This window comes from Trichomycterus rosablanca, chromosome 4 (assembly GCF_030014385.1).
Source record: "Trichomycterus rosablanca isolate fTriRos1 chromosome 4, fTriRos1.hap1, whole genome shotgun sequence".
NCBI lineage: Eukaryota > Metazoa > Chordata > Actinopteri > Siluriformes > Trichomycteridae > Trichomycterus > Trichomycterus rosablanca.
The window spans coordinates 35,942,897-36,231,254 of record NC_085991.1 but is presented as its reverse complement, the minus strand read 5'-3'; the positions used below and the strand labels follow the sequence as shown (position 1 = coordinate 36,231,254).

At 40.1% G+C, this 288,358-nt stretch overlaps 3 protein-coding genes and 1 long non-coding RNA gene across 6 annotated transcripts in view; 1 reads left to right on the top strand and 3 right to left on the bottom strand.

Moving 5' to 3' along the window:
* Positions 1-13,439, bottom strand: part of rell1 (RELT like 1) — a 26,339-nt gene extending 12,900 nt beyond the window's left edge. Inside the window, exons 1-3 of the mRNA XM_062993278.1 lie at positions 13,314-13,439; positions 7,895-7,969; positions 839-893 (exon numbers count right to left, since the gene is read on the bottom strand). Of these exons, the coding sequence (XP_062849348.1) occupies positions 839-893; positions 7,895-7,969; positions 13,314-13,404 (221 nt within the window). The 5' untranslated portion in view covers positions 13,405-13,439. The remainder of the gene's footprint in view (positions 1-838; positions 894-7,894; positions 7,970-13,313) is intronic.
* An 18,821-nt stretch (positions 13,440-32,260) lies between these two features.
* Positions 32,261-41,639, bottom strand: rwdd (RWD domain containing 4). Of its 2 annotated transcripts, none has more exons than XM_062993273.1 (7): positions 41,593-41,639; positions 35,768-35,848; positions 34,711-34,820; positions 34,410-34,560; positions 34,133-34,241; positions 32,911-33,098; positions 32,261-32,806 (listed from the first exon to the last, which is right to left on the bottom strand). In XM_062993273.1, exons 2-7 carry the CDS (start codon positions 35,846-35,848, stop codon positions 32,774-32,776), a joined length of 672 nt encoding a protein of 223 aa, XP_062849343.1. In that variant the 5' UTR covers positions 41,593-41,639; the 3' UTR covers positions 32,261-32,773. The 2 variants fall into 2 exon arrangements, with proteins under 2 accessions (XP_062849343.1, XP_062849342.1); XM_062993272.1 differs by lacking the exon at positions 41,593-41,639 and adding an exon at positions 38,024-38,209.
* Positions 41,640-46,752: 5,113 nt separating this feature from the next.
* On the top strand, positions 46,753-274,986 carry adam19a (ADAM metallopeptidase domain 19a). 2 transcript variants are annotated; one of them, XM_062994232.1, is made up of 23 exons: positions 46,753-46,924; positions 77,448-77,530; positions 112,403-112,479; positions 159,278-159,353; positions 173,520-173,596; positions 186,913-187,096; positions 210,305-210,370; positions 211,506-211,577; positions 215,681-215,847; positions 220,444-220,528; positions 230,235-230,377; positions 230,513-230,690; positions 239,204-239,293; positions 239,573-239,768; positions 244,061-244,169; positions 244,459-244,663; positions 248,917-248,994; positions 253,984-254,092; positions 254,547-254,691; positions 258,836-258,932; positions 261,595-261,837; positions 264,810-264,997; positions 274,518-274,986. In XM_062994232.1, exons 1-23 carry the CDS (start codon positions 46,801-46,803, stop codon positions 274,570-274,572), a joined length of 2,847 nt encoding a protein of 948 aa, XP_062850302.1. In that variant the 5' UTR covers positions 46,753-46,800; the 3' UTR covers positions 274,573-274,986. The 2 variants fall into 2 exon arrangements, with proteins under 2 accessions (XP_062850302.1, XP_062850301.1); XM_062994231.1 differs by having other exon boundaries at positions 258,833-258,932.
* LOC134312353 (uncharacterized) lies at positions 75,259-101,655 on the bottom strand. The gene is made up of 3 exons (XR_010011534.1): positions 101,450-101,655; positions 75,645-75,833; positions 75,259-75,438 (listed from the first exon to the last, which is right to left on the bottom strand). It is a non-coding gene; the product is annotated as an uncharacterized LOC134312353 (long non-coding RNA).
* Positions 274,987-288,358: the final 13,372 nt, after the last annotated feature.

Here is a 288,358-nt window from a genome sequence, read left to right as displayed (position 1 = left end):
GTGTTGTCCCATGAAAAGATATACTTAAATATCTGCAGAAATGTGAGGGGTGTACTCACTTTTGTGATACACTGTATGTATTATCAGTCATTTATTTATTTAGTAGGGAGATCGCCTGTGGGAAGAAACTGCTTTTGAATCTGGTGGTTTTAATGTGGATGGATCTATAGCGCCTGCTGGAGGGGAGGGGTTGGATAAAGTAATGTCCAGGGTGTGAGGAATCAGTGATAATTTTCTCTGCCCGTTTCTTGGTTCTTGAAGTATACAAGTCCTGGAGAGAGGGCAGAGGAGCACCAATGATTTTTGTATTTGGTGCATTCTATTAGGATGTGCTTTATTACAACGTGTTTGGCAGATTTCACAGGTTGGGGGAGGGGGTCAATATTAGGTGTTGGTGGGTTCCGTTTCTGCATTTTGTGTAAGTAACTTGGTCTATGAGTCATCCTTGGTGTGTTCTTGGTTTACCATTGATGTTTGGGTGTATTTCACAGAGTTTGTTGGTGGTCTAAGTGCGCCATTCGGGTTGCCATTTTTCCTTGATGTAGATATTTATTAGTGGTTTTATATCTGTTGAAGGATTTTTTGTTGTTGTTTTTCATATTTTGTCTTATTTTTCCTCTGGCTAGCGGATCCGCTTTTTCATTTCCAGCTATCCCACTGTGTCCTGGTGCCCAGCATAACTTTGTCATATTCAATATCTGTTAGTTCCATTACTAATATACAATATTAACTATATATCAAGTTATTATATAGTACATAATCACTTGACTGTCATCCAAAATGTGGTTGAAATCAGTAAATATCTACTAGTGAAAATATTATAACAAATCATTCTTACCCTTCAGCTTCTGTATTGTTCCTAGAAATCATGGCTGCCAGTGCATCTGTGTTAGCTGTGAAGAGAAAAGAAAATTAGATGTAGAGATGTTATGTTGCAAACAAACCAGGCTTGTTTGACTGCACCCATTAAAAGTACATTAATCATCTGTCACTTGTCAAGATCGAAAAGAAAAAGCGAACTGTCACCCTATAAAGCTATTTGAACTGTCACTTAGAACAGGGTTTTCAAACCCTTTATGTTACATCTTGTACACCACAGTGGGACCAGATTACCACCATTGTTATTAATTAAGATATGTTTTGTATTGATGCATTGTTTGTGTTGCCTGGGTCGTGGTAAAAATCATGGACAAAATGTGGGTCACTTGAAAAAACCCTGACCTAGAAGATATTTGTCCAGCTCTGAGGTCTGCTATGAACTAGAAGCTCATCAAACATAGGTGTGGCTATCCACAGATAAGCAAGCTTAACATCAGCACAGGTTTGACAGGCTGTTTTAAAATTGGTACAGTAATGCTTGACTGAAATTATAACAGACCAGTTTTTCTGTTGATTCTTGGATCGTATCCGGCAACTCTGGCAAATTTCTTCTGAACATGAGCTGTGTGGGTTTTTATTCCAGCCTTGGCAACAGAGATCACTGCTTCATTTAGACTGCATGTAGCTACAGACATTCATAATCACTAATCAAGCATTAGAAGGCCATGCCACATAGTTAAATGATGTAGAACCATGTACTACAAATTACTACAGTATAAACCCCATTTACAGAAAAGTTAGATATAAAAGAAGGATCCACAAGGCTCAGACTTTGCAAGGAAAGACAAGGCGTGACCCACCACTTTGTGCCAAACTTCATGAGTTAATTAAAAAAAGATTTTTGCATTGATGATTGCAATAAATTAATTTAAGTATTTTATAGGGATGCATCGATACCATTTTTTCCCAACCAAGTACGAGACCGAGACCGTGCATTACTGTTATGATTTTACGTGCTAAAATCACAGTAATGCACGGCCTCTCGTGCTTTATTTTACAACGGCTTAGAACGCGGCTCAGCCAATCAGATTTTAGGACCGGAACTATCCGTTTTATAAAACGGATTATACAACTCCCTAAAAAGGAAATACAATACAGATTGTGATAAAAGTACTTGGTTGTTTCCAGGTAGCTGTGTCTAAAATCTGATGCTAATTTGAACAAAATGGAAAGATTATAACATATGGGTAGATCAAGGAAGATGTCAAAGTGTCAAGACAGAAAAGCAATTGAAAATGCACAACAAAACAAATGAAAAATAGATAGGTGCAAACAAGAGTGAATGTTTAGGAATTACACATAGAAAAGCCAAATAAAAACCAGCACCTAACTGGAGGAAATGGTTGCAGCGGGCTAAAGAGAAGCAATCATGGAGTGTGGATGACTGGATGAAAGGGATATTCAGCGATAAATCACAAATCAGCATCGGCCATGAAGATGATGCTGGAACTTCAGGAGATGGCAATCATTAGCTCAACAGTAAATGCTCAGGTGTATAGTGAAATGTTCCATTAATGGAAAATAGGTTTGCAACTTTAACTAAAGAGCAAAAATTGTTAAGCTTTTCTGCAGGAAAGGCAAATCACCTCAGTGATATGGACAGCAAATAGTCTGGGTTTTAATCTGATCTCATATTTATGGATAAAATTTAAAAAAAACTGGTCTATGACAAGGCTCCACCCAGCCAAGCTGATCTTTCAACAGCTGTTTAAGAAAGATGGAACCAGTTTGACGTATAATACTGACCGTCATTAGTGAAGTGCCTTAAAAATGTAGGCCATTATAAAAGCCAAAGGAGGAGCATCAAACTACTAATTAAGCTTTGTTGATAATTCCATAAATGTTTCCTTAATACCAAGTGATTCCACTTAAAAAAAAAAAAAAAAAAGTTATGCCAGTAATTAACATATATTAAAAATGTGTATGAGGTCTGTGTCAGAAAGCCTAAAGGCTCAGCAACTAAACAAAAAGCTATTAAACAAAAATTGTGTGTTATATCTGTGATTTGTTTATTTGCTATGAAATAAAGAAGCTGGGTAATACCATAATTTCTGCCAAGCGCTGTTCAACTGTCTGCTCATCTCTATCTATAATCGGAATGCATATATGGACATATACGGACTTCCTAGCATATATGTAAAAGCACACGCAACTGGATCTCAATCCCTCGATACCAGAGCCCCACAGGGGAGTGTGCTCGCCCCACTCTGCTTTGTTCCGTATACACCATTGACTCCACCTCTGCCTGTTCATTTACTAAAACTCTATGGACTCTATGCTAAGCCAACGAATGGTTGGTTTTGAAATGAACATATCAAGCCAAACAAATTGACTGAGTCTCTAATAGTATTAACAATTAGTCTAGGCGCCGTCGTGAGTGACAGCCTCTCCAGTAGTAGCTCCAGTAGTAGCTCTATCTATCTATCCATCCATCCATCCATCCATCCATCCATCCATCTATCCATCTATCCATGCATCCATCTATCCATGCATCCATCCAATTAACAAATCAATAAAAAGTATTTTAATTTATTTTAACTTTTTAATGTAACACAGTGCATTTATTTTAATAGCTACTGGTTAAAAAACAGATTTTGTTGTACGCAGGCAAACTCCTTATGTTTATGGACGACACCACCATGATTAAGCTCATTAATAGTAAGTCCTCACATCTACGCAAGGTGGAACATTTGATTGACTGGTTTAAAGAACCTGAACACTCATAAAACTGAAAATGATCACTGACTTAGTCAACCTCCTTGCACCACACCGGCTATAAATGGCTCAGACGTCAGCAAAGCTGAGTCATTGAAATTTCTGGCCCCTTTCCCGTCAGAAGACTTTTAATTGAAGCACAATGTCACTTCCATTATTAAAAAGTCACAGCAGCCACACTTTTATGGAACTTTTTAAAAACTTAAACTACCTGAAGTAAAAAAATAATATACTGTAATTCCACACAGCTATGAGTGAGTTCTTTTAACCAGCCATGCATCACTGAAACAAAAAACATTTGCTCCAAATACGGCACTAATATTCTTTTTTTTTTTGCCATTTTATAAGCCATGTAAAGGTGATTAAAGTCAGTCAAGGCAAGACCTTTAGTAATTTAATATGACTAATTCTCTTGCACACTACACTAGTCTATGATATGCTACCACTGTGGCTCTTCTCTCATGAGGTTATAATCCAACATCCTAATGCCCTCTACTGGTAAAAGCAAATCATAACATGTACAAATATATCCAGTAAAAATAGACAATGATAATAAGCTATACCTGAAAACATTATGTAAACCTCTAGCAACTACTTAAAACTTAAAAAGGCTACTTGTTAGTACAAATTGAACAATATTACTCGTTTAAACAGTATCAAAGTACTATTATATTAATAATATTATAAACAATAAGTAGTATTTTATAGGTAATAATCTATCTTAGTTAAGTTAATAAGTAATGAATTGTGCATAATAGCTTTTTAGCTTTTGCTGTGTACAATAAATGGCACCGTAAATCATAAACATTTTATGATATTTGGAAAATCTTGGTATTTTGTGATATACAGGAGAATTTAGAATGTTATGACATACTGCACGTTTACTTTGTTTACTGGGCAGCATGGTGGCTCAGTGGGTAACACTGTCGCCTCACAGCAAGAAGGTCCTGGCTTCGATCCCCAGGTGGGGCGGTCCGGGTCCTTTCTGTGTGGAGTTTGCATGTTCTCCCCGTGTCTGCATGGGGTTTCCTCCCACAGTCCAAAGACATGCAAGTGAGGTGAATTGGAGATACAAAATTGTCCATGACTGTGTTTGGCATTAAACTTGTGAACTGATGAATCTTGCGTTACGAGTAACTACCGTTTCTGTCATGAATGTAACCAAAGTGTGTAAAATATGACATTCAAATAAATAAATAAATAAAACGGTCTACTGTAAAATGATGTCAAAAAAAGTTGGTGGTTTAATTTTTTGTTTGTTTGTTTCACAAAATATATCTGTACAGTTAGTGGAAATTTCCTTGTTATACACATGTATACAACACTTTTGTTATTTTAAATAAAATATGTATATAGCTTAACCACATTGTTCTATAGTCGCCTGTTAGTAAGATTTACTGTGAAATTGTGCATTGCAACTATTGTGGTTTATGTTTACCCTTATCATTCACACCTACTAGAATTCCATTGCACTACATGCCTACATTTAACCATCAAGGATTTACACATTCTTAAGCTTTGCTTATAAATGGAGATCAAGAATAAAAGAACTTACACAGAGCACAAAGATCTATTGAAAGATTTACGAGCGCAAGCATTCATTATGTCAAAGTGGAGAAATATGATGCATGTTGGATTTCTTAACGAGTAGTTGTTATGTATTCAATCGTTATGAAAACAAAGCAGCCTTAGACTGTTTACAGCCTCTAGAAAATTGTAGGAAAACTATAGTAAAGTCGTATAACATGTCAAGTAGAGACTTGCTATTTTCTTTCCTGTTTTCAGCTTTTTCCTGCACTTGTATGTTTTCGCCAAAAGGTGGCGCCAGAGGTGTCATTGTGCGAGGACCTCAGGTCTTTTTAAAAATCTTTGCATGCAGGTAAACTTTTTGACTTTTATGGGCTACAAATCTACCATGTTTTCTATTATTATGAACAGTAAATGTGTATGACTTAACACTCTTGCGTAAATCAAACAAATCTAATTTTATGTTTTCTTCGTATACCACACTATTTGCAATAGTAAGAAATATTAAATATTGACCAGCGTATGTTCTAGTTTAGATGTGATTGTTTTCACATAAAATTTGTACTTGTTATTGCCATGTATTATTTTGTGTTTGCCACAAACCGATTAAAATTAAGGGACACCATTAAGGTAGGATGATTTTACTGTGGTATTATGTTTTTCTTACAAGCAAAGACAGTTGATAAAGGTGAGCTATGCACAGTACACACACCTTTTATTTCTAAACTTTTAGGTACATACACTGTTATTAAATTATCATTTAATTTGTTTTAAGTTTTTCAACAACTGGTCCAGTGTAAGGAAATAGACCCCTTTGGTTACTTAAACCAATAACAAAAAAATAGGTTTAAATAGACCAGATATATGATGATTAAATTAATTTAATTTAAACAATGTAAATTAAGCTTAAAGGTTTTATCAAGCAGCACACCATCCCACAATCATTTTAAATAATGGAATCACAGACACCAACCATATCTAAAGACTTACATTTGCACAAATGAATAAATGGAAAAACACCTTGATGCCCTCAAGACTTGTAGAATTTTCTATTCTATTTGTAGAATATATGCCACAAATAAACTAAAGATGAACTACTTAGAATCTTCTTTATACGAATTTAATTGATTCATTATTCATTTGTCTTGTTTTTTTATGTATGTATTGAGGTATTTCAAACTTGAATCTACTTGTAGTAAAAGTTACACCACCAATGGGGCACGATGTTTTTAAGTATATACTTAAGGTATATACGGTTTTATATACCAAGTTACAACAGGAAACAATGGACAATTGAGGGGAGGGGCAGAAGGCAGGACATGTACTTTTCAGGAAAAATAGCTCATATACATGGTCAGAGGCTAAGCACAACTCTAACTGAGCCACACTTTCATTTCCTTTTCTGAATGAGTAACTGACCATTACTCATGCCAGTAGGAGGCTGGTGACTGGTGATCTTGCAAGACTAATTTTTGTAAAAGTTTACAAAAGGAGTTCTCCTTTTGAAAAATATCCAAACAGGATGTGTATCTTTATAACTTAAATACAACAAAGATCTGCCATTCTGATTAATTGTAATTTAGACAAATATTTAAGGACATTAAACTAACAACTTCTGTCCCACGTGACATACAAGTTAGAGCAAGAGAAGCAGAAAGCAAAAAAAGACAAAAGAATAAAATATGGTAATAAAAGGGTAACAAATTATAAATCCAATAGATTTGTGAATGCTCCAGTCTGGTTGTCCGGTCTATGATTGCCACATTTCAACTAAGTGTATACTGTGTTACTGTGTACCAGTCAATAATAGCTATTAACACAATACCACAGTCAAGTGCTGAGCCACAACTGTCACATGGCATGTGGAATCAACAGAACACTGTTGAAAGTTAACAAACATTTTATATATTGAAAATTAAAGTAAAGAGAAAAAAAGTGATAGAAAGACATTGACTTTATTGTAATAAATATAAAATCCTGATTCTATAAAAAAATCTACAGAAAAACACCGTGTGTAAACATGTTAACAGGTGTTGCCTGGTTTGCATCTCAATACTGAAACAGGACTGGCCCCAAAATGTTATGACGTCATACTTGTCCGGTCTATGATTGCCACATTTCAACTAAGTGTATACTGTGTTACTGTGTGCCGGTCAATAATAGCTATTAACACAATACCACAGTCAAGTGCTGAGCCACAACGGTCACATGGCATGTGGAATCAACAGAACGCTGGGGTCACAAAGCGAACACACATGGACAAGGTCAGATATTCAGACTGAACATTAAAAAAATGGCTCCAGACTTCACCTGGACAGGATTCATCCCAGTCCCTAAAATGCTTTAATAAAACATATTAGCAGGACAATAAAAGCCCATTAAATGCTCTAACACTGTAGATACTTGGGTGCAAGATTAGAATACTTTAATGTTAGTGTGGTCAAGTTTACCAAGCATTTTGTATACTCAATAATAATGTAACAAGATATAGAAAGACAATGATTTTACTATTTCATGAATAATCCTGATTCTATAAAAGTATCTTTAGAAAAATTGCAAAAACAGCATGTGTAAACATGTTAACAGGTGTTGCATGGCCTACATCTGCATTTTGGAATAGGACTGTCATAACACCTGCCTGTCATATGATCAATACAACAAACTTTAATAAATGCAGTAAAACAGCTGCAGTCCTGAGTTGTGAATTAAATTATTTCCCTACCACGTATGCAGTCATAAAAAGTACAACAAAGAATTCAAAGCCCAGTCCTACCTTCATTTTTCATGATGAATTGAACGATCTGGCCAACGGTATCTGTGTTGCCCTCACTGTAGGTGTCATTCATGTCTATTGAAAAAGCCAGAAAATCAAGGAGAAAGATTGTGAGATTAGGAGAAAGATTAAAGTGAATACCTGGAAAATGAAAATGTTAAGTCATGACCTACAGGTTGCAATTTAAAAAATGCTTTCTTTAATCTGTTGGAAAAGGGCATCAGGAGATGCTCTTAACACAGAGAAATAGCCAGCCTGCACCTAAAAGATTTTTAGCCAAGAGATTTGTGGCTCTACAAGACTAATGTAGCTAGTTTGAATTAGCAAACAAAAGTTTGAAGTTACTAGTTCATTGGTGTGTAAACTGCATACATTTAACAGACTTGCTTAAATAAACATGGTTTATCTAATTATTGTGTATATAAATAGTACTATAAAATAGAAACAAAAGAATCTATAAATAAAACCAAGGCGCCAAACTGAATCTGTATTATCACTCAAATCTCTTCACATAGTCATGTCGTAAATCTTTGTAAATCCAAGTTACTTAATATTAATAAAAAAAGGTTTATACATGATAAACCGCATGTGTAAAGGCTTGACCCTTGGGATCTATTCACTCTTCATGTTATAAAATGTTCAGACTGTAGGTTATGTCATAGTGTTAGTCATCTTGTCAGTGTGTTGTTTTATTTTTCTGCCCTTATTAATTTTCATAAATGGTTTTAGGACAGAAATAGGCAAACTACACACACCCCACCTATACCATTCCTTTGAAGCCTCTGCTTCTTACTGAGAAGTCTTAAACCCTTAGTCGATTTGATGACTAACATGACGAACAGGCTAGTCTAGTTGAGGCACATTTGTCATGGTGTCATGAATAAGACCGAAACCACACTTGCTACTTTAAGTCCCTGATTAGTCCTTGTAATACGATCAAAGTTTTCTATTTGAAGCTCTTGATCTTAGTTTTGTAATTAGTGTCTTAGTCATATACAATTTCATATTAAAGTGAAGCATAAACTGACCCCAGTGACATTATAATTCAAACAATATATTATTACTCAGAGCAATAACACTCAAACACAATGACACTCAAATTACAAATCTGATTTCCTAAAAGATTGGAACATTTTGTGCCATGCAACATAAACAGAAATCTGTTATTTTTAATGCTTGGATTTGCATTTAATTGACAACACCACATAGAAATGACTTTTAATGATTTGGCTGATAAATAACAATGTGTTAATATGATATCTGCAACACACTCAAATTTTTTAATAAATATTGATTTTTTGTTAACAAACAAGTATGTAATCTGCTCAGGGTTGAGGTTAAACTAAAACTTAAAGATGATAAGCATGCTAGCCAATGTGCAAATGTTAAACACTTTGTGGTGGGTAACTGGAAACTGTTAGGATCAGTAAAGAGTTTCTAATCACATGACACTCTGGGCTACTTTCCTGCTAGTATTGATAATGGGATCTTTAAAAAAAATCCAATATACCAGTACAACACATACTACTGTGTCATTACCATGTTAGGTTCGTTGCAGTGTTGAGAATGATTCACCACTCAAATGGGTGCAGTTTTATTGATGATTGGCTCAAACATGTGTATGTAATAGGTGGGAATTCACCCAAACTGGACACAAAACCTGAGATTAGACTGATGAGGACAGAACCAAAATGAATTAGAGAAAAAGTATTTGAGAAGGGGAAAAATGTCAACAATAAAGATGGATGGGAACAAAACAACTACAGCAGAAAAGGCAATCAATAGATTAAGGCTACCAACCTTAACAGAATTAAAGTAAGCACAATAGTAAAATGATGATTGGTAAGCACCTACTGAGATGCAAGTGCAAACCGACCTGGCTGGGGCTCCAACAAACACAACTGGCCCCATTTAGATTGCAATCTCCATTACTGGCTGAGGTGTTGACTAGCGATGGGAGCTATGAGTGCGCAGTGAGGCTCTACATGGTTCCCAGTGACTGGCCGGAGAACAAGAAGAGGCCAGAACAACTGTGTGAGTGTTGAAGGACGCCTAGATCCAACGTCTTAAGCTGAGTGGTACAGGCAGTAAAGGATTATAATATGTACCATGTAAGAGGAAAACTAAAGAAACGACTAGATTGGGGAAATAAAGCGGAAGAGAATAGTTTATCCAAATATTTATTTGCTCAGTTTCCTCTTTACCCTAAGCACAACTGATCTCTGCCATGCAGCCACTGATAATTCCATTGTATTGTACACATGATATACACCGATCAGCCATAACATTCAAACCACCTCCTGGTTTCTACACACTGTCCATTTTATCAGCTCCACATACCATATAGAAGCACTTTGTAATTCTACAATTACTGACTGTAGTCCATCTGTTTCTCTGCATGCTTTGTTAGCCCCCTTTCATGCTGTTCCTCAATGGTCAGGACCACCACAGAACCACCACAGAGCAGGTATTATTTAGGTGGTGGATCATTCTCAGCACTGCAGTGACAATGACATTGTGGTGGTGTGTTAGTGTGTGTTGTGCTGGTATGAGTGTATCAGACACAGCAGCGCTGCTGGAGTTTTTAAATACCGTGTCCACTCACTGTCCACTCTATTAGACACTCCTACCTAGTTGGTCCACTTTGTAGATTTAAAGTCAGAGACGATCGCTCATCTATTGCTGCTGTTTGAGTTGGTCATCTTCTAGACCTTCATCAGTGGTCACAGGATGCTACCCACTGGATATATTTTTGGTTGGTGGATGATTCTCAGTCCAGCAGTGACAGTGAGGTGTTTACAAACTCCATCAGCGCTGCTGTGTCTGATCCACTCCAACCAGCACAACACACACTAACACACCACCATGTCAGTCTCACTGCAGTGCTGAGAATGATCCACCACCTAAATAATACCTGCTCTGTGGTGGTCCTGGCAGAGTCCTGGCAGAGTCCTGACCATTGAAGAACAGCATGAAAGGGGGCTAACAAAGCATGCAGAGAAATAGATGGACTAGTCAGTAATTGTAGAACTACAAAGTGCTTCTATATGGTAAGTGGAGCTAATAAAATGGACAGTCAGTGTAGAAACAAGGAGGTGGTTTTAAATGTTATGGCTGATCAGTGTATGTACTGTACAGTGGGGCCAAAAAGTATTTAGTCAGCCACTGATTGTGCAGGTTCTCCTACTTAGAAAGATGAGAGAGGTCTGTAATTTTCATCATAGGTACACGTCAACTATGAGAGACAAAATGAGGATTGTAGGATTTTTAAAGAATTTATTTGTAAATTATGGTGGAAAATAAGTATTTGGTCAATAACAAACAAGCAAGATTTCTGGCTCTCACAGACCTGTAACTTCTTCTTTAAGAAGCTCTTCTGTCCTCCACTCGTTACCTGTATTAATGGCACCTGTTTGAAATCGTTATCTGTATAAAAGACACCTGTCCACAGCCTCAAACAGTCAACCATGGCCAAGACCAAAGAGCTGTCGAAGGACACCAGGAAGAAAATTGTAGACCTGCACCAGGCTGGGAAGAGTGAATCTACAATAGGCAAGCAGGTTGGTGTGAATAAATCAACTGTGGGAGCAATTGTAAGAAAATGGAAGACATACAAGACCATTGATAATCTCCCTCGATCCCGTGGGGTCAAAATGATCATGAGAACGGTGAGCAAAATATCCCAGAACTACACGGAGGGACCTGATGAATGACCTGCAGAGAGCTGGGGCCAAAGTAACAAGGCTACCATCAGTAACACACTACGCCGAGAGGGACTCAAATCCTGCAGTGCCAGGCGTGTCCCCCTGCTTAAGCCAGTACATGTCCAGGCCCGTCTGAAGTTTGCCAGAGAGCATATGGATGATCCAGAAGAGGATTGGGAGAATATCATGTGGTCAGATGAAACCAAAATGGAACTTTTTGGTAAAAACTCAACTCGTCGTGTTTGGAGGAAGAAGAAGAACCCAAGAACACCATACCTACTGTGAAGCATGGGGGTGGAAACATCATGCTTTGGGGCTGTTTTTCTGCAAAGGGGACAGGACGACTGATCCATGTTAAGGGAAGAATGAACAGGGCCATGTATCGTGAGATTTTAAGCCAAAACCTCCTTCCATCAGTGAGAGCATTGAAGATGGAACGTGGCTGGGTCTTCCAGCATGACAATGATCCCAAACACACCGCTCGAGCAACGAAGGAGTGGCTCCGTAAAAAGCATTTCAAGGTCCTGGAGTGGCCTAGTCAGTCTCCAGACCTCAACCCCAGAGAAAATTTGTGGAGTCCGTGTTGCCCAGCGACAGCCCCAAAACATCACTGCTCTAGAGGAGATCTGCATGGAGGAATGGGCCAAAATACCAGCTACAGTGTGTGCAAACCTGGTGAAGACTTACAGGAAACGTTTCACCTCTGTCATTGCCAACAAAGGTTATGTTACAAAGTATTGAGTTGAACTTTTGTTATTGACCAAATACTTATTTTCCACCATAATTTACAAATAAATTCTTTAAAAATCCTACAATGGGATTTCCTGGATTTTTTTTCTCAATTTGTCTCTCATAGTTGAAGTGTACCTATGATGACAATTACAGACCTCTCTCATCTTTCTAAGTAGGAGAACCTGCACAATCAGTGGCTGACTAAATACTTTTTGGCCCCACTGTATATATGACAAATAGTCATTGAATCTGCCCTAGATTATCCTTATTACCATTATTAAAACCTTGTCCAGGCTATTTAAGCTCCAGATTTAGTTAGGTGTCACCCACCCCCAATGTCAACACGCCATTCTTTTCCTCGTACCCAGCTTAATGATAAATCTTACACTATTGTTCACCAACGTAAGAGAGAAGAATGGGTGACTAACAATTACTGCAATGTCACAACACTAAAGAGTCACGCTAGTCCTTCAATGTTTTGCCCCCTAAACTAAATGTTTATCTTTTGCTAGAGTTTTACTCAAACTTGCTTCCTTTTCAAACCAGGAAATGTTTGTTTGTTTGTCTTTAAATGCCATGGTTACACCAAGGTTATATTCATGGCAGAATATGTTATTCTTCTAGTCCTAACATGTTTGGTTAGATTTTTTGGAGCTGTTCTTAACTTGAGATTATAGATATGTGGTTTCAGTCCTGTGTCTGTAAAGAATCTGAACATGTTTTGGTCATTTTCTTCAAGCCCAGGAAAAGGTTTAGTTCACACATAATACCAGAGGGAAAGAATGACTGTGGCACAGTAGATTGGAACAATGAAACATGGCACAGTGGATGGTTTTAAACTAGCATTTTGCAACATATGATCAACTGCTGGTTCACATAAATGATAGTTGGCTCAGCTGATAACACATCCGAGTTTGTTTTTGTGGTTTCAGTAGAACATACAACTCCACAGACATGACAGAATCTGAACACTTTTATCCTACCTCCAGAATCCAGATTTTTCTCTTCCTCTTTCTCAGGCTCCTCGGGTTCCTCAGCATTGGTGGTGCAGCGGTAGCCCTTCTTCTTCAGCATGTGGCAAATGAACACACCAAGCAGGCCCAGGAGGAAGAAGAAGGGGACCAGCCCAAAGGCTATGTACTCGGGGTGAGTCGAGCTGCCAGTATCCTTTCCAGCACCATTCCCAGTGTTGTTTACTGTAGACAGGAGACAAAAAACTTTTAGAATACACTATCTGTGCTTATACTATTCTATATAGGGTTAATAGTATACTATTTATATTAACTTATACCAGTTAATAGTGCGAACTGTAATGCAGAATATACGCATCAGGGCAGACAGTGATCTAATATGCCATATTAAATAATGATCCATTCTTTCGAAATGCTGCGCTGTGAATTTATTTGTCTATTGCTGACTGACCCAGACCTCTTATCCTTATGAGCACACAGTTAAAACTTGTATAGAATTTTGCATAAAGTGCTCACAGAAAGATGGCTTTGTCAGTGTAGAAGTCTAAAATACAATTAAAGGTCCTGGGTACAATAATCAGGTGGAGTGGCCCAGGTCTTTTCTGTGTGGAGTTTGCATGTTCTCCCTGTGTCTGTGTGGGTTTCCTCCAGGAGCTCCAGTTTCCTCCCACAGTCCAAAGGCTGCAAGTGAGGTGTATTGGAGATACAAAATTGTCCATGACTGCATTTGATGTTAAAAACTTGAACTGATGAATGTTCTGTAACGATTAACTACCTGTTCTGTAATGAATGTAACCAAAGTGTGTAAAACATGACGTTAAAATCCTACTATAAAGCCGCTCAGGTGGCGCAGCGGTAAAAAGAAACGCGCTGCAACCAGGGCTGGATTCTGAGAGCGTGGTATCGAATCCAGCCTTGCTTTACCGGTTCGAAGCTGAGTGGCTATATGAGCAACGATTGGCCGGTTGCTCATGTGGGGGGTGGGACAAAGAACCGGATGTGGGTCTCTCTCTGTCAGAATGCGATTGCGTTCTCTGCCGGCTGATTGGAGGCGCTTACACAGAGATGGGAGAGGGTGCCCTTAGGGTGTGTCTCTCCGCATGCAACGCTAGGTGGCGCCAAACTCGTCAATGTGTGGGTGGCAAAGATGCATCTGGCTGCTGCTCGTGTTTCGGAGGGGATACGGGTTAGCTTCGATCACCTCCGTCAGGGCAGGGTTCGGCATAGACAGAGAGGAAGCACGATGCTAATTGAACAATTGGATGCGCTAAAAGGGGAGAAAAAGGGGTAAAAAAAAAAAAAAATTAAAAAAAAAAAAAAAAAAATCCTACTATAATAATAAATAATAATAATATTAATATTGATAACACATTATTATTATTATTATTACTATTATCAAAATAATAACTTACTTAACAGACAATTACAATATAAAAATAACAAGAGGTCACCACAACAGATCATACCGATATACCTGATTTGTCACGGTTTTAAAACCAGATGCCCTTCCCAATGCAGCCCTACTTAATTTATTCAAGTTTGGAAATGGAATTGAGAGTGCACCCACAAGTGCACCTCCCAATGGCCTGACAGCCAATTCAGACAGCCAATCATGTCTGTGTAGATGTTTAACCAGCCAAAAGCATAGCTGAGATTGGAACCCCAGAAACCAGTGATAGTGTGTTAGCATGCTGTACCACTGCACCACCAAAATGCTAATAATATACACATTAATTATTACTGATTCAGTAGTAATAGTCTTAAACTGTGTTAAAAGTAATAATAAGCATTTTAAAATATTACAGTATATTACAGAGAACATCGATTTTTTTTCAATGAAGAATCAGTATTAAGTCATTGCTTTTTCTTCACAGGTTTTAGTAGAGTCTTTAAAAACAGGCATCATCACACTAGAATAAAGTTATTAATCGCTTACTTAGAAATCACTGAGCAGACATTCATAGAATGCAACCACACAATAAAATAATCCACACCAACACCGTACGCATGCCAACCAGTAACAGTACACAAAGAACACAGATGACACTCCCTAGAGTTTATCCCAAGGGTTTATCAAGCACAAAAAGTATACAGTGTTATACAGTCTAATAGAAAAGAATGCAGGGCTGGAATAAATGTTGAATGATGGTGAAATCAGGCACAGACATGATCTTGGACCATGCAATTTTTATGATCCATCCACTGATGTTTTATTATTAATTAACAGATTTTTTTATTCTAAAACTCAGTGGTGATGCATTTTTATATTATAAATCTCTCATGCTGAGAAGTGTAGAATGTAATTTTATTTGTATATAGAATATATGTGTTAAGCTAGGGGCGGCACAGTGGCCTAGTGGGTAGCACTGTCACCTCACAGCAAGAAGGTCCTGGGTTCGGTCCCCAGGTGGGGCGGTCCGGGTCCTTTCTGTGCGGAGTTAGCATGTTCTCCCCGTGTCCGCATGGGTTTCCTCCGGGTGCTCCGGTTTCCTCCCACAGTCCAAAAACATGCCACCAGGGTAATTGGAAACACTGAATTGCTAAATCAATGCGGATCATGATCCACCCGTAATCGAACGGGACAAAGGCCTGTACTATAATGCTAATCAAAGTAATAATGCTGATTAATACTTTTTTGACAGTACTACTTAAAGGCTTATCATCATTATTTTTCGGCCGCTCCTGTTAGGGGTCGCCATAGCAGATAATTCATCTCCATCTTGCCCTTTCCTGAACATCCTCCTCTATCCTCCTGATATAACTTCCATCCCTCCTCTGGCCATGCCCAAACCATCTCATCGCATCTCATGTCATGTCAACAAAAGTTTAAAGAAAAGATTTCTAGTGCTGAACACTGATCAACGTATTTTGTAAATATAAACCAATTTGATGCCTTCAACACACTTAAAAAAAAAGTTGCGACAGAGGGATGTTTACCACCTTGTTACACTATGTTTCCTAATAATTACATTTTTAATCATTTGTAAAGTAAAGATACTAATTCTTCCAGTGTTTCAAGAGAAAATTATTGCCCATTCTTGCTTGATACAGAACTTAAGCTGGTCGCCTGGTTTAATTCTCCTGGCCTAACCATTGGGTTGAATAAGGACAGTGGTAGCCTAGTGGGTAGAGCTGTGGGTTACCAACTAGAAGGTTGTGGGTTATAATCCTGGCTCTGCCATGCAGCCACTGTTGGGCAAGGCTCTTAACCTGCCTTTCCTGAACATCCTCTGTCACACCAACCACCGGCATGTCCTCCCTCACCACATCCATAAACTTCCTCTTTGGCCTTCCTCTTCTCCTCCTGCCTGCGGACCCATTCTCAACACCCCTTCGTCCGATATAACGCTCATCCCTCCTCTGCACATGCCCAAACCATCTCCAAAACATCCTACCTGCACTGTCAATCCTAATCTTGTCCTTGACATTTGTGTCATTGACAACCCTTCATTATGGGTAAAGAGACCAAATCTCTGAGATACATCCAACCCTGCTGAGGAAAAAAAAAAAAAAAAAACAGGACGCGTTAAAACACTGCATTTCAAATCCCCCTTTTCCTGTTACCATTCTGAGAGCGGACAGACAATCCTGGAGGCCAAAGATGAGATCACACACACCAGATCATTTCTTTATCAAAATAAATGGTCAGCTGTTTTCCAAACAGGCATGAGGTTATTTTACTGAAACCAGAAAGGTCAAACCCTAGATAAGGGCTAAGCAAGTCCAATTTTTTCAGCTAATAGTTAGATATTACATTCCCACCGCGATTCATTCAGTCAGTTAAGCACACAAACAACAAGCCCATTGTGAAGCAATGTCTGTCCGCATGATTAGGCAGGCATGGATATGTGAGCCAGTGTATGTGTCACTACACACAAGTGCAACTGTGTAGCATTTTGTGTAATTCTGCATGTGCATTCTTTAAAGCTTTGCAGCAAATGACCCGAGCATCCTCCATGCAAAAAAAGTACAGCTTTCAAGTACATCGATCGGCCCAGTGATATTGTGTGTGTCTCAGCTTGCTAATTAACCCATGAGGTCAAGCAACAACTGCATCGGTATAACATATGGATGCATAAGGTACAGCGTTTTTTGCATCTTAGACATAAATATTATAAAACACAATAATGTTTACAATATACAACCAAAAGTATGTAGACACCTAACTATAAGCTGTTGGGCATCCCCAACATTTTAAAGCATGTCTGTAGAACCTTTGGCACCCATTCAGTTGAAAGAACATTTGTGGTGTCAGACACTATTTGAACAAAAAAAAACCCTTGCGTGCAATCGATGTTTAATTTATCCTAAAGTTGTGGGATCAATAGTTAAGGTACAGACTACCTTCACACCAAACTTGTCAAACTATTACTTTACAGTCCTCATGCTGAAACATGACCAAACTCGTACCACTAAGGCATATCATTTATTTTGTACTTTTGATATACAGTGTATCACAAAAGTGAGTACACCCCTCACATTTCTGCAAATATTTCTTTATATCTTTTCATGGGACAACACTATAGACATGAAACTTGGATATAACTTAGAGTAGTCAGTGTACAGCTTGTATAGCAGTGTAGATTTACTGTCTTCTGAAAATAACTCAACACGCAGCCATTAATGTCTAAATAGCTGGCAACATAAGTGAGTACACCCCACAGTGAACATGTCCAAATTGTGCCCAAATGTGTCGTTGTCCCTCCCTGGTGTCATGTGTCAAGGTCCCAGGTGTAAATGGGGAGCAGGGCTGTTAAATTTGGTGTTTTGGGTACAATTCTCTCATACTGGCCACTGGATATTCAACATGGCACCTCATGGCAAAGAACTCTCTGAGGATGTGAGAAATAGAATTGTTGCTCTCCACAAAGATGGCCTGGGCTATAAGAAGATTGCTAACACCCTGAAACTGAGCTACAGCATGGTGGCCAAGGTCATACAGCGGTTTTCCAGGACAGGTTCCACTCGGAACAGGCTTCGCCAGGGTCGACCAAAGAAGTTGAGTCCACGTGTTCGGCGTCATATCCAGAGGTTGGCTTTAAAAAATAGACACATGAGTGCTGCCAGCATTGCTGCAGAGGTTGAAGACATGGGAGGTCAGCCTGTCAGTGCTCAGACCATACGCCGCACACTGCATCAACTCGGTCTGCATGGTCGTCATCCCAGAATGAAGCTGACGCACAAGAAAGCCCGCAAACAGTTTGCTGAAGACAAGCAGTCCGAGAACATGGATTACTGGAATGCCCTGTGGTCTGACGACACCAAGATAAACTTGTTTGGCTCAGATGGTGTCCAGCATGTGTGGCGGCACCCTGGTGAGAAGTACCAAGACAACTGTATCTTGCCTACAGTCAAGCATGGTGGTGGTAGCATCATGGTCTTGGGCTGCATGAGTGTTGCTGGCACTGGGGAGCTGCAGTTCATTGAGGGAAACATGAATTCCAACATGTACTGTGACATTCTGAAACAGAGCATGATCCCCTCCCTTCGAAAACTGTTTTCCAACAGGATAACGACCCCAAACACAACCTCCAAGATGACAACTGCCTTGCTGAGGAAGCTGAAGGTAAAGGTGATGGACTAAACCCAATTGAGCACCTGTGGCACATCCTCAAGTTGAAGGTGGAGGAGTTCAAGGTGTCTAATATCCACCAGCTCCGTGATGTCATCATGGAGGAGTGGAAGAGGATTCCAGTAGCAACCTGTGCAGCTCTGGTGAATTCCATGCCCAGGAGGGTTAAGGCAGTGCTGGATAATAATGGTGGTCACACAAAATATTGACACTTTGGGCACAATTTGGACATGTTCACTGGGGGGTGTACTCACTTATGTTGCCAGCTATTTAGACATTAATGGCTGTGTGTTGAGTTATTTTCAGAAGACAGTAAATCTACACTGCTATACAAGCTGTACACTGACTACTCTAAGTTATATCCAAGTTTCATGTCTATAGTGTCGTCCCATGAAAAGATATAATGAAATATTTGCAGAAATGTGAGGGGTGTACTCACTTTTGTGATACACTGTATTATATCTGTTAGCAATGGGTGTGGCTGAAACACCTGAACCCCTGCAATGTACTTGTATTATTCTATAAAAGGGGAAGTAATTTGAGTGTACAGACTGGTTAAAGTGTAAAGACTGTTGCTTTAGCAGTTAATTCACAATCTTCTAAGAAACTAAGGAAGCTTAACATTCCAGAAATGGAAAACCTAGTACTAAACGGTCAAATGTTCCAGTCATAAATCAAACACTACAACTTACTGTATAATTGTAGCCAATGAACCTGCATTTATTATTACAGTACATTTCTGTACATTAAAGAAATGTAAAAAATGTTTATATACTCATATGAGCTATAGCTACAACAATCTATGGCCAAATCTACAAAGCGTATTTATATACATACACTGATCAGCCATAACATTAAAACCACCTCCCTGTTTCTGCACTCACTGTCCATTTTATCAGCTCCACTGACCATATAGAAGCACTTTGAAGTTCTACAATTATTGAATGTAGTCCATCTGTTTCTCTACATATTTTTTTAGCCTGCTTTCACCCTGTACTTCAATGGTCAGGACCCCCGCAGGACCACCACAGAGCGGGTATTACTTAGGTGGTGGACTATTCTCAGTCCAGCAGTGACATTGAGGTGTTTAAAAACTCCAGCAGCATTGCTGTGTCTTATCCACTCATACCAGCACAACACACACTAACACACCACCACCATGTCAGTGTCACTGCAGTGCTGAGAATGATTTACCACCCAATTAATACCCGCTCTGTAGTGGTCCTGGGAGAGTCCTGACCATTAAAGAACAGCATGAAAGGGGGCTAACAAAGCATGCAGGGAAACAGATGGACTACAGTCAGTAATTGTAGAACTACAACAAGGAGGTGGTTTTAATGCTACAACATTCTATGGCCAAATCTACAAACCCCTATTTATATACTCTTATGAGCTATAGCTACAACAATCTATGGGCAAATCTACAAACCGTATTTATATATTCATATGAGCTAGAGCTACAACCATCTATGGCCAAATCTACAAACCGTATTTTAAGTAGGAACATTTTCATAACATGTAATAAAACAAGTATTTGTGATTTGTTAATTCTTGTAACGCTTCATTTAACTTACAAAAGTTCAAAGAAAAGATTTTCAGTGTTGAACACTGAATGATGTATTTTGTAAATATAAACAATTTAAATTTGTATGCATTTAACACTCAGAAAGTTGGGACAGAGGTATGTTTACCACCGTGTTACATCATCTTTCCTAAAATTTACACTTTTCAATCATTTGTTAACTGAATATACTAATTCCTACAGTGTTGCAAGAAACAATTTTTGCCTGTTCTTTCTTGATGCAGAACTTCAGCTGCCCAACATTCATGGTCGCCTTCTTCGCCTAGCCTAACCATTGGGTTAAACAAGGACAGTGGTAGCCGAGTGGGTAGAGCTGTGGGTTACCAACAAGAAGGTTGTGGGTTATAATCCTGCCTCTGCCATGCAGCCACTGATGGGCAAGGCTTCCAAACAAGCTGTGATGTGCGAATAAATAATTTCATTGTACTCTACACATGTATATGTACAAATACTAGGGATGCATCAATACAATTTTTTCCCAACCGAGTACAAGTACAAGTACTTTTGTACTTGCCGATGCCGATACCGATACCAATACCTATTAAGAATACCTTTTTTTTTTTTTTTTTAAACAAAAACACACGTGAGAAGTGACGAGAAGTTTAATGATACCGCGTCCAAAAATGCACGTCAACAAGTAGCGAGTGATCAAAGTGTTTGTGCGCTGATGTGATGAAATCGAGGAAGAAAAATAAATGAATCTGAGTGGATTTGGCAACACGAATAGCATGGATTGTTCTGTAGTGAGTTGGAGGTTAATAAATATTTTTGCAATGTTGGTGTTTTGTTGTTGTTTTTTAGAGAACGATCAGGTCAGAAATACTGTAAAACGTGTGTGTGTGCCGGTGTATTCTGATATAAACTATATTATCCCCCTCTCCCACCTGTTTACACTCCTCTCCTGCGTTTCCCCTCACACCGTATCCTGCGTTCTCATTGGCTGTTCGACATGTCACTCATTCCCAGATTAGATATCTGACGTGCTAGAAAACTCTATCCGGTCGCCGAGTGGTCGGCGAGCCGGTCGGATCGAGTAGTTGGATAGTTCACACTTAGCGATGGAGAGCCGAGTTTTGATCGCCGAGCGAACGCCGAGTTGCTCCCGAGCCGGCAAATCTAGCGGCGACCAGTCGCTGAGCGAAAATCAGGGCAAAAATCGTGTAGTGTGAACTGTGCATAACGCAGCAACGTGCACTAGGCACACGGTATCGGATGTTTAGTATCGGAGCCTCGTTTGCGAGTACGAGTTAATGAGCGCGGTATCGGGCAAATACCCGATACTAGTATCGGTACTCATGCATCTCTAACAAATACAAAAACAAATGTACACTGTCAGGTACGCTGAACAGAATGATCTGACGTGGCCACCCCTAATATGAGAGCAGCTGAACGAGAAATAGGGAGAGAGAAGAGAAAAAAAAAAAAAAAAAAAAAAAGATGCATCATACATTTTTATAGGACACCCACACAACCACCCACCCACCCACCCGACACACCCACCCACCCGCCCGACACACACACCCACCCGACACACCCACCCACCCACACGACACACCCACACACCCACACACCCACCCGACACACCCACACACCCACCCACACACCCACACACACACACACACACACCCACACACCCACACCTACACACACACACCTACACACACACACACACACAGAGAAGAAGTTGCATTAAGAAGTGTTCTTTTTAAACTGACTGACAATTCTCTTTGGGTCCTCCTCCTTTTATACCCAAACTCCCAACCTTCATACCCAGTATCCCAATCACCATATCAGTTACCAACTCACCTGCTTACTGGGAATCTTCACAAATTAATATATTCTATAAACTTACTCTCATTTTGCCCTGTCCCAACTTTTGTGTGTGTTTTGCATGCATTAAATGCAAAAAAAAAAAAAAAGTAATTCCATTTCTTTTATTTCATTTTTATCAACTGTTTCATCTTGGTCAAAGTCACGTAGGGCTTAGTTTCATCAGAGTGCAAATCCATCACAAAGCTTCAGACATATCATGTCTGTGATAGTCCAGCCCGACTGGTTTGGCCAGTTTTCTTTTATGTCGACCCTACCACATTGTCCATGACGGATTATCATTGCAAAGATTGGATGACAGGAGATTTGATGATGAAGATCTCTCAACTGGCTAGTTTAAAAGACTAGAAAAAATAGAAAAGATTATAATAATTTTGTTATAAAAATAAAATTGTTGTCCAAAGCACACATTCACTGAGCATGATGTCTTTTTGTAGATTTATGCTCATTCAAATGTGATGCCTGCAACACTACTTAATAACCAACTTGAGCTGGAAAAAAACAGGGTGGTGTCATGTCTGTGCTTCAAAAGGCTTCAGACCTTTCATATTTGTTTTCTTTTCTGATGGCTCATGGTGGCCCAACACAAAAAACTTAATGATGATTTCTCCTTTAATGCGTCAGCCATCTGTATGTCTTGCCACAAGTCTTATGTATTGTATTGTATTGTGGTAGGGGGAACAAAACGTGACACTAGCTGGTATTCTGTGAAACCAAGCAGCCAAGTGGCTTTACCTTAGTAGAAATTTATGCATCGAGTTTGTCCAACTGTGGTTAGTGCACCATAAAACACAAGCGCTTATGTAAATATTAGTCAGTGTGGTTTATTTTGCATATTCATAGAATCAGGATTGGGAGTGCATGGTAGCATAGTGGTAGACAGCAACGTGGATCCTGAGGATCTTGGCTACACTCACATTTATGGACAGTGGTAGCCTAGTGGGTAGACCTTTGGGCTATCAACCGGAAGATTGGCGGTTCAAATCCAGGCTCTGCTATGCAGCCACTGTTGGGTCCTTAAACAAGGCCCTTAACCCTGTCTGCTCCAGGGGCAGCGTACGATGGCTGACCCTGCGCTCTGACCCCAGCTTCCAAACAAGTTGGCATATGCAAAGAAAGAATTTCATTGTACTGTACATCTGTATATGTATATATGACAAATAAAGTATATCTTCTTCTTCTTAGGTCACTCTGGCTTTGAAGAGTTTGCCAAAAGGTGTGAGTGAATAAACAAAACTACAATGGTCTGTTAACCAGTGATGGATGGGTGCTTTTTCCAGGAAGTATTTCTACCTTGTCCCAGGATTTCTGAATAAAACTAGACCTCCCACACCTCTGACCAATATAAACCAGGTAGTGAAAATGAATGCAATTTTGTTCATTAGGGTAAAAGTGCAGATGCTGTTTGGTCTTCTCTACTTTATTGAATTTTAATTATGCGTTTAGGTAATTTTAAGATGATGAATAGTTTATTGCAGACTTACATCTGGATTTCAGATATATAAACATGCATTTAGATGTGTTTAATATGACAGTATTCATGGACATACTTTAAAACCTATGTATTTAGCATATATTAAAAGCCAATCATCTCTGTTTGGATCTTATGGTGCAGAATGGAGCTCAACTGCACCCAAACGTCACCAACTGTGCACTGGTAGGCATTTCATCCACTGAATGAACAAACCCCATTTCTGAAAAAGTTGGGACATATTCTAAGATGCAATAAAACAAGAAGCTGTGCCTTTATTTAAACAGGAAAAAATGGAGGAGGGCTCTATACGTGTCGGAGGAGGCGTGTACAGCAACGTGCTCTCCTTGGATGCAATCTGGTATCTCTCAGCAGTGGAAGACAAAATTGAGTGCACTCAATTGGGGAGAAAATGGGGAGAAAATGCATAAAATAAATAAAAGTACATTTCCCAATGGATAATTTAAGTAATTTACCATCTACCATACATAATATCGTAATATGATTCAGAGACTCAGACATTTCCTTTTACTTTTGTCAGTTAAATAAAGGTTTAGGGGATTCAAAACCAAAGATGCTTTTTATTGCATTTTACAAAATGACCATTTTCATCCCATCATTATTAGCAAAGTAATGCTTTAAATTCCTTTGAAGTTTTTGTTTTTCTTCCACCACTAGGGGTTGCCTAGGAATAATGGCCTACTGAGTAGCATTAAATAAAATAATCATTTTTAGCATAGAAGGCAGCAGAGTTATTACATTAATAAACTACAATATTATGCACAATCTAACTTATATCTATCTTCATAAAGATATAGAGTTTAAATTGAGGGGTCACAGATCTAGGTTCATGTAAGACTCAAATAAAATAAAACCTCAAACATGTTAGGCATTCCCCAGAGCATTTTTAAATTGTGGTTATCTAAGACTAGATTGTGTTAACTGATTTAATTATGTACTACCAATACACCATTCGGTACAATAACTTTTAACCTTGGTTTCAGTGCCAAGTCTATATTTTAGACATCTAGTCACGAGCCTGCGTTTGACGCAGTATTATCCCTTGAAAACAGGATGATTATATTCTGCTTGGTCATGAAGCAGCGGCACAAACAATCCTTTCACTCACTCTCCCTCAACCTTGTGAAAAGGTCAGCACCGCTGCTGTCAGCAGCTGCACTGACGAAACATCTGTGACATAAATGACGATATCGGTGGAAAACCACAAGTCGGACAGTTCATGTGATAAGCAACAACAAACTGCTGCCTATCAATGCCCCTGAGGGGAGGCCCACTCAAGGTTACGCTCTATGAAGTGTGCGCCTCCTCCCATTTGGCTTGCTTTCGGGAGGGTCGGGTTTCATACATAATATTATAATGCAGAGGATAGCAAGTTTAAAACTGTAATCTTAACTTAAGTGCTTCTCTGAGTACTGAAGAGATTATGTCTTTCTTTTCTATATTAGTTTGAACTGTATAGTGCAGAATGTAGTAGCACATTTCGGGATCATTATGATATAGTTTCGATTAAAAATATCAGAATTTTATAATCAAATATTTATACAAAATTACCCTTATTCTGATTGACCATGTTGTCTTTTTGAAAAAATAATACTGGTTTTTCAATCCAGTTCACAAAAATAATTTGTTAAGCCCTTGTAGCTGATTAATTCAAATCATCCAGGTTTGACTGCAGTTGTCCCTATGGAATATACTTTTCTTGAGCCTTACCATAAGTCATTTAGTGCACAGAAACACTATACCACAGCCTAAGGACCTTCTAAAGAAATTCTTGAACTATCCATCTAAGAGGCTAACAACCCATTCTAGCCACCTACCCATTAGAGTACAGCTGATTTTTTTTTTTATCAGCTCAGTAACAACTCATCCTTCAACTTTCAAAAAGATCACAGTAAAAAAGCCAAAGAACTGCAAACATCTCACCCCAGCTAGGAGACTATATAAAATACATAATACAAAATCAAAACACAATACAAAACATACTAGGCAAAATGAGATTAATTAAAGGGCAGCAAAAATACTCTTAAGCAGGAGAAACATTGGTGCTTATCTGTCATTTGCAAACAGCACCGGTATGATCCCAAACCTGTTCTATGAGATCTTTTTTTATACAAACCCATTTCCAGAAATGTTGGGACATTGTATAAAATAAAATAAAATAAAAAAAACTGTGATTTGTTAATGATGTTGAATTCTGTTGGATCTTTATTTTACTGACAAAAGTAGAAAGAAAAGATGTTTTCACTTATCGCCTTCGTTGTATTTTGTAAATATAAACACGTTTACAATTTGATCCCAGCAACACACTCAAACACCAAAGGGTTTGTTATGGTTAGATTTCAAGACTCAGCAGTGTGTCTGATTTAAAGCAGTTCTGCAAAGAATAGCGGTCAAAAATCCCTCCACAACAGTTAATCAAATGATAGAAAATGTGTAGCTGCAGTCATTGCTGCTTCAGTTATTAGGTTAAGAGACAATTGCTTTTAGAAGGGTGATGTGTTTTACAAAATGTGCTTTTAATTAAGTGAAGCAATGTGCAATAACAACAATCAATAACAGAAACAACTAAAAGGGGCCATGATTCTTTTAAATAGTTCTGTATTTATAATAGTTTAAGTTAAGTTTAACTGGTTAATCTAGTTTTGATGCATCTTTATTTTCAGTTTAGTTTCGTTGTAGGTATTTGATTTTAGATACATTTTATTTAGTTTTAAGTTTCCAGAATAATTTTGTAGTATTAAAATAAAATCTAATATTTTTTGGCATGAATACATTGTACAGAAACTGTGTAAAACAATAGTGTTAATAACTGTCTTTTACACATTTTAAAAATAAAATCATTCAACTTTTATTACTTTAAACACAATTAATACAGATTACCGTAAACTAGCAAGGTTTAGTGCAATCTTATTCCAAGGTTTGGACATCCCTGGTCAAATTGCAGATTTCAAAGGTGACCTTTATTTATTAATTCATTAAAAATGTAATATCATGTTTTACACTCTTGGTTACATTCATAACAGGACAGGTAATTAACACGATTCATCAGTTCAAGTTCAATGTCAAACACTGTTGCAGGCAATTTCCTATCTCTAATTTACCTAACTTAAATGTCTTTGGATTGTGGGAGGAAACCGGAGCTCCCAAAGGAAACCCACACAGACATGGGGAGGAGATGCAAACTCCACACAGAAACCCAGGCCGCTCCACCTGGGAATTAATTCCAGGACAGTGCTACCCACCAAGCCGACCTCATAAGTGACCCTATAATAACATATTTTATAAGGGGAAAAACCTAAAATATATTTAATGTGGGTTTTTGTTTTTTTTTCATTTCTGAGCAAATTTTACTATAAAAGTTCTATGTATTAGTGAAATTTAATGTGATGTAACATTTGCACAATTTAGATATTTTTCATATTAGATTTAGCATATCAAGTTTGTTCCCTGCAAGATATTAATACTTAAAAAATAAACAAATGTATGAGACAGCAGTAGTAGGAGCAGCAGTATCTTAGGAACTTAGCTTAAGTTTAATATCATGTACTTTTACTTTAGGGTGCAATGCCATTCACCACTAGCCCCATAAACCAGTACCAGTTAACAGTCCTACAACCTTCCTGCACCAACTGGGCGATAAAGCCGCTCTGAAACAATGTTTCTCCTGTCTGTGGTTAAATTGGATTTGCTGTAAATGACCCCCGGTTTGTCTGTGTTTAGGTTTGCAGGAATTCTGTCTGTGTTTCCTCTAGAGAAGAAGCAAAGATAGATTCGGGTTCTTACGTGTCGAGGAGTGGGTGAGTGAAGGATCCGCCATCAGTGTGAAGAAGTGAAGAATAAACAGGAGCAGGAGATCAGGCTCACGGTCTCTTTCTCTCTATGTATGATGAGCAGGAGGTGAAGTTGATCTACTAACTGAACTCCGATGTGCACATGAACTACTGTTTCCTCATTCTTCCCCAGTCTCACGGGAACTTCCCACCTCAACCTCCAACATGTAAACACGCTTTACACCCGCGGCTCCTCTAACTACCGCCTCGTTCTCACCCAAACATATTCAATGCAATATTAAACTGAATAATATAATAATTTAATAAAAGCCGCTAGTTAAACCAAACGGACACGCACGCATTCCTCCTCACAGCAGATGGAACTCGAGTCATGCGGTACGCACCGGTACGGTGGACGGAAGTTGTAAACTGGAGAATCATGGGAAATGTAGTACAGGCTAAGAACAATGAGCAGGACTACAGAAAGACTGCCCGCTTCCTGCTCATTTCCTAAATACTTCTACAGTACAACACAGTATTAATCCATGAAGGGGCACCCCTAACCTTTATACTGTGTAGGAGCAAATGAAATCAGACAATTTAGTTCTGTCCTAATAAAAAAAACTAGTCTGACTATAGACTTTAATGATTTTAAAAAGATTGACCCATCCAAAACAGTCTAATCCAGCTGTTTCAGCTGGTAAACAGGATACATGATCACCGGTTTCACTGTTATGCAATGGGCTGGTTTCAGTTGTTATGCAAATCAGCTGCATATAGGGCTGGGGTATCAACACCAGCTCAGACTTGAGAAGTCACTTGGATGAGTGACGAAACGTATCTCCACACCAAACTTTGTGTCCAGATGAACAGATTCAACTTTGTGGATGTGTGTACCTAGAGTATTGAGCATGCATCAAGAGGTAAACAGGACAGTTTGTCAGGTTTCATACTAAGAGTCAGTCATGGTGGGTCTGGTGCCACATAGAGACACTGGGTAAGGGTGAACCACATCCTGGATAGGATATTAACTCCTCATAGTGCAACGTGCCTACACAAATGTAGACTAGCATTTTAGCCTTTTATGATTTTTTGGGAGGTGGAAGAATCCAGAGCACCTGTAGAAAACCCACACAGGCATGTGTAGAACATACATACAACGACCAAAAGTGAGGATTAAAACTAGGTTCCCAGGAGCCATGTTGATGGTACCCATTCTACCGGCTGTTCAGGATTTTCAAAGGTTTTGAATAGTGGTCAAACTGAGAAGGAGAATAGCTAGACAACTAGCTTTTTCAGACTGGGAGACCAGTTAAACTAGATTATAAGCTGTTTTATATAAGCAAAGAGAAGTTACACAATTGTGACTGACCAAAAGTATGTAGACATTAATTTATGAGCTTTTTGGACATCCTATTTTAAAACCATGGACATATTCCTCTAATATTAATATTTCCCACCCCCTTTGTGGTTATAAAAGTCTGTTTGAAAAAGGCCTTTCACAAGAGATTGAAGTGTGTCTGTACTTTTTAGTCAAAAGAACATTTGTAAGGTCAGGCAACAAGTGTGCTTTTCTTAACTCGGTTCTGTTCTTGTTGTGCATTGCTTGAGAACATACAATCTACTGGGCGCTTCATATATGGATTCCCTTTAAATCTCCCAAGTCATTTAAGACTGTATTTTCTTAATTATGGGAACATCAATTAAAATGTTTGCACCACAGGGTGCACCTGATTCTTTAAAAGCATAATCTTTGTTAAATGTAGTAAAAACATACACTCAGTCTTCCTAATAGATGGTTGTTTCATCATTTATGGATACCCCACCTGGCAGACATCGTGTTGTTTTAGTCCTGCTGTTAGTTCCAACTTTGTAAAGCTTAAAACACATAGCATTGTGGATGGCATTAAGCAACTTTCTTATGTGGTGTCTTGGCTTGCAACCACCATTGATCTCTGCTGATGTCATTGATTTTTTAATTTGTTTATTGAATCCCTCATGTTCAATGGCGAACTTTGCCTTCGCTAAAAGCATCAACGTTCAACTGGTGAGCAAAATAACAAATAGCACATTGAAATGAGCTTGAAGTGACAATCATAATTACAAAAACTGCATAGATGAGGTCTGTTAAGCTGGTTGACAATTATCTGTGTTTATTTTTACAAACACCTTAGTCCTGGTCAGGGTGGCAGTAGGTCTGGTTCCACCGGCCTGCAGTAGCTTCCTCCGACACATTTGAAGCCAGCAAGTGCATCTTTACTTTAGCTAGCAGTAAATTTATACATGGAGTGTCAGCCGATACACAAGATGATGAAACTCAGTTTACATTCTCTCGCTGCTTTTGTCACTGTTGCAGTGGCAAAGAGGTAATTTAACATCCGGCCTTACATTCCTTAGACGTGGCCAGCTGTGTATGTTAATCTTTACCCTGACTGGAACTCCGCAGCACCCACCAAATGCTCTTCAAAATGGATTTTAAGACTTAACTGATGAATCAGCAGTCCAGTCACCCAATGTTTGACCTTGTTGGAACTCATGCATTCTTTTGCTTTGGTATCTCACATATCAAAGTGGCTTCTACATCTTATACAAGCTGATGATGCTTAGGTGGCACAGCGCACAGCCATCTATTATACAACCCCTGGCAAAAATTATGGAATCACCACTCTTGGAAGATGTTCTGTCAATTGTTTAATTTTGTAGAAAAAAAATAAATCACAGACATGCCACAAAACTATCATTTTTCAAAATGTCAACCTTCTGGCATTAAGAAACAATAAAAAAAAGAAACAAATATAATAGTTGTGGTCAGTCACAATTGCTTTTTTTAGATCAAGTAGAGGAAAAAAATATGGAATCACTCAAATCTGAGGAAAAAATTATGGAATCACTCTGTAATTTGCAGTTTAAAAACAAAACATCTGCAGCAGATTAGATTTGCTAATTATTCTTCAGTTTAAAAAGAGTGCTTACACCTCGGAGAGCTGTTGCACAAAGCAGATTGTCATGAATCATGGTTCCAACACAAGATATGTCAGTTGAAACAAATGAGAGGATTATAAAACTCCTTCAAGAAGATAAATCATTGTGGAATGTCGCAAAAGATGTTGGTTGTTCCCAGTAAGCTGTGTTTAAAATCTGGACCAAGTACAAACAAAATGGGAAGGTTGTAAAAGGGAAGCATACTGGTAGACCAAGTAAGACATCAAAGCATCAAGATAGAAAACTTAAAGCAATATGTCTTGAAAACAGAAAATGCACAACAAAACAAATGAGAAACAAGTGGCCAGAAAGTGGAGTCAATGTCTGTGACTGAACTGTAAGAAATCACCTAAAAGAAATGGGATTTACATACAGAAAAGCCAAACAAAAGCCATCATTAACACCTAAAAAGAAAAGAACAAGGTTAAAGTAGGCTAAAGAAAAGAAATCGTGGACTGTGGGTGACTGGATAAAAGTGATCTTCAGTGATGAATCGCGAATCTGCATTGGGCAAGGTGATGATGCTGGAACTTTAGTTTGGTGTCTGTCCAATGAAATTTATGAAGATAACTGCCTAAAGAAAACATGTTAATTTCCACAGTTGTTGATGATATGGGCCTGCATGTCGGGTAAAGGCACAGGGGAGATGGTCTTCAATAAATGCCAAAGTCCACATTGACATTTTGGACGCTTTTCTTATTCCATCAGTTGAAAGGATGTTTGGTGATGATGACTTCATTTTTCAAGATGATAATGCATCTTGCCATAGGGCAAAGGACGTGAAAACTTTCCTTCAAGAAAACATATGTCAATGGCATGGCATGGCCTGCAAATAGTCCGGATCTCAATCCATTTGAAAATCTCTGGTGGAAATTGAAGAAAATGGTCAATGACAAGGTTCCAACCTGCAAAGCTGATCTGGCAACAGCAAGTGACAGTTGAAGGCAGATTGATGAAGAATACTGTTTGTCATTAGTTAACTCCATGCCTCAGAGAGTTTAAACCATTATAAAAGCCAGAGGTGGTGCAACAAAGTAATAATGGTGCAGTGTTTTCTAATGATTCCATAATTGTTTCCTCAGATTTGAGTGATTCCATATTTTTTTCCTCTACTTGATCTAAAAAAAAGCAATTGTGACTGACCACAACTATTATATTTGTTTCTTTTTTTATTGTTTCTTAATGCCAGAGGGTTGACAGTTTGAGAAATGATAGTTTTGTGGCATGTCTGTGATTTATTTTTTTTCTACAAAATTAAACAATTGAAAGAACATCTTCCAAGAGTGGTGATTCCATAATTTTTGCCAGGGGTTGTACTATCCCACCACTGCTGAGATCTGGGTTCAGACTCAGTGCTGCTATGGGCCGGCTGGGCATCTATACAAAAAATGATTATGCTGAAGAAGGGGATGGCCAAAGCCCCATGGTGAATTGATGCTCTGTCGTCACTGACTAGAATGAAGCGTGTTATGAAAATAAAAACTGTAATTGTCAACCAGCCTCATCAGTGCAGTGTTTGAAATTATCCTTAAGTCACATCAAGCTCATTTGAATGTGATTGCCAAATGAACATTTTTGCTCACAAAATCTGGGACACAAAACTGTCCATTGTCAAATAACACACTCGTTAACACAAACTCTCATAATGTTTTAGAAAAGTATCATGTCAAATGTCTACAGTACTACTTGTAAGGGGAAAATATATACAAATAATAAATAATCAACACACAAAACATTTAATAACTTTTTATATTGTGTCAAAAAGTAAACACAATAAATAATCGGGAGGAGAAAAAAAGGCTAAAAACCGGTACAAATATAAACTGAGGTTCACCTGATCAAACCACACTGCACCAATTATCTGCTGATGTTATCATTTTGTGCAAACCTTTAGGCAGTGTTGTTGATATAAATCAAACTCTGGTCTAGCTGACTGATAAGGTTCTCCTTGTAACAGCGATTCAAACACGCCATCAGATGTTGCTTGAACTGTGTTTAGTTAATTCTTACTATCACTTTGGCAAAATTACTGTGGACTGCCATCCACTACTGTCTATTCCTAGTGAAAGAGAACATCTAGTCCCGGAGTCTTAGTGGCACAGATAAAACAGCAGCTTTAGAATTCGAACGATGATTTAGTTCGCCTTTCTTTAAAATACAAGTCATTTTAGACATTTTATCGTCCATCTGTCCTTCCATCCATTTACTTTGACTTTAAAACTTCAGATGTCTAAAGGAGTTTCTCTAGCTGTCTTCCTTTCCCCCAGTTTTGCTCAGCTGTTAAAGAAAACAGCCAATTAAATGAAATTAAAAGACATATTAAAGCATCAGTCATGACCAAAAAATTTATATTTGTTGAAAAATACTCAAGTCATACTCACATGCTGTTGGAAGACAATGAAAGCAGGAACACAAATTGAAAAGAAATGATTAATGTGTTTGTATTTTGAAGAAACAATATCTTTAAATAATTCAAATAATGCAGTTTTTAATAATAATGTTAGCTGGTCACAAATTACCTTAATCACATCAACCCAATTCCAGCCTCTGGGCAATTCACCCTTGTTATCTGTTGGTTAAAAATACAACCAATTTAATAATCAAACATTTTATTTACATTTTATTTGAGTCTGATGACATTCCCCTCTCCCTTATGTACGTAGTTAGTCAGCTGAGATGTTGTGTCCAGCGTTTTCTTTAGTTTTGTACTGGCTACAATGCTTATGGAGCTATGTAGACAACAACTGCACCACCTGAACTGACTGACAATTCTCTGACAATTTTTTTCACTGTGCTGGATCATCCTTTTATAACTTTTATTGTAAAATATTTTCTTTTTCTCATCGTATTTTTTATTTTTTTGCACTGTTGCATTTTCCCCAAATTTCCTCCCAATCTAGTCGTATCCAATTACCCGATTGCATTACGCTTCCTCCCTACTGATGCTGATCTCCACTCCTGATTAAGGAGAGCGACCGACACGCGCCCCCTCCGACATATGTGCAGTAGCCGACTGCATCTTTTCACCTGCATGAGGCAAGTTCATATGCGGATCAGCTTTGTGCATGGAAAGCCACACCCTGATCAATGCATTATTCCTCGACTCGGTGCAGAGGTCGTAATTGCATCAGCTATGAGGTCCCTATCCAACTCCCCATCCTGTATGAACAACAGCTAATCGTTGTTCATGTAGCCGGCCAGCCCAGCTGGATGGCAGAGCTGAGTTTTAAACCAACGAGTTCGAAATGTCAGCTCTGGTGTGCTAGCATGTTTTCCCGCTGCGTGACATGAGCGCCGCAACTTTTTTTTTTAAGTATGTTGCAGCCATCAAGTTAAAAAAATTGCTAATATTTACAAAATACATTTAAGATGGTCAAAGAAAGCATTGGAAATTTGTTCTTTGTACGTTTGTCAGTTAAAAAAAGGTTCAGGAGAATGAATAAATCCCAGATTTCTGTTTTGATTTCATTTTACAAAATGCCCCAACATTTCTGAAAATAGGGTTTGTAAAAAAAACAGAATCAAACACATCACACAGCTAATATTTCACAACTTCAGTTCACAACTACAGTTCCAGATATATCAGAAGTAGTAAAGGCTTACCAGTTCTTCCAATCATTTTGCGTTTCTGTGCCTTTGTTAGCTGTTCTTTCTTCTCCTTTTTCTTTCTAACGGAAACTGGACTGCTTAAATCACTGTTCAGTGTAACTGTCTAAACAAATGGAGAACAAAATAGTAGTTAAAGTGTAGTAAAGTGCATGTAGCATAACAAAGCAGCTTTATTAATTGGCTTCTGAAGTAATACAAATGCCATATGGTAATTCTCATAAAATAATAATAAGGTATAAGGTTATAAGGAATAAGGTATTAATGCACTCACCACAGCAGACACTACAGGCTGGTGATTCTCCATAAGCATCTCCTGGTTCTCTTTGGCCCAGTCAAAAAGAGTGTACATCATTGCACTGCCCAGGTTTGCCTCCACCTGCTCTTGCATCTTAGAGATTATATAATTCTTGGTCTCTGAAGAGCTGTAGTTCAATAATAATAATTATTATAATAATAATTACAGCAAAAAACAACTGCAATTATGAAATGGATTCAATTCTGGCAACTGGTTACATAGGTTTGGATGAATACATAGAACATGACTAAAAATCACCCACGCACAGAATACTTACATTCTGTTGTTAAAGAAGGCATCTAAGGATATATGAGGTGCGGTTTCAGGATACGTTTCTGGCCATGAGACATCCAGCATGAATGATTTAGATTCATCAAGATCTCCTACCTGCACAAGAATTTATTACTATGGTATCACAGCTGTAATTACAAGGTTTTACCCATTATGTGTATTAGGATACTTATTATTGACACTTATTTCTATTACCAACAACAACCTGTCAGCACAGGAAAAGCCCATCTGCAATGTTACATTTTCTGGATTGACAATCTTAACATTTAATTAACTTGGGTGGTGCAGCAGTAAAACACGCCAGCCCACCGATGCTGAGATCTTGAGCTCTCAAGTTTAAATCTTAGCTCTGCTATTGGCACAATGTTTGAGAGAGGGCGAGCTGGCTGGTCAATTACACCTGAACAGTAATGATAAATAATGGAGAGCAGGGTGTGACTCTCAGTACACGATGAACCTGCCTCGTTCAAGGGGTGTAATTAGATATGATGACTGGGAGAAAAAGGGAAAAATACATAAATAGAATTTTTAAAAGTCTCCCATACCCTACACATGAGCAGAATTAGGAGAGAATAGGACTGTGTGAAGAGGATGGCTTTTAGTGTGAATTTGAGAGAACTGAATGTTGTGATGTTATGTAGGTTTTGTGGTATTAAGTTCCCGAAGTGATAAATCAAAACTGGAACTGTTTGGCCATTTTGATCAGAAGTTCCCGAGTTTGGGAGTCTTAACACCAATATAGACGGTTTGTCAAGGTTTTACTATACTGATGAAGCAGAATGTGCTGTGTAAGCTACAAAGTTTCACAGACCAAATATCTGTAACCATAAGTATACAGTCAAATGATTTTTGAAGTGCCACTATTGTCTTTCACATGTTATAACTATTGTTTATGAGTTGGATGCAATTGCTAAATGCTTTATGTTGCTACATTTCTTAATGAAATTCTTGGGTACTCGAAGGTAGTTAATAGCAACCTCTCATAAATACTTAGCCAGAGCCTACATTCCGTGCATTCTTATTTACATAGTAACAATAAATACCCTGAACTGGAAGGAGGTCGGACTCAGCTCCTTGAAGCAATCATCCCCTTCATAAATTGATCGCAGAGCCTCCAGTTCCATCTGCAAGTGAATGACATTTAATAATGGGTAAAAATGTCAATAAGCAGTAGATAAAATTAGAACAGAAATGGTGTAATGAGGCAGTGTCTGGACAAAAGATCTCAAGTGCTGGGAAAGGTTTTTACCTGCATTTCAAGAACTGACTTATAACATTCACCTTAAAATGCATATTAATATTATAATATTTTAGAATAAAAGTCCAATGTATGAAACACAAATGGATGACTGGAATCCCAGAATGTAGAGTTATGGGACACAGTTCTATAAAGTGATAAATCAAAACTGGAACTGTTTGGCCATTTGAATCAGCGGTTTGTCTGGTACAAGAAAAGTAATGCTTATGACAGAAAAAATACTATTCCCACAGTCAAGCATAGAGGTGGGTTAGTGATATGAGAATGTTTTTTCTGCTGCAGAAACTGGCAAATTTGACTGGCAAATATGACTGGCATTATGGATTCACAGAAATACCACCTTCTGTAGTGAAATGAAAATGAAACAAATGAAACAAATGGACTTTCCAGCAAGACAATAATCCCAAGCACACTTCTAAGTCAACTAAAGCTTGGTTAAGGAATCAGTCCTGGAATATCTTGGAGTGGCCTTTTTTAGTCTGCATGAATAATAGAATTGAAATTGGATAATAGTGCACATTTGTTAACAGAACTAGATAATTTTCATATAAACTCAAAATTGTCACCTTGTGGTATAAAAATTGCTTCTATGTATCAACAAATATTCTATCTCTGTTAACTGACACTCCTTAAATACTTTCAATTATGTTATACATGAATCGCCATATCACCATAATCCATTCTAAGGTGGGGGTTAAATATTTCCAACTGCAGCTGAATAAATCAACACCTATGGTGTTAAACTGATCTGATAATGTAAATAAATACAATTTTCTTGTTGGTGTGTTTGATGTTTTTGTTTAATAGCTTATTTATTTTACATGACATGAGCCAAAAAAATAAAAAAAGCTAAACACTACACTCACTGTCCATTTTATCAGCTCCACTTACCATATAGAAGCACTTTGTAGTTCTACAATTACTAATTGTAGTCCATCTGTTTCTCTGCATGCTTTGTTAGCCCCCTTTCATGCTGTTCTTCAATGGTCAGGACCCCCACAGAGTAGGTATTATTTGGGTGGTGGATCATTCTCAGCACTGCAGTGACACTGACATGGTGGTGGTGTGTTAGTGTGTGTTGTGCTGGTATGAGTGGATAAGACACAGCAGTGCTGCTGGAGTTTTTAAACACCTCACTGTCACTGCTGGACTGACAATAGTCCACCAACCAAAAATATCCAGCCAATAGCACCCTGTGGGCAACGTTCTGTGACCACTCATGAAGGTCTAGAAGATGACCAACTCAAACAGCAGCAATAAATGAGTGATCGTCTCTGACTTTACATCTACAAGGTGGACCAACTAGGTAGGAGTGTCTAATAGAGTGGACAGTGAGTGGACATGGTATTTAAAAACTCCAGCAGCGCTGCTGTGTCTGATCCACTTATACCAGCACAACACACACTAACACACCACCACCATGTCAGTGTCACTGCAGTGCTGAGAATGATCCACCACCTTAATAATACCTGCTCTGTGGGGGTCCTGAACATTGAAGAACAGCGTGAAAGCAGGCTAAAAAGATATGTAGAGAAATAGATGGACTACAGTCAGTAATTGTAGAACTACAAAGTGCTTCTATATGGTAAGTGGAGCTGATAAAATGGACAATGTGTGTAGAAACAAGGAAGTGGTTTTAAATGTTATGGCTGATCAGTGTTTGCACATGTAGCATTTTGATGGCCAGAGTTTAAATAATATAAGATTATATTACACATTTAAAATGTATTATGTAGAACTCTATGGTGTATTTAGATTATAATTTCGTTAAAAAAAATAAAAAGCCCTTCATTTTTTAAAAGTAATTTCACTTAAATAAAGAGCTAAAGACATGAGAGAATGCTACGTCAGATATGGCTGCGTTCCAAATTGCATACTACCGTACAAAGAAGTATGTGAATGAAGTAACGATAACAGTGTTGGTGTACTAATCTAACATACTAATTAGTGTGGTAGTATTCCGTTTCAGATGAAACATAGAGATGGTGAAGTTCCTCTATTAGCTTTAGCTACTAGCCAGAATGCTAACATGCTCTCTTACCTCCTGCTCCTCGTTAGCAGACATGTTTTATTCTTTTCCAGTCTGTATTATATTCTGGAATTTGAAACCCACTAAACAACTTAACTTTTATTTATCTGTCATTACAGTAATAATACGTATAACACAGCTGGACTGAACAACTCATGTTTAACTGTTTAACCAGCTAGTACTCCACTCTACTGCAGCACCACTGACCTGCGCTACTCAACGACATGTAGAATTAATACTGCCACCTGCTGTACTGGAGTGTTTGTTTGTTAATTAGGATTATAACGTCATGTTTTACACTTTGGTTACATTCATGACAGGAACGGTAGTTACTCATTACACAAGATTCATCAGTTCACAAGGTTATATCAAGCACAGTCTTAGACAATTTAGTATCTCCAGTTTACGTCACTTGCATGTTTTTGGACTGTGGGAGGAAACCGGAGTACCCGGAGTAAACATTTACATTTTCAGCATTTAGCAGACGCTTTTATTCAAAGCGACTTACAGCACTGTGACAGTATAGTGTCTAAGCAATTGAGGGTTAAGGGCCTTGCTCAGGGGCCCAACAGTGGCAGCCTGGTAGTTGTGAGGCTTGAACCAGGAACCTTTGGCTTACTAGTCCAGCACCTTAACCACTAGGCCACACCCGTCCCCACGCAGACACGGGGAGACGGGGAGAACATGCAAACTCCACACAGAAGGGACCAGGATCGCCCCACCTGGGGATCGAACCCAGGACCTTCTTGCTGTGAGGCAACAGTGCTACCCACCAAGCCACCGTGCCGCCAGTACTGGAGAGAACACGCCTTCCAAACAAAGCAGCACCATACGGCTGCAGTGCGATCAGAAGCGATCATCACTACGAAGGGCATATTAAACCAGGGAGCTGCCCACACTTCATTATGAAGTGTAGATCCCTACTGAGGGAACTTTAAAGTGGAGCTGCCCAAAGCAACTTTTACCCGTTCCAATGTAAAGTAATCACCACTACCGAAAGCACTTTAAAGTGCGGCTGCCCACAGCAGCCACTGGGGTCGTTTCTACACTCTCACTCACTCACTGTCTTAACCGCTTATCCAATTAGGGTCTCGGGGGATGGGTGCTAGAGCCTATCCCAGCTTTTCAATGGGCGCAAGGCACACGGTAACACCCTGGACGGGGCGTCAGTCCATTGCAGGGCAGACACACACACATACACACCATGGGTGGCTCGTTCCTTAGGGAGATCGGGCGACGCACCACCAAAGGGCGAAAGGGAAGAAATCTTTCTATCATGTTCAACCAGTGTTAAACTAGCTGTGACTGTTCTGGACAGTCTGTCTTGCCTCTGAATATCGTAGCCCATTCAGCGTCGAGTTGTGTTCCATACAGTACTGCCCCTTTTGGGCGATTTCAGTCTGACTGAAAATCGCCCGGATTGCTCTCATAGACTCTCATGTTAAGGCACTTTTTTTCGAACTGTAGGCACTGCAATACAATCTGTATGGGTTCTCGGAGGGCTCGCACTTACATGCTTGCATCACACGTAACCTGGTGTAGCAATAATTGAAGCAGCTAGCGATCTCGTCAACATGACTACTATTACCTCAGGATCTGCTGCACCTAAAATAAAATGCTATCTTATGAAGAATTAAATTGTTAGTGTGAAGGCTTTACTTAATTTTATGATTAATGGTAAAGCTGGTCTCTCTCCAAGTTATTTGTGAGGGCAAACTGACAGATGACTTAAGATGTTAATTATTTAAGCTTTAATTTACCCATTGAACGGGTCACCTTGGCCATCATCGCAACAATTGCCCCCCCTGAGAGATTTGGCAGGAGCTGCCACTGATACACACGCTCATTCACCTATAGGGCAATTCAGTGTCTATAATTAACTTGACTGCATGTTTTTGGACTGTGGGAGGAAACCGGAGCTCCCAGAGGAAACCCATGCAGACACAGGGAGAACATGCAAACTCCACACAGAAAGGACCCGGACCGCCCCACCTGGGGATCAAACCCAGGAACTTCTTGCTGTAAGGCGACAGTGCTACCCACTGAGCCACCGTGTCGCCCTGTCGTTTTTACATTAAGGCTTCAAACATAAAGTTAAATTCTTAATGGCTGTTAATTTATTATCTTTTAGAGTCCGCACTAAAGAATGAGCACACTTTAAAGGGGTCAACGCATAGTGATGACCACAAACTTTTGTAAAACAAATTCATTCAAATTAATTTACGGAACAAAGTTATCAAACCCCCATATCACTCTTGTACAGTATAACTGGTTGCACCGTCGTTAGCAGCAATGACTGCAACTAAACAGGTTTAATTTTAGTTCTTTACATTGCTGTGTTTTAATTTTGTTTTTTCCCCCAGTACTGTTTAATTTAGATCTTCCACTTGATTTAAGTCTGGTCTTTGAATAGGTCACTCCAAACCTTTGTACTTTTTTTGCATAACCCAATTACACCCAATTATTATGGAATTTCAATTAAATTTTGTGAATTTGTATACTGAGCAGCCAAGGGGGCAAATACTTTTGTTCTTGAGGTTGATATGTGCTGGGTACATTTTTTTGCCTAAATAAATAAAAGCTGGGTTTTTTTTACTGTTTTGCTGGATAATATATCCTTCCATGTGACAAAAATACTCTGGGATTACTCTGATATTACTGTTCTAGTAAACATGGGTGACATGGTTGTTCTGTGGGTAGACATAGTCAGCAAGAAGGTTCTAGGTTCGATTCCCAGGTGGAGTGGCCTGGTTCCTTTCTGTGTGATTTGTATGTTTTTACATTTACATTTTCGGGATTTAGCAGACGCTTTTATCCAAAGCGATTTACAATTATAAAGTTTTGAACAATTGAGGGTTAAGGGCCTTGCTCAGGGTCCCAACAGTGGAAACTTGGCAGTGGTGGGGCTTGAACCGGCAACCTTCTGATTACTAGTCAAGTATGGAATTTCAATTAAATTTAGTGAATTTGTAAACTGAGTAGCCAAGGGGGCAATTACTTTTTCCTTGAGGGTGATGTGTGCTGCGTAACTTTGTTGCCTAAATAAATAAAAGCTGTTTTTACTGTTTCTCTGGATAATACATCTTTTCATGTGACAAAAATACTCTGATATTACTGTTCTAGTAAGCATGGGTGACATGGTTGTTCTGTGGGTAACAAAGGTCAGCAAGAAGGTTCTAGGTTCGATTCCCAGGTGGAGCGGCCTGGTCCCTTTCTGTGTGATTTGTATGTTTTTACATTTACATTTTTGGCATTTAGCAGACGCTTTTATCCAAAGCGATTTACAATTATGAAGTCGATTTTGAACAATTGAGGGTTAAGGGCCTTGCTCAGGGTCCCAACAGTGGAAACCACTAAACTGTCACTGCATGTTCTCACCGTGTCTGCTTGGGTTTCCTCTGAGTGCTCTGGTTTCTTCTTACAGTCCAGAGACATGCAGTCTGGTTAACTGGAGCTAGTAAATCAAACCCACCACGATCCTAAATAGGATAAAAGTAAATACTGTAGTGTTGAGTTTTCATAATTTAGGTAAAACATGGCAGTTTAGCTAAACTTACCTCTTACAACTTAATTTTACTTACATCCTCACGTTTAGTGACACTCCTCCTCACTCACCCACACTGACTCTTACTGACTTAGAAACCAAACCTGCAATACAAACAAGAATTCACTAGATGTCGCCAAAGGACAATTATAGTTACTGTTCTTGCGCATTATTATTGTTATTATTTTTACCAATTATTTTATTCTAGTCAATATCACGGTGGGTTCGTTTGGAAAACTGTGCAAAATACACCCTGGTTAGGGAACCAATGCACTACAGGGTAGCACAATCATATATTTATTTTTTTTAAGTCAGAAATACAAAGTAAAAGCAAGAAACACAAAGCATAAGCAACATATGCATATTTCTGTAAGAAGTGAAGAAACAGGCTGGACTACTTAAAGACATTCACTGGAAGTAAGAATAAAGGACCAAAATCTTAAATTAATGTTTCTAACACTTTGTAAAATCCATACCACAAAGGACTGAGGCTGTTATAAGAAAAAAAAGTGTTACCTTGTAATTACCTAGTGTTTCTTCTTCATTTAGCATTTATTTGCATAAAATGACAAATATTAAAATTAATACAAACGATGCAGTTTTCAGACCTCAAACTGTTTGAAATAAAGTTCAGAATTAATATTTGGTGGGATAGCCTTAATTTTCAATCACTACAATTCACTTTCAGTCTTTCAGAATGATGTTGGGTCTGGATCTAGTGGTCCTTTACCTTCACCTTGATTGATTTGTCTCTGTGACATGGAGCACTGTCCTGCTGAGTAAAAAAATAGACTTTTTTTGTCAGGGCACACTGTCAGAGCGAAGAAATCAGGTTTTCCTCCAGGGTAACTTTCTAAGTGGCTTGATTTGTGCGTCCTTCACAAGGACAAATCAGCCAGATTCTAGCTTAACTGAAAAACCCTCAGATCATCACTGATCCGCCATCAAATTTCACAGTTTGTGTGAGACATGAAGCCTATTTAGGACTCTTTAAACATTAGACAACTCATCAGAGAAGAAGATTCTACTTCATTCCACTAGTCCAATCATTATGGTCCGGTGTAAACCTCAGCCTGGCTATTCTTTGCTTTTTTATTATTGAAGCGCTTATTTCCAGCTTTGCACAACTTTAACCCTGCTCTTAGAACACTGTTTTGAAACCTCTTCGTCATGCACTATACCCCAGCTGCCATTTGCCTTCTTTTTGTAGGTCACGTATCCTGTATATAGTGCCTTATAAAGTATTTGCTTCTTTTTGTTAATATTCTGCAGGGCTTTACTTCATTTAACCATATGAGCATTAGTGAGAATGATACAGGGGTATAGCAGACATATTCTACACCAAACTCTGCAAGCAATTTCATTATCGACCCAGCATGTGGCAAATGACATTTTGAAATAGCATAGGGCATTCTTTAAACTGTTGACAGATAAATTAAAAGCACAAAATTCTTGCAAAAAATGTGTCATCAGTAGAATTAAATACCAATAATAACCACCTTAGACCATTTTCTCTTTTACCAAAGTGTTGTTAGGACTGTATGCATTTGAGCAGGTAGTGTTCTCCTGGCATCCACCAACCGTTCCAGTATTCATATATACAAAAGTGACGGACACCTAAACGTCCTTTTAAACCAAAGGCTCTAAGTCAAATATTACACTTGACAGTTTAATAAGTTTGAAACATCCGCAATGTGAACTATACACCGTAGATAGGAACACTGGGTTATACTGCTGTCTTCAGAGAGACTATGTGCACAGAATTTTAACTGTGGTGTATCGGGAAGTCTCAGATTAGAGTAAACCCACTGAATTAAGTTGAGATCAGAGGATTCTTTTTTTCAGAGTGTGACAAGGCTAACGCAGTAACACATTTGCCTTTGATTTGCGTATTCAATTTCCAGGCTTTTGCTTTTCAACTTATCAAGACCTAAAGCGGTCTAATGATTTTACATAGAAATTTTATATAGAAAACCCTTAGCAAACAAAATCACACTGAGCTGTTTCCTTTATGTATATTAAGTATAACAAATTTGTCATGGTGACATTTTAAAGAAACATATTTCTACAGCTGCAGCATGAAGATTAGCTCCTTTTTTTTTTTTTTTTTGCAGTAATGCCTCTTTTCCACTGCACTGTACCCTATGTTATGATACTTTTTATATCTATGAGCCCAGATTTACTGGTTGTACCACTGTCAGTTTGGTTACCCTTTTTGACCAGGGACCAAGCATACTGAAGCGGGCCGTATAAGTGGGGTGAGAGACAGTGCAGACCATATTAGGTTAAAAAGAATCACCACTGGATTGAGACACTACACATGCTATATTTCGAAAAAAACACTGCAATAGATGCCATCAAAATTGTGTTTTGAAAAACTACAATCACTACAACAATCACAGTGGGGCAAAATTGTCCTGTTGTTGCTTCTGCTATTGTATTGTGTACAGATACTGTGTTCTATTTGCACTTAGCATCTGGAGGAGAATGCCATCACATCCTCATTATCTTGGAAACAGGCAATTGTACATTAGGCGCAGGATGTAAAGCTCGGGGATTGTATGCATATTGAATTGTACTATAAATTTATTTATTTATTTGGATTTTTAATGTCATGTTTTACACTTTGGTCACTCGTTACACAAGATTCATCAGTTCACAAGTTCAATGTCAGTGGGAGGAAACCGGAGCTCCTGGGGATCGAATCCAGGACCTTCTTGCTGTGAGGTGACAGTGCCACCCACCATGCCGCCCCGTACTATAAATTTATTTATGTTAACTTGTGCTAATTTAGAGAAAGACACATACAGTACTATGCTTTTTGTACAGCCAAGGTTATGAACTGTATTTATGAACTGGCAGAGTTATCTGCTATACCTACCATGTTAGCTACAATATTTTTTGTAAATTGTAATGTAATACACTGTATAAAAAATTTAGAAAATTCATGGTTATTCCAATGTATCTGTATAATGCTTATAATTTAAACCAGTTATTTTCATGCTGTTTCATTCTGTTTTTTAGCAATTGAGTGCAACTGAACAGTAAATGATAGTCGAGAAAAAATCAGCTACAAGTTAATCCAAATCAGTTATGAATGAATGAATTCTTAGTTTACAGACAATTGTCTAGCCAATCAAAAGGCCCTGATGATTATGCATTGGCTTTTGCATTAATCCACCTCTGGCTATTCTGCCTGTGAGTTCAATGTGCTTGTGTTGCAACGTTTCTGTTGTTGGACAAAAAGGCCTTGTTTGCATATCCAATTCATTTCAATACAGTTTAATTGGGTTGAGATTAGGGCTCTGTGCCATGTCTTTATGGACCTTACTTTGTACACTGGGACAAAAATACTGAAATGAAAAAGACCTTTTTCAAAATGCAGCAACAAAAATAAGAGCATATTATTTATTCTCACACTGTAGAACATTAGTCTTTAGGAACAATAGTTTTAATATTTCATTTATATTCACAATATTACAAATATTGCCATTAATCGACTAATTCTAAATATGTTAAGATCCTTACTTCCCACATTAGCTAACTCTCAAAAACAGAAGAACTGAAATGCACCTCTTGTCGCTGGAGTGGTACTTTGTTTGGTATCTTTTTATGTAAATATTTTATGGGAATGTAGGCTACATATGGTCATGATTATTTGAGCCAGACAATGCCAGCCCTCATTCTGGATGCACTACAACAGCATAGCTTGTAGACAAAGAATGTGTGTGCTTGACTGACCTGCCTGTAGTTCAGCTCTGTCTCCTATTGAAAATGTATGCTGCATCATGAAGAAGGGAATCAGAAAACAGCGATCACGAACTGTTGAGTGATTGAAGTCTTGCATCAAGCAAGCATGTGTGGATATACATGTATATAATCAGAGCCTTTTGTTGCTGCTGTGGTACCTTGAGTGGTACATCCCTTATATTTTTATGTATGGGAAAATAGGCTACAAAGAAGTTATTTTCCATGCTCCATTGTGATAGTGAACAACTGAACACTACTGAACTGTTAATCCTCGGAACACTCGTACATCTACAAACTAGTATGCATACACTAGTATTTCATGTTCACTTTTAATTTATTATTTATATATTTTCTACTTTTCTATAGTTTCTATATTGCATGAAAAAACACTGCACCTTTTAACCTATAATGTGAATTGCACATGCTAATGTTTACAAGTATGAATGTGTGAATGTGTGTGTTAGAGAGAGAGTGAATTGTGTGTGATTCGTGTAACCAAAGTCAAATTCCACACAAATGTGTGAGCATACTTGGCCAATAAAGCCCGATTCTGATCATGTAAGGTACAATAGTCCGTTACATTTACATTTACATTTTCGGCATTTAGCAGACGCCTTTATCTGAAGCGATTTACAGTACAGTGACAGTATACAGTCTAAGCAATTAAAGGTTAAGGGCCTTGCTCAAGGGCCCAACAGCAGCAACCTGCAGTGGTGGCGCTTGAACCAGCGACTTTCTGATTACTAGTCCAGTACCTTAACCACTAGGCTACAATGTCTAGTCTATTAACGTTTACATTTACTGCATTTATGTATATTTATACATGCTTTTATCCAAGAGCGGCACGGTGACTTGGTGGGTAGCACTATTGCCTCACAGCAAGAAGGTCCTGGATTTGATGTGGAGTTTGCATGTTCTCCCTGTGGGGGGTTCTGTGTGTGTTTCCTCTGAGTGCTCTGGTTTCCTCCCACAGTCCAAAGACATGCAAGTGAGGTGAATTAGAGATACAAAATTGTCCATAACTGTGTATGACATTAAGTTTGTGAACTGATGAATGTTGTGTAACGAGTAACAACCGTTTCTGTCATGAATGTAAGCAGTGTGTTCAACAGTGGCAACTGGTGCTGGTGGTGGAGCGTTAACCAATGACCTTCTGATCAATTGTCAAGTCCAGGATTTTAACCTTGAATGCAGCTACAACAGACAATATCCCTACATCATCAAACTATCCTAATACAGTATATAAGCCACACGATGGCAAACGGATGTCTGAACCAATGTTAAGACCAAATCTACTGTACATCCTCTGTGTGTGGGCGTCGTTCTGTATGCAGGACTAGTAAAACTCAAACCTAGAGTACATTTTGAACCTTAGATCCAGTTCTCGTTTTCTTCCACGCCAACAGCGGTTGAAAAAGGAAAGGAAAAGGAGAGAGAGAGAGAGAGAGAGAAGAGGAGAGAAGAGAGAGCAGCTCTGAGCGGATAACGGAGCAGCATGTATACCAAACACAGGCAGAAAAACCGACATGTCCTATCAGCACAAAATTCACCCGTTTTTCTGTCTCTTTTACTTCTGAATGCTTTACTGCAATCGGTGGATGGAAACCTACGAGAAGAAGGTAAGAAACTCTTTTAGCTCCGGTTTCTTTAACTGCGCGTAGTTGGGAAGTTCCGTCTACCAGTTGCGCGCCGCATTATCAAGTTTTAAAACTGCAATTATAACAACTGCTTCTCAGTATAGTTTGTGTCTGTTTAATACGTCCAACTCGGCTTAAATAAAAAGAAGAAAGGTTCTTCTTTGGTTCTTCGAATCGGTAACGGTTCTGAGTCGAGCACGCCTGCTTAACCATGCCGGTCTGTTGCTCCAACGAGTATCAGTAACAAACCTCTCGACCTCAAACGGGTTTTCAAAATCACATAGTTTGTACATTCTAACACGTATAAGGGTTTTCTGCAAAGTCGTTGTTGTCCAAAGATGATTTAAAAGGTCAAACTGTGAGAAGAAAGAACGAGCTGGAACCTTTCTTTCCAAACAGTACAGGCAGACCAGACCAAGCGCTCACCATGGCGTGGCCATAAAAGGATGAGAAGAAAATCAGGGCTTTTTATTTTGGACTAAAAGCACTGACTGATGTTCTCCCCCATTTAACTCAACCCAGTAGGACTGTACTGGACACTTGGATACTAGTGGTGAACCATATACAGCTCGAGTAATAAAATTGACATGACAGTTTCCACAACTGGAACTCATATATCCTTGTCAAACTGTACTGGGCAAAAACAAGAACACTTCTGGTGGTGTCAAAATGTTTCATAATGTTCTATTCATGTGCCCCCAATTACAATAGAAGATGCTAAGGATCTTTGTAAAGTTCATCTGCTTTTATCCCTTTAAAAAGCAGATACAGTCGACCCTTGACCAAGGACGGATTAAGGATAGTCTGGGCCCCTGGGCAAAGAGTTCGTAGGGGCTCTCTGGTAGCCCCTGGTAGGGGCTCTCATAACCAGGGTCCTCTAAAAATATGCCCCCCTCTTTCCTAGGACCCCTAATAGCCAGAAGTCGAAGTCAGAGCAGTGCCACAACGCCTCATCCATTTTCATAAGGGGCCCAAAAGCATGGCTAGGGCTCCCAAAAGCATGGCTAGGGCCCAAAAGCATGGCTAGGGGCCCCAAAAGCATGGCTAGGGCCCCCAAGAGGCCCTGGGGTCAAAGTCCCTAATAGTCAGAGGATCCTTAAAATAGAGGGCCCTCGGAAATAAAAATATATTGTATCATAAATGTTGATAGGCATCGCAAAATGTTTTGGGCCAGGGCCCCCCCGGGGCCCCCTGACCTCAAGGGCCCCTGGGCGCTGGCCCCACTGGCCCGGTCAGTAATCCAGCCATGCCCTTGACTTACGAACTTAACTGGTTCCTAAGGGCTGTCCTTAAGTCAAAATGTTTGTATGTTAAACCTATTTTTCCCGTAAGAAATAATGTAAATAGAATTAATCCGTGCCAGACCTCCCAAACCCCCCCTTACCTAACCCTTCTAATGGTCTTTTTTGTTATAAATACAAGTACATATCCCTTAAATCTTAAATTATAGAAAAGACATTACTGTAATAAACAATAATAAACAACAATACACAGTAGTACTGTACATAAAACTCACATCACATTTCATACACCATAATACACCATCACATACACCATAATACATTTCTTTCTTTTTTATAAAATGTATCTACCAGAAACAACAATAACTCTCATATTTCTCTCATATTTCCTTCTTTATTTCAATAGTGTTGTATTTTAGGTGTAATTGCACAAAAGAAAGAATACTTTACTCAATGATTTCTTCCTTCTCTTACACTCACTCACTGTCCTCTCTGTCTGATACACAGTGACAGCTACTGGCAGGAGTAATTATACAACAACAAATGTAATGTTTCTCAGCTCTGCGCTCTCTCTGCACCTTATTTGGGGACATTTTAATATTGAAAGCACCGGAAAAAACACTGTCCGCCGTCCGCTCGGAGTCAATTAGTTTGTGACGTCACGTGTTTCACAAATTTTGGTTCGTAATCCGAAATTTGTTCGTACGTTAAGTTGAAAAAGATTGTTCGTAACCCGAAATGTTCATATGGTAAACCGTTCATAACTCAAGGGTCGACTGTAATAGATTATGATGTGAGGATCATCTACACACTCCATTGCCAGTAAATGTAAATGCAATAAAAACAATAATCTTTGATTCATTAATTCTCTTGAACATTCATTGACTTGACAAAAGTACAATGTTTTGGCTGACAAACTGTATTTCGTAAATATAAACGATATAAGTATGAGTAAAAGGTTTATAGAATATTTAAGTTACACTGTTTTACAACATGGCAGCACGGTGGCTCGGTGGGTAGCACTGTCGCCTCACAGCAAGAAGGTCCTGAGTTCGATCCCCCAGCAGGGTGGTCCGGGTCCTTTCTGTGTGGAGTTTGCATGTTCTCCCCGTGTCTGCGTGGGTTTCCTCCGGGAGCTCCGGTTTCCTCCCACAGTCCAAAAACATGCAGTCAGTTTAATTGGAGATACTGAATTGCCCTATAGGTGAATGGGTGTGTATATGTGTGTGTGTGTGTGTGTGTGTATGTGTGCCTGCGATGGGCTGGTGCCCTGTCCAGGGTGTTACTGTGTGCCTTGCGCCTTTTGCAACATTCCACAATAAGTAGGCTTCTCATAAGACTTTATAGTATGTCTGTGGGAATTTGTGTCCATTCAGTCAAATGAGCAATTGTATGGTTGGGCAATCAGTTCCATGTCATTCCAAAGCTGTTCAGTAGGGCTGAGGTCAGGACACTTTGTGCAGGCCAGTGGAGTTTCTTTAAACCAAGCTTTACTTCATGTCTTTATAGACCCTGCTTTGTGCACAGGGGCACAGTCATGTTGTTGCAGCAAAGTTGGAAGCATAGAAATTCCTTTAAATAACTGATTTTAACACTGATTAGCTACTCTTGTAGCTGAACCACATGAATTTAAAAATGAGAGGGGGTGTCCCAATACTTTTGTGTGTATAGTGTATGTACTGAGGTGCACATTGGAAATGAAGACAGGGATATATATTGCCATTAAGGTGATGTACGAGGGTGTCCCACTACTTTTGTGTGCATATGGTATGTGCTGAGGTGCATATTGGAAATGAAGACAGGGATATACAGTATATTATCATCAAGGTGATGTACCAGGGTTCTTCAAAAAGTTTCCGCACTTTTAAAAACTCTGTTTATGAAGAATTTCAAAGCATTCCTGAGCATTTTCCCAGCGTCGTACCAACTTTTCAGTGCCATCAGCAAAAAAAAGTTTTTGGTTGAGCGTCAGTGTTAATTTCGTTGACGAATGATTTTCGTCATAGTTTTTGTCAACGAACCTTTTTTTCATGACAAAAACGAGACGATAACTGAATAAAAACTACATAAAAGGATAAAAACTATGACGAAATGAATTGACACTTTCGTCAATGGATAAAAACGAGACGAAAATGTTTGGCAGGGACGACATCCAATAACTGATTTAGTTTTGTGGAAGGTAGGGACAAGTTAGGAAGAGATCCAATCATAACTACTTTAGCATATGTGGAGAGGCGGGACAAGCCGGGTAGCCATCCAATCAGTACTAATCTCTTTTGCAGTACTGCGGTAAGACCACACTTGCACAAGTTTGATCTAAACCCGGGAAGACCAGACTAGCCTGTGAACTGTCTTTACTCATGGAACTAGGTTAACTCCACAATGTCAACAGGGAGAAAGAGGAGAGCCGATATATGGACACATTTCTCATTTGACGTCGTGAAAAACACGATCTCGGGTAAAAACACAACAAATCTGAAACGACATCTGGCACTGCTGGCAACATAATGGCACTGCTGCTTTTACGGTGCCCAGTTTTATAAAGAATGTAATATGCAATTTGTTATGAACAATGCATATATTTTTCAGGCAGAGCAGGCCTACTGGTCATTAATATTTTGTTATTGTTATGCTCAATAAGCAAGGTCAGGTAAATAAAGATGTTGTTTGAAATAAGTTAAATCTGTTTTTGTGTGTATTGCACATTCAAACATTAATAATATTCCATAACTGATTAAAAAATGTTTCATTTTGTGTAAGTGTATATAATGCAGGGCTCTAAACTAACGTTTTGCACTGGTTGCACTGGTGCAAAACGTTAGTTTACACCCAAATATACACATATACACCCAAATTTTCGACCGCATCGCATTTAACACCGCAGTTTTACAGGTTCACTTTTTTTTTTTTTTTTTTTAATCACTGTCCATACAGGCAATATTGACTTGGAAATAACTAACAATCTGGTCAACATGGCCTCGTCTGATGATCTGTTTGCTGCTGCCTGACAATGAAGGGCAGTGGGGAGAGGGGGACACTTGGGCAGTGCATTTATCGCGGCATGTAATGTGTTTTATAGATGCATTGGGCTTTTTCAGCCTTTCAATTCGAAATGTATTAGAACCAGTCACAAATATACTATTGCCGGCCACTGTCTTCTTTACAGTTAATTATAGTATTACAGACTAATTATAGCACACTTATAAAAATTATAAAAATAATAGAGTAAATGTGTATGTATGTGTGTATATCTATTTATATGTGTGTGTATATTTAAAATTATATGTATATGTTTGTGTGTGTGTTAGAGTGTAATCTTAAATGCAGTGCATTATATTATCGGCTTTACTGAATCTTTTACACAGATTCCCAAAATCGCTTGCGGTGCACTCACTGCGTATTTTGACTACATGTATTGTAATATATTTTGGTCTTTTAGTTATTTTTATATTTTACTTAACGAAAATATTGTCGTGTTTTTACTTTCACTATCGCCGCACTTTACCGCTAGCATTAGCCCCTTGCTACTGTAGAGGGTCGGCTCACCTAGCCGCTGTCCGGTGGGGATGCTGCGGGTCTTTTGCTGTGCGGTGGTGGAGGTGTGGGAATAAAGGCACACGACAGGATCGAGTCACTTTAACTGTTTAGTCAGGACTTAAGTGAGCGTTACAACACTTTACACCGCCGAGCTCCAGAACCCGAACTTCCATTCTGGAACATCCGGCGAGTCTCATATACAAAACTAAACTTACGGCAAAACGTCCGAACGCACGTGTATAAACCTGGTGCTGCATTCTGATTGGCTGAGCTGAATGTTGTTTACATATCGCCGCTACAATATTGTCCCGCCCTTCGCTATCTCTGATTGGTTTAGACCATGATATTGGCCTAATGTGTGTCTGTTGTTTTTTTTTTCCCTCGGACGCCTGGTCGCACCGGTGCGACCTGAGATTTTTTTTAGTCGCACCATTGAGAAATTAGGTCGCATGTGCGACCAAATTGGTCGCACTCTAGAGCCCTGTAATGACTTAAATAGTTCAAGGGAACTGATGAAAAAGCATTTACATTTTACACCCTTTATATTTTAGTCGACTGAATCGACTGTAGATTTAGTCGACTATATTCTTATGGTAATTAGTCGACTAAAACTAGACTAAAACTAATACAATTCAGATGACTAAATTATGTCTAAAACTAAATGACATTTTAGTCAAAAGACTATGACTTAGACTAAATCAAAGTGTGCTGTCAAAATTAACACTGTTGAGCGTGCAGCCACTGATGCACCGCTGCTCTCACATGATCATCACATGAAAATCTTTTTCCCCTTAAAGCTTCTTTGAGCTGTCCAAAAAATGACTTCTTCTCCCACCCTCACCGTTTCCAACCAAAATATAAAAGTGCAGAAACTTATCGAAGATTCCTCGTATTTTCCTGGGAAGCCCATGATGATTTCAGCAAGATAATGCCAGGCCTCATTTCTGCGTGCACTGCAACAGCATGACTTACACACACAAAGTGCTTGTGGTTTACTGACTTGACTGCAGTCCAGCTCTGTCTTCTATTGAAAGTGTATGTCACATCATAAAGAGGGGAATCAGACAACAGCAACCATAGATTGTTAAGAATATAAAGTCTTGTATCAAGCAAGAATGGGTAAAATTTCAACTGTAGCAAAACTGCAACCATCAGTAGCCTTATAACTACATTTACATTTTACATTTTCGACATTTATCCAAAGTGACTTACAATTATGGCTGAACACAATTTTTTAGCAATTGAGGGTTAAGGTCCTTGCTCAGGGGCCCAACAGTGGCAACTTGGCGGTGGTGGGGCTTGAACCGGCAACCTCCTGGTTACTAGTCCAGTACCTTATCCGCTGAGCTACCACTGCCCCAGTCAAATCTCTTGACCTATAGACCGTTTCAATGAGGGTAAACAATAATAACGCTACTGCGCATGTCTGTTCCTTTCGCCTTTCCGGTAGCGCCATTTTTAAACATCCATCCAGCTGTCAACATGACGAGCTCGTACTTTGCGAGTCTCCCGAACACGGAACAAACGCGATATTAGCAGAAATGAATGATAGATCATCAAGTATCTTTACCAGCCCCTTTTGAGGAGAATTTAAGAAGTCAGTGTTTTTCCTCTGACCTAAAACGTTTGCCTGAGGTAACATTCATGTAACATACCCAGACACGTATCACTACCTTGTTGAAACGGAGTGTGTTTACACCAGAGAGGCAGTGAAAGCATACCGCAGTTTGGACGCGTATAATTAATTATTAAAATAATTATTGTGTCATCTCCCCTTTTGTGTCTGTTGAGCTAAGAGCTATTATAATATGATAAAAATATGACAAACCACAGTGAATTACTTCTCATCTGAATTAGAACATATTAGCTAATGCTAAAACTATTTTTTATAGCCTAACTGGAAATACATGAAATATTTTACAGTAAGCACAATGTATTCATAAATAGTTTATTTACTTTTTGTATTACAAAAGTAGAACCATGTTTCTTTACATGTCATTTAATAATGAAGCTAAGCTAATTAAGCTGTTAATATAATTCCATATAGTGACATTTCCCCAAAATATAGTCCTATAAAGTTATGGCTTTTACACAGTATTATAAGGAAAATGTAAACTTTTTAAGGCTTATGTTAGGTTTATGTTTATTCTGTACTATTACTACAAATATTAAGCGCCTGCGTATTTTAATACACGTAAGCTAAACGTCAGGGACAAGACACCATGAGAACAGCGTTCAACTGAGTACATTTGTTCACAATATTTATTATGAAATAATATACAGTATATTACATTTATTATAAGAGTTGATGGTGGGGATCCAGCCGTCTCTATTTACAGCAGCAATCCAAGCGTTTCACTGTGCGTTCTTTTGGAAATCTGTTCACCTTTATTTCTGAAAGCAAGTTTGTACCCGGTCTGAGGGAACATCCGACAACCGAACAACACGGTCCTAACTTTAATTTAGACATACTGTCAATAAATCACACCTGAACTAACGCAAAGGAATTGAAGCAGTTGTGGTCAATCGCTGTTGTTCTGAGCGCTGTTTACCACCAAGCGGAAGCGTTTTAGGAACAGCTACGTCACTTCCTGGACTCATGAATATTCATTTGAAACGGTCTATATTAGATTTTGAATGAGGATCTGATCATATATCCACATGATAACCCTAACCCTAACCCTGTCTTTTGACTGTGGATGTATATACATATGAACAAAAAAAGCCTGTATTAATTAGCACAAAGTTTGATTTGCTTAAAACAATTACAGGAGAAAAAGGAGTTGGAACCACAGATTATTAACATTACAGCACCAAAATGTCAACTGTAAGAAATCGTTAGCATTGTGGTTTTGTCACATACCTCTAATAAGCTTTTCAATTTTGCCAAGCCATTAAGGCCGACAGGGGGCATGGAGGCGCAGATGATTCTTCGTATCGTTTCCTTTAACTGAGAATCTCTACATCTCATTGAGCGCCGATTTCTTCCAGCTGAGGTCCCTCTATTTAATCATGCTTTCTTCCACACAGTTTAGCCGCCTTCTCTGTAGGCAATCTGCTTTTTTTGTCCTGAAACTGTGATGCCAGGCTTGATCTGATCTGGGTTTCATCTGGCCCAGATGTCTGCACTCTGTACCTTTTCCTGGAAGCTCAGCTGGTGTCCTGACACTTTTCAGCCATCAGGATTGAACCACCCTGGATGAGTGAAGTGCCTCCAGAGGCGCTGTGACAGTCTTTTCCTTTCCTTACTGCTGTATCCACTTTAGGCACAGGAAGCACTAGTGAAGAGGCTGTCCTGCTCTTTTAATTGCCGTACCCATGTTGTTCCAAGTTTCCTGTATTTACTTTTTTTTTCTGAGAATTTGGTTAGGCTGGTGATTGTGGGCAGTGGTAGCTCAGTGGTTATGATGCTGGACTAGTAATCATAAGGTTGCCGGTTCAAGCCTCACCACCACCACTGTTGGGCCCCTGAGCAAGGTCCTTAACCCTCAATTGCTCAAAACTGTATTCAGTCATAATTGTAAGTCGCTTTGGATAAAAGCATCTGCTAAATACTGAAAATGTGATTGCTCAGCTAGACTTATTTTGACAATTGTGACGAGCTGCGTTGCGATGTTGTGTAATACTTTGGTCGTTATTTTATTGTTATTTTACCTCCTTTATTGTCCTATTCCCTCCTTAATTTGTATCTTTTAGCCACACTCTTGTTCTAATTTGGTTAAGCATCCTGCAAAGTGGGTTTACTTTCAAATCTTGCTGGTCTAGGGCTATACCTGTCACCTCAGCGAAGACCTGCCCGTTCAACCTGCCCCATTAAAATGTAAATGAGTAAATGCTTTTTTCCCTACAATTATAAGCAGTATTCTGACTACCTACAATTTAAGAAGTTTCTGAGTTCAAAGGTTTATTTTTTCATAGACTTTGGCACAAACCAATCAAAATTGCTTAGCTAATTATTATTTCTCTCAGTTTAGTGTAACCAATTAGTCTTCCACTGGTGGGGACCCTGATCACGTCTTAGGAGGGTATATTTGCCTGACACACGCTCCCTCCGGTGCATGAACAGTCTACTAACCCCTTCCTATTCGCCCATACTTTGGAGGATTTGTGCATCTCAAGCATGGAGAGTCACACACTGATTTCCACATTTCTCCACTTCTGTAAAGGCATTTTGGGCTACTTACTAGGGTCCTTACACAGTTGTCGCATTTGTTCAGTCTTTTCCCACCCCGCAAACTAGTGGCCACATAGCTGGCACTCAGAGAGTTCAGAATCCCAGTGCGAGTGTGCTAGCGGAATATCCCGCTGCGCCACCTGGGTGCTCAATCAGATGTTTTGATATGCAGTGGATTTCACTTTATTGTGGATTGTTTATGGAGACAGTTTCGAAACCTTGATCATGGGTGTTGCAACCAAGGTCAGATGATGTTCACACTCTTCAGCCCTTGGTGATTTGGTTCTGTGAGCTTGTGTGTATTACTGAACCATGAATGATCTGTTATTCATCCTAGATTTTTCCACTTTACAATAAAAGCATTGTCAGTTCTGTTTTAGTGCAACGATTTAGTATGAAGACTGTGTAGCTTTATGATTAATGCCACACACCTTAGCAAAGGGCTAAAATAACTAAATCCATTAGTTAAACTGGGTGTTTACTCAAACAGTTGAAGTAAGTGACCTTAATTAAAGGAAACCATTATGTTAGACTATTATCAATTGTGAAAAAGTATATTATGATACTAGAGCTAAAAATATTTACCACTAAAGCCATTTTCATTAAAAACTCCACATTAAAATAAATGTTGTGGTATCTGCTTCATGCTCACTCTAAACTTGATCAGCCCGGATACTTTGCATGTGCTAGCCTGTTTCCTATTCCATCTGTTAACACCTGCAGCTCCAGAGATTACTAACATAACATAACCAGCTGAAGAATTGCAAAATAACATGTGAAACATTCTATATGGGTGAGTACTAGGCGCTTGGGTGACGCAGCGGTCTTTTAAACTAGCCTATTGCCATTGATATCTGGGTTTGAATTTCAGCAGTGCTAGTGGTGTCTACACAGACATGATTTGCTATGTCTGGGGCATGGTAGATTGGATACTCTATGGATTTGTGCTCTTTTCATGGCATTATCCAGTGCAACCCTGACCAGGATGAAGCAGTTGATAAAATGAAGTGAAAGTTGAAACTACTTCTAAATAAATAGTTGTTATGTTGTATAATATTAATGATGTCCAAGTGAAGTACACTACATGGTAAATAGGCATTGTATTGTTTATTGCTCTCTCATTTTCTCTGTTGCAACACTTACTTTGCAGTTTGCACTAGCAAATCTGAATCTTAGGAACCCGGTTTCTGATTCCCACTGGGCTCTCTCTATTTATGGTACAAGCTTACCTCCTGTCTGATGTATTCAGCACTGTACATAAGCCTCAAATCCATGATTCGACCTGGGACTCTGAGACTCAAAAGCCTTTTCATGCATTTGTAACAAGGCTAGGTGATTCTATCTTGAGCTTGTAGACCACACCTACGAAGGACTCCAAAGAGTAACCTATTACGCATTCAGCATATGTAATCCTTAGCAGCTTCATGGGGTACCCTAAATCTGATCAAACTACCACCACCATACAAGAAAACAGAAAATATTTTCCACTGTCTGTCTGTTCACATAAGCCAGAGATGACAGGAATGATGTTTGTGATGATTTGTGCCAACCGAAATCATTCTAATTGCCTGTCTTGACGTAACCAGAGCACAAAATAAGCTTATTACATTTCATTTCCATGTTTTACCACCACTTTGTCCGGGTCAGGGTTCGGTTTCCTGAGAATCACTGGGCAAAATGCAGTAACACACCCTGGATATGACGCCAATCCATCATGGGGCCACAACCCTCCACACATAGCCAATGACGTCTGTATGGAGACGCCCGACCGGCCCTGAATCCCAGACGTGGTGGGTTAGTGTACCTCTGTGCCACCAAACACCAGATAGAAGATAATTAACACCCTAACGAGTTAAAAATTAGAGCCAATGTATCATTCAAACAAGACACCTGAGCCTATATGTATGCAAGTGCTTGAATTAGACAGGTTAGCTCTGGTTAGCACTGTGCAATAAATAAGAGCGGTTCGGAAAGTTACACTAGCTAAATAAACAGAGGTAATGACGTTAACTTTTGTTCATCAGTTGTGTGTTATTCCCAGTAGTTTTTTTTTTATTTGGCCTGATGACACATCAACAGCTTTGGTAAAATTGTAGAGGTTTGCTTTGAATGAGGGAGCAAGGATGTAACTGTGCAGTGTTAAAAATGATTGAGCAACTGCTAAAAATTGAGAAAGACACAGAAGCACGGCACGTTTGCATCTAAAATTTGCTTAATGTCTCATATCCACTGCAGTGTTCATTTTCCTCCACGTTGCGCAAATTACAGGTTCCTCCTAAGTGTATTAAATTGACAAAACATAACACAACAAGACCCTAGTCTTGTAAAAAAAAAATCGAATATTCCCCTGCATATTGTTACAACCTTAGTTGGTAGTTCTGTGAAGCATCTTTTAAAATGATTTGTTTGAGAACTTGTTTATAGGCTTTTTTTTACACAGACACATTTTTAGAGGTCTAATGCTCTGACTCACTCAGCGGGGCCTACAGCACCCAGCACTCTCTGCATGCACACTTTGCTATTTTGGAGCAGGAGGAATTTTAAAATAGTACAAGTGCTCTCACATAGACACAAGTATGCGCCGTTCTTACAGTAAGAGCTAGAGAGCCATTAGCGGCATGTTTCAAAATGAGACGCGTATTATCGCTCCTCTAAAAACCATTGGATGCCAAATGCATCGATAAAAATAGCTCAGGTTCATGCCTTGTCTGATTTATTTCAATTAATTGCCTAGCATTAAACCTGAGCATAATAAATTGTCATGCAGACTTTCCGTAGAGAGGTCTGCTCAGCTTAGTTGCTCTGGTTAGCTTGAGAGGCACTACTCATTGATATTCCTAATGTTTATGCGATGAGAGGCAAGATGGATCACTTGGGGTGTTTCATCAGTATGTCTGAAAAGCCCCTAATTTCTAAAATGTTCCATTAGTCACTGGCCTATGGCACATTTCTCTCAAGATAATGACTACATAAACCCTCTCATAGAACTGATATGGTTATGTGGCTTATGAGACGAGATGCAGCATGAGTGATATTGTAACAATATTCTTTTATCTATGTACTTTATCATGAAGTCTCCTTCTGCTTCACCAGTAGTGAAGTACGCTGTCTTAAGTAAGTATTCCATAATCCATTTTCAGGATGTTTAAATAGATTTAAGTTCAAACACTGAACGTGGTGTATTTTTCATACCCACTGTACAATGAATATTGTTCTGAAGGGCATACTCTGTTTAAATAATTAATCATGTTATTCTTGTCTCTTAGTACAGCTGGGTGTGTGGAATAGTGCATTGTGCTTTTCTGATGGAAATTGGAAGGGAACGCTGAAGGATGTCCAGAGCAGACTGGATTATACAACTGAAAAACCTCCTATAGTGTTAACAAGGTAGCAGGACTGAAACAGTTGTGCAGATAAAAAAGAGAGAAAAAGATTTATGGGCCTAACAATTAGTGTGGAAAGGAGCCGGGATAAAAGAGGGAATGTGAAAGAATATCTGAAGGTACAAAAGCACTAATAATGTAGTCCCGGGAGCTGCCAGTGTTAAGCCTGATTCCCTGCATACTCTAAGATTATTGTTATAACCCTGTTTCTCTGTCTCAGTGAAATTATTTCTCTATCTTAATGCGTTCTTGCACAAACGCTCATTTAGTCCATCCTGTGGTAGCAAACCTTAAACCTTCATGCACTCTTGTAGAAAAATTAATTCAGTCCATCATTTTACACCGAATCTCAAACAAACTATGCTAATTTGTTCCATCCGTACACCAAACTCCAGTCAGACGTTATGCCTTTTTTTTCTAGATTTATCCCCCTTTATCTCCCAATTTAATCATTTCCAATTCATGGTTGTCAATCCGCTGCTACTTACTCGACCCCAATCTGATTAAGAAAAGCCGGATCACAACATGCCTTCTCCAACACAAATTCAATCTGCGGTTGCTTCTTATCATCTGCCAGTGTTGGGATCCCATACAGAGCCATGCTAGGCTCCATGTAACAACCCCCTACCCTGTGAGTTTGAATACTCTACAGTGGTGTGTTAGCAACCTTCTTGCACCAGATTTTATTAAGGCCATTGTGTTACACCAAAACTTACAACCCCAAATCAGAAAAAAGTTGGGACAGCACGGAAAATGCAAATAAAAAAAAAACCCACAGAGTTTCTTACATTTACTTTGACTTTTATTTTAATACAGACAGTGTGAACCTGAGACATTTAATGTTTTGTCTGGTCAACTTCATTTCATTTATTAATAAACATCCATTCCTGCATTTCAGGCCTGCAACACATTTCAAGTTAGGGCAGTAAAGTATTTACTTTTACTATCTTTGAATCACTGCATTTTTTATTAGCATTTTCCAAACTGTCCCAACTTTTTCTGATTTGTGGTTGTATTTAGAGGAGGGCATCTTGGGAGTGAAATATTTACCATTCTCAGGAGATCAGGAGTTTAAAGTTTAATTATGCAGTCCATCATAGGTATTCATGATCAGAAGTCTCGAAGATCATTATTGTAGTTGTTGTTTGGAAGGAATGTAATTTATATCTTTCCTATTAATCGAATGTCTTTAGGTAAGCAAATATGCCACAAAAGCAAAGCCTAGCATGAGTACACCACTTAGCAAAATCCACACAAAAAAAACCTGAACTTCAGCACTACTGCGTTCTCTTCAGTGGCTTCCTGTAGCTGTCTGCATTAAGTTTAAAACACTGATGCTTGCTTACAAAGCCAAAAATGGACCAGCTTCAAACTACCTTAGAGAACTCATCACACCCAGCTCTGTACCACGCAACCACCGAGCCATTAGTCTCGCTCGCCTTGATCCTCCACTCAGAACTCGGAGAAGACGATCATCAAGGCTCTTCTCTGTACTTGCACTCAAGTGGTGGAACGAACTTCTGAGTCTCTCAATGTCTTCAAAAGACGATTAAAAACCCTACTCTGTACTAAGCACTTAAGCTGAGAACTAGCATGTACATGTACTCTAATGCTCTTATTAATTTCTTATATCCTTTAAAAAAAATTGTTCTAACAGAAAATCTGCAGATTTGTGTTCTAGGACTGATGTCTACTTAAACTAGAGTAGGAAATGTTCACTGTGGAAGCACTTCTGTAAGTCACTCTGGATAAGAGTGTCTGCTGTATGCCAAAATGTGGATGTAAGCAACCAAGATTACCTGAATTTGAAAGCTGTAACCTTAGATTATAATGGACATCAATTGCATGCCAGAAAAAAAGACATTCACCTTTAATGTAGGACACTGGTTATTTATTATTTTATACTAATATACTGTTATCATCAAAATAAATGAATTCTGTCACTGTTGTTATTAATATATCATTGTGATAAACATGAAGCGGTGTGGTTTCTGCTACTTTGACCGTGTACATCTTTCATAGTGTTATAGAAGTCTAGATTAAGGTCATTGTCAGTATGTGCTGGTTCTGTTTTATAACAAGAGAAAACATGGTAGGCGCTTGTATCAGTGACTCTATTTAGATAAAAGAACCCCACCCACGCTCAACACAAACTCTGTCCATTGTTAAAAGCTAATATCAAAAATAATTCAGGCTTTTCTCTTACAGTTTTTTTTAGGAAATCCACTGACACCAAGCCACATTTAGGCGATATCCTCATTGATTCACTGTCTGTTTTACCTCTGCTTTATCCTGGTCTGGGTCGCGGTGGGTTCGATTCATAGGCGGAAAGGCAGGAAACACCGCAGACAGGTTGCCAGTCCATCACAAGGAAGACACACACAGGACAGTTTTTAGTCGCTCCAGTTGACCTGGCTGCATATTTTTGGATTGTGGGAGGAAACCCACACGGCAAAAAGGGAGAACACGCAAACTCCACACAGAAAATACCCTGGCCACCCAGCCGGGGAATAGAACCCAGGCCCTTCTAACTGTGAGGTGACAATGCTGCCCACTGTGCCACCTGCCCTTATGCATTTAGACCTTCTCCTCACACTCTTAAACCTCCTTTAGACCTTCTTCTTACACTCTTACACCCCCTATAGACCTTTCCCTTACCTCTTTTAGACCTTCTCCTCACACTTTGACATCAACCTTTTTTTAGACCTTCTCCTCATGCTCTTACACCTCTGTCAAGCTTTTTCCTAATGCTTTACAATTTAAACTCACTTCTTGCATTTTTACACATCATTTAAGCCCTCTCCCCATGCTTTTACACCTCCCTTAAGCCCTCTCCCCATGCTTTTACACCTCCCTTAAGCCCTCTCCCCATGCTTTTACACCTCCCTTAAGCCTTCTCCTCATGACTTTATTCCAAACCTCCTTTAGACATTTTTTAAATACTTTAACATCGTCCTTCTAGAGCACAGATTAGGAAAAACAGATCTAACAGTTCAGAGAGAGCCAGTCAAGTATTCTAGTCAAATTTACTACATACTGTAGTTTTACATCCTAATTGTTTTTAAATAATTTTAGCTCTAAAGTAAAGGATTTCTTATATTTGTAAATAATTTTAGCTCTAAAGTAAAGTAGCAGGGTAAATAAATTGTTAGGATTGGGCCAGCAGTCTCTGTAATGTGCAGCAGAAGGGTTAAGCAGTTGTTTTGCAGACAGAGCTCTGCTTTGGTTAGCTTGCTCAGAAAGGATGTTGAAAAAGAAGTTCTTAAAAAGCCGGTAATGTTTATCTTCTAAGAAGAGAGCTTGAAAAGCCATTTTCCTCTCCCCCCCCCCCTCTCTCTCCTCCATCTCTTTATTTATCTGTCATTTTTCTTTGGTATTAAAATAATGTTATGGGAAACTAGAAGGGATTGGAGTGTGAAATGGCTCTTATTTTTTTCCTCTCATTGTTATGTAAGTCAGTGTTTACGATCAATAGGTAATCATAACAGCGCCCTCGCTATATATACATTTAATGAGTTTTCAGTGAGAGAGGTAAATAAATGTGCTTTTGGATCCTTTTATTTAGTCCACTTGTAAAACTTAATTTAAGGGTGTTTGTGCTGACTGGTGTGTATTTGGAAATACTTTTTACAATTAGATAGACTTTTTGAACAGAAAATTGTGGTACTTTAATGATAATGGTTATTTGCTAACTAATAAAAAATTATTGTTCGATTCATGTTGTTGGGTAAAAATGTAATTTAAATTAATTTTAGCTGATGCTTAATTTGAATTAAGAGCAGAGCTCACTTACACACAAGCGGTACATGTCGAAATTTGACTCGCTCTCAATCATTTACATTTGTGGCATTAAGCAGACACCTTAATCCAAATGACATAATCAAATTGTATACATCCAAATGACTGTATACAGTTTGAGCAGTTAAAGATTAAGGACCCTGCTTAGGGACCCAACAGTGGCAACTTGGCAGCATCTGGACTTGAACAGACAACTTTCTGACTAACTACTAACTACTGGGCTACCACTGCCCTCAGTCTCAGTGGATAGGTACTGTTTTTGTTTACAGATGTAGAGCACATGCTGCAGTTAGTACCCAAAAGGAAACTTTTTTTTTTTAAATAATTTAGCGCGTCCAATTTTCATCCCATCAGTCAATCTCTCATTATACCGGTTCCTGCTCCTGATTGGGGGCTGACGAGGCCGTTCCACGCCTCCTCCGATACGTGCACAGCCAATCGACCGTCTTATCACCCACACTTGACGAGTGGAGCGCATCAGAGTACTGTGCACGGAGGATCACACACTCCGCCGCACCCCCTCCCGTCTCCATGCAGGCGCCACCGACCAGCCAGCAGAGGGCGCCACCGCCCCATTCCTGAGAGAGTATACCCTCCGGTCTAAAGTCCCGCCCCCCCACCTGAACAACAGGCCAATTTTGTTGTTCATATAGCCACCCAGCCTTTCGACCGGTGAAGGCAGAGCTGGATTCGAAACGACGCTCTTTCGACATCCAGCTCTGGTTGCAGCGCGTGTTTTTACCGCTGCGCCACCTGAGCGGCCAAAAGGAAACTTTTTAATGCATTTGTATTATCTAAATAATACAAACCCAAACAATACTGCACTAAAATCACAAACTGAGGTCGCTCAGGTGGCGCAGCGGTAAAATACGCTAGCACACCAGAGCTGGGATTTTGAATACATCGTATCGAATCTTAGCTCTGCCATCCGACTGGGCTGGGTGGCTATATGAACAACTTTGGCTGTTGTTCATACAGGGTTAGGGAGCCGTATAGGGACCTCATAACTGATGCAATTACGACCTCTGCTGGCTGGTTGATGGCGTCTGCACAGATTAGAGGAATAATGCTGATCATTCACAGGGCTGATTTGCTTATGAACTTGGCTGGTGCAGGTGAAAAAATGCTGTCGGCTACTGCTACATGTATCGGAGGGGATGTGTGTCAGTTCACTTTTTGAAGAACCCTCGTAGTAAATTTTAACTGCAAATTTAAGTCCAGACAGAATGTAAAGTGCAGTGTTAGCCCAGTGGTTAAACTACTAGACTAATAATCAGAAGTTTGCCAGTTCAAGCCGCACCACTGCCAAGTTGCCAAAGTTGGGCACCTGAGATAGGCCCTTAACCCTCAATTGCTCAAACAGTAATTGGTCACAATTGTGAGTCGCTTTGGATAAAAGCGTCTGTCAAGCATCTTATGTAAATGTTATGTTATGTAGAGGACTAACTAGTTGTCAGGGCAGTGGTAGCTTAGTGGTTAAGGTACTACCCTTAACCCTCAATTGCTTAAATTGTATTCAGTGATAATTGTAAGTCAGTTTGGATACAAGCATCTGCTAAATGGCATATGTAAAAGCTTTAATTTTAACTTTTTTTCATAAACATTAGTTGCGAACCATTCATTTCAGATTATTAATTCACTAGTGGAATCCTTTAGTTACTCAAAATGACATCTGAAAGACTTGATGCAAACATTAACTCTGGCAAAACTTTGGGCATTTTATCTGATTTGTGAGGTTGACAGGATTATTGATCTAGACACGGCTCACAGACTTTGTCATCTGTTCTTTTCTTGCCTGCCTAGACTGTGTAACAGAAAAAAATGCTTAATTTTGTTATTGCAGGCACTGACAGCAACATCAGATTTATTTCCACCTTCGTCTTCTTTGCTTTGTGTGAAACTTTGCTTGAGGATACGGCTCGGCCAGATGGGAAATGTCTCATATTGCACACGCCAAGAAGTGGAAATAGTTCACAAACTACATAATTGAGTACAACTTCCATGACTTATTTGAAAACATATCTGACTGGATATGTGTCCAAACTAATGAATAACAATCCAACAGTTAAGAGTTGAAAGAAACAGTCATGTGAGCTAGTTTAGTAGCAATATAAAAGTAGAGACAAACACCTATGAAGTATGTTCACATGCCATAACATTAAAACCACCTCCTTGTTTCTACACACATTGTCCATTTTATCTGCTTCTCTGACCATATAGAAGGACTTTGTAGTTCTACACTTACTGACTGTAGTCCATCTGTTTCTCTGCATGCTTTGTTAGCCCCCTTCATGCTGTTCTTCAATGGTCAGGACTCTCCCAGGACCACTACAGAGTAGGTATTATTTAGGTGGTGGATCATTCTCTGCACAGCAGTGACACTGACATGGTGGTGGTGTGTTAGTGTGTGTTGTGCTGGTATGAGTGGATCAGACACAGCAGTGCTGATAAAGTTTTTAAACACCTCACTGTCACTGCTGGACTGAGAACAGTCCACCAACCAAAAATATATCCAGCCAATAGCGCCCCGTGGGCAGCGTCCTGTGATCACTGATGAAGGTCTAGAAGATGACCAACTCAAACAGCAGCAATAGATGACCGATCATCTCTGACTTTACATCTACAAGGTGGACCAACTAGGTAGGAGTGTCTAATAGAGTGGACAGTGAGTGGACATGATATTTAAAAACTCCAGCAGCACTGCTGTGTCTGATCCACTCATAAAAGCACAACACACACTAACACACCACCACCATGTCACCTTGTCACTGCAGTGCTGAGAATGATCCACCACCTAAATAATACCTGCTCTGTGGGGGTCCTGACCATTGAAGAACAGGGTGAAAGCAGGCTAAAAATGTATGTAGAGAAACATATGGACTACAGTCAGTAATTGTAGAGCTACAAAGTGCTTCTTTGGTGGTTTTAATGTTATGGCTGATCAGTGTATATGGCCAGGTTAATAGCACACTGTAAAGCCATTCTATTAAATCAGTCTAACTGAATTTTAGCTCAGTAATGAGTTGCTCTATATGTAACATCCTCTAATTATCTTCTTTCTGCAGCTGTCCAAGTGTGAGACAGCACCACAGGCTCATGCTAGGCTGCATTCAAACAAAGTTCCTAGAATATTCTTTGTAGGGAACTAAAAGTCTAAGATAAGGGTGTAATCATTACACTGACATACATAATAGTTCACTATTTTCTGATACAGAATTCTTTCTCTGTCAAGAAACTTAAAGCATTTTCATTTAAAGGTTTTCAGTCAAAAAGAGAAAAATAATCGACGTCTGCGTGAGGAAATAAGGAGAGCATAGCGAGATCATCCTTACATGTCGGAGCCACACACATTAAGCAGCATTCGCTAGCCTGTGTCACTCATTTGCCAGCATTGATGTAGTGCATGCACTGGAGGATTGTAATTGAGAATTAGCCTTAAATCATGCTCCACCTCGAAAGCACCTACAGTGGGCATGTGAGCATCAGAAGTGGTCCATGGAACAATAGAATAAGGTGGCGTGGTTTAATAAATCATATTTATTTTACATCATGTGGATGGCCTTGTGTTTATGTGTGTGTTGCTTACGTGGGAAGGAGATACGTGTATATACCAATTTCCCCCTCTAATAGGTAGGTGTAGTTGTTATAAGGTGGTATAGCAACAGTATTTTCTAATGGCAGTGGCATCTTTCAGCAGGATAATGAGCCCTGCTACACTGTAAAAACTGTTCAGAAATGGTTCGAGAAACATCAGTTTAAGGGATTCATTTAGCCTCCAAATTTCCCAGTCCAGATCTCAGTCCAGATGAGCATCTGCGGGATGTGCTAGACAAACAAGTCTGATTTATGAAGGCCCTGCTTGCATATTAGGGATGTTAAACATCAACCGATTAATCAATAACCAACAAAGAACTCACTGTTCGAACAACGCTGTCGGTCATTTAAATTTATTTCCAACAGCTGAAGCTTGATTTGAGCTGAGAGTGAGAGTTCAGGCTGTCGATTTCAGACTCACACACCCTTTGTTATGCAACTCATTTCGAAAAAAGAGCATTGCCATTCTAATCTGAACAAAAACCTTTCTTCATATATTCACATTATTTAAATCATGAACAATGGAACTATAAAACATTAAATTACAAACGGAGGCTGTTTGTGTTGGTATGAACTCCGACCGCATGCTAAACTCTAGACTTCTGAATTTTTTGTCATGTCCAGTCAGGGATAGAACTGCATATCTTATTATAATAAGTACACTCAAGTTGATCGGAAAGCTGTAAAATGCCAACGGCACCTTTGGTTATTACGATTAGCATGTTTTTAGTGCTTGTAATGAACTGTTATCTACTGGCTGCCGTATAAAAGGTACATTCTAAATGCTAAACTGCCATGTGCACTACATTACACTATTTTCCATTAAATAAAGTATAAAGATGTGTTGATATGAAACTTTGTGATGAGTTTTATTATTTTTAATAACAGTTATCAGTAGAAATAAACCGGCGATATTTGCGACCCTATTGCATACACTGATCAGCCATAACATTAAAACCACCTACTTGTTTCTACACTCACTGTCCATTTTATCAGCTCCACTTACCATATAGGAGCACTTTGTAGTTCTACAATTACTGACTGTAGTCTATATGTTTCTCTGCATGCTTTGATAGCCCCCTTTCATGCTGTTCTTCAACGGTTAGGACTCTCCTAGGACCACTACAGAGCAGGTATTATTTGGGTGGTGGATCATTCTCAGCACTGCAGTGACACTGACATGGTGCTGATAAAGTTTTTAAACACCTCACTGTCACTGCTGGACTGAGAATAGTCCACCAACCAAAAATACCCAGCCAACAGTGCCCTGTGGGCAGCGTCCTGTGACCACTGATGAAGGTCTAGAAGATGACCAACTCAAACAGCAGCAATAGATGAGCGATCGTCTCTGACTTAACATCTACAATGTGGACCAACTAGGTAGGAGTGTATAATAGAGTGGACGGTGAGTGGACACGGTATTTAAAAACTCCAGCAGCATTGCTGTGTCTGATCCACTCAAACCAGCACAACACACACTAACACACCACCACCATGTCAGTGTCACTGCAGTGCTAAGAATGATCCACCACCTAAATAATACCTGCTCTGTGGTGGTCCTGTAGGGGTCCTGACCATTGAAGAACAGGGTGAAAGCAGGCTAAATGTAGAGAAACAGATGGACTACAGTCAGTAATTGTAGAACTACAAAGTGCTTCTATATGGTATGTGGAGCTGATAAAATGGACAGTGAGTGTAGAAACCAGGAGGTGGTTTTAATGTAATGGCTGATCGGTCTATACAGGACTTCAGGATGCATCTGCTTCCAACAACCAACTGCTGCAGCCCGCACATAACATGGATTTATGGGCTGAAACAGGGACGTCATGTCACCTTTGGGACAATTCGCTTTCCTAGGCCAGTTCTGTTGCGAGGCGTCCAACATCGGATGAGTTCCCAGAAAGAACTAAGTGTGCTGGCCTTATACCCCAGCATAAAACTGGACTGGACCAAGCCCGGCAGTTTACCAGACAGAACTTACAAATCTGTACAAAGAGAAACCATGATATATACGTAGAACCATGGACCGTGTCGAAACAAACAATAGGCAAACTATTTTGATAACCAATTGCTGCAGCCCTACAATAACTCTAATTATTAAATACTGTGTGTGCTTTTTCAGACATAATTAGATCCTTGTTTCCAGAAAGTTAAATATTTAATTGGACTGTCCATAGAAAATGATCCCAACGGGTTTGGGGATCTGTAAGGTACTGTAAATGTCAGATTAGCACTAATGTTTTATTAGCAGTAGTTTCTTTGTTACCCTCACATCAATTTGTATTTAATGATCTGTAATGTTTCAGAGTCATGAACACTGACATGAACACCGGCTTGAGACATCTAAAATTTTTTGTGACTTACTTGATGAGTTGTTGCTGAGTCTTTCTATATTTTATTCCTAGATTGTGGTGTAGTGTGTTCAACTTTGACAGTAACGCTTAAGTTGAGTGAGACTTACAGTGGGGTCAAAAAGTATTTAGTCAGCCACTGATTGTGCAGGTTCTCCTACTTAGAAAGATGAGAGAGGTCTGTAATTTTCATCATAGGTACACTTCAACTATGAGAGACAAAATGAGAAAAAAAAATCCAGGACATCACATTGTAGGATTTTTAAAAAATGTATTTGTAAATTATGGTGGAAAATAAGTATTTGGTCAATAACAAAAGTTCAGCTCAATACTTTGTAACATAACCTTTGTTAGCAATGACAGAGGTCAAACGTTTCCTGTAAGTCTTCACCAGGTTTGCACACACTGTAGCTGGTATTTTGGCCCATTCCTCCATGCAGATCTCCTCTAGAGCAGTGATGTTTTGGGGCTGTCGCTGGGCAACACGGACTTTCAACTCCCTCCACAAATTTTCTATGGGGTTAAGGTCTGGAGACTGACTAGGCCACTCCAGGACCTTGAAATGCTTTTTACGGAGCCACTCCTTCGTTGCCCGAGCGGTGTGTTTGGGATCATTGTCATGCTGGAAGACCCAGCCACGTTCCATCTTCAATGCTCTCACTGATGGAAGGAGGTTTTGGCTTAAAATCTCACGATACATGGCCCTGTTCATTCTTCCCTTAACACGGATCAGTCGTCCTGTCCCCTTTGCAGAAAAACAGCCCCAAAGCATGATATTTCCACCCCCATGCTTCACAGTAGGTATGGTGTGCAACTCAGCATTCTTCTTTCTCCAAACACGACGAGTTGAGTTTTTACCAAAAAGTTCCATTTTGGTTTCATCTGACCACATGATATTCTCCCAATCCTCTTCTGGATCATCCATATGCTCTCTGGCAAACTTGGACATGTACTGGCTTAAGCAGGGGGACACGCCTGGCACTGCAGGATTTGAGTCCCTCTCGGCATAGTGTGTTACTGATGGTAGCCTTTGTTACTTTGGTCCCAGCTCTCTGCAGGTCATCCATCAGGTCCCTCTGTGTAGTTCTGGGATTTTTGCTTACCGTTCTCATAATCATTTTGACCCCACGGGATAAGATCTTGACCCCAAGGAAGATTATCAATGGTCTTGTATGTCTTCCATTTTCTTACAATTGCTCCCACAGTTGATTTATTCACACCAACCTGCTTGCCTATTGTAGATTCACTCTTCCCAGCCTGGTGCAGGTCTACAATTTTCTTCCTGGTGTCCTTCGATAGCTCTTTGGTCTTGGCCATGGTTGACTGTTTGAGGCTGTGGACAGGTGTCTTTTATACAGATAACGAGGTCAAACAGGTGCCATTAATACAGGTAACGAGTGGAGGACAGAAGAGCTTCTTAAAGAAGAAGTTATAGGTCTGTGAGAGCCAGAAATCTTGCTTGTTTGTTATTGACCAAATACTTATTTTCCACCATAATTTACAAATAAATTCTTTAAAAATCCTACAATGTGATTTCCTGGATTTTTTTTTCTCATTTTGTCTCTCATAGTTGAAGTGTACCTATGATGAAAATTACAGACCTTTCTCATCTTTCTAAGTAGGAGAACTTGCACAATCAGTGGCTGACTAAATACTTTTTGGCCCCACTGTACATTCCTCAGGCTGGCTGAAATCAAGCCTGGTTACCAAACCAAATATGGCGCAGATGACAGAATGGGTGCCGTAGAACAACATGGTTCCTAAGGTGGTTCCTAGGTTTGATCCTTGTCTAGGGTTTTGCTTGTTAAACGTGTGTGTTTTTACCCAGGTAATCTGATCTTTACCCACTCTGAAAATACATTTGTTGGATTGGCTTTTCTAAACGGTCTGTAAGTGTAGGTGATTGAGAGCGTTGGTAAGTGTGTAATGCTCTTACGGATTGGCACCTCGTCCAGGGTGTATTACTGTCTCGCACTCAGTGATTCTGGCTGTCTCTGGGCCTATTGCACCACTTTAGATTCAGCGGGCACTGAACAGATGATTGGTCGTATCTAGGGGAGGGAACGCCATAAAAGGATTTAACTCTTTGGAGCTGCAACAGCAATTACTACTATTTGGTTAAGGTGAAGGAAAGGGGGGTGAATGAATAGCCTAGCATATACCTTGACTTGTGTTGGCTTTCTGTAAGAATCTGCTGTTGACGGGTGTACTGAAACTTATTGGAGATGGTATGCGCTAGTCAGCAGCCCTACTTGGCCAGCATGGCTTTGCTGCATTCCTTTGTGTAATTTACTGTTACTAATGATTATGTGATATATATATATTTGATGGAGCTACAAGAGACCAAGAAATGAACAAATCATTTTTTGTCTGGAAGAAGGATCTTTAAATTTTACTTAGGCATTGTAATGGAAAATTCCGGTCACAGGAGTGACTCAATGCACAATTGATTGCCCAAGGGGTTATGGATGTGTCAGCCAAGGAAAGGTCACTCTTTCCTTGTCTGCAAGGAGCTACCCTCAGTCCTGCAAGAGCTTTCTGAATTTTTCACGTCACTACTCCTCTCTCTCTTAGTTGTAGTATCAGTAGGGAAGCACAATGTTGTGTTAGTTCATGGTAAATGCTTCTCTCAAACCTGTTAGGTTTAGTAAATGGTTTTCTCAGGAGAGGAAAGATTTTGCTATGAAGAAGCCTGTGTATTATTGTGTGGTGTGTCACTGGTAATTTGAAGACCTAAATCTCTTGGATTATTTGAATTCTGTTGTGTTGTATAACTTGAGATGATGGCACAGCTGGTTTAATGATTACTGTACAGCAACATGGGTCCTGAGGACCTAGTCTGGATCTTTCTCTGGTAACTGTGAGCTTTTAACACATGCACAAATAGCTTAAGGACCTGGGTCTTGAATAAAAGTGCAAATGTAAAAATATGCTCCATTTACACCTAACCTCGAGTAATCTTATCACAAGTGGTCTCTGATAATTACAGGTAAAAATATGCACTAACGGTACCAACAGCACCTTGAAAGTCTTATTGGTCAAACCACAAATGGAGGAGTCAGGGCCACAAATAGCCATTTAGTAAACGATAGGGTAAACGTTAATGGGTGCTAATGCATTGGCCATAATGCTGTTTAATAAATTCTGAATCTTTTATCTGTCTGGCAATAGCCACCCTAGATAATCTAGGGCGTTTTATGTACTAATAGTATTTTAACACATTTAAGATCTACATATAAATTTTTTTGTTAAACATTTGGGTTCTTCAAAAAGTTTCTGCACTTTTTTAAGCCTATTTATTAAGAATTTCAAAAACAAATGACATCACTTATCTACATAGTCGCCTCTGATGCATTTTTTCCAGCACCGTACCAACTTTTTAATGCCATCAGTAAAAAAAGTTTTTGGTTGAGCACGTGGCACTGATGCACCGCTGCTTTTACATCATCATCACATGAAAATCTTCTTCCCCTTAAAGCTTCTTTGAGCTTCCAAAAAGGTGGAAATCAGATGATGCTAAATCCTTTGGTCTTTGGTCAATAATAATTTTAATTTTGTCTTCATTTACATTTACATTTTCGGCATTTAGCAGACGCTTTTATCCAAAGCGACTTACATTATACAGTCTGAGCAATTGAGGGTTAAGGGCCTTGCTCAAGGGCCCAACAGTGGAAACCTGGCAGTAGTGGGGTTTGAACCAGCGACCTTCTGCTTACTTGTCCAGTACCTTAACCGCTAGTCTAAACTTAAAAGGTAATTTGAAGGTACTTTAGAATGATGGACAACAAAAACTACAGAAATGCATAATTAGTTTCCTACATTTAATAATAATAGAATTAAAACAACAAATGAGTAAGGAATCAATATTTTTTGATCACAGGTAGAAATAAAAACAGTAATTGTAATGCAAAAAGAGGACATGTACTTACCTCATGAGCTAAATAGTTAAATTTTCAATTAAAATGTATAAAAGCGTGTACAAACCACATTTCCCAGGTTGGGACATTTTGTAAAATGCAGTAAAAACAAGAATCTGTGATTTGTTAATTAAGTAACAGATCAGTATTTAACTGACAAAAGGACAAACAAACTATTTCTGTATTGTATTTGTAAATATAAACACGTTTGGAATTTGATGCCTGCAACACACTCCAAAAAGTTGGGATGGAGGGACGTTTAGCACTGTGTTCCATTACTGTTTTATTCATTACACTTTTTAATGGTTTAGGAAATAAGGACATAAATGCTTGTGGTTTTGCAAGTGCAATTTACACCATTCTTTTTTTATACAAGACGTCAGCTGCTCAACAGTCCACAGTCTCATGCAGTGTTGTCAGAGGACTTGAAGGTCAACCACATTTAACAGCTGTTTCCCAACACTAAGATTTCTCTGGATTCCCTGGGTATTTTTACAATATTATTTACAGTGTATAGTGGGGTTGGGCGGTATGACGATATTACCGTATACCGCGGTATTTAAAAATGGTGACGGTATTCAAAAATGGTGACGGTATTTTTTAAATGTCAAAGGCCAAATTTCTGCTTCAGGTCTACCTTGAATATGACCTTGGTATGACGGTATGAAAATCGGCAATATCGCCCAACCCTAGTGTATAGTAAAATACCTAAATTATTTGTAGATCTGCAGTGAGAAATGTAAATTTTGAATTGATTGACCTCACAACGTTTGGTGTGGTGAGCCAAAAGCCATCTTTGTTTGCAAAGACTGAGCCTTTGCTTAATCCGACTTTTGTACACAATGATGATTCCCTCACCTGTTACCAATTCATCAGCTTATTGTGGAAAGTTTTAAAATAATATTCTATAAAACATTCGGTCAAGTTGTTATCCATTATTTGCCACATTCTAACTTCCAGGCATCAAATTCTAGTTTTTATTGCCAGCGATAGAGTTTGGACATTTTTAAATGTTTTTATAATTTTTTAAACATTGTACAGTATATTACCATCAAAATCTCAGTAACTTAACTTCTTTATTAGCTTGAAAGCTTTGAATACACTATATAGTATTGTGGCTCTCCTTCTAATTTTTAAATGTATGTGTTTCAGGCACAACAAATGCTAACAAGCCTAATGAATTAATTACATAAAGAAAAGTATATTTTTTTAAGAGTAGGGGTTGTCCAACAAGCTCATAGTCAGGTGTCCTCATACTTTTTGCCATATAGTGTCAGGCAAAAAAATTTTAAGCTAATGAGTGTAGTTGGATTAAGCATTTACAGTGATTTTCTAGGCTATGAAAATATGATATTTTGAATAATAAAAACAGACAGATAAAGAAATGAAATGTGTATTAAGATAGATTCACATTTCTCTTAGATCAATTTCATCACTTTATTTAGAGTCGGTGTGATATTTCATCACCTCAACTCATAAATGGCTATTTCAAGAAAGGTAATGGTCTTATATTTCCACATTTGTGTTAGTGACAGGACCGAATGAAAGGCTTTTCTGAACAATAGACCTAAGCTCGGACGGCTTGGATTGTTTATGTGTTGTTCTTGCCAGTATTAGTCACCCATTAAACACGACTGTCACAAGCAGACTAAAAAATACTTAGAGAAAAGGAAATTCTGTAGACCTGTGTAACCTGGACTCATATCTAACCTTCTGTAGATGTTTTAGAGCAGGTACTTGCTATGACTTGCTATGTCTTGTTTTCTGCCAGCCAAAGCTGAAAGATTTAGAAAACGACAGTTGGAATTTTAAAAATAGATCATCATTTTGCAAGTCGCATTAATAGTTCGTAATAAATGGAAAGAAAATTTCTGACTCACTGAACAGCATCAAATTTTATTCCACAGCTAATGAAAGTCAAAACTAATTAGGCATAATGAGCAATGTGGATTAGCCTGACCTCAATATGTGGTTCAGGAAATTTTTGATTAGTTAAAAATAAGTAGTCTACAGTACTTCTTTATGTCAGAAACACATTCAGAACCATGGAACAGTGATTTAATGATTTAAAAAGTCAATCTGACTGGTAGAAAGAAAGATTAGAATAAAGTGTCTTAGAAAAGCATTCATTTTCTTGGACTTATTCCCATTATGTAGTGTTACATTCTAAAATTAATCTTTATTCATTCACTTATTCATTTCATTTACTTCTGTAACTGCTTTATTATGTAGCAGTTAGCCAACGGGTCAGCCAGAGAATCTAAATAATTTCAAAAAAAATTTTGAGATAGCAAAGTATTTAATATTAGACAATATCACCTTTAGGGCAGCATGGTGGCTCGGTGGGTAGCACTGTCTCCTCACAGCAAGAAGGTCCTAGGTTCAGTACCCAGATGGAGTGGTCCTTTCTATGTGGAGTTGCATGTTCTCCCAGTGTCCATGTGGGCTTCTCCTGATGCTCTGGCTCCCTCTGACAGTCCAAAGACATGCAGTCAGGTTAACTGGAGAAACAAAATTGCCCTAGGTGTGAATGTGTGTATGTGTGTGTTTGCTGTGATGGACTAGCGACCTGTCCATGGTGTTTCCTGCTTTTCACTGGGTGAATTGTAACATGACTCTGAGTAGTATAAAGCGGTGGTAAAACAGACATTAAATTAATATCATATCATCTTTAACCATCAGTTGTGAGCTTTAGGTAAATACATACCAGACGGCATGGTGGGTTAGTGGGTAGCACTGTCGCCTCACAGCAGGAAAGTCCTGGGTTTGATCCCCAGGTGGGGCGTTCCGGGTCCTTTCTGTTTGGAGTTCTCACATGTTCTCCTTGTGTCTGCGTGGGTTTCCTCCGGGAGCTCCAGTTTCTTCCCACAGTCCAAAGACATGCAAGTGAGGTGAACTGGAGATACAAAATTGTCCATGACTGTGTTTGACAATAAACTTGAGAACTGACGAATCTTGTGTAACGAGTAGCTATTGTTTCCGTCATGAGTATAACCAGAGTGTAAAACATGACGTTAAAATCCTAATAAATAAATACATACCAGCTTTGCACATCTGGATCTTGCATTATTTGGCCAATTTTTCTTAGCAAAATGGCCTTTAATTATAAAAAGTTACAAATTAATATAGCTCAATTCATAAAAACTTTTAATGATGTACAAGTTTAGTTGCTTACACAATTTTATGTGTCTTGAAAAAGTAGTTTTTAAAAAAACAATAGTGGCACAGTTTGCTATTGATGATTCTTTTTGTTGCTGTTTTTGCACAGCTGCATATTCCAGGGTCTGTTGTAGTAAAAAGAAACGTATTGTATTGTAAAGTGCATTATGTAAAAACTACAACCAAAAAATATAGAAGAATCATTCTGAAATATTTAAGGCAGATGCTTTTTGCACCCTGGTGTAAGCAGCAAAGTGTACAGTTTGCACCCTGGTGTAAACAGCAATTTATACTATTTACACCCAGATTTAAATATCACAAGATTATAAATAATTTCACTATTTTTTATATTATTTTCAGATTGTATAATATTTTCAGATTGTATTATTTACATTATCTACACCCAGGTGTAAAATAGCAATATATACTGACATGACAAAAGTCTTGGTACAGGAACTAGTATCATGTTAGGTACCCCTTTAGCCTGGCTAAGTGCAGCAGGCATTGGGTCCACAAGTGGACGGAAATATCTGGAATAGCCACCCTCAGGTCAGTGGTATTTGTAGGTGCAGGATCTCTGGTCCCTCTATGACATATTCCCAGTACATGTGACACTGGATTAAGGAATGTTAAATGTCCCACACGTCTGGTACCCACAATCTTGCCTCACTCAAACTCCATTAATTCGCTTCGCCTTGCCATGGGCACACTGGCCAGTGGTCAGCCTTACTCACAAGATAATACCACACAACTTATACAGATATGGGCATTCCCAAGCCATCCCCCGGTTTGTTTGTTTGTTTATTAGGATTTTAACGTCATGTTTTACACTTTTGGTTACATTCATGACAGGAAATGGTAGTTTATCTTCACACAAGGTTAATCAGTTCACAAGGTTATATCGAACACAGTCATGGACAATTTGGCATCTCCAATTCACCTCACTTCCATGTCTTTGGACTGTGGGAGGAAACCGGAGCACCCGGAGTAAACCCACACAGACACGGGGAGAACATGCAAACTCCACACAGAAAGGACCCGGACCGCCCCACCTGGGGATCGAACCCAGGACCTTCTTGCTGTGAGGCGACAGTGCTACCCACTTAGCCACCGTGCCGCGTCCCCAGGTAACGCCACTTTAGCATGTCCATGTATAGTGTTTATATATCGTTGGTAGACATGCGCAGTTGAGTTTGTTTGCTCTTTTTCTTTGTGGGGTACGAATAGCTGTACTGTGTGGGGAATGCTATGTGTACCCGGGTGCAAATAGACACTCCGAATATTTAAACATTTGTCTAATAATCGTAAGGCTGTAAATTTGCCACTACTAACATTTTGCTGTTTGCTTTAGCATGGAAGCAGCGAGGACAGAAGGTGACGGCGCACTGGATCACCCACAGCACTGTACATAAAGAGACAGGATCCACTCTACAGGTAAGATTAACATCTTCTATCACTTATGTATTTTTGAATAATTTATTTTATTTTAAATGTGAGAATTAAATGGTTATTCTGTTTACAATCCCTACCACAAACACTCCTCGTTGTGACATATTTATCTCTTCAGTTGCTTCACGGAAGCCAAAAATATACGCCTAACATCTGAGTAGCAGCCTTCCAAGAATGTTTTTCCTCTTTTACCAGAATATCAGGCACGTGATTATGGCTTTCTGAGAGCAATGTGTTTACTTCACACAGAAAAATCTATAGTGCTCGGGTTCAAAATGTGAGCTGGCAAACTTCATTAACACGCACAAACAGAAACATGTAGAGAGAATCACCTGTGGCTGCATGAGTAACCAGTGATTTTATGAATAAGAGCACATCCTGTCCCTACTCAGACTTGCATTCACTAAGCACTTTTATTAGGGACACCCATGCAGAATGTACAGTACTGTGCATTTGTCCTTCACCTGATATCTTTCATGTTTGCTTATTTGTCACATTTAAATCTTAAATCTATCAAAATAAGTAAACACAAAATGCAATTTTTTAAGTGTGCATTCCATTTATTAAAAATAAAGATTTTTTTTATTTTCTTTATGCATTTTCTCCCCTTTTTCTCCCTTTTTAACATCTAGTTGCCCAATTGCATCATGCTTCCTCTCCACCAATGCCGATCCCTGCTCTGATTGAGTAGAACGAAGCTAACCCACGCCCCGTCCGACACGTGGGCAGCATGCCGTATGCATCTTATCACCTACACTTTGACAAGTGCAGTGCAGCTCAGCGTTGTGTATGGAGAGACACACCCTGAGAACACTCTTTTCTCATCTCTGTGCAGGCACCATCAATCAGCCAGCAGAGGACGTAATTGCACCAGTCATGAGAGAGAGAGACCCCATCTGGCTTAGTCCCGCCCATATCTAAACAACAGGCAAATCGTTGTTCATGTGGCCGTTCAGCCTTAGCCAGCAGGCAGAGCCGAGATTCGATACGATGTATTCGAGATCCCAGCTCTGGTTCCAGCGTGTGTTTTTACCGCCTCACCACCTGAGTGGGCATTAAAAATAAAGATTAATGGAAAGTCCTATATCACCCATGTGAAGGAATAATTGCCTCCCCTAAACCCAAGACCATAGCCATTAATAGTTCATTTATTCATTCATTCACTACCTCATAGTTGCTACACATATACAATTGTACAGATTGCTTTAGTGTCATGCCTATGCTATGTACAATAAATCCCACTGCTTTTGTTTGTATATTATATGCGAACTCTGTACATGCCATAATGTCTAACTGTGACACACACATATTTCTACATTGCTCCTGGCACCTAACACTAACATATTCTAATGGAAACTTTATTTGTATTTTTTTATTTATTATTTTGCTAAATTTTGTAGCTTAAGTGTTGTACGTTTTCATATAATTACCTTAATTAAGCATAAGTGCTAAAGTGTAGTTTGTTTCATCTTTTATATAATTTATTTAGGCATCTACAGGTTTGCTTCAAACAACATCTCATTGTACTTGTACAGTGACAATAAAGACATCTTATGAATCAAACATTGGGAGGGAACAAATGTACCAAATGTACCCGTACCCCCAATATATATTGTTAATACTGCCTTGCCTAAACCTAATAACTGGTTGTGCAACACTTGCAAGTAACAACTGCAATCAAATGTTTGTGATAACTTGCGACCAGTCTTTTACATCACTGTGGAGGAATTTTACCCCACTCTTCTTTGCTACAATCTACAGTCAGTAAATGAGAGGATTCTTCAAAAAGTTTCTGCACTTTTTAAAATTAATTTATTAAAAATTTCAAAAACAAATTACATAATTTTTCTACATAGTCACCTTCCGATACATATTTCCCAGCATCATACCAACTTTTTAATGCCATCAGCAAAAATGTTTTTGGTTGAGCGTGTAGCCACTGATGCACCTCTGCTTTCACATCATCATCACATGAAAATCTTCTTCCCCTTAAAGCTTTTTTGAGCGGTCCAAAAAGGTGGAAATCAGATGGCACTAAATCCGGACTATTAAGCCCTCAGACATGACCAATTACTACTCCTCCCACCCTCACCGTTTCCAACAGTAATATAAAAGTGCAGGAACTTTTTGATTATCCCTCGTATATACCCACAAAGCTCACTGTATGGTAGGTGTAGCTTATAAAATAATCAGATGTGTGTACTCAATAAAGTGCTTGGTGAGTGTAGTTACACATTAGGAATTCTACTGGTGTTGACGTGAATCTCTAAACAAACTGGAAATGTCAAACTATACAAACCCTAAATAATAAAATAATAATATATATCTAAAACTCGCATAACACATTTGCAGTGGTTATAATGGAATAGCATGACATTTATGACACTTTGAGAAACAAATGAGTGACAGTGCATGCATTTACTTGTGTATGTGTGAGAGAGAGCGTGTATGGCAGGACTGGGGCATTGGGGAATGGTTTAGCACTTGGCTTTGGTGTGTGCCCTTTATTTGGTGGCATGCACTAGTGGCTGCAACCCAATTAGCTGAGCAGAAAACGGCGATGGTTTACTAAAGTAAGCAGAGAAGCTTTTCAGAGCTTTAAGACTGCACAGTCATCCCTATAAAGCACAAAAAATTACCATTTACACACATTCCACAACAACAGCAATTATGCTGGAGGAAAAATTGGGCCAGACAATCTACCTGTTAGCTTTAAATTGGGAGGTGGGATAAGTCTCTTCCTTATTGACATTTTTGTTTAAAGCTAAAACATGGACTATTTGTTTGCTGTCCGGTTTCAAATGCAATATTTGTTATTATTTGATGTTTTGTGCACATCTGTGGATTATTAATTACCATTTAGTAGTACCTATTTCTTTAGTTTATTTATTTATTTTATTCATTGTATGTACTCGTTCATTGCACGGCTACCATTAACCAAACATTCTTTGCATTTGATTTATCCAGCTGAATGAAAAAAATTGTTTAATCCAAAGCATGCTATGACTTGCTGTGCACACAAACCCCATTTCCAGAAAAGTTGGGGCACTTTCTTAAAATGCAATAAAAACTAACAACTGAAATTTGTTAAATTCTTGAACTTTTTAACCGATAAAAGAACAAATAAAACATTTTCAGTGTTTTCACTGACAAACCTGTTTGCATTTTAAACAATAACATGTGACACCTGCAACACACTCATAAAAGTTTAAACAGCGGTAAAATAAGATTAGGATATAATTTAGGTTTTTTACCATCTACAGTTCTTAATATAATGAAAAGATTAAGCCCACAGCTGGTATTATTTGAGAAACCATCATGCTACGGTGATGGACTTAGCCGCATGGGCTCAGAAACACTTTAAAAAATCATGTAATCTGGAAAGAATGCAACCTGAATTATGCAAAGCAGATGCCACATATTCATTTTGCTTAGAAACACTGGCGAGTTCTATAAGACTGAAGTCATCTGGGATGGACCGAAACACAGTGAAAAATGACCATCGGATTCTATGTGCCAAAGATGAAACAGACAAAAACCAGCATCTATGACAGCATGGGGCTGCATTAGTGCCCACGGCATGGCAGATCTGCACATACGTGCAGGTACATTGATGCAGAGGCTTATATTGGTATTTTGGAGAGACACATGCTGCCGTCAAGACAACTTCTTTTCCCATGAATGTCTGTTTTAGCAGGATAATGCCAGACCTTATTCTACAGGAGTTACAACAGCGTGGCTTTGCATGTGCTTGACTGGCCCGCCTGCAGCCCAGAGCTGTCTCCTATTGATAATGCATGGCACATCATAGCAAACATGGGCAAAAATTCTACCTGGAAAACTGCAAAAATTATCGTAAATTTCTGAATGATTAAAAAGTATAATAAAGAGAAGAGGTGATGTGACCAAGTGGTAAACATGCTTCTGCTTTTTTTAGTGCGTTGGAAGCACCAATTTCTGAATTTGTTTATATTCATTCAATAGTGTTATTCAGTTATTCAATTGTTTATATTTATTCAAACAGTCATTAAAATCACTAAAATATTTTCTTTGTTCAAGTAAATTAACAAACTATTGTTCACAAATTTGCACTTTAACAAATATACAGTATGTGCTGTGTGCATTTCTAGAGCAAAAGATCAAGATCAGGTGTTAAAAGTTTTTGTTAAACAAAATACAAAAAAATACAAACTAAATAATGGTTGTTAATGAGTCATAGGATAACCTAAAGTAACAACTTGTAATATTTTTAAGGCTAAGCTACAGTATCTTAGTCATTGCACTGCACTGAGGTCTTTATATCATCATATTTTTTCTCTTAGCCTTCTATGATCTCTTTTTCATACCCATGATCTTGATTGTGCACAACCCCCAACCTCCTGCGAATATTTGCGTTCTCTCTTAATGTTCGGATTCAAAATACACATGCTCATACATACACAAATAATGACCAACTTTGGACTGTTGGCCGGACTTGTTGCTGTTTTGTCTATGAGGTAATGAGTCATGGGGTTGTTTGGAATTAAGCTGAATGCGGGTCATGCGGATCTAATTTAACACACACACATACACACGCATCTTTTAAGACAGAGAGACGGCTGTCTGCCAGACTACTCGGAAACAGAGAAGAGCGTTTAGAGAAACAGAAAAAGAGGCCCCTCTTGCTTTTCTCTCTTCCTGTGCAGCAGCACTGAATTCCTCACTTCCTCTTTCACTTATAATTTACCCCAATTATAGCTACACAATTTACTTTATGACCAGTTTAACCATAAGAACCAATTATATAAGACATGATTTTCTATGCAGTCCCATTTAATTGTTAACAGTTACACAAACGTTCAGAGATGTATATAAAGATTTCTAGCCTGGACACACTCTGTACTCTGTACTGACGTCACTTTCACTGATAGGAAATGAGATGCAGATGAAACAGAATGACTTCTTGATGCACCTGGAGGAAATAGGACATTAAACTGAAGTACCTATATCTTATAAATCTTCATCGTTTTTGTATGTAAGCTTGCAGCTTTCACTACAAGATTTCACCCAAATGACTAATCCATAGCAAGCAATTTCTTTTCAATCTATTTATTTATTATTTATTTATTATTTATTAGGATTTTAACATCATGTTTTACACACTTTGGTTACATTCATGACAGGACAGGTAGTTACTCACTACACAAGATTCATCAGTTCACAAGTTTAAAGTCAAACACAGTCATGGACAATTTCATATCTGTCTTTGGACTGTGGGAGAAAACTGGAGTACCTGGAGGTAACCCACGCAGAACATGCAAACTCCACACAGAAAGGACCCAGACCGCCACACCTGGGGATCGAACCCAGGATCTTCTTGTTGTGAGGTGACAGTGCTACCCACTGAGCCATCGTGACGCCCCTCTTTTCAATCTAATTTACTTAACAGTGTTTGTATTTTTACAATACATGAACACGCCTTACCTACACACTGACTAATTAACACTCATTTACACTTAGGGGGGATTTACAGTAGCCAGTCCACCTAATGGTAGTTTTCGAGAGGTAGAAAGAGACTGAAAAAAAACTCAGGCAAATTATTGCTAAGAAAAGACATTAGCTAGTGGTATCCTGGACCCTGGAGCAATGCAGCATCAGCACTGTCTTACAGTGTGTGCCACCATGCTGCCTGCATCACCTTCAAGTACAAAAAAAAAAGCTAGTCTTTCTGCTTGACATTTATCACAAGACACCATCTCTGTATAAAATATCATATTTAATAGACCATTAGTCTACTAAACTACAGCGTGATTACATTTAAAGTACAAACTGACAGTTAAAACCTAAAATAAAAAATTTACTACAGCAGCCGAAAACCAAGCAGCTTCGTCATTTTGTACTTTCTTTGTAATTAAAAGTAAGATTTGGCTCCTGTTTTTTCTACCAGACATTTAATGACTAGAATTCTGACTAGGATGCAGATGGACATGAACAGATTTGGGAAAAAATACACAAACAAGAAAATAGAAGAGGTGATGAGCTGTAAGAGAGGAAAAGTGCATGTTTCCCATCATAATTTTATTACTTGAGCACTTTTTTGAAACACGAGGGATCTTCAAAAAGTTTCCGCACTTTTATATTTTCGTTGGAACAGTGAGGGTGGGAGGAGTAGTAATGGGTCATGTCTGAGAGACTGAGAGAGAGCTTATAGTCTGGATTTAGCACCATCTGATTTCCACCTTTGTGGACGCTCAAAGAAGCTTTAGGGGAAGAAGATTTTCATGGGGTGATGATGTGAAAGCAGCGATGCATCAGTGGCTTCGCACTCAACCAAAAACCTTTTTTTGCTGATGGCATAAAAATGGTACAACGCTGGGAAAAATGCATCGGACGGTGACTATGTAGAAAAGTGATGTAGCAGGATATTCCGCTAGCACACCAGCGCCGAGATTCTGAACTCCTCGGTTCGAAACTCGGCGTTGTCACCGGTCGACTGGGTGCCATCTAGCAGGCATAATTTGCAGTGCCTGCTGCAGACACAGTTCTGCTAGGGCGGGAAGACCGGACTATATGGGTGGGGTCTTCAAACGCTGTGTCGGAGGAGGTGTGAGCAGCAATATACCCACCTCGACTGCAATCAGAGATTCCTCAGCAGCGGAAGACAAATTGACTACACTAAATTAGGAGAAAATGCATAAATAAAATAGAAAAAAAAGAAAAGTGATGTAATTGTTTTTTAAAATTTTGAATAGAGTTTAAAAAAGTGTGGAAACTTTTTGAAGAACCCCCCCCCCCCCCCCTTTTTTTTTGAACACATGAAATCACTGAGGTGGATAATAGTGCATAATTCAGTTTTTTATGGAGGTGATGTTCCAAATCACAGACTGGTAATAAATATAGCAACATCACTACTGTAATGTAGCAGTTTCACCTTACAATATGGTGATATAAGGTTGTGGACACAGTAAAGCTTTTTAAAATTGTATTTATGTATTTTCTCCCATTTTCTCCCAATTTAGTGTAGTCAATTTGTCTTTCACTGCTGGGGGATCCCTGATTGCAGTCGAGGTGGGTATATTGCTGCTCACGCCTCCTCCAATCTGCGTGCAGCCCTTAGCGGAACCCTTTTTCACCCATGCACTCTGCACAGGTGCCTCTTTATCTGCCAATCAGGGTCCTTACACCGCGTTTGAAGACCCCACCCACATAGTCCTGTCATTCTGCCCTAGCAGAAACATGTCTGCTACAGGCACTGCCAATTATGCCCGCTGGATGGCGCCCAGCTGACCGGTGGCAATGCCGAGTTTCGAACCGAGGAGTTCAGAATCTCGGCGCTGGTGTGCTAGTGGAATATAGTTGGCTAACTAAACAGAACGCATGAAGCAATTTCTCTTATTAATTAATATTTTTAATTTCCTCTGGTTAAGAAGGGCCACGTACTAGCTTACCCCGCTTTAACACATGAAATCACTGAGGTGGATAATAGTGCATAATTCAGTGTTTTATGAAGGTGATGTTCCAAATCACAGACTAGTATTAAATATAGCAACATCATTACTGGTTATGAAGTAGTTTTATATACCTTACAGTACAGTGATATAAGGTTGGGGAAACAGTAAAGCTTTTTTTAATAAAACACTAAATATATGTTAAGGGTCTTACTTCAGGTCAAGATATACAAAAAAGTTGTTTACATGGCCATAGGTACACCCAACAATTATTCATCAAATCTATTAAAATGCTAAAGTGGTTCATCACTACTTTAAAGCCTGTTTCTGTTGAGAAAAAGCAAGGCAACACTAAATAATACACAAGGTTATATGGCAAAAACAAAAATAAATGCTCGGGACACCAGCAGTTCTACAAAAACATCATAATCATTCCTTTTGGAGCCTTAAATTCTCTGCTTTTCTCTACCCCTTTTTCCTTTCTCTCATCTCCATCCTTCTATATATGGCTCTGACTTTGTTCTTGCCCGACTCATTTCTCTGTCTCCTTGTCAGTTTTTTTCACCTCAAAGTATGTTCTTTTTCTCGTCCAAGCACAAAGTTTGGTACTGTGTGTGAAGTCCAGGAAATGTTATTCACTGAAGGTGATATTTGGTTTAGGTTTGCAGTTGTTTTCCAAGTAAATACTAATGTTCAAACTAGCTCTGTTTTTACTTTAGAAAACGAGTACAAGAAAAAGAGGCTTTTATTTTCCCACTAGTCTGAGTGTGGACTCCCTAGATGTGTATATTTCTGTAAGAATGTCAGACAAATGAAAAAATAATGATTTCCAGGCATGGGGCTGAGCAACATGAACACAGAGACCGGCAAGTATGCTAACAGACTACTTATTGTAAATAAGTCCAAGTCTTTGTGCTAAGCTATTTTTAACTCACTTTTTTTCCCAGTATAGTCACTGTTAATTACCTCCCACCAAGTACCCTAAATTGCACCTATCGATTTGAGTGAATAAAGGTTAGTATGTGCCAGCCAATGCTAGCCACCTTTTGTTCAGAGCTGCTAAGCTAAGCATGCCAACGTGCAATGTCATTTGCAGATCTCCACTGATTAGGGCACTAACCATCTGTATGCCAGTGTGACATCCCTTATACTTTTAGGGAGTCCTGCAGTCCAAATAGCTTGAACCAGCAATCACAGCAAAGCTTTTTAAAATGAAAACACTGTATGGTCAATTATTTTTAAAAAATGATTCCCAAGCCTAACGTGAGCTTGGCTGTGGTAAAACAGCATAATACAGCCAAATGTTGTGATGTATTGAACAATAACTGAAGCCAGCTACAAAAACCTAGCCAACAATGAGTAGTGTGAATAACTCAAAAGTGTCCTGGTCTATAAAACAAAGTCGTATCTCAAGTCAAATCTTTGGAGAACACAATAAAAAAGTTCTCTGGGAAAGCACATGTCTGGGCTGGCTTGCTTACATTATTCCTGCCAGTCACATTACAGTCACGTTCCCAAGAGCCCTAAACACCAGACTCCTTGCAAATGCTAAATGGTTAATGTCTCCAGAGATTATTGTTGTGTGGGGAAAGAGTTGTTTTATACAGTACATGTACAGTACATATACATGTACATAGGGGAAGCATGGTGGCTTAGTGTGTAGCACTGTCGCCTCACAGCAACAAGGTCCTGGGTTTCATTCCCAGGTGGAGCAGTACGGGTCATTTCTTTGTGGAGTTTGCATGTTCTTCCTGTGTCTGTGTGGGTTTCCTTCGGGAGCTCCGGTTTGAGGTGAACTGGAGATACAAAATCGTCCATGACTGTGTTAGACATTAAAGACTTGAACTAATACATTTTGTGTAACCAGTAACTACTGTTTCTGTTCTGAATGTAACCAAAGTGTAAAAAAACGTAACAAATAAATAAATGTACATAGAACACTTGTACAGAGACGTGTGTGTGTATAGACATATGCATGTACGTACATACACATGTGTGTTTATATATATACTGTATATACAGGTCCTTCTCAAAAAATTAGCATATTGTGATAAAGTTCATTATTTTCCATAATGTAATGATAAAAATTAAACTTTCATATATTTTAGATTCATTGCACACCAACTGAAATATTTCAGGTCTTTTATTGTTTTAATACTGATGATTTTGGCATACAGCTCATGAAAACCCAAAATTCCTATCTCAAAAAATTAGCATATTTCATCCGACCAATAAAAGAAAAGTGTTTTTAATACAAAAAAAGTCAACCTTCAAATAATTATGTTCAGTTATGCACTCAATACTTGGTCGGGAATCCTTTTGCAGAAATGACTGCTTCAATGCGGCGTGGCATGGAGGCAATCAGCCTGTGGCACTGCTGAGGTGTTATGGAGGCCCAGGATGCTTCGATAGCGGCCTTAAGCTCATCCAGAGTGTTAGGTCTTGTGTCTCTCAACTTTCTCTTCACAATATCCCACAGATTCTCTATGGGGTTCAGGTCAGGAGAGTTGGCAGGCCAATTGAGCACAGTAATACCATGGTCAGTAAACCATTCACCAGTGGTTTTGGCACTGTGAGCAGGTGCCAGGTCGTGCTGAAAAATGAAATCTTCATCTCCATAAAGCTTTTCAGCAGATGGAAGCATGAAGTGCTCCAAAATCTCCTGATAGCTAGCTGCATTGACCCTGCCCTTGATAAAACACAGTGGACCAACACCAGCAGCTGACATGGCACCCCAGACCATCACTGACTGTGGGTACTTGACACTGGACTTCAGGCATTTTGGCATTTCCTTCTCCCCAGTCTTCCTCCAGACTCTGGCACCTTGATTTCCGAATGACATGCAAAATTTGCTTTCATCCGAAAACAGTACTTTGGACCACTGAGCAACAGTCCAGTGCTGCTGTTTCTGGTTCAAAAGTGGCTTGACCTGGGGAATGCGGCACCTGTAGCCCATTTCCTGCACACGCCTGTGCACGGTGGCTCTGGATGTTTCTACTCCAGACTCAGTCCACTGCTTCCGCAGGTCCCCCAAGGTCTGGAATCGGCCCTTCTCCACAATCTTCCTCAGGGTCCGGTCACCTCTTCTCGTTGTGCAGCGTTTTCTGCCACACTTTTTCCTTCCCACAGACTTCCCACTGAGGTGCCTTGATACAGCACTCTGGGAACAGCCTATTCGTTCAGAAATTTCTTTCTGTGTCTTACCCTCTTGCTTGAGGGTGTCAATGATGGCCTTCTGGACAGCAGTCAGGTCGGCAGTCTTACCCATGATTGCAGTTTTGAGTAATGAACCAGGCTGGGAGTTTTTAAAAGCCTCAGGAATCTTTTGCAGGTGTTTAGAGTTAATTCGTTGATTCAGATGATTAGGTTAATAGCTCATTTAGAGAACCTTTTCATGATATGCTAATTTTTTGAGATAGGAATTTTGGGTTTTCATGAGCTGTATGCCAAAATCATCAGTATTAAAACAATAAAAGACCTGAAATATTTCAGTTGGTGTGCAATGAATCTAAAATATATGAAAGTTTAATTTTTATCATTACATTATGGAAAATAATGAACTTTATCACAATATGCTAATTTTTTGAGAAGGACCTGTATATACAGTATATATACGTATATACAGTGTATCACAAAAGTGAGTACACCCCTCACATTTCTGCAGATATTTAAGTATATCTTTTCATGGGACAGCACTGACAAAATGACACTTTGACACAATGAAAAGTAGTCTGTGTGCAGCTTATATAACAGTGTAAATTTATTCTTCCCTCAAAATAACTCAATATACAGCCATTAATGTCTAAAACACCGGCAACAAAAGTGAGTACACCCCTTAGTGAAAGTTCCTGAAGTGTCAATATTTTGTGTGGCCACCATTATTTCCCAGAACTGCCTTAACTCTCCTGGGCATGGAGTTTACCAGAGCTTCACAGATTGCCACTGGAATGCTTTTCCACTCCTCCATGACGACATCACGGAGCTGGTGGATATTCGAGACTTTGCGCTCCTCCACCTTCCGCTTGAGGATGCCCCAAAGATGTTCTATTGGGTTTAGGTCTGGAGACATGCTTGGCCAGTCCATCACCTTTACCCTCAGCCTCTTCAATAAAGCAGTGGTCGTCTTAGAGGTGTGTTTGGGGTCATTATCATGCTGGAACACTGCCCTGCGACCCAGTTTCCGGAGGGAGGGATCATGCTCTTCTTCAGTATTTCACAGTACATATTGGAGTTCATGTGTCCCTCAATGAAATGTAACTCCCCAACACCTGCTGCACTCATGCAGCCCCAGACCATGGCATTCCCACCACCAGGCTTGACTGTAGGCATGACACACTTATCTTTGTACTCCTCACCTGATTGCCGCCACACATGCTTGAGACCATCTGAACCAAACAAATTAATCTTGGTCTCATCAGACCATAGGACATGGTTCCAGTAATCCATGTCCTTTGTTGACATGTCTTCAGCAAACTGTTTGCGGGCTTTCTTGTGTAGAGACTTCAGAAGAGGCTTCCTTCTGGGGTGACAGCCATGCAGACCAATTTGATGTAGTGTGCGGCGTATGGTCTGAGCACTGACAGGCTGACCCCCCACCTTTTCAATCTCTGCAGCAATGCTGACAGCACTCCTGCGCCTATCTTTCAAAGACAGCAGTTGGATGTGACGCTGAGCACGTGCACTCAGCTTCTTTGGACGACCAACGCGAGGTCTGTTCTGAGTGGACCCTGCTCTTTTAAAACGCTGGATGATCTTGGCCACTGTGCTGCAGCTCAGTTTCAGGGTGTTGGCAATCTTCTTGTAGCCTTGGCCATCTTCATGTAGCGCAACAATTCGTCTTTTAAGATCCTCAGAGAGTTCTTTGCCATGAGGTGCCATGTTGAAACTTTCAGTGACCAGTATGAGAGAGTGTGAGAGCTGTACTACTAAATTGAACACACCTGCTCCCTATGCACACCTGAGACCTAGTAACACTAACAAATCACATGACATTTTGGAGGGAAAATGACAAGCAGTGCTCAATTTGGACATTTAGGGGTGTAGTCTCTTAGGGGTGTACTCACTTTTGTTGCCGGTGGTTTAGACATTCATGGCTGTATATTGAGTTATTTTGAGGGAAGAATACATTTACACTGTTATATAAGCTGCACACAGACTACTTTTCATTGTGTCAAAGTGTCATTTTGTCAGTGTTGTCCCATAAAAAGATATGGTAGGCTGAGGGTAAAGGTGATGGACTGGCCAAGCATGTCATTAGACCTAAACCCAATAGAACATCTTTGGGGCATCCTCAAGCGGAAGGTGGAGGAGCGCAAAGTCTCGAATATCCGCCAGCTCCGTGATGTCGTCATGGAGGAGTGGAAAAGCATTCCAGTGGCAACCTGTGAAGCTCTGGTGAACTCCATGCCCAGGAGAGTTAAGGCAGTTCTGGGAAATAATGGTGGCCACACAAAATATTGACACTTCAGGAACTTTCACTAAGGGGTGCACTCACTTTTGTTGCCGGTGGATTAGACATTAATGGCTGTATATTGAGTTATTTTGAGGGAAGAATAAATTTACACTGTTATATAAGCTGCACACAGACTACTTTTCATTGTGTCAAAGTGTCATTTTGTCAGTGTTGTCCCATAAAAAGATATACTTAAATATCTGCAGAAATCTCACATTTCTGCAAATATTTCATTATATCTTTTCATGGGACAACACTATAGACATGAAACTTGGATATAACTTAGAGTAGTCAGTGTACAACTTGTATAGCAGTGTAGATTTACTGTCTTCTGAAAATAACTCAACACACAGCCATTAATGTCTAAATAGCTGGCAACATAAGTGAGTACACCCCACAGTGAACATGTCCAAATTGTGCCCAAAGTGTCAATATTTTGTGTGACCACCATTATTATCCAGCACTGCCTTAACCCTCCTGGGCATGGAATTCACCAGAGCTGCACAGGTTGCTACTGGAATCCTCTTCCACTCCTCCATGATGACATCACGGAGCTGGTGGATGTTAGACACCTTGAACTCCTCCACCTTCCACTTGAGGATGCACCACAGGTGCTCAATTGGGTTTAGTCCATCACCTTTACCTTCAGCTTCCTCAGCAAGGCAGTTGTCATCTTGGAGGTTGTGTTTGGGGTCGTTATCCTGTTGGAAAACTGCCATGAGGCCCAGTTTTCGAAGGGAGGGGATCATGCTCTGTTTCAGAATGTCACAGTACATGTTGGAATTCATGTTTCCCTCAATGAACTGCAGCTCCCCAGTGCCAGCAACACTCATGCAGCCCAAGACCATGATGCTACCACCACCATGCTTGACTGTAGGCAAGATACAGTTGTCTTGGTACTTCTCACCAGGGCGCCGCCACACATGCTGGACATCATCTGAGCCAAACAAGTTAATCTTGGTCTCGTCAGACCACAGGGCATTCCAGTAATCCATGTTCTTGGACTGCTTGTCTTCAGCAAACTGTTTGCGGGCTTTCTTGTGCGTCAGCTTCCTTCTGGGATGACGACCATGCAGACCGAGTTGATGCAGTGTGCGGCGTATGGTCTGAGCACTGACAGGCTGACCTCCCACGTCTTCAACCTCTGCAGCAATGCTGGCAGCACTCATGTGTCTATTTTTTAAAGCCAACCTCTGGATATGACGCCGAACACATGGACTCAACTTCTTTGGTCGACCCTGGCGAAGCCTGTTCCGAGTGGAACCTGTCCTGGAAAACCGCTGTATGACCTTGGCCACCGTGCTGTGTTTCAGGGTGTTAGCAATCTTCTTATAGCCCAGGCCATCTTTGTGGAGAGCAACAATTCTATTTCTCACATCCTCAGAGAGTTCTTTGCCATGAGGTGCCATGTTGAATATCCAGTGGCCAGTATGAGAGAATTGTACCCAAAACACCAAATTTAACAGCCCTGCACCCCATTTACACCTGGGACCTTGACACATGACACCAGGGAGGGACAACGACACATTTGGGCACAATTTGGACATGTTCACTGTGGGGTGTACTCACTTATGTTGCCAGCTATTTAGACATTAATGGCTGTGTGTTGAGTTATTTTCAGAAGACAGTAAATCTGCACTGCTATACAAGCTGTACACTGACTACTCTAAGTTATATCCAAGTTTCATGTCTATAGTGTTGTCCCATGAAAAGATATAATGAAATATTTGCAGAAATGTGAGGGGTGTACTCACTTTTGTGATACACTGTATATTTATATATATATATACATACATACAACATACATACGTGCATGTTGTCCTTTTTTTCTATTTATTTATGCATTTTCTCCAATTTGTCTCCCAATTTAGTGTAGTCAATTTGTCTTCCGCTGCTGCGGGATCCCTGATTGTAGTCGAGGTGGGTATATTGCTGCTCACGCCTCCTCCGACCCGTGTGCAGCCCTTAGCAGAACCCTTTTTCACCTATGCACTCTGCACAGGCGCCTCTCTATCTGCTAATCAGGGTCCTTACATAGACCCCATCCACATAGTCCAGTCATCCCGCCCTCGCAGAACCATGTCTGCTGCAGGCACTCTTAATTATGCCCGCGAGTTTCGAAGCGAGGAGTGTGCTAGCGGAATATCCCGCTGTGCCACCTGGGCGCCTGTGCATGTTGTTCTTTTAAGCACCTGGATGCTTGTAAGTTTAAAATGTCAGCACTGGTGATATACACGATACATTATTTTAGCTTTTTATGTTGAGCCTCCCTGTTTTCATATAAAAGTGTTTCACAGAAAACATTAGGGTGAAACTTTGCCCTTCTTTATTTTAAAATAACCAGTAGTTAGATGATCATTTGTAAAAGTATAAATTTCTGAATATTTTAAAAGCATAATCAAGATTTTAATCAAGCATTTCAAGATGAGAAAGATGTTGAGATGTTAAATCAGTGCCCGTTGTCATTTGAATTGTATTGTTTCACACAATGTTTTAAAAATAGTTTACTATTAAATTATATTTACTAAATAAAGTTGAACAATTGAATCAGATATTTAGTAATATGCTCGTGTCAACCATAGATTAAAATTTAAACCTAAGGGCTTGGGATGACGCTACCATTTAATTACATGGGCTGCGTTGTGGCCATTAATATTATTTAGTTTTTGTATTAGTTGGCACATTACAGGTGCTTCACATCAGTGACTAAGTCCTTGTTACAGATTTCACAGAGATGACTCATAAGATCTCACTATAGCTGAGCTTGTTTTCTTAGATTAATAATAATGAATAATTTTAACCTATATAGTTTGTTAACATATTCAAGTCAACGTAAACTGCTTAAATGTTGTTGGTGTTGCAGGGAAAGATCAGCACAGGCTCAGTATAATATGCAGTCTGTTGATGGGCAGGCAGCTGAGATAACTCGTTCAAAAATCCCAGATGTGCCAAGTCTGCCCAAGTAGCATCTCACACAATTTGCACCAGAACATATCATGCTCCCAGATAAAGTGGTCCCAATTCACAGCATGCTTCATTTCTTCCTCCTGACATACTAAAAAATAATAAAAAACACATTTTTTGGTCAGTAAAAGTGAAGTGGTAAATGTGTGTGTATACATTACTCATAAATTACTCAAACTAATTTGATTCTCTTAGCATCAGCAGGCTTCTTATGTGAAAACTAGTAAATTACTCATCACATTTCCTTTGTGCATGCTGGCTGAGAGAAGCCCCTCTGACATTAACCTTGTAACCACTAGAACAAGACTGCTGCACCACGGTCCGTGTACCTTTGGTTGTTAGTTTAAAAACCAAAACTGAAAAACAAGAAAATTAGCCGTTTTTTGTTTTTCGTTTCAAGATCAAAAATCAAATAACAAACAAGCAGAAATTGAAAAACGGGTCGTATTTTTATCAGTTCAACCGGAAATAAACACACAAGCGTGTGCATGCGCTGACGTGTATATTTGCTTCATATAGACAGTGTAAATCAAGCACAAGTGTTGAGAAGATGGAGCAAAAAGTAATAATAACATTACGCCATGTCCCCTGTTCTGACTTTTGTGTCTGCTGTACTTTTTCCCTGCCCTTGTTCACACAAGAACTATTTTGCCTAAATAAAAGGGCTATTCTAAGAAAAAGAATGCTGTTTACTACCATCTCACCATCGTCACAAAATTTACATTAATGTTTTTCGTTTTTTTTTACCGTATAGGATTCTGTAATTCTGTAATACAGGCATAACTAATCGTACATGTTATTGTGTAACTATTACAACATTTAATGCATTTTATTCAGTGTTCTTCTTCATGAACTTTTAGATGCTCCCTGAGTTTGTTCCTGTTTTTCAATATTGTTTTTTGAAACGAAAAATTGCTCGTTTTCTTGTTTTTCGACTTTGGGATTTGAAGGGGAAAACGAATGACCAAAGGTACACGGAGGACCCACCACCCATGCTCTGGATAGTTATCCTTTCCTATCCTAACTGATGACATGAGTGTAACAAATAGGGTTGTAAATACACAGCTTACAAACAGGCTAATGAAGCTACATTAAAGACAGTGTTCGTCAATCAATGCTGCTTAAACGACCCACTTTGCTGAGGTTATAAATTGTTAAAAAAAAAAAAAAAAAAAAGAAAAAAGGATGCCACGGTGGCTCAGTGGATAGCACTGTCACCTCATAGCAACAAGGTCCTGGGTTTGATTTATAGGTGGAGCAGTCCGAGTCCTTTCTGTGTGGAGTTTGCATGTTCTCCCTGTGTCTGCATGGGTTTTCTCCCACAGTCCAAAGACATGAAAGTGAGGTGAATTAGAGATACAAAATTGTCCATGACTGTGTTTGACATTAAACTTGTGAACTGATAAATCTTGTGTAATGAATAACTACCTGTCCTGTCATGAATGTAACCGAAGTGTGTAAAACATGATGTTAAAATCCTAATAAATAAATAAATACATTGTAAAACAAGGTTTAGATTACTTTTATTTTTTATTAGGAACTGGAAGTGCATTAAAGTGGTTACTGAAGTATTAGGAAAAAGAATTTAAAGTGTTATTAAAGTGTTTGCAGAATAATTGCAGTTATTAAGGTTATTATGGCTGTAGATCAGTGATAAAGGTTCTGAGTTGAATTAGAAAAAAATAAATAAAAGTTTGCCAAAAAACAGGTCTGCCAGAATATCACTGTTTGGCCATTAAACTCAATGTTTGACTCAATGCCTAGATTGTATCCCTCTCAAAAACAAATCACTTTTGATATTTGTGACCAACAAATCAATACAAGTAGCACAAGAAAAACTACTTTACATTTCAAATGACTAAAATAAATACAGCTGCAAACTTTGTGAACCTTTAGATTTCTGCTTTAGTTACTCAATGCATACAAATAGTGTGTGTGTCTGTGTGTGTAGTCAAACACATTCTGCGTAAAAAGTAAACACAGATAGTACTGTTCATGTTTTATTGAACACATTGATTCACGGTCTAGGCTGGAAAAATATGTGCATCTCTTAGACTAACAGCTTCTCCAAAAATTAGGTTTTCCAATTACTGGAAAGAAGATTAAAGCTGTGGGTTGTATAAGTGCCATGTCAAATACTAACAAAGAACCATACAAATTCTGATCCAACTACTTACTAAGTATTGTCATGTAAACAAAGCCCCCAATCAAAACGAACGCTGTTGGCCAAAGCCATGCTAATTGGGTGGTTAATGAAAATAAAAAATATGAAAGAAATGTTTGTGATTTATAAATAAATAAAGACCAAACCACATTTTTTAAATGTTTTTGTAAAATAAATAAAATTCAGATAATTCAAACAATAAATATTCTTTTTAATCACTATTAAAAACATTTAAAAATGTTTGTGGTTTATAAATAAATAAGGACCAAACCACATTTTTAAATGTTTTTGTAAAATAAATAAAATGCAGATAATTCTAACAAAAAATATTCTTTTTAATCATTATTTAAAACATTGAAGAAATGTTTGTGGTTTATAAATAAATAAGAACCAAACCACATTTTTAAAATGTTTTTGTAAAATAAATAAAATGCAGGTAATTCTAACAAAAATATTCTTTTTAATTACTTTTTTTTTTTTTTAAACATTGATAAGCTGATTCAAATGGCTTTGCTTTATATATATTTTTTTTTTACATTTTTCTTGGCCAACAGGAATTCCACTGAAGTATGTGTTTGAAAAGCCAGGTATGCAGCTTTGGAATTTTATAAAAACATTATAACAGAAAACATGGAGTAGATTTTATTTCTGTTCTTCAGTGTCTGTCTCCTGTTTGTTACAGTACATACTGTGCTAAGATGCTAACTTTTTGTTTGCTTCACCAGCATGTACTGTGAAAGTTCCATAAATAATCTGACTTTAATTTTAGAGCTAATATTTAAACACCTGTCACTTTGTCTTCTGTACCTGGAACTTCTCGTATGAAGTTCATTTAAAAAGGAAATGAGTTCTGTATAGATACACACAGTCAGTCTAGAGTTTAAACATGATGGTGTAGCTAAATGTGATATGTGAATATTATCTTGTCTAGTATTTAACTACGAAGGTTTTAAAATTGCCAATATATTTAAATTAATTTTTAAATGAGAAAAATAAATTACTCACAATCACGACTTGTATCTGTGATAGATGATTGCATTATTGCAGACAGTACTTGTACTTTTTAAAGTAGATTTTACAACCTGTAATTTTACTTTTTACTTAAGTATGTTTTGTATTAAGAGTTGTAATTTGCTACATTTTAAATAACATCCGTTACTGAGTAAAAAAAAAAAAAAAAAAAACAATAAAAAAAACGGCCCTTTAGGCTGTTTGATCCGTCCCGCTGAGCATTTACGCATTTGTGTGCTTTAGAGTCGGGCTTGTGAACTGAATCACTGAGTTAACGAGTCAGAAACGACTCACTCTGTTTCATTATGATGTTGTGCATAAACAACTCCATGAATCGGTTCATTTGGTGAAGAGATTCAGATGTATAAAGCAATCAGAGCTTCAGAATTCACATTCTGGGTGGAATTTCAATCTCTTTCTTCATTATTTGTTCTATAAATGACAGTTTAGTGAACGAATCACCAATTTAAGCTTTTTACCGGGAAAGTCGAGAGAATAAATATAGTTTTCATTAGTTAGGTGGATAGAACAGTTGGGTATGGATTTATATATTCTGGAAACATACAAGATGGTCTTATATAAAGTGGATTATATCCCTAATGGAACAACACATGGATATAGATCAGGTAAGCAGATAAGTGGTTATGATTTTCTGTTGCTGTGTGGCTGATCTGGGTCGCGGTTCTGCTGTTTACGGTTGGCTTTCATTTTGCAACGATAGCAAAGCATTATGAAATATTGTGATTTTTTATGTTCATTTATTTTTTGAGTATTTATTTAAGTAAAACAGACAGCATAAATGTGATTGTGAGATTCTGCTGGTTTGTTTTTTATTTTGATCATGTTCCTATGACAGTGTAAGACCCGTTATATTTTTTATAGGTGCAACCCTAACCGCCTAACCCTTTTATTGAGGATAAACAAAAATAATGCTGTTTTGAATTGACAACAGCAGTTGCAGTCTGTTAGGTGTGTAAAGAGGTTAAATCCACACATGAACTGCTAATATCCTGCATGGCTGGTGAGCTGTGTGTAGTCTGCTGTATCATTCATCTATCAACTTCTGTTGGAAAATGACGTCCCTCCTTCTGTTAAAAAAGTAACGAAGTAACGTTTACTCTGAGTACATTTTAAATGAGTTACTTTTTACTTGAGTAGATTTTTAGTCTAGTAATTTTACTCGTACTTAAGTAAAAAATCATTAAAGTAATAGTACTTTTACTTGACTACAATATTTTAGTACTCTTTCCACCTCTGGTGATCACTGGCTCAACATTTTAAAGTAAATACAGTGCTTTTGTTTAAGGCAAAAACTTAATAGAAAATAGTATGGTTGGATAATTTTATTGGTTTGCCTACTAATAATTGATACCCCATACTTAAGACCCTACCTAATTCACGTCCGTGGAAATTACGTCAAGGGCCGTGAAATGAGCTTTTTTTCTGTGAAATCTGTCATTTGCTGTGAAATTCTAAACTTAAGGTTTGTGTTTAGTGATTTAACATTTTTAATTCACGTAGCGTTATGAAATATGAGGTGCAATAGGAAATATGAGGCGCAATATGCAATATGAGTCAGTCCTAGCAATCACACGCCAATTAAGTTAGTGTAACAGACTTTTCTGTGGTGTAGTGTACTGACAATGTTTTATGTATGTGTTTACGTATTGATTGCATTTTGTCCCTTTGGGGATTCCATAATGGAAAAGTGTGCTTCTCTACACACTCGATCACCTTATTTTAGCAAACTCTCAAGACGCTCGGTTACATTAGCAGTTAGACAAAATGTCGAAGTGTAAAGCAGCTAAAAACACTACTCAGGTAACTGAATTTGGAAAACTCCCAACCGATTCTGTGGACGCAGAGGGGAGTGTCAAAACACAAAAGATAATTTATGTATGCGTTAAGGTAGGCTGTGCTGTGTATTGTAGCTTTTATTTATTCCATCATTAAATTTATGAGTGTTATTTAATGACTGTTGTGAAATGTGGCACTTTTCTTTAAAAATCCGTGAAATCTGCCGCTCAGGTGGCATAGCGGTAAAATACGCTAGTACACCAGAGCTGGGATTTCGAATACATCGCATCGAATCTCAACTCTGCCATCCGGCTGGGCTGGGCGGTTACATGAACAACGTTTGGCTGTTGTTCATCCAGGGAAGGGAAATGCCGGATAGGGACCTCAGACGGATGCAATTACGACCTCTGCTAGCTGATTGATGGCGTCTGCACAAAGGAGAGGAATAATGCGATCAGGGTGTGGCTCTCTGTACACGAAGCTGATCCTAATGTGAACTCATCTCGTGCAGGTGAAAAGATGCAGTTGGCTACTGCACACGTGTCAGAGGGGATGTGTGTCAGTTCGCTCTCCTAAATCAAGGCAGGGGTCAGCTTCAGTAGAGAGGAAGCATAACGCAATTGGGTAAAAATTGGACGTGCTAAAAAATCTGGAGAAAAAGCATTAAAAAAAAAAAAAAACATAAAATCTAATTAGATTTTTGAAAAACGAGGTTCGGGAAATTGAGCACATTTCCCCATGAATTTAGTAGGACCCTACCCATAGTGTATCACCCATATAATGCTTCTAAACTAAAACTACAATTCTAGCAAATTAAAACAAAAGAACTAAAAATAAAGTAAAAATAATAATAATAAATATAATCAGAAGTTAAATTCACTAATTGTTTTTCATTTTGTAAATATGAAGACAGTTAAGGTCAATATAAAACATTTTAATGTTCTTCTATGTCACATAGTGTGCAGTGTGTTTGTGCACTACTTTATTCACTAAATTCATTTTATAAACAGTCCATCCTGACCAGGGTCAAGCACCACTCTTAAAAACTGGACACATGGCAGGAATTCACCTTGGACAGGTTGCCTGTCTATCGCACGGCGACACTGTAGAGTAGCCAGTTTACCTTCAGTATGTTTTTTTGGGGTTAAGAGTAAACATGTCAACAGAAAGAACAAACAAAACAAATTCAAAAGCATGGCATTTAATATGATTAATTTTAAATACACTATATGGCTAAACATATTTGGACACCTGACCACAAGCTTTTTAGACATCTGATTGCGAAAACAAATGGTACTGAAATAAAGTGACTTCTATGTGATCTTTTAGCTATAGCAACAGCCAGTCTTCTGAGTAGACTTCTCACAAGATTTTAAAGTATTTCTGTGGTGTGAGTGAAAGTGAAAAGTGATCTTCCAATTCATCCCAATGCTGTTAATTGAGGCTGAGGTCAGGGCTCTGCACAGGCCACTGGAGTTTTTTTTTAAACTAAGCTTTTCTTCATGACTTTATAGAGCTTGCTTTGTGCACAGGGACACAGTAATGCAGCAGGAAATGGTCTTCCCTAAACTCCAAGCTACAAAGTTAAAAGCTTATAATTTCTATTATATATCATAACTGTTAGCAACTGTTTGGCTGAAACACATGAATTAAATAATTTGAAGTGTATTTAATACCCGTGTTAGAAAAAGCACTAGGCCGATGCCCTGTTGGGTCCAGTCTCAGTACCCCTCCTGTAATTACTGCAGGATCACAGCTCTAAGGCCAGGTTTGGAGACCGGTGATAAGTAGGACCTCATTTTTCAATGTCATTTGTTCACATGGGCTTGAGGGTTTACTGCATCTTTCTACTTAGAGACTGTCTGTGGAGACAGTAGCAGACAAAGCATGAATGATTGTGGTTCAGGCAGGACAGAAAGTCATGAGGTGGCTGTGGTAAATATGATCTGGGACTATCAGAGCCAGATGATGGCAGACAGGTCGTATTAACCTCCTCTGTCCCAGTTACTGTTGTGCTTCAGCTTTTAGCTTTGATGTTTTAAACCCAAGTGAACAAAATTAATTTAATTCTGTATTTAGATTTACTTTGGATTATGCTTCTTGCTTGTGTAGGTTTGGGTGTCTTCGATTTTGCAAGAAAGAAGGAACTAGTTAATTTAGTAAAGAATTTAAATGAGTAAAGATCTATAAAAGTGTGCAACTGTAATAATGATAGAACTTGTGATTTGCCTTGCGCTCACACAATATTAGAAATGATTCATGACAAATCCCAGCCGAAAAAAACAATACATGTTATCAAAATCAGCCATTTGGGAGAAACAAAGCAAGTTCAGGGACACTTTAAGCTATTCATCTTTAATAAGAGCTAGTAATTCATGATGACTATGTTAACTGCTGCTTAAATCTACTGTAAGATATGAATAGTCGTGCTTTTGGAGTATATAATAATAATATTAATAATAATATTAATAATAAGAACAACGGGCCGCTTGGGTGGCGCAGTGGTAAAAACACATTGGGTGTGTTCGAAAAGCTAGTGTGCTGTCTACATAGGCAGCATTTTACGTCATCCTGTGCGCGCTCCCGAGAAGGAGGCTGTTCGAAATCCTAGATGCCTTAAAATCCACACTTCTGAGGCATCTAATTATTTCAATGTTATTTTGGCTCAAGAACGAGTGAGCATCGAACGCTGCCTTAGTGATCAAGACAATCCCAGCATTCATGGCTGACGGGGCGGAGAAACGAATGGAGTTATTTTCAAACGTAAATAAAATACAGTCGAATCCGGTTAATCGGACCACATCGGGACGCGATCGTTTTGGTCCTAATAACCGGCTGGTCCGATTACACGAACATGCCCTATGTTACAAGACGGGACGTGCTATAATTTATGTAACATATTAAATGTTTATTAAACCTTTATTGTGCGATATACTGTACACGTATAGCGAATGTACAAACAAGAACTACTGTTGCTTACGAACTTTGTTCATTGAAAAATAAATTTGCAAACAAGTTTTTCGAAACGATCTACAACACAATGTATAGGTACTCAGCATGCGAAGCATAATAAAAAAAAAAGTTCTTACTAAATTCCAGTCAACGTGTGAAGAACTTATCCAGTGTGATCTGACGCGTTAATCGTGATTGACAGGAGGGAATTCCTTGCACGTGTTGCCGGACACTCTTGTTTACGCTTGACTTCATTTCGCCGAAAAGCGGAGATGCAGATGGATCCAATAACCACGCTGCTGGCTACTGGGTGCTTCGTTGTGGGAAAGAAAGTGGTGGGCGTGTTCACCTCCCGCTGGTTTTGCTCTTGTCAACACAACTTTTTGGATTTCCTGACCTTGATAAAAGCATAAATTCTCCCGGGGAGCCCAGGAATCCTCCCATATCTCGCTGACCCGCTTTGCATCCGCTCTAAGTGGCGACTTGTGGCTTCTTTTTCTTATTCGCTCTCACGTTCTTTGGTCCGATTAAACGGAATTTTGGTCCAAATAAGCGAATAACATTATACGTACATAATAGGATTTGTTTCGGTACTTTAGGATTCGGTCCGAATAAGCGGCTGGTCCGATTAACCGGTGGTCCAATTAACCGGATTCGACTGTATTACTGATTTTTAACTTGTATAAACTTGTACAGAGTGTTTTTATTTGCAAGTTCGGGCTTGTCAGGAAATTTAACCTTTATCGGTACATGAAGGGAGATGTTATTGACGTTAGCGTGCTATGCTACCTCAGTTTATTGGTTTTAATGGCGAGATGCTAAATGCTAAACGCGAAATGCTAAACCCGATGGAATCGCTATCTAAGTAGTGCGTTTGAATAACCTGCCTTTTAAGTCACTAACTTATTAGAATCCTCTCTACTAAGTCAGCTGCCTATGTAGACAGTAAGACAGCAAGGCAGCTCCCTAGGTTTTCGAACACACCCATTCTGTTTACCAGAGCTGAGATCTCAAATACATCGTATCGAATCCCGTCTCTGCCTGCTGGCTGAGGCTGAGCGGCCACATGAACAATGATTGGCCTGTTGTTTAGATTGGGGCGGGATTAAGCCGGATGGGGACTCTCTCTCAGACTAGTGTGATTACGACCTCTGCTGGATGGTTGGTGGCGCCTGCACGGAGATGGGAAAGGAGTGCGGCAGAGGGTGTGGCTCTCCGTACACAGCACTGTACTGCACTGCACTCATCAAGTGTAGGTGATAAGATGTTCGATTGCCGTGCACGTGTCGGAGGGGGTGTGGAGCAGCCTCATCGTCCCCAATCAGGAGCAGGGACCAGCATTAGTGAGAGGATGATTGACGGGCAGAAATTGGATGCGCTAAAGTGGAAGAAAAAGGAAAAAAAACAAAACAACAATAATAATAATTACATAATAAGACTGTTTGGTAGGTATTGTAGGTGTGGTATTGCGAAATAGTATTAACATAGTAGCTTTGCAGCATAGTTTAGTCTATAGAGATAAAAAAAAATTTGATTATGCTCATCAGTATGTGGCACTTATTCGCTTCAGTTAACCTTGTGCTAGGGTGCTGAGTGTTTATTTCTCCTTTAACCTTTCATGCAGTATTACCAGAAATTATCTAAGGCTAAATTTAAGACTAAGCTAAATATTTTCCTCATACACTTGGGATGTGCTCTGTGTTTGCAGTTATCCATAGCGTGAAGATAAAATAAATCACACACACATACACCGATCAGCCATAACATTAAAACCACCTTCTTGTTTTTACACTCACTGTCCATTTTATCGGCTTCACTTACCATATAGAAGCACTTTGTAGTTCTACAATTACTGACTGTAGTCCATCTATTTCTCTGCATGCTTTGTTATCCCCCTTTCATGCTGTTCTTCAATGGTCAGGACCCCCACAGAACCACCACAGAGTAGGTATTGGTGGTGGGTCATTCTCAGCACTGCAGTGACAATGACATGGTGGTGTTGTGTTAGTGTGTGTTGTGCTGGTATGAGTGGATCAGACACAGCAGCGCTGCTGGAGTTTTTTAAATACCATGTCCACTCACTGTCCACTCTATTAGACACTCCTACTTAGTTGGTTCACCTTGTAGATGTAAAGTCAGAGACGATCACTCATCTATTGCTGCTGTTTGAGTTGGTCATCTTCTAGACCTTTATCAGTGGTCACAGGACGCTGCCTATGGGGCGCTGTTGGCTGAATATTTTTAATAGGTGACTATTCTCAGTCCAGCAGTGACAGTGAGACACCACCACCATGTCATTGTCACTGCAGTGCTGAGAATGATCCACCACCTAAATAATACCTACTCTGTAGTGGTCCTGTGGGGGTCCTGACCATTGAAGAACAAGGTGAAAGCAGGCTAAAAAAGTATGTAGATGGACTACAGTCAGTTATTGTAGAACTACGAAGTGCTTTTATATAGTAAGAGTAGCTGATACATTGAACAGTGAGTGTATAAACAAGGAGGTGGTCATAATGTTATGCCTGATCAGTGTAAACATTTAAAATTAATACAGACTCTTTTTTCTGGTTTGAATAAACTTGTAGTGGTAGCTTAGCAGTAAAGTTGCCGGACTAGAAACCAGAAGGTCGCTGTTGGGTCATTTCTTAAAGCCCTTAACCTTAAAGTGCTTGGATTGTACTCAGTCACAGTTTTAGGTCACTTTGAATAAACGTGTCTGCTAAATGCCTAAAATGTAAATGATGAACAGATTTTACTGCTGAATTGTGTAATAGTTTTCTTGTTTATGACATAAATCAGGATTTCTTAACCTTGAGGCTGCACACACAAGCACCTACCTGACAGCTATAATGTAAATTAGAGATATATTTGTGAGGAAAAGAAATACATGGCTAAGTGTTCAGTTTTAATGTAATTAGTTGAGTGTTCTGTAATGATATCTCTTGTCTTTAATTGCCTCTAATCATTTAAAAACGGAACCACTTAGGTGACCTATGAGCATCATCTAGAGTTGCACATTAATCTTTTCCTTTCCTAGCTCTGCAAAAATCCTCCTACATCTAACTGCAGGGATGACTGGTGTTTTAATTCATTTAAAATTTACATTAATACATTTCAAACTTTACTGATGTTTTTCTTTTTAATGGTTCTAAAAGTAGATGTTTATACATCTCATCACAGCTTGTTCGGGCAAGCCAGCAAGACTGTTTAACATAAAGGTCTATGTTCCATCTGCTTCTATGCAGTTTCTTCATGTACTTTCTCACCATTTGTACATAATTTGTACATGAATCATTATATATATATTTACTAGGGCTGTCAAACGATTAAAAATGTTAATCGCGATTAATCTCAGAATTTCATATAGTTAATCGCGATTAATCGCATTTAAAAAAATCTGTGTAAATGTTATAGAAAACAAGGATTTTTAAGTTAAATGTTACAATTAAAATGGTGAACACATTTTATGCTAAATGTACTAATGTTAAAAAACTGCTGGGACAAGAGAAAACTGTAAGGGAGTTTTATTCACTCACATACTAAGCAGTAAATGTCAGATTGTAGGTTAGAATTTCTCCATCAGTATTGTGACAATGGTTTGATGGACGTTTCTACACGAAGTGAGTGTGTTTTGACCCTTTGGGGCTTCCATAGTTCATGAACTAACGTGCTTGACTCAGCTTTCCGGTATTCGGTACAGAAGAAGAAGTTAATTAAGTGTAATAAAGTGTTCTGCTCCCGACAACTTGTGAATATACCGTGTATTTATTTCTTTATTAAGCAATTGCATCACTACAACGCTCGGTTACATTATGTTAACAAACCGCAAATGAAAAACGGTGGCAAGTCTGACATTAAAACGTTTGTTCTACCAGTCAAGTGTCAACATGAACTAGAATTTGCGTTAACGGCACTAATTTCTTTAATCGCGTTAAATTAAGATCGCGTTAATGCGTTATTATCGCGTTAACTTCGACAGCCCTAATATTTACATATATTTACACCCTTCGGTTACATCCATGACAGAAACGGTAGTTACTCGTTACACAGGATTCATCAGTTCACAAGGTTATATCAAACCCAGTCATGGACAATTTTGTATTTCCAATTTACTTTACTTGCATGTCTTTGGACTGTGGGACGAAACCGGAGCACAAACCCACAACCCAGAGTAAACCCACGAAGACACGGGGAGAACATGCAAACTCCACACAGAAAGGACCCGGACCTCCCCACCAGGGGATCGAACCCAGGACCTTTTGATAAATATACACATAAAGATCTTACTAGGCTCACAGTGGGGGTTCTGTCATTATGCAGAAAAACGCTGGGCACAATGGAGTAATATACAATTAACAGGACGCCAGTCCAAGGCATCACACACGTACCCATTGACCCAATCACACACTCACTCACTCACTCACTTACTCACTCACTCACTCACTCTCAACTAGAAATTAGAAGTGGGGGTAAATGAGCAAACAAGGACAATGGCTAGAGGCATTGTTCAAACCTAGGTCCCCAGAGCCCGAGCACCATACAGCACCCACATTACTTTCTATGCCACTGTACTATCCTGAACAGTGGGGGTTCTGTCATTATGCAGACAAACGCTGGGCGCAATGAAGTAATATACAATTAACAGGACGCCAGTCCAAGGCGTCACACACTTACCCATTGACCCAATCACTCACTCACTCACTCACTCACAAATAGAATATGAAATAGAAATGAGAAGTTGAGGTAAATAAGCAAACAAGGACAGTACAGCACAAAATCCTTACTGACAATGGTTAGAGGCTTTGTTCAAACCTAGATTCTAAAGGCCTTAGCACCATACAGCACCCACATTACTTTCTATGCCACTGTACCACCCTGTCATATAATTGTTTTCATTATTATTTAGTGTTTTTAGTCTAAGTGACACATGTTTATACACACTGAGTTTAACTGATCTTTCACATGTATGTGATTCTTATGTAAAAGTTTAATAAAATCATGAAGAAAAAAATGAATGATTAACTTAGAACTTTATTATAGTAAGGTATCAAAGGCTATGGGCTCAAATGAATGAATGAATTTGAAATGACACCCTTGCATAATATTCTTAATATCTGAATAGTTTGTGCTGCAATTGTAAAGTTAAATTTATTAAAAAAAGAATCCATTTTAACTGGACTAACTTAATGCAAGGCTTAGGCTTGGCTTTCCCAAGAACTGCGCTTTAATTGGATTTTTTCCCCACTAGTGTACATTAGGGTTTATTGATGAGCTTTCCCACACGTTCTACTATACGAGACACCCACCTTAGCTATGCAGTATTTTTCCTCTAGCTGTATCATACTGTGGAAGTTCCACCTGGGTGTTGGGGTGGCATATCACCGGCACAGGCAGTCAGCAGGGTGCATTTTTTTGTAGGCCGGCACAGTTCTGCAGCCCAGTGGGAGCTCTTAAGCAGTGGGCATCTTATGCTGAATGCCAGGCTCCCAGCGTCCAAGCTGTTCGTTCATTTGTCATTCAGACACAATCATGTCAGGAGAGGACTGACTGAGTCCACTCACATAAATATTTATCTCGGGGCAGTACACTATATCTGGCCATAAGAGACTTTGCACTTTTCTGTATTTGTTGTGATGGCCTGAGAAAATGAGTTTTCTCCATCTCTAGGTCTTGATTGCTGGGGACAAATCAAAATGGGATTTTATATAAGCCTTTGTCTGTTGTGCTATGTCACTGCCACACAATCACTGTATATTAATAGATCATGAGGAGCGTCCTCGGGTAATTATAAAGGATCAGCTGTGATATTGCTTAGCTCACAGTGTCCCTGAAGTTAAAAAAGATCACATATAAATGCTTAGTTTCTTTTAAATGGCTGATTTTGATAGCATATATTGTTTCTTTTTGGCTGGGATTCATCATCATAGCATATTTCATTTCATTTAAGAAAGAAAAATGTTTAAGGGACAATATTTAGGTAGCTCAGCGATTAAGGTACTGGACTAGTGATCAGAGAAGTGCTCGCATTGTATAACATCACAACTGTTAGCATCGCCTAAATTCTTAAAATGTTATGTGTATATATACACTGATCAGCCATAACATTAAAACCACCTCCTTGTTTCTACACTCACTGTCCATTTTATCAGCTCCACTTACCATATAGAAGCACTTTGTAGTTACTGACTGTACAATTACTGACTGTAGTCCATCTGTTTCTCTGCATACTTTTTAACCTGCTTTTACTCTGTTCTTCACTGGTCAGGACTCCACAGGACCACCACAGAGCAGGTATTATTTAGGTGGTGGATCATTCTCAGCACTGCAGTGACAATGACATGGTGGTGGTGTGTTAGTGTGTGTTGAGCTGGTATGAGTGGATCAGACACTGCAGCACTGCTGGAGTTTTTAAATACCGTGTTCACTCACTTTCCACTCTATTACACATTTTTACCTAGTTGGTCCACCTTGTAGATGTAAAGTCAGAGACGATCACTCATCTATTGCTGCTGTTTAAGTTGGTCATCTTCTAGACCTTCATCAGTGGTCACAGGACACTGCCTGCGGGCACTGTTGGCTGGTATTTTTGGTTGGTGGACTATTCAGTGATGGTGAGGTGTTTAAAAACTGATATCAGCACAACACACAGTAATACACCACCACCATGTCAGTGTTACTGCAGTGCTGAGAATGATCCACCACCCAAATAATACCTACTCTGTAGTGGTCCTGAAAGAGTCCTAAACATTGAAGAACAGCATGAAAGGGGGCTAACAAAGCATGTAGAGAAACAGATGGACTACAGTCAGTAATTGTAGAACTACAGAGTGCTTTTATATGGTAAATGAAGCTGATGAAATGGACAGTGAGTGTAGAAACAAGGAGGTGGTTTTAATATTATGGCTATATATACTGCAGACCAGTTGCAGGAAACCTTGAAATCACAGTGTCTAAAATTTTGCCTCGAGCTGTTTAACATTGTACAGAATATTAAGGTTTGTAATAAGCAGCCCTGGTTTCTGCCAGTATATATCAGTATACAGCTTTATATTATGATATAATGGTAGAACCAAATCTCTAGCAGTACACATATTTAGATAGATATATATCTTTATATCACCCAGCCTTAAATGGTAAAATTACTATCCCCTTCAGTTCTGCTTGCTGATCGTAAAATAAAATACACTACGAAATGTGACCATGAGTCTCAGTTGAGTTCCTAAATCTGTGACTTGAAGTTTAAGTGGAGATGAAGCGCGCCGCATCATCCTCTCCTCCCCCTCACACATTTTCTATCCAGTTCCCTCCAATCCTCTTCTAATTTCCATCTTGCTTATCAGCCTCCACCACCTCTATGCTATCTTTTATTTCTTCTTTCCCCCTCCAGTGTGAGCCTCTTGTGTTTGCATGCTTGAGAACAATCTCCTTTTTCATCTCAACCTTCAGCCTGAGAGTCACAAATTGCTATTCATAAACTCATCACTGCTTCTGTTATGCCACAGAGCCACCGTCTTCGATTTGTAATATTGTTACTTAGATCTACAGTACATATACAGATCATCCATTCCTGCACATTTCATCTATCATGTCGATGTATCTCCAGATCAAATACTTCCCTATTAAATTTTTAATAAATGTCATTCCAAATGACTCTCATGAGCAGAATTTAATATGAATAAAGTGCTGAATGGTAATTTTGACTGTGAATTATGATGTAGTTTGAGTGTCTATAACTGTATAACGATTTAGTCGTATTTTAGTCATTTGGTTAGTGTGTTAAGTGGCAAAAAACAGCAGCGATTTTTCTTCACCAAAATTTAACTGTTTCAGTCAATAACACACACACACACACACACACACACTCAAACAGCAATTCATCAGACGTTTCTGACAATGATCATGATTATCTAGGTTGTAGATGAAGCTGACTTGCGTGTGTAGTGGAATATAGTGAGAGAGGAGGGAGTTGGCGTCTACCTTATTGTTTTCTTCGTCATTTGATTACAGCAGCAAGACAAAGTTAGGACAGGTGGAAATAAGGTTGGGCAAAGTGGGTGGTTGAGGAGCCCATTTTCATGTCCTTGAGGTCCCTAAGAGGTCCCACAACACACAGGCAGTGATCGCACCTATCTTCTCTTAAACATTCTCAATTGTGTCTGTTTCACAATCGACCAGGCTGGTGCATTGCTGAGACTTAAACCCTGGTCTCGTCTATGGTGGACTAGTGGGACACACACACACACACACACACACACACACACAAACACACACACACACGCAAACTAACACTCACAGAGAGAGAGAGAGGTACAGAAAGTAAACACGAAAATGCTTTTACTTTTGGTTCAAGCTAAAATATTTCTTATTTTACTATTTTACTTTACTGTTTAATATCACTTTACTTTTTTTGTATTTTGTTTATGCATTTTCTCCCTTTTTTTCTCCTGACTTTAGCGCGTCCAATTGCCTAATTGCCACACGACACGTGGGCAGCAGCCGTATGCATCTTGTCACCTACACTTGATGAAGAGTGCAATGCAGATCAGCACTGTGTACGGAGAGACACACCCTGATCAGTGCACTCTTTCCTCGTCTCTGTAAAGGCGCCATCAATCAGCCAGCAGAGGTCATAGTTGCATCAGTCATGAGAGAGTCCTTATGCGGCTTAATATCCCACCCCTATATGAACAACAGGACAATCATTGTTCATGTGGTTGCTCAGCCCAGCGGGCAGGCAGAGCTGATATTCGATACGATGTATTCGAGATCCAAGCTCTGGTGTTCTAGCATGTGTTTTTACCGCTGTGCCACCTGAGCGGCCCATCACTTTACCATGTAATATTTAATCTATATTTAATTTGTACCATACACTGTATACTTGGAACTGCACCTCCCTGCACTTTTCATTCAATTTTCATTCCATTCTCATTTCTTCCTCATCATTAATAACTGCACTGTAGTTAAGCAATATATCTATTATACATTTTACAGAGAATAAAAATGGTGACAATTCACACTTTAAAATGTATAATATGATTTCTACACATGGCTTAATTTGATGGGTTTAGTCAAATAAATTAAGCCAGTGCAATCAAGTACAATTAAGTGAGCTACATTAAACAAAAAGGATCCAGCATACAGAGACTCGGACGTGTCAGATGTTCCAGTAGCAATTATTTACATTTACACCATTTAGCAGATGCTTTTATCCACAGTGACTTACAGTTGTGCGCATATATGCTGCAAGAAATCACAGGTTGAGGACCCTGCACAGGGGACAAATCAGATGTTTGGGCTCTGTAATGTTTACCTGCAGCCCAGTAGTGTTTTCTTTGCACAAAGTGAGGCTGTTTATAAAATGTTTTGGTATTTTGGTTGCTGCTGCTGGTGCTTTTCTCTTCTAGTCTCATTGCATTTTTTTAAGCTGGAAGGCCAGAAGGGATGGGAAGAGCTTGTCTATTGATGGAGGCTTCTTGGAAAAGGAATACATGTTGAATAAAAAAAAACCTCAACCTCCTACTCAAAGGCACTCTTTTTATCAGCTAGCACAGCTAACCACATGCAGTGCATATAGAGCAAACAGCAACAAAACAGCTAGCAGGTAGTGCTCACGCGTTGGCTGCAGGACTGTGTCCTCCTTCTCATAATGACTGACTATAAATCTGTTGCTGGCACAGATCTTTGCATATAAATCTTGCGTTTGGGTTAATTTTGTCATGCTCCCTGTAGATTGTATTTATTTTTGTGATTAAAAGCAGTTGTGAGGAAAAAGAACATGTTTTACTGCTTTAGTGCTAAAAGAAAAATGTTTATCTGTTGCTCTGCAGTCTTTGTTGTTACTGTGGGTTCCTGTACCCCATTTATCAAACAAAAGGGACCCCCATAGAACCTCAACTGACCAGATGCTGTTGTTTTGAACCATTCTTGGTACTAAAATGACACAATTGTGGAACCAACATGGTACTGAGTTCTGCTCATATTAAGTATAGCAGGTGCAGCAGTGCTGTTGGGATTTTTACAAATCAATTCTGCACCTTTTTTTGTTTTATATTTTTGTTTATGCATTTTCTCCCCTTTTTCTCCCTTTTAGCGCGTCCTATTGCCCGGTTGCGTCATGTTTTCTCTCCACCAATGCCGATCCCTGCTCTGATTGAGGAGAATGAAGCTAACCCACGCCCCCTCCGACACGTGGGCAGCGTGCCGTATGCATCTTATCACCTACACTTTAACGAGTGCAGTGCAGCTCAGCGTTGTGTACGGAGAGACACACCCTGAGAGCACTCTTTTCTCATCTCTGTGTAGGCGCCATCAATCAGCCAGCAGAGGGAGTCATGGGAGAGAGACCCCATCCGGCTTAGTCCCGCCCATATCTGAACAACAGGCCAATCGTTGTTCATGTGGCCGCTCAGCCTTAGGTACGATACGATGTATTCGAGATCCCAGCTCTGGTTCCAGTGTGTGTTTTTACCGCTGCGCCGCCTGAGCGGCAATTCTGCACCTTGACATCTGGCATGAAAAGGATGCTCACACAAAAACATTAATCCAACAGCATCCTGTGATCAGAACGCGTCCACTAATATAAGAATAAAGGAAGATTACCACACATTAAATGAGAAAAATAAAATAAAATAGCTAACTAGCATTTAACAGTACAACTAAGAGAGCTCACAGGGCATGTGTTCCTAATAAAGAGGCCAGTAAGTTTATACAGTATTAAAAAATCCCAACAACACTGCTGCACCTGATACACCTATACTAGATCACACACTACCATATCGTTTTTATATGTGCAATTGCAGTGCTGAGAATAGTCTATGATCCAAACATTATCTGGGCAGTGAGGGGTCATTTCTGATTAATACACATGGTATGGGGGAAGGGGAGCAGAGCAATGGCTGGGGTACTGGCAGTAATTGTATTGCAACGAATTTCTTAAGTGTCAGATTGATGTACCTATTTAATTGCTGGGTGATTTTATTGTCTGTGTCAGTGGGAGGTTGCCGAACAGCCTAGCCATTGGTGCTCTCTCTCTTTTACATAATAAGTGTTATGAATGTTGGCATGAAACTAATGCTTGTCTGCTTGTGCAGGACCAGTTTCCAGAGAGGGGAGAGATTCTGGTCTCAGCGCCGGACCTGGAGCTGGTGCTGCAAGTAGAGCGTAATCAGTAAGTTTTTTACTCAGCTTTGACCCCCACTGACAAAATACCACAGAGTGAAATAATACAAAGGACTATGTCACTACCTTATAATATAGTACAAATGTATTAACAATAAAGAGATTTGTAGATTAGTGTGGCTGCTTTAAATTCTTAGCAGGTGCACCGATCAATACACTGACTTAACAAAAAAAACACTTAAATACTACATTACTACATTATTGTATTTAATACAATTAAAAACTCCAGCTAGAGGTGAATAAAAATGTCTTTATTTGTCATATATACATATACACATGTACAGGACAATGAAATTCTTTCTTCGCATATCCCAGCATGTTTGGAAGCTGAGGTCAGAGATTGTACAGCGCCCCTGGAGCAGACAGGGTTAAGGGCCTTGCTTAGGGGCCCAACAGTGGCTCCACAGCAGAGCCTAAATTTGAACCGACAATCTTCCGTCCACTGTCCAAGGTGATTTGTATGGGAAGGAAAATGATGTGTTTAGATGTAAGTTGGATATTAGATGATGTGAATCACTGTATTACTGTTTCATATTCAGCCAGATGTAGTACTTTATTTATCGTCATAAAGCTTTTGCCTTAAAGATGTTTTATCCAAGGATAATGTTAATGTTAATGTAATGTAACAATGTAAAGTGCAGTGGTAGCTCAGCAGTTAGGGTATTGAACTAGTAATCAGAAGATCAATTACAATGAGAAAGTCGAAATCTTGGTCCCTTATGCCAAAAGAACATTTTTGGTTAGTCAAGTGTAAACTATAACCATCAAACAACAGGTTCATAAATGCCATAAATTAGCAGCTAGAACATCTGTGATTGTTGTGGAAAAGAAGGAGAGGCCAATAATTCAAAACATACATTAAAAACTGGTTTTGCAATGGCAATGGAATGGAATCAAATATGTGGACTGAAACAAGTCAGTGACAGAAATTCCATCCATTCTGACAAATGGTGAGATCAGTAATGGATGATTGTGGAACTTGGAACTTCACATCTGTGCTGTGTTGCTTAAGGAAACCATCAGATTTGTCTGTTTGTGAAGAGTGTTGATAACGTAGAGCCTTTCAATAATTCAATTCTAGTCAGGGAACAACGCAACATTTGAACCCAGGTCCCCAGGACCCTGGTGTTGTGCACCCATTGCACCACCATACCACCCTGTAGCTAAAAGTTAAGGTTAAAAAAGTCATGATAGAAACTTACTTAATACTAAATAAAAAAAATGTTTATTTTATAATGAAAACTGATCATTTGAAATAAAGCTATACCATTAATATAACTTATTTTCTATGCTAGCCAATTATTGGAGAGAACTGTTAAAATATATATGACTTCATTTAGCAATTCTTTTTTCCATAATGGCTTTCCAAAGTGTTTAAGAGACCCAGGCAGTGAGGTAAAGAGAAATAAGACAAGGTGTAAAATGACTACAGCTATGGTTCATTTGGGAAAGTTAAAACAGACCAGTACCCCATTACACCAGATTAAACAGCCAAACACTGAGAAACAGACCAGACTGATGAGACTGAATGCTTGCAATAAGATAAGCAGATAAGCAGACATCTCCAAAAGCCACAGACAAAGTGTATAATGCCTCTGGATAATTGGAAAAACACTTGACATGAGGGGTTCACTTCACATGGCAACTAAGGCAAAGCACTCTCCAAACTAGAAGTGCCCAAAATCTCCATCCACCTCTGTAATAATTGGTTAGTAAAGACGTCTGAATGCCTGTCAGTCACTGCTCTGCTGACGAGATCAGTGTATGCATGAGAGCGTTGGAAGCAGATGCAGTGGTATCATACTGTACTAAATAATGTAAGCACAATATGTGTTTATTTAGTAATGTAACTACATTTTAATGTTGGAATACTATTTAATACAGTAGTGTGCACAGACTGAACCTCTGCTGGTTTAATAAAAAAACAGTAAGACAAAGTAGGTGTTAATCTAAAGTAAAGTTTAACTTAATTTTCTGGTATTTGTTTGGCTGAACAATTCCTTTTAAAATCAATTTCAGAGTTTATTTTAGAGGGTACTGATAGGTCAATGGTTAAGGTACCTTACTAGAGATCAGAAGGTTGCTGGTTCAAGCCCCACCATTGAAAGGTTGACACTGTTGGACCCTTGAGCAAGGACCTTAACTATCAATTGCCTGAATTGTATAATGTCACAATTGTAAGTCGCTTTCAATAAAAGCATCTGATAAATGCTGCAAATGTAAATGCATTTTAGAGCAGGGGTTATGAACATGAACCCCCTTCCTTGGTCCCAATCTTAAACTTGCACCTCCCTCCGCACACACACACCAACCCTCGCCCAGAAAGATCTTGACAAGCTACAATAATAGAATTAATGTTGTGTACCTCATACATATGATGCAATTTTGCTGATTTAAATATTTACTTCAAAAAGATAATACAACTACTTTATTTAATGCCAAGTTCCCACTACACAACTTTCCAAGTCATCAGGTCGTTGTACAGTTCACACTACACAACTGGATCTCTTGTAATCGGGAGTCTTTCAAGTCGATGTGGCTTTCACACTACACGACTAATCGGCGATAGAGGGTTTCACACTACATGATCTATCACCAACTGGAATCGCAGGCGAGCTTCTCTGGTCTACCAAACTACGTTTTGTCACAAAAACTAATGCGAGAAGTGACGAAAGGTTTAATAATACCACTTCTAAAAATGCACGAGCAATGCAAGTAGCGAGCGATCAAAGTTTGTGCACTGATGTGCAGCGTAAAATCCAGGAATGAGTGGATTTAGCTACGTGAACAGCATGGATTGTTCTGCAGTGAGTTGGAGGTTAATAAATATTTTTGCAATGCAACGTTGGTATTATGTTTTGTAGAGAGCGATAAGGTCAGAAATACTGTAAAACTTGTGTGTGTGCAGATGTATTTTGATATAAACTATATTATGCCCGTCCCACCTTTTTACAACTCCTCCCCTGCGTTTCTCCTCACACTGTATCTTGAGTTCTCATTGGCTGTTCGACGTAGCACTCATTGCCAGTTGTACGACTCAGATCCAGATATTTCACATGCTAGAAATCTCTCTTCGGTCGGATCGAGTTGTTGAGTACTTCACACATAGCGATTGAGAGCCGAGTTTTGTTCGCTGAGCGATTGTCGAGTTCCTTCTGAGCCAGCCAATCTAGTGCCGACCAGTCGGTGAGCGAAAATCAGGGCAAAAATCTTGTAGTGTGAACTAGGCATAATGTGACGATTCAGCCTGTTTCAGGTTGAAGAGTAGTTTTAGAGTAGCATGTCACAAGAAAAAGGAATAGCTTGTGATAGCATGGCTTAATGTGGTAAAACTGCGACTTAAAGCTTTACTCCAGGATAAAACCATTGTAAAGTAAAATGTGAGTAAATACACTAAAATGATTTATAGTTACACAGTAGTTATGATCTACAAGTGACAGTTATAAAGTAGTGTTTAAAATGTCTTACAAAAGGTGCATTTACATCCTTAAAACTCTGCGTGTTTATGACTTCCCTTGATTGATGGGCAGCTAAGAATATTTTAGTTTTGATAAACCCTAAAAGCTTTGTGCTGTCCAAAATTCCTTAAGGCTGCTTTCATACACACTTCTGAGAAAGCATATTGCAGCTTAAAAGTGTATTACCTTAAAATTAATAATATGAATTATCATTCTTGTGCATGCATTATGTTATAAAAAGGACTGTAAGATAATTTCTCATCTTACTTAATTGGTTTAGTTGATATGACTTTCCTGTGTCTCAAAATCAAATCATAGAAAGACAGAGAGACAGGAAAAGGCCACATATTCAGTACCTATTACAGTGGTAGGATGTGAAAGGCTATTTTAATTAAAACATTTTATTGAAATTTGCTTTCTAGATTAGATTGAATGGTTTAATTCATGGGATTCTCTTCTAAAATGAGTCTGGTGTGGTGTTAACTGTGAGTGTGTGTGTAGGGGTTATATGAATAATTGGCTAGCAGACAGTCTGCAGTAAGCAAGTGAATTAATGCAGTATAATCGAATGGCATATGTGCTTTAGGTAGTAGTTTTAGCCTCATGTAATGAGTTTTAATCTACTGCTAGTAAGATTTTTCCAGTTAATTTTTGGGCTCATCATTTATTTTTTAAATTAGCAGCTCAGACTCTACTAAATAAATTTTTGCACTGTTGACATTTAGAGATGATTGTGATTTTGATGTAGATCAAGCTTTTGACCTAATCTGTGAAAGTGAAGTGTTTGCATGGTGTGTTTTCACATGGCAGGACTTTGGGTGTGGAGAACTACCTGCTGTGCTTCACAGAAGGATAAGCTCTAAGAAAGCAGCTCATGTGTGCAAGCAAAGCACAAGCACTTCTCTACCTGCAGGGAAAGAATGGAAGGAAGAAAATATCTGATTACTAGAATGAGAAAAGTCACCAAGAGCAACAAGGCAGAGCAAATTAGAATCATGAAGTGTAATGATAAACAACTCGAGAGCAGTAGAGAGAGAATTAGAAGAGGAAGCCATGTGGTTAATTGATTGCAACTAACCAAATTTGACCTTAAAAGTGCGGTTTAAACCACTGACCTAAATCTCTAGTGTCTTTACCTCAAGGCCAAATTATATTGTATAACTTTTAAAATATAATATATATATATATATATATATATATATATATATATATATATATATATAATTATAAATATAATAGCAGCAGAAGACTAATTGGTTATACTAAATTGGGAGAAAAAGGGAGAAAATGCATAAATAAAATATACACTGATCAGCCATAACATTAAAACCACCTCCTTGTTTCTACACTCATTGTTCATTTCATCAGCTCCACTTACCATATAGAAGCACTTTGTAGTTCTACTTACTGACTGTAGTTAATCTGTTTCTCTACATACTTTTTAACCTGCTTTCACCCTGTTCTTCAATGGTCAGGACCCCCACAGAGTAGGTGTTATTTAGGTGGTGGATCATTCTCAGCACTGCAGTGACAATGACATGGTGGTGGTGTGTTAGAGTGTGTTGTGCTGGTATGAGTGGATCAGACACAGCAGCGCTGCTGGAGTTTTTTAAAATACCGTGTCCACTCTATTAGACACTCCTACTTAGTTGGCCCACCTTGTAGATGTAAAGTCAGAGATGATCACTCATCTATTGCTGCTGTTTGAGTTGGTCATCTTCGAGACCTTCATCAGTGGTCACAGGACGCTGCACACAGGGCGCTGTTGGCTAAATGTTTTCGGTTGGTGGACTATTCTCAGGTCAGCAGTGACAGTGAGGTGTTTAAAAACTCCATCTGCGCTGCTGTGTCTTATGCACTCATACTCATATATATATATATATTATAACTAAAGTAAAGTTGTGATGTCTCTTTTCCACTGCCCCAGTGAACATTTGAATAACCAGCAAGCTCCAATCCGTAATCAGTGTTTATTAGCTGAACTGTTATACTATAAGATACTGTAGTTCCCTAATGTACAGTACACTTTAATTATAGCATATATGGAAGGTTAGACTGTGTTTTATTATCCAAGGAAAATACTTCTATACACAACATCAAACATCAAGCATCTACACACAACAACATACAAAAAGCCTCGTTTACACTCACAACTTTATTTACACATTATTTACACATGCAGCATTTACTGTCTGATTACATTGGTTAGTCCTGCTTTCTTGGTAAAAGGAATGGTATTACTGTCCTTCCTATCAATCATGCCTCACCAGCCAGGGTGTGTAAGCTTGTAAGCTTATTTGTGTGGACAAAGGCAGTGATCATCTCTTCAGACCTGTTAATATGCCCAATAGATTAGCATGAGCAGCAGCCTTTAAAAATACAAATGACCAAATTAACCTAATGTAGGAAAAATATATAAAATAAACAAATAAATAAACTAAAATACTGTATTTGCTTAGATTCTTAGCCCATGAGTGCTTACACTAATCAAGGAGTGGTAAGTCTTTCACATCCTCAGTAGAATAAGGCTGTAGTGCACACTTCATGTCATTGTAAGAACTCATTGTGTACTGCACAAGTAGTGACTGAACTGTCTGATTACTATTTCTTTAATAAATTATATTGTACAGTAATTATTAAAACCTAAAATATAGCATGTTAATGTGCATATTAAATTTAGCAAATAAACAGAACGTGAACACGAATGTTTGCAAAGAATACCTTTTTTTCTATTTATTTATGCATTTGCTCCCCTTCTCCCCCGATTTAGCATAGCCAATTAGTCCTCCACTGCTGGGGATCCCAGTTGCATTTAAGGAGGGCATATTTTCCTGCTCCACACCTCCTTCGACACGTCCTTGCACAGTCCTTCAACCCCTTTTTCACTCGTGCCTCGGTGGATTCGCACATGAAGCCCATCCACTTCTGCACAGGCATCTCGGTCTGCTAACTAGGGTCCTTGCACAGCGTTTGAAGACCCCACCCATTTAGTCCGGTCTTTTCCCACCCAGCAGACTCAGTGGCCAATTTTGTCTGCTGTAGGCACTGCCAATTGTGCCCGCTATATGGCGCCCAGCCCGCCGGTAGCAGAGCCGAGATTCGACCCAGGGTGTTCAGAATCTCAGTGCTGGTGTGCTAAAGGAATATCCTGCTGCACCACTTGGGCGCCAAAGAATACTATTTTTAAATTTGTTGCCTGCAGAGAATGTGTTAGCCTGCCTGGAAAATCAACAATATATGGAATTTGACTAAGCTGACTAACATAAGATGTTATTATAAGTAAATTACTGCTAAAATAGTTTAAAACTTAATAGTATTTTGCAGTATTATTGCAAAAATTTATGAGTGCTTGAGAGATGCTGGGAGCTGAATACATCAGCTGTTCAATACAGTGCCTGGTTAAGGCTCTATTGTAAATGGCTAAGTGATTAAACCCTTTTTAAAATAACCAAAACCAAGAATTGAAAGTATGAGAACTGTTTTGCAGGAGCCATGCAGTAAAAATATTAAAAACTCAGTCTGAGGGTTTCCAGGATAAGTGGAATGAACACAGCTTTGGCTGCCAAGCTGGAGGGATATGTCTCAAACCACAATCTATTAACTATACAGTTTTCTCAAAATATGAATTTCATCTTTACTGGAAAATATTCCAGCACATTATTTATGTGGTACCTGAACACACAGCAGCTTTGCACTGTAGCCTGATACAAAACGACATGCACTGTCTTACTGACTGTTTCTTATTGTTGCTTAGTTCACACTACATAACTAATCATTGATTGATGACTGATAAAATCAGGTTGTTTGGGTACACTAAATAAGCGGTTGTCATGGGACGGCACAGATACTTAAAATAATTCACCAACTTACCATAAGCCATAACCACATCCTCAAAATAAAATTAGAATTTTACATAGTCATAGTGTGCAGTACCAGTCATAGTGTGCATTAGGAATTACCAGTAAAGGAAATACATCTACATTTAAAGCTACACTAAATACAGCAGGGTTTTTTTTTTACTTTCTGTAAGATATGAGAAAAACATACAAAACTCCACACAGTACAGAGGCAATGATAGATCCTGTGGCACTGAAACAATGTGAAACCAACCCGTTGCCATTGTGTTAATGTAATGGATAATTTGACATGTGGTTTTATACATGTGATATTAAATCAGCGTATATGACAGGACCAGTGCTGATTATAAATTATTGGGAGGTTTGGTGGCAGGATTGGGCTTATCAGTTTTGTTTTAGTGGGGATTTATACCCCCATTTTCTGCAGATTCTGCTGACCTTTAATTTAATGAGAGAGAATAGGCTGTGTCCCATAGGCTTTTCCAGGAATGTTCATAAGGGGTGAATCTGACTGTTGATTTAAAGCAGGAAGAAATTGGAATTGGAACGGGTTTGTTTGGATAGAAAGAAATTCATCAATAGCTTGATTTTAGTTAGAAAATAAATTTTTTACGCTATTGACACTGGGCGGCATTTTACGATGCATGCAGTCGGGGAAGTTTGTGTTTAAGCTGTGCTTTGCAAGCAGCCGAGATTAGCGAGAGCAGCAGTGCGGTTTCAAAAGGTGCATTCATTTCTGTTAATGAGAGCATCATTCTTTAGCTAATTGTCCAGCAGAGAAAGCAGCGCTCCTGCAAATAAATTAACCAGTAAATGCTCTCTGAATGTTTTTCAATGCTATTGATTCTTAAAAAGTTAAACTTAATGACACTGTCTGTCTGTGCCAAACCTCTAGTTGGAAAATTACAATGTTTTCGTTCTTGCAGTGTCAAGTTCCATTGAGTAAGTGTTTATGAATGCGTAGAACATCTGCACATCCAGCTCAAGGCTCATTTGGAGCCAAAGGCAGATTCTGTTCCTCTCTCAGCCAGCAGCTTCTGTTTATGTAATATGATTCCTCTTTGTACAGGCTGTTATTTGTATTAGCTGTCCACCTGACAGCCATATTGATTAAGCAATAAGTGTTATGATGTGGGAGGAAGGACCCAAGGATGCGGAGGTTTAACTAAAAAAGGTTTTATTTACAAAATCATAAACATAATATACATAAAATAAAAGGAATAACAGTAACAAAAAACACTTCGGGGAATCCCGAAGGCAGCCGGTGACGCCAGACTGAAAGAAACAAGGGAAAAAACATAAAGGGGAAAAAGGGAAAGCGCGAGGCACGAACCCTGGTCGCTCACCTCCAGGCTGGGAGCTTAAGCACGCTGCCACAGCAACGCTGAAAGCAAAACCGCTCCCAGCACTAAAGAGGCGAAGCGACCGGGTTCGCGAGGTGGGAAACCTCGCGCTGTTGGCCGAAGAAGGGGGGATAACACCGCCGGTAGATAAATGGCACGGCGCTCACCAGCAGTTAATGCTGGTCAGCGCCATGCCATCCACCGGGTGTGATTTACTTGCGGATTTCAAAAGTTAAAAGCAAAGGCGCCGTCACCAGCCAGGGTGGCTGGGAAGTGGCCATTTGCTCCTGCGCTCCAGAGGGCGGAACGTGACGCTGTCACCAGCGGTAGCTGGGAGGGGGTCAGGTTCCTCTGGGCGCAGTCATGGGGTCTCTAGGTGGCGGCGGCACGGCGGCTCGACGGCTCGGCGGCAGCGGCCCGACGGCGACCTGAGAGCGGCAACCAGGCGGCGGCGGCGGCACGACAGCTGCGGCACTATGGCGGCAGCTTGGCGGCGGCGGCGGCGTGGTGGCGCCCACTAGCGGTGGCCCGGCGGCAGCGGCACGGCGGCGGCGGCACAGTGCGGCGGCACAACCTGAAGATAAAAAAAAAACAATAAACATAAAAGGACACCGCAGTGTCAAACAAACTCAAAGAAAGAAAAAAGAATCGGCCAACATGAGCAGAAGGTGCGACGGCTACAGCTCTGCACCTATCCCTTAAATAAGGGAAGGCACAGGTGTAGCCACTTCGCCCTAACGAGCTGGCCAGGTACTTAAAGGCACAGCTCGTTTCTGCTCTGTAAGGCCTGTGGCATCAGGGAGAGATGGTACATTCCCCTGATGCCACAGAGCCTAACAGTACCCCCTTCTTAAGGAGACCTCTCCTGAGGTCTCCAGCCGGCGGTCCCGTCCCCACCAGTGGCTAAAAGCCACTGGGGGAGTGCCCCCCCAAAAAAATCTTTGGGAGAGGACGGGGTCCTCCGCTGGGTCCAGTAATGGTCGCACCTTGCTGTTATGATCTGGGAGGAAGGACCCAAGGATGCGGAGGTTTAACTAAAAAAGGTTTTATTTACAAAATCATAAACATAATATACATAAAATAAAAGGAATAACAGTAACAAAAAACACTTCGGGGAATCCCGAAGGCAGCCGGTGACGCCAGACTGAAAGAAACAAGGGAAAAAACATAAAGGGGAAAAAGGGAAAGCGCGAGGCGCGAACCCTGGTCGCTCACCTCCAGGCTGGGAGCTTAAGCACGCTGCCACAGCAACGCTGAAAGCAAAACCGCTCCCAGCACTAAAGAGGCGAAGCGACCGGGTTCGCGAGGTGGGAAACCTCGCGCTGTTGGCCGAAGAAGGGGGGATAACACCGCCGGTAGATAAATGGCACGGCGCTCACCAGCAGTTAATGCTGGTCAGCGCCATGCCATCCACCGGGTGTGATTTACTTGCGGATTTCAAAAGTTAAAAGCAAAGGCGCTGTCACCAGCCAGGGTGGCTGGGAAGTGGCCATTTGCTCCTGCGCTCCAGAGGGCGGAACGTGACGCTGTCACCAGCGGTAGCTGGGAGGGGGTCAGGTTCCTCTGGGCGCAGTCATGGGGTCTCTAGGTGGCGGCGGCTCGACGGCTCGGCGGCAGCGGCCCGACGGCGACCTGAGAGCGGCAACCAGGCGGCGGCGGCGGCGGCACGACAGCTGCGGCACTATGGCGGCAGCTTGGCGGCGGCGGCGGCGTGGTGGCGCCCACTAGCGGTGGCCCGGCGGCAGCGGCACGGCGGCGGCGGCACAGTGCGGCGGCACAACCTGAAGATAAAAAAAAACAATAAACATAAAAGGACACCGCAGTGTCAAACAAACTCAAAGAAAGAAAAAAGAATCGGCCAACATGAGCAGAAGGTGCGACGGCTACAGCTCTGCACCTATCCCTTAAATAAGGGAAGGCACAGGTGTAGCCACTTCGCCCTAACGAGCTGGCCAGGTACTTAAAGGCACAGCTCGTTTCTGCTCTGTAAGGCCTGTGGCATCAGGGAGAGATGGTACATTCCCCTGATGCCACAGAGCCTAACAATAAGTGCACTTTTAGATGGTACTTCAGCTGAGTGCACGGTTGTAGTCGTGTTTTTTTGATACAAAACTTGTTTTTTGAATTTATAATGGGGTAAGAAAAAAATTACACATACATTTTGATTCTCTCTTTAAACTATTCTGTATCTATGCAGTTTTTTATGCATTTTCCCCCAGTTTTCTTCCCAATCCAGTCATATCCAACAATCCGATTGCATTACGCTTCCTCTCGACTGATGTTGACCTCCACTCTTGACCGAGAAGAGTCATGACGAACACATGCCCCCTCCGACACGTGTGCAGTAGCCGACAGCATCTTTTCACCTGCACAAGTTGGAGAGTCGCACCCTGATCACATTATCCACTGTCTATGTGCAGGCGCCTTCAATTAGCCAGCAGAGGTCATAATTGCATCAGTTACGAGGAACCCCCTTCCCAAACAACAAGCCAATTCATGTAGGTGCCCAGCCTGCCGGTAGCAGAGCCGAGATTCAAACGGATAAGTTTGAGATCATGTAGCCACTCAGCCTGCCGGTAGAAGAGCTGAGATTCGAACCGATGAGTTTGAGATCGTGTAGGCACTCAGCCTGCCGGTGGTGTGCTAACATGTTTTACCGCTGTGCCCTAGTGTTTCACCCAAGTGCCCTATCAGATTTTTTAAAGTGACTTAATGGAAAATGTTGATTCTTCTGATAGAATAAAACTTTTAAACCTGAGTAAACATGCTTTGTCCCCGAGCTGCCTGCCACACACTTAATACTCTTGGGCATACTATATAATGCTTTAGTAAGTCATGTTGGACATGCCTGTGGAGATCAATAATTGTACCCTTATTGTGTCTTTTTGCATTACAGTGTAATTTTTTTACAGTTGCATAGAGTTGTCAGTTGCTTGCTTGCTCTTTAAAACATTTGAGTATTAAACTACTTCTTTGGAAGGGCGGCACGGTGACTAAGTGGGTAGCACATCAAGAAAGTCCTGGGTTCGAGTCCCAGGTGGGACAGTCCGGGTCCTTTCTGTGTGGAGTTTGCATGCTCTCCCTGTGTCAACGTGGGTTTCCTCCGGGTGCTCCGGTTTTCTCCCACAGGCCAAAAACATGCAAGTGAGGTGAATTGGAGGTGCTAAATTGTCCACGACTGTGTTTGATATAACCTTGTGAACTGATGAACCTTGTGTAATGAGTAACTGTATACTGTATGTGGCCTGATGTAGTGTGTTATAGCCACTCTTATTTGTTAACGGCAACATATATAACATATATAAAAGGCGCTATCTTACTCCAGCATAACTATGCACTAAGCAAGGTCCACAAATCCATGGTTTCATAAGTTGGGTGTAAAGGAACTGCACGACATTATACCTGCACAGCATCCTGACCTTAACCTCACTGAACACCTTTGAGATAAATTAGAATGTTGATTGTGATCCAGGCCTTCTCTAACAATATAAAAGCCTAACCTTACCAATTTTCATTTGACTAAATGTGCACAAAATTCCACTGACACACTTCAGCAGTGATTCAATGGTTTTGGAATGGGCTATCCAACAAGGTCAAGGTCTGGTGTCCACATGCTTTTGGGAATGTAGTGTGTTTTACATTTATAAATGCTGTTATAAATGCCAGTAAATAAACATGACTCCATTAGATTTATCCAAGACCCTTCAGTTCAGCAGAATTTATAGTGAAATAAAAAATGCAGTGCATTGTGGGCCACTTGTAAGTGTTTTCGAAGATAGAAGCTGCATATTGGGTTAGAGGTTAGTGAATCATGTACAAATACTAAACAATAAGGAAATGACAAACTTACATGCCAATAGAGGGTGCTACCAAGTTATTCACTTGCTAAGAGTTAACTGGGATTGTAGTACCAAAGTAACTTGGTACCACCAAGACTTGTGAAAAACAACAGATTTTTATTGGTTATTGGTACGGCAGTGCCAAGTTAACACTTCTGACATTTCTAATCTGAGCAATAGTTTAGTAGTAGTAGTGCAGCCATGTCCATTTTTATCATTTACCAATAACTCAGGTAGGAAGAGTGCAGTAGGGAGAGTATTCTATAGGCTGTGGGGTGCTGACAGTAACTGGCATGTGTCAGGCACCCCATGATTCAATTCAGTCATAAAATGATTCTCAGTGTGCCTGATGCTTTTTGATTATATGATATCCACAGACTTAGACTTAGACTTCATGGCCAGGTTTTTGTCCTGACAATGCAGTGTAAATTGTGGGCCCTTAGGAACTTAGGAATAACTGAAGTGAACAGGATGTACCTGACCACATTTTGGAGTGCCACAGCAAAGGGTCTGAACACTTGTGCGAATAAGAGATTTTGGATTTTTAAATCATTTAAAATACCTTTAAAAACATAGTCATTAGTGTTGGATAAACATTAAATTGTAAAACTGTATCCATTTACAATCAAATGCACAACACAAAGTGAGCTCTTTAAAATAGACAATCCAGCTACTAATAACATGCCAAACTTAAACAGTGACCAAAGATAAGGTTTGTACCCAACAGGGAATAGTGGATGGTACTACAAGCTATTAGTACCAGAGTTGCCAAACCTCTGTGCTGCTAAACTAAAGGCTGTTCAACACAATGTAGTCTGAGTCTGCAGGAAAAGAAGCTTGTGTTTCCCGCCTCTGATTGTTTTAGCATCGAGCCAGCTGACTTACAGTCAATGCAGAGCATAGCGTTGGCTCTGAATGAGTCCCTCCCCCACCCATCTCAGTATCCTGCCACGTCTCGACTTTCAGCCTGCCAATGTGCAACAGTTAAAGAAGTAGGAGGAGAAAGGGGTACACTGAGGCTACTTGCCTTCTTTCTTTCTTTCTTTCTTTCTTTCTTTCTTTCTTTCTTTCTTTCTTTCTTTCTTTCTTTCTTTCTTTCTTTCTTTCTTTCTTTCTTTCTTTCTTCCTCACTGTTTTCTTTCTGACATTCTTTTTCTATTAATTACACTAAGCAGACATTTGTCTGTTGAATGGGATGTAATCTAGGAACCACCAAAAAACTTGAATTGTGAGTTGCTTAAACACAACTGACTGTCTTCAGTCAAGTGACTTAGAACTTGTGTTCATTTATAAATGGGCCATTATAGCTATACAAAAGCTTGTTGTTAATCCCACAGACAAAGAAAACGCAAAAGCAGGAACTTGTTTCCTGAACAGCAGCCTTTAACCCATAGCAGAGTTAGTGAGCTTGAATGTAGACAGTGGGTCTATCTGAAAACCTAGTGAGCTTTCTACATTAACAGCATTTAACATCATCCTATGCACACTCCTGAGAAGAAGGCTGTCTAAATTCTTAGCTAACTTATAATGCTGCCTAGTGAGGTGCCTTAATTCTAAGTGATAATCTGACTGAATAAGAGGGAGCATCCAATGATTCCTTAGCAGTGAAGGCAATACCAGCCTTCAGTGTGGCACAACTGTTCTCACAAAAAAATTACAAATATGGCGGACGAATGTGAAGCAATTTTTTTTCAAATGCAAAAAAATTGTCATTAATTTTTAATTTGTGTAAAGGTGTACAAGTGTAATTTATTTGCAAATTCAGGCTTGTCAGTGACAATTTAATTGTTTTCGTCACGGGGGAGATGTTACCTTGCATGCTAGTGGGTTGTGTCATTTCAGCCCATTGGTTTAAATAGCCTGAGGCTAACTGTGTTAGTTCAAAATAATCTGCCTTGTGAGTTCGATGTCGATCAGAATCCTCTCTACCTAGGCAGCTGCCTAGGTAGGCAGTAGGCAGCAAGAGAGCTCACGAGGTTTTCAGACAAACCCAGTGTTCCACATGTTCCTGACAGATTTTAATAAAGACAGACCTGTTTTTGCTGTTTTCTAGATTACCTTACAATCCACAAAATATCTAGCATATGGTGACAGTTTGGGTTTTCTTCTTGACCTTGGCTAAAGATTTTGTTCCAAGCACTTTTTAATAGGTGTAGGTACACTAGCCCTATTTATTTGGACAACAATGTGCATCTCTTGCTATAGTGAACTATAATCACTACCAAGAAATGTAGTGGGTTTTTTTTCTTAACAATATAAGTGTTCTAGTTATTTATTTACTGGAGATAATAAAATCAATTTCCAGACTGTTATTTAAGGTACATAATGTCTTAGATTTTCCTTTATTTTTAACTTGTTCTATCAGTTTATTCGTTCCATCTTTTTGGTTTTGTCTGATCTTTGACTTGCTTTATTTTATTTTATTCCACATTTCTTGACTCATTACATTCATTGCATCTGTTGGATTTTGTTTCTTAATCCCTCTCTTCAGTCCATATTTTATTCTGCCCATTTGTTTGTTCTTTTTTTCCACTTTCTGAACCTTGTTTCCCCTTTTCATTTTGTCAGTATGCAAATTATTTCTCTGTCCTTGAGTTAAATTTTCATTTATTTTCTCTGTTTACTTAAGTCTTTCTTTTTTTCTAGTGTTTTCTCTTTAGTGAGCTCTCTCTCTCTCTTGCACAGCCTTTGTTTGAAGTCAGCAAGTGATAAGTTCAAGCTCACAGTAAGGTGATTGCTCACAGATGAAACTGCTTAGAAACACAAGGAATGTAAATAGTCTCAGAAGGTCACTGGGTCATTTCTCTACACCTAACCCAACCCCGTATCCCACACACAATTGTCTGTGTTTCACTTTCAAACATCTAACAGCTGGACTTGCTGAGTTCATTACATATTGAAACCTGGAAATGTTTTGATAGAAAGGATAAGAGAACTATAACTGAACTGTCATCTTCTGACTGCTTGTATAATTTATGTTCGTTTCACACCTACTACTGTTTTACCTTAACTGACTTACCATGTAATAGTTCAGTCTGAGCAGAATTTTGCCAATGCTTTATGTCAACATTACATTTTTGCCATTTAGCAGACGCCTTTATCCAACGCGACTTACATTACAGTTACAGTATACAGTCTGAGCAATTGAGTGTTAAGGGCCTTGCTCAAGGACCCAACAGCAGCAACATGGCAGTGGTTGAACCAATGACCTTCTGATTACTAATCAAGTCAAATTTATTTATATAGCGCTTTTTACAATGGACATTGTCTCAAAGCAACTTTACAGAATCCAGGACCAACAGACAAAAAACCCCTATTGAGCAAGCCGAGGGCGACAGTGGCAGGGAAAAACTTAAAATTACAGGAAGTAACCTTGAGAGGAACCAGACTCAGCAGGGACCCATCCTCCTTGGGTGGCCTGGAGGGTACTTTAAATAAATAGGATTTACACAAATCATACAAACACAAAATGAAATCGAACTGAAAGTTGTAACTAGCAAAAAGTAATTGTAGTTCTTCATTGTTCAGTCCAGTCTGTGATAAGGTCCATTTTGGTGCAAACACGCCAGGTTCCCATCACATCTACGGCTTGTCTAGTGGTTAAGGTACTGGACATAACATAATAGCTACAAGAAGGCGCTTGGGTAACAGTCTGGGTTTACATCCCAGCGATGCTATAGGCTTGTGTGTCTACACAAACATGATCGGCTATGTCTGAGTGGTGGCCAAAGCCCTGCGACGGACTGGCACCCTGTCCAAGGTTTGTTGGAGCTCTGCTAGGATAAAGCAGAATGAATATTAGCTCCAGTAAACACCAACATATGCTGCAGGGATCTGGTCCAGCATGGCACATGTTTAGATATTCTGTCATGCATCACTTTGCCTTTTAGCAATGTTTGTGAAAACTGCAGATGCATTCAGTAAGGCTTGGTTTTGGGGAGGGCAACAGACTTTTGAACGTGACTGAAAGCAGAAACACAACACAGTACAGAGGTTCCTGTCAAGTCTTGTGAAATCCTTCAACCTGCCAGGCATATCCTAAAATATTACTTAAAAATGAATCATTCTGCTGCTTGACACTTCTATCCCAGGTTTTTTTTCCTGGGGGTAAGAGGAAACAGAGAAGGCAGCAGTCAAAAAATATTTGTTAGATTTTCATTTTTCATGCAAGAAGTATTAGTGGCAGGAGAAAAGTGTGGCAGAATGCACCCACTGTGCATTTGTGTCTTTATGTAAAAGTAAAAAATAAAAACAGCTCAGTTTTGAACATCACTTTGCAAGTATCATCTGATTGACAGGTTCTGTTAGTAAATAGAGCAGCAACAAAGATATCGGATTGCAGTAAAGTTTAACTTCATTAATGCTTAGAAATGAAGTTGCTTATAGTTTTCACACCTTCATATGCTTCCTGCTAACACCTTTTTTTGTCACAGCAAAGAGCAATGCATACATTCTGTCTGGTTTAGAAGTGCATGAAAGTAGAGCTGGACGATATGGCTAAAATTTATATCACGATATAACTCCTAATTTCGGTCGATTTCGGAATTCCAATATCGATATGAATAATACAAATGTCAGAAAAACTGCCAAGAACACCAACATTGAAAGGCTGTACCTGCAAACCTCTGAACCCTGCAAAAGTCTATGAAATCTCACCCTTTACAACTACATAATATTTTAGAAATAATAATAATAAATTAGCTTTTACCTTTTACTTGTATTCAGCATTTGTATACAGAGAAAAACACGACATCATTCTCAAATAAAAATAAGCTTTGACAATATATAATATAATATATTAACATATGTCTTAACCAGAGGTGGAAAGAGTACAAATATTGTACTCAAGTAAAAGTACTATTACTTTAATGTATTTTTACTTAAGTACGAGTAAAGTTACTAGTCTAAAAATCTACTCAAGTAAAAAGTAAAAGGTAACTCATTTAAAATGTACTCAGAGTAAACTTCACTTCGTTACTTTATTAACAGGACAGGAGGGGTCTCTTCTGTGTAATGCAAACAGGACGAGTGGATATAAATCTTACAATAGTTGTTTTTTTAATTCAAATATAATAGAAGAAACATGTTGATACAACATTTAAAAAATTTAGGGATGTGTAATGTGTCATTTCAAATTCCATAAAACTTTTTCAAACTATATAACCACTAGTGATGTGTCGTAGAATGATTCGAATCTATTGAACGGCTCTTTAAACTGAAATAAAGGAACCGACTCTTCTGGGAGTCGTTATGTATATATACGGCTCTTTAAAAGGAACTGAGACAAAAGATTCGACTCCCCGTAGCAGAATTCACTGCAGCAGTTTCCCAGACACGATTTCTTTAGCGTTTATTTTACTCAGTAACGGATCTTATTTAAAATGTAGCGAATTACAATTCTTAATACAAAACATACTTAAGTAAAAGTAAAATTACAGGCTGTGAAATCTACTTTAAAAAGTACAAGTACACAAAAAAACTACTCAATTACAGTAACGCGGGTAAATGTAATTCCACCTCTGTAAATGTTACTTTCCACCTCTGGTCTTAACCAACTTTAATCCACAACATGGACTGATTATTATTTGTATGTAAACATTTTCGAACAAAAGTGCTTATAGTTGCTGCAGAATTTGCTATATCAGGTGTTGTGCTTGAAGACTACAGAAAAAAAGAGTCTAGTCTTTCCTCTCTTATCAACTATTTCTACTGCTTCTTTTTTAACTGTGGATGCTTGTTCACTCACAGCTGTTGAACTCATTTAGCCGCTAATATCCACAGTGTTGTAGCGGAGGGTAATCAGAGCGGTAACGCTGAGCACTGGCTTCGTGCCTGTGGCGTACGTCATCACGCACTGATGTATGCATATTGATCGAATTTGTTTAAAAATCATATCACCGTTATTGAAACATTTTCTATCGCGATATATATCGATATCGAATTATTGTCCAGCACTACATGAAAGTTGAGTTTCCTCTGTAGTGTTAGGTGTGAAAAAAGCAAGTACATTGACACAGTGATATACCAAGTCGAGACCCAAGACAATATGGCATGGGGAGTGATGGGGAGTAGCACCTTAATGTTACTTGCGCTAATATTTTTCTGTGTTCTATAGCTTAAATATAAATATATACACTGATCAGGCATAACATTAAAACCACCTCCTTATTTCTACACTCACTGTCTATTTTTTCAGCTCCACTTACCATATAGAAGCACATTGTAGTTCTACAATTACTGGATCAGACACAGCAGCACTGCTGGAGTTTTTAAATACCGTGTCCACTTACTGTCCACTTTATTAGACACTCCTACCTAGTTGGTCCACCTTGAAGATGTAGTCAGAGACGATCACTCGTCTATTGCTGCTGTTTGAGTTGGTCATCTTCTAGACCTTAATCAGTGGCCACACGATGCTGCCCATGGGGCGCTGTTGACTGAATATTTTTGGTTGGTGGACTATTCTCAGTCCAGCAGTGACAGTGAGGTGTTTAAAAACTCCATCAGTGCTGCTGTGTCTTATCCACTCATACCAGAGCGTGAGCCATGAGCGAGTTTGAGATGGGGCAAATTGTGATGGCTAGACGACTCGGTCAGAGCATCTCCAAAACTGCAGCTCTGTTTCGGTCTGCAGTGGTCAGTATCTATTTAAAGTGGTCCAAGGAAGGAACAGTGGTAAACCGGTGACAGGGTCATGGGCGGCCAAGGCTCATTGATGCACGTGGGGAGCAAGTCAAGTCAAGTCAAGTCAACTTTATTTATATAGCGCTTTTTACAATAGACATTGTCTCAAAGCAACTTTACAAAATCCAAGACCAACAGATACAAAAACCCCTGTTGAGCAAGCCGAGGGCGACTGTGGCAAGGAAAAACTCCCTGAAAATTACAGGAAGAAACCTTGAGAGGAACCAGACTCAGCAGGGCCCATCCTTCTTGGGTGGTCTGGAGGATACTTTAAATAAATACACGATTTACACCAAGCATACAAACACAGAATTAAATGATCTAAAAGTTATAACTGGTAATAAATAGATAAATATATAAATAATAATAGAGTTGTTATTCGCTCTAGTCTTCAATAAAGTCTGTAGTGATTTCTTGTCATTCTTGGTGCAATTACTCCAGACCCGTCACATCCGACAGGAGCAGCATCGTTGTCACTGCAGTCTCGACTTTAATCCTTAACCTTGGCGGGTAAACAGGTTTCCATCAGAATGCCTTTGGAGTAAAACAACAAAGAATGTAGTTAAAAATGTACAATGCTAGTTGAGTAAAACAGTTTTATAGAGAGTTTTAGACTCCGGCAGCCCTAAATATTACAGCATAACTAAAAGGGAGAGCAAGCAGGTAACAAGGTCATGAAGGCTTTCATAGGACATCAGCGCCCACCTCTCCTACCCAAACCGGAGTGATCGGACAAGAGAGGCAGAACGACAGCAACCCAACATCCCTGATCACCACAAGTTTCTATGACCAAGAACCCCCAAGCTCTGCGCCTTTGTCTATACTAATCAAAAGCCTGAGAAAATAAATATGTTTTCAGTCTAGACTTAAACATTGAGACTGTGTCCGAATCCCGAACAGAGGCAGGAAGATTATTCCAAAGTTGTGGAGCTTTGTAAGAAAATGCTCTTCCACCAGCTGTGGTCTTTTTAATTTTAGGAACTATAAGTAACCCTGCATCTTGTGAATGAAGTGGACGCGCTGGGTTGTAGTGATTAATAGGCTCACTCAGATACTGTGGAGCCAGACCATGTAGCGCTTTATAGTTTAGTAAAAGTATTTTGTAATCAATGCGGTATTTAACTGGCAGCCAGAGTAGAAATGATAGAACGGGAGTAATATGATCAAATTTTTTAGTTCTAGTTAGCACTCGAGCTGCTGCATTTTGAACTAACTGGAGTTTGTTTATGGATCTACCAGAGCATCCAGTTAGAAGAGCATTACAATAATCTAACCGAGAAGTTATAAACGCATGGATCAGTTTTTCGCCGTCATTAACATAGTATATTTCTTATTTTAGAAATATTACGCAAACGATAGAAAGCAACTCTAGTAATATTATTAATGTGTGTATCAAAGGAGAGATCTGAATCTATTGTGACACCCAAGTTTTTTACATCTGGGCTGGGAGTAACAGAGAAAGTGTTTAGGTTTAGCACCAGGTTAGACAACTTGTCTCTTGCAGCTTTAGAGCCAACAAGTAAAACCTCTGTTGGCTCTAAAGGCTGGCCCGTGTGATCCGATCCAACAGACGAGCTACTGTAACCTAGATTGCTGAAGAAGTTAATGCTGGTTCTGATAGAAAGGTGTCAGAATACACAGTGCATCACAGTTTGTGGCGTATGGGGCTGCATAGCCGCAGACCAGTCAGGGTGCCCATGCTGACCCCTGTCCACCGCCGAAAGTGCCAACAATGGGCATGTGACCGTTGGAACTGGACCACGAAGCAATGGAAGAAGGTGGCCTGGTCTGATGAATCATGTTTTCTCTTACATCACGTGGATGGCCGGGTGCGTGTGCTTTGCTTACCTGGGGAACACATGGCACCAGGATGCACTATGGGAAGAGGGCAAGCCGGCGGAGGCAGTGTGATGCTGGAAAACTTTGGGTCCTGCCATCCATGTTGATGTTACTTTGACACGTACTACCTACCTAAGCATTGTTGCAGACCATGTACACCCTTTCATGGAAATGGTATTCCCTGATGGCTGTGGCCTCTTTCAGCAGGATAATGCGCCCTGCCACAAAGCAAACATGGTTCAGGAATGGTTAGAGGAGCACCACAACGAGTTTGTGAGATTGAACATGAAATTGTGAGATGGAACATGTATTTGTGCACTTCATTAAAGGCAAAAGAGGACAAGCATCTAAAGACATTATTTCATTAGACAGAAAAAGGCCTTACTGATGTATGTTTGCTAAAGTGCACCTGGTTTAAAACTGAAGGACACTCACACAAAAACATTTACCTCCACCCCCTCCTCAAAAGACACAACTGTAGTTTTAAACAGCTGCACATAAAAGACGACTCTTGTGTAAACAATTTACAATGGTGTGCACACATATTCAGGACTTTATTTTTGTTATATTTCTGGGGTTTTTTTTACCTTTACATCCAAGAATCCAAACATCACTGTCATGTCTCATTCCCTCCAGTATAAAACTGATTGATACACTCACATACATGGGCTTCATTTATCCCTCTTTCATTGTATTCTATATTTTGTGCTCTTGTGCTTGCCATGCTGGACTGGACTGACCATTATCAGACACAAAGAAACCAGCATCTAGTTAGGCAGGGGCTGCATGGCTTGCGCCTACTCATTAATATAAATTACATCAGCTGAGCTGAACTGAACCCAATTCACTGACAATCACTGCCTTGTGCTCAGCGTTTCTTGAAATATTAAGTTGTAGGCACACTAGAATACACTCACTGTCCATTTTATCAGCTCCATTTATCATATAGAAGCATTTTGTAGTTCTACAATTACTGACTGTAGTCCATCTGTTTCTCTGCATGCTTTGTTAGCCCCCTTTTATGCTGTTCTTCAATGGTCAGGACTCTCCCAGGACCACTACAGAGTAGGTATTATTTGGGTGGTGGATCATTCTCAGCACTGCAGTGACACTGACATGGTGGTGGTGTGTTAGTGTGTGTTGTGCTGGTATGAGTGGATCAGACACAGCAATGCTGCTGGAGTTTTTAAACACCTTACTGTCACTGCTGGACTGAGAATAGTCCACCAACCTGTCTACCAGTCTAGAAGATGACCAACTTAAACAGCAGCAATAGATGAGCGATCGTCTCTGACTTTACATCTGCAAGGTGGACCAACTAGGTAGGAGTGTCTAATAGAGTGGACAGTGAGTGGACATGGTATTTAAAAACTCCAGCAGTGCTGCTGTGTCTGATCCACTCATACCAGCACAACACACACTAACACACCACCACCATGTCAGTGTCACTGCAGTGCTGAGAATCATCCACCACCTAAATAATACCTGCTCTGTGGTGGACTGACCATATATATATATATATACAGTATATATAAAATAAGTCAAAATAGAGACACTACCAGTTGTTCTGAATAAACCGGTGCCCCCAAATAGAAAGCATGTGTCATAAGATTCAACCAGTAGAAGGAATCTCTGGATATGTGAATATGTACTGTAGATACAACTCTACATTACCAGAAAAATGACCTAACTAGTGAATCTAGCTGGTTCGTTTAATTTTACATTTAACACTTAACAGATGCTTTTATATAAAGCGACGTACAGTATTGACCAAATACAATGCAAGCAAATGAGGGTTAGGTGTCTTGTTCATGGGCTTAACTGTAGCAACTTGGTGAAAGTAGGACTTGAACTAGTGACCTTTTAATCACTAATCCACTAATGTCTGCTCAGTAAGTTCTATTTACATTTAAGGCAAAGACCTTTATTCTAAGCAACCAATTATGATGCAAGTAATTAAGTGTTAAGGGCTCTGCTCAGGGGTCCATCAGTAGCAGCTTGACAATGATAAGGTTTGGACTTCAAGTGACTTCTGTTTAATAGTCCAGTACTATAACAGCTTATCTAACAGTAAAAACCCTTGTTTAGTTACACCCATTGGAAAAAGATACATAAAATCAAGCACACCGCCATGAGACATTTACAGACAAGCATTAGAAGTAGAATTGCTATCACAGCATGCCAACAACTCAGTTCCTCAAATTACTGCCCTTGTAAATATGCCCCAGACAAGTGTAAACCTATCAGTTACATTAGTCACACATTAGACCTTCAAATATAACAACTATCACATCATTTATTTCTCTTCATACTTTTTTAGCCTGTTTTCACCCTGTTGTTCAATGGACAGGACCACTACAGAGAAGGTATTATTTAGGTGGTGGATCATTCTCAGCACTGCAGTGACAATGACGTGGTGGTGGTGTGTTCGAGTGTGTTGTGCTGGTATGAGTGGATCAGACACAGCAGCGCTGATGGAGTTTTTAAATACCGTGTCCACTCACTGTCCACTCTATTAGACACTTCTACCTAGTTGGTCCACCTTGTAGATGTAAAGTCAGAGACGATCGCTCATCTATTGCTGCTGTTTGAGTTGGTCATCTTCTAGATCTTCATCAATGGTCACAGGAGGCTGCCCACAGGGCGCTGTTGGCTGGATGTTTTTGGTTGGTGGACTATTCTCAGTCCAGCAGTGACAGTAAGGTGTTTAAAAACTTCATCAGCATTGCTGTGTCTCATCCACTCATACCAGCACAACACACACTAACACACCACCACCATGTCAGTGTCACTGCAGTGCTGAGAATGACCCACTACCCAAATAATACCTACTCTGTAGTGGTCCTGGGAGAGTCCTGACCATTGAAGAACAGCATGGAAGGGGGGTAACAAAGCATGCAGAGAAACAGATGGACTACAGTCAGTAATTGTAGAACTACAAAGTGCTCCTATATGGTAAGTGGAGCAACAGTGGCTGCATGGCAGAGCTGGGATTCGAACTCTTAACCTTTCTATCGATAGCCTTAAGCTCTACCCTCTAGGCAACTACTGTCCCATTATACAGTTATGTACTTATTATTCTTGAATGGTGAATAAGCCTGCTGTTTTGTCTTTTTGTAGAACCAGTGTGCTCATAAACTACCCAATGGTAAACAGACAATGACACTCTTAAAGCCAAAAACTAAGAGGTTGGGAGGTGGCTTGGTAATGAGTTGTTCCATTTTAATGCCTATTGTTTGCTCAGAATGAGTTGTCCACATATTTTTGGACACTAGTGTGAGTATTAAAGGCTTGTTTTTGTGGAAATATTATCGAGATAGCTCTAAAAAAGACCAATTAAACATTTAACAGAAGAAAATAAAAAGTATGTAGTGTAGTTATACAACCGTCACAAAGCACTGCCAGTGTTTTGTTTAAATGAGAGTCTGTTATTGCATAAGGACCATATGGTGCATCAAATATGTTTGTGTTTGCAAGTGTTATTACAGAATAGTAATTAGCTTCCAAAGTTACTAATATGAGAATCCAGTCTCCTGCTTCCACTGTGACCAAGAAAAAAATTCTATACGTCTTCACATATACACTGATCAGCCATAACATTAAAACCACCTCCTTGTTTCTACACTCACTGTCTATTTTATCAGCTCCACTTACCATACAGAAGCACTTTATAGTTCTACAATTACTGACTGTAGTCCATCTGTTTCTCTACATACTTTTTAACCTGCTTTTACCCTGTTCTTCAATGGTCAGGACCCCTACAGGACCACCACAGAGCAGGTATTATTTAGGTGGTGGATCATTCTCAGCACTGCAGTGACAATGACATGGTGGTTGTGTGTTAGTGTGTGTTGTGCTAGTATGAGTGGAACAGACACAGCAGCGCTGCTGGAGTTTTTAAATACCGTGTCCACTCACTGTCCACTCTATTAGACACTCTTACCTAGTTGGTCCACTTTGTAGATGTAAAGTCAGAGACGATCGCTCATCTATTGCTGCTGTTTGAGTTGGTCATCTTCTAGGCCTTCATCAGTGGTCACAGGACGCTTCCCACGGTGTGCTGTTGGCTGGATATTTTTAGTTGGTAGACTATTCTCGGTCCAGCAGTGACAGTGAGGTGTTTAAAAACCCCATCAGCGTAGCTGTGTCTTATCCACTCATACCAGCACAACACACACTAACACACCACCACCATGTCAGTGTCACTGCAGTGCCACTGAGTAGTGGGAGCATGCAGAGTAGTGGGAGCATGCAGAGAAACAATTGGACTACAGTCAGTAATTGTAGAACTACAAAGTGCTTCTATATGGTAAATGGAGCTGATAAAATGGACAGTGAGTGTAGAAACAAGGAGGTGGTTTTAATGTTATGGCTGATCAGTGTATACTGTATAACAGTGGCGATTTCTCTAAGACTGCAAGGGAAGCTCAGCTTCCCCTATAATGTCAAAAATTAAATGGTCAAATATGTACAGTTGTGTTAACATTTCATTGACTACAAATGCGTTAGAACACGTTCATCTCGAAGACGAGTTCGTTCAGAATCAGCTACTTATCACAAATCGACTCAATTTTCTTAATTTAACTCATACATTCCCGGAGCGTCAATACATTTGCCCGCAGACGCTGAGCGTCTCTTTGCTTCTATGTGGGCTGCGTTGAGGTTTTTTTTTATGCTCCGAGACTCGCCGGTCATTGGATAAATGTCTCGATTTTGTCCCGCCCCCAGACTCTGGGGGTGAATGGAGCTGTGGGCGGGTGTGGACGCTGAGCTTCTGCAAGATGATTGGAGGATCAGTCGAAAGGCTGAATCCCGTTTTGATTGACAGCTATCACTGGGAGCTTCAGTCCCATCGCGGATTTTGCGAGTGAAGTCAGAAGACGAACTGCAACCCATTTCAGGCCATTTTCTTGAAAAGGAACGGAGGGGAGAATTTATATATAAATAAATTGACAAATTTTATGATGTAAGCCGACAATGAGCTTCCCCTCTTTGAAAGACTGCTGTATAATATTAACAACAGTGAGTTTATATACAAATATGGCAAAAACTTTGCTAATTAGTGCAACACATCTGCTCAGGTGCACCAGTTATTTGTTATTTTATTTAATCCTGTGCTGGAGGCATTGTTAAAAAAAAATCTTCCAGCCTTTTAACTGCCTAGTGCATTAACATGCTGTTTTCAGACGGATTTTGCATTTGCCGTCTCTTTCTGGAAAGGTGCCAAAAATTTCCCTCGATGGACACTTGGCACATGCCTATGACGAGTGCTCGTGTAGTGTGCATTGCTAAGTGGCATTATCTTTTTTAAACTTGATCAGTCACTGAGCCTCTGAGATTTGACACACACTGATATTCTTGGCAATTAGTTACGTAGTATGTCTCACTCAACGACCAGTCCAGTTAGGAGAGCACTGGGAAAACGAGGGGGTATACATACACAATTAAACATGAGAGCAGATGTCATTTTTTTAGCATGAAGCATAGGAAAACTGCTACCACGTTATGTACCAATTAGTTTGCCAAATTACTTCTCCACAAAGGGAGAGCTTATCATTTAAAACAACACAGTGTATAGTAAATAGCGTCCGGTTCAAGAAACAGCCTTTAGCTTGCTCGCTGCAATGGAAACTTGATACAGTGGGTTTTAAATATTATACACAAATATTTTATAATGATTTGTAGTACACAATACTTCCTACAATTCTTCATTCTGGGTGTTTTTTATTGTCTGGATTTATTTTATTACACAGCCAGTGGCTTCACATGTGTCAAAATAAGCCTGCTGGTCTGCAGCCTTTCTCTGGATGTTAAGGGTTTTGTGCAACCAGCATGCACAGCGAGGTCAAATCCTTAAACCTAACATACACTGACTAGGTGTAAGATTATGATCACTGAGAGGTGAAGTGAATAACACTGATTATCTCTTCATCACGGCACCTGTTAGTGGGTGGGATATATTAGGCAGCAAGTGAACATTTTATCCTCAAAGTTGATGTTAGAAGCAGGAAAAATGAGCAAGCATAAGGATTTGAGCGAGTTTGAGAAGGGCCAAAATGTGATGGCTAGACGACATCTCCAAAACTGCAGCTCTTGTGGGGTGTTCCTGGTCTGCAGTATCTATCAAAAGTGGTCCAAAGAAGGAACAGTGGTAAACCGGTGACAGGGTCATGGGCTGACAAGGCTCACTGATGCACGTGGGGAGCGAAGGCTGGCCCGTGTGATCTGATCCAACAGACAAGCTACTGTAGCTCAGATTGCTGAAGAAGTTAATGCTGGTTCTGATAGAAAGGTGTCAGAATACACGGTGCATTGCAGTTTGTTGCGTATGGGGCTGCACAGCCACAGATCAGTCAGGGTGCCCATGCTGACCCCTGTCCACCGCTGAAAGCGCCAACAATGGGCATGTGAGCATCGGAACTGGACCACGGAGCAATGGAAGAAGGTAGCCTGGTCTGATCTGGTTTTCTTTTACATCACGTGGATGGCCGGGTGTGTGTGTTGCTTACCTGGGGAACACATGGCACCAGGATGCACTATGGGAAGAAGGCAAGCCGGCGGAGGCAGTGTGATGCTTTGGGCAATGTTCTGCTGGGAAACCTTGGGTCTTGCCATCCATGTGGATGCTACACATACCACCTACCTAAGCATTGTTGCAGACCATGTACACCCTTTCATGGAAACGGTATCCCCTGATGGCTGTGGCCTCTTTCAGCAGGATAATGCGCCCTGCCTTAAAGCAAAAATGCTTCAGGAATGGTTTGAGGAGCACAACAACGAGTTTGAGGTGTTGACTTGGCCTCCAAATTCCCCAGATCTCAATCCAATCGAGCATCTGTGGGATTTGCTGGACAAACAAGTCCAATCCATGGATCAATGTTTTACCCCTATTTAGTGTTGACCACTGTGATTCCAAAAAGAACACAGTACAAACAGTTTTCTCTTGATAGACTACAGTGGTCTTGAAATGATAAGACAGGGAGATCTACTTCAAAGTCAGCACCTGCCGTAACTTTCTATAAAGGTTGACTGTTGGTGCTTGACTCCTGGTGTTTATCAAACTGCTCCTGAATAACTTAAGCAGCATGCATGGAGGGATTATAACCTTGAATATAGGAACAACAGAAAAGAGTTTGCATTCTGTGCCCCTGGTCCTGCTGTAAAATTGTTAGAAATGCCATCAAAGGCAACCACTAGAATAAATAGAATAGAATGCCTTTTTGTCATTTATACATCTACAGGTGTACAGTACGAAATTCTTTTTTCGCATATCTTAGCTTTGGAAGGTGGGATCAGAGAGCAGGGTCAGCCATTGTACAGTGCCCCTGGAGTCAAGAGGGTTAAGGGCCTTGCTCAAGGACCCAACAGTGGCTGCGTGGCAGAGCCAAGATTTGATACCTCAACCTTTAGATCGATAACCCAAAGCTCTACCCACTAGGCTACCAGCTACTTGCAGTCAAGGTGGGTATATTGCTGCTCACGCCTCCTCTGACCCACACGCAGCCCTTAGCAGAACCCTATTTCACCTACGCACTCTGCACAGGCGCCTCTCTATCTGCCAATCAGGGTCCTTACACAGCGTTTGAAGATCCCACCCACATAGTCCGGCCATCCCACCCTAGCAGAACCGTGTCTGCTGCAGGCACTGCCAATTATGCCCGCTAGATGTTGCCCAGCCGACCGGTGGCACCACAAGAGTTTCGAACCGAGGAGTTCAGAATCTCGGCCATTTATTAGGATTTTAAAGTCATGTTTTACACACTTTGGTTACATTCATGACAGACACGGTAGTTACTCATTACACAAGATTCATCAGTTCATAAGTTTAATATCGAACACAGTCATGGACAATTTTGTATCTCCAATTCACCTCACTTGCATGTCTTTGGACTGTGGGAGGAAACCGGAGCTCCCAGAGGAACTTCACACAGAAAGGACCTGGACCACCTCACCTGGGGATCAAACCCAGGACCTTCTTGTTGTGAGACGACAGTGCTACCCACTGAGCCACCGTGCCGCCCGCGTAACAGATTACCACCAGATATTTGCTCATAGGATTATGGATCATCTACTGTATCAACAAGCTGGCAGAAGACATTGTGATTTAAAGCCATCATCGTTCTTCCTTCAAACATGAATACCTACAGAGGATAAAATATATGTTCAATTATATAGTGAACGCTGACTCAGACCTCGCTGTTACCTTTCTCTTTGTTTTGTGCTCCTTATACCAAGTTATGCATCGTTATGCATACGTCCTTGATATAAGGCCAGCTTTGTAGAGTTTGGTTGTGTGGTTATTTTTATGGCCTTATATTCCAAGATGTTGCCAAAGTGTTTGTTCTACCTCCGTCCTTCCCTACTGTGTTTAGCTGTGTTGTGTGTGTAACTGTTAGCTGGTAGTGCTAAAAGCCCTCTATTATGATTTGTTTATGACCGTCAAACAGTACTCAAAGTACATACTTCTGTTGTGGCCTTCTGGGACTGGTATACAGAAGGGCAGAGTCGCTTTCACTCCCGACATCTGTCTTTCTGGCCCAGGGAGGTTTAATGCTATACCTGTGGTGTAGAAAGAGAAAACAAAGAGGCCTCCTAGTGGGGTTAAGGATCTGAACCTGGCATTCTGATCTTGCCATTTTTTTTAACGTGGTAGTTACACATCTGCTTAAAAAGTATGACCTTGATGCACCGATTATCAGTAACTATCGACCGATTTCCAATTTGCCATTTCTCGCAAGACTGGAAAAGGTTGTTTACTCTCAGCTTGTACCATTTTTAAGTAATGATAGTGATTTAGAGACATTTCAGTCTCGTTTTAAGGCTATACACAACACTGAATCTGCCCTCCTAAAGTTGACCAAGTCTACCTATTACATTGGAACCTCGATTTAACGGACTAAAAGGGGGGCGCACTAGTCTGTAAAAAACGATTATCCAAAACAGCAAGGTTTTTTTTTCCAGGGGGTGTGAAAATATACGAGAACACAGCACTAAGGTCCACAAGTTCTAAACATGCACACATGATAAACAGTAAAATGAACAACTTAAATAGATATGTAAATATGTAATGTAAAACCTGTAAATAAATATTACAATTGATGTACTGCACTACTGGGGAGAAATTTCATTTACCTTGCCTGGTGGAGAAGATGTTTTTTTTTTTTTGTCGTGAGTCTGGATCACTGCTGGTGGCTACTGGAGCAGTTCTGGTGCATAACTAAGCACTAGAACTTTCAAAAATGAAGCAAAAAACAGAGAAAAAGCTGAGAACAAAGTGAGCCTCCCAACAAAATAAAGCCTATCACTCATGTAAACAGACATGGGATATCTAGCAGACAATTACTGAACTACTGGTCTTGGTACGCTTCTCGCGGGAATTTTAAACAAATGGACTGGGTTCGGTTTTCCAGATTTTGTCCATAAAATCCGAAATCCGTTAAATAGAGGTCCGTTAAATCGCGGTTTCACTGTATTTTGATATGGTCGACCATAACATACTTATTGACAACCTTAGAAAATGGGCTGGGTTACAGTAAGTGAAACTGAGGTGGTTTGGATCCTACCTTAATAAAATAGAACACCAGGCCGCTCAGGTGGCGCAGCGGTAAAGTACGCTAGCGCACCAGAGTTGGGTTTCTAGATACATCGTATCAAAACTCAGCTCTGCCTTTCCGACTGGGTTGGGCGGCAGTATGAACAACGTTTGGCTGTTGTTCAGGGTTAGGGGTAGAGTCGGAGCATAGGTCCTCATAACTGGTGCGACTGCTACCCCTGCTGGTTGACTGACGGTGTCTGCACAGGGCTGAGGAATAACATTGAGGGGGGTGTGACCCTCCGTGCGCAGTGTCTCTCGGTGTATGAACTCGGCTCGTGCAGGTGAAAAATGCAGGCTGTACTGATTGCGAGCCGGAGGGGGCGCAAGTCAGTTGAGTGGCGTCCTCAGTCAGCGGCAAAAAGGGTCGAATCAGTATAGAGGACACAATCAGGGTAATTAGACATGACTAGAATAGAGATAAAAAATAAAAAAAAAATAGAACACCTTTATTTGTCTTATATACATATACAGGTGTGCAGTACAATGAAATTCTTTCTTCGCATATCCCAGCTTGTTTTTTGGAAGCTGGGGTCAAACCGCAGTGTCAGCCCAAAGCTCTACCCACTCGGCTACCACCGTCCCCACAAAACATTTAAGCACAAAACATTTTTAGTTAACATTTGCAACTTTATCTTCTTTTTTGCTGCCATGACTTGTGGTGTTCCACAAGGGTCCATACTAGGGCCTGTCTTCTTTTCACTTTGGATTCTTTCATTAGGGCAAATTATTAAAAAGCATAATGTCAGCTTTCATTGCTATGATGACAACTTATGCTGACTGCTTTCATTGCTATGCTCAGACCTCAGATGTGATACAGAAGTTAACTTTGTGGTAAGATGCAGTTTCCTCCAGCTTTAGCTGCAAAGCTCAAGCATTTATTATTTCCTTTTCTGACCTAGAGAAAGTAATTCATGTACTGATTCTAGAATTAAATACTGTAACTCTTTATGCATTGGGATTAACCACTCTAATGCAATGTTTACAGTTAATCCAGAATGCTGCAGCTAGGTTACTTCACCGTCACTAAGAGACCATATTACCAGTCCCCATTCTCTTTACTGAGTACAAGTTCAGTTCAGGATACAGTTTAAAGTGCTGTTATTTGTTTTTAAAGCACTGAACAGCTTAGCTCACTCCTATATTAGCAGTTTCCTCACATCACATCCAGCCACACAGTGATCTCTAGGTCATCCTAACAGAATTTGCTGGCTCATCTAAAAGGTGATCATGCATTTGTGGTTTTTGCTCAGAGACTGTGGAACAGTCTTTCAACTATTTACCTTCTATCTTAATTCTCAAGTCGGGGTTAAAACACACCAGTATAAACTGACTTTTGCTTTCATCTCCTTTTTATCTTTATATGTCTTATGTTGTATATGTATAGCACTTTGGTCAAAACAAAGTTGCTTTACAGTGCTTTCTAAATAAGTTTTTCTTACTTTGTTTGTACTTTTGAGGTGTTTAGCAACTACGGTGGTACCTTGTTACTTGACGTCCCCCAAACTTGAAATTTTGAAACTCGACGCCTTTGTGGAGAAATTTGTATCCTTAAACTTGACGTTTTCCCTAAATTCTGATGTATTCAGCCTATTCAGTTGGGATCTCGAATACATCGTATCGAATCTCAGCTCTGTCTCCCGGCTAAGGCTGAGCGGCCACATGAACAACGATTGGCCTGTTGTTCAGATATTGGCGGGACTAAGCCGGATGGGGTCTGTCTCTCATGACTGGTGCAATTACGACCTCTGCTGGCTGACTGATGGCGCCTGCTGTCAGGGTGTGTCTCTCTGTACACAACGCTGAGCTGCACTGCACTCGTCAAAAGTGTAGGTGGTAAGATGCATACGGCATGCTGCCCACATGTTGGAGGCGTGGGTTAGCTTCGTTCTACTCAATCAGAGCAGGGATCGGCATTGGTGGAGAGGAAGCATGATGCAACTGGACAATTGGACGCTCTAAGGGAGAAAATGCATAAATAAAATATAAACCAAAAAAAAAGCAACCCCAGGAAACAAGTGCTAAGAGTTCTTAATTTTGACCAATCATTAGAAATCACCTCTGCTGCTATGTTTGTAATTAAGGTTTTATCACTTTAGAGATGCTCCTTTTTATATGGTCTTGCCATTAATTTGTCCAACCCCTATATCATTAATTCAACGTTAGTGTAGAATTATATGTACTGTGTGCTGGAACAGATAACTGCTTCTCTTCAAAGGCTAAGTTTGGAATGGGCAGGGAGGAAGCTGGACTTAAACCAGTGTTACCACCATGGGAAAACAAATGTTCTGAAATCTGAAAGCAGATACCGTGCTCTTCACAATTTGATGCTTTAATGGTTTCAGTAGTGAAGAGCTTGTTATTGTTCTTTTCTTTTCTCTCGTTGTGTTTGAAAAGCACATAGATGTTTACCCACAAGCCATCAGCGGTTCTCTTCACACTAAGCCAGGGCTAACTGAAGGGGTGTTGAATGGATTTTAGGCAATGCAGGGCAGATAAAATGCATAGATCAACACATCAACACGCTTGAATGTTAGAAAAAGCTCTATTGACTAAGGTTCCAGCCCTACCTCTTACTACAGTTTCACTTGTTCTCCTCAAGGCTCTGGGTACTTCGGTTTCCTCCCAACACTTAAGCCACTGAATTGGCAACTGTATGTTTGTTTGTTTGTTTTATTGAGATTTTACCGTCATGTTTACACACTTTGGTTACATTCATGACAGAAACGGTAGTTACTCGTTACACAAGATTCATCAGCTCACAAGTTGTAACGTCAAAACACAGTCATGGACAATTTAGTATATCCAATTCACCTCACTTGCATGTCTTTGGACTGTGGGAGGAAACCGGGGCTCCCAGAAGAAAAGGTACACACAGAAAGGTACCGGACCGCCCCACATTTACATTTTCAGCATTTAGCAGACACTTTTATCCAAAGCGACTTACAGTACTGTGACAGTATATTGTCTAAGCAATTGAGGGTTAAGGGCCTTGCTCAGAGGCCCAACAGTGGCAACCTGGCAGTGTTGGGGCTTGAACCAGCAACCTTTGGATTACTAGTCCGGTACCTTAACCACTAGGCCACAACCGTCCCTGGGGATTGAACCCAGGACCTTCTTTCTGTGAGGTGACAGTGCTACCCACTGAGTCACCGTGCCGCCCTGGCAACTGTAAATCTGCTTTAATGTAAATGAGTAAGAAAGTATGTGATGCTATCTGGTGGACTGAACTCCCTCTCAGGGTGTATAATTGTCTTGTAACCAGTGTTTTCAGGACAGACTCTTAAGATTGCAATTTTTTCAGAATAGATGGATAAACAGATGAACAATTGGATGAAAAAAGTCAGTAAATTATTTAATGATTTTTTTTTCTTAAATGAGGAAGCTAAGTGCAAGTTGGTGCCCTAAGGTCCACCTACAGTGCCAGTGCCCACTCTCATTTTGGATGTAAGATAAACTAGAACTCCATGTTCTATCTGTGCTGCATACGCCAGCTGCTGTTATGTTTTGTAAAAACACATTTGGATTCTAAAATTTAATGGTTTGATTCTTGTGGAGTAGATAAATGACAGGAAAATGTGAAATTCATCGCAAATTATGATAACTACTCCTGTAATGAGGTCATAAAAATAGTACCCTGTTCTCTTTGCTTTAAAATGTCACCAAACTCCAGTTTTTTATGAACTTACAGACTTTTATGTGCACATCCCCCTGCAGAAATCACAGTGGTAGCTGGCAATGAGTCTAGACTGACAATGGACCATTATTCTGCATTTGCTTTGCTGAACGCAAATTATATTCTGAGGTGTATATATCATACCTGTCAAGTTTTGGATTTAAAAATAAGGGAAACTTTCCGCCGCGCGCTTCGAGCCGTCTCACCAGCCCAACCGAGGTTCAGTATCCCTTACATTTTAAGACAGGTTTACAAGAAATCTAAAATAACCACCTGTGAACCACTTACAAACTACAATTAGATGATCAGAATCTGATAGGCCTACCTTTGTTGACACTGAAATGCTGTGGACATTCCTACATATGTAATTCTTATAATACAGCCTAAATGAAAACACAAAAGGGAATTGAAGCACATTTATTTATTTTACATATTTTCAGCATATATACACATATGAAACACATTTTATTTTCATTACACATTTTTAGTATCTCATGTTCACTCATGTGGTTCTCTGGCATTCACTGACTTATTATACAGAGTTGTTGCAGACTTTGCATCCTTTAACACTTTTTTGGCAGGAATGCCCTCTCTCTCCTTGCATCCATCCATCTCTTCCTGTTCCAGGTTTGTTCCCGCTGTCCGCACTAACCTCGCGAGAACTGCCACTTGCAGCAGCCTGGGTGGCAGTTCTCGCGAGGTTAGTGACATTTCAGTTTGGAGAGGCACAGGAATGTTTTTTAAAATTATAATATAATACGGGAAATTTACGGGAAAATACTAATACGGGAGGACGGCGGGAAAGAGGGGTAAAATACGGTAGTTTCCCGGCCAAAACGGGAGACTTGACAGGTATGGTATATATACACTGATCAGCCATAACATTAAAACCACCCTCTTGTTTTTACACTCACTCACCATATAGGAGCACTTTGTAGTTCTACAATTACTGACTGTAGTCCATCTGTTTCTCTACATACTGTTTTACCTGCTTTCACCCTGTTCTTCAATGGTCAGGACCCCACAGAGCAGGTATTATTTAGGTGGTGGAGGATTCTCAGCACTACAGTGACTGACATGGTGGTGGTGTGTTAGTGTGTGTTGTGCTGATATGAGTGGATCAGACACAGCAGTGCTGCTGGAGTTTTTAAATACAGTGTCCACTCACTGTCTACTCTATTAGACACTCCTACCTAGTTGGTTCACCTTGTAGATGTAAAGTCAGAGACGATCGCTCATCTATTGCTGCTGTTTGAGTTGGTCATCTTCTAGACCTTCATCAGTGGTCACAGGACGCTTCCCACGGGGTGCTGTTGGCTGGATATTTTTGGTTGGTGGACTATTCTCAGTCCAGCAGTGACAGTAAGGTGTTTATCCACTCTTACCAGCACAACACACACTAACACACCACCACCATGTCAGTGTCACTGCAGTGCTGAGAATGATCCACCACCCAAATAATACCTACTCTGTAGTGGTCCTGGGAGAGTCCTGACCATTGAAGAACATGAAGCATGAAAGGGGGCTAACAAAGCATGCAGAGAAACAGATGGACTACAGTCAGTAACTGTAGAACTACAAAGTGCTTCTATATGGTAAGTGGAGCTGATAAAATGGACAGTGAGTGTAGAAACAAGTAGGTGGTTTTAATGTTATGGCTGATCGATTTACATATTATATATTTTATTCTTATTCTCTGCAATTTTTCAGTCAGCCTCAGACTTTTAGTCAAACTTCTGCGCAATTTGATTTAAATCTGTGATATTCTGGCAGCATTTTGTTGTCACAGTTTCATATAGCTGGGAAGCTTGAAAGCCAAAATGCAATTTCATAGAAGGGAATGGTGGATTTAAACCTGCTGTGTTTCTGCACAGGGGCTACTCACAGATACATGTACTTTAAAAATGGATATTTTCACTCTGGAATTGTGTCACTCAAAGGTACATACACATACACATACAAAAGTCAGCTGTTCAGTAAACAAACAGTTGCTAGTAACCATCATGCATTTACTGTTGATCATTCTGTAATATATAATTTTTTTCCCATCAGAGGCAGTACTAGTGGGTAATGACTGGTGTAGTGTGGGTGTTGAGGGCACGGCTGTGTTTCAACCTTTAGCAACTGCACATATGATGGCTATTTATTTGTGGCTTTGGCAGGGAGTGGGCACCATGCTGATGCCCCACGGCTCTGGCCAAAAAAGCCATCTATCACCTCTTTTGCTGTGCCAAGCAGAACCAAAGGACTGCAATTACAACAGCTTGGTGCTTGACAGCCACACGATAGGGTTGATGGTGTGTGTGTGTAGAGGTTGGAGCACTTTCATTAATTTTTACCAAGGATTTACTGGTCAATAAAGAGGTATATACCATCTGAAGATATGAACACGTCAACTGTTTTAGAATTTGCATAACCCCTAACACTGGGATGAATCAAATCAGAAAACATGTGCTTTATACTATCACAATGCACAATGCTGCAGATCTCCAGTCAGAACTGATTTATATCATATCCAAGTGAGAAAAATGATGAAGTTAACTGGTGTGTAAACATGGTTGGGTTAGAAAAATGCATCACTACAGAGTAGGTATTACTTGGGTGGTGGATCATTCAGAGTACTGCAGTGACACTGACATGGTGCTTGTGTGAGTGGATCAGATGGTGTTTTTAAACACCTCACTAACACTGTTGGACTGAGAATAGTCCACCAACCAAAAATATCCAGCCAACAGCGCCCCGTGGGCAGTGTCCTGTAACCACTGATGGTCTAGAAGATGACCAACTCAAACAGCAGCAATAGATGAGCGATCGTCTCTGACTTTACATCTACAAGGTGGACCAACTAGGTAGGAGTGTCTAATAGAGTGGACAGTGAGTGGACACAGTATTTAAAAACTCCAGCAGCGCTGCTGTGTCTGATCCACTCATACTAGCACAACACACAAAAACACACCACCACCATGTCAGTGTCACTGCAGTGCTGAGAATGATCCACCACCTAAATAATACCTACCCTGTGGTGGTCCTGACCATTAAAGAACAGGATGAAAGCCGGCTAAAAAAAGTATGTAGAGAACCAGATGGACTACAGTCAGTAATTGTAGAACTACAAATTGCTTCTATATGGTAAGTGGAGCTGATAAAATGGACAGTGAGTGTAGAAACAAGGAGGTGGTTTTAATGTTATTTTAAGGTAATTTTGTTATACATATTTGATGGTACAATACAATGAAACATGACTGAGCTATTTCTCCAGTGTATAAACACAAGATCAAGATAAAGACAAGATCATAAGTGCACATGAACTAGTAGGATAAAAATACAATCTACACCAGTGGTCCCAAACCACCAGGCCGGGTCAGTTATTAGCTGGCCACACAGAAAGAATAAATAATGAATTTTTTTCTGTTTTATTGACAATTACACTCTGAAAAACCGGATTCTCTTTTAATAACCTTCATCTGTTCCTCTTAACGTGTTTCACACGTACCTATTTCAGTCAAACAGTATAATTTTATTTAAAATCCTCCGTCCCTGCCGGTCCATAAAATTATATATTATATGAAACCGGTCTGTGGTGCAATAAAGGTTAGGGACTGCTGATCTACACAGTATGTAAACCCAGAACAATAGACAGCAAGGAATACAGAAGAAATAAAGTAGGGAAACAGAAGTGTGCAGGTGCATAGAAGAGTCTATATACATGTGCAAAGGGTGTAAAATTTGAACAGTAGTGTTCCAAGTTAGCCAAGCCTTCAGTCCAAGTATGCATGAAGTCAGACAGACACTCAGAATATCATTAAGTGCAGTGTGCATATAGTTCAAGCTGTCAGTCTTCATGATCTGGTGGGTGCTGTTCTTAAATCTGCTCTTTCTGGCTCAAATTTTCTAATATCCCCTCCCAGATGGCAGTGGGTGGAACAGGAAGTGGCTGGGTCTGAGGTGATACTGCTGGCTTTGCTTAGACTTTTTTAAATTGAAAATGTCCTCTATGGGCGGGAGGGCAGTTGCAGTAATGGATTGGGCAGTTTTCACCACCTTTTTGTGGGGCCTTTCATTCCGCAGCAGTAGAGCTGCTGTACCAGACTGTGATGCAGCTGGTCAGGATGCTCTCCACTGTGGCCCTGTAAAAGTGGTGAAGGAGCTGATATGGGTGGTGAACTCCTCTAAGCCTTCTGAGGAAGAGTGTTTTTAGTATACATGCCTGACAGTAAGCCTGTTGGACAGCGCTTTGACTTCCTTTCTGTGCCTGTTTAGTCAAAATAGCATTCGTAAGGTCAGGCACCGTTGGACACATAGGCCTGACACTCAACCAATGCTCAGTAGGGTTAAGGTCAGAGCCCCACACCTGCTATTGGAATTCCTACAAAGCAAACTTGTCAAAACATGGCTGTGTTTAAAATTGCTTACCGCATACTATTCACATTTACGGCATGTAGCAGACGCTTTTATCCAAAGTGACTAACAGTACTGTGACAGTATACTGTCTAAGCAATTGCGGGTTAAGGGCCTTGGTCAAGGGCCCAACAGTGGCAACCTGGCAGTGGTGGGGCTTGAACCAGTGACCTTTCAATTACTAGTTCAGTAACACTAGGCTACAACTGCCCTATTTACGTACTGATGGGGTCATCAGTGTGTATATAGTATATAGTATGTGACCAAAATGATTTTTTTTCCAGTGAGCAAGTGATACCCAGATAAGGTACAACTCCAGTAAATTTCCAGTATGTAACCAGAGCTTTGTTGGGTACCGCATCCCATCATGCAATGCAGCAAGTTCGTAAAAGTGGGCAGAACATACATGGGTCATTCCTGGGACTGGGTGCCTTTTGGACCTTAAAACTTTTTGAAAATGAAACACTGTTTTTATTTGTTTTTCATGTTTTATTATAAAAAGGACATGTTATACTTTTCCAAACTCGTATTGGTCAAGCTAAATTACACATGCACCTCATATACACTGTGACGTCCACCCTGTTACGGAGTAGGTCGTAACAGGGTGAACCATAACAGGGTGGACATTCTGACATAAAATTAGCCATTAGCTAGCGAGTGAGCAAAACCATGCTAGCATAAAAGTGAAATCAGACAAAGAATTCTCTGCTTTTTAGGATAATTATTTTTAAAATGATCAAATCGTATTGCTTTTTCTCATATATCCCATAACAGGGTGGACTTGTTATGGTTGACCATACAAGACCTTTAGGATAACATATGGAAAAAAACCAACATTAAAATAAGGACTTAGCCACTCATCTTCCACAGTTGTTTTCCCTCCAAAAAGATCATGTGAGCTCCAGGAAATGATGTCAGTATGTAAAACAGCGCTTTATTTTAAGAGACAGTAGTAAGAAATAACAAGGTGGACAGAAACTTGAGGGACGTGTGAAAAACTTATAATCAGCAATAAAATTAAACTCATTAAGAAAAAAAATCCAAGGTTTAGAGGGACCTAAGCAAATCTTTTAAACAGTATTGAAAGAGATATTGTCATGATTAAACCTCATGTATCTATCACTAAATTAGAATGTACAGCACTTGGGACATGGGAAAATCTCTGGTTAACTAAGAGGTAAAAACAGTATGTATACAGTAATTTTATTTGGGGGGTGTGGTAGAAAACATTGTGTTAAGTACAGTATTTGAAAGTGGTAATTATTTCAGTAAGATGTTTAGAAATCATATTGTTTAAAAAGTTACTTAATAAATACAATGATCAGTACTGGGGACCCAAAAGGCACAGAATTGTAGGAATGACCCACATACGGGTGGCCTATAGAATGGTTTTCTTTTGACACATACTTAACACTATACTGCATACTACTATAGGGACCAGTATGCAGTATAGATTATATATGAAGTGCAGTGTGCAGTGTGCAGTATGCCGTATACAGTACGTAGTAGGCAATTTTGAACACAGCCCATGTCATTAGGGAGCTTGCTTTGTGCATTGAACCATATGATTTGTGCTCACTGGGTGTTATTGAAACATCTAAACTCAATAATTAGACAAGTTGTTCAAAAGCTTTGGGCTATATAGAGAATATAAATGCATAGAAATTGTGTGTTAGACTATGTTACAAAAAAGAAAAAAAAACGGAAGTATGCATTGAGTAAAAACAGAACCCCTGAGATGCTGCCCTAGTCAAACACATACAGCTTCTTAACACAGTTCACTTTACTTTAAATAACTTCTGTGCCAGTAAAGCACTTGTGATTAACAGACTTGCAATTGTAACACCTTGGATATGGTTGAGTTATTGACTTCTGCAACTTAGTTACTTAGTAGTGAGTCTAACAAGTAACAATCTGGTAACTAAGCTTAGAGGGGTGGCCTGACCTAGGCAGTATGGTTGTAGGCCTAAATGTTCTTCTATTCACTTCACTTGTTTGTTTAACTGATCAAATAGAACAAAAACTAATCTAAAAATGGAATTTAAGAATAGTTTAGTAAAACAAATACTTTTATGACATTTTGGTCAAATTGCTTTGTTAATAACATATACACAGTCGATTCACATTATTATGACCACCAGCTAATATCCAGAGTAACCGCTGTGTGCAGCACGGACAGCAGCTAGACAGGTTGAGAGTGACTCAGTAAGGTCCTGGTAGGTTGTCACAGGTATCTGGAGCCATGCTGACTGCAGTGCATCCCACAGCTGCTGAAGGGTGCGAACACGACGATCGAGGTGGTCCCACAGATGCACTTGGAAGTCTTGGTCATGCTCTTCTAACCAATGCTGGACATTTCTAGCCATGTGACATGTCGCATTGTCTCGCTGGAAGATCCCATCCACCCCAGGGAAGACAATTTTACCCATGGTACTTTTACCCATGACAGCAATGAGGAATATATGTTGAGACAGCCTATCGCACACCTTATATACCCACCAAGCCAGCTCATGAAACATGACTTCCTCCATGAGCTACACACTGCTGCCATCGAAAGTGGAAAATGGTCATAATAATGTGAATCGACTGTGTTTTTGTATGCATTGTTTGTAAAATGGTCAATTAAAGATACATTATATTCCAAGCTTTTCAGGAAGAGACAAAAATATCCCACAAAAACAACATTTAAAGCACTAAAGAACTTTTTAGTAAAGGTGATTATTAATGACTTCACAATATAAAATGCCTCATCTGACATTTGCAAAAAATGCATCTGGATAGTCCACAAACATTTAAAGATAAAGCTCTATAAACAATTTAAAGAAAATTAGAACTTTTTGGACAGCAGGGGTCTTACAAGGCACTTGGATTGTGACAGTATGGGTGTGCTTTGCTGTCAAGAGCAATACATTTCAAAGATGTCTGAATGGCTGACAAGTAACAATAATACATTATTGGAGTGACCTTGTCAAAATCCCGAGTCGATGATGTGATAAGACCTGAATTGTGCAATTTATGTCTGTAAACCTCACACTGTCTGATTTAAAGCGATTCAGTAAAATGTGCAATGTGCAAGACTGATATTTAATAACAAAAAGACTTTAGTTGCTATTACATTTACATTTAGTCACTAAAGGTGGTGCAAATAGTTATAAAATACATCGATCATGACATGGCGGTGGTGTGTTAGTGTGTTGTACTGGTATGAGTGGATCAGACACAGCAGCACTGATGGAGTTTTTAAACACCTCACTGAGAACAGTCCACCAACGAAAATATCCAGCCGATAGCACCCCGTGAGCAGCGTCCTGTGACCACTGATGAAGGTCTAGAAGATGACCAACTCAAACAGCAGCAATAGATGAGTGATCATCTCTGACTTTACATCTACAACAGGGGTGCACAACATACGGCCCGCGGGCCAGAACCGGCCCGGCAAAACTCTCGATCCGGCCCGCCAAATGAAGTGCTGATGCATTTTTAAATAAATGATGCTGTCACTTTAAATTCACCGGGTAATTCCATGAAATTGCGACTGAAAAGTAAATTAAGTAAATACAAGTTACTTCAGCGGCACCATGTGTTTGTCCAAACCAAGTACGAGTAAAAAAAAGAAAAGTGGATCTCGAGCATATGAAATTTAACCCTGAATGGACATACAGGTATTTTCTCATGTCTGCTGTGCTTGCGACCACATTAATCAGTTGGTGTCAGAAAGATGCTGCAATATCTCCCACTGACCAACACATTTCTTGTAAGTACCTGATTTTATGTAACTGTATTTAGTGCTGGGCGATTTTCACGATTAATTCTGTTAATTCGAATGAACGTTTTCACATGATGTGTGTGACAATCGCGATTGTTTACATACTTTATATTTTAATTAAAATACCAACATGTCACGAGGCAGAAACTGACCAGACACTCGCGGAATATAAATCAGGGAAAGTTTCATATCAAAAGGGCAAAAACAGTGTACAAAACCCTGCAGAGTCCAAAAACACAGGATAAACAAACAGGCAGGAAACGGAAGACAACAAGGATTATACACGGTAATGGTTAGATTTAGAAATAAGGACACAAACACGATCGACAAAACTTCACAACGAGACTAAAACAGAAGAGTTTAAATAAGATTCATGGAACCGAACACAGCTGAACTGAATCAAAACTCTGTATAGAGACGGTGAGCGCGATCAGGATTGGCTGACCGGGGACATGTGATAGTCCGTGACAGTCCAGGGGCTCATGGAAATTGTAGTTCATATGGTTAGACGTGGAACGTGCCCCCTCCATCCACCCCCCAGTCACAAGAGGACAAAATCAAAGCTGAGCTGAGTGATTACTTGATGTCCCCCAGTGTAGATACTGATAAAGACTCAGTCAGTGGTGGAAACAGTAAACAGGCTCGAGTTCCTTTTGAAAAACCTGTAAAGAACTGTTTGTGGTTTTGCACTTTTCTTATGCTGCACATTATTTAAAGTGAGTTGTTTGTGAGTTTTTTATATAAAGGATATAGCTAATTAAGATTTCTATTTTGTTCAAATTATTGTTAATTATTGTTATATTGTTATTGTTTTAAATTTAAATTTTTCAATTGAATTATACAAAACCAAAAAAAAAATTGCAATCGCAATCGAGAATCAATAATACATTTGAAAATAATCGAATTTTTTTTTTCAATATCACCCAGCCCTAACTGTATTACAAATTCATGTGGACAGATCTGTAAAAATGAAATGTGTGGCCCTCTGGTTTAGGTGTTTATTTGAAATCGGCCCTTGGTAAAAAGAAGTTGTGCACCCCTGATCTACAAGGTGGACCAACTAGGTAGGAGTGTCTAATAGAGTGGACAGTGAGTGGACATGGTATTTAAAAACTCCAGCAGCGCTGCTGTGTCTGATCCACTCATACCAGCACAACACACACTAACACACCACCACCATGTCATTGTCACTGCAGTGCTGAGAATGATCCACCACCCAAATAATACCTGCTCTGTGGTGGTCCTGACCATTGAAGAACATGTTGAAATCAGACTAAAAAGGTATGCAGAGAAACAGATGGACTACAGTCAGTAATTGTAGAACTACAAAGTGCTTCTATAGGGTAAGTGGAGCTGATAAAATGGACAGTGAGTGTAGAAACAAGGAGGTGGTTTTAATGTTATGGCTGATCGGTGTAAAGCAGCAGGTTCCTTAAATACATTTTGTTATTATTTTGTTTTTTTATTGATTTCACACTACTGTGTGTTAAAGCAAAAACAAACTACACAGCATACCTGAATTAGTCAGATTTACCAGTGCTGGAAACATCCACACCAGTGGTTTGTTTGTTATAATGTTTACAGAGTGTGTATTGAGAAATCAGGGATTAGGTAAATGTGATTAGACCCTCACATTATCCTCATCTCACTTTACTGTAGTACTCTCAACTTATCATGAGTCGTGACAAAGCCTACTGAGAAAGCTTTTTGCTAAAGGGAGTATTGATTAAATAGATTGATAGTGTTTCCTGAAATCAGCTCTGAAACCAAAGCTCACACAAGCAGAATGGTTTGTAATTTAGTTTAACGATTAAATCTATAGACAGTTTTACATATTTCACATATTTATTTCATTCGTTGACAGTACAAAAACAATCTGATGTAAATGTAGTGAAAGTATGTGAAGGTGGCTCAGCGGGATATTCCACTAGCACAGCGCTGTGATTCTGAACTCTTTGGGTTTGAAACTCGGCATTGCCACTGGTCGGCTGGTCACCATCTAGCGGGCATAATTGGCAGTGCCTGCAGCAGACTTTAATTGGCTACCGTGTTTGCTTGAACCGGCTCTGTTCAGGTTTCTTCGAACCTTGGTGTGTTTCCACCAGTTTTCAGGAACAAAGCCTACGTCTTCAGTGGTGGGCATTGCACAACCAAAGTAAAGAGTAGTAACATGATGGCGGAGCATGTAGATTACCTGTGAGCACGCCTCACAGCAAGAAGGTCCTGGGTACGATCCCTAGGTTGGGCGATCCGGGTCCTTTCTGTGTGGAGTTTGCATGTCCTCCCAGTGTCTGCGTGGGTTTGGGTGCTTTTCATGTGAAAGCACCCAAACCTCTACACTGTGACACGCCCACAGGTGACGTCACGGTTCGCTCTGAAAAACCAAGTATTCTGTGGTGCCAGATTAGATCGCAAGTTTGCTGTCTGGAACCTCTTTTTTTCGGTGGGAACACGTGGAACAGGTTCAAAATCAAGGAACCGTTCCACGACGGTGGAAAAGGGGTATATGTGCTTATATGAGTTGAAATGCACCCAGTAAAACATTGTCTTAACGTGGACAAGTGAAAAAATGTCACCATATGCTAAGAGGAAATTCATCTGGATAGTGCAATTCGCCTGGATGCGATTCAAACAAACACACACACACACACACACACACACAAAGGTTTAGAAATAGGTCCACAGTCTACAGACAAATTGGGTTTTTTTTCTGACTAGCACAGACACCACTTCAATGATTTTTAAATAAATGCAGTCAAATAAGCCCTTTTTATAAGAGCACAGAAAGTCACCAGATAGACTCAATCATTAATAAGGAATTCCAAAGCTTTTATTAAATGTGACAGTGGTGACCAAATACAATCCAAGCATCAGACAGCTAAGGGCCTTGAGCAGGAACCCAACACTGGTAAATTGGTGTGCACGGGGCTTGAATGACTCATTAGTCCACACTGCTAAGCAAGCACTGCTGAATTTCTTTCAATTTTTGTATATTTGTCGCACTTGTTTGTTTCGGATCATCAAGGACAAAGTTATCCAAAACCAACTGGCCCTGAGCTAGAAAGCCATGAAAGATTTTTTCTTTCTCTTTTCAACAAAAATAGTGGGCCAAAGTTCCTATTCAGCAATGTGTATGACTGATTTTTAGTTATTGGCAGCGTCTGGATGCAGTTGTTGCTGCTATGGGTGAAACAAGCAGTTATAAATGAAAAATATGCAAAAACAGACAGGCAAAAATACAAGTAGAAAAGGGTCTAATACATCTCACAGCACTGTATGTATTCTTTGTAATATTTTCTTCAATATTTTCTTTTTAGTTGCACAATCACATGACTGCCATCACATACATGTACACCGATCAGTCATAACATTAAAACCACCTCCTTGTTTCTACATTCACTGCCCATTTAATCAGCTCCACTTACCATTTTGCACTTTGTAGTTCTACAATTACTGACTGTAGTCCATCTGTTTCTCTGCATGCTTTGTTAGCCCCCTTTCACCCTGTTCTTCAATGGTCAGGCGTCTCCCAGGACCACCACAGAGCAGGTATTATTTAGGTGGTGGATCCTTCTCAGCACTGCAGTGACAATGACATAGTGGTGGTGTGTTAGTGTGTGTTGTGCTGGTATGAGTGGATCAGACACAGCAGCGCTGCTGGAGTTTTTAAACTCCTCACTGTCACTGCTGGACTGAGAATAGTCCACCAACTAAAAACATCCAGCCAACAGCGCCCTGTGGGCAGCGTCCTGTGACCACTGATGAAGGTCTAGAAGATGACCAACTCAAACAGCAGCAATAGATGAGCGATCGTCTCTGACTTTACATCTACAAGGTGGAGTGACTAATAGAGTGGACAGTGAGTGGACACGGTATTTAAAAACTCCGGCAGCAGTGCTGTGTCTGATCCACTCATACCAGCACAACACACACTAACATACCACTGCTCTGTGGTCCTGTGGGGGTCCTGACCATTGCAGAGAAACAGATGGACTACAGTCAGTAATTGTAGAACTACAAAGTGCTTCTATATGGTAAGTGGAGCTGATAAAATGGACAGTGAGTGCATAAACAAGGAGGTATTCTTGTAGTGTGACTAACTTGGCTGGCAAAAGCTGTGACAGAATAGTCTGCAAAACATTATCAGTCCAGAAAAAAATAATTAAAATTTAATGAAAGCTGTTTAGATTAGAATGCCACTTTATTGGCCATCTGCTTTAAAGGAAGTTAGTTTCCCCTCTTTTACAAGGGAAATTAACACTTCGATCTATTTGCTGAGCTTTTTCATGTCAGTTTGCTCATTAATCATTTACGTTGATCGTGTTTGTTTTGTAGAGAACTTCTGGCTAAAGATTTCACGGCGACTCACTATGAAGACAACCAGCCTGTAACCCTTACCAACAATTACACAGTAAGCAAGATTTATACTCTTGTTTAATTGGTTTCTGTCACTGGTTGTGTACCATCTTCCTCCCAAGGACGTCATTTCAATGTGAGGCCACGTGAATATGGTCTAGAGGACATTACATGCTCTACACTCATTCATTACACAGCCATTAATGCTGAACGGCATCACGGAAAACCTGCTCTGCTGTCAGCGAGATCTATTCTGCTGTTGTTTACGGGTATTAACCATGCAGCTTTTGGTATTCCCTCTGTATTACGTCGGCACTGTTATTTTGTATTTTTTGCTGCACGGTGCACTTTTTGGGCCGGTTTATTGCATGCTTGTGCAGAAAGGTGTGAAGAGTTAACGGATTCCTGTCATTCATTGATGAAGTGTAATTGCCAAGCTCAATTCAAAATGTAAAAATGGAGGCAAAACATCCTACCTTGCAGTGCTGTGGAATCACTTGTGTATCATTTTAGGATAAGCTCAGCAAAAACAAGCATCCTTAAAAACACTTATCAGGATTTATAACTGCTAAGGTTAAATAGAATTTATAACAGTGGATTACAGTTATAATGCCACATTTGAATTTAAATACTTATACGTTTAAGGCCAGTTTGCCGGTCGAACATCTACAGAAATGATTGGCTACGTCTGGGTTGTGTGGGGTCAAACAACCTAGTCTTTGGAAGGTGCTGTGGATCATTAACTGGAGAGCAGTCATGAGACTGAGAGCAAATACACACTCTAACGTGCTCCCAGAGAGAGGCGCGTGGCACAGAGAGAGAGGCACTTGTCAGTGCGCTCGCAGGGTCGGTTATAAGCCCGGATAAACTGAAGTAGGGCTGCAACTATCGATTATTTTTGTAATCGAGTATTCTATCGATTATTCCAGTGATTAATCGAGTAATCGGATAAGAAATACTTTTGCTTTAACAAAGAGCAAAAACAAATACATATTAGATTAAATAAGACATGTTTCTTAAACCAAACTGTACATTTTTATTCCTTGCATACAGGACAGTTTAACATTTTTTAAATGCAAAAATAAATAAATCAAAAATAAATCAATTTACTTTTAAAATGTAAACAGGCAACCTGAAACATCAGGTCATCAAGTCATAAATAATAATAAACAAAAATACATAAACATAAGCCTCTAATTTTCAGCTACAGCTCACACAGAACATAAAGCTTTAATATTATGTTGGGAGGTTTTGTGGTGTTTGTAGGGGGATAAAAATCTGTCAGGATTGTGTCTCTAGATGAGGTAGATCTGGTGTGTGTGTGTGTGTGTTTGCCTAAATCTTCATAAAAGCCTGTGGTGGTTGAAATGAAGTAAAGTCAGTAAACATGAGCAAAGTAAACACGACGCTCTGATGGTGTGGATGTTATACTGAGTTTTAGTTTTATCAGCTTAAAATGATCTCAAACTTTCTGTGGTTTTCTCTGTCCAGTCTCCTCCTGTTCGCTATTTTCTCTCTATATTTTGCAGTCCGCGCTATCAAATCTCGGCTGCGTCCTAAACTGATACGTTCAGTTCGCAGGAGCGGCGAACGTGTCCAAATACGTAGTGTTCATTAAACTGTCCGCAAAAAGAACCCGGATTAAGTCCTGTTAAGTTCTGTTTATGTTTAAGATATTTGGGACGCAGCCCTCAGATTCTTCACGTCACCTGCACACAGCGTTAAACACGCTGCGCAAAAGTGAAAGTCGTCCGTGTAAAACACCGTGAGCTGTATATGGTTGTGCGGATTAAACGATTCCTCGATGCAAAAAATTTGAATCGATGATTTTTAGTAATCGATTTACTCGAGTTACTCGAGGAATCGTTTCAGCCCTAAACTGAAGCGGGCCATCCAGCATTAAAAAACTGTGCCAATTTAGCAATCCAGATTCACTGTAGTGACCCTTAAAGACAATACAGGAGCAGCCGCAAGGAAAAACAGAAACTGTTAATGTCAATTCACTCTTAAAACTTCTGTTACAAATAATAGTTAGTTTTTCAATCCATGCCAGCTACCACCTGCATGTAAATATATACCACATATATTTGTATGTAATGTTGCTTGTCATAAGAGCGAATTATAAATCATAAATGATTTATTTCAAAGCATAAATCAGCCTATTGTTTGTTTAATAACCTGTTACAGACTAATAAACTCATTAATTGCATGAATCACATTTATCATAAAGTTATTAAATTACTTTTTACCACCTAAAATCAATGGGGGCCAAAAGTCTGAGACCACCAGTGAAAATGCCTGTATTTTTCCTCTAATTTAATACAATGTCTCTTTATTATAAATCATACAATCAACTAGGGCTGGGCGATATGGCTAAAAAACTCATATCTTGATATGCTTTTGAGAAGTGGCGATATACGATACGATACGATATAATGTAAACTTAAAGTACAATGGCAGACCACTGCTCATATTTTACCTTATGTTGTTTATGTTATCTTAAAAACACAAAACATTGTAGTTCTGATAAATTCTGACTAATTACAGTGTTTATATTTTGTATTTTTACAACGTTATTACAAGGTTTAATATTTGATGATGCTTTGCTATCATTGCAAAATGAAATCACACGGTAAACAGCAGCACCGCGACCCAGATCAACCACACAGCAGCATAAAATCATAACCGCAGGTTACATTGGAGGCCATCTTGTATATTTCCAGAATATTTCCAGAATATAAAAATCCATATTTAACTGTTTTTATCCACCTAACTAATGAAAACCGTCTTAGATCATTTAACTTAATTTATTCTCTCGGCTGTCGCGGTTGAAAGCTGAAACTGGTCATTCCAGAGTTGTTCTGCCCACAGAGTGAGCAAAACGAATGAATCTTTACCATAGATAGGAGCACAGTTTTCTGATTCGATTTCAATCAATAATTCATCTGAAAAGAGTCGTTTCTGACTCATTGACTCAATGACTCAGTTTCCAATGTTCAAATGCGAAGCAAAAGCGTTCCGCGCAGCGCTTTTGTGTTTGAAACGATCTCAAATGGTCAAATATCTCAATATATCTCAAATATTCTATGCATACTCGATATATCGAATATGGTCATTTAACATCATGTAAAAAGTGTAATCGAATATATCGATATTTACAATATACTGCCCAGCCCTTCAATCAACACAATTTAAGTGAAATGCTCATATTATTTGGCACTATTTAAAATCAAGTAAGCACATTTGTAAAAATCTTTCAAAATGTCACATTTTTCTGACTCTTATCCTTTCACTAAAGCACATGCTCAGATGAGAAGTTTATCCACTCACCAAAACATGTTTAAGTAAAGAAAAAAAAGAAAAAAATGCAGCCATTGTTCATCTTATATGTGATCTCTCAAAACATGGTGATGAATACACATATAAATGTGGGGCTGTTTTCAAAACATGCTTTAAGAGTTTTTAAAAAATCTTATTAATAATCAGAAACTGAAATCTCTTATTCACAAATGTACTCAGACCCTATATTCAGTAGTTTGTAAAGGCCCCGTTAACAGCAATTACAGCTGCGAGTCCTCTTTGTAAATCCTCTCAAGCAGTCAGATTGGATGGAAAGCATTTATGAACTGCTGTCCTCAGGTCTCTTCACACATATTCTATGCTTTTATGTTTGGGCTTTGGCTGGGCCAGTCAAACACATTCAGAGATTTGTAAGCCCGAGTCACTCTGTAAAATACCTGAAGTAAATAATTAGTTGGGCTGTCCACAATCTTTTGGCGATATACTGTAGCATTTTTGCCAATATTTTAAACTGTCATCCCAGGTACAGCATAACCACTGTGTAGTATGACATTTGGCATTATGTGGCATTAATGAAAACATAAATGGATAGATGCCAAGACTAACTGATCCCTAGCTGAATGTAAGCAATTTGTAAAACAAAAAAAAAACGGGACAAACAAAAATTACATGATATTGTTTAGATACTGCGGTGAAATCAACATTCATACATCTAGACAGTTTCACCAACTGACTGGCAACATGTTCTCTGGCAAATAATCAAAACAAAATGTGCTCAATGGGGGTAGCGGTCTACTGCTTTAGCCCACTACTACTTTGATCAGTCTACAAACCTCATTGAAGCTATTGGCCAGCCGGGTGTCTCCAGACATTATTGTCATTATAAGTGGTCAGGACCCCCACAGGACCACTACGAAGTAGGTATTATTTGGGTGGTGGGTCATTCTCAGAACTGCAGTGACACTGACATGGTGGTGGTGTGTTAGTGTGTGTTGTGCTGGTATGAGTGGATAAGACACAGCAGTGCTGATGGAGTTTTTAAACACCTTACTGTCACCGCTGGACTGTGAAAGTCCACCAACCAAAATATCCAGCCAACAGCGCCCCGTGGGCAGCGTCCTGTGACTCCTGATGAAGGTCTAGAAGATGACCAACTCAAACAGCATCAATAGATGAGCGATCGTCTCTGACTTTACATCTACAAGGTGGACCAACTAGGTAGGAGTTTCTAATAGAGTGGACGGTGAGTGGTCAGTGGAGAATGATCCAACACCTAAATAATACCTGCTCTGTGGTGGCCCTGTGATGGTCCTGACCATTGAAGAACAGGGTGAAAGCAGGCTAAAACAGTATGTAGAGAAACAGATGGACTACATTCAGTAATTGTAGAACTACAAAGTGCTTCTATATGGTAAGTGGAGCTGATAAATTGGATACTTGTAGTGTTAACTACATAGATCAAAAGAAATCAGAGAAATGTTGCATATGGCAGTGTTTGTATTGTTTTTATAGTCAGTGAGACACTTATTACTAAAACTGAAGTGAATTTGTCAGGCTTTAGTTATGCTAAGCTCTTCTCATTTGCTGTCATAAAGCAAATCAGGAAGTACACAGTGCACCCTTCACTGGTACTTATTATTTCATAGCGAGTGCACTGCCTTGCTCTATTAGGAAACATCTGCTTTAGCTGTTAAAAGGAAGTCAGAGAGGAACTGAAGCTGCTAAATTCAGTCACATAGCTCAGGGCCAGGCACAAGGTTTTTTTTTTTACTGGTCTGAATTGTCGGTAATATACATGTAATAAGATGTGGGGCTTCCAACTGGGAGCTGTCAGTTATTAATAATAAGATGTGCTCATTTTTATAATACAATCAGCGATGACTCTAAAATAAAATGAGAGAGAGAGGTTTGTAGGACAGCTGCTGACCCAGACAGCTCATGTTTACCCAGTTTATAATTCTAATCCACCATAAAATAATCATGATGTGTACACTGAATAAACTTCATTTCCTCTTAATGGTAATATGGCATTTTCAGTGCGCAAAGCAGCTTATTGTCTTTTGCTTTAAATGATCCAAAAGTACCAAATAATTAGGTTTCTACTCTGACTGCATTTGTAGGAAAGCTTGTAATGACGCCTCTGAGTCGGAGTTAAATTATATTATTATTTTAAAACATTTTCTCGGAAGAGGCTTGTTGCTTGGATTCACAACTGTAGGCAAATATTTTACAGGTTTTCTTGGCTCCTTTGAGTTTAGAAAATTGAAAGTTTAAAAAGTTTTTTTTCTTTTTTCTTCCTTTGACACAAATTCCGAGTGTGTGACCTTGAGCTTACAGGAGTCAGATGCTTTACCACGGCAGCCTCATATGAAAGCTTTCAGAAGTCGTTAAGGATCATTGCTGGTTATTTTTCAGCATGTAGGCGTTTAAATTCTCATTACTTTATTTATGCTCTCCTCTGAATCCAGGACTCAGGTTAAACTAGGTTTGGGATACACATACTACCCTTGCAGTTTTTTTTGGTATATTGGCATAATCCTAAATACAACCCCAAATCAGAAAAAGTTGGGACAGCATGGAAAATGCAAATAAAATAAAAATGCAGAGTTCCTTACATTTACTTTGATTTTTATTTGATTGCAGACAGGATGAACCTGAGATATTTCATGTTTTATCTGCTCAACTTTATTTCATTTATTAATAAACATCCATTCCTGCATTTCAGGCCTGCAACACATTCCAAAAAAAGTTGGGACAGTACAGCATTTACCACTTTGTAATGTTGCCATTCCTTTTCACCACACTGAAAAGATGTTTTGGCACCGAGGAGACCAAGTGATTTAGTGTTTCAGCTTTTATTTTGTCTCATTCTTCCTGCAAACACGTCTTAAGATGTGCAACAGTACGGGGTCGCCGTTGTCGCATTTTTCCTTTCAAAATTCTCTGTTGGGGACAGGTCAGGACTGCAGGCAGGCCAGTCCAGTATCCGTACCCTCTTCTTCCGCAGCCATGCCTTTGTAATGTGTGCAGCATGTGGTTTTGCATCGTCTTGTTGTAAAATGCATGGACGACATCTTGAAAGCAGCACATGTTGCTCTAAGATCTCAGTGTACTTTTCTGCATTAATGCTGCCATCACAGAAGTGTAAATGACCTTTGCGAGGGGCACTGACACAGACCCATACCATGACAGACCCTGGCTTTTGGACTTGTTGCTGATAACAGTGGGGATGGTTTTTTTCGTCTTTGGTCTGGAGAACACGGCGTCCATATTTTTAAAAAAAGACCTGGAATGCTGATTCATCTGACCACAATACACGTCTCCACTGTGTGATGGTCCATCCTAGATGCCTCTGAGCCCAAAGAAGTCGACGCCGCTTCTGAACATGGTTAACATAAGGCTTCTTTTTTTGCACAGTAAAGTGTTAAGTGGCATTTGTGCATGTAACTCTGTATTGTAGTGCTTGACAAAGGTTTGCCAAGTAATCTCTTGCCATGTGGTTATATCAGCTATTGTTGAGTGGTGGTTCTTGATGCAGTGCCATCTGAGGGACCAAAGATCACAGGCGTTTAGCTTAAGCTTGCACCCTTGGCCTTTACGCACTGAAATTCCTCCCGATACCTTTAAATCGTTTAATGATATAATGCACTGTAGAGGGAGAAATATGCAAATTCCCTCCAATCTTTCTTTGAGGTTCATTGTTTTTAAACATTTCAATCATTTTCTCACACATTTGTTGACAAACTGGAGATCCTTTGATCATCTTTGCTCATTAAAGACTCAGCCTTTCCTGGATGCTGCTTTTCTACCAAACCATGGTTACAATCACCTGTTAACATCACCTGTTTGGAATCACATCATTATTTAGTTTGCCCCCGTCCCAACTTTTTTTGGAATGTATTGCAGACCTGAAATGCAGGAATGAAGGTTTATTAACAAATGAAATGAAGTTGAGCAGATAAAACATGAAATATATCAAGTTCATCCTGTCTGCAATCAAATTAAAGTCAAAGTAAATGTAAGGAACACTGCATTTTTATTTTATTTGCATTTTCCGTACTGTCCCAACTTCTTGGGATTTGGGGTTGTAAAAAAAAAATGTGTATCACATTGAGGCTGTGTCAAAATGCACAGGTGAGAAACAAGATTTACAACCTGCATTTTATAATAATAAGGTAATTTGAAAAGAGTTGCAGGATAACCTGAAAGGCAGCATGAGCAACAGTTACAAAGCACATTAATAAGCATTTACCAGCACTGCACACAATCATCTTCACCAAAGTTCTAAAATAGAAGCACAGAGATGGATATCTAAAAGTGGCACACGAGCACTTAGATGACTCAGAGCAGCTTTGGAACGATGTACTTTGATAAAACAGAAGCAGAACTCTTTATTAATAATTCAGCTTGGGATGTTTGGGGGACACTTTATCTACAGTTCAGTATGGAGGTTGGAGCATTATGATTTAGGGCTACTTCTCTGTCAGTGGTAACGCAGCATTAAATATCATTGAAGGAAACATAAATAAAGTGATGTACTGAGACCTGTTAGAGGAGAATTCAATATAGACATTTCAATAGAACAACAACCTCAATCATAAAGCCAAAATACTGTTTTTTATTATTATTATTATTTAGTAAGATAAATGATTACAATAAAGGGTTTGAAACTGCGAGATCCTTTTTAAACGTGATGAACTAGGGAATGGTGACCAAAAGGATTAGACAGAAATTAAATTTTAATGCTGCAGTCCTTTTTCAATCATATTTATAAGTGTGTAAATGTAAAATGAAAATGTTAAGAACCTGGAGCAACACTTTGGCCGGTACAATGCCGGTAGAACAGCCAATGAAAATAGTCACCGGGTTGGATTGTCAGCCTGTATCTCTTGTGACAATTGATTTGTGTGTCCGCTCTGCATGAGTGTCCCGGCTTGCTTCCTCTCTGTTTAAATAAATGAGCTAATTTCACGGTCTGATCGTTCCGACGAGCTCTTTAATAGCCAGGACCGACACTCGCACACAACTTGACCTGTTTCAGGGAAATTTCGGTGGTGCTTTTCTTTTCAAACGTTAGTAGAAGTCTTCAAGTGTGATCACTGTGAGAATTTTGCCTAAAAGGTGGATAATAGTATCCTGTTCCGTTCAAGCTGAGAGACCATGGATGGATTACAAGTCTCACAACTACAACAGCTATTGTTCACTCCAAAACGATTCTATTCAAAAACATTTCTCTACCAGAGGTGCCCAGCTTTAGTCCAGGAGAACACGTGTTCAGCAAAGTTTATGGACTTCCTTGATTAAAGACACAATTAAACTTAAATTTTTTAATTACCAAGGGTGTATTTACAGTGGAGTTATGTGCACATTACTTCTCTGTTATGACAGGTGTGACAACATAAAATTTGCACACATCTGTATTCAGAATGCAGACCAACTGGGTTTTGCAGACAAAGTGAGGTTTGTCTAGAACGTAATATAATTTGTTGTTGTTTTTCATTCACAGATGTTTCATTTACATTGTATGGAAAATGTAAGGAAACATCTGCATCACCACATAATGAAGACAAGGTTTTATGGTAACTGAGTGAATTAAGAGCTTTGATTTCTTATTATGCAGGTATCAAAGTGAAGGTATTAGATTAAATGGATTACAAGTAATAAATATAAATATACAATTTAGCCAAAAGTATGTAGACACCCCTCCTAATTACAGTATTTGACAGTATGGAAAAGGCAAATAAAATAAAAATGCAGTGTTACTTACATTTACGTATTACGTATTGTGGTCAGATGAATCAGCATGTTTTGGAAAACATGGACACCGTGTGCTCTGGACCAAAGACAAAAAGACCATCCACACTTTTATCAGCAACAAGTCCAAAAGCCAGGGTCTGTCATGGTATGGGGTTGTGTCAGTGCCCTTGGCTAAAGTAATTTACACTTCTGTGATGGCAGCATTAATTCAGAAAAGTACATTGAGATCTTAGAGCAACATGTGCTGCCTTCAAGACGTCATCTTTTCCAGGGACGTCCATGCATTTTTCAACAAGACAATGCAAAACCACATGCTGCACACATTACAAAGACATGGCTGCAGAGGAAGAGAGTACAGGTACTGGACTGGCCTGCCTGCAGTCCTGCCCTGTCCCCAATAGAGAATGTGTGGAGAATTTTGAAAGGAAAAATGTAACCATGACATCCCTGTACTGTTGCACATCTTAAGACGTGTTTGCAGAAAGAATGGGACAAAATAAAAGCTGAAACACTAAATCACTTGGTATCCTCAGTGCCAAAACGTCTTTTAAGTGTGGTGAAAAGGAATAGCAACATTACAAAGTGGTAAATGCTTTACTGTCCCAACTTTTTTTGGAATGTGTTGCAGGCCTGAAATGCAGAAATGGATGTTTATTAATAAATGAAATGAAGTTGAGCAGATAAAACATGAAATATCTCAGGATCATCCTGTCTGCAATATAATAAAAGTCAAAGTAAATGTAAGAAATTCAGCTTTTTTTTATTATATGCATTTTCCATGCTGTCCCAACTTTTTCTGATTTGGTTGTATTAAGATAATGTTTTTCAGTCAGTCATACAATCATACTAAATATTGTCATTTCCACTTACATTTATTCTTATCCAGTGCGACATACAGAAGTGCTTCCTCAGTGAACATTTACTAACTCAAAAACAAACACAAGATGTATAAAAACACAAATCCATTAAAACTCTTTTAGAACACAAGGTATGTGTTCTATAGATAGAGTTTTTAGAGAGAGACAGATTAGTATGTATAGGGTTACTTTCTAGTTAAGTGCATTGTAAAGAGGAGGATCATTAATCAGACAGCGAGAGACAGGGGAAGTTCATTCCACCACCTGGGTGCTCGTACAGACTTCCTGGAGTTTTAATTGGTGGATCAAGACGAGCCAGACCTGTGGATCAAAGAAAATGTGGTACAGAATGGGGTTTGTTAAGCTCTTAGGTAGGTCGGGGCTGGTCCATTTTTGGCTTTGTAGGCAAGCACCATTGTTAAATTAAACACAGGCAGCTACAGGATGCCAGTAAAGAGAGCACAGCATTGGGGTCATGTGGCAGCATTAGGGCTGATTGATAATACTGAGGTTTTGTACATCATCAGATGGTTGGAATCATTAAAATAAATAACTAGGTCTTGGCATGGAGACAGATCTCCAGGAATATATATCAGCTTAGTTTTACTGGGGTTAAGTTTAAGGTGATGAGCTGACATCCATAACGCGATATCTGCTAGACATGCCGAGATGCGCGCTTGGGTATCTAAATGAGTGAATGACAGAATGAGCATGTTTGTTTGTTTATTAATTAGGATTTTAACATCATGTTATGTTTAACATTATATTTATGACAGAAACGGTAATCACTCATTACACAAGGTTCATCAGTTCACAAGTTTAATGTCAAACACAATCAGGGACAATTTAGTATCTCCAATTCAGCTCACTTGCACGTCTTTGGACTGTGGGAGGAAACCGGAGCTCCCGGAGGTAACCCACGCAGACATGGGGAGAACATGCAAAAGCCACACAGAAAGGCCACACCTTCTTGATGTGAGGCAACAGTGCTACACACTGAGCCACCATGCCGCCCTGAATGAGCATGAAAGATTGCATGAAAAGGATGTACAGTAGATCCATATTCATGCCACCTGTTAAGAACACCCTTAAAAAGAGGAAGCCAGGCTACCATGCTTATTCCAACCAGTTATTCCATATATGGCTGAAGAAGGTGGACAGGAGAATAAATGGTATGCTTTGTGGCAAACGTTTGGCCCTCTCTGTTCGTGCATGACTGCACTCAACACACGTTTGATAAGTTTGGTGTTGAACCCCAGTTGCTTCCTTGGAGCCCAGGCATCAACCCTACTGAACACCTTTAGGATAAACAGGTGCCACAGATTATTTAATAATAATCTGCTTGATTTAAATACATAGATGATACTAACTTCAAACATAAAAGTGTGACATGTTACAGGTTATGCTACCTGTCTGACAAATCTGAATACAGACTAACTCATGTAGACTTTTAAGGTTTCCTATGGAATACTAAAGTGCATGTAACATTGATAGTTTGATTAAAGGATGGGTCCCTGCCGAGTCTGGTTCCTCTCAAGGTTTCTTTCTGTAATTTTAAGGGAGTTTTTCCTTGCCACTGTCATCCTCGGCTTGCTCAATAGGGTTTTTTTTGTCTGTTGGTCCTGGATTCTGTAAAGTTGCTTTGGGACAATGTTCATTGTAAAAAGTGCTATATGTAGCCGCTCAGGTGGCGCAGCGGTAAAAAGAAACGCGCTGCAACCAGGGCTGGATTCTAAGAAGCGTCGTATCGAATCCAGCCTTGCTTTACCGGTTCGAAGCTGAGTGGCTATATGAGCAACGATTGGCCGGTTGCTCATGTGGGGGGTGGGACAAAGAACCGGATGTGGGTCTCTCTCTGTCAGAATGCGGTTGCGTTCTCTGCCGGCTGATTGGAGGCGCTTACACAGAGATGGGAGGGGGTGCACTTAGGGTGTGTCTCTCCGCATGCAACGCTAGGTGGCGCCAAACTCGTCAATGTGTGGGTGGCAAAGATGCATCTGGCTGCTGCTCGTGTTTCGGAGGGGATACGGGTTAGCTTCAATCACCTCCGTCAGGGCAGGGTTCGGCATAGACAGAGAGGAAGCACGATGCTACAGTGTATCACAAAAGTGAGTACACCCCTCACATTTCTGCAGATATTTAAGTATATCTTTTCATGGGACAACACTGACAAAATGACACTTTGACACAATGAAAAGTAGTCTGTGTGCAGCTTATATAACAGTGTACATTTATTCTTCCCTCAAAATAACTCAATATACAGCCATTAATGTCTAAACCACCGGCAACAAAAGTGAGTACACCCCTTAGTGAAAGTTCCTGAAGTGTCAATATTTTGTGTGGCCACCATTATTTCCCAGAACTGCCTTAACTCTCCTGGGCATGGAGTTTACCAGAGCTTCACAGGTTGCCACTGGAATGCTTTTCCACTCTTCCATGACGACATCACGGAGCTGGCGGATATTCGAGACTTTGCGCTCCTCCACCTTCCGCTTGAGGATGCCCCAAAGATGTTCTATTGGGTTTAGGTCTGGAGACATGCTTGGCCAGTCCATCACCTTTACCCTCAGCCTCTTCAATAAAGCAGTGGTCGTCTTAGAGGTGTGTTTGGGGTCATTATCATGCTGGAACACTGCCCTGCGACCCAGTTTCCGGAGGGAGGGGATCATGCTCTGCTTCAGTATTTCACAGTACATATTGGAGTTCATGTGTCCCTCAATGAAATGTAACTCCCCAACACCTGCTGCACTCATGCAGCCCCAGACCATGGCATTCCCACCACCATGCTTGACTGTAGGCATGACACACTTATCTTTGTACTCCTCCTGATTGCCGCCACACATGCTTGAGACCATCTGAACCAAACAAATTAATCTTGGTCTCATCAGACCATAGGACATGGTTCCAGTAATCCATGTCCTTTGTTGACATGTCTTCAGCAAACTGTTTGCGGGCTTTCTTGTGTAGAGACTTCAGAAGAGGCTTCCTTCTGGGGTGACAGCCATGCAGACCAATTTGATGTAGTGTGCGGCGTATGGTCTGAGCACTGACAGGCTGACCCCCCACCTTTTCAATCTCTGCAGCAATGCTGACAGCACTCCTGCGCCTATCTTTCAAAGACAGCAGTTGGATGTGACGCTGAGCACGTGCACTCAGCTTCTTTGGACGACCAACGCGAGGTCTTTTCTGAGTGGACCCTGCTCTTTAAAAACGCTGGATGATCTTGGCCACTGTGCTGCAGCTCAGTTTCAGGGTGTTGGCAATCTTCTTGTAGCCTTGGCCATCTTCATGTAGCGCAACAATTCGTCTTTTAAGATCCTCAGAGAGTTCTTTGCCATGAGGTGCCATGTTGGAACTTTCAGTGACCAGTATGAGAGAGTGTGAGAGCTGTACTACTAAATTGAACACACCTGCTCCCTACGCACACCTGAGACCTAGTAACACTAACAAATCACATGACATTTTGGAGGGAAAATGACAAGCAGTGCTCAATTTGGACATTTAGGGGTGTAGTCTCTTAGGGGTGTACTCACTTTTGTTGCCGGTGGTTTAGACATTAATGGCTGTATATTGAGTTATTTTGAGGGAAGAATAAATTTACACTGTTATATAAGCTGCACACAGACTACTTTTCATTGTGTCAAAGTGTCATTTTGTCAGTGTTGTCCCATGAAAAGATATACTTAAATATCTGCAGAAATGTGAGGGGTGTACTCACTTTTGTGATACACTGTAATTGAACAATTGGATGCGCTAAAAAGGGGAGAAAAAGGGGTAAAAGTGCTATATGTATAAATTTGACTTGACTTGATTAGGGTAGTTGTAGCCTAATGGTTAAGGTACTGGACTAGTAAGCAGAAGGTTGCTGATTCAAACCCCACCACTGTCAGGTTGCCACTGTTGGACCCTTGAGCAAGGCCCTTAACTCTTAATTGCTTAGACTGTATACTGTAAGTTGCTTTGGATAAAAGCATCTGCTAAATGCCAAAAATGTAAATGATTACTGTCTTGTGCAAAGTAAAGTCTACTTAAAGCTATAAAAAAGAAATTAGGGCATTATTAAAATCAATAAATCTAACTTGAGAGCTTTGCATACAGTAAAATGATCCTTAAAATTCAATAAAAAAAAAAAACAGTGTCTGACCTAAGTATAGAAGTAAATCTTCTCTTAATTTTAGGACATGCCCAGCACCCTATGACTGGGACACTGCACCACTGGTCTAGATAATGTCATATAATAAAACATTGATTCCTATATCTGCTTAAGTCTGGTTCACTAAATGTCTCCTTCTGTGTTTCCTGTTTAGGATCATTGCTTTTACCACGGGGGTGTCAGGGGTTACTCCTCATCCTGGGTTGCACTGAGCACATGCTCTGGAGTGAGGTAGGTACCAGATGTAATTCAATTATACTCGGTTCAACATAAGGCCACAGTAATGTTGAATTCAAGTCATCTGGTCTTGTTCCACAGGAGTGTACCTTGAGCAAAGTAATTGGAAATGTATTGCATTGTGTTAACGTTAAAAGATTATTGGTTACATGGACTGGGTCATCTGTACTCTTAAGTCTTTGATTATTTCTTGTTGGTTTATTACATTTACATTTTCGGCATTTAGCAGACGCTCTTATCCAGAGCGACTTACAGAAGTGCTTCCATAGTAAACATTACCTTACTCTAGTTTAAGTAGACAACAGTCCAAGAACACAAATCTGCTAAAAGAAATGAAAGATTGTTAGTAAGTAAGTACAAGTCAGCTTAAGTGCTTAGTAAAAAGGTGGGCTTTTAATCGTTTTTTAAAGACAGCAAGAGACTCAGATGTTCGGACAGACAGAGGAAGTTCGTTCCACCACTTGGGTGCCAGTACAGAGAAGAGCCTTGATGCTTGTCTTCCTTTAGTCCTGGGTGGAGGATCAAGTTGAGCGAGACTAGTGGCTCGGAGGTTGCGTGGTACAGAGTAAGGTTTGATTAGACCACGAAGGTAGCTTGGGGCTGGTCCATTTTTGGCTTTGTAGGCAAGCATCAGTGTTTTAAACTGAATGTGTGCAGCTACAGGAAGCCAGTGGAGAGAACGCAGCAGTGGGTGATGTGGCAGTGTTTAGGTTGGTTAAAAACCAGGCGAGCAGCTGCATTTTGAATGAGCTGCAAGGGTTTAATAGTGGACATAGGAGCACCTGCCAGGAGGGAGTTGCAGTAGTCCAACCGTGAGATTGCAAGTGACTGCACAAGTATCTGAGTAGCTTCCATGGAGTGAAATGGCCGAATCTTTCTGATGTTGTAGAGGAGGAACCGGCACGATCTTGTCATGTTGGCTACACGAGGAGAGAAGGTCAGTTGGTTATCCAGGACAACACCAAGGCTTCTTACATTATTAGATGGTCTGATCTGGGAGTCAAGAGAGATGGCTAGCCAGTTATTATTGGCTCGTACTCAGTGTAAGCTTTTCCTTTAAATCGTTTAAAACAACTGCTTGCTGGTCTAAAGAAGCAGCTGGCCACTGCACGTGTCAGTCTGCAGCCTCCTTGGCCAGATTAGGAGTCAGCTTTGTAGGCCACTTTGATCACACTTGCTTTTTCAGATCTGCCCATAAATTTTCTATGAAACTGACATCAGGACTTTTTGATGACCACTTAATCACCTTTAATTTGTTGTCCTTAAGCCAATTTACTACGATTTTGGAGGTATGCTTGGTGTCACTGTTGCACCCGTTTGTACCCAAGCTTTAACTTGCCTGATGTCTGCCTTGAGTTGCTTCAGTATCTCCACACAATTTTCCATTGTGATAATGCCATCTGTTTTGTGAAGCACACTAGTCCATGCCACAGCAGAGCACCCCCACAACATAATACTGCCACCCCCGTGCTCCACAAGTGGGATGGTGTTCTTTGGCCTGCAAGCCTCCACCTTTTTATTTCATACATAACGATGGTCATTATGGCCAAACGGTTACATTTTAGTTTCATTAGACCAGAGGACATGTCTCCAAAAAGTCAGATCTTTGTCCCCACGTGCAAACTCTAACCTGACATTTTTAATAGCGGTTTTGGAGCAGTGGCTTCTTTTTTGTTGAAAGACCTGTAGGTCATGTTTATGTACACATGTTTATATCACATTGTTTGTTAAGGAAAAATACAAATCAATCCAAGAACACCAGCAAACAATTTATCTCTATAGGAAAGAATGAGACTCTTTCCTGAATTGTATGATTGCTGCGTGGTCCCATGGTGTTTAAACCTGCATATTATTGTTTGAACAGATGAGTGTGGCACCTTCAGGCATTTGAAAATTGCACCCAAAGATGTGCCAAACTTGTCGAGGTCCACAATTGTTGATGTCTTGGCTGATTTCTTTTGATTTTTCCCATGATGTCAAGCACAGATTCAAGAAGGCTTTGAATGTAGGCCTTAAAATACTGTCAAGTAGCCTATCAGAAGCTTCAAAAGCCATGAGCTTCAAAAGCCTGCACTAGGTGAGTTCATATGCAGATCAGCTTTGTGTACAGAGAGCCACACCATGATGCATTATTCCTGCAGGCACCATCAATCAGCCAGCAGAGGTCGTAATTACATTAGTTATAAGGTCCCGGCTCCGGTCCCACACTGTATGAACAACAAGCCAATCGTTGTTTATGTAGCCACCCAGCCTGCCGGATAGAGTTCGAAAATGTCATCTCTGTTGTGCTAGTGTGTTTTACCGCTGCGCCACCCGCATGGCTATGATATTGTTTTCTGAAAATGTGTAAGCTATTTAAAAACACAACTTGTATGTAAACTTCTGACCCACTAAAACTACAAGTGAAATATCTGTTTGTTTTGTATGAAAAAGTGCCTGTATCATGTAGAAAGTATAAATTTTGCTAAATATACATATACAAAAGTGTGAACAACTTGCTAAAGCTATAGATTGGAATCTGTGGCAATGATAATTATGAGTTTTAATGACTTCAGCCAGTGTATGTAACATTATGACTTCAACTGTAGGTCACAGGTGCAGATTTATTTACTATTTAGTATAAATTACGTTATTAGATTCATAGCAATTCATTTAATAAAAGCTAAATGTTTCAAATTTAACAGGCCAGCTTTTTTTCTTTGAATCTTAGGATCACTTTGTAAAATTTTATTAAATTAATAATGACGCCCAGGTGGTGCAGCGGGATATTCTGCTAGCACACCAGCGCTGAGATTACGAACTCCTCGGTTCGAAACTCGGCGCCATCTGGCGGCTATAATTGTCAGTGCCTGCAGCAGATACTAACTGGCCATCGTATCTGCAGGATGGGGACCGGACTATGTGTGGGTGGGACCTTCATACGCTGTGATTGGCGGTAGAGACGGGTATCCCTCAGCAGAGGAAGACAAATTGAGTGCGCTAAATCGGGAGGAAAATGGGGAGAAAATGCATTAAAAAATTATAATAAATATAATAAAGACATAACAAAACTAAAACACACTGACATATTGATACCTAAATTGGTTCGATCCGTTTGTTCTTCATATAATATTTGTATGAACAAAAAAAGCATATTTAAAAAAATATGCATTTTGTCCTAGCAACCCATTTCCAGTAATAATTGTAATACTTTCACACATTTTCCTAATGAAGCCTCAATCTGTACGTACTTATATATGAAGAACAGCAGGCACTAACAGGAAGGTCATAAAAGACTTCTGAACACAGTCAAGCATAACAACTACAGGTGGCTTGATGATGTATTGTTTGAGTACTGACACACATTGCTAATTGCTTATTGGGTTGAGAGTGAACTGAATCTTGAGCAAGCATTTACCTGCATAGTAATTAAATGCTTAAAACCCACAAAAATCTGGTTAGAGGAAGCTTTAAACAGACAGTGCTTAGAACCAGAAGTATTTAGAACCAAAACAACCTGCTTATTACCTTCAATTTGTCATCCCTAAGCCATTTTTCTACAACTTTGGAAGTATGCTTGTGATCACTGATAATGCCATCTGTTTTGTGAAGCACACCAGTCCATGCCACAGCAGAGCACCCCCACAACATAATACTGCCACCCCCGTGCTCCACAAGTGGGATGGTGTTCTTTGGCCTGCAAGCCTCCACCTTTTTCTTTCATACATAACGATGGTCATTATGGCCAAACAGTTCCTCTTTGTGTTTCATTAGACCAGAGGACATGTCTCCAAAAAGTAAGATCTTCGTCCCCATGTGCAGTTGCAAACTGTAACCTGGCATTTTTAATAGCAGTTTTGGAGCAGTGGCTTCTTTTTTGTTGAAAGACCTGTAGGTCATGTTTATGTACCCATTTCCTGCAGCATCTTCACATTGTTTGTAGAACCAACCTGCTTATTTTACTGTCTCAGACTGCACATTTTTAGTTATCGAAAAAAAGCACTGGCTCATATGGGTCAAAAAGCCTATTTAACAGCCTATTTAACACTATTTAACAGTTTACATGCAAACATGTACATAATAAGATTTTAAAAGCATTCATTTCCGTTACACCTTTGTAAAATCTATCACTATGGTAGAGACCATCCACAAAAAAGTCAAAGCGTATTCAAAACCATCTTAAAGGCACTGAATGTGTAAGGTGTGTGGCGTCTGTGGGACTTACCACTCTTCCCCGACGTCACAAGCCTTACAGAGCAGTTCTGAATTAGGCCAGCTCGTTAGGGTGAACGACCTGCAGCTGCGGTTCCCTTATATAAGGGCACGCCGCCTGGCTGCAGGTGTCGCACCTTCTGCTTTCATTTCTCTTTTTGTTTTGGGCACTGTGGTGTCTGTGGGGACTGCTGACGGCTCCCCCACGCTTCTTTTTAGCCTTAGAGGTACCCCCGGTGGCATAAGGCCATCAGGGTGTGTAGACCGCAAGGTTGAGGTAATTAGCCTTTCTTTTACCTTCTTAGAAGTAGCGTGGTGCGATGTCGTGCAGTCCTCGTACTGTTTTTATTTTTACCCGTTAGCATTTAGTATTAGCGGGTGAAGCCAGCCCCGTGACACGGCGCTGGTCCTCTCACCGCTAATGTCACCCCTAGCCAATCTAGCGGTGGTATTCGGCAACCGGTGGGTGGCGACTCCGTAAGACACTCGGTTGGTCTGCCAGTACCCCCCGGTTCGAATCCGCACTAGGAGCTTGGTGAACTGCTTTGTTAACCGGTTCTCTTTACTTAGTTTTCATAGCAGAGTGGCTCTAGCTGCGGCTGATAACGGAGCCCTCTGTTTCCCCCGAACTTCGCCAGAGGCGATTTCGGGGCTTTTGTAGATTAAAATAATTATTCTGGGATTCTGCAACCGCTGGGTGGCGACACCGCTAAGTGCGTGGCTGTACTGCCAGCTTCCCCGGTTCGAATCCGCACCCTTTTTGTGTGCTTTAACAGATTGGCTCTAGCTGCGGCTGATGAAGGAGTCGTCTGTTACCCCGAACTGCGCCAGAGGCGATTTCGGGGCTTTGTAGCTGAAAACATTTAGTCTGGGATTCTGCAACCGCTGGGTGGCGACAGCGCCAAGCGCGTGGCCGTACTGCCAGCTCACCCGGTTCGAATCTGCACTCCTTCCGTATGCTTTAACAGATTGGCTCTAGCTGCGGCTGATAACGGAGCCGTCTGTTACCTCGAACTGCGCCTGAGGCGATTTCGAGGCTTTGTAGCGTAGAATAATTGTAGCACCTTAAGTGCATTTACTCATCTGCTGTCCCCCTCTGCAGCAGCGCGCTGGTTACGCGCCCGGCTCTCACCCGAGCGGCCGGGGTTCGCGCCCAGCGTTTTTTTAGTTTTCTTCTTTTCTTTTTTGTTGCTGTCTGCATTCCCCAGTTGAAGTCCATCGGGGTTCCTTATGTTTGTTTTTGAGTTCTGTCTTGTGTGTGATGTTCTGTGTTTTTCTGTTCATAAATAAACTTTTATTTATTTAAACCTCCGCGTTTGAGTCCTTTCTCTCCCACGTAACAGAAAGGTGCGACCATTTCTGGACTCAGTGGAGGACCCCATTCTCTCCCAATAATTTTTTTGGGGGGGCACTCCCTGGTTGCTTATAGCAACCTGGGGGAATCCCCCGGTTGCCGGTAGCAACCTGGGGGGAACTGGACCACTGGCTAGGGACCTCAGGAGAGGTCCCTTTAAGGAGGGGGTACTGTAAGGTGTGTGGCGTCTGTGGGACTTACCACTCTTCCCCGACGTCACAAGCCTTACAGAGCAGTTCTGAATTAGGCCAGCTCGTTAGGGTGAACGACCTGCAGCTGCGGTTCCCTTATATAAGGGCACGCCGCCTGGCTGCAGGTGTCGCACCTTCTGCTTTCATTTCTCTTTTTGTTTTGGGCACTGTGGTGTCTGTGGGGACTGCTGACGGCTCCCCCACGCTTCTTTTTAGCCTTAGAGGTACCCCCGGTGGCATAAGGCCATCAGGGTGTGTAGACCGCAAGGTTGAGGTAATTAGCCTTTCTTTTACCTTCTTAGAAGTAGCGTGGTGCGATGTCGTGCAGTCCTCGTACTGTTTTTATTTTTACCCGTTAGCATTTAGCATTAGCGGGTGAAGCCAGCCCCGTGACACGGCGCTGGTCCTCTCACCGCTAATGTCACCCCTAGCCAATCTAGCGGTGGTATTCGGCAACCGGTGGGTGGCGACTCCGTAAGACACTCGGTTGGTCTGCCAGTACCCCCCGGTTCGAATCCGCACTAGGAGCTTGGTGAACTGCTTTGTTAACCGGTTCTCTTTACTTAGTTTTCATAGCAGAGTGGCTCTAGCTGCGGCTGATAACGGAGCCCTCTGTTTCCCCCGAACTTCGCCAGAGGCGATTTCGGGGCTTTTGTAGATTAAAATAATTATTCTGGGATTCTGCAACCGCTGGGTGGCGACACCGCTAAGTGCGTGGCTGTACTGCCAGCTTCCCCGGTTCGAATCCGCACCCTTTTTGTGTGCTTTAACAGATTGGCTCTAGCTGCGGCTGATGAAGGAGTCGTCTGTTACCCCGAACTGCGCCAGAGGCGATTTCGGGGCTTTGTAGCTGAAAACATTTAGTCTGGGATTCTGCAACCGCTGGGTGGCGACAGCGCCAAGCGCGTGGCCGTACTGCCAGCTCACCCGGTTCGAATCTGCACTCCTTCCGTATGCTTTAACAGATTGGCTCTAGCTGCGGCTGATAACGGAGCCGTCTGTTACCTCGAACTGCGCCTGAGGCGATTTCGAGGCTTTGTAGCGTAGAATAATTGTAGCACCTTAAGTGCATTTACTCATCTGCTGTCCCCCTCTGCAGCAGCGCGCTGGTTACGCGCCCGGCTCTCACCCGAGCGGCCGGGGTTCGCGCCCAGCGTTTTTTTAGTTTTCTTCTTTTCTTTTTTGTTGCTGTCTGCATTCCCCAGTTGAAGTCCATCGGGGTTCCTTATGTTTGTTTTTGAGTTCTGTCTTGTGTGTGATGTTCTGTGTTTTTCTGTTCATAAATAAACTTTTATTTATTTAAACCTCCGCGTTTGAGTCCTTTCTCTCCCACGTAACAGAATGTACCTCTGAGCTTAGAAATGTTTGTCATAAAGAATGTATAAAATGCAATTAATGCAAATACAGACACACTTTGCAATTTATTCATGGATGAGGCTTTATGCAAAGACACTGCAATGCTTAAACAGGAAAGAGCCTTCCTGATATTCCTGATACTGGTACCACAGGATTAAATGCAAAACAAAAAAAGATCCCTACACTGGAATTAAGGGTCCAACTCAAGCCAAAACAACCACACAGTATAATTCCTTCAGGTGTTCTTTAGGCAAATACCAGTGCCAGAATGATCCGTTAGTCTGCCAGATAAGGAACTGGGTTTTGTTATTCTGGAGAGCGTTTTAATGCTCATAAAGGCACAGTGCTGTGCTTTACACAACTCTTGAAACTTGGACGTTTTACCAAAGCAGTACCATTTCAAAAGTGACACAGCTTGTTAGTTTAACCTATTTACACCATTCTGCAGAACTATTAAAACTGCATTGCTATGTATAACAACCCCTAGTTTGTTTGTTTGTTTATTTGGATTTTAACGTCATGTTTTACACCCTTCGGTTACATCCACGACAGAAATGGTAGTTACTCATTACACAAGATTCATCAGTTCACAAGGTTATGGACAATTTTGCATCTCCAATTCACCTCACTTGCATGTCTTTGGACTGTGGGAGGAAACCGGAGCCCCCGGAGTAAACCCAGAAAGGACCCAGACCGCCCCACCTGGGGATCGAACCCAGGACTTTCTTGCTGTGAGGCGACAGTGCTACACACTTAGCCCTCAACCCCTAGTTAGAAAAAGTGTCTACATACTTTAAACCACGTTGTAAATACTGTGTAATATATTGAAACTGTGATCGGAGTTTATCTGCAGTCATGATACTGAAATCCTGCAAGCTGAAAATGGTCAGTATTTACTGAACTGAAGCTCTGTGAATAAAAAACCATCTATGATACAGAATGATGTGTAAAAATAAATTAAGGTCATGCCAAAGCAATTCAAAGCAAAGTGAAACATGCCCAAGAGCTTTACCATCAGCATCAGTCAATATTCAGAATAATTTCCCACCTTTTTTTAGCTGCTTAGGGACAACAGCCTGTATTCTGTTAATAAGTTTAAGGCCTTGAAGCAAAAACAAGTCTTTTTATTCATCAGTTAATAAAATAATTCACAAACGATGAAAAGCATTCAGTGTTTTTGCTAGTTGCTGAATAGAGATAAGGTTTAAGTATAGCAGCATAAGTGAATGCATAGCATTAAAGCTGTTTTTCTGGTGGACATGTTGGTTTTGGCCATTTTGTTTACTTTTGTTATGGTTTTGAAAGCAGCAACATAACCAGTTCCAACCATAAAATGTTACCTGACTATCAATATACAGTCATGTGAAAAAGTTAGGACACCCCATGAGAACCTTTGTCTTTTTGAACATATTTAAACATATGAACATTTGATCTTCATTTGAACAGTACTGAGAGATGGAGCTTATATAACTAAACAACAAAATGTTAAAATTACTTGTAAACACAAAAATGGAAAAGTATTGTGAGGAAAAAGTTAGGACACCCCCACATTTTTTACTACTTAAAATGTCTAAAATTAGAATCCGGTGCACCACATCAGCTGCAATGATTAGACCATCGTAAGAGAACAATGGAGTTTTGTTTAAACCTCAGACATTATTTGGTTTGCTCTTGATTGTTGAAGTGAGTGTTATCACCATGTTGATACCTAAAAAGCTCTCTGAGACCTTCAGAAAGAAGGTTGTAGATGCATATGAGTCTGGGAAGGGATTTAAAAAGATCTCAAAACAATTAGAAATCAGCCATTCCACTGTCCGAAAAATAATTTCAAACTGCTGCCAACATGGCCAGATCAGGCCGTCCCAGCAAGTTCAGCCCAAGAGCAGACTGCAAGATGCGTAAAGAAGTCCCCAATAATCCTTCAATGTCATCACGGGACCTACAGCTAGCTCTTGCCACAGTTGATGTCAAGGTACACAGTTGATGCACAAGTTTGATTTTTACGGGAGGTGTGAAAGAAACCCCTCAAACCTCACACAGCTGAAATTCTGCAAATTCTGCATGGAACAGTGGGAAAAACTTTCTCCCAGTCGATGTCAGAGACTGGTGGATGGTTATAGGAAACGCCTAATTGAGGTTCAGCCAAAGGGGGAAATACCAGCTATTAGGGCATAGGGTGTCCTAACTTTTTCCTCACAATCAATTTACATTTTTGTTCATTACATGTTACAGCTTGTGTTTAAAAGTATTTATTTCAGTTTTATTAGTTTAGTTATATAAGCTCCATCTCTCAGTACTGTTCAAATGAAGCTCAAATGTCCATATGTTTAAATATGTTCAAAAAGACAAAGGTTCTCATGGGGTGTCCTAACTTTTTCACATGGCTGTACATGCAGACTGTTGTAATTTTAAAAGTGTTTAACTTTATTTTAAATAAGATGAGCTTAAAACCCTGAAATATCTGTTTATGTTGTATGTTGAGAAATACCTGACTGTCTGATAGACGGTTTTGGCTCTCTGCAGCACTGAGGCTGTAAAAAGGGGGGAAAAATCTAACCCTACTGAGAGTTTCCCTTAAAACTCAATTATTTATTAAAGGTTAGACTTGGGTAGGATTTAAAATCAGTTGCCCAGTGCTTGAAACACTCAAATCATGAGTGTCTGAAAATCATTTATTTAAGGACATGTTATTCAATACCTGGATAATTATGTAATAGCCTCTAAACTTAAGACCCCTATGAGTAACAACTATAAATAAATGATTCTGATGAGTGGAGATCTGTCCATTGCTGTGGAAAAGTTTTGTCTCTGACTTTTTTAGAACTGTAAAAGGACCCATGTCTTTCAAAAAGGTCAACTTCTGACTCATCAGCCCACATTTCTTCCCCCAAAAGGTTTGGGGGTCAGACATGGAGACAAGTCTTAATGTTTCTATTGGTTATCAGCTGACTTGCAATTCTCGCCAGTCTCTTTTGTTTGTTTTATTGGTATTTTACACACTGGTTACATTCATGACAGAAACGGTAGTTACTCATTACACAAGATTCATCAGTTCACAAGGTTATATCAAACACAGTCATGGACAATTTAGTATCTCCAATTTACCTCACTTGCATGTCTTTGGACTGTATGAGGAAATTATAAAAAATACCATTTTATAATTATAAAAAAATAATTATAATTAATTATAAAAAAATAATATAAAATAATATAATTATAAAAAAATAATAAAATAATTATTTGACTAAGCCAGCTGCTTTTTCACAGAAGGTTATTTATCTGGTGGGCCGCTCAGGTGGCGCAAGCAGTAAAAACACACGCTGGAACCAGAGCTGGGATCTCGAATACATTGTATCGAATCTCAGCTCTGCCTGCCGGCTGAGGCTGAGCGGCCATGTGAACAACGATTGGCCTGTTGTTCAGATATGGGTGGGATTAAGCCGGATAGGGTCTCTCTCTCATAACTAATGCAATTACGACCTCTGCTGGCTGATTGATGGCGCCTGCACAGAGATGAGAAAAGAGTGCTGTCAGGGTGTCTCGCCATACACAGTGCTATGCTGCACTGCACTCGTGTAAGTGTAGGTGATAAGATGCATATGGCATGCTGCCCACGTGTCGGAGGGGGGCGTGGGTTAGCTTCGTTCTCCTCAATCAGAACAGGGATCAGCATTGGTGGAGAGGAAGCATGACGCAATCGGGCAATTGGACGCGTTAAAAGGGAGTAAAAGGGGAGAAAATGCATAAATAAATTATAAAAAAAGTAATCGGACTAGTTGCTGTTGGCACCACCAACCTGCCACTGTTGGGCCCTTGTGTATGGCCATGTAACCTTTAAATGCTTGCACTGTAATAAGTTCCTCCAGTGGAAGTAGTGACAGTGAAATCAGTCAATTTTAATCGAATTGTACAGATTCCAGGTCACATTAAAGGTGGGAAAAGTTCTGAAATGATGCATCCTGGTCTCATTGTTTACATCATACAAACCTGGCATTGTAACAGGGGTGTGTAGACATTTAAAATCAACTTTAGTTCATAAGTAGAAGATCATGTTTTTGCATTCATCTGATACAAAGAATTGTCAGGTTTTATTGGTATTGTAGCTAATACATGTGACTTTCTTAGCTGTTTAAGGTTGTAGGATGTTTTAAAAAGCTAAAAATAAACGTTCATCATTGTACTAGAGTAGGAACATGTCTAAGTGATGCTGGAGGTTTTGGAGTAGCTATTACACTTACTATAATTAGACAATGCACATGCACCATTACAGTACTGCCCAGTGCATTCAAGCATTTAAAGCCTCGGTTATTAAAATTGCATTCATTTTACTATGTGGGTGTCCATGCTTGTGTGTGTGTGTAGTAGTAGTAATGATGGGAGAGATACTGTGTGGCAGAAATACCCACAATGTAACAGTGAATTGAGTGTTGCCCACAATTAAAGCAGCTGTATCTAAACTACTGGTTCAGTTTCTGTATTTTAATTACTGTTATTTGGTACTGTTAAAGCCATTGAAGCTTTTAGGAGTCCCCTGCTGATAGTTATTTATAAAAAGCACTTTAACAGGATTGTTTCTGCCAGGTTTTGTATACCATGTTAAGAGAACTAGTATTGTCTTTGTTAAGGATGCAAAGTTAATTTTTTTTAAACTGATAACCAACCTGAATGTTTAATAGTTCCAGCATTTGTTTATTTAATAATGGAAATGCCTTTAAAACAGCTTTTCTGTTCAGAATGAAATGACAATGCTCTTTGTCTAAATGAGACCAGGTGCATGAGCACTGTGGGTGGATAAATGAATCAACAGTTTGAACTCTCACACATCAGTCAGACAGGCAGTGACATGACAATCGACCAGCTGTCATACATTTTTAACTAGAGTTGGCCATTTCTGGCAACACGAGGCAGTTGTAGCGTAATGGTTAAGGTACTGGACTAGTAAGCAGAAGGTCGCTGGTTCAAACCCCACCACTGCCAGGTTGCCACTGTTGGGCCCTTGAGCAAGACCCTTAACCCTCAATTGCTTAGACTGTATACTGTAAGTCGCTCTGGATAAAAGCGCCTGCTAAATGCCAAAAATGTAAGAGGCAGAGCATTCGTTAGTGATGTGAAGTGGGCGGAGTAACGTATGGATTTTAAAGTCATGTTTTACACACTTTGGTTACATTCATGACAGAACAGGTAGTTACTCGTTACACAAGATTCATCAGTTCAGTTCAACAGTCATGGACAATTTAGTATCTCCAATTCACCTCACTTCACGTCTTTGGACTGTGGGAGGAAACCCCCACAGAATGCCCCACGGAGAGAACATGCAAACTCCACACAGAAAGGACCCCGGACCGCCCCACCTGAGGATCGAACCCAGGACCTTCTTGCTGTGAGGCGACAGTGCTACCCACTTAGCCACCGTGCCGCCCAGTAGATATTGAGTAGAGAAGTACGTGCTTTATGCCCGGTACGCTTCGTTTTTAGCAGTTTCTACTAGAGATGAAATACACTGTCGCAGTGTTAAACTTCTCTAAATAGATGGCAGCAAGCTCAATAAACAAACACATGTTTCTTGTCATGTTGAGACAGTTTCACGATTCACGATACTGGGTTCACGATACGATTTTTTCCCGATTTTTTTAAACTGAAATTAAAGACAAATTATGACAAAGTTTACTTTTATTATTTCTCTTAAAACATTTTAATTAAGCCCAATTTGGCTGAAAAACCCCGAATTTGGCAACCAGGCATATAGCACCAGTGACGTCAACAAGGCGAGGTGAATAGCGCCAGTGCCCTCTGCTGTTTAAAGTGAATATCGATTCATTTTACATGTCAAATCGATTTGAATCGTGGAATTTTTTAATCGGTTATTAACTGTATTGTGGTGGGTCGTTACATCCCTAGTGGGAACACATTTGATTTGTGGTTAAAAAAAAACTGTGTGGCAAGCAAATGCCCACAGGCAATAATGACGGTTCTGGTGTGAACACAGGGTGATGAGCGCTGTTTCAGGCGACAAGATGTGAAAAATCGCTGGTCTGAACGTAGGGTTACAGTTCAAATCAATGCTCAGCTGTTGGAAAGTAATTACATTCATTACATTTGTATTCAACAGCATTACTTGAACAATGACTTGTCTGTTATCGGTTAACCAGTTAATCATTAACATCCCTAGTCTTTCTGATTCCTTTTTAAATGATTATACTTTGTAATTCTTTTCTAAGGGGCCTGATTGTGTTGAACACAAATGACACCTACTACTTGGAGCCAGAAGGAGGGCAGGAGATTCTACACCACACATTCTATCACACGGATCAGCTGCCAATTAAAGGTGGTACATGTGGACACGGCCATCAGACTGGACATCGAGGGCTGTTCAGCGGCCTCATTAAACCTTTGCATCAAAGGGTCAGTTTCACACCTACACCATCAGAGTTTTATGAATGTTGTTACTGCCTGTGTTTGTTTAACAGGCTTTTTATGAACTTTTTTACTGGACTGGACTGTACTAGGGATTGAGTGATTATCTGAGTGAAAGTTTCAGATTATAAGAAATAAGATTTCAATTTAAATTGCGAACCCCATTTCCAGAGAAGTATGAACATTTTGTGATACAGTGGTACATTGAAACTCAGCGTCAGTTGGTTCTGGGACTGGCGTTGAGTTTAAATGGTATTGAGTTTCAAGGTATTTTTTCCCACAAAGATGTATGGGAAACCTGTTAATGCGTTCCATGGTCCCGTGGACTTGCATATATTTTAGGCTAATATAAAATAATGAGGTTTGTTTGTTTATTAGGATTTTAACGTCATGTTTTACACACTTGGTTACATTCATTCAGTAGTTACTTACTACACAAGGTTCATTAATTCACAAGGTTATATCAAACACAGTCATGGACAATTTTGTATCTCCAATTCACCTCACTTGCATGTCTTTGGACTGTGGGAGGAAACCGGAGCACGCAGAGGAAACCCACGCAGACACGGGGAGAACATGCAAACTCCACACAGAAAGGACCCGGACCGCCCCACCTGGGGATCGAACCCAGGACCTTCTTGCTGTGAGGCGACAGTGCTACCCATTTAGCCACCGTGCCGCCAAAATAATGAGGTTGTTTTTGACACTTATACATGAAAATAACACAAGTATAATATAAAAACACTGAAATAACAAGCTGATTCTTACAATTTCTCAGAACACCGAGCTATAACACAAGTTTAAAAGTGAAACAGTGAGGAAAATCCAGCTAAACACAGATACATGTGGAGCTTTCAGAGTGAACCTGATGGTTATTCCACACAAATGCAAATTCGTCTCATATGCACACTTTGATGACGTCTTACTGCACCGCTCAAGCCGAGCGCTGAACAAAGCGACTGTTCACTGTTAATTTGACATTAAATAAATACATTTTTAAAAAACAAACTGAGCACGTTGAGTTTAAGGGAAACGTTAAGTTTAAGGGAAACGTTAAGTTTAAGGGTACAAATTTCTCGACGAAGGGCGTTGAGTTTCAAAGGGGACGATGAGTTACAAGGTACCACTGTACCAAAAATGTTTTTCTCCTGAATTCTCTTGAACCTTTATTTAACTGAAAAAATATTTTTGATGTTTAGACTAACCAGCATGATTGGATTTTGTAAATATTACCAGATTTAGAATTTGAAAACTGTAGCACACTGAGAAAAAGCTGGGACGGACAAAATAAGAGTGGAACGTCTATAGAACAATTAAGTCACATCAGTCAAAACATTCCACAATAATCAGGTAAATTCGTAACATACCAGAATGTCGCACATCTCTAGGCCTTAAAACTGTACATACAGTGTATCACAAAAGTGAGTACACCCCTCACATTTCTGCAAATATTTCATTATATCTTTTCATGGGACAACACTATAGACATGAAACTTGGATATAACTTAGAGTAGTCAGTGTACAACTTGTATAGCAGTGTAGATTTACTGTCTTCTGAAAATAACTCAACACACAGCCATTAATGTCTAAATGGCTGGCAACATAAGTGAGTACACCCCACAGTGAACATGTCCAAATTGTGCCCAAATGTGTCGTTGTCCCTCCCTGGTGTCATGTGTCAAGGTCCCAGGTGTAAATGGGGAGCAGGGCTGTTAAATTTGGTGTTTTGGGTACAATTCTCTCATACTGGCCACTGGATATTCAACATGGCACCTCATGGCAAAGAACTCTCTGAGGATGTGAGAAATAGAATTGTTGCTCTCCACAAAGATGGCCTGGGCTATAAGAAGATTGCTAACACCCTGAAACTGAGCTACAGCATGGTGGCCGAGGTCATACAGCGGTTTTCCAGGACAGGTTCCACTCGGAACAGGCTTCGCCAGGGTCGACCAAAGAAGTTGAGTCCACGTGTTCGGCGTCATATCCAGAGGTTGGCTTTAAAAAATAGACACATGAGTGCTGCCAGCATTGCTGCAGAGGTTGAAGACGTGGGAGGTCAGCCTGTCAGTGCTCAGACCATACGCCGCACACTGCATCAACTCGGTCTGCATGGTCGTCATCCCAGAAGGAAGCTGACGCACAAGAAAGCCCGCAAACAGTTTGCTGAAAACAAGCAGTCCAAGAACATGGATTACTGGAATGCCCTGTGGTCTGACGAGACCAAGATAAACTTGTTTGGCTCAGATGGTATCCAGCATGTGTGGCGGCGCCCTGGTGAGAAGTACCAAGACAACTGTATCTTGCCTACAGTCAAGCATGGTGGTGGTAGCATCATGGTCTTGGGCTGCATGAGTGTTGCTGGCACTGGGGAGCTGCAGTTCACTGAGGGAAACATGAATTCCAACATGTACTGTGACATTCTGAAACAGAGCATGATCCCCTCCCTTCGAAAACTGGGCCTCATGGCAGTTTTCCAACAGGATAACGACCCCAAACACAACCTCCAAGATGACAACTGCCTTGCTGAGGAAGCTGAAGGTAAAGGTGATTGACTAAACCCAATTGAGCACCTGTGGCGCATCCTCAAGTGGAAGGTGGAGGAGTTCAAGGTGTCTAACATCCACCAGCTCCGTGATGTCATCATGGAGGAGTGGAAGAGGATTCCAGTAGCAACCTGTGCAGCTCTGGTGAATTCCATGCCCAGGAGGGTTAAGGCAGTGCTGGATAATAATGGTGGTCACACAAAATATTGACACTTTGGGCACAATTTGGACATGTTCACTGTGGGGTGTACTCACTTATGTTGCCAGCCATTTAGACATTAATGGCTGTGTGTTGAGTTATTTTCAGAAGACAGTAAATCTACACTGCTATACAAGCTGTACACTGACTACTCTAAGTTATATCCAAGTTTCATGTCTATAGTGTTGTCCCATGAAAAGATATAATAAAATATTTGCAGAAATGTGAGGGGTGTACTCACTTTTGTGATACACTGTAGGTAAGACTGTGTACATCCTAAATGCTAATGCCACCCCTGTTAACATTATCTAGATATTGTTTGGTGTGTATGTGGAGATCCTCTTATGAGATTAGCTTTTATTTGCTCTTTATTAGTATTGCTTTATGATTTAATAAATAACACACCGGTCACTTGTGTTACTCAGCTTGACATTTATTTAATTCATATTTGTAATCTCATCATTAAATACATGCAGTAGTATTGGGGCACTCACAAACAGAGTGAGCTGTACCATTCAGCTCAGTTATAGGAGTGTTTCCCCCCATTAGGAAGGAAGCTAGAGCAAGGGGTTACTACAGTATTGTCCAGTTATGGTTTCTTCTCATTGATTACTATTAACATTAACAATTTATATTTAGGAGTTATATTGTCTGGGTTCATACATTTATGTATACTGCATTTGAATATTTTTTGTGTTTAAAATTACTGTAGTTGGATTGGCCCAAACGTGGGGGTGAGGCTATTTAAGTAGGTGGCACCTAGAACCAAGGGGAGTTAGTCTTTTTAGGCCACAGAGGAAGCAGGCCATACGAAAAGAGAACCTTGGGCGAGGTCCGGTGATATAGCCTGGATTGTTAGTAAGCCTACTAGGCAGTTTCTTTTCTTATCTAGAGACGGTAATTAGTTTTCCTTTCTAGTTTTTTTATTATTATTATTTTCTCTCTGTAAATATTTGCACCTTCAAGTCACTCAATCAAGAATTGTTAGTCAGTTCAAAAAGAACATTTCTCAATGCAAGACTGCAAACCATTTAGGTCTTTCATACTGTAAAAACAGTATTAGGGAACCCAGAGAGATCTCGGTCAGTGCAGGGCAGAGCCAGAAACCACTGTTGAATGTGCATAACCTTCGAGCCCTCAGGCAGCACTGCATTTTGAACCATCATGTTACTGTAATAAATACAGCCACATGGGCTCGGGAGTAATTTGGAAAACGGCTGTTACCACAGTCCACCAATGCATCAAGAAAAGCCTGAAACTCTATTAACCAAAGACAAAGCTATACATAAATTCTATATGGAAACGCCATTAAGTTCTCTGGGCCAGAGCTCAGGCTGACCAAAAGACAGTGGAAATGTGTGCTGTGGTCAAATGAGTCCACGATTCAGCTTGTTTTTTTGAAGAAAATCATTGAGTCCTCCTTGCCAAAGAAAAAAGGGCCATCCAGACTGTTATCAGCTACAGCTAATATAATGTTATCAGCAGCACTTATACAGTGACAGATGCTGGCTTTGCTGATAACAGTGATCACAGCATGGGTGACTTGCATATGTGTTAAGGTATCATTGATGCAGTGACATCTGCAGTCCAGATCTGTCTCCTGTTACAAATGTATGGTGCAGCATGAAAAGCAGAGTCAGACATAGTTGACAACAGGTGACACATAGGTGACAACAGACTATTGAGTAGCTGACGTCTTGTATCAAGTAAGAATGGGCAGAAATGCTACTTTCAAAGATGCAGCAATTGGTTTTCTGTAGGGTTGCAAATTGTCGTCATTTTCTTTTAACCAATAACTGACAAGCTTATTGCATCTTACATCTTTGGCAGACACTTTTATCTAAAGCGACTTACAGTACTGTGACAGTATATTGTCTAAGCAATTGAGGGTTAAGGCTTTTGCTCGAGGACCCAACAGTGGCAACCTGGCAGTGGTGGGGCTTGAACCAGCAACCTTTTGATTACTAGTCCAGTATCTTAACCACTAGGCTACAACTGCCCTTTTTTGCGTCTCATTAACACCAGTGTTTTATATCAAGGCTTTATTTCATTTTTTTTATCAACCGTTTCCTGGTCAGTGTTGTGGCAGGTTTAGTGCAGGCAGGAAACACTGGGCACAAGGCAGGAACACCATGCCCCTCCAACCCCCCCTTCCTTCCCAACCATAGCCAATAGGCTATCGTAACAGACTGCTATCTTTAGTCTTTATACCTAATTGATTTAAATGAGTGTAGCATTATACACATGGCAGTAATGTAAAACAGTATGATGACCATTCATCCAGTTCAGCATTCAGAATTTACATTTTAAATGATAGCCGATAGCAAATATTAATTACAAGCTTTAACTAAACATGGAAATCAAATAAAGATACAGTCTGTATTTAAAACCTTTGCAGACAATATAATTACTGTAATATAATTAGCAGAGTTCTACCTTTAAACTAGGACACCATGCAAAACATCCAAATCATTTCTATGAAAAAAATACCATTACACAGAGATCAGTCTTAATTCATGTTTACACAAAACAGCTAAAGTGCATTGAAAAATTATAATTGAATTGGTATTATTGGTAGGGTTTTGCATGCAGCTTTCAATATCATATTTGTTTATGCTACAGGAGTGAAGGTGCAAAAAAAGGAGAAAAAAAATGAAGCTAAGCAACCATGAAAGCTTATTTTACAAAGATACTATGCAAACACAGTCTGAAACGCTGGAGCTGCAGAGATATGACGGTGTGTCAGTTAGCATGAATTTTGCTCATGTCTACTATCTAAACATGTAGATGATTTCATTTCTGAAGAGACATTTTTAATGACCTTAATGTATCTAATAAAGACGCTGCTATTTAAAGTAATTTCATTTGAACAGTAAAAAATACTGATGAATGAAACACTTAATTCAGTCATTCTATTAAAAATGCTCTCAGCATTTAATTAATAATTACACAATTTAAAAATGTTAATGTCTTGTTAATAATAGGCAGTTGTAGCCTAGTGGTTAAGGTACTGGACTAGTAATCGCAAGGTCGCTGGTTCAAGCCCCACCACTGCCAGGTTGCCACTGTTGGGCCCTTAAGCAAGGCCCTTGACCCTAATTGCTTAGACAATATTCTGTCACAGTACTGGAAGTCGCTTTAAATAAAAAAGTGTTTGCTAAATGCCGAAAAATAAAAAAAATGTAATGAGATGTAGGCTGGCATGTTCCAAATAGGATGGGTAGACAACTGCATTAGTGTCTTTAATCTGACATAGCCTAAAATTACTGTTATATTTATGACTCTATATATTATACACCGATCAGCTATAACATTAAAACCACCTCCTTGTTTCTACACTCACTGTCCATTTTATCATTTCCACTTACCATATAGAAGCACTTTGTAGTTCTACAATTACTGACTGTAGTCCATCTGTTTCTCTGCATGCTTTGTTAGCCCCCTTTCATGCTGTTCTTCAATGGTCAGGACTCTCCCAGGACCACCACAGAGCAGGTATTATTTAAGTGGTGAATCATTCTCAGCACTGCAGTGACACTGACATGGTGGTGTCACTGCAGCGCTGATAAGAGTTTTTAAACACCTCACTGTCACTGCTGGACTGAGAATAGTCCACCAGCCAACAGCGCCCCATGGGCAGTGTCCTGTGACGACTGATGAAGGTCTAGAAGATGACCAACTCAAACAGCAGCAACAGATGAGCGATCGTCTCAGACTTTACATCTACAAGGTGGACCAACTAGGTAGGAGTGTCTAATAGAGTGGACAGTGAGTGGACATGGTGTTTAAAAACTCCAGCAGCACTGCTGTGTCTGATCCACTCAAACCAGCACAACATACACTAACACACCACCACCATGTCATTGTCACTGCAGTGCTGAGAATGATCCACCATCTAAATAATACCTACTCTGTGGTGGTCCTGGGAGAGTCCTGACCATTGAAGAACAGGGTGAACGCAGGCTAAAAAAGTATGTAGAGAAATAGATGGACTACAGTCAGTAACTGTAGAACCACAAAGAGCTCCTATATGGTAAGTGGAGCTGATCAAATAGACAGTGAGTGTAGAAACAAGGAGGTGGTTTTAATGTTATCGCTGATCGGTGTATGTTATATTACGGTAATCAGGTTTATAGCTTTTATACAGTACATTAATCTGTGTTATCATCAGCAGCAGTTCACACACGAGTAAAACAGGAGTAGGACTAACCTAGAGACTAACTATTGCTACGGTGAACTGTGTTTTCAAACTACACATTGATTTGTCTTTTTCAATAATATGCACTTTTCCCATTTTCACCTAATATTTATTAGTCTGACATTTCATACAGGTATCTCATACTATCTGATAGTAGAGCATTTTGATACCTTTCCTAAGCTGAAATGATCTTCCATAGAAGCAAAGTGCGTAAATTGTGGTAAAAAGGTGTCCCCTGCTATTTAAAAAAAAAGTTTTATGTGAAGGTGCACATTGCCTCTATAACAGCTTTCTGCAAACCAAATGCTTAATGCTATTTTAGTTTTTTTTAACATAAAATCCTCTTAGCAAAAACAGATACTAATGGTGTAAAGTGAACATTCAAAAATCAGGAATACCTGTATGTTACACTTAATAGGTGATAAAACTTTATTTTGGCTGCTTTTGTTGATAAGTCTATAGTAATCTGTCATTGTTTATTTTCTATATGTTACTGACTCAATTATTAACCCTAAAAATACATTTTGATCAACCCTATAATGTACAGCACAGTGTCGTGTTCGTCTGTAAAGTTACTTTTCTAACATCAATTTTTTGTTCACTTCACAGACGCATCAGGTGTTCATAAACTGCTATGCTGTTATTGTAATGTACCAATGATGGACATATAATATGTCCCTTTAATGCATACTAAAACAGAAATGGCTTTATATTCATTATAAATTCTTACTGCACTCAACTTGATGGCATTGTAAAACCCATATAGTATGACTGTATGCCCAATAGAATTTCAGCAAAGAGAGAAATGCTGTGGCTTTTGGTATTTAATGGCTCATTCACTTCAAATTCGTCTACCGATTACAGTGTCACGTTCCCCGCCTGCATACGACCTAAAATAGAAAATATGGTAATACATTCAATTAACAGTCTGTACACAAGTTCACTTGAAGTAAACTTTGAAACTCTGTTTTTTAGGCAGACCTGAACTTGGATCAAGGTTTGGTACATTAACACAAGTGTGAAAGCAGTTTTAAGCCCTAGTTCTGCTTTGATTACTAAGCGGACCTGGGTCCAGAATAAATTAAGTGTGAAAATGCTGTAACATTGTATTATGAACAAATTTGGACTTGCTGGAATTACTGCAGACCAGCAAGTACGCTTTATCTGTGCTTAACAAGAGTCCAAAAGGTACAAACAGTGCCATGTGTTTCAAAAAGTGCCAAGAAGTTCATATGGGAGCAACAGAAGCAACACGAGGTTCCACATAAACAAATAAACTGGATGAACCTATTCTCTCAGTCTTCATTAGTCTAAATGACTTTGGCATGCCATATCCAATCCCGTTTTTAATATTAGGGTAAAGTCATTTACGCTCTACTGAGAAAAGCAAATATGGCTCTATGATGAAGACATTTTAGCTTAATGAACGGTGCTTTGGTCGGTTATGTGTTTTGGCTCTGTGAAACCCCAGGATGCCAATAGTTTGTTTGCAAGAGCCTTAAAGTTTGTCACAAGATGGTTGTAATCATTGATGTTGATGAGAAAATCTGAACGACATTTGGTTATGAATAATGAATTTTCCACACATGCAGCAAAACCATTCAGACTGTATACTATTTCTGACTGGATCATATTTGTAATAAGAGCAGATTTTATCTCAGAGCCGCTTTAAAAGGATTCATTAAAGTCTACCATCAGTCTTACAAATATATGCAAATCAGGCTAATTGCATCTTTTACTCTGCGGTTTAAAAGATTTAAAGAACATCCTCTATCTCACACTACTTTTTAGAACTAGCTATTGCGGTCTAAGTCTTAGGCTTTAAAATGGGCAGAACATTTTTAGTGAAAACAACCTCTTGATCTTCATGCTGTGGGATGGTAGAACAGAATTAGTGATGATTAGAGCAGAAAAGTAAATTAAAGAACAATGCTTACGGTTGTGTAAATGCTTATGGGAATGCCGAACAATAATGCAAGCAAAGCAGGACCACAAAGTCTGCTATAGAACAACTCCAGCAGTTTGTGTGGAGACAGAAAATGTTAAGAATAGTCGTGTTTACAGGACAACCATGGAATATTTCACCAAATAAAACGTTTAACGTTAAAAAGTTTAATCCAGATCATCTAAATGTATGACCGCCATGTCAGCTGCTATGGCTATTTCAGGGGGTGTCAAACTCATTTTCACCGAGGCCCACATCTGCATTATGGTGGCCCTCAAAGGGCTGATTGTAATGTATCCTGCTGTGATTGCAGGCTGCCTTTTAAGTCTTGGACAATTTGTTGTTTTTCTTGGAGGCTAAATTCTGTTTGGTGTCAAAATGCCACATTTATACTGTATGTTTATAATGTACACTGATCAGCCATAACATTAAAACCACCTCCTTGTTTCTACACTCACTGTCCATTTTATCAGCTCCACTGACCATATAGAAGCACTTTGTAGTTCTACTATTACTGACTGTAGTTCATCTGTTTCTTTGCATGCTTTGTTAGCCCTCTTTTAAGCTGTTCTTCAATGGTCAGGACCCCCACAGGACCACCACAGAGCAGGTATTATTTAGGTGGTGGATCATTCTCAGCACTGCAGTGACACTGACATGGTGGTGGTGTGTTAGTGTGTGTTGTGCTGGTATGAGTGAATAAGACACAGCAGCGCTGCTGGAGTTTTTAAACACTTCACTGTCACTGCTGGACTGAGAATAGTCCACCAACCAAAAATATCCAGCCAACAGTGCCCCGTGGGCAGCATCCTGTGACCACTGATGAAGGTCTAGAAGATGACCAACTCAAACAGCAGCAATAGATGAGCGATCGTCTCTGACTTTACATCTACAAGGTGGACCAACTAGGTAGGAGTGTCTTATAGAGTGGACAGTGAGTGGACACTGTATTTAAAAACTCTGCTGTGTCTGATCCACTCATACCAGCACAACACACACTAACACACCACCACCATGTCAGTGTCACTGCAGTGTTGAGAATGATCTACCACCTAAATAATACCTGCCCTGTAGTGGTCCTGTGGGGGTTCTGACTTTTGAAGAACAGGATGATAGGGGGCTAACAAAGCATGCAGATAAACAGATGGACTGTAGTCAGTAATTGTAGAACTACAAAGTGCTTCTATATGGTAAGTGGAGCCGATAATATGGACAGTGAGTGTAGAAACAAGGAGGTGGTTTAAATGTTATGGCTGATCAGTGTGTGTATATATACAGTGGGGCCAAAAAGTATTTAGTCAGCCACTGATTGTGCAGGTTCTCCTACTTAGAAAGATGAGAGAGGTCTGTAATTTTCATCATAGGTACACTTCAACTATGAGAGACAAAATGAGAAAAAAAAATCCAGGAAATCACATTGTAGGATTTTTAAAGAAATTATTTGTAAATTATGGTGGAAAATAAGTATTTGGTCAATAACAAAAGTTCAACTCAATACTTTGTAACATGACCTTTGTTGGCAATGACAGAGGTCAAACATTTCCTGTAAGTCTTACCAGGTTTGCACACACTGTAGCTGGTATTTTGGCCCATTCCTCCATGCAGATCTCCTCTAGAGCAGTGATGTTTTGGGGCTGTTGCTGGGCAACACGGACTCCACAAATTTTCTATGGGGTTGAGGTCTGGAGACTGGCTAGGCCACTCCAGGACCTTGAAATGGTTTTTTCGCGGCCACTCCTTTGTTGCCCGAGCGGTGTGTTTGGGATCATTGTCATGCTGGAAGACCCAGCCACGTTCCATCTTCAATGCTCTCACTGATGGAAGGAGGTTTTGGCTTAAAATCTCACGATACATGGCCCCGTTCATTCTTCCCTTAACACGGATCAGTCGTCCTGTCCCCTTTGCAGAAAAACAGCCCCAAAGCATGATGTTTCCACCCCCATGCTTCACAGTAGGTGTGGTGTTCTTGGGATGCAACTCAGCATTCTTCTTCCTCCAAACACGACGAGTTGAGTTTTTACCAAAAAGTTCCATATTCTCCCAATCCTCTTTTGGATCATCCATATGCTCTCTGGCAAACTTCAGACGGGCCTGGACATGTACTGGCTTAAGCAGGGGGACACGCCTGGCACTGCAGGATTTGAGTCCCTCTCGGCGTAGTGTGTTACTGATGGTAGCCTTGGTACTTTGGTCCCAGCTCTCTGCAGGTCATTCATCAGGTCCCTCCGTGTAGTTCTGGGATTTTTGCTCACCGTTCTCATAATCATTTTGACCCCACGGGATGAGATCTTGACCCCAAGGGAGATTATCAATGGTCTTGTATGTCTTCCATTTTCTTACAATTGCTCCCACAGTTGATTTATTCACACCAACCTGCTTGCCTATTGTAGATTCACTGTTCCCAGCCTGGTGCAGGTCTACAATTTTCTTCCTGGTGTCCTTCGACAGCTCTTTGGTCTTGGCCATGGTTGAGTTTGGAGTCTGACTGTTTGAGGCTGTGGACAGGTGTCTTTTATACAGATAACGATGTCAAACAGGTGCCATTAATACAGGTAACGAGTGGAGGACAGAAGAGCTTCTTAAAGAAGAAGTTACAGGTCTGTGAGAGCCAGAAATCTTGCTTGTCTGTTATTGACCAAATACTTATTTTCCACCATAATTTACAAATAAATTCTTTAAAAATCCTACAATGGGATTTCCTGGATTTTTTTTTTCTCATTTTGTCTCTCATAGTTGAAGTGTACCTATGATGAAAATTACAGACCTCTCTCATCTTTCTAAGTAGGAGAACTTGCACAATCAGTGGCTGACTAAATACTTTTTGACCCCACTGTATATATATATATATATACACTCCTGATCAAAATCTTAAGACCAGTTAAAAAATTGCAAGAATATGCATTTTGCACTATTGGATCTTAAGAAGGTTCTAAGTAGAGCTTCACAATGCTAAAAGAAGAAATGGGTGCAAGAAATAAAAACTTTTAAAGCAGCCAATTTTTTTGAAAACTGCATTTACACTCAAACATGCTTTTTTCAGCTGATCAAAAGTTTAAGACCACAGCCTTTAAAAGCCAAAATCTGTGCAGAAATTTGGATTCCATGTCATTTTCTGTCAAGTATTTACACTGTCAAGACCTCCTGATGGCAAAAGCAAAAAAGCTACACTGACTTTGAACGCGGTAGGATGCTTAAGCAAGGCCTAAGCTGCATAAGCAAGGCCTCTTACAACGTGCCATTGCTGCGGAGGTTGGATGCAGTAAGACAGTCATTTTGCATTTTTTAAAAGATCCTGAGGGTTATGGAACAAAAAAGTCAAGTGGTAGACCCAAAAAAATTTCACCAGCGCTGAGCCGCAGGATCCGATTGGCTGTCCGTCAAGACACGGAACGATCCTCAACCCAAATTAAGGTGCTGACTGCAGCTCAATAACCATCAGACGGCATCTGCGAGGGAAGGGCTTCAGAAACAAAAAACGTCTTTAAAGGCCACGTCTCCTTCAACGCCACAAAATTGCCCGTTTAGACTTTGCAAGGGAGCACCAAACATGGGACATTGAAAGGTGAAAGAAAGTTGTATTCTCTGATGAGAAAAAATTTAACCTTGACGGTCCTGATGGCTTCCAACGTTACTGGCATGACAAGGAGATCCCACCTGAGATGTTTTCTACGCGGCACAGTGGGGGGGCGCCATCATGATTTGGGGTGCTTTTTCCTTTAATGGAACAATGGAGCTTCAGGTTGTGCAGGGGCATCAAACAGCAGCTGGCTATGTGGAGATGTTGCAGCGGGCATCCCTCATGACTGAGGGCCCTCGTCTGTGTGGTAATGACTGGGTTTTTCAACAGGACAATGCTGCAGTTCACAATGCCCGCCTGACAAAGGACTTCTTCCAGGAGAATAACGTCATTCTTTTGGACCATCCTGCGTGTTCCCCTGATCTAAATCCGATTGTGAACATTTGGGGATGGATGACAAGGGAAGTTTACAAAAATGGACATCAGTTCCAGACAGTGGATGCCCTTCGTGAAGCCATCTTCAACACTTGGAGCAACGTTCCCACTAGCCTCCTGAAAACACTTGCATCAAGCATGCCTAAACGATTGTTTGAAGTGATCAACAAGCATGGTGGAGCTACTCATTACTGAGTCCTTTTTTGACACTTTGATTTCTGTTTTGAGGGGGTTTTCGGGTTTTTTTGAGCTATGGTCTTAAACTTTTGATCAGCTGATGAACAGCCTATTTCAGTTAAATTGTTGTTTTCAATAAATTGCCTGCTCAAAAGTTTTTGTCTCTTGCGCCCATTTCTTCTTTTAGCATTGTAAAGCTCTACTTAGAACCTTCTTAAGATCCAGTAGTGCAAAATGCAAATTCTTGCAATTTTTTAACTGGTCTTAAGATTTTGATCAGGAGTGTATATATATATATATATATATTAGGGCTGTCGAAGTTAACGCGATAATAACGCATTAACGCAATCTCAATTGAACGCGATTAAAAAAAATAGTGCCATTAACGCAAGTTCTATTTGACCCTGCGAGTCATCCGCAGTTCATGTTGAGCAGCTCTGGGCATTGTACGGCCCGCGGGCCACATCCGGCCCGCGAGACATCCCCATCCGACCCGCATGAGATTCGTGGCAATTAAAAATTTGATGTGAATAAATGTACATCATACATGCAATATAACAGGACTGAGTTTGACGGGAGCGCTGTGGCTTTAAATATCCGCAAGTTTGGATTGACGTGTGTGTGAGTGTATCAGCTTCACTGTAATGCAAACAGAACTGAGTGTGATTGACGGTCGAGTTTTTAACAAGATGTGAACTTCTGATTTATTTATTTACTAAAGTCAGATGTAACGCTGTTTAACGATCACAATTTAGGCTCTAACTCGCTGTTACGGTACTAAACAGAGAAATACAAGAACATGAACGATGCGGAGTGTCGCACCTGAAGCTTCTCTCACTAAACTGCAAAAGCAACAAGAACTTTTTATAAAGTTTAACACGTCCAGAACTGAAGCAGTCAGAACCAGCTCTGTGATTTTAATAAGAAAATCCAACAGTAACAAAGGACTGAAAAACAAATGAGGTAATTAGACTCAAAACAAAATAGTGTAAAGTTTAAAAACCTGCACATTTTGTTCACATTTGTTTTTGTTTTTTTGCATTTGTTTGTTTAAATACTGAAATAATGTTGATGTTTTTACTCTGCCTACTTCTAATTTTCTGATTGTAACATCTAAACATTAACAGCTTATTAGAACTGTACAATTTACTGCTTTTCATAAAGAGTGGGCAGCTGTCGCCTAGTGCTTAAGATACTGGACTAGTAATTAGAAGGTTGCTGGTTCAAGCCCCGCCACTGCCAGGTTGCTGCTGTTGGGCCCTTAAGCAAGTCCCATAACCCTCAATTGCTCAGACTGTATACTGTAACTGTAATGTAAATTGCTGTGGATAAAGCCGTCTGCTAAATGCTGAAAATGTAATGTAAATGTAAATAAAGAGATAAAATTAATATTGAGCAGAATTAAGTTCACCTTATTGGTCCGGCCCTCCACAACAGTCCCAGTTTCTTATGTGGCCCCTTGGAAAATTTAATTGCCCACCCCTGTATTACTGCCTAGTATGTGAGTGAATAAAACTCCCTTACAGTTTTCTCTTGTCCCAGCAGTTTTTAACATAAGTACATTTAGCATAAAATGTGTTCACCATTTTAATGGTAACATTTCACTTAAAAATCCTTGTTTTCTTCTTTAAAAAAAAAAAAATGCGATTAATCGCGATTAACTATAGGAAATTCTGAGATTAATCGCGATTAAAAATTTTAATCGTTTGACAGCCCTAATATATATATATATATATATATATATATATATATATATGTATAGCCCTTGGCCAAAAAGAGCCATAGCAAGTAGTTGACCACCATATTTCTTCAGTGTTTTGATGATAATGGTGGATACCACTGTCCAACACATCTGTCCAAAATCTTCCACAGGTGTTGATTCACTGGTTTGACTCCTATGGCATATGATTTACATCATTTTTATGCAAACAATTCAGAGCCCTGTGAATTGCACAATGTCATCCTGGAAACACCCAGACCCTTTAGGGTAGAAATTTTCCATCATATAGATCACCTGCAAAGTCAAAATAGTTTTGTATTGATTTTTAGTGACCCTTGCTTTACAGGTGAACACATAGACCAATAATGCCAGCAAAATGTCATTTCTTCACCAATTTAATATGGTTTTTCTTCAATAAAACTGTACAATATAGACAACAACAAGGATAATAATCAATATCCAGAGGATGCCAGCTTTCACTGAACGTATTGATCAAGTGAACTGTATCAGATCCACACAAATAATAAACTGGTCTTCTTAACTGTTTAGTATGCAGGAAGGAGAGTGTCAATTTAGATGCTGTTTACAAGAAACCTACTCAGACAGAACTGTTTTTGCTATTTGACTCCGACCACCCACTGGAACACAAGCCAAAAGTGATCAAAACATTACATCAGTAGGCAATAAATGTGCTGACCAGCTCTGCAGCTGAGGAAAAATAGTGCAAACATCTACAGAAAGCCTCAAAAATATGTGGTTACCCAAACTGGGCATTTTTACAAGATCAAGGAGGCACAATACGAGCAACAGACCAACAACAAAAGGGAGCGCAATGAAAAGTAACACAATGTTTTAAAGGCATATTTACCTGATTTTGACAGTCACCTGATTAAAAAAAGTACACTATTATACCCTAGAGAAATCTGAGGAAGACACTTGTCTACTTTTCCCATATAATTGGTTTATTTTAGACAAATATGTAAACAAGGTATCTTCAATTTTTGCATAAATACACACATATATACAGTGCTGTGAAAAAGCTGTGAAACCCTTCCCAAGTTGCCTCCGTTATGTCTTGTCACCATGCCGTCATCGCCAATGACATGTCTTGTGTCGCCTGTAGCAGACTAGCCCCTGACAATGCAATCCATGTTGTGAAAATCTCATGGAGGCAAAAAAGTAACCACCGAGCAAGTTTACAAGATGACCAGAACAGGAGTTTTGTTATTACATATTATTAGGTCTGGCACCGGTCCAATACTCTGTATCGGTATCGTTCTGATATTGGCCCAAATCACTGGATCAGATATCGGAAGGGAAAAAAACGTGTATTTCAATCCGATACTGTTACTTAATGTAAATAACACTTAACGAAATAAGGCCATTGTTTCTGTGTAAAGCAAATAACACACAAACATACAGTACGTTCAAACAGAGTGCCGTTTATTGCCAGCTCACTCGACAACTGCCGTAACAAGGTGCATCTTGATGACATCATGAACATGTGCCACTGATCTACAACTCATCTGTAACAGCCATTCAGATATTAAAACACACTGATCTACTTAAACTTTTAGTATTTTAAAAAATCATCTCCTACTGCCACATCTAAAAACACTGTTTAAACACTATCAAAGTCACTTTGTAAATGATAAATCTCTCACCTGAGATAAAGAAAACCTTGTCCCGGCTTGGAGATCTCTCACATCCTCAACGATTAATCCATTAGTGTTATGATGTAAAACAAACTACACCGTTTCCCGTTTAGCCACAGATGTCCTCTTCAAAATCCAGCAGGGTTTAATAATCTAAAAACGTGACAGAACTTCTCAACTCTGCGTCAATTCTACTTGGTCCATCGCGTTTGATTGACATCCACATCTTCCAATTGTAGACACTTTGGATGACACGCTGTAAAGCGAGATGTGTCACGTGAGCAACAGCTCGAACGTAAGTGAAACCAGAAATGATGTTCTGTGTGTAAAAGTGAAAATAAAAACAGCAGTTTTGCATAAGTGTGATGTAGTAGGTTCTGTATTTATTCCTTTAGAATATCAGTTTTACAGTCTGAGCATTGTTATTTAGATAGCTAGTTTAACCATGGTGCATTGAGACATGTATTATTACTGCTTAGTTGTTTGAGAAGAAAAATGACTGTATCGGATTGGTATCAGTAGATACTGAATTTGCAGTATTAGTATCGGACATAAAGTGGTATCGAGCCAGCCCTACTTATTATTATACAAAACACAACACAAAGGAAGTATGAGTTTTAAAAAACACCTTTTGTAAAGCAACTTTGTTGTATTTAAAGTGTCGCATCACCCTTGAACTGCATTCTTACCTTAACAAATTCTTTCAAAAGTGTTTATTATAATTTAAAAATAAGGGGATTAATTTCAAACACTTTTCTTTGCTGAAGTATTTAAGTAAGACTAGAGGTTTTTAAGGGTTTTAGTGCTTTTCAGGTCTTTCCATGGCACAGCACTAACACCAACAGACCCTTTTTCTTTTTAATAATTTGTGTATTAATTTTACCCCCTTTCTCTCCCAAATCTAGTCATATCCAATTTCTTTTGAGTGCAAATTTGTGTCCTGCTGCTGCAGTACTGATTGAAAAGGGCTATATACACAGGCAGTCACGCAGCCCCTTCCACATGTGCACAGCCACCAACAGCTTCTTTTCAGCTGCCAGAGGTGGTGGTGGACAAGCTACATTAGACCAATACACCACCTAAGCACCCAACCCGACCCTGTTCTTAAAAAATGCCCTTTAAATATTATAACCAGTTGGGAAACATTTAGCTGCACCAACTGCAAACACCTCTGATGACTAGGGATCAGTATTTTATATCACAGTGAAGGAATGCTGGCCTCAGTATTTATTTGTTTTCAGAATTAAGGCCATATCAGCTCATTTAAAAATTCTACTCTTGACTTATTAGCCCACAAAGCATTACCCCCAAAGGCTTATGAAACATCAAAGCATTTTTTGCAAATTCCAAGACTTTATGGTTCAGCTGGCTAGCAACGATTTCCATTTTGCAGCCCTTTTGCGAGGCTCCTGGTGTTCACGGATCACATCATAACACATTGCTTGTTGATAGCTTCTTAGCTGCTTTGATGAAAAGCTTCTAATTAAGTAATTCTAGATTGAACAGGGCTGTTTATAGTCAAGCCTTGGTGTACCTAATATAAATGAACCTCATGGTCAATTACATTTGGTTCATTGGTTGACTGAGTACCTTGGGGGCGTTGTTTTTTTTCTTTAATAAATGAAATGATTAATTAAAATCTAATATTTTGTGTTTACTTAGGTTGTTTTATATGAAAATTTGTCTGAGGAGCTACAACAAATACTTGAAAAACAGGCAAAAAATAGACAAAATATGGAAGGGGGCAAACTGTTGTTTTTTACAGAACCGTTTGTTTGTACTCAGCTATAGCTTGTCACATTAATATTTTATGTTTAATTAAGGTTATTTAAATTTGGTCAAATTACTGGCAAACTATCCATGAAATGGTCAGCTTATTTTGTTAAAGAATATCAGATAAATGTATGAAGCTCTTTAATAAACAATGCATTCCAGTGTACTCACGACTCCACGCCAAGTGGCAAAATAGAAACAGAGCTACATTATACCATGCATTCCAGTGCACTGCAGTGAGGAGTGTGGATTTGTAGATTTGATCAGAACATGCCTAAACACAACCAGACAAATTCCTTAAATGTTGTGCTGTGTTCCTACATGTAGCGGTACACTCATTTGTGTACACATTCATTAATGTACACATTCTTTACTTGGCAGTCAACTTGTTTGATAAGGAGTAACAAAGGTCAGTTGGTGTAGTCATTTAAAAAATTTAAACCATTTCAAATTACTGTTTTCTTTTCAGACAACTTGGAATTCCTTTTATAATTGCTTTATAAAAAAGTCTGTACTACTTATTACTTTACATCTAAGTTACTCTCTAAAATCCGTACATATCTGTACCAACTCAAGGACAACAGCCAAGAGTCCTTTCAATATTTTATTACATAAAGGAGTGCCACGTCCATGTCGTAAAATTATTTGGATTATCATCATAAAAGAAAATGAACTGCGATTAAGTCAGTAATTGCAATGTGATTACAAAAAAATTGCTCTGTAATCTATTACACCACTTAGTTTATGTTTCCACTGCAAATATGCATATATTATATATATCAGAAAGGGGCACTCTTGGGTTTAGACCTTAAAATAGACATTGGTCAAAAAGAAACAATCCTTTGTGAACAGAGAATGAGATATACAATCATTAATGCCTAGTTCACACTACTACTACTCAACAAAAATATCTAGCATGCTAAATATCTGGACCTGACAGCGAGATGGATGGATGGATGGATGGATGGATGGATGGATGGATGGATGGATGGATGGATGGATGGATGGATGGATGGATGGATGGATGGATGGATGGATGGATGGATGGATGGATGGATGGATAGATAGATAGATAGATAGATAGATAGATAGATAGATAGATAGATAGATAGATAGATAGATAGATAGATAGATACTTTATTAATCCCGAAGGAAATCCTGTAGTATGAAAAGCATGAAGGTTGCGAGTGGCAGCAAGTGTTATGTCGAACTACAGCCAATGAAAATGCAAGATACAGGGTGAGGGGAAACCCGGGGGGGGATTTGTTAAAACATGGGACAGGGGCATAATATAGTTTCTATCACAATACATCGGCACACACACAAGCTTACAGTATTTTTGATCTTATCGTCCATGCCAAACCATAATACCCACGCTGCATTATTAACCTCCAACTCACTACAGAACAGACAATCCCTGCTGTTTGCGTAGCCCAATCCATTCGGATTCATTTATCTTTCGTACCTGTTTTTAGGCTGCACATCAGCGCTCAAACAACTTTGATCGCTCGCTTATTGTTGACATGCATTTTTGGACATGGTATCATTAAACCCCTCGTCATTTCTCGTGTGTGTTTTCGTGACAAAACATAGTTTGGGAGACCAAATAGACTCATCTGCGTTTCCTCCTGATGGTAGATGGTGTAATGTGTGACCCCCTATCGCCGATCAGTCGTGTAGTGTGAAATACACAACGACTTAAGACTCCCGATTGCAAGAGATCCAGTTGTGTAGTGTGACGTGTACAGCGATCTGACAGCTCTGAAAGTCATGTAGAAGTTACTTACAAATTCCAAGTTTACTAAAGTGGTTTCACACCTTGGGACCCAGAAGTCCCGTCAATCTGTGTCATAGGTGGAAACTTCACACAATGTTTTAATAAAAGAGAATCTCACACTGTGTAATTTGGTCCTTATGTTTTTTTTACCGTGTTACATAAAATGCAATCAAATTGTTCTACACAGTTTAAATTATAATAGTCGGGCTAGAATTAGTCAGCTCTAATTATCAAACCTTAATAATGAACTGTAATTTAGTACTTTAGTAATTTAGTAACGAGCTGCACTTTTAGCATCTTCACCCTGTTTTGTACAGACTTGCATGAGGCAGAGAGGCCCACTGTGTGCCTTGCCATGTACCTAGTCTATAAACTGTATGCTTGGCTGCATGTACAAGGTTTTCTATGGCTTAACAGGGTATTAGGGAGGTCTGCTTTTTTGAAAAAGCAAGATATACTGTATGACACTGGGCAGTATACACGCGCATTTGTCTCATTAGTCTCATTGTTTCTCATTAGTCAGATTAACAAACAAAAAGAAATACTGTGCCTTGTAACTCAACGTTCCCTAAACTCAAAATCTTTGAAACTCAGCGCCCGTTATCGAGAAATTTGTACCCTTAAACTCAGAATTTCCCTTAAACTCAACGTGTTCACAATATTTTCTTTTTAATTGATTTATTTAATTTCAAAATAACAATAAACAGTGACTTAATGTATTAAAATTATGACACAGAAACACTAAACTTCTCTTAATTTTTACTGCACATAAGTTCTCTTCACTAATTAAATTCCTCACTCGTTTTAATACAATAAGTCACGTTAAGCTTTGTGCAAGAGTTACTTGTTGTCAATTATTTCCAGTGTATAAATGTAAAAAACAACCCATTATTTTACATTAGCCTAAAATATATGCAGTTCCACAGGACCGTGGAACACATTATTTCCCATACATTCTTATGGTAAAAAACACCTTAAAACTCAACGCCTTTGAAACTCACCGCCACTCCCAGAACGAATTTACGTTGAGTTTCAAGGTATCACTGTATTCCAAACTGTTAAATAGCATATTTGTCATAATGGTGCTTTAAAAGACTTTTCTATTTTCTTTTATTAATACAGATAAACTATTTTGACATCAAAACATTGCAGCCCACTGTACTAAGAATATAATTAGTTACCTTTTTTCTCAAAAAAGATGCACTAATTAAGATTTATAATGATATACAGTAGACCCGTGAGTTACGAACGGTTTACCATACGAACAATTTGGGTTACGAATGATCTTTTTTAACTTAACGTACAAACAAATTTCGGATTACGAACCGAAATTCGCGAAACACATGACAGCTTGACTCCGAGCGTCTCTTTCTCTCTCTCTATTACATATACATATATAAAGTGAGCAAACATTCGGACAGCTGACAGTGTTTTTCCGGTGTTTTCTCTATATTTTGTCAAATTCAATATTAAAATGTCCCCAGAGAAGGTGCAGAGGAAGCGTTTTTTTGTTGTTGTTGTATAATTACTCCTGCCAGTAGCTGTCACTGTGTATCAGACAGAGGGGACAGTGAGTGAGAGAGAAGAAGGAGGTTACACCTACAAAATACAACACTATTGAAATAAAGAAGGAAATAATAGAGAAATATGAGTTATTGTTGTTTCTGGTGGATACATTTTATAAAAAAAGAAGGAAATTTATTATGGTGTATGGTACAGCACACATACAGTACAGTACTACTGTGTATTATTGTTTATTACAGTAATGTCTATTCTATAGACAGGTACATACGTGGTACAGAACAGGGTTTGATAAGTTTGTCAAGGTAGGTCAGGCTGGTCCGTGTTTGACTTTGTAGACAAGCACCATTGTTTTAAGTTGAATGCAGGGAGCTACAGAATGTCAGTGGGGTGATGTGGCAGCATTTGGGTTGACTGAAAACCAGACGGGCAGCTGCATTTTCAATCAGTTGCAGGGGTCTGATGGTGGACATAGGAACACCTGCCAGGAGTGAGTTGTTGTAGTTCAGGTTTGAAGTGAAAAAAACACTGGACAAGGATCAAAGTGGCTTTCATAGAGAGGAATGGTTCAATCTTTCTGATGTTGTACAAGAGAAACTGGCATGAGCAACATGAGCCAGGAAGGACAGCTTGCTCTCCGGGACATGGGCAATGTTTTGTACATTGTCAGTGTTGGAGTTATTGAAAGAAACACCAGTCATTTGTGCGAATTTGAACATTTTGTTGACATCTGGCATACCCAGGTTTGTGAGTCATACTTCTATATAGTAAAGTGTGATTTATCACTGTCGAAACCACATTTGCAGTGTTACACTGTCTAACAATGGTTTGTTTACACCGCTCTGATCAGCCATGGAAACCAAATCCATCAATAAACAAATCTACTGCTGACATTTCCTCTAGAGCCATCAGCCTTACTTAGTGCTGTTTTGTGAGCTTTGTGGCCTAATGCTTCGTGTTTGAGTTGTTGTTTGTAGATATCAGATGAATTGTTAATGAATTGTAATTGAAATATTAATGAATTGTCTCGTTGAAAAGGTTACATCCTATAACTAACTGTAAAGTAAACTGATCTGTCATAACATTAAAACCACCTCCATGTTTCTACACACATTGTCCATTTTATCAGCTCCACTTACCATATAGAATCACTTTGTAGTTCTACAATTACTTACTGTTGTCCATCTGTTTCTCTGCATGTTTGTTAGCCCCCTTTCATGCTGTTCTTCAATGGTCAATCATCTCTGACTTTACATCTACAAGGTGGACCGACTAGGTAGGAGTGTCTAATAGAGTGGACAGTGAGTGGACACGGTATTTAAAAACTCCAGCAGCGCTGCTGTGTCTGATCCACTCATACCAGCACAACACACACTAACACACCACCACCATGTCAGTGTCGCTGCAGTCCTGAGAATGATCCACCACCTAAATTATACCTGCTCTGTGGTGGTCCTGTAGGGGTCCTGAACATTGAAGAACAGGGTGAAAGCAGGCTAAAAAAGTTTGTAGGGAAACAGATGGACTACAGTCAGTAATTGTAGAACTACAACGTGTTCTCTGTATGGTAAGTGGAGCTGATAAAATGGACAGTGAGTGTAGAAACAAGGAGGCGGTTTTAATGTTATGGCTGATCAGTGTATATTAAGCAGAGATTAATATAATGCAAGATTCAAGTCAAAGAAGTTTAAAAAGAGTAATAAAAAAGTTTAAACTTTAAATATTTCTTTCCACAGGTGAAACGAAATGCTTGGGGCACAACCAAGTACACGGAGCTTTATGTAGTTGCGGACAACACACTGGTAAACCCATAATGCTTTTCATTACATCATTTACAGCTCACACTGTAGAAAATGTTCACACCTATTATTTACCAACACATAATCTAAAGCTGACAGTGTAAAAATGACACAATATGGGTTTTGAAAAGTATGAGGGATCTTCAACAAGTTTCTTGATAGAGTTAAAAAATGCTGAAACTTTTTGAAGAATCCTTGTTTATTAGCAAAGTTTTTTTTGGCATTTTATCATCATTTTATTACTCAAGCAAGTGGTATTTTAATAAGGACCTGATGTCTTCCCCTTTCTCTCTCTCCTACAATCTTGTTTTGCTTTCTTCCTACATGGATTAAGACATAGATGTATTCATAGTATTTAACATTATCAAGTTAAAACACGCTAGCACACCAGAGCTGACATTTTGAACTCATCAGTTCAAAACTCAGCTCTGCCATCTGGCTGGGCTGGGCGCCTACATGAACAACGACTGGCTGTTGTTTATCCAGGGTGGAAGCCGGATAGGGACTCCTCATAACTAAGGCAATTACGATCTCTGCTGGCTGATTGATGGCACCTGCACAGAGTTGAGGAATAATGTGATCGGGGTGTGGCTTTCACTACACCAAGCTGATCCACATATGATCTTGCCTTGTGCAGGTGAAAAGATGCAGTCGGTATTGCACACGTGTCGGAGGGGGTGTGTGTTAGTCTCGGTGATCAACATCGGTAGAGAGGAAGCATAATGCAATTGGGTAATTGGATACACTAAAAGTCGGGAGAAAAAGGCATAAACAAAAATATTTTTAAAATAACATCCAGTTAAATAGTTACTTTTATCACTAAATGCTTTGCAGCCTTCAAATTGAACAGTAATCCAAAAATTTTATATTATTTTAAACTCTAAGGATTTTAAACTTTGTATGCATGTATAGCCAGAGTGTCTTCTTTCTATACACTTGTAAGGAAAGCTTCTATAGGAATGTAAATACACTACATCTTGCCTGATTTAATATTAGAATATTTTTGTCATTGTAAGCTGTTGACCTTGCAAAGTATTCAGCAGTTTTTACTATGGTTACTGAAGTTTAAATTATATATGAAATCATATATCAACTTGTAAATTTGGTATTTATGTACATTTTATGATGTTTTTTTTAGTTCAAAAAGCAAAACAAAGACCTTGAAAAAACCAAGCTAAGAATCATGGAGATCGCCAATTACGTTGATAAGGTATGTAGGTACTTCATATTTAGTCATATTATTTGAATGCTAAAAGCTGAGGGACTAGGCCGCTCAGGTGGCGCAGCGGTAAAAAGACATGCTGCAACCAGAGCTGGATTCTGAGTACATCGTTTCGAATCCAGCTCTGCCTCACCGGTTTGAGGCTGGGCGGCTGTATGAGCAACGATTGGCCGGTTGCTCAGTTGGGGGGGTGGGACAAAGAACCGGATGTGGGTCTCTCTCTGTCAGAATGCGATTACGACCTCTGCCGGCTGATTAGAGGCGCCTGCACAGAGATGAGGAAGAGTGCCCTTAGGGTGTGTCTCTCCACATGCAACGCTAGGTGGCGCCAAACTCGTCAATGTGTGGGTGGCAAAAATTTATCCGGCTGCTGCTCATGTTTCGGAGGGGATATGGGTTAGCTTCGATCTCCTCAGTCAGGGCAGGGTTCGGCATAGACAGAGAGGTTGAACAATTGGATGCGCTAAAGGGGGAGAAAAAGGAGAAAGAAAAAAAAAGGAAAAAAAAAAAAGCTGAGGGACATAATTTAAAGAAGTAGCATGGCCGCTCAGGTGGCGCAGCGGTAAAACACGCTAGCGCACTAGAGCTGAGATTTCAAACACACCATTTCGAAATCTCAGCTCTGTCATCCCGCGGCTACATGAACAACGATTGGCTGTTGTTCATACAGAGCAGAGTTCCTCATAACTGATGCAGCTGCGACCTCTGCTGGCTGATGAGTCGAGAAATAATGTGGACAGGGTGTGGCCCTCCGTACACAAAGCTGATCCACATATGAACTCGCCTCGTGCAGGTGAAAAGATGCGGTCGGTAATGCACACGTGTCGGAGGGGGCGTGTGTCAGTTGCGATGCTCCTCTGTCAGCTGTGGAGGGCAGTATTGGTACAGCGTAATGCAATCAGGGTAATTGGATATGAGTAAATTAGGGAGAAAATTGGGGGAAAGGTTGCAAAAAAAAAAAAAAAATAGTAGTAGCATTACTGTGTCAGCCAAAATATTGCAATAAATAGTGTTCTTTTACTTGTGCATGTCGCCCCACAAAACCTTATACACAAAACCAAAGAATCCAGCAAAGTTAACTTTGGATTAAAGTGCTGGACCATTTACATTAATTGCATTTAGCAGACTCTATACACCAAGTAACTTCAATTTGTAAGCAAACGTGATCCAGGCAATTGTAAGCTTACTTAGGAGCCCAACAGTGGAAACCTGGCAGTCCAGTACTGTAACCACTAAGCTACCACTGGGCCAGTGGGGACATGCAACCATCTGTGTAATTTATATCTGGGAATGTGATTAATGTTCAGCATGAGCGACTTCATATGCCACCCTGTTTCCCAAACTACGTACTTCCCCCACAAACATCTTGGATCCTTCTCCATCCTCTTCTCACTACTGCACTTAACTTGGGAATTCCTGAACAAAAGAAACGTATTCAAATTGCTACAAAAAAGCCACCACAAGAATTCTAGACTGTGTTATAGCCTAATGTAACAAATCAAGGCATTACATTGTTAATGCTGTTCACAACAATAATAATAATAATATGTTGGGCCGCTCAGGTGGTGCAGCGGTAAAATACGCTAGCACACCAGAGCTGGGATTTCGAATATATCGAATCTCAGCTCTGCCATCTGGCTGGGCGGCTACATGAACAACGTTTGGCTGTTGTTCATCCAGGGAGGGAGCTGAATAGGGACCTCACAACTGATGCAATTATGACCTCTGCTGTCTGATTGATGGTGTCTGCACAGGGATGAGGAATAATGCGACCAGGGTGTGGCTCTCTGTGCACAAGGCTGATCCGCATGTGAACTCGCCTTGTGCAGGTGAAAAGATGCAGTCGGCTACTGCACACGTGTTGGAGTGGGCGTGTGTCAGTTCACTCTCCTCAATCAGGGTGGGGGTCAGCACCAGTAGAAAGGAAGCATAACACAATTGGGTAAAAATAATATGTTGGATTTACATAGCGCCTTTCTTACACCCAAGGTCACTATATATATATACAGTATATATATACAGTGTATCACAAAAGTGAGTACACCCCTCACATTTCTGCAGATATTTAAGTATATCTTTTCATGGGACAACACTGACAAAATGACACTTTGACACAATGAAAAGTAGTCTGTGTGCAGCTTATATAACAGTGTAAATTTATTCTTCCCTCAAAATAACTCAATATACAGCCATTAATGTCTAAACCACCGGCAACAAAAGTGAGTACACCCCTAAGAGACTACACCCCTAAATGTCCAAATTGAGCACTGCTTGTCATTTTCCCTCCAAAATGTCATGTGATTTGTTAGTGTTACTAGGTCTCAGGTGTGCATAGGGAGCAGGTGTGTTCAATTTAGTAGTACAGCTCTCACACTCTCTCATACTGGTCACTGAAAGTTCCAACATGGCACCTCATGGCAAAGAACTCTCTGAGGATCTTAAAAGACGAATTGTTGCACTACATGAAGATGGCCAAGGCTACAAGAAGATTGCCAACACCCTGAAACTGAGCTGCAGCACAGTGGCTAAGATCATCCAGCATTTTAAAAGAGCAGGGTCCACTCAGAACAGACCTCGCGTTGGTCGTCCAAAGAAGCTGAGTGCACGTGCTCAGCGTCACATCCAACTGCTGTTTTTGAAAGATAGGCGCAGGAGTGCTGTCAGCATTGCTGCAGAGATTGAAAAGGTGAGGGGTCAGCCTGTCAGTGCTCAGACCATACGCCGCACACTACATCAAATTGGTCTGCATGGCTGTCACCCCAGAAGGAAGCCTCTTCTGAAGTCTCTACACAAGAAAGCCCGCAAACAGTTTGCTGAAGACATGTCAACAAAGGACATGGATTACTGGAACCATGTCCTATGGTCTGATGAGACCAAGATTAATTTGTTTGGTTCAGATGGTCTCAAGCATGTGTGGCGGCAATCAGGTGAGGAGTACAAAGATAAGTGTGTCATGCCTACAGTCAAGCATGGTGGTGGGAATGCCATGGTCTGGGGCTGCATGAGTGCGGCAGGTGTTGGGGAGTTACATTTCATTGAGGGACACATGAACTCCATTATGTACTGTGAAATACTAAGCAGAGCATGATCCCCTCCCTCCGGAAACTGGGTCGCAGGGCAGTGTTCCAGCATGATAATGACCCCAAACACACCTCTAAGACGACCACTGCTTTATTGAAGAGGCTGAGGGTAAAGGTGATGGACTGGCCAAGCATGTCTCCAGACCTAAACCCAATAGAACATCTTTGGGGCATCCTCAAGTGGAAGGTGGAGGAGCGCAAAGTCTCGAATATCCGCCAGCTCCGTGATGTCGTCATGGAGGAGTGGAAAAGCATTCCAGTGGCAACCTGTGAAGCTCTGGTAAACTCCATGCCCAGGAGAGTTAAGGCACTTCTGTGAAATAATGGTGGCCACACAAAATATTGACACTTCAGGAACTTTCACTAAGGGGTGTACTCACTTTTGTTGCCGGTGGTTTAGACATTAATGGCTGTATATTGAGTTATTTTGAGGGAAGAATAAATTTACACTGTTATATAAGCTGCACACAGACTACTTTTCATTGTGTCAAAGTGTCATTTTGTCAGTGTTGTCCCATGAAAAGTTATACTTAAATATCTGCAGAAATGTGAGGGGTGTACTCACTTTTGTGATACACTGTATATATATATATGTTTGCTAGGGTGATTGTTCTGCTCTCGCTATGATGAAAACTACACTCACAGATGGCATTAAAATGATAAAATACTAAAATACATTGCGGACTAATTCACACAATGACAAACAGTTCATCACAAATTAATGAGAACAATGTGTTTGTCTTGACACCTTAAGAGGGTGGTATCATGATTTAGGGTGTATGGGACTAAAGCATTTCTGGAACCACTTCTATAGCATACTTTTTTTATAAGTGGTGTCCAAATTTATGTACCAAAGTAAAGTAATGCAGCTTTAATTTATTATTGTACTGTCCCTGACTCACCGGATAAAACATGTATTATAATAAATGTGACTATTATTACCAATTTGTCCTAGATAATTTCCTTAATTTGGGTTTATTACTGATCACATAATGTGCTGTGACGGGACAGTTCTACAGGGCTTTGAATATCCGAGTGCCTTTGATTGGGCTGGAGGTGTGGACAGACCGTGATCAGTGCATTATCAGCGAGGAGCCCAATGCCACTCTGTGGTCCTTCCTGCAGTGGAGACAGAAGCTTAAGTCTCACAAGAAACACGACAATGCACAGCTACTCACGTAAGTTATAAGCACACAAACCTCTATAGTCTGTACTGTACTAGTGAAATGTTTAGTGTTTTTCAAAATACACAGTCACATTATTATGACCACTTCCTACTTTTGATGGCAGCAGTGTGTAGCTCATGAAGGAAACGTTTCGTGAGCTGGCTTGGTGGGTATATAAGGTGTGTGATAGACTCTCTGCACATATATCTCTCGTTGCTGTCATGGGTGAAACTACCATGGGTAAAATTGTCTTCCCTGGGACTGATGGGATCTTCCAGCAAGACAATGTGACATGTCACACGGCTAGAAATGTCCGACATTGATTGGAAGAGCATGACCAAAGCTGCGTCCGGAATCGCATACTTCCATACTCAATAGTATGCGAAATGAGGACGCGAGAGCGGTTAGTATGTCCGAATACATAGTATAAATAAAGAGGTACGCGAGAAGTACCCGGATGACCTACTTATTGGGCAGCCATGTTTGAGTATGCAAGCGATGCACACTTGCTGTCCGCTAATGTATCCCATAATGCAACTGGAGCTGTGTAGGCGTTCAAAGCGGAATAAGAAACGAGAAAGATAGCGGAAAACGGAGTCCTCTGTTCACAAGTGTAAGTAAGATAAATAAAATAAAACATTTTAAAGACGAATAAATAACAAAAACACGATAAATATCCAAAATTTTGGCGAGTGGGGTTTGTAATGAGTCTGTAACTATGGTGATATTATGTCATCACGTCCTTACGTCATCACTTGACGTTGGCAAGATGGCACATGTAGTACGTAGCGGTGTTGTGTGCATACTGCATACTTCTGTACTGAAAGTATGTACTTTTTTACCGGCCGAGTAGTGCATACTTCCTCCAATCTAGTACGTACTCTGTAAGTATGCGATTCCGGACGCAGCTCAAGTTTTCCAAGAACTACCCTGGCCCCCTAACTTCCCAGACTTGAACTCAATTGAGCATCTGTGGGACCACCTCGATCATCGTGTTTGCTCCCTTCCTGCAGCTGTGGGATGCACTGCAGTCAGCATGGCTTCAAATACCTGTGACAACCTACCGGGATTTTATTGAGTCACTCCCAGCCCGTCTAGCTGCTGTTCGTGCTGCACATGCCGATTAATCTGGATATTAGCTGGTGGTCATAATAATGTGACTGTGTATTTGCCAATAAATATATACACAGATGATGCATAACATTATGACCACCTTCCTAACTGACTGGTCTGCGGCTATGCAGCCCCATATGCAACAAACTGTGATGCACTGTGCATTCTTTCTATCAGATCCAGCACTAACTTCTTCAGCAATTTGAGCTACAGTAGCTCGTCTGTTGGATCGGACCACACATGCCAGCCTTTGCTCCCAACATGCATCAATGAGCCTTAGCCGCCCATGACCCTGTCGCTGGTTTACCACTATTCCTTCCTTGGACCACTTTTGATAGATACTGACTGACCACTGCAGACTGGGAACACCCCACAAGAGCTGCAGTTTTGGAGATGCTCTGACCCAGTCATGTAGCCATCACAATTTGGCCTTTGTTCAACTCGCTCAAATCCTCACGCTTGCCCATTTTTCCTGCTTCTAAAATGTTCACTTGCTGCCTAATATATCCAACCCACTAACAGGTGCCGTGATAAAGAGATAATCAGTTTTGTTCACTTCACCTGTCAGTTTTTAATTCCAAATTAAAATAAACAGTTGACAGTTAAAGGCCTTGCTCACAGCCCAAAGGTTATAGCCTGGTCAATCAGTAATACAAAGAGAAAGTGTGTCTGGGTGATCAGGCAGGGCTATTCGGCTTGTTGACTAATCTAACGAAAAAAGTACATGGAACAGTTGTCTCTCACCATAGTCTTAAACAAACAAAACTGTCTACTTATTCTGAGAGGAATGTTATCTGACTTAATTGTTGCACTACAGCCTCTAAGCTTATGGTCATGTAAAGCTAGCTTGACTGTGGACAGTGTCCAGCAGCTTAGAATTTACGTTGTGTTTTCTGATCTTTCTTGGATTACGTTAGACCATCCAGACAATCTCCGGTTAGCATATGGTGACATTTCAGCTGTTCCATGCACCTTTAACACTAGAATGACTACAGTTACGCTTTTTTGCGCAAGGGACTCTAGCCTCTCGATCCCCCGCTCCCCTGTTGTGAGCCATTTAGTACCCATTATATTATATATTATATATATATATGTGTGTGTGTGTGTGTATGTGTATACATATATACATACAGTGTATCACAAAAGTGAGTACACCCCTCACATTTCTGCAGATATTTAAGTATATCTTTTCATGGGACAACACTGACAAAATGACACTTTGACACAATGAAAAGTAGTCTGTGTGCAGCTTATATAACAGTGTAGATTTATTCTTCCCTCAAAATAACTCAATATACAGCCATTAATGTCTAAACCACCGGCAACAAAAGTGAGTACACCCCTTAGTGAAAGTTCCTGAAGTGTCAATATTTTGTGTGGCCACCATTATTTCCCAGAACTGCCTTAACTCTCCTGGGCATGGAGTTTACCAGAGCTTCACAGGTTGCCACTGGAATGCTTTTCCACTCCTCCATGACGACATCACGGAGCTGGCGGATATTCGAGACTTTGCACTCCTCCACCTTCCGCTTGAGGATGCCCCAAAGATGTTCTATTGGGTTTAGGTCTGGAGACATGCTTGGCCAGTCCATCACCTTTACCCTCAGCCTCTTCAATAAAGCAGTGGTCGTCTTAGAGGTGTGTTTGGGGTCATTATCATGCTGGAACACTGCCCTGCGACCTAGTTTCCGGAGGGAGGGGATCATGCTCTGGTTCAGTATTTCACAGTACATATTGGAGTTCATGTGTCCCTCAATGAAATGTAACTCCCCAACACCTGCTGCACCCATGCAGCCCCAGACCATGGCATTCCCACCACCATGCTTGACTGTAGGCATGACACACTTATCTTTGTACTCCTCACCTGATTGCCGCCACACATGCTTGAGACCATCTGAACCAAACAAATTAATCTTGGTCTCATCAGACCATAGGACATGGTTCCAGTAATCCATGTCCTTTGTTGACATGTCTTCAGCAAACTGTTTGCGGGCTTTCTTGTGTAGAGACTTCAGAAGAGGCTTCCTTCTGGGGTGACAGCCATGCAGACCAATTTGATGTAGTGTGCGGCGTATGGTCTGAGCACTGACAGGCTGACCCCCCACCTTTTCAATCTCTGCAGCAATGCTGACAGCACTCCTGCGCCTATCTTTCAAAGACAGCAGTTGGATGTGACGCTGAGCACGTGCACTCAGCTTCTTTGGACGACCAACGCGAGGTCTGTTCTGAGTGGACCCTGCTCTTTTAAAACGCTGGATGATCTTGGCCACTGTGCTGCAGCTCAGTTTCAGGGTGTTGGCAATCTTCTTGTAGCCTTGGCCATCTTCATGTAGCGCAACAATTCGTCGTTTAAGATCCTCAGAGAGTTCTTTGCCATGAGGTGCCATGTTGGAACTTTCAGTGACCAGTATGAGAGAGTGTGAGAGCTGTACTACTAAATTGAACACACCTGCTCCCTATGCACACCTGAGACCTAGTAACACTAACAAATCACATGACATTTTGGAGGGAAAATGACAAGCAGTGCTCAATTTGGACATTTAGGGGTGTAGTCTCTTAGGGGTGTACTCACTTTTGTTGCCGATGGTTTAGACATTAATGGCTGTATATTGAGTTATTTTGAGGGAAGAATAAATGTACACTGTTATATAAGCTGCACACAGACTACTTTTCATTGTGTCAAAGTGTCATTTTGTCAGTGTTGTCCCATGAAAAGATATACTTAAATATCTGCAGAAATGTGAGGGGTGTACTCACTTTTGTGATACACTGTATATATGAATAATATTTGAAAACTACTATATAAGAAACTATTTGAAAACTGTAGCACAAACCTTTGTTTGACCATGAAGGCTAGCAAGAGAATCATAGTTAGTTGGGGGTGGGTTGAATAGTGTGTTATCTGCCAGCATTTGCATGACAAAAGAGGACTGATAGCGCTCTAATGGTTGTGTAGAAGGAGGGGTTTGTCCTCAGAGTCTCAGATTTTCAGTCAAGCTAGTGTTAAATAGCTGACATCTGCAGCTATAGTTAAAATTGATCCCAAATAGCCCAGGTGGCTCAGCGGGATATTCCACTAGCACACCAGCGCCGAGATTCTGAACTCCTCGGTTCGAAACTCGGCATTGCCACTGGTCGGCTGGGCATAATTGGCAGTGCCTGCAGCAGACACGGTTCTGCAGATAGAGAAGCTCTTGTGCAGAGTACATAGGTAAAAAGGGGTTTCGCTAAGGGCTGCGCACAGGTCGGGGGAGCCGTGAGCCACAATATACCCACCTCGACTGCAATCAGGGATCCCCCAGCAGTGAAAGTCAAATTGACTACACTAAATTGTGAGAATAAAAAAGAAATAATAAAAGAGGAGCAATAATAATTCTATTGCCGCTTATATATATTTTTATATTCATTTTTCTTTATTTGCATGTATAATTCCTAAACTGTTTCTATCTCTCACTTGTAATGTGTATTGATGTGTATTCTGTTCTTCCCCTCCAGTGGAGTGATATTTAAGGGCACCACTATTGGCATGGCACCTCTTGAAGGAATGTGCAGTAATGAAAATTCCGGTGGCATCAATGTGGTAAGTGGACATCTTTTTGGCTTGTCCTGTAGTGCAATTCCAATTGGGTGCGTGTGCGTCGGCGTGCTTGTGGTTCTGATGTACAAGTGGTTCTGATTAATAGATCAATATCTCTCACACAGCTGATTAGGCTCTAATAGGCTCTTTTAGCTTGCTCAGTGGCGGATAAGAGCTGTGATGAATACTAATGCAATTGATGGATCTGACATTTTCACTCAAAGTAAACAGATTAATATTAATGAAGACCCGTGGTCAGCAAATCTCTAAATTAAAGCACATTGCTTTTAGTTGCTTCTCAGTCTTCAGTGTTTCAATATGTTACACTTATTGAAACAGTGCTCAGTGTAGCAGATGACAGTGCATATACTTATTATGCTTTGTCTGTGTTTGCTGTATCGGGACCCACTGCTGTTTTCAATAAGTGCAGGCAGGGACCAGGAATGGCTTGTGGCCAAAACGATATGACAGTAGTCATACGCTTTTTTTGTTTTATGCACTCCAAAACAGTGCAGAACATGAAATAAATAAGAGACAAGAGCTTAAATGTTGTAGCCTAGTGGTTAAGGTACTGGACTTGTAAAGGTCACTGGTTTAAGCCCCACCACTGCCAGGTTGCCAGCCACTATTGGACCCTTGAGCAAGGCAATATATACTGTCACAGTACTGTAAGTCGCTTTGAATAAAAGCATCTGCTAAATGCTCAAAATGTAATGTCAGACACTTACGCCTTAAGATTGTTTTATTGGATCTGCTGGAGCCAATCACTGGGTTTGTTGCCCAATTTTTAATGAGACTTAATTTGTGTGGAACTCTTAATGAAGCTGTGTATGTTGCTTGCTGCTTTAACTGCAGCTTGGTGTTGCACATGTCAAAGCAAATCTAACTGTCGCCTGTCGTTTTTCACTCACTAGTTTAACTGAAAGGTTAGGGATGAACTGATTATCAGACCGCAAAACAGATCACATATTTCTAATAGATTTTTGATGTCACTGCCCCGCCAGCTTACAGTGTTGAGCATGAGAGTTCTTCAAATAGTTTCCGTACTTTGTTTGTTTGTTTATTAGGCTTTTTAACGTCATGTGTTTGACACTTTGGTTACATTCAAGGTTAATCAGTTCACAAGTTTATATCGAACACAGTCACGGACAATTTTGTATCTCCAAGTCACCTCACTTGCACGTCTTTGGACTGTGGGAGGAAACCGGAGCACCCGGAGGAAACCCACACAGGCACGGGGAGAACATGCAAACTCCACACAGAAAGGTCCCGGATCGAACCCAGGACCTTCTTGCTGTGAGGCGACAGTGCCACCCACTTAGCCACCGTGCCGCCTCCGAACTTTTTTAAACTCTATGTACAAAAGGGATGTAATTTGATTCGAATAATCACCTTTTGATGCATTTTTCCCAGCGTAGTACCAACTTTATGCCATCACCAAAAATTGTTTTGGTTGCGCGTGTAGCCACTGATGCACCGCTGCTTTCACGTCATCACATGAAAATCATCTTCCCCTTAAAGCTTCTTTGAGCGGTCCAGGTGGAAATCAGATGGCGCTAAATCTGGACTATAAACTCTCTCTCAGTCTCTCAGACAAGATCAATTACTACTCCTCCCGCCCTCACCGTTTCCAACCAAAATATGAAAGTGCTGAAACTTTTTGAAGATCCCTCGTACCTCCAACTAAGCACAGCCCTAAAAAGACAGTCGTTAAAATCTGGGAACATTGAGCAGAGGTAAGCAAGGCTTCGTCTTTGCTAAAACCCCCTTAGATCAGCACGAATTCTCATCAAATTCTCATTCAAAATTTCACAACGTGACACCTGTAGTTTGTAGCCTCTCAAGGTCTCGAACAATCAGAAAACCAGGTGTTAGTCCAAGCTGAGAATTTGACTCTTTTATGGTCCAATCCTTATGGTGCTTGGCAAACCTCTGCCTGTCCCTTCTTTGCCTTTTATTGATGAAGGGCTTTGTTTTAGCTTTGCACGACTTTAGCCATGCCCCCAGGAGCCTAAACGTATATGGGGCAAATGTCTCCTAAAGCCATATGTGACAAATCGGACATTCTTATTTCCCTCTGGTGCTTTAACAGGGATTGATGGACTGATTGAAGGAGAACTGTGTCGTCCCCACCCCAGAATACTGTATTATCATGAGCTATACTTTTTTTATTTCATTTTAACTTTGTATGTAAGTGATAATATAAGAGGCTGAAGAAAATGCTTATCCAGGTATTAGTAGAGCAGTGCATCATTACTGTTTTCACTAATGATTTGTATCAGTATTCTAAAGTGGTATCTGTGGAACCCAACACAGTGTATGTAATATAAATTGTCATGAGCAAGATTAAAATGTGGAATTAGGTTTCTTAATACCAGTGCTCATGCAGTACATGCTTAATGTGCTCAGTTTTCTACCGTTGCGCTAGATACATTATGATACCATAATATCATTTTCAACGGCCTATAGAGGCATGCAGGCTTCATGAGGGGATGGATAGTGGCACTGCACGCTACATTGTATGTGTGTTCTTCTAAAGCGAAACTGGATGGTGCTTTTGCCGCTCTTGTCCATAAAATCGATGCTACATGCTCATCACTGAGTTATCAGATTGTATCCACCCACAGTGGAGCCAGTGAGAGAGATTCTCACATAGAGCTAAAGACATTCGTCTTGGGCTGCTTTAATACCAACAATGCTTCCTTTTAAAGTGAAGCAAATCCTAAATAATTCCAGCACTGCCAATATTTTACTTAAACCAAAGCAACTAAATTTTAATAAATACACAAAGGAATAATAATTTGCTATAAGCATATACACTGATCAGCCATAACATTAAAACCACCTCCTTGTTTCTACACTCACTGTCCATTTTATCAGCTCCACTTACCATATAGGAGCACTTTGTAGTTCTACAATTACTGACTGTAGTCCATCTGTTTCTCTGCATGCTTCGTTAGCCCTCTTTCATACTGTTCTTCAATGGTCAGGACTCTCACAGGACCACCACAGAGCAGGTATTATTTAGGTGGTGGATGATTCTCATCACTGCAGTGACACTGACATGGTGGTGGTGTGTTAGTGTGTGTTGTGCTGGTATGAGTGGATCAGACACAGCAGCGCTGATGAAGTTTTTAAACACCTCACTGTCACTGCTGGACTAAGAATAGTCCACCAACCAAAAATATCCAGCCAACAGTGCCTGTGGGCAGCATCCTGTGGCCACTGACGAAGGTCTAGAAGATCCACTCAAACCAACTCAAACAGCAGCAATAGATGAGCGATCGTCTCAGACTTTACATTTATAAGGTGGAGTGTCTAATAGAGTGGACAGTGAGTGGACACGGTATTTAAAACTCCAGCAGCATTGCTGTGTCTGATCCACAACACACACTAACACACCACCACCATGTCAGTGTCACTGCAGTGCTGAGAATGATCCACCACCTAAATAATACTTGCTCTGTGGGGGTGCTGACCATTTGAAGAACAGAGTGAAAGCAAGCTAAAAGATATGTAGAGAAATAGATGGACTACAGTCAGTAATTGTAGAACTTTAAAGTGCTTCTATATGGTAAGTGGAGCTGATAAAATAGAGGTGGTTTTAATGTTATGGCTGATCGTTGTATATTGTTATTTTGCATCCCCATAAAGAAGCAGAAGTAATACAAGCTTTAGACATAATGAAGGAAAGGCATGTTTCAGTTTTCCAGATATTACATTACTTTAGTTTGTATATTTTGTGGAGCTAGACAAAGACATTATATAAACTCCAAAAACATGAGTGGAAGGTTCTGCACAAATATAAACAATCTAGAATGTAATTACAAATGTATTACATAGTGAAATATACAGTGTTCAGAATCATGTCTTTTCCGACTGTGTTAATATGTTTTTTATTTACTAGCACAGCTGCACTAAATTAATCCCTAATTGCTCTCTAATTACTGTCTGATAGGTTCCATAACTTCCCTTTTGCTGTTTTAGCATACCAAGACATTTTTGCTTGCACACAGTAGTTGCTGGTGTTTACAATTATTAAGCAAAGCTTTAAAATAGGCAAAAGTTATATCTGAAAACACCGCAACGCTGGAAATGTCCAAGTTTATTTAAAATAATCATCGTACATTAAGGAAGTTTCTCCAGAACAGTGAAGGTGGTTGGAAACAAGTGTTGAAAGCAAGTTTTAAAAACCTAAAGCGAGGTATCTTAGAAGAATCAACAGACAAGCTGGAAAAGCACCTGTGTCAACAAGCAAGAAAATATACAGAGAAATAAGGATAAAATGGGCAAAAAATACATAGAGGGCCACTCAGGTGGCACAGCGGTAAAACACACTAGCACACCAGAGCTGACATATCGAACTCGTCGGTTCAAAACTCAGCTCTGCCATCCAACAATTGGCTGATGTTCGTACAGGGTGGGGACCTCATAACTGATGCAATTACGACCCCTGCTGGCTGGTTGGTGGTGCCTGCACAGAGTCGAGGGATAATGTGGACAGGGTGTGGCTCTCCGTACACAAAGCCAACCCACATATGTCTGTTTATTAGGATTTTAACGTCATGTTTTACACTTTGGTTACATTCATGACAGGAACGGTAGTTACTCATTACACAAGATTCATCAGTTCACAAGGTTATATCGAACACAGTCTTGGACAATTTAGTGTCTCCAATTCACCTTACTTGCATGTCTTTGGACTGTGGGAGGAAACCAGAGCACACGGGGAGAACATGTGAACTTCACACGGGACCTGGACCGCCCCACCTGGGGATTGAACCCAGGACCTTCTTGCTGTGAGGCGACAGTGCTACCCACTTAGCCACCGTGCCGCCCCGACCCACACATTGGGTGTGTTCGAAAAGCTAGGGAGCTGTCTACATAGGCAGCATTTTACGTCATTCTGTGCGCGCTCCCAAAAAGGAGGCTGTTCGAAATCCTAGATGCCTTAATATCCTCACTACTGAGGCATCTTAATATTTCAATGTTATTTTGGCTCAAGAACGAGTGAGCATCCGACGCTCCCTTAGTGATCAAGGTAATCCCAGAATTCATTGTGGGTCAGGTGCTCTTCTCTCACAGAAAAATAAACATGGCTGATGCTGCGGACAAACAAATGTTGTTATTTTCAAACGTAAATAAAATATTACTGATTTTTAACTTGTATAAAAAAAAGTGTTTTTATTTGCAAGTTCGGGCTTGTCAGGAAATGTGACCATTATCGGTACATGAAGGTAGATGCTATATTGACATGTTAGCATGCTGTGCTACCTCAATCCATTGGTTTTAATGGCAAGATGCTAAATGCGAAACCCGATGGAATCGCTAAGTAGCGTGTTCGAATAACCTGACTTATAAGTCACTGACTTATTAGAATCCTCTCTACTGAGGCAGCTGCCTATGTAGACAGTGGGACAGCAAGGCAGCTCACTAGGTTTTCGAACACACCCGTTAACTCGCCTTGTGCAGGTGAAAAGATGCAGTCGGCTACTGCACAGGAGTCGGAGGGGGTGTTTTAGTCTCGCTCTCCTCAATCAGGAGTGGGGATCAGTATCAGTAGGGTGTAAGCGTAATGCAATCAGGTAATTGGATACGACTAGATTAGGAGGAAAATTGGGAAAAAATGCAAAAATAATAATAAAAATACATAAAGACTAACTTCTCTGGGGTGCTGATGAATGAGTGCTATGCAACATTAGATGAACTAGATGAATGGCCTAGTGTCTGGGTCATGAATAGGCATTCTGCTCCAATGTGATTTACAGGATTTAGCAGACACTTCTAAAAGGCAACTTACAATTGTGACAAATACAATGCAAGCAATTGAGGGTTAAAGGCCTTGCTCACAGGCCCAACAGTGTCAACATGCCAGTGGTAGGGCCTAATCCAGCGACCGTCTAATCACTAGTCCAGCCCCCTAACCACTAAGCTGAAACTATCCTTAAGTTGTAGCACTGATGTACGAGTTATTGCCTGGCCCGGCATCATTTATGATCTTATTAGCCCCTTTCATGTGCAAAATGGAGTAAAGTTAAACCCAAAGGTGTATTGCACATTTTAGAGCAACAGTTCTTGCCATGTTGGAAGGGTTGTGATGCAAGAAAGAAAAAACACTCATGTTCATGCAAGACAACGATCTCTTATGCTTCCAGATTATAGAGTAGCCAGCTTCCTCAAACGACCCCATCTACCACCTGACCCTAAACCCTATTAAAAATGTATTGGCAATTCTGAAGCAGCAAATTATTCAAGTGAATGTCTCAGTCAGTTCAAAGATGCTTTCTGGGTAGGAATCAGTGATGCTGCAAAATGTATCAGCATGGACAAAATACTCACCAGTTCCGTACTCGTAAGTCATATTTTTATGTCATTTAAATAAGTAAGTGCAAATCGTTGAGTTTGCGCATACACCGATTAGCCATAACATTAAAACCACCTCCTTGTTTCTACACTCACTGTCCATTTTATCAGCTCCACTTACCATATAGAAGCACTTAGATGGACTACAGTCAGTAATTGTAGAACTTCAATTTCTCTACATACTTTTTTAACCTGCTCTCACCCTGTTCTTCAATGGTCAGGACCCCAACAGGACCACCACAGAGCAGGTATTATTTAAGTGGTGGATCATTCTCAGCACTGCAGTGACAATGACATGGTGGTGGTGTGTTAGTGTGTGTTGTGCTGGTATGAGTGGATCAGACACAGCAGTGCTGTTGGAGTTTTTTAATACCGTGTCCACTCACTGTCCACTCTATTAGACACCCCTACCTAGTTGGTCCACCTTGTAGATGTAAAGTCAGAGACGATCGATCATCTATTGTTGCTGTTTGAGTTGGTCATCTTCTAGACCTTCATCAGTGGTCACAGGACGCTGCCCACGGGGTGCTGTTATTTGTGGTTGGTGGACTATTCTCGGTCCAGCAGTGACAGTGAGGTGTTTAAAAACTCCAGCAGCGCTGCTGTGTCTTATCCACTCATACCAGCACAACACACACTAACACACCACCACCATGTCAGTGTCACTGCAGTGCTGAGAATGATCCACCACCTAAATAATACCTACTCTGTGGGGGTCCTGGGAGAGTCCTGACCATTGAAGAACAGCATGAAAGGGGGCTAACAATGCATGCAGAGAAACAGATGGACTACAGTCAGTAATTGTAGAACTACAAAGGGATTCTATACAGTCAGTGAAGCCGATAAATTGCCGTCATTGTGTGTATAAACAAGGAGGTGGTTTCAATGTTGTCGATGTATAGATACATTGTTTTGTTGTCTGGCATAATAGTGCTGACCTGGAATTGTAATGATTATTTTTCCTGACAATATGTTTCTGTATTCCACACTATGAAAACTAGCACTTGCATCATTCTGAACACACTATATGAAATATAAATTAAACCAACATTTTTCCTTGATGGGCATTTTTGTCATTTAGACTCTATAATTTATTTCACATTTTCATTCGGGATGCAAAGATGACCACTGAAGATAATGGAATGAGGCCAGACCAAGGGACGCAGTGCACATGATGTCCCCAGAATTCTAAACAGCCCATTTCATTCTAATAGGCTTTACTAGCACAAGGATATGTTGTAATCTGCCCAAACCTAATAACCATTGACAGGATACTCCATGGGGCTGCTCATACCCTACCGATTGCTGATTCCCAAAGGCTTCTAATGGCTTATGATTGATGTACAAATGTCTAATGGCCAAATAGTCTTGGTCTGACTGATTAAAAAATTGATTCGCATGTATGCCAGGCCACATACTGAACTTTGAGTGCCTCTAGTGGGATACTGGGATCTTTGTTGTTTTACACTACTAAAAATAAAGGTGTCAACTGGAACAAAAATTATTTAATGTGGTGGTTTCATGTCAAACAAACAAACTATAAATGTATGACTAATACAGGAATAATCAGACTAAAGTTTCGGTAAAGCCACTTCACTTAAAATAGCACCCAACATTTCAGTAACGCTGCACACTACATATTACATCCTCTGTGAATACAGTTACACACTTAACATTACAGTTCTACCACTAGTTCTATTCAACAGATAAAACCTACATTGTCTACACTCACTCACTGGGTTGGGTGCTGGAGCCTATCCCAGCTTTTTCAATGGGCGCAGGGCACACAGTAACACCCTGGACGGGGCGCCAGTCCATCGCAGGGCAGACACACACACACACACCCATTCACCTATAGGGCAATTCAGTGTCTCCAATTAACCTGACTGCATGTTTTTGGACTGTGGAAAGAAACCGGAGCTCCCGGAGGAAACCCACGCAGACACGGGGAGAACATGCAAACTCCACACAAAAAAGGACCCGGACCGCCCCACCTGGGGATCGAACCCAGGACCTTCTTGCTGTGAGGCGACAGTTCTACCCACCGAGCCACCGTGCCGCCCACATTGTTTACAATGTAGCTGAAATTAAATGATTTGATAGCTAGATCTGCATCAGCGACAACGCTGATAAAAAGTATTTGACCTTCCCATATTTTTTTCTATTTTTGCGCTCACATTTAAGTGTTTCAGTATGTAAACATAAAATTTATCTTATAAATAATCATTCAGTTTATTAAAGATGAAGATTTATTTAAAACCTATATCAGCCTTGTGAAAAAGTACTTGACCCTGCCCCCCTTCTTCACCACAAACCGAATAACTGGTTGTGTCACCCTTAGCAGTAACAACTGCAATAAAACGTTTGTGATAACTTGTGATTAGTCTTTTGCATTACTCATTTTTTTTGCACAATTGTTTTAAGTCAAAACTGCTAGTTTGAGGTTCTGCCACAGCATCACCTTAGGGTTCAAGTGAGGTCTCCAATTCAGCCACACCAAAACCCTGATTTTCTAATTCTTGAGCCATTCTGAGGTGGACTTGCTTGAGTGCATCGGTTAAATGTCCAGCTACATAACCTAACAGTACTTGAGCTTTAGGTCACAAAGATTACTAAGATTTTCCGATAGAGAGCTGAATTCCTGTCGTCTAGGTCGTGCAGATGCAAAGCAAACACAGACCATCACACTACCACTATGTTTGACTGTTGAATTGGTGTTCTTATGGTGGAATGAGGTGTTAGCTTTATGCCATAAGTAATGGGACACATGTTTTCCAGGAAGATTATGGTTTGACCCATCAGTGCACAGAATATAATTCCAAAAGTCAATTACATTATGACAATAATTGACTACAGTAATAAATAATGTATTAATCACAGGTACATTTTCCATGACTTTCTGTCATATCTGTATTTGAATCTCTTTAGAATGTGGCATCCTGTGCTGCCTTTATAGACTTTCTATCCAGATTAAAATTGTTAGACAGATACTATTTAAGTATTTAGATTCAACAGGTCTGGCAGTAATTATGGCTGAGTGTGGCTAGTGAAATTAAACCCAACTGTCAATTTAATCTGGTTAACTGGTTGACTTTTTAGCTATTAGGGGGCGATTACTTTTTCACATAGGGCCAGGTAGGACTAAACAGCGTTTTTCCTTCAAAAAGCTGTATTTCTTTTTCTTAATTGGCTTATGAAATTGCTAATGCAAACTATAGCATATTTTAATTTGCAAGCACTCTGCATGTTAAACAAACTATTCTATCAGCCCAGTATATTCATGATCCCTAATCTTTGAGGATTTAATGCAGAACCTTTCTAATCATATATTCTGAATTTCCTCCAGGATCATTCAGAATTGCCTATTGGTGCAGCGGCCACCATGGCCCATGAGATCGGCCATAACTTCGGCATGAGCCATGACCATGACGGCTGCTGTGTAGAAGCCACTGCTGAGCAGGGAGGCTGTGTAATGGCAGCAGCTACAGGGTAAGTGCAAGTTGAATCATTTTCTGACCATCCTTTTCTGTTTCCACATGGTAAAAACCCTGTCTATGTGGACAATGACAGTTGGACCCATACAGCTCTTTTGGAACTTACTTTTCTATTTTACATGCCTGACAGGCACCCCTTCCCTAAGGTCTTCAGTCGCTGCAGCAAGAAAGATCTGGACAACTACTTCCAGAAAGGAGGAGGGATGTGCTTATTTAACATGCCCAATATGAAGGATCTGGTTGGGGGGAAGAGGTGTGGAAATGGCTTTGTGGAAGAGGGGGAAGAATGTGACTGTGGAGAACCAGAGGTAAGTACTACACTCATATTAATCATACATACTGAGCACTCTGTAGTTCTACAATTACTGACTGTAGATCTGTTTCTTTGCATGTTTTGTTAGCCCCCTTTCATGCTGTTCTACAATGGTCAGGACCCCCACAGAACCACTACAGAGCAGGTATTATTTGGGTGGTGGATCATTCTCAGCACTGCAGTGACACTGACATGGTGGTGATGTGTTAGTGTGTGTTGTGCTGGTATGAGTGGATCAGACACAGCTATGCTGATGAAGTTTTTAAGCACCTCATTGTCCCTGCTGGACTGAAAATAGTCCACCAACCTAAAAAATATCCAGCGTCCTGTGACTACTGATGAAGGTCAATCAACTCAAACAGCAGCAATAGATGAGCGATCGTCTCTGACTTTACATCTACAAGGTGGACCAACTAGGTAGGAGTGACTAATAGAGTGGACAGTGAGTGAACACGGTATTCAAAAACTCCAGCAGCGCTGCTGTGTCTGATCCACTCATACCAGCACAACACACACTAACACACCACCACCATGTCAGTGTCGCTGCAATGATGAGAATGATCCACCACCTAAATAATACCTGCTCTGTGGTGGTCCTGTGGGGGTCCTGACCATTGAAGAACTGGGTAAAAGCAGGCTAAAAAGGTATGTAGAAACAGTCAGTAATTGTAGAACTACAAAATAAGTGTAGAAACAAGGAGGTGGTTTTAATGTTATGGCTGATCAGTTTATGTGTGTGTGTGTGTGTGTGTGTATACACTATAGTTAGAAGTTATACATTAATATTATAGACTATAAGTTATTAATTAATATAGTTATGAAAGAGGGCTGTTTATGTAAAATCGACATGGAAGCATGGCAGATTGTTATGATGTGGGAGGAAGGACCCAAGGATGCGGAGGTTTAACTAAAAAAGGTTTTATTTACAAAATCATAAACATAATATACATAAAATAAAAGGAATAACAATAACAAAAAACACTTCGGGGAATCCCGAAGGCAGCCGGACGTCGGGGGCTGAAAAGGAACAAAAAAAAGCATACAAAAGAAAAGGGGAAGCGCGAGGCACGAACCCAGGACTCTTGCCTCCCGACCGGGAGCTTTAACAGCCTGCCACAGCGGCGCTAGTGGCAGACTCGCTCCCGGCGCTATTGAAGCAAAGAGTGGGTTCGCGAGATGGACCACCTCGCGCTGTTGGCCGAAGAAGGGGGGGTAACACCGACAATAGCTGCGTGGCATGGCGCTTTCCAGCAACTAATGCTGGCTAGAGCCATGCCAGCTACCGGGTGTGATCGATTTGCGGGTTTCAAAAGTTAATGGCAAAGGCGCTGTCACCAGCCAGGGTGGCTGGGAAGTGGCCATTTGCTCCTGCGCTCCAGAGGGCGGAACGTGACGCTGTCACCAGCGGTAGCTGGGAGGGGGTCACGTTCCTCTGGGCGCAGCCGTGGGGTCTCTAGGTGGCGGCGGCACGGCGGCTCGACGGCTCGGCGGCAGCGGCCCGACGGCGACCTGAGAGCGGCAACCAGGCGGCGGCGGCGGCACGACAGCTGCGGCACTATGGCGGCAGCTTGGCGGCGGCGGCGGCGTGGTGGCGCCCACTAGCGGTGGCCCGGCGGCAGCGGCACGGCGGCGGCGGCACATTGCGGCGGCACAACCTAAAGATAAAAAAAACAATAAACATAAAAGGACACCGCAGTGTCAAACAAACTCAAAGAAAGAAAAAAGAAACAGCCAACAAGAGCAGAAGGTGCGACGGCTACAGCTCTGCACCTATCCCTTAAATAAGGGAAGGCACAGGTGTAGCCACTTCGCCCTAACGAGCTGGCCAGGTACTTAAAGGCACAGCTCGTTTCTGCTCTGTAAGGCCTGTGGCATCAGGGAGAGATGGTACATTCCCCTGATGCCACAGAGCCTAACAGTACCCCCTTCTTAAGGAGACCTCTCCTGAGGTCTCCAGCCGGCGGTCCCGTCCCCACCAGTGGCTAAAAGCCACTGGGGGAGTGCCCCCCCAAAAAAATCTTTGGGAGAGGACGGGGTCCTCCGCTGGGTCCAGTAATGGTCGCACCTTGCTGTTATGATGTGGGAGGAAGGACCCAAGGATGCGGAGGTTTAACTAAAAAAGGTTTTATTTACAAAATCATAAACATAATATACATAAAATAAAAGGAATAACAATAACAAAAAACACTTCGGGGAATCCCGAAGGCAGCCGGACGTCGGGGGCTGAAAAGGAACAAAAAAAAGCATACAAAAGAAAAGGGGAAGCGCGAGGCGCGAACCCAGGACTCCTGCCTCCCGACCGGGAGCTTTAACAGCCTGCCACAGCGGCGCTAGTGGCAGACTCGCTCCCGGCGCTATTGAAGCAAAGAGTGGGTTCGCGAGATGGACCACCTCGCGCTGTTGGCCGAAGAAGGGGGGGTAACACCGACAATAGCTGCGTGGCATGGCGCTTTCCAGCAACTAATGCTGGCTAGAGCCATGCCAGCTACCGGGTGTGATCGATTTGCGGGTTTCAAAAGTTAATGGCAAAGGCGCTGTCACCAGCCAGGGTGGCTGGGAAGTGGCCATTTGCTCCTGCGCTCCAGAGGGCGGAACGTGACGCTGTCACCAGCGGTAGCTGGGAGGGGGTCACGTTCCTCTGGGCGCAGCCGTGGGGTCTCTAGGTGGCGGCGGCTCGACGGCTCGGCGGCAGCGGCCCGACGGCGACCTGAGAGCGGCAACCAGGCGGCGGCGGCGGCACGACAGCTGCGGCACTATGGCGGCAGCTTGGCGGCGGCGGCGGCGTGGTGGCGCCCACTAGCGGTGGCCCGGCGGCAGCGGCACGGCGGCGGCGGCACATTGCGGCGGCACAACCTAAAGATAAAAAAAACAATAAACATAAAAGGACACCGCAGTGTCAAACAAACTCAAAGAAAGAAAAAAGAAACAGCCAACAAGAGCAGAAGGTGCGACGGCTACAGCTCTGCACCTATCCCTTAAATAAGGGAAGGCACAGGTGTAGCCACTTCGCCCTAACGAGCTGGCCAGGTACTTAAAGGCACAGCTCGTTTCTGCTCTGTAAGGCCTGTGGCATCAGGGAGAGATGGTACATTCCCCTGATGCCACAGAGCCTAACACAGATAGATTTAATTCATAAAGGACATCAAGTAAATGCAATCAGAGGTCTGCACTGACAAAGTGATATAGGTTTGCTTTTTAGAAATACATCACTGGGCAAAGAAATTTAGTAGGCACAAGCTTTTTATACAGCTGTTCTACACAGAACCACTAACATGTTATTACCAGCACTGTGACATTACATTTTTTACCATGATAACGGAAATGCTAGGTCTGGGTGATGTAATGAAAATTCTCTGACAGACAGCACTGCTATCAATGCCAAAGCAGCAAAACTTGACTTCTTGAATTACAGCATTTTACAAACAGAGATATGGGTTTATTGAGGTGAAAAGGCACAGAAGGTTTCCAGGTAAGGCACTGACTGTGGCTACATGAACGGCACTTTGTCACTGGAAAGAGACTGAAAATGATATGTCTAACATTCATAGCTGTTTCAGTGACGTCTATAGTGATCATATTTATTTATTAGGATTTTAACATTATGTTTTACATACTTTGATTACATTCAGGACAGGTGGTTACTCGCTACAGAAGATTCATCAGTTTAAGTTTTTAATGTCAAACCCAGTCATGGACAATTTTGTATCTCCAATTCACCTCACTTGCACGACTTTGAACTGTGGGAGGAAGGAAACCCACGGGAAGAACATGCAAACTCCACACTGAAAGGACCCGGACTGCTCCACCTGTGAATCGAACCCAGGACCTTCTTGCTGTGAGGCGACAGTGCTACCCACTGAGCCACCGAGCCGCTCCTATATTTATAATAAAGGTTACACAAATGTTTCCAGGAATTTAGAAAAACAGTGTTCACATTTGATTAACAGTTTGTAAAAGCCTATTATAAAAACTAATTCAGCCTAAAAGTCTAAATAAAAAGATAATGAAATACAATTACAGAATCTGATTGAAATGCTGACTCATTTGAGAATAATTATGTCTGACTAATTCCTAATTTTCCTTTTTCTTTTTTCAAATAACTAAAAACGTCGGAATAAATTGCATTTTTTCACCAATGGCTGGTCGAAAACTATGCAGCATAACAATGATTGACAAAAGTGTGGCAGGGAGAGAGAAATGTCACCTTTCTGTGAAGCCTGAAACTGGCAGGTTGTCAGGGCTCGTATAATGGGTTGATAGGTTTAACATCTGTTGTACGTAGACATGCGTAGAGACTAATTATGCACTAGCACCTGCACTTTTATTAGGATTGATATGTATCGCACTATCCATACTGTGTGCTCTAAGAAGTTTTGACATTTATTTATTACGTACACATAGGCTGGTTCATGGGAAAATGAATGTGTGCATTTTTAGAAATGCCCTCGAGCAACCTTTTCCACACACCACTCCTAGACTGCACTCAGTCTGAGACAGATTTGCTGGCGCTGGTCCTGCTATGTTTTGTTGTGGGTGTGCTAATTATTCTTAGCCGAGCTCGGTCTCACACTGTACCACCTGCTCATTTGTTTGAGAGGAGAAAGAAAGCAGTGACACTTGAGGTAGCACAACATCTGTGAATACACTTTTACGTCGTAATCATTGTTTTATATTCACGCATGGTCCGTCTTTAATTAGTGAATGCTAGATGTTCGTTATATGAACAAAAAGTGTTGAGGTCACTATTTTAATACCGTTAAGTGTTGACTTAAACGATAAAAGAATGCTTTAATGTCTGCTTATACTACAGTAAAGAGGAAAAGCACTGAGGAAAGCACTTCTGGATAAGAGCATTTGCTTAATTCTGTAAATGTAACAGGAAATACATAACTAGACATAAATGATGCAGCACTTTTGTACTACCTGTTCAATTAAATAGGTTTTACATTTTCAGCATTTAGCAGGGGCGGCTCGGTGGGTTTCCTTCAGGAACTCCGGTTTCCTCCCACATTCCAAAAACATGCAGTCAGGTGAATTGGAGACACTGAATTGCCCTATAGGTGAATGGGTGTGTGTATGTGTGTGTCTGCCCTGCAATGGACTGGCGCCCCATCCAGGGAGTTGCTGTGTGCCTTGCACCCATTGAAAAGCTGGGATAGGCTCCAGCACCCCCCTGCGACCCTAATTTGATAAACGGTTAAAAAAGTGAGTGAGTGAGTGAGTGAGTGAGTTACCAGCTATAACATTACATTTTAACAATGAATTGGGGCGGCACGGTGGCTCGGTGGGTAGCAATGTCGTCTCACATCAAGAAGGTCCTGGGTTTGATCCCCAGGCGAGGCGGTCCGGGCCCCTTCTGTGCGGAGTTTGCATGTTCTCCCCATGTCTGCGTGGGTTTCCTCTGGGAGCTCCGGTTTCCTCCCACAGTCCAAAAACATGCAGTCAGGTTAATTGGAGACACTGAATTGCCCTATAGGTGAATGTGTGTGTGTGTGTCTGCCCTGTGATGGACTGGCTGTCCAGGGTGTTACTGTGTGCCCTGCGCCCATTGAAAAGCTGAGATAGGCTCCAGCACCCCCCTGCGACCCTAATTGGATAAGCGGTTAAGAAAGTGAGTGAGTGAGCATTTAGCAGACGCCTTTATCCAAAGCGACTTACAGTACTGTGACAGTAAACTGTCTAAGCAATTGAGGGTTAAGGGCCTTGCTCAAGGGCAAGCAACCTGGGGCTTGTACCTTAACCACAAGGCTTTGAGTAAATAATAATAATAATAATTTATTATAATCACTAGGGCTGTCACACAATTAAAAGAACCATATTAAGGCCGCTCAGATGGCGCAGCGGTAAAAAAAAATTCGAGCACACCAGAGCTGTGATTTCAAATACATCATATCGAATCTCAGCTCTGCCATCCGGCTGGGCTGGGCGACTACATGAACAACGTTTGGCTGTTGGAGCCAGATAGGGACCTCATGACTGATGCAATTACGACCTCTGCTGGCTGGTTGATGGTGTCTGCACAGAGTAGAGGAATAATGCTGATCAGGGTGTGGCTCTCCGTGCACGGGGCTGATTCGCATATGAACTCGGCTGGTACCGGTGAAAAAATGCAGTCGGCTCCTGCCACACGTATCGGAGGGGATGTGTGTCAGTTCGCTCTCCTCAATCAGGAGCAGGGGGTCAGCAAAAAAATTTTTACCAATAACATTTTTTATTCATCTTTAGAAAGCCAGCCAATGTCTATACAGAGTTATTAACAGTTATTCATCTTTCTGCCAGTTACTTTAACTGGTAAGTCTGTTAACTTAACAGGCACAGGGTACTAATATGAACCATTCCCAGATGCAACATTGTTAACTATGTTAACGGGTCTACAGTCCATTACAATCCATTTAACACCAGCGTTTGTAATGTTCCCACGATGTGTACAGTCCATGGGCTTTCCATCCAAATTCCTCTCAAAGAAAGTTGTCTGAGTTCATTCTGGTTCAGATCTTTTTTTAACGTTCTAGTTGAATGTAACGTTTATTTATGCGTGCAGATGCCTGAAGAGACAGGCGTGCTTTGACCGAAGATATTGAAGCGTTGAAAGACTTCGATCAAATAACTGTAGTTGTCTAGTGATGAATTCTCATGCTTTTTGAAAACAATATTATTTAAAATGCCCTACATTTCACAATATTTAGCAGCAGCAGCTAGAGTACTTTGTAAACTCACGACTGTATTATCGCTATGCAGTATAAACACAATGTTGCTGTACTAAAGCAGCGCGAATTACCACAGTGACGCATGTTTAGTGTCACAATCACAGCAAAATAACCCAAAATTTATTACAAATTTTATTCTAGAATATTTTTTAAATCGTGATTAAAATTTGAACAATTAATTACAGCAATTAGACAGCCCTAATAATTACCACTCTTTATTTTGTTATCAAGATTGACTTAATTGGTGGCTTAATTCTCCTTAGTGTTGGGACACCCCTGCTAATTTTTTTATTTTAGTGTTTCAGCCACAGCAGGTGCTAACAGGTGTAATAAAGCAATTTAATCAAAGAAATTATATGCTTTTAATTTTGCTGCGACAGTCTGGGGAAGGCACATCCCTGTTCCAGCATGACTGTATCCCTGTGCACAAACCAATGTTTATAAAGACATGAAGAAAAGCTTGTTTTAAAGAAACTCCAGTGGTCTGCACAGAGACCTGATTTCAACCCATTGACCAGCTTGGGAATGAACTGGAACATCAGTTAAGGCTTTTTTGACCAACATCAGTGGCCAGCCCTACAAATGCTCTTTTTTTTTTTTCTCCCAATTTAGCGCAGTCAATTGTTGTCTTCCGCCGCTGAGGATACCTGATTGCATCCGAGGAGAGCATGCCGCTGCTCACGCCTCTTCCGACACGCACAGCCCTCCTCTTCTCGCCCATGCATTCTGCACAGGCGTCTCTTCAGCTAATCAGGGTCCTTGCACAGTGTATAAAGACCCCACCCACATATAGTCCGGTCGTCCTGGCCTAGCAAACATGTTGGCCAATTAGTGTCTGCCAATTAGACAATTAGGCCAATTAGATCAGTGGTCCCCAACCACCGGGCTGCGGACCGGTACCGGTCCGTGGGTCATTTATTACCGGGCCAAACAGAAAGGATAAATAATTAGAGATCAATTAAATTTCCAACACGCTTAGGGTGTTTTTGTCTCTTATCACCACTAGGAGGGAGCAGCGTCTCATTGCAGGGTAAAAACCTCAGGATTCACCCTGGGTTTTCATTCTATATTAAATCCTCCCTCCCCCGCCGGTCCGTGAAATTATATCTTATATGAAACCAGTCAGTGAAATTATATCTTATATGAAACCAGTCAGTGAAATTATATCTTATATGAAACCGGTCCGTGAAATTATATTTTATATGAAACCGGTCCGTGGTGCAAAAAGGTTGGGGACTGCTGAATTAGCTGACACCCAGCCGACCAGTGGCAACACCAAGTTTCGAACCGGGGAGTTTAGAATCTCCGCGCTGGTGTGCTAGCGAAATATCCCACTGCACCACCTGGGCACACAAATTGAATTGGGCACAAATTCTCACATACATACTTCAGACAATCATAAAACAACATGAAACAATCATAGAAAAAATATTTCACTGTTTTAATACAATTTGTTTTTAAAATGAAATGTCCAACAAGCTCATGGTCAGGTGTCCACATACTTTTGGCAATAAAGTGTATGCAGGGTTTATTAGTTACACGCATAATTTGACTCATATAGTTTAGTTTTTTTTCTTCTTTGTACTTGCTGTCACAGTAAGAAAGCCTAATTAGCTTACCACCTACGGTTTATGTACAGGTGCTGCGAGTATGTGTGTACGTTTGATGAATGTGGAGGTAGCTCTGAATAACGCCATGTGTGCTAAGTGACTGACTGTGTGGGTGCCAGGTCACACAATAATGTACACCAACAAAAGCTGAGGTTGCCTACATCTGCGTTTGTATTTTCATCCTCCTACAGGAATGTTCCAACGACTGCTGCCATGCCAGTAACTGCACTCTGAAGCAGGACGCACAGTGTGCACACGGCGTTTGCTGTAGCGGCTGCAAGGTCTCTGACAATCATCACATTATTTCTGTCTGCTGTTCTTCCACCTGGTTCTTTCTATTCATTTATTCTACATGATTTTCCATTCTAAAGCACACTTTATTATTTATTTACTGCCTCTGTTTCCTCGTACACACTTCTCTCCATGTGCTCTCTTTTAAAATGACCAGTTCTCCTTCATGCATATATTTTAGCTTGTCAAAGGTTGTCCTCAGCCGTATATGTAATACAGACAAAAACGATTATGCAAATTCCTGTCTGACCCTTTCGTCTGTCTCTTAGCTTAAAAAGGCAGGCACAATGTGCCGAAGTGCTGCCGGCACTTGTGATCTCCCAGAGTACTGCACAGGTGGATCACCCTACTGCCCAGCCAATGTATACCTTCTGGATGGCTCCTCGTGCCAATACGGTCATGCCTACTGTTATAATGGCATGTGCCTAACTCACGAGCAACAATGCCTGCAACTTTGGGGTTACGGTAAGAATACACTCTTCATGTAATACTGGCATTATCTGTTTCAGCTATGAAATGGGTATTCAGATTTTTACACTGACTTATACAAGGGGTTCTTCAAAAAGTTTCCGCACTTTTTTTAAACTCTATTTTAAAACAAATATCACTTTTCTTCCAATGCATGTTTCTCAGCATCGTACCAACGTTTTAATGACATCAGCAAAAAATGTTTTTGGTTAATTATGTACCCACTAATGCGCCGCTGCTTTCACATCATCATCACATGAAAATCTTCTTCCCCTTAAAGCTTCTTTGAGCGGTCCAAAAAGGTGGAAATCAGAAAGCGCTAAATCCAAACTATAAGCTCTCTCAGTCTCTCAAACACGACAAATTACTCCTCCTCCCACCCTCACTGTTTCCAACCAAAATATAACAGTGCGGAAACTTTTTGAAGATCCCTTGTAGTAATAAAACATCCTATTAAAAGCTGGTTTATCCTTTGCTGTCCTTACGTGTCAGTATTAATAATAGTAAATCTAGTTTAAATCCAATTGGTCATCTTGTATGATCCATTCAAGTTGTGGTATATAGTGGTACAGTCAGTATACTCATTTTGTTGATTTAATATTAAAGCAGACAGAGATGGAAGGTCACCAAGCTATCAGATCACAAAACTGAGAAATTAGGATTGACACATTCCACATAAGAGGGCTGATTTAACTTGTAGATTGTAGCAATTTAATACAATCATTTAGAACCTTACATTAAAGCTTTACTAGACGGCCACTCAGGTGGTGCAGTGGTAAAAACACACGCTAGCACACCAGAACTGGGATCTCAAATACATTGTATCGAGTCTCAGCTCTGCCTGCCGGCTGGGCTGAGAGGCCGCATGAACAACGATTGGCCTATTGTTCATATAAGGGCAGGGCTTGGCCGGATAGGGACTCTCTCATAACTGATGCAACTACGACCTCTGCCGGCTGATTAATGGCGCCTGCACAGAGACGGGAAAAGAGTGCTGTCAGGGTGTGTCTCTCTGTACACGGAGCTGATCCGCAGCTGATCCCGTTTAGTGCAGGTGAAAAGATGCATACGACTGCTGCCCACGTGTCGGAGGGGGCGTGATTCTGACGCTCAGGTGGCACAGTGGTAAAAACACACACTGGAACCAGAGCTGGGATCTCGAATACATCGTAACAATGGGAAAAGAGTGCTGTCAGGGTGTGTCTCTCTGTACACAGTGCTGATCCACATTGCACTCGCCAAAGTGGTGACAAAATGCATACGGCTGCTGCCCACGTGTCAGAGGGGGCGTGGATTTGCTTCGTTTTCCTTAATCAGAGCAGGGATTGGCATTGAAGGAGAGGAAGCATGACACAATCGGGCAATTAGACACGCTAAAAGGGAGAAAAAAATAAATAAATAAAATAATTCTTTGATGTCTGCTCGTACTACAGTAAAGAGGAAAAGCACTGAGAAAAGCACTTCTGGATAAGAGCATTTGCTTTAATCAGAATCTGAAATGTTATTATTCGCCAAGTACAAGATGTACAGGGAATTTCTCTTAGTGCAGGTGTCAGCATATACAGTGGTGTTCAAAAAAATAGCAGTCCAACATCATTAACCTGTGTTTAAATCAGTGTTTTTAGTTGAAGTGATATTTCTACATTGCAAAAAAATTACTTGAAAGTGTAGTAGAGTAATGAGAACAAAACAAACCCAACAATTAGGACATGCATCCCACTCATTCTGAGTAATTGAAGCATTGATTGAAAGGGGCTTGTTCAAAATAATAGCAGTGAGGAGTTCAATTGGTGAAGTCATTCATTCTGAAGAAGAATGGGTGTAAATTTTGGCCCCTATTTAAGATAGGAGGGGGCAAATGTTGCACAGGTTGGTCATAGCACATTTCCTTTTGAAATACTGGGTAAAATGGGTTGTTCCAGATATTGTTCTGATGAACAGCGTACTTTGATTAAAAAGTTGATTTTAGAGGGAAAAAACATACAGAGAAGTGCAGCAAATTATTGGCTGCTCAGCTAAAATGATCTCAAATGCCTTGAAGTGACAACCAAAACCTGAAAGATGCAGAAGGAAGCGTGGAACTACTGTTCGAAAGGATCGAAGAAAAGCCAAAATGGCAGATACTCAGCCAGTGATCTCCTCCAGAAAGATCAAGGAACATCTGAAGTTACCAGTGAGTACAGAAGATGATTACGTGAAGCCAATTTACCAGCAAGAACTCCTGCAAAGTCTCGTTGTTAAGAAAAAGACGTGTCCTGAATGGGTTAACATTTGCCAAGGAACACATTGACTGGTCCAAAGAGAAATGGCTCAACATTTTGTGGACTGGTGAAAGCAAACTTGTTCCTTTTGGGTCTAGTGGCCATAGACAGTATGTCAGACGACCCCCAAGCACTGAATTCAAGCCAAAGTGCACTGTAAAGAAAGTAAAGCATGGTGGTACAAAATTATGAAATGGGGATGTTTTTCATACCATGGTGTTACGCCTATTTATCACATACGAGCGATCATAGATCAGTTTAAATATATCAGAATACTTCAGGAGATCATGTTGCCCTATGTTGAAGAAAGAAATATCCTTAAAATGGGTGTTTCAACATGACAATGACCCAAAACATCTTGGTTACAGACAAACAAGATTGAGGTGATAGAGTGACCAGCCCAATCCCCTGACTTCAATCCCATAGAGAACTTGTGGGCTGATATCTGAAACGCGTTTTTTTTTTAGGCAAAACCCAAAAATGCAGAAGAACTGTGGAATGTAGTCTAATCATCCTGGACTGGAATACCTGTTCAGAGGTGCCAGAAGTTGGTCGACTCCATGCAACACAGGAAACAATTGTTATGCCACTAAATATTAGTTCAGTAATTTAAAGTAAAGTGAAACCTTTTTTTTTCAGTTTATCCATACATTTTTTTGAGTTTTTAAAGAAAAATGCTGCACTGCTATTTTTTTGAACAGCCTAATATTCATTTTTCTTAACTTTCTGTAAAGGATTAACACAAACTGGCTAAATTTTGTTAATGTTTTGATTTAGAATTAAAAGTGTAGTATTTTCAGTGTATTTGCATTTATGGAAATAAAAGTTATTATAATGATTTTGCGCTTTATTTAATTTTTTTAAATCACTGCTATTTTTTGGAACACCACTGTATACATCTAATTAAATAATATAAAAATGTATACTATATATGAACATAGAACGAACAATACATTAAATGAATTACATTCTGTAGATGTAACAGGAAATACATAACTTGGTGTAAAATTATGCAGCACTTATGTACTACCTGGTCAATTAAATAGCTTTTAAGTAAATAATAATAATAATAATAATGTCTTGATTGTCATCATCATTTATTATAATCACAATTCTTTATTTTATTACCAGGATTGATAATAGAATAAAGACTTAAACTTAACTGGTGGCTAAATCTTGGCTGGAAGCAGAACAGCTCTTGGCTGGGTTTCCTATATAAACTACTTTTGGTCTCGTTGTGAAGACAGCTGTTGAAATTAGGCAGAGAAGTGCAAGTTATTTTCAGAAATTTCTGGCTGGCTGGCACATCATATCTCCCCAATGGCTGATTGAGTACACCACTGAACTGAGGTTGATGGAGATGATGCAGTTGGCTGGGCATATGGCTTATTTCGTTTGTGAACATGCACTGGGTACATGCATCTGGCTTTTGTTGTATTTGCATCATCCGTTTTGCTTTGGTTCATGTGATGTACTCGAGTTAGAATAAAAATACCTAAATGACTGTGTTTTCTCAAAAATCCTCTGGAGAAGCAGCAGTTTGTTCTAATTTGCTCTCCTAATTGAGCAGTTATGGAGCTTTGTCAGCATTGCTTATCAAACACTGGATGAATTTGCTAGTGGCAGCGATTCTGTCCAGCTGGCTGTGGGCTTTAGTCCAGTCAGACCTCTAGGCTGATATCACGACACGCACCAGAACAGACGCACAATCTGTGCTCTCCGTGGACTCACCTCGGCTCCCGTAATGGGTTTGGTACATGACAGATTTCCATATTGACACATGCATTATTACTGATGATAGAATAATTAGCTTTTTGCAGTGGAACTAGAGGCAATTTAATCCAGCCTTATTTCCATATTTATAAAATTATAGACACCATTAAAGCTAATCATTTATTTTTGACAGAACAATTTAGAATTTGTTAAAGCAATTTAGTTCAACTCCTATATGTCTAAATTACAAAGATTTTTCTACACAGGTATAATAAACATAGATTGAACCTAACCAAGTGAATGTTAATTGTTTAGGTGCACGGCCTGCACACGATGCCTGTTTCCAGGATGTGAATGCTGCAGGAAATGCTTTCGGAAACTGCGGCAAGGATGAAAAAGGCAATTTCATGAAGTGTGAGAAAAGGTGAGGGACATGAATGTACAGATATGCTGCGTTTGATGTAAAAACATGGTTGATTATAATGCGACTTAGGAAAGAAAATCTTCTTCTGGCATTTTATTCATAGAAATCCATTCAGTCCCCATTTTCAGGGACATTATGGATAGCACCATCGTTGTGAAGCTTAAGTCATGAATAAAGAATGATCATTTACAGATTGGCCTTTCATGCTTGCTTCTATAATAGAATCATTATATGAAATATGGATTCTGCTTATAGAAAGCATCTCATTATACAATACTGTCTTCCACAGTGATGCCAAATGTGGAAAGATCCAATGCCTCAGTGCTGCCAAGAAGCCGAAGGGCACCAACGCTGTGTCCATCGACACCACCATCCGCACAGATGGCATCGAAGTGAAGTGTCGTGGCACATATGTTTACAGCACACAGGACGGCCAAGGAGACCTACCCGATCCCGGCCTCGTCATGACTGGCACAAAGTGTGGAGAGGGCAAGGCAAGCAGGCTGACACTTATTTTCACCTACATTCATAAAGTCAGTAGGAGCGAGAAGTGAAATACCTGACATCAAGTCATAACTCATACGTACTGTCTACATAATCTTAAATCATAATAAAGTCATGTCAGCGGTTGTCAAACTGGGTGTCAGAACCTTATATATAGGGGTCAACGGAGGTGAAGATAGTGTCTCCAAAGCATTTTAGCATGCCATAATTTTGTTAACTTAAAATTAATTAACGGGAGCTTTTGTTCATAAAAGTACCAGATACATGAAAAATGCATACACATACAAAGATTGTATATATTGCCAAAAGTATTCGCTCGTCTGCCTTCACACGCATATGAACTTGAGTGACATCCCATTCTTAATCCATAGGGTTTAATATGATGTCGGCCCACCCTTTGCAGCTATAACAGCTTCAACTCTTCTGGGAAGGCTTTCCACAAGGTTTAGGAGTGTGTTGATGGGAATTTTTGACCATTCTTCCAGAAGTGCATTTGTGAGGTCAGACACTGATGTTGGACGAGAAGGCCTGGCTCGCAGTCGCCGCTCTAATTCATCCCAAAGGTGTCCTATCGGGTTGAGGTCAGGTGCAGGCCAGTCAATTTCTTCCACACCAAACTCGCTCATCCATGTCTTTATGGACCTTGCTTTGTGCACTGGTGCGCAGTCATGTTGGAACAGGAAGGGGCCATCCCCAAACTGTTCCCACAAAGTTGGGAGCATGAAATTGTCCAAAATCTCTTGGTATGCTGAAGCATTAAGAGTTCCTTTCACTGGAACTAAGGGGCCGAGCCCAACTCCTGAAAAACACCCCCACACCATAATCCCCCCTCCACCAAACTTTACACTTGGCACAATGCAGTCAGACAAGTACCGTTCTCCTGGCAACCGCCAAACCCAGACTCGTCCATCGAATTGCCAGACGGAGAAGCGTGATTCGTCACTCCAGAGAACACGTCTCCACTGCTCTAGACTCCAGTGGCGGCGTGCTTTACACCACTGCATCCGATGCTTTGCATTGCACTTGGCGATGTAAAGCTTGGATGCAGCTGTTTGGCCATGGAAACCCATTCCATGAAGCTCTCCACACACTGTTCTTCAGCTAATCTGAAGGCCACATGAAGTTTGGAGGTCTGTAGCGATTGACTCTGCAGAAAGTTGGCGACCTCTGCGCACTATGTGCCTCAGCATCCGCTGACCCCGCTTTGTAATTTTTTGTGGCTACCACTTCGTGGCTGAGTTGCTGTCGTTCCCAATCGCTTCCACTTCGTTATAACACCACTGACAGTTGACTGGAATATTTAGTAGCGAGAAAATTTCATGACTGGACATGTTGCACAGGTGGCATCCTATCACGGTACCACGCTGGAATTCACTGAGCTCCTGAGAGCGACCCATTCTTTCACTAATGTTTGTAGAAGCAGTCTGCATGCATAGGTGCTTGGTTTTATACACCTGTGGCCATGGAAGTGATTGGAACACCTGAATTCAATTATTTGGATGGGTGAGTGAATAATTTTGGCGATAGTGTATCTCCAATTCACCTCACTTGCATGTTTTTGGACTATGGGAGGAAACCGGAGCTCCTCCGCACAAAAAGTACCACCCCATCTGGGGACACTGGGGGACACTTAAACTTGAAAAATCGTGTCTTGATTGAATCGGTTAAACCTGTTCTTCTAAATAGTTTTACCATTTGAGCCACAACAGGCTGCAACAATGTGTAAATTCTGTCTCAAAAGCTGCACAAATGTAATAAATATTAATATTAAGCAGTAATAGGACTTGGGTGCAGAAATGTGGACACACATTCATGTGTCATGGTTTACAAATGGTTTGCAGGTTGTTAAGAGGTGGTGAGCTATTAGTGATCCCAAATTCTACTTAGTGCAGAAGACTTAACCAAGACAGAATAATAATAATAAAATACTAATTAAATGAACAAAATAATCAAACTTGAGAAATTAATAAACCAAACCAAAGCAAGACTAGAATGGAATAAATGCAGTAAGGTGACAAAACAAAAGAACACTTTTAACAGTTTAACAGTTTAACTCTGCCAGCTATTTAATCCACCAGTGATTAACAACCCAAATGCTCACCAGAAAAGCAAAATAGAGAAACTCAGAAAAACCGGCAGTGCTTAACAACCTGGAGATGCTGCCACGCCGTCTAAGTGAAAAAATAAGAACAGAAGAATGCCCATGGTAGCCGCAAAACCAGAATTCTTTTACAGTTCTCAAAACAAAAGCTTGACACCGCTAGCAACAGACAAAGTGTGCATAAGGGAGTCAGAAGACTTAGCCTAGAGGAGAGTCTCGGATGTGCTTTTAAAAGCATTGACTCCGGGTGTAGCGAGTAACATTGAACTACACTTGAAAACATTCCCTGCGCCTCGTTCAGAGAAAACTATACTTAAAACTGTACTCCTAACATGATGAGTATAAATTTTAGTGTTGCATAGTAAAATGTTCACTATTACATCTGTGTTCGAAAGCAAAATTCTCAAAATCACCATGGGCATTAATATTAAGTTACCCCTTTTGCTGACTTTCCACAAGATTGTATCTGTGGGAATTTTTAACAAGATTTAGTTAAAAGAGAATTTGTGGCCGCTCAGGTGACGCAGCGGTAAAACACGCTAGCGCACCAGAGCTGGGATTTCGAATACATTTTAGACGAATTTTAGCTCTGCCATCCCGCTGGGCTGGGCGGCCACATGAACAACGATTGGCTGTTGTTCACAGAGTGGGAAAGCCGGACCAGGGTTCTTCATAACAATTATGACCTCTGCTGGCTGATTGATGGCGCCTGCACAGAGTTGGGGAATAATGCTGATCAGGGTCAGGGTGTGGCCCTCGGTGCACAAGGCTGATCCGCATATGAACTCGCCTCGTGCAGGTGAAAAGATGCAGTCGGTACTGAGCACGTCGGAGGGGGTGTGTGTCAGTTGCAAGGCTCCTCAGTCAGCAGTGGAGGGTTGTATCGGTGGAGGTGAATTGCAACGCAATCAGGGGTAATTGGATACGACTAGATTAGGGGAGAAAATGGGGGGGGGGTTCGGAGAAAGAGGGAAATATTGGATGCGAGGGAATAGATCACATTTAATGTTCCAAACGATCAAATTTATCCCAAATGTAATTATTATACTTAACAACAGGTATAACGACCAAACTGCTGCCACAAAGTTTTAAGCCAATACTTAAATAAATACAATTATTTTAACAATAGGTATGGCTGAAACACCAAATGTCAATAATTGTGAGTGGTGTCTACATACTTTTGGCCATACAGTGTATTATATTAGTATTACATATTTAAAATAACTTTTGTCATTTGTTTTTTTTTTTGTGCTGGAAAACACTAAGTAGTTCTAGTCGAATCTATTCCAATGACCCTCTCGTAATTTGCCTCTACTGGTGCAGAACCAGCATCTTTATACCTGCATGAGGTGGGTTCATATGGGGATCTGTTTCGCACACTGAAGCTGCGTCCGAAATTGTATACTTAGAGTACGTACTAGATTCGAGGAAGTACGCACCGCTCGGCCAGTAAAGAAGTACGCGCTTTCAGTAAAGAAGTGTGCAGTATGAACGCAACTCCCCTACGTACTATGTCCACCATCTTACCAACGTCAAGTGATGACGTGAGGACGTGATGACGTAATATCACCATAGTTACAGACCGCGTGCTCATTACAAGCCCCCCTCGCCCCACACTTTTTATTTTGTTCATCTTACTTACACTTGTAAACAGAGGACTCTCCATTTTCTGCCATCTTTCTTCTTCCACTTCGAACGCCTACGCAGCTCCAGTTGAATTATGGGATACATTAGTGGACCGAAAGTGTGCATCGTTTGCATACTCAAACATGGCTGCACAAGAAGTAGGTCATCCGGGCACTTCTCACGTACCTTTTTATGTATACTATGTATTCGGACATACTAATCGCTCTCATGTACTGTATTCGCATACTATTGAGTATTGAAGTATGCGATTTCGGACACAGCTTGAGAGTCACGCACGATTCCCATTATTCCCTGTCTCTGTGCAGGTGCCATCAATTAGCCAATAGAGGTCGTAATTGCAGCAGTTACGAGGAAATCTTGTTGTCATTGTCCCGCCCCTTACAGACACACAGCCAATCATATGTCCGTATAAACACCCTGGCTGATAGCAGGAAAACACCCCTTTTATTACTAAATAATAATAATGTTTTGCAATTTTTTGTTATTTTTTTGCAGATGTGCAAAAACCGCCGGTGCCAAAACGCGTCTTTCTCTGAGCTGGAAGCTTGTATTGCTCGTTGCAATGATCACGGGGTAAGATGAAAATAATGGTTTCAAAACTACTTTGTTGTGTGAAGCTAAAATGGAAGTAATCATTTATATTTTCAATCCAAGCTCTTTCAGGTTCAATTCCACACTATAACCACACCACAAAAGTCAAAAAGACTTCTGGCCAAACTGTGACTCCTAACAGTAAATAACTAAAAACCGCAGCTTTTTAAAATGATGAAAATGGGGGCAAAAAGCCTCCAAGTAGCATGAACACAGAAATCAATCTTTCTAAATCTATTTACCTTCTTTTTTCTGCCATTTTTCCTTTATTCCCATTTCTCTATTTTTGGTTGTTTACTTTGTGAAGTTTTGAAAGGGTAGTCAAACAGTAATATGCTTGGAGGGGGGATTAGTGTCTTGAAAAAAGCCAAACATTTTTATTATCAGTTGGCATTATCTATTTATCTAGTATTGATCCTGTGTCTTAGGGAGTGGGCTTGGATCATAAAAATAGAACATTTATGGTACCCAAGTAGCTCAAACTTCTACCTTCCATTGATTAATTTTCACACTTTTTATTTTCTGTGAATATGGGATTACATTAAGCATTTAAGAACTGTGCATAGTAAGCATTTCGTTTCAGAGAAAAGGGAATAATACAATTGCAGGCCAGTAAATATTTGAATACAGTAACAAAGCAATTGCAAGTAGATGAAAGTAACTGCCAGCTGCAAATAGTAACATGCTGATATTAGGGTAACAAAGAGTTTATTTTAATATTCCATTAGGCAGAAGCTAAATTGTGCACTAGTAAAGAAAAGGCCAGTAAAATATATAATTAAACATATTGCTGGGTGTGCTTTAACTAAATCTACTCCTAAATAAATATATATATGTCGCTCAGGTGGCGCAGCGGTAAAAACACACGCTGGAACCAGAGCTGGGTTTGCGAATACATCGTATCGAGTCTCAGCTCTGCCTGCCGGCTGGGCTGAGCAGCCACGTGAACAACGATTGGCCTGTTGTTCAGATAGTGGTGGGATATCAAAAGCCGGATAGGGACTCTCTCTCATAACTAATGCAATTACGACCTCTGCTGGCTGATTGATGGCGCCTGCACAGAGACAGGAAAAGAGTGCTGTCAGGTTTTGTCTCTCTGTACACAGTGCTGATCCGCATTACACTCATCAAAGTGTAGGTGACAAAATGCATATGGATGCTGCCCTCGCGTCGGAGGGGGCGTGGGTTAGCTTCGTTCTTCTCAATCAGAGCGGGGATCGGCATTGGTGGAGAGGAAGCATGACGCAATCGGGCAATTGGACACACTAAAAGAGAGAAAATACATAAAACAGAAAGAAATGAATATATTACTAAACAAAAAGCAGTTTTACAGTTGATTCAGAAAATACTGAAACTTTTAAATGAATATAATTGTCATTTTACCCATCAGTTAACTTATTATCACCCATAATGATAGTGAAAAGATCATGTAATTCCATTTTTGCATTTTCCTCTTATTCTTTCAACCATGTCAATTCCAATTCCTAGCTTGTTATTTCCTCTGCTGCTTGCACCACCTCCGCCCTTACCAGGTATAGCTGTAGATTATTAAACACCCCCTTAGACATGTGTGAGACGAGAGTCTAACAGAAAGCTGTATCATGTATGTAAAGATACACTATGGTGCTCTGCATGACTTCCACCTTTCATGTAGGCACCTCAACCATCGCATTTGTAGCAGTACCCTGTCGACCTGATTGTGCCTTGGTTTGTAGCACATAAAACCACTGTGCCACATACACACCCCTTTAAAACATTTTGATTGAAACTGAAAACTCTTAAGTGGCCTTCAAGTAGCTCAGCAGTTTATTTCATTAAGCCACCATCATCGGCTATCTGCCAGTTGTCTACACAAACATGACTGGCTATGTCTGATTGGAGGGGTTGGGGGTCTAGGCCAAAGCTCTGTAAGGGATGCCTTGTGTCCAGTGTTTCTAAATGCAACTGAAGCTAAAGTGACTGTGACTGGTTGAAATTAATTAAGAAATAATAAAGTCTTCATACCCTTAATTCAATACTATGCAGCAATCCCAGCTTAAGTCTTCTTGGATACCTATCTACAAGCTTGCTCACCTGGATCTGAGCAGTTTATCAGATTGCTCATGTCAGATCCTCTTAAGCTCAGTCAGATTGAATGACGAGCATCTGTGAACTGTTACCTTCAGGTCTCTCCACAATCATTCAGTGGGGCACTCAAGGTCATTCAGAGACTTACCCTAAAGCCACTCCAGTGTCATTGTCACGTTAATGGTTGAACTGTCAGTCCAGTGTACGCATGTGTGCATTTTGGAGTTTTTTTTTTTTTTTCAGGGGTGTTCATGTAGGTGGCTGTATGTATGTGTTTTTCAATCCAATACAGTCTCCTTGTCCATGCCACTGAGAAGCACCACAACAGCATGATGCTGGGTGGGTGCTGCTAACCTCACTCTAAAGCAGGATTGGTTAAAGAGATGGGATCATTGTACTTCTAAAACTAAAGCAATTCATTTTTTTCGTTTTCTTTTTTTACAAAAGACTGTTGGCCAGCAAAACTTAAAAATAGGGCTAACAGTGAAGATAAATCTGTGACAAAAACAATAACAGCGTTGTTTTAGCCGAGGACTCCACTAGCGAGGCCATCCATTCCGTCAGTCAAAGCAGAGTATCCTGAACTGCCAAACTTGGCAATTGATGTACTTTTGCCTCTACTTGGCTCTGTGAAGTAACGTTTTCTGCTCTCATTTATATCAAAAGCAAGTACCGCTTACGATTTACAGCTAGCTGTAACTGATACTGAACCATGAATTTCTATGATGTGCTCGCAGAAACGGGCTCAGCTGTCGCATTGGTAGTAAATATTTAAATCGGCAAAAATGCATCGCATTTATGATGTGCACAACGTTAATTATATGATTTTAGTTTGTCAAGAATTATGTGCAATGGTTTCTTGGCGAGGGTTAATTTATTTTTTTGTGGTCAAGTTCAAAGTCGGCACACGAAAGGGTGCGCATGTCCAAAAAGGTTGAAAATCCCTGGCCTAGAGTGCAAAGCTTTGGGCTATCAATCGGAAGATTGATGGTTCAAATCCAGGCTCTGCTATGAAGCCACAGTTTGGCCCTTGAGCAAGGCCCTTAACCCTGTCTGCTTCAGGGGCGTCGTACAATGACTGACCCTGCTCACTGACCCCAGCATCCAAACAAGCTGGAATATGCGGAAAAAGAATTGTATACATGACAAATAAAGGCATTTTTCTTCTTCTTGTGTAATGTATGGTTATTAGGAATCAATTGCTTCGATTCACCAAGCTGACTAATCCTGTGAGATTGGGACCGCCCACTCAATTAACATAGACACAGAAATACAAATTAAATAAAGGAGGAAATGTGGAAATACAGAAATAGACCAAATATGAAATGTGTAGAAATAAATTCAAGGCATTTTTTTTAATATGCCCTTTTCAAATGTATTTATTAATTTCAGAGGTGGAAAGAGTACTAAAATATTGTACTCAAGTGAAAGTACTATTACTTTAAGGAATTTTTACTTAAGTACGAGTAAAGTTACTAGTCTAAAAATCTACTTAAGTAAAAAGTAACTCATTTAAAATGTACTCAGAGTAAACGTTACTTAGTTACTTTTTTAACAGGAGAGAATGACAAGTGGATATACATTTTTTATTCAAATATAATAGAAAAAACATGTTGATACAACATTTAAAAAATTTAGGGATGTGTAATGTGTCATTTTAGTACAGACCATCCCATAAAACTCTTTCAAACTGTATAACCACTAGTGATGGGTCGTTCGTGAACGATCCGATTCTATTGAACGGCTCTTTAAAATGAACGAAAGGAACCGAGTCGTGCCTTTGGGAGTTGTTGTCTCTTCCCTGTAGTTTTTTCTCTATCACGTATTACCGAGCGGAATGTAATGAAATGAAATGTAAGCCCAGTTTGGCTACAAGTTATACAACAGAGGATTTATTGCAATTATTTTAAACTATTTTTGTTAATAAAATATACTTGTTGTCAATTTGTATAATTTTGACAACAATCTTTTTTTCTCATTTAAGTGTTGTTTGAATAAGATGATTGTTCATCATTGATATTAATATCGGGGATGTATTATAGTTACAGTAGCGCCTCTCGCTGCCTGGACAAAAGAATGAAGAGCCATTTTTTTGAACGGCTCTTTAAAAGGAACCGAGCCAAAAGATCCGACTCCCCATCGCAGAATTCACTGCAGCAGTTTCCCAGACACGATTTTTTTGCGTTTATTTTACTCAGTAACGGATGTTATTTAAAATGTAGCGAATTACAATTCTTAATACAAAACATACTTAAGTAAAAGTAAAATTACTGGTTGTAAAATCTACTTAAAAAAACTACTCAGTTACAGTAACGCGAGTAAATGTAATTCGTTACTTTCCACCTCTGATTAATTTATGTATTAAACTATTTATTTGTGCATTTACTTATTTATACTTGTCATTTCTCACCCTCCAACAATCTTTGCCATAGTTCTGCCTGAGGAATTTTCATCTCATCAGACCAGAGAATCTATTTCCTAATTTTTCATGAGCCATTTACATGCTGTTTATTAAACACCAAGCAGGCTTTCAGATGCATTTTCCTCGGTGGCATCCTCTTCCCAGTCTGCCAGGCTGATTAATGGAGTGATGCAAAGATAGTTGTCCACCAAACAGGTTCTTCCCGTCTCCGCACAGGACTTTTGTTAATGATTTGTGTCCGCAGACTTTTTTCTTTATCTTTTATAGCAATTGCATTAGCAATTCCATCTACGTACTTGTCATGACTTTCTCAATATCACATACCACATACACTGCTCAAAAAGTCTAGGCACCCTTATTTAATATGCCTCTCGCATCACTGCACACAATGAACAGAAGCTTATGAATGAGTCACATGCACGTCAGACTGAAGGAGATTTCTATTTGTCCTTATTCAGTGTAATGTGCTGATTTGTATGCAGGTGTGCAACAGCAACAGGAACTGCCACTGCAACCGAGGCTGGGCACCACCCTACTGTGATAAACCAGGGCTGGGAGGCAGCATGGACAGTGGACCGGTGCAAGACTACAGTGAGATCTTTACTTATTAACTTTTCATCTTCGCCCTGATGGTCTCTTTCTAAGCCTGTAGGGTATCTAACATTTATAGTGATTTTATCAGCCCAGACCATATTTTATCTCATATTTTCTAACTGTCTACTTTCCAATCTTTTCTGTCACTTTTGCACTCGCTCACCTTTTATCAGAATGTCACCATCACCATTCACTATTATCCTTTCACTTTCCACCGTAATGACCGTCTCGGTGTGCTGGAGCTCTGCAGCTGCTTTTGGTATTTCAGGCTCAGGTCTGGGTTGATGAAAAAAAAAATCCCTCAGTAATCTATAATTCAGGATTTAATAGTTCGATATAGTGAGTGGCTGCACCTTATTATTTTGATACACAGAGGTCCGAACTTGTCGGCGTAAGTGGTATTTACAAATCGATCTGAAATTTTTTTTTAACATTTATTCTGCACACTCAGGTCAGAGTGGACTGGTCGGTGGCCTGGTCTTTGCTTTTCTGGTGCTGCTCCCTGCTGTTCTCATCGCCTTTTACTGCATCAAAATCAAGACCTCCTATTACCACAAATGGCTGTCGCAAAGGGAGAGGACCAAGGCTAACAACAGGTATAACAGCAGCAGTGCAATCAAGGTGTTGTATCAAAAACATGCAGAGAGCAAATGGCTTGATAAAAAAAAATCTTTAGAGCAGACAGAAATTTAGAGATTGAATTGTTAGTCAGTGCAGATCCTGTCTTACTGCACAGCTATTTATTTTGTTAGGACAGCAGCAGAAACAGTCAGGTACAGAGATGACATGAGCTAAGACCAAACCGCTGGCAGCTAGAAAGCAGGACAGGACTGATGATAAAGGGATAAAGCCTAAAAAAAAAAGAACAATGACCAAAAACATTCTCTAAGAGAAATGTTAACACTACCAGACATCAGTGTTGGCTATTAATAACACAATTCCAAAAAAGTTGGGACAGTAGGGTTTCTTTTTTTTGCATTTGCCCCAATTTTCTTTCCAATCTAGTCATATCGAATTACCCGACTGCATTAGTGCTGTTGACCTCCACTCCTGACTGAGGAGAGCCGTGACTAACACACGCCCCATTCATCACGTGTGCAACAGCCGACTGCATCTTTTCACCTGCACGAAGCGAGTTCACACGCGGATCCAGCTTTGTGTACGGAGAGTCGCACCCGAATCCTATTTCCCCCTGTCTCTGTCCAGGTGCCTCAATCAGCCAGCAGAGGCCGTAATTATATCAGTTATGAGGAATCCCCTCCGACATCCTCCCTGCAAACGAGCCGATCATTGTGTACGTAGGCGCTCAGCCTGCCAGGTAGCAGAGCTGAGATTCGAACAGACGAGTTCGAAATGCTAGGGTGTTTTACTGCTGCGCCACCTGAGCGCCTACAGTAGGTACATAAAAGCAATTATTTGTAAGTTGTTTTTACCCAGTACAAATAATAGATATATAATGTTTCATCTTTATTGTAAATAGAAAGTGTACATTGGTGCCTACAACACATTCCAAATAAGTTGGTAAAGGGTTATGTAAGATTGTGAACACCTACCCATCGGCTGGGCGCCCTCTAGCGGGCATAATTGGCAATGCCTGTTGCAGACAAGATTGGCTATTTAAAGTCTGCCGGGTGGATAAAAAACTGGACTGAATGTGGGTGGGGTCTTCGACGCTGTGTAAGGACCCTGGTTAGTAGCCCGAGGCACCCGTACAGGAAGTGGAGGAGTATGGAGATCAGTGCGTGGCTCTCCGCATGCATATACTGGACTCATGCAGAAATTCACTGAATGTGTAAGTGTATAAGAAGGGGTCGGTGGACTGCAGACACATCGAAGGGAGCGAGCGGCAAGCGAATATACCCTCCTCGGACACGACTGGAGTCTCCAGCAGCGGAAGACGAATTGACTACACTAAATTGGGAGAAAAGGGGAAATATGCATAAACAAACAATCAAAAAAATAAAAACAAAAAACCGTAAACTGTTAACAAATTAAACCAATTTCTTAAAGCACAACTGTGGAGATTTTTTTTATATTTTAACACCTACAGTTTTTATTAAGTTATTTAAGGCTTTTTCTATGATTTTGACTTAAGATTAAACAAAACTATGTTAAAAAAACACAGGCTCAGAAACGTGCAAATAAAAATAGTAAATGGCTTATTCTCGTAGGCTACAGTTAAGGCTACACAAAGCAGAAGCCTTATTACACAAGGCCACTTTTCAAATTCTTATTGAAATAATGGACAATGTTTTCCAGACCATAGAGGAAAATGACCATCCCTGTTGTTACCAATGCACAATTCAGAGGCAATGTCTGACATACAGGGATGTGTTATTGCAAATGGTGTGGGTAACTTGCACATCTGTAAAGACACCCTTAATGCTAAGTACATACACATACAGCTGTCTTGACAATCACTTTTTTATCGATGTCTGAATATGTTATAGCAAAACAATGTCAAGCCACAGTCTGCATGTTACTTATTAGTAAGATAGAACAGATGCTATACTGGCCTGTTCTAGAAATCTCAGCACTGCTACCAGCAGACGATAATTGGCTCATCCGTGTTGTTGGATGCCGGAGGGGATTCCTCATAACTGATGCAATTATGACCTCTGTTGTAACACGTGGGTCTTATAGTGCATATAGTAAAGTGTGCAAAGGTCAAAGCAGTGTTGTTTAATAGTAAGATGTGTCTCCTGGGCCGCAGGTGGCGCAGCGGTAAAAACACATGCTGGAAGCAGAGCTGGGTTCTCGAATACATTTGTATCAAAATTTCAGCTCTGCCTACCATCTAAGGCCGAGTGGCCACATGAACAACGATTGGCCTGTTGTTCAGATATGGGCGGGACTAAGCTGGATGCGGTCTCTCTCCCATGACTGGTGCAATTACGACCTCTGGGGAAGTTGTGGCCTAGTGGATAAGGTACTGGACTAGTAAGCAGTAGGTTGCCGGTTCAAGCCCCACCACTGCCAGGTTGCCACTGTTGGGCCCTTGAGCAAGGCCCTTATCCCTCAATTGCTTAGACAATATACAGTCACAGTACTGTAAGTCACTTTGGATAAAAGCGTCTGCTAAATGCCAATAATGTAAATGTGCTGGCTGATTGATGGCGCCTGCACGGAGATGAGAAAAGAGTGCTGTCAGGGTGTGTCCTCTCCGTACACAACGCTGGGCTGCACTGCACTCGTCAAAGTGCAGGTGATAAAATGCATACGGCATGCTGCCCACGTGTCGGAGGGGGAGCTTCGTTCTCCTCAATCCGAGCAGGGATCGGCATTGGTGGAGAGGAAGCATGACGCAATCGGGCAATTGGACGCGCTATAAAGGGAGAAAATAAGTGGGAGACAATGCATAAACAAAATATTTAAAAAAATAAAATAAAAAAATGATGTCTCCCATCGAAAACATCTGGTGCATTATGAAGTGCAACGTATGACAGTGGAGACCCTGGACTGTTAAACAGTGTTATACCAGGCAAGAATAAAAAAAATCCACTTTCACAACTACAATAACTGGTGTCCTTAGTTTTCAAACAATTCCAAAACAATGCTAAAAGAAAAGATTTAACACAGTGGTAAACATGCCCATGTCCCAACTATTCTGTAATGCTTCTCTGCCATGAATTTAGAACAATCGTGTATATAAAAAAAAATATCAGTGCTTCAAAACTTAAAATATTTTGTATTTTTATTGTTTTCAATTCAGTACTGTTTCAAAATATTTGCAAATCATGCTGTCAGATTTTATTTATTTTCTTAATGTTTACCTTTTTTGTAGATTTATTTATTTATTAGGATTTTAACATCATGTTTTACACACTTTGGTTACATTTATGACAAGATTCATCAGTTCACAAGTTCAATATCAAACAGTCATTTTGTACAGACAATTTTGTAGCTCCAATTCACCTCACTTGCATGTCTTTGGACTGTGGGAGGAAACCGGAGCTCCCAGAGGAAACCCACGCAGACATGGGGAGAACATGCAAACTCCACACAGAAAGGACCCTTGCTGTGAGGAGACAGTGCTACCCACAGAGCCACCATGCCGCCCTTTTTTTGTAGAATTGTGCCATAATTAAGTAAAGCTTACTGAAGAGTTTACTGACATTGCTAACAGTTTATGTCGTAGGTTAGTAATGCCTTGGCAGTTATACATGGATTTCGTGCAGAGAATAGGGTTTTTTTCCCCATTTTATCTCACAGTTTGACTCCACTGTGCAAAGTGGAAGCCATATAGCAACATCCAGAACTTCTCTAGGCTAAGTGTCATCTGACATGGATTAAAGCAATGTGGAAATGTATACTGTGGTCTAACAAAGCCACATTTTAATATCTTTTGGGAATAATGGCCATTATGTGCTCAAGCCCAAATACAAAAATGACCATCCTGATTGTTACCAATGTACAGTTCAAAGGCAATGTCTGACATGGTATTGGGGTGTGTAAGTGCCAATGGTGTGGGTAACTTGCACATCTGTACACCCTTGATGCTCAGAAGTAAATACAAATTTTGGAACTACACCTGTGACATTACTTTACAGTACAGGTGCTAGACTGTTATACATACATTTTGTGCACAGGATACTTTTTTTTTTTTTTTTTCAAAGCACAAAAGCATCCATTTAATTTCACAGTTCAGCGTATTTTTTGTATTACCTTGCATTGATATTCCATCCCAGTGGAAGAGCCCAGTGTCTTACACCAGTGACAATGTCTTTTTCTTCCCAGCAGACATGAGAGTTCTATAGAAAAGAGGAAGAATGGACATTTAAACCCAGCTTTTCACTTGAAGGTAGTGGGACCGCTCAACAAAAACACCAATCTCAAGGTACATAGCCACCACAGTAGCATCACAAACAAAACTTATATTAACAGACTTATTATAATGTAATTTTATCATTGTAGCTGACTGTTGTATTGTGCTGAAGGTAATAAAGTCTGTGTGCTCTGTTAGAGCAAATGCTATCCATTGGTTTAAATGCAAGTTAAAGGAACCTTCTAGTGTTGTCAGTCTAATCTTAATCTGCATAATTGGGGTATGAAAATTCATCAATTCCAAATTCAATTAAACTCCGAATCAAAAGGTCTTACAGGTAAACAGATGAAAATGTATCAGTTGATGCCACCATGTCTGGGTATAAACAGACCATACAGCAAATGCTCAATTTATAAGCAAGAATGGGTAAAGGTTTGCCACTTTGCAAAAAATGAGTAAATAGTGAGTAAATAGTCCAACAGCTCAAGAATGTAATTTGAAAGAAGCCATCTAGAATCTATAACATTATTAAAAAGATTCAAAACCCAAATAAATTTCTGTGTTAAGAGCAAGGCCAAAATGAATAAGCGATATTGATTGCCTGTGACCTTTAATCACTCAGACAGCACTGCATTAAAAAACCAACATGCTCCTGTAATAAATATAAACCACATGTGTAAGAACACTTTGGAAACCATTGTCAGTACTATGCAAAGTGAAAGCCACATTCTCATCAACATCTAAAAATGCCATGATGAGTTTGGGTTTAAGCTCATCAGTGATGGAGTGCTTACGTGCTTCCTACCTGCTTTGATAGGTGCCGAATAATCAAACCCTCACTGCAAATCAGCAGTGTTATCCGTTATCTCATGTCCTACCTGGCATTTTGTCATTCTGCTGTGTTGCTAATGAAGCTTCCAAACAGGAACGTTTCATCCAATTTGTCCAAAATGTTTACGATGCACTTGCATTACATCAAGTGGAAATTTGGCAACCTCTTGGGCATTTTAAATCCAAACGTCATTGATTGGCCGTCCATTGTTTAAACAGTAAACTTTTTCAACAGATATTAATTCACTGCATCATAAATAAATAAATACAAGCCAGTAATAGAAAGCAAAAATGATTAATGCAAACAGTGGGTGTTGGACATCCCATTTCAAACACAAATTGTATAAAAACAGAGTGACCTCTAGGTGGTCTTTTTTTAGCTATACCAAAAGCCAGTCTTCTGAGAGGGCTTCTCACAAGACTTTGAAGTATATGGGAATTTGTTTGTTAGCCCCCTTTTATGCTGTTCTTCAATGGTCAGGACCCCCACAGGACCACCACAGAGTAGGTATTATTTAGGTGGTGGATCATTCTCAGCACTGCAGTGACACTGACATGGTGGTGGTGTGTTAGTGTGTGTTGTGCTGGTATGAGTGGATAAGACACAGCAATGCTGCTGGAGTTTTTAAACACCTCACTGTCACTGCTGGACTGAGAATAGTCCACCAACCACCAAAAAAATATCCAGCCATTAGCGCCCTGTGGGCAGCGTCCTGTGACCACTGATGAAGGTCTAGAAGATGACCAACTCAAACAGCAGCAATAGATGAGTGATCATCTCTGACTTTACATCTACAAGGTGTACCAACTAGGTAGGAGTGTCTAATAGAGTGGACAGTAAGTGGACACGGCATTTTAAAACTCCAGCAGAGCTGCTGTGTCTGATACACTCATACCAGCACAACACACACTAACACACCACCGCCATGTCAGTGTCACTGCTGGGCTGAGAATGATCCACCACCTAAATAATACCTGCTCTGTGGTGGGGTCCTGACCATTGAAGAACAGGGTGAAGACAGGCTAAAAAAAAGTATATGGAAAAATAGATGGACTACAATCAATAATAATATAACTTCAAATGCTTCTATATGGTAAGTGGAGCTGATAAAATGGATAGTGAGTGTATATTTTTATATATTTTATTACACCTGATAGCATTTGTCTGAGCTGAACCACATACATTTATTAATTAAAAGGGTTGCCTCAATACTTTTGTCCATATAGTGCATGATGGTACTTGGAACACAACTGCTGTCCTTATCATTTTTATTCTTTTAATATTCCCATACTTTACCCCCCCCCCCCCCCCCCCCCTCACTACTGGCAGCCCTCCACTTCCTGTGCCTATGTACAATAATTGCTAAGATTACGTATTGTCTCGCTTATTGTTGCTGTGTTGTTTTTAATTAAAGCTGCAATTAAATTTCAATTAAATGCTACTTGTTTGTGATTACTATATGCACAATTACAATTATTTGTTTAATTGTAGCATTGTAAAAAGTAGAAGACACAACTTAGATAAATCAAATTATACATTTTATTGGAGAACAAGATTATATTTGTGGGTAACACTTTTAGGCATGCTATTAAAGAATACAGCAGAGTATATTGCCAAGGCTGCATTCATAGTCTCCTTTTTAATGTTAATTTATTTATCTGTTAAATGTGTATATCAGTTGCTGCCTTTCATTCTCCCAAACCAAATAAACCATACTGCAACACTCATGCAATGCATATTCTCTTATTTATGGCAAATGTTTAGAGCTGTAATTAGATTCTGGACCTGTTCTGCTCTAGAGACGTCTGGCAATAAGTAATTTTTCAAATACAAATGAAGGTTCCTACATAAATGTAAAATTGAACAAAACTTAATTACTTGCTGTTGTATCTCTCTATTTAGCTACCTCATACCAGTAAGGAAGTGCTCCCTCTGCGACCAGGCCCAGTCTCCAACGGAAGCCAGCCAGTCAACGTTGTCCGGCCTCTCCGACCCGCCCCTTCTCCCCACGTCCGTGATGTCAAAGTGCCTCGGCCTCCTCCTCCCATCAGCAAACCTCTGGAAGCAGTGAAGTGCAGTCCTACTGCTCCCAAACTCAGCCCACCCAAGAAACCCCTGCCTCTTAATCCTACACGCAGCCCAGTGGTAAATCCCAACTCCACAACATTCTTGCATGTGTTCAGGCAGATCCAACAGCACCTCCACAAAACCACCCATGGGCTTATAAGCGCTGTAATGCTACAGATCATGTGCACTGATAGAGTTCTGGTTTATCACTTTCAGACATGAAGCTGCATTACATTTGTTTTAGGATGTTCAGTTGATCTGCTAATCAAAAAGCCTTCATGAGTTGAATTATTATTTAACAGAACAGTTAAAAATCTGCAAATTAAAAGGGTAGGGTAATTTTATTTAAGTGCAACAGCATGTGACGAGAGGTCAGAGTTGCTGGATTGTTTTGTATGAGGGTTAAATCTGGTTTTGCCTCTCTCATAATTATGTCATTATTATCATGAACTGTTCCATGACTACATAAGAGTGCATTGTTTGTCACAGAGGATTTAGTACAATCTATGTTCCAGTTAACAGTTTTTCCACTAATATTTTCCCCCTTTCGGCTGCCACTACATTTAGGGGTCGCCATAGCGTATCGAATCCACATACCAGACTCGGCACAATTATTAAAACAGATGCTCGTACTGATGCAACCTTCCTTTTTTATCCGGACTTGGGATCAGCACTCAGAGTGCACTGACAAGAGCCCTGTTACAATAACTAGGCTGTTTCGTCTGTGTGCCCAGCCAGTAGCAGAACTGAGACTCAAACTCACTGAGTTAAGTTCTCAGTACTGGTGACTGGTGGGTCAGCATGTTTTCCTGCTGTGCCACCTAAGCACCCATTAACTGACATGTTACATTTTGAAACGGTATTCAGGTCAACTCAATAGACTGTTCTTAAAAATTAAAAAAATTTTGTTGCAGTTATTAGATTATTTTGCAGGTATCAGACTTGAACTTGTCGGTTCGAAACTCGGCTCTGCCATTCGGCAGGCTGGGCGCCTACACGAACAACGATTGGCTGTTGTTCAGGGGAGTGCCAGAGGGGACTTCTCATAACTGATGCAATTCCGACCTCTGCTGGCTAATTGATGGCGCCTGCACAGAGTCGAGGGATAATGAGATCAGGGTGATCCACATATGAATCCACTCTCCTCGTGCAGATGAAAAGATGCAGTTGGCTACTGCATGTGTCGGAGGGGGCGTGTGTTAATCATGGCACTTCTCAGTCAGAGTGGAGGTCAACATCAATACAGGGGAAGCTTAATGCAATCGGGTAATTGGGTATGACTAGATTGGGAGGAAAAATGGTCTATGATTCATCACTTTCAGTATTAAATCTGATTAAATTTCCAATTTAGGATTTAACAGCTATATAATTAAGCACTCAAGTAACAGCCAACATCTAAAAATGATTGGATTATACAAAATCATAAGCCATGACAGACTAAGGACTCTCTATTAAAGATTGTATCTTTAAATCTTGTGTTTTGCCTCAACTACAAGTGCAAAAAACAGAGCTGGGTCAGTGTTAACTGGTTCCATTAGTGCCAGCAGTATATTTATGAGACCTAAATGTTACATAATGTGTTCTGATGAATAGCAGGAAATGGCAGGTGATTTGTAATAGCCAAAAATAACAACATAATGCCAAACTAAGCACATTAAAACGACTCCATAATCCTACACTGACAAGATTAGATTAACTGCAGTCTAGACCGATAGCTGTGATTTAAGGTTCGTGTTCCAACAACAACCATTGTATTTACTTATACCTGTTTTAGGAATACAATAGCTAAAGGGCAGAAAAGCACCCAACCTTAAAACAATCAATATTATTGACTAATAGGCTTCATGGTTTTACTTTCGTTTGGGCAGGAGAAAATACAAAGGATATCCTTCTGGAAAGGAGTGCTTTCAAATTTTGATCCCCCCCAGGATCTTCATCCCCAGGTGAATTCTATTTGAATTTAAAATTATTTATGGTTATTGTTTAGGTAACAAACAGAATCTTAAAAAAACTTGTACACATTGGCTGTATACATTGATGAGCCAATACATTATGACCACCCATCTCATATGTCGTCAAATCAGTTTTGACCTGCCTAGTCCTGTGGTATATGGAACTATACAAATGGGTCCATTAAGTTCTTCACATTGCTAGATGGAATGTTCTTAAATGCATCCTAACACCATGTCCCCCACAGGTAAACAATGCACACAAGCCCAGCGGTCCACATGATCTGGGGGGAAAAGGGGGGGGGGGGGGGGATTCATAGGACCAGCCAATCTTCTTTACATTTTCTGCATTTAAGCAGAAAGATTCATCAGCCCACAAGGTTATGTATCGAACACAGTCATGGACAATTTAGTGTCTCCAATTCACCTCACTTGCATATCTTTGGACTGTGGGAGGAAACCGGAGACACGGGGAGAACATGCAAACTCCACACAGAAAGGACCCAGCTGCTCCACCTGCTTGAGGCGACAGTGCTACCCACTGAGCCACCGTGCCACCCTTGACACTGGGTAGAAGTGAGCATGGGTGTTGACTGGCCTGTGACCACGCAGAGTTTGGTACACCAGGGTTTTTCAAAAATAAACTTGCATGTGAACGCCCCCTTGTGGAGGCTTTATGTTACATCTTGTAAATCACAGTGGGACCAAATTGTACAGAGAGGGTAAGACACATTGTGTTGCCTGGGTGTGTAAAAAAAAAAAAAAAAAAATTATGGACAAAATGTGGGTTGCTTGAAAAAAGTTTGAAAAACCCTGTGGTACACTGTGTTATGACGTTCACCTAATCACTAATATTAAAATTTTCTGCAATTTAAGCCACAGAAGCCGTTTTGTTGGTGCATACCTGATGCCATAGTTAGTTCTTCTCTATCCAGCATGTTTGTGAACAACCACAATAGCTGGGTTAAAATCTAAATATTATCCAATTCTAACCTAAAATATTAGAGTATGTGGTAAATCATGTATAGTGAATCATGTACCCAATGATTTTAAGAGAGCTTGAGTCTAATGATCTAATGATCTCTGTTCCCCTTGTCTTAGATGGTACCAGAACTTCATCCAAAACCTTCCCCCACACCTCCACAAAGACCTCTACCCTTGAGCCCTGCTCGTGGAGCCGTGGCCAAACCTTCATCTGGAGCTGGGGAGCTGCTGGTAATGATGCCCCCTGCTGCGGGCCCCAAAACTGTGAGCAAGGTCACCGCCGTGCCCCCTCTGAAAGCACTCAGGTGAGAACCCTCCAGCACACCAGGCTTAATAGATGTCTTTAATTATTTCACTTATTACTCACCTTATGCCGGGGCATCTGTGTAATTTGGCTGAGTCTCAACAGTCTAGACACATTTATATAATCTGTTATGGATACAAATGCATCTCTAAACCCAGCACTTAACCTCCCAGCATTGTGCTGAAATGACACTAAATGGGATAAAATATCTTCAAAAATACTGAAGAGAAAAAGCTTTTAACAGTAGGCCGTGTTCGAACACTTGATTGAAATCCACATCTGTTATCTGGGAACAAAAGCATTCAGCATTAACACAAACCAAGAGTGCCTCAATCCCAGCTTTGAGCTGATCTCTAGCCTTCCATATCAGCTGATCAGCTGATCTTCATCCTCCCACACGTCCGTCAACAAAGTCCTCACAGCTCAGACACCACTGCGTGAGGCGGCCAAGATTACAGATAAGAGTGCTTTGTGCATCTCTAAGAAAGATGGAATCTGTGTGGAATCTGGCTTTTTTTTATTTAAAAACAGTGGCCAGAGTTCGAAATCTCAAAATTGAAAGCTACTGGAAGTGAAATTGCAAAGCTAGTTTCACAACACCTTACAAGGCTGTGACCATGCAATGAAATATGCATTACTCTGTGAAGCAGCCATAGCAATTCGTCATTACTGCCACAATGACTCCGATAGATCAACCCCACTTTGTAAGAGTGGGAATTTATTTTGATACGCTTAGTGGGATGTCTATTTTGTGTTTGCTTTTGAGTGTCTGGTGTAGTGCGGTAGCCATGGGGGGTGGGGGTCCTATTATATCAATAACTATGCAAAGCTAGTCAGTGAAATATGTTTATACTGATCAGCCATAACATTAAAATCACCTCCTTGTTTCTACACTCACTGTCCATTTTATCAGCTCCACTTACCATATAGAAGCACTTTGTAGTTCTACAATTACTGAATGTAGTCCATCTGTTTCTCTACATACTGTTTTAGCCTGCTTTCACCCTGTTCTTTAAGGGTCAGAACCCCCACAGGACCACCACAGAGCAGGTATTATTTAGGTGGTGGATCATTCTCAGCCCTGCAGTGACACTGACATGGTGGTGGTGTGTTAGTGTGTGTTGTGCTGATATGAGTGGATCAGACACAGCAGCCCTGCTGGAGTTTTTAAATACCGTGTCCACTCACTGTCCACTCTATTAGACACTCCAACCTAGTTGGTCCACCTTGTAGATGTAAAATCAGAGACGATCGCTCATCTATTGCTGCTGTTTGAGTTGGTCATGTTCTAGACCATCAGTGGTCACAGGATGCTGCCCACGGGGCGCTGTTGGCTGGATATTTTTGGTTGGAGGACTATTCTCAGTCCAGCAGTGACAGTGAGGTGTTTAAAAACTCCAGCAGCATTGCTGTGTCTGATCCACTTATACCAGCACAACACACACTAACACACCACCACCATGTCAGTGTCACTGCAGTGCTGAGAATGATCCACCACCCAAATAATACCTGCTCTTTGGTGGTCCTGGGAGAGTCCTGACCATTGAAGAACAGCATGAAAGGGGGCTAACAAAGCATGCAGAGAAACAGATGGACTACAGTCAGTAATTGTAGAACTACAAAGTGCTTCTGTATGGGAAGTGGAATTGATAAAATGGACAGTGAGTGTAAAAAAACCAGGAGGTGGTTTTAATGTTATGGCTGATCAGTATATACAGTATATACAGTGTATCACAAAAGTGAGTACACCCCTCACATTTCTGCAAATATTTCATTATATCTTTTCATGGGACAACACTATAGACATGAAACTTGGATATAACTTAGAGTAGTCAGTGTACAGCTTGTATAGCAGTGTAGATTTACTGTCTTCTGAAAATAACTCAACACACAGCCATTAATGTCTAAATAGCTGGCAACATAAGTGAGTACACCCCACAGTGAACATGTCCAAATTGTGCCCAAATGTGTCGTTGTCCCTCCCTGGTGTCATGTGTCAAGGTCCCAGGTGTAAATGGGGAGCAGGGCTGTTAAATTTGGTGTTTTGGGTACAATTCTCTCATACTGGCCACTGGATATTCAACATGGCACCTCATGGCAAAGAACTCTTTGAGGATGTGAGAAATAGAATTGTTGCTCTCCACAAAGATGGCCTGGGCTATAAGAAGATTGCTAACACCCTGAAACTGAGCTACAGCATGGTGGCCAAGGTCATACAGCGGTTTTCCAGGACAGGTTCCACTCGGAACAGGCTTCGCCAGGGTCGACCAAAGAAGTTGAGTCCACGTGTTCGGCGTCATATCCAGAGGTTGGCTTTAAAAAATAGACACATGAGTGCTGCCAGCATTGCTGCAGAGGTTGAAGACGTGGGAGGTCAGCCTGTCAGTGCACAGACCATACGCCGCACACTGCATCAACTCGGTCTGCATGGTCGTCATCCCAGAAGGAAGCTGACGCACAAGAAAGCCCGCAAACAGTTTGCTGAAGACAAGCAATCCAAGAACATGGATTACTGGAATGCCCTGTGGTCTGACGAGACCAAGATAAACTTGTTTGGCTCAGATGGTGTCCAGCATGTGTAGCGGCGCCCTGGTGAGAAGTACCAAGACAACTGTATCTTGCCTACAGTCAAGCATGGTGGTGGTAGCATCATGGTCTTGGGCTGCATGAGTGTTGCTGGCACTGGGGAGCTGCAGTTCATTGAGGGAAACATGAATTCCAACATGTACTGTGACATTCTGAAACAGAGCATGATCCCCTCCCTTCGAAAACTGGGCCTCATGGCAGTTTTCCAACAGGATAACGACCCCAAACACAACCTCCAAGATGACAACTGCCTTGCTGAGGAAGCTGAAGGTAAAGGTGATGGACTAAACCCAATTGAGCACCTGTGGCGCATCCTCAAGTGGAAGGTGGAGGAGTTCAAGGTGTCTATCATCCACCAGCTCCGTGATGTCATCATGGAGGAGTGGAAGAGGATTCCAGTAGCAACCTGTGCAGCTCTGGTGAATTCCATGCCCAGGAGGGTTAAGGCAGTGCTGGATAATAATGGTGGTCACACAAAATATTGACACTTTGGGCACAATTTGGACATGTTCACTGTGGGGTGTACTCACTTATGTTGCCAGCTATTTAGACATTAATGGCTGTGTGTTGAGTTATTTTCAGAAGACAGTAAATCTACACTGCTATACAAGTTGTACACTGACTACTCTAAGTTATATCCAAGTTTTATTTCTATAGTGTTGTCCCATGAAAAGATATAATGAAATATTTGCAGAAATGTGAGGGGTGTACTCACTTTTGTGATACACTGTATACAGGTCCTTCTCAAAAAATTAGCATATTGTGATAAAGTTCATTATTTTCCATAATGTAATGATAAAAATTAAACTTTCATATATTTTAGATTCATTGCACACCAACTGAAATATTTCAGGTCTTTTATTGTTTTAATACTGATGATTTTGGCATACAGCTCATGAAAACCCAAAATTCCTATCTCAAACAATTAGCATATCATGAAAAGGTTCTCTAAACGAGCTATTAACCTAATCATCTGAATCAACGAATTATCTAAACACCTGCAAAAGATTCCTGAGGCTTTTAAAAACTCCCAGCCTGGTTCATTACTCAAAACTGCAATCATGGGTAAGACTGCCGACCTGACTGCTGTCCAGAAGGCCATCCTTGACACCCTCAAGCAAGAGGGTAAGACACAGAAAGAAATTTCTGAACGAATAGGCTGTTCCCAGAGTGCTGTATCAAGGCACCTCAGTGGGAAGTCTGTGGGAAGGAAAAAGTGTGGCAGAAAACGCTGCACAACGAGAAGAGGTGACCGGACCCTGAGGAAGATTGTGGAGAAGGGCCGATTCCAGACCTTGGGGGACCTGCGGAAGCAGTGGACTGAGTCTGGAGTAGAAACATCCAGAGCCACCGTGCACAGGCGTGTGCAGGAAATGGGCTACAGGTGCCGCATTCCCCAGGTCAAGCCACTTTTGAACCAGAAACAGCGGCAGAAGCGCCTGACCTGGGCTACAGAGAAGCAGCACTGGACTGTTGCTCAGTGGTCCAAAGTACTGTTTTCGGATGAAAGCAAATTTTGCATGTCATTCGGAAATCAAGGTGCCAGAGTCTGGAGGAAGACTGGGGAGAAGGAAATGCCAAAATGCCTGAAGTCCAGTGTCAAGTACCCACAGTCAGTGATGGTCTGGGGTGCCATGTCAGCTGCTGGTGTTGGTCCACTGTGTTTTATCAAGGGCAGGGTCAATGCAGCTAGCTATCAGGAGATTTTGGAGCACTTCATGCTTCCATCTGCTGAAAAGCTTTATGGAGATGAAGATTTCATTTTTCAGCACGACCTGGCACCTGCTCACAGTGCCAAAACCACTGGTGAATGGTTTACTGACCATGGTATTACTGTGCTCAATTGGCCGGCCAACTCTCCTGACCTGAACCCCATAGAGAATCTGTGGGATATTGTGAAGAGAAAGTTGAGAGACACAAGACCCAACACTCTGGATGAGCTTAAGGCCGCTATCGAAGCATCCTGGGCCTCCATAACACCTCAGCAGTGCCACAGGCTGATTGCCTCCATGCCACGCCGCATTGAAGCAGTCATTTCTGCAAAAGGATTCCCGACCAAGTATTGAGTGCATAACTGAACATAATTATTTGAAGGTTGACTTTTTTTGTATTAAAAACACTTTTCTTTTATTGGTCGGATGAAATATGCTAATTTTTTGAGATATATATATATATATATATATAGCAATCACAGTCTTTATTTGGTGGGTGTGTGGACACGTCTCATGTGAATATTATTTTGCTAAAGTCTGTATGAAAATAAAAGGGACTGGAATAAAAACCGAGGCTTTGTTGAGTTCAGTGTGTATTTTACATGCTGACCTTGACTCTGTCTGATCATGTCTTTCACCCCTGCAGTGTTTTACGATGCACAACAACAGTAGTTCAAGGCCAAAAAGCTGAAAGCTTGAACAAATGAACAGGCTTAGCCAATGCTAGCCAATTTTTTTTTGTTTTATATCCACATCAATTCTGGGACACAAAAAACAGGGTTCCTAAATGTCAAAGCAGTAAAGAATTCATCACATCCTGTGTAGATTGCTAATTCAGACCCTGATATCCAGAAGAGCTTAACTGGTGCTGCTCTCAACAAGCAGTGATGGCACGTTTATATCCCCAATCAATCAATTAACACAACACTAGCTTAAACTGGCATGTATAGAACAGGGCAGTTATTGCACTTTTCCAGGCATGTTTAGCTGTCTATTATATTCTATAAAGATTAAAAAGATGTAGCTAGGCCTGTAATTTTTTATACAATCACCTAAATTTAACCTCAATTAACAGTCAGATTACACATTCTACAACCAAAATGTTATTTGTGAATTAATCGTTACACTAAATCACTGAGCCATTATTTTGAATTTACTGTTGTCATTCAAGCCCTTTAAATATTGTTTTAAATTTTTTAAAGTTGCTATAAAACAATTTTATTCTTTTATCATTATTTGTGTATTTTATGATATTTACTTATAAAATCTGTCAAATGCTATAAATGTAAATGTCATATAAAATGAAATATATTACTAATGTACTGCAATTATATAACATAAAAAACCTAATTTCCAAAGTGTTGGGACAGTATGTATATGCTTATATAGCATAAAAAATATGCATATGCTTAAATAGCATATATACATTAAAATAATTCATAATAAAGCATAATAGAAAGCAATAAAATGTAGATTGACTTGAATTTAGTACAAAAACATTTTGTTTTTCTTCTTAACCTTTTTGTGTAAATAAATGCTGAAAAGTTTCTCAACACAACTTTATGAGCACGGACGTCCCTAATTTATAGGCATAATTTTGGATGATGCTTATATAGAGCTTTTGCTGTGCACAAAGGTCTGATAGATTTTTAGCCTTGCTTTTTCATTTGAATTGCCTTAATAACTGAAGAAGATAAAATTTGAATTGATTGCAAGTGTGCATTGAGAAATTGTTATTAAAAAAACTGTTGGAATTATTCCCAAAGTAATTTTCTGGCTCATCCAGTAATTCACTAAAGATCCCAAGAAGCATCTAAAGACACGTAGATTTCTCTATACTCAGGGTTGATATTTAATATTTGTTATTCCAAAAAACCAAAGACACTGTACAAAAATGGAACTGAAGTGTAGCAAGGAGAAATCCACTGCCAACTAAGAGACACATTATTTATCATCAAATTACTGCTCATTTGCTATAGAAGAGAAAAACATTTTGGACAACAAGGATCTGGTGTGTTGACCAGTATGTGTCAGTATTTTATAAGAGCACTCTATCAACAATATAACTAGGGATGTAACGATGCACCACAAGACAGTTAAAAATCAGTGCACATGTGCCACGATTCGAATCGGTTATTTATTTAAGATGAATCAATATTCACTTTAAACAGCAGAGGGCACTGGCGCTATTCACCTCGCCTGGTTGACGGCACTTCACAAAGTTGCCAGGTAGGGGATTTTCCAGCCAAGTTTATGTGAGGATACTTTCTTTATTTGTATTATTCATTTACTTATATAATGTTGGATTTCTTTTAAAATTTCATTTCAGTTTTTTTACACAATAAGCATTATTTGACATAGTTTGTATCTACCTCAGAAATAAAAGGGCATTTATTATTTAGATAAATAAAAGATAAGCACAAATACAGTATTTTTTAAAGAGAAATAATAAAAGGAAACGGTCATAATTTGTCTTCAATTTTATTTTGTTAAAAAAAATTTGGGAAAAAAATCGTATCGTGAACCCAGTATTGTGAATCGTATCACATCGTGGGTAGAGTGTATCGTTACATCCCTATAACTGATAGTGGTGGTGTGAGAGTGCACTGCTTGTCAGAACCTGGATGACACCACTGAGGAAATGATGAATTTCTCTCTATTACAAAATCATGAAAAGAATGTCGGAGTGTCTGTCGATTAGCTAAAGTTGAGGTGTAATAGGGTTCCTCAGTAGAACAAAACTACAACTCAAATGTACACCTAAATTGCTAAATTAAAACAAAATCTAAGTTTCAAAACCCTGGATGCTGCGACAAGAACTGAATTAGCAGTATATGCTTAAAAAGCTAGCAGCGTGTCTAAATTACTACAAATATGAGCTGGCTTGAATGACTTCTATCAGATTAAGTGTTTATTTGAAGGAAATGTTGCTAAAGTGTTGCATTTTTCAGTCTTTTTTTGCGTTTAATGATATGAAAATCATTCAGTGTGACAAATATGAAATTGAAGCAAACGTAAAAGGGGCAGTTACTTTTTACAGCTCTGTTACAACATTCAGCTAACTAAATAGCACACATTATGATAAATAATAATGAAAAATAACATTAACAGGTTTTATGCTGCTGGCTTTTCTAAAATGCAAACTATTATAAAAGATTCCATTATTTTTGTATATTACATAATATATCACATCAACATGTGCATTCTATAGATTTGCCTCCTCAAAAGCCATTCCCTGTATTCGGAAAATGACTCCTGCCATTTAGTTTTACAGCCCCATTAAAAAAAAGTATATTTCTCACACTAAATTGTTTCGGATCATTATCCAGAATGCAATAAAAGAATATAAGGAAATATAAGTTTTTCAATCATCATTTCATTTATTTAAAAAAAAAAAGTTTTGCAACACGTTATCCATGTAAAGAAAAGTAATCCATCCATCCATCCATCCATCCATCCATCCATCTATATATATATATATATATATATATCCATCCATCCATCTATCTATCCATCTATCTATCCATCTATCCATCCATCCATCCATCCATCTATATATATATCTATATATCCATCCATCCATCTATCCATCTATCCATATAGCTATCCATCCATCCATCCATCTACCCATCCATCCATCCATCCATCCATCTATATATATATCTATATATCTATATATCCATCCATCCATCTATCTATCCATCTATCCATCCATCCATCCATCCATCTATATATATATCTATATATCCATCCATCCATCTATCCATCTATCTATATATATATATATATCCATCCATCCATCTATCTATCCATCTATCCATCCATCTATCCATATAGCTATCCATCCATCCATCTACCCATCCATCCATCCATCCATCTATATATATATCTATATATCTATATATCCATCCATCCATCTATCCATCTATCTATATATATATATATATATATATATATATATATATACATCCATCCATCCATCTATATATCCATCCATCCATCTATCTATCCATCTATCCATCTATATATCTATCTATCCATCCATCCATCCTTTATCCATCCATCTATCTATCTATATATCTATCCATCCATCCATCCATCTATATATATCTATATATCTATCCATCCATCCATCCATCCATTCATCCGTCTATCTATATATCCATCCATCCATCCAGCCATCTATCCATCCATCCATCCATCCATCTATATATCTATATATCCATCCATCCATCTATCCATCCATCTATCCATCCATCCATATATTCATTCATCCATCTATCCATCTATCTATATATATATCCATCCATCCATCTATCCATCCATTCATCCATATATCTATATATCCATCCATCCATCCATCCATCCATCCATCCATCTATCTAGCCATCTATCCATCCATCCATCCATCTTACCAGTAGCATACCAATTTATGTACCCACCAACTTATAAAGTGCTGGATGGGATTCAGGTCAACATTTTCATTAATTCTTTAACACCACTTCAGATAGTGTCAAAACCAGACTGTCAGTTCCCATTGTACTGCTAATGCTTGTCTATAGATGTTGCATAGCTGTTTGTTATTACATTGTATGGTCAAAAGTATATGGAAACCACCTAACATCTAACTGTTGAGTTCAGGTGTTTTAGCCATACACATTGCTAACAGGTGTATAAAATCAATTAAAAATAATAATAATAATACTTGCTTCTAACTTTGTGACAATAGTTTGGGGGAAGGCTGTTTACTGTCCCAGCATGTCTTTGAAACTGCATAAAGTAAGGTCTAAAAAAAAATGGCTTGACAAGTTTGGTGTGGAAGAACTCCAGTGACAAAGCCTTGAGCACAATCCTACTAAACTTCTTTGGACTGGAATTAAATTGGACTGTTGCAGGCCAAACGTAAACTCACAGATGTTCTTTTTATTAAATAAGGCATACATTTCCCCAGACACATTCCAAAATCTTAAGGAAAAGCCTTCCTGAGGCTGGAGGCTGTGATAGCATAGTGGATTTTAATGATGTCCATGTCCATGGAGTGGTCAGAAGTCCACACTCTGTCTCTTAGCAAAGGGTATGACTATAATAACAAAACCTACTTATTAGTACTATTTTCCACACTCTTTTCCATGTACTTTATAGTCAGTGTTGAGCAGGATGTTTCTTAGCTTTTTCTCAGAAAACAACATTAATGTTTTATTCATGTTTTTTTTTCCCCTGCAGACCTGTATGTGGACCCAAACCAAACACAATCTCACAGTCCCCTTTCCGAAAATGACCTTTGTGAAATCGACTGCAAAGGCAGCAGCCAACCTATTTGCACTATATAAAGGCTTTTGATGGGAGATTGGTAACAGTGTGGACGAGTAGTTGACAGAAGGGTATGGTGCTAAGGCCAGGACTTCCTCAGCCTCACTTATTTAAGACAGAGTACAATCCAGTGGGAGAGGAGACATGATTTTGCATGGGTGAGATGCAGATTAAGACAAGATGCTTCTGATCAGGCATCACATTGCCAAAACATTATTATTATTATTTTTTACTTTACACTTGTATGATCTGTTGTTATTGTGCTATGCTGTTGTCTTGTTTACATTTTTTTATTGTATGTTATTTGCCAAAGATGTTGTTTTGTCTAATAATCTAATTGTTCTTAACTGTTATAAATTTTTGCATTTGTAATATACAATGGCCCAATACAAGTTTTTACTAAAACAGTGTTGTGTTTTTATTCCAAGTTACATTTTACTTTTAAAGAAGATGTGCAAGGCATTACACACAGCAACAGATTGAAAGACCCTGAACTTAAAAAATACCTTATTGGCCATTTGCAACACCTGCTTATTTATGAGGGATCTTCAAAAAGTTTTTACACATTTATATTTTTATTGGAAACAGTGAGGGTGGGAGTAGTAGTAATTGGTCGTGTCAGAGAGAGCTTATAGTCTGGATTTAGCAGCATCTGATTTCCACCTTTTTGGACCCCTCAAAGAAGCTTTAAGAGGACGAAGATTTTTATGTGATAATGATGTGAACGGCACCCAGCGGCACACAGAGTTCAGCTGGGCGCCATCTAGCGGGCATAATTGGTGGTTGGTTGGTTGCTGGGATTTATTGCCACGTCAGCACGATTACGGCTATATATGTGGCATGTCAAGTTTTTGTTTCATATAAAGTTAAAAAAGTTTTTAGAGGGCGGGGTGTGGCTTTGTACACCAATCGTTTCTTTTATTATATAAGGTGTTCTAGTTTGAGGTGTGTTAGGTAATTTTGTATTTTCCCTGGTGAGGTCTTTTCGAAGAGATCTTTGATGTTGTCTGCACAGAAGTGTTGCTGTCTTTGTCCATAATTGGTGGTGCCTGCAGGGAGGGATGTCCGGACTATGTGGGTGGGGTCTTCAAACGCTCTGTAAGGACCCCGATTAGCAGATAGAGAGGCGCCTGTGCAGAATGCAATGGGTGAAAAAGGGTTCCGCTAAGGGTTGCACGCGAGTCGGAGGAGGCGTGAGCAGCAATATACCCACCTCGACTGCAATCATGGATCCCCCAGCAGCGGAAGACAAATTGACTACGCTAAATTGGGAGAAAATGGGGGAAAATGCATAAATAAAATAGATGATGACGTGAAAGCAGTGGTGCATCAGTGGCTACACACAAAAAAAACATCTTTTTGCTGATGGCTTTAAAAAGTTGGTACGACGCTGGGAAAAATGCATCGGAAGGTGACTGTAGAAAACTGATGTAATTTGTTTTTGAAATTCTTAATAAATAAAGTAAAAAAAAAAAAGATGTACTTATTAAATTGGTCGAATATGGGGAGGCAGTAAAATGCATAGAACATAGGTCTAGAGCCCATGATCACATCAAACATCAAAATGGAAACCAAATGTGATCTGTGTCACTTTTTCTACTGGTATAAGTTCGTTTTTATAGGTTTACATCAAAAACTGGGATTTTCAGATTGTTGTGCACAGTTATAAACAACAAAAAACATCCAGTTTTATGACAGGATGTGTCATCATATTTATTTATTAGAAATTTAACGACATGTTTTACACACTTTGGTTACATTCATGACAGAACAGGTAGTTACTGGTTACACAAGATTCATCAGTTTAGGTTTTTAATGTCAAACACAGTCATGGACAATTTTGTATCTCCAATTTACCACACTTGTACATCTTTGGACTGTGGGAGGAAACCAGAGCTCCTAGAGCAGACCTGGGCATTGTACAGACATCTCCAACCGGCCCGCATGAGGTCCGTGGCAATTAAAAATCAGACGTTAATAAATGTACATACACATGCCATATAACAGGATTGTTTTTGACGGGAGCGCTGTCTTTAAATTTCCGCAAGTTTCGATTTACGTGTGTGTGTGCGAGTACATCAGGCTTCACTGTCATGTGTCGGTGAACAGAACTGATTGTGATTGACGGTCGAGTTTTTAACAAGACATGAACTTCTGAAGTATTTGTTTACTGAAGTCAGATGTAAAGCTGTTTAAGCATCACAATTTACGCTACTAAACAGAGAAATACAAGAACTTGAACGATGCAGAGCATCACTATCTAAACTGCAAAAGCAACAAGGACTTTTTTTATAAAGTTTAACACATCCAGAAATGAAGCAGTCAGGACCAGCTTTGTGATTTTAAAAAGAATATCCAACAATAACTAAGGACTGAAAAACAGCAAATGAGGTAAATAGACTCAAAATCAAAATAATATCAAAATAGTGTAATGTTTAAAAACCTGCACATTTTGTTCACATTTGTTTTTAAAAAATTAGTTGATTAAATAGTAAAAATAATGTTGATGTTTTTACTCTGCCTACTTCTTCTGATTGTAACATCTAAACAGTAACAGATTATCAGAACTGTACAATTTACTGCTTTTTATAAAGAGATCAAATTAATATTGAGCAGAATAAAGTTCACCCTATTGGTCCGGCCCTCCACAACAGTCCCAGTTTCTTATGTGGCCCCTTGGAAAATTTAATTGCCCACCCCTGTCCTAGAGGAAACCCACTCAGACAGGGGGAGAACATGCAAACTCCACACAGAAAGGACTTGGACCGCCCCACCTGGGAATCAAACCCAGGACCTTCTTGCTGTGAGGTGACAGTGCTACCCACTGATCCACTGTACCACCCTGGATTTGTCACAATACTGTTAGAAAACCAGCACAGAAGGTGAAATATGGGTAGAAGAACACAACACTTAAATAGAAATACCAGAGTACTTATGTGATCAATGTGGAAGATAAAATAATAAATAAAAAATGACAGTTCTAATGTTATATATATATAGACCTAAACTTAAAATAGATAAGTAAATCAATACATAATTCAGACTTGTTCGTTACTGTAAAAAATGAGAGATCAGGCAGTTTGGCTTCTTTTAGCTAAGCTGCTCTTAGGGATAGTAGGGGGTTTAATTTGCATTTTTATAAATATTCATAGATCCTGTTTTTTTAACTGCAGAGGTGCGTTTTCTTTCCCAGCAGTCAAAACCCGTCTTAGTTTGTTATTCTTCAGAGATTAATTTAATGGCTTGGATACACGTTCTTAATTTTTTGGCTGGAATTTCTGTTAGTCCTTAAAGTAAATAAAATTAATTTAAAAAAGCCTAGCATTGTCCTTCATTTCAAATTTGTACAAGCACGGCACCCGTATGCATGACATACCAATTAAAACACCAGTCCCCTCTTCATAGACAACTGACAGAGGGCACTAACAGTGAGAGCACACAGAGAGAACTCACTCGAGTCTTGCTTTTCTCTCTATAATGGATTTCGGCGAATAGCAAATGAAATTTCTACAAGCCGCCATCTTATCTCTTGGGAGAGTAATGTATTTGGAAAGCACATGGCTTTGGAGTGGTCCGGTGGGAGACTCGCTGTGGGGGCACACAGGAGAGATTTATTGACACAGACATTTTCCAAGCCATTACCGAGACGCCCAAACAGACCCCAAAGCTGAACGCTGTACTTGTGATGTGATCTAAATGAAATATGGTCTGTTTGCTGAGATACTGGATAGTAATCATACTTACCAGCTCACAAGTGTTATTTGGGAATAAAGATGCCAGGAAGTTATTCCCTTTATAACAAAAATCACAGATGCCAAATGGCTATGGGTGGACAGTTTTGAGACAGCTATATGACATAAGGTCAAAGCAACAAAAAATAACTCAATACACAAGCTGAGCTGAGCATTAGCACTAGGTTTATTTCATTCATTAGTTGAGGGCTAATAAAACAACTTCATGACATCACTGGACACTAGACAGTTCAACTTGCCGGGTAGAGGTTGTATACTGGGTAGTGATGGGAATGAGGCTGAACTCTTTACTTTGGTTAGAAGTGGGATTGGTTGGAATTAGTTTGCACGGTTCTTGGCAGCTTTATAGTCTAAAGTATCTAACTTGTTAGTGTTCTGACAGTGAAAAGAGTCGAACCCTATTAAATGGACGAATAAATCAGACTTGGTGACTAAACTGCACAGCCCTGGAAAAACTAAATAAGCAATTTCTTCTTCCTTGGAGCCAGACAAAATACATCTATACACACACGACCAGGAGAAAACAGTGTCTGCTACCCATGTCGTAAACAACAATGAAGAATTGGAGTGGCTTTCAAGACACCGTCATCAAGACACTTATGCTGTGAACTGTTGTCAATGCTATTTCATGCGCAACCATCCAACATTACTGTCATCCAGGTTTATGGGGCAACAACAAATGCCAGCGAAGAGGAATTTGAAAGGTTTTATGAAAACAAACTGACAAGACATCCTGCTGGTTACGGGGGACTGGCATGCCAAATTCGGAAATCAAAAAAAAAAAAAAAAAGTACAGTTGGAAAACACCTAGAGACAGGAACTAAGCCAGAAAACTACTCATAACGTGTGTGTGTACGTTTGTTTATGTTTGTTTATTAGGATTTTAACGTCATGTTTTACACTTTGGTTTCATTCATGACAGAAACGGTTGTTACTCGTTACACAAGATTAATCAGTTCACAAGGTTATATCAAACACAGTCGTGGACAATTAAGTATCTTCAATTCACTTTACTTGCATGTCTTTGGACTGTGTGAGGAAACCGAAGCACCTGGGGGAAACTCACACAGACATAGGGAGAACATGCAAACTCCGCACAGAAAGGACCCGGACCGCCCCACCTGGGGATCAAACCCAGGTAGGTAGATGAAAGGTGACGTTCTATATAACTATGAAAAATTCTAAAACTGAAATCAGGAGAGAAATGCTGGTAGTTATTGCCGTCAAGTCAATTTAGACTCCTGAATACCATTTAGCGTTTTTGAGAGAACACTGTCTTCTGTTTGTGTCTTCAGGCTTTTAATGGCTCTCATCGCTGGTCATCCTCTTCCTCTTTTACTTTTAACTTATCCAGATCTTCTTTGATCCGTATAGAGATTCTTTATTTTATCAATGAGATACTCAGCTATTCCTATCTTTTCAGAAGACATACCATCATTTTCTGTTATTGTACTATTGGAGGACAGCACGGTGGCTCGGTGGATAGCACTGTCGCCTCACAGCAAGAAGGTCCTGGGTTCGATCCCCAGGCGGGGCGGTCCGGGTCCTTTCTGTGCAGAGTTTGCATGTTCTCCCAGTGTCTGTGTTGGTTTCCTCCGGAAGCTCCGGTTTCACTGAATTGCCCTATAGGTGAATTGGTGTGTGGGTGTGTGTATGTGTGTCTGCCCTGTGATGGACTGGCGCCCCGTCCAGGGTGTTACTGTGTGCCTTGCGCCCATTGAAAAGCTGGGATAGGCTCCAGCATGCCCCCCCCCCCCCCAAGTGGTTAAGAGAGTGAGTGAGTGTACTATTGAAAGCTTTGCTGTAATCAACGAAGCACATGGTAACTTCCCTCTTGTATTACTCGACTTTTTCTGTATATCTGCAATAATCTCTTGTTTTTCCTGCTTTTCTTCTGAATCCTGCTTTCACAGCTGGCAGTTCTCTTTCAGTGTAAAGCTGGGTTGAGTAATCTTCAGCATTATTTTACTGGTGTGTATTATGAGAAAGATAGTAGGATAATTTGCACACTGTTTGTGCCCATGCTTTGGTAGTGGGATATAAACAGACCAATCTTCCAATCTGCCAGCAATCAAGTGTTTATCTTCAGATGTGTTGGCACATTATGGTCATCACTTCAACCGAATCTTATTTAGAACTAAATTTTACAGATGCAATGTTATTGACTTCTGTAGCTTTCTTTTTAGGTAATGATCTCAGTGCCTGTCTGACTTTATAGTCAAGCACTGAAGGTTCCTTTGTTTTGTGGAGCTTAACAAAAGTGTCTTAGCAACTGATGTATTGTTCTTCTGTGAATTTCTTGCATTGGTTTGATCACAGATTGGTCTCTTAGCACAGCAACTCAAGATTGAATTTTATTCCTGATTTCCTCTGGACAACGAATTAGCTAATTGTCCACATTTGTTTCTATCTTTAATGTCTTTACAGATGTTGTACAGTACAGTTCCCATATTTCGCCTCTCTTTTTTTCCCCACTGATCTCCACTGTATCATCTATCATCCAGTAAGATCTATTCTCCTTTTTCATTCTTCCCTGGTTTTTCTGTCATTTTTTTTGATGAGTTATTTGAATTCATCTATGTCTAACATATGAAATCAGTTCCTAAAGTTTTTCTAGAAGACAGGTGGTATTTTCTCCAGGACATGGTTTGATTGTAGTAAAGACCACAAACTTCTAATGTGCAAGCTCTGAGTGAAGCTATGAAAAAAAACAATCAGCTCTCGTCCAAGTTTTTGCAATTAAAATAGATCTTGTCCATCTCATGGCACAAAGAATGCAGTCTATTTGGTTTTGGTTAACTCCATTTAGCAATGTCCAAGTGTAAGGTACCATTTTAGTTGGTTGAAAAAATTTAGTAAAATTAGTAATGAAGTGTCATTGCACTCACAAAAGTTAATAGTCAGGCTTCATTTCTGTTTCCAAAGCCATATTGCCCAGCTGTATTTCTCTCTCTCTGTTTCCAAATTTGGCATTCTAGTTTTCCATAACCAGCAGGACAATTTGTTTGCAGGTCTTTGTAGTGGACTTTTATTGTTGGACCATAAACCTGGCTGACAGTAATGTTGAATGGTTGCACATGAAATCTGATCACAGCACTGTTTGCTGATAATGAAAGCCACTCCATTTCCTCTTTCCTGTTGAGGACCTGAGTAGCAGACAGTGTGTTCTCTCTCTATTTCTATCTTCACGATTTCCAGCTTGCAATGAATCATACATTAAACTATGATTTTGTTCTGCAGATTTGAATTCTTTTTTTCTTGCTCGTCAACCCTAGCAACCAGGGGTACAGATGGCTTTGACATCGTCACATCATTAAATTTGTACTAAGAGGAAAATCAGCTCTTCCTCAGTAAAAAAGTTGAGTGCATTCCGACCTGAGGCTCCTATTATCTAACACTATTCAGACAGTCATTTTGTTGTTCTTTTCTATTTGTTTTTTTTTTGGGTGAAGAGTTGCAGAAGTGGTTTACCATTGACTTTTTCTGCACAGTGGAATTTATGTCATTGCCACTGTAACTTTTGTGATCATCCACCTCTGACATTATGCTCTATTGCTGCTGCCCAAAATGAGTGGTAGGTTTAATCAGCCACATCTGCTAAGATCTTTTTGCCATGGGAAACCCTGAAAAGAGGTAAACTTTAGTAAAAGGATTTGCCCCTTCTCCGATTTTTTTCTATTTTTGCTTACGTCACATTTTAATCATTCTTAATGTTTCAACTAATTTTAATAGGATTAAGACAATAAGAGTTTGTTTGTTTTATTAGGATTTTAACGTCATGTTTTACACTTTGGTTACATTCATGAAATGAACGGTAGTTACTCATTACACAAGATTCATCCGTTCACAAGTTTATATCAAACACAGTCATGGACAATTTAGTGTCTCCATTTCACCTCACTTGCATGTCTTTGGACTGTGGGAGGAAACCGGAGCTCGCGGAGGGAACCCACGCAGACACGGGGAGAACATGCAAACTACACACAGAAAGGACCCTGACCGCCCCGCCCCCCCACCTGGGGATCAATTGATTGATTGATTAGTTTTAGCGCCGTACCGACACACTGGGGTCATTTATACGGCGATACTCAAGTTGCTCTTCACTTTGTGTCATTTAAAACGAATTATAAAAGATGTTTTAGATTTAAATATGTTAAAAAATTAATTATTTTCCCTGGTGCTGTAGATTTAAGCACATTTCGTGTCTCGTTTTCATTAAAAAAGCTCAGTCTTTCTGAGTTTAGTGTTTTGCAGTCTATCAGTATGTTTGTTTGTTACCTGGGGATCGAACCCACAACCTTCTTGCTGTGAGGCGACAGTGCTACCCACTTAGCCACCGTGCCGCTGTAGGCGGTTATGAGTAAACACAAACAAAGATTTATTATTAACCAATATCACCCATGTGAAAAGTATTTTCCCCCCTAAACATAATGACTGGTGGTGCCACCCTCAGCAGTAACAACTGCAATCGAATGTTTGCGATACCTTGCAATGATTCTTTTACATCACTGTAGAGGAATTCTGGGCCACTCTTTTTTGCAGAATTGTTTTAATTTGGTTACAAATCTAATTTTGTTTCCTTTCAGCCATTCAGTGGTGGAATTGCTTGTGTGCTTCGGATCATTGTCCTGCTGCAAAACACAACTTTGCTTTAGGTGATGACCTGACAGACAGACAATGTCCTGTAGTATTTTGTGATGGAAAGCACAATTCATAGTTACATCTGTTACGACAAGTCAACCAGGTATGGCGAAACCAATGCAGTCCCTGACCAGCACATTACCACCACAGAGTTTGACTGTTAGTATAATGTTGTAATGGTGGAATGTAGGGTTAGCTTAGACTTATTTAGTCTATAAAATATTACACCAAAAATCTTGGGGATCAGTGCACCTTGCAGCTCTCCTACAGATGCCAATTTTGCCCAGCATCCTTCTTACTGTGGAATCGTGTAAATTGACCCTAATAAGGCTTGCAGTTAGTTTGTCTGGGTTCTTTTGTTACCTCCTGAATGAGTTCGGCTGGCACGCTTCATAAAATTAAAGTAGTCCAGCCACTCCAAGGAAAGTTTAAAATTTTCTCCATATGTGAATATTGTCTCTTACTATGAAACACCTATAGAATCTACTCAAAAAAAGTGAGGTAACAATTTGCACTCAGTTTTTTGGGGGTAGATTTTACTCACTTTAAATTCATCTCTGAAATACTAAAAGAAAGTAGGTAAAATCTACTTAAAACATGTCACCTGTGTAATACACCGCTGTATGAGCAGCGCAGTGGGCGGAGTGCGTTGTTTTGCCTAAAATATGGTTCTGACTTATTATTAAAAAGAATGAAAATAATAAATGTTAAACACCATAAATAAAACCTTTGTTCTCGTGACTGTGTAAGGTGCCCCCCCCCCCCCCCCCCCCCCCCCAGGTATTTTCAGCACAATCAGAAAAAAAGCTTAAAAAGCTTAAATGAGGCTTCATCTGCACTCCGCCCACTGCGCTGCTCATACAGCGGTGTATTACACAAAACCTTGTAATATCATCACCATCACAAACTCCGTTCACTTTACCGCTGAGAAACAGTTTGACTGACAGCAGGTAAGCAACACGCACTTCCGGTTTATTGTACCTACCCTTTCCGTCAGAAATGTGCGGCCGAGAAGTGCAAAACTAATTTACATTTTAGAAAACAAAATTACATATGCCGAAAACAAATTTACAAGTGCTGAAACACTTTTACATATGCCAAAACTAATTTACAAACACTGGGTACCCAAGCACTTGTAAATTTGTTTTGTTTCGTTGTAAATTTTGTTTTCTGAAATGTAAATTTGTTTTGCACTTCTTGGCCACCGTACTTTGTAAACCTATTCAGTCTAATAATTACAAAGTTAAAATATGTTTCTAATGAGACATAATGTGCTACTTCAGCTGTAGCCTAGCGGTTAAGGTACTGGTCCAGTAATCAGAAGGCTGCCGGTTCAAACCCCACCACTGCCAGGTTGCACTGTAGGGCCCTTGAGCAAGACCCTTAACCCTCAAATGCTTAGACTGTATACTGTCACAATTGTAAGTCGCTTTGGATAAAAGCATTTGCTAAATGCATAAAATGTAAAACAATGTTTAGGTTAAACTGGCCTGGCAGTGGTCATGTTTGGGTGTGGCTAGTAAAATTGAACCCAACTGTTAACTGAATTTGGTTAACTGGTTGGCTTAGTACTTAGGGCAATTACTTTACCACAAAGAGCCAGGTAGGGCTGAAGAGCATTTTTCCTTCAGTAATTGAAATCATTTTTAAAAAAGCATTTTGGGTTTACTTAGGGTATTTAGTTCTATCACACACGGATCAGTGCTGTATGTATAACTTCAAATGCAGTCAAATGCAGACCTGAATTTACCTCGTTGTTACCCTTGGCTTTGCTTGTCTTTAAATATTGAATCTTTTTATTGGTTTCAATCTGTGAAAACAATTTAGTAAAATATTTTTACACCACAGTTTTACAGTAGCTCCTCAGTCATCTGAAGAAAGCATATTTAGCACTGATCTGGGACCAGTTGCACTCATTAAAATCCAACTGCCACGAAGATGTAATGTGGTTATAAAAAGGGCAGTCCCATAGCAGCACTCAGCTACAGATTTGCATCCAGCAGAATCAGTTATCTGTGTTCTAGTGGGGAGTTCAGCTTCCTGCAGGCTGTTTTGATAAAATATGGCTAGCAGAGGGAGATAAGACTCACAGAGCATCATGCATCATTATCTGTTCTGATTTTGCTTTATAAATATGGGTCCACTGGCTACATGCAGTGTGGGCAAACTGGTCATCACACAAATGTACTTTTATGTGGTATTTATTTATTTTCTTCCTTACTCTATTTAACTATTTAAAAACATGTTGCTTCCTTTTTTTTTTTGTATATTCACCACACACAAGTTTTAACAAGCAGCACATTATGTCAATGTCAAACATGATTTAAATATATAAGCCTGGGAAAGGTGAGAGCCCTTTATAAGGCTCTTGGACTCCAGTAAACTACAGTGAGAGCAAAACTTACCAAGAGTGCTAATCAGAAAGTCACAAAAAGGGACCTGCATCCCTCACTTATAATCACATACAAAGAAAAAATAAGACGAATGCCCTTTATTGTCTATAAACACATTCAGTTCCACAGTACAATGGAATTCTTTATATATCCCAGATCATCTGGAAGCTGGAGTCAGATACACCCCCCAAAAGCCATTAGGTTTAAGAGGCTTGTACATGCATCCTATGGGGGCTGCTTAAATAAAAGCACCTATGTCTGACAAAAACCTGGACACTGTCATATTGATGACCGACAGATCAGTTCTGCCCTCATGTTGAATCAAAATTTTAACTGAGCATATGAAACAGGTAGCCATGCATTGTACTTTTTATTAAGTCATTATTGAAGTTTTTTTTTTGACTGGCCTGTCAGATTCAATACACAGTCTCATCTTCGTCCTCCATCTCACTGCCCATGTTAATGGCCTTTCCTCGAGAATAACATTAATTAGTAGATTTAGCACAATTAGCTATCGTTAACTGCCGCTTTGATGTCCATCTCCTTACTCCACAAGGACCCTCAGACAGCTAAGGGATTGAGTGTAGGGCTGAAACGATTCCTCGAGAAACTCGAGTAATTCGATTACTAAATATCATCGATAAAATTTTTTCGCATCATTTAATCCGTACAACTATATACAGCTCACGGTGTTTCACACGGACGACTTTCACTTTTGTACAACGCGTTCACGCCGTGGGCAGGTGGCGTGAAGAAGCCGAGGGCTGCATCCGAAATCACATACTTAAACAGTACTTAACAGGACTTAATCCGGGTTACTTTTCGCGTACAGTTTAATGAATACTCCGTATTTTGACATGCTCGCAGCTCCCGCGTACTGTCCAGTGTGAAAGTGCGATTTGAGACACAGCCGAGATGATAGCGCGGACTGTAAAATGGAGAGAGAGATAAAATAGCGAAGAGAAGAATGGACAGAGAAAACCACAGAAAATTTAAGATCACTTTAAGCTGGAAAAAACGAAAACTCAGAACAACATCCACACCATAGGGGCGTCGTAGCTGTAGCTGAAACCTTTAGTACTGAACGTTGCACAACTTAGAGGCAATGTTTATGTATTATTGTTTATTATTATTTATGCCTTAGTTTTAGGTTGCCTGTATACATTTTAAAAGTAATTTGATTTATTTTTGATGTATTTGTTTTTGAATTTCAAAAAAGTTCTCTTTAAACTGTACTGTATGCACTGTATGCAAGGAATAAAAATGTGCAGTTTGTTTTAAGAGACACGTCTTATTTAAACGTATACGTATTTATTTTTGTTCTTTATTAAAGCAAAAGTATTTCTTATCCGATTACTCGATTAATCGCTGAAATAATCGATAGAATACTCGTGGGACGCAACAATGGTATGCAACAGAAACTTTAGCCCAAAGAAAAACGGGACATTAAGTGTCCTGGGAGGAAGCTAAAATTTTCCAGGACCGACTGGGACAATTCTAGAGAAACCGGGACAAGTATGTGTGTAATTTTTGAGGTAAAGACAAAATAAGGTCTGCTGGCCTTTACAAGCATAAAATCACTTTACAAAAATTTTTTTATAAAAATGTTAAGATTTTCACTTTTAGTAACAATACGAAAATGATTTAGCAAACATTCTGTGAAATATAAGCTTGGGGCCCATGCAGTGGAAAGTCAGACCCCCCCCCCCCCCCCAACTCCCCCCACCATTTTCTCCCGTCCCAAATTCCTTCTCATTGGATTAAGCCTCTAGCATCACCCAGCACGCTACCCAAGGAAGACACAGACTATTACACACACTCTCCGACATGCACAGTCAGCAGCCACATCTTTTTACCTCCCCACAATGGAATCTCAGAGAGAGCTGCATTACATTCGGAGACACACAGTGCCATGACATTATTTTGGCCAAAAATTTTTTTCAACCATACTTACAGGAATAACTAATCAGGTCTGTGTGATTTTTTTAAAAATTTTTTTATTATTATTATTATTTTTATGCATTTTCTCCCCCTTTTTTCCTCCCTTTTTGAGCATCCAACTGCCCGACTGCGTCATGCTTCCTCTCCACCAATGTCGATCCCTGCTCTGATTGAGGAGAACGAAGCTAACCCTTGCCCCCTCCGACACGTGGGCAGCATGCCGTATGCATCTTATCACCTACACTTTGACGAGTGCAGTGCAGCTCAGCACTGTGTACGGAGAGACACACCCTGAGAGCACTCTTTTCTCATTTCTGTGCAGGCACCCTCAATCAGCCAGCAGAGGTCATAATTGCATTAGTTATGAGAGAGAGACCCTATCCGGCTTAAGCCCACTCATATCTGAAAAACAGGCCAATCGTTGTTCATGTGGCTGCTCAGCCTAGCCGTCAGGCAGAGCTGGGATTTGATACGATGTATTCGCGATCAAAGCTCTGGTTCCAGAGTGTGTTTTTACCGCTGCGCCACCTGAGCGGCATCAGGTCTGTGCGGTTGCCTGGCCAGTCAATAGCACGGCTTAAATTCGAACTCAGATCTCAGAGGTGGTGGGTTAGTCTACTATTTTTTTTTTCATCAAATTAAATGAAGTGGCCCAAAAAGATTGAGAATCCCTAATCTATCTAAAGACCAACTCAATTTTCTTACAGACAGTGACTGGGGTCAAGATTTATACCCAGTTCCCCATGACCCTGGAGCTGTGTGGGACCAACACTACTAATAAAAATAAATCATGATAACTAGTAATCAGAAAGTTGCTGATTCAAGCCCCACATCTGCTAGGTTGCCAATGTTGGGCCCTTGAGCAAAGCCCTAAACCCTCAATTGCTTTAATGTATACGATCATACATGTAAGTCACTTTGGATAATGGCATCAGCTAAATGCTGCAACTGTTAATGTAGGTGAAATGCTCTTACTGGCTAAAGATAGCTTTAAAGGTCTGTACAGAATATTATTCTGTTTAACTTT

What these genes read in the sequence shown, in the direction of transcription:
- adam19a (XM_062994231.1), top strand. Translation starts at nt 46,801, where the DNA reads ATGTATACCAAACACAGGCAGAAAAACCGACATGTCCTATCAGCACAA. An exon ending in TAGTTGCGGACAACACACTG is followed by an intron (nt 210,371 to 211,505) that starts GTAAACCCATAA and finishes TGTTTTTTTTAG; the next exon opens with TTCAAAAAGCAAAACAAAGA. An exon ending in CCCCCTCTGAAAGCACTCAG is followed by an intron (nt 264,998 to 274,517) that starts GTGAGAACCCTC and finishes TTTCCCCTGCAG; the next exon opens with ACCTGTATGTGGACCCAAAC.
- rwdd (XM_062993272.1), bottom strand. Translation starts at nt 38,047, where the DNA reads ATGTCTGCTAACGAGGAGCAGGAG. An exon ending in GCCTTCTTTAACAACAGAAT is followed by an intron (nt 34,561 to 34,710) that starts GTAAGTATTCTG and finishes ATTGAACTACAG; the next exon opens with CTCTTCAGAGACCAAGAATT. An exon ending in TCATTGTCTTCCAACAGCAT is followed by an intron (nt 32,807 to 32,910) that starts GTGAGTATGACT and finishes TTTCTTTAACAG; the next exon opens with CTGAGCAAAACTGGGGGAAA.